This window comes from Natator depressus, chromosome 2 (genome assembly GCF_965152275.1).
Source record: "Natator depressus isolate rNatDep1 chromosome 2, rNatDep2.hap1, whole genome shotgun sequence".
NCBI lineage: Eukaryota > Metazoa > Chordata > Testudines > Cheloniidae > Natator > Natator depressus.
In genome coordinates, this window is record NC_134235.1 from 237,045,640 (window position 1) to 237,324,604 (window position 278,965).

The 278,965-nt window shown below is 42.3% G+C and overlaps 2 protein-coding genes and 1 long non-coding RNA gene across 4 annotated transcripts; all 3 read left to right on the plus strand.

Annotated features, from left to right (window-relative positions):
• The first annotated feature begins 774 nt into the window (after window positions 1-774).
• CCNY (cyclin Y) lies at window positions 775-220,664 on the plus strand. 2 transcript variants are annotated; one of them, XM_074946227.1, is made up of 11 exons: window positions 43,757-43,778; window positions 43,857-44,009; window positions 140,418-140,492; window positions 147,525-147,559; window positions 166,477-166,577; window positions 169,913-169,948; window positions 173,429-173,486; window positions 173,591-173,710; window positions 194,588-194,754; window positions 201,913-202,075; window positions 220,289-220,664. In XM_074946227.1, the coding sequence occupies exons 3-11, from the start codon at window positions 140,426-140,428 to the stop codon at window positions 220,403-220,405; spliced, it is 864 nt and encodes a 287-aa protein (XP_074802328.1). In that variant the 5' UTR covers window positions 43,757-43,778; window positions 43,857-44,009; window positions 140,418-140,425; the 3' UTR covers window positions 220,406-220,664. The 2 variants fall into 2 exon arrangements, with proteins under 2 accessions (XP_074802327.1, XP_074802328.1); XM_074946226.1 differs by lacking the exons at window positions 43,757-43,778; window positions 43,857-44,009 and adding an exon at window positions 775-1,288.
• On the plus strand, window positions 184,337-190,598 carry LOC141983266 (uncharacterized). The gene is made up of 3 exons (XR_012638331.1): window positions 184,337-184,542; window positions 185,012-185,169; window positions 190,217-190,598. It is a non-coding gene; the product is annotated as an uncharacterized LOC141983266 (long non-coding RNA).
• Window positions 220,665-262,170: 41,506 nt separating the features above from the next.
• Window positions 262,171-266,061, plus strand: GJD4 (gap junction protein delta 4). The gene is made up of 2 exons (XM_074943421.1): window positions 262,171-262,234; window positions 264,716-266,061. Exons 1-2 carry the CDS (start codon window positions 262,171-262,173, stop codon window positions 265,909-265,911), a joined length of 1,260 nt encoding a protein of 419 aa, XP_074799522.1. The 3' UTR covers window positions 265,912-266,061.
• The last annotated feature ends 12,904 nt before the right edge of the window (window positions 266,062-278,965 follow it).

The following is a 278,965-nucleotide window of genomic DNA, read 5'->3' on the forward strand; positions in this document are numbered from 1 at the left end:
CTCAGGGGTGGGGGCGCTGATTCTTGCTTTGCAGAGCAGAAGCAGCGGGCGCATGAGCTCTGTGCAGGGGCCATGAATGTGACGGCGGGAGGGAGAGGCAGAGAGGGGGTGAGTGTGACAGACAGGGCGGCCGGAGGAGTGAGAATGGAGGGAAGCGGGGGAGAGAGGGAAACGCGGCGGCGGGGGCGGGGGGATCACTCCCCCGCCCCCAAGCGCTGCCCCTGCCAGCCGCACCAGCGTGTAAGGCTGGGGCGGGTCCGAGTCTGCCCTCGCCGAAAGGCCCAGCCCCGCCAGACCGGACCTCGGTCGCAGTAAGAGCCGCCCGAGCAGCTGGGGGCCGCTGTGGGGAGCCCGGGGCTGCCTGGGGTGCTCTTCCCGCAACTTGGCGGGTCGGGGGCGGGGCCTGGGGGGAAGAGGCGGGGCGGGGCCAAGGGGCGGAGCCTCGAGCGAGGTTCGGCGCGGGTGCGCCGCGGCGCGACAGGAAGGCAGCAGCAGATTGGACAGGCGCGGTCCCCGCACGAGCTGCCTGCCCCCGGCCGCTCTGTTCCCTTCCAGGGCAGCCGCCGCCGCGGGAGGAGGGGCTACAGCCCTGCGCCTGGGGCTTCCCCTCTCTCGAGGCGCAGCAGCGCCCCAGCTGGGCGCACCCCGGGAGCGGGCGGCGCCGCTGCGCGCGCCCCGTGTCTCCCTTCCCAGCCCGGCGGGCAGGTGTTGCCGCCACCCGCTTGAACCGGAACCGTTTTTGCAAAGGCAGCCTGGGAGGCTGCGGTGCCGCCGCCGCCGCGTGCGCCGGGGGAGAGGATCCAGCGCGCTCCTGGGGAGGCGGAGGCGGAGCGCGGCCGCTCGGCCGCTGGCAGTGGGGCTGTGCATGCCCCAGGCTTAGCCGGCCGGTGCCCTGCCTGCCAGGGCAGGATGATTTAGCTGCTGCGCCCTCCGCTCGGCTGGGCGTGCTCGGGGCACGGCTTCTTGGATGAGCCGCCGCGGGGATCAGCCGGGGAGCGCGGCTGGAGGGAGCAGCCGCCACCGCCTCTTCCTCTGCTGCTGCTTGTTTTCTCCGCTGCTGCCCATGGCTTCTCGCCCCCGCCAGTGACGGGCTCCCCCTGCATCCTCCCGCGCCTGGCCCGGCGGCGAAGGAAGATGGGGAACACCACCTCCTGCTGCGTCTCCTCCAGCCCCAAGCTACGCAGGAATGCCCACTCCCGGCTGGAGTCCTACCGCCCGGAGCCCGAGCTGAGCCGCGAGGACACGGGCTGCAACCTGCAGCACATCAGCGACCGGGAGAACATAGACGGTAAGAGAGGTGTGGGGGCTGCTGGGCTGGGGAGCTCCCGGCAGGTAGGGCAGCCGGGGAAGTCCCCCCACAGCGCCGCTGGGCTGGGGAAATCCCCTCTATCTCCAGCCACAGGGGCAGCCCCCAGGGAAATGTATCTCCCACAAGCACAGGAATTGCCAAGTGGGGGACACTCTGCTGTCCTGCTCAAGGGGGGAAACATGGAAACCCCCAGCCCTCCCTCTCCCCCCCCCCCCCAAACACCTTGGGAGCTCCCATCGCCTCTTCCTTGCCTCTCAGTGTTTACTCACTTCTGTCCCACGAGGGAATCTCTTCTCTCCCCTCCTCTTCCAGTTTTTTTCCTGGGTCTTTTGGTGATTGCAGAATATATAGTGAGACAGAGGGTTTGTTTGGGCTTTATGCCTCCATCCACAACTTCGAGGTCTTTGGGTGCCCCATACTTGTATAGCACAATGCAGCATTATTGACCCCATACTAATATGTCATGATGTAACTCTATTTGTGTGGATTCCACCTGTGCAAGTATGTGGTACACAGTGTTAGGATCCTTGCGTGGATTCTTGCCATGTACATTGCTATGGCATTATTTATCTGCCCTTTCTTCTGATTTGAGGCCTTTATAGTTCTCCCACCTTAGCAGTGAATGAAAGCCTGGAGTGCTATTTACCCCAGACCATACTTTCAAGATCTTTGTATTTGCCCCCTCACCCAGCGTGGACTGATGTGACACTGTTTACACTGGTCCACAGCTTCCAGACCCAATCCATTCAACTGTTTGAATTTCACAAGTGAATTTTGGCCCACCCAAATTTCCTGAACAAAGATGGTCCGTGGACTCAACTGGTCATCTGTTGCTATGTGTATGCCAAAGCCAATCCTGGTTGGGGGATAAAACATAAAGGAAAAACCCAGATAGTTATGGAAGTGGGAGGAATTTATCTTGTAACAACCTTCAGTTCCAGTGACTTATTTCCTTCCATTATACTGATGATGAGGCATTGGTAAAATGGAGTGATGAGTATTCTCTTTCTACAGTAATATTGGAAAAACTTTATTCTCATTGACTTAATAATGACTAATATCTTTTTGTGTGCTCTGGTTAATTAGAACCTGGCCTATTCTTAGGTGTGATTTTAATGTTTAAGTATAAACTAGTTTCTGATTAGCTGAAATAGTTCTAAAACGTAAGTGGTAAAACATCAGCTTTCTCATAGTTAGACGTGAATTGCCTTTGGTAGAAAGCCAAAAAAAGTCACATTGGCATATGCTTAATTTTTTTCCAACATTTTTTCATAGATTGTGATCAATTGCAAACTTTGTTTTAAACCAGTTCTCACCATTGGCTAAAATTTAGCTCTTAATAATAATTTTACCTCATATTACGATTATTTCTTTTAATTAAGTTACATTCTGGAATTGTGACTTGTCTTTAAGACATTTTTGTTTCCACAATAGAAAAATTGGACTGTGTTTAAAAAAAAAAAAAAAAAAGCATAATAGTCAGGTTTGAGAAAATTGGGGAAGATTTCCGAGCCAGTTGTTGACCTGTGAATGACTGATTCTTGTAACACCAGTGTTGTCCAGGTTGGCAGTGAACACCATTTTGCATGATGGTATGGATAATATCTAGTCATGTTTCACATCAGTAGGAACAGGTCTTGCTCTATAGTTTTAAGTGAGAGGTTTGAGTTTTTTTGGGGGGGTGGGGAGTTGTTCTTTAATGTGGTGACACTACAGAAAATTCTAAATGTCTTTCTTTGTAAACTTACTTTTTGCCAAGAATTCTCTTCATGGTTTGGTAGACCAGCAGTGCTCAACCTTTCTAGACTACTGTACCCCTTTGAAGCGTCTGATTTGTCTTGTATACCACAAGTTTCACCTCACTTAAAATATGCTTTCTCACAAAATTAGACCTAAAAATACACGTGTCACAGCACACTATTAATGAAAAATTGCTCTTTTTAACTTTTACCATATAATTATAAAATAAATCAGTTGGTATATAGATATTGTACTTACATTTCAGTGAATAGTATATAGAGCAGTATAAACAAGTTGTATGAAATTTTAATTTGTACTGACTTTGCAAATGCTTTTTATGTAGCCTGTTGTAAAACTAGGCAAATAAATAGATGAGTTGATGTACCCCCTGAAAGACCTCTGCGTATCCCCAAGGGTACACATACCCCTGCTTGAGAACCAATGGGTTAGACCAATTTTCAGATCAGTAACAGTACTCCATGAATGGAAGCACTGATGGGACATGTGTGCATGTTGTCTCTGTCCTAATAAATTCTTGTCAGTTAAAGGACCCTGTGCTTTACCAGTGGAACATAGAAAATAAATACTATCTATCTCTGTTTCATCAGGCTCAGCACTGTGGCAAATGAAGTTAAGTTCTCAGGTGGGGGAGTTGCCTTCAACTCTAAGAGCATATAACAAATTTTGCGGTTTGTCTCCCTTGCCTTGCTGTTTGCTCAAATCTTGCTCCTCCCTATGATACTGATTAGGTATAGGGTCAGAGGCATCATTGAGGAGACTGATGAATAATGAGTGAGTGTTTCTTCGTTGAACACAATTGGGGATACTATGGATAAAACTAATTTGAAATACTTTTCCATATCTGTTGTGTTGCAGTCAGATCCACTGGAAGTCTTTGGTCAAAGACGATAGACTGATTACAAAATGTAATAAGACTTCTTTTTCTGGAATCTTATTTCCTGAGACTGGGTACATTTTTGTTTTCAGATTGCTTGAAACTATATGGCAAACAGATACCTGTGGTGACACAATGGAAAAAAACAACAAATAGTGCACTGTAATAATATTTCTACTGTTTTTCAATAACTTGAAAAAATTTACATGAAACAATGAAGGAACAGTACTGTGGTCAATTCTTTGTGTGTGTGTGTGAAGAGAGAATAGAAGGTCTTGATTCTTCAAGCATCCTACAAAATATCTAAAATCCGTGAAATATTCTTGAGAGCTATTTAGCTCTTCAAGAATTGGATATTTGAAAAAAAAAAAAAAAACAAAAAAAAACTGGTGGTACCACTGTAAATAAACAGTTTGGGTACTTTGCCACTTTGTTTTTTTAACCTGTGTTTCTTGCTACCTGTTACTGCAGCGAGAGCATCACTGTCGGATACAGTATGTTTGACAGTGACGTTCAAGTTCTGGAAATGCTAATTCACTAGCACTGTTTTTTTTTCTCTCACACAAGTACTAATTATGAATTGCCCTTTCAGGAATTACACATTGTGGTGAGTAGAATGAGTTGTTGTTGTTGTTGTTGTTGTCCTCTACCTTCAAGTCTGCCTTCAGTCCTCTTGTGTTAATCAGGATTTATAGAACTCTACCTTTTAGGGTTGGGCAAAGCAACTTTTGTAAAATAAAACTACCCTAAACCTTCTCCCATCCTTAAACCAATCTTAATCTGTTACTAAGGTTTGAAAAATGTAACATCTCACCTGTCTGTCCCCTGCATCATTGCATGCTTTGGTCCAGGGCAGGACCAAAATGGAAATGCTGAAATACAGTGAGAGAACTGATTATTGTGGCATTTCCAGGCTAAGTAGAAGCTATGGATATCTTGTGAAAGAGATTCTTCTCTTATAGTTGCCAGCCTAATTTTGTTGAAGAAACTGGTTCCAGTAAATGAGCTCTTGAGAGCCTGTGCAAACAGAACCTTTTGAGGTTTGCTAGTCGTTCTGTGCTTTGCACTGAAACCATTGCAAATGCTGTCATGAAGCGAGGTACTAGTGAATTGCAATTACAGGACCTGATCATGCAGCTCTTGCAGCGGAGGGGACTCGCATTGTCTTAAATGGAAGTTCTGCCTGAGTAAGGAATGTAGGATTGGGCCTACAGATATACCTGCCTGATGCCGTGTTGTCAAAAAGCATCATTTTTGTAAGATATCAGGAACTCTTCATGTCTGTAAGTGAAGGGAATTTTGGAAACGTTTGGGAACAAACTTCTTTCAGAGACTTGCAAGTGAGAAGGCTAAACTCCTTTTCTGAATGTTTTTTCTGGGTGGTGGCCATGTGGAAATGCTTCAAGAATCACCTTTTTGATTATCAGTCAACAACACATTTTTCTGAAGAGTTGAATCCATTGAGTTTCACTGTTAATTAGACCATTATCTTCAGGCATAGACAGAGGCAGTAAGGATAACTGGTTATCTGCTTTGCTGCTATATGCTTCCCAAAAGCAAAAGAGGAATTCTAACATAGAGCTCAGAGGATGCCCACTCTTTTTAGTGACTGATTGCTCATAGAAACTTTTAAAGTATATGAAATGGTTTAACCTTTAAAATCTTGCTTCAGGAAAGTTATGACAATAGGCTAAGGCAGTGGTTCCCAAACTTGTTCCACCGCTTGTGCAGGGAAAGCCCCTGGGGGGCCGGGCTGGTTTGTTTACTGCTGCGTCTTCAGGTTCTGCCGATCGCGGCTCCCACTGGCTGCGGTTTGCTGCTCTAGGCCAGTGGGGGCCGCAGGAAGTGGCGGCCAGTATGTCTCTCGGCCCGCGCTGCTTCCAGCAGCTCCCATTGGCCTGGAGCAGCGAACTGTGGTCACTGGAAGCCGCGATTGGCCGAACCTGCAGACGCGACAGGTAAACAAACCTGCCCGGCAGGGGCTTTCCCCGCACAAGCGGCAGAACAAGTGTGGGAACCACTGAGCTAAGGACTTCTTCATGAATTTGGATGACCCATTTTTAGATCTGTTGCTCATCAAGAGACTTATCTAGCAGTATCCTGGCTACAAATATAAGAGAGAACAGTAGATCACTTAATGTGTCAATCTGGTAAATTGCTGTTATTACTTAGATGACCTTTTTTTTTTTTTTTTTTAACCCAGTCTTTTGCTAGACACTGTCCACTTTAAAATTATTGTAGTATTTGGTTATTTGTCTGATTAAGACATGTGGGCTGGATCGTGTATTCCATTTGGACATGGGGGTTCTGGATTTGAAAATTGCACAATGGACTCTGTAAGGGGCTCAGGTGTTATGGTGCTGGTGCTAGGTGCTGTTATAAAAGCTAGCTCAATAAAGGAAATTTAGATTACAGATTAGCTGTGGTCTAGACTACATTTATACATGATGTCAGCGTGTCTGTTGTCACACAGTCAGATCCACTGTTGGCTTAACTAGTGAAAGAATTGAGAGACTGCTGATCTGAAAAAGGTGGCTCCCAGACTTGATTTTCCTGGGTGGCGCAGATTTTTCCCACAGTAGGTTCTTTGTTTATTGAGCTTTGGTGGACAGAGGATAACCTCAAAGGATATATGGTATGAGACCACTGTCATAACCTGAAACCGACTGAGCTCATTGAGCAGGGGCTAATCATAACTTGCTTTTGGTATGAAATACAGTTCTTATTGTAAGAAGTTACTCTGTTCCACCCCTCCTTCCCCCCTTGCAAAATCCTTCTAATGTTGCTGGGTCACATTTTTCATTGCCAATTGCAGATCAGATAACTGCACCCTGTGTGACTACATCCATAACAAACCTATTCAACACTTTTTGTGGTGGGTTAATTTTTCTGCAGCTGGTAGACAAACTCTTGAAAAACAATCCACCATGAAAGCAGTTTATTTGTGAAAATGGGTAGTAGCCATGTGAGAACATCTGAATTAAGATTACATAGTGTGCCTCAGGTGTGCTGGACTCTGAGAATCATGAAGTTTTATATGTTGCCAAGTACAAAACTCAAGTGTAGTACGGTTTTATAATCTGTCTGGTTTACTTAATGAAGATTTACTGAATGAGAATGGTCCTTTCGGAGTGAATGGTGGATTGTATCCTGCCCTCATTTTAATTTTTCCAATCTCACTGACCTCAACAGAATTGCACAGGTATAACTGATAGCAGAATTTGGCCTGAAATGTCTACAATTTTAACTGGTTCGTACTGGGATCTAGTGACAGTGTGGGGGTGGATTCCAAATCTATACATCGAAAAGCTGAAGTCTTAAGGCAGTGATACCCCCTTCTCTGTGAATGACTATTGTGTGATTTCGGTGTCTATATTTAGGATGTCTCACGTATAATTTTGTTCCATAGAACCAGTCAACACAAAGATATACATTCATTTGTATCCAGTTGAGTGCTGATAAAATATAACAATCTTCTGAACACCCAGGGCCACGTTTCATGAAGGAATAGACCCAGACCCACAAAAGCAATTTTGCCACGGTCTTAGTTTAGTTTGGAGTGTTTAGGTACTTGATCTTGCATACCACAGACTAAACTGTTTTTAAAAGTGTAATCTTGCTCACATTAGCACCTCCCCATCTCTCATAAAAATGGGCCATATGATTTTTAATTACTGTAAGTATGACTGATCTTTTGTTTTTACATCTCTTTTGAAAAAACAGTGTAGTTTAGTACCCCAAACTCTGTGCTGGAACACTGGTTCAGTACTGGCTCAGAGACAGCTTTGTCTTTTACTGACTTTCTAACAGTATACCTTGCAGCACCTGCTGTTCTTCTTGGAGGTCGTGCATCTAGGTATCGCTGATACCTTAGCCTTTAATAAAACTACTGTGTTTGCATTCGAGCTCCTACACTGAGCTTGGCTCCTATATTGCACTTTGCTACTAATGCCAGTGTTGATGCTTTCCTTGCTTTTTGTGTTGGTTTTTTTCCGCTCCCCCTCTCATCGCCTTTTTCCTTTCTGATCCCTCTTTGCCAAGTGACTACCAGCACCTTGTTCAAAGCCTGCCTAAAATCTCATTTCTCCTGTCATTTGCAGGAAGTGTGTTAATTCACACTGTGTAAAATACAGTGCAGACCCGTTTATGCACGGATGTCGGGAGTCAAGCCGTCACGACCGCGTGATAATGGACTGCGGGTTAAGAGGGCCATGCTGAAAAAATGTCTCGTCATTCAAGCGTTTTTGCTATTAGTGTATATTACTGGCAGTTTGGCTCTATTGAGGTGATTAAACCAGCAGTTTATACCAGTTTCGTGAGTGAAATAAGCTATACTGGAAAAAGCACACATTGTTGCCGCCTGATGGTGTGAAACTGTTGAGCCCGTCTTCCAGCTAGTGGAACCTTGGGAGCAAAAGAGCAAATCATTAGTAGACCCAAGTGTGACGGGTTGGATCACAGAAACCCCCTGGGAGCTGCCACCTGATGTGCCAAGACTATTTCTGCCCCTGCTTTCCCTGCCCTAGCAGCTTAGGACTTCAGTGCCCTCCCTGGTTTGAGCCAGACCCGCTAGCCTGCTGCAAACACAGACCCAGGTCTGAACCACGTCCCCTAACCGCTGTAGGCTTAACTGAAAGTAGCTTACAGAAGTATTTTTGTCCTTGACACTCAGCTGCCCAACTCCCAATGGGGTCCAAACCCTGAATAAGTCTGTTTTACCCTTTTATAAACTCATAAATCGTTCGCCCTCGATAACACTGATAGACAGGTGTGCACAGCTGTTTGCCCCCCCGCCCAAGTATTAATACATACTCTGGGTTAATTAATAAGTAAAAAGTGATTTTATTAAATACAGAAAGTAGGATTTAAGTGGTTCCAAGTAGTAACAGACAGAACAAAGTGAATTACCAAGCAAAATAAAACAAAACTCGCGAGTCTATGTCTAATAAAACTGAATACAGGCCAAACCTCACCAGTTCCAGTAAGCTTCCTCTTACAGACTAATCTCCTTCTTGTCCGGGTCCGGCAATCACTCACACCCCCTGTAGTTACTGTCCTTTGTTCTAGTTTCTTTCAGGTATCCTTGGGGGTGGAGAGGCTATCTCCTTAGCCAGTTGAAGACAAAATGGAGGTGTCTCCCACAGGCTTAAATAGACTTTCTCTTGTGGGTGGAGATGCTCTCCTATGCAAAGTCCAGCTCCAAGATGGAGTTCTGGAGTCACCTGGGCAAGTCACATGTCCATGCATGACTCTCAGTTTTTACAGGCAGAAGCTATTGCCCACATGGTACCTTGAATGTCTTCAGGAAGACTGATTCATAGATACTAAGGTCAGAAGGGACCATTATGATCATCTAGTCTGACCTCCTGCACAATGCAGGCCACAGAATCTCGCCCACCCACTCCTGCGAAAAACCTCACCTGTGTCTGAGCTATTGAAGTCCTCAAATCATGGTTTAAAGACTTCAAGGAGCAGAGAATCCTCCAGCAAGTGACCCATGCCCCATGCTGCAGAGGAAGGCGAAAAACCTCAAGGGCCTCTTCCAATCTGCCCTGGATGAAAATTCCTTCCCGACCCCAAATATGGTGATCAGCTAAACCCTGAGCATATGGGCAAGATTCACCAGCCAGATACTACAGAAAATTCTTTCCTGGGTAACTCAGATCCCATCCCATCACAGGCCATTCGGCCTATTTACCATGAATATTTAAAGATCAATTAATTACCAAAATCATGTTATCCCATCATACCATCTCCTCCATAAACTTATCGAGTCTAATCTTAAAGCTAGATAGGTCTTTTGCCCCCACTGCTTCCCTTGGAAGGCTATTCCAAAACTTCACTCCTCTGATGGTTAGAAACCATCTAATTTCAAGTCTAAATTTCCTGGTGGCCAGTTTATATCCATTTGTTCTTGTCTCCGCATTGGTTCTGAGCTTAAATAATTCCTCTCCCTCCCTGGTATTTATCCATCTGATATATTTATAGAGAGCAATCATATCTCCCCTCAACCTTCTTTTAGTTAGGCTAAACAAGCCAAGCTCCTTGAGTCTCCTTTCATAAGACAAGTTTTCCATTCCTCGGATCATCCTAGTAGCCCTTCTCTGTACCTGTTCCAGTTTGAATTCATCCTTCTTAAACATGGGAGACCAGAACTGCACACAGTATACCAGATGAGGGCTCACCAGTGCCTTGTCTAACGGTACTAAAACCTCCTTATCCCTACTGGAAATACCTCTCCTGATGCATCCAAAGACCACATTAGCTTTTTTCACGGCGATATCACATTGGCAGCTCATAGTCATCCTATGATCAACCAATACTCCAAGGTCCTTTTCCTCCTCTGTTACGTCTAATTAATGTGTCCCCAGCTTATAACTAAAATTCTTGTTGTTAATCCCTAAATGCATAACCTTACACTTCTCACAATTAAATTTCATCCTATTACTATTACTCCAGTTTACAAGGTCATCCAGATCTTCCTGTATGATATCCCGGTCCTTCTCTAAATTGGCAGTACCTCCCAGCTTTGTATCATCCGCAAACTTTATTAGCACACTCCCACTTTTTGTGCCGAGGTCAGCAATAAAAAGATTGGTCCCAAAACTGATCCTTGAGGAACTCCACTGATAACCTCCCTCCAGCCTGACAGTTCACCTTTCAGTAGGACCCGTTGTAGTCTTCCCTTTAACCAATTCCTTATCCACCTTTCAATGTTCATATTCATCCCCATTTTTTCCAATTTAACTAATAATTCCCCATGTGGCACGGTATCAAACGCCTTACTGAAACTGAGGTAAATTAGATCCACTCCGTTTCCTTTGTCTAAAAAATCTGTTACCTTCTCAAAGAAGGAGATCAGGTTAGTTTGGTACGATCTACCTTTTGTAAAACCTTGTTGTATTTTGTCCCATTTACCATTGACTTCAATGTCCTTAACTACTTTCTCCTTCAAAATTTTTTCCAAGACCTTGCATACTACAGATGTCAAACTAACAGGCCTGGAGTTACCTGGATCACTTTTTTCCCCTTTCTTAAAAATAGAAACTATGTTAGAAATTCTTGCTAATGGGATTGCAATTTCGGGTGCCAATTCCTTTAATATTCTTATGTGGATTGGAGCATTCCAAGATGCATTGTTCCTTAAAAAGAAAAGGAGTACTTGTGGCACCTTAGAGACTAACCAATTTATTTGAGCATAAGCTTTCGTGAGCTACAGCTCACTTCATCGGATGCATACTGTGAAAATACAGAAGATGTTTTTATATACACAGACCATGAAAAAATGGGTGTTAATCACTACAAAAGGTTTTCTCTCCCCCCACCCCACTCTCCGGCTGGTAATAGCTTATGTAAAGTGATCACACTCCTTCCAATGTGTATGATGATCAAGGTGGGCCATTTCCAGCACAAATCCAGGGTTTAACAAGAACGTCTGGGGGAGGGGGGGTGTTAGGAAAACAAGGGGAAATAGGTTACCTTGCATAATGACTTAGCCCCTCCCAGTCTCTATTCAAGCCTAAGTTAATTGTATCCAATTTGCAAATGAATTCCAATTCAGCAGTCTCTCGCTGGAGTCTGGATTTGAAGTTTTTCTGTTGTAATATCGCAACTTTCATGTCTGTAATCGCGTGACCAGAGAGATTGAAGTGTTCTCCGACTGGTTTATAATGTTATAATTCTTGACGTCTGATTTGTGTCCATTTATTCTTTCACGTAGAGACTGTCCAGTTTGACCAATGTACATGGCAGAGGGACATTGCTGGCACATGATGGCATATATCACATTGGTAGATGTGCAGGTGAACGAGCCTCTGATAGTGTGGGTGATGTGATTAGGCCCTGTGATAGTGTCCCCTGAATAGATGTGTGGGCACAGTTGGCAACGGGCTTTGTTGCAAGGATAGGTTCCTGGGTTAGTGGTTCTGTTGTGTGGTATGTGGTTGCTGGTGAGTATTCGCTTCAGGTTGTTCCTTAAGTGCTTCTTGATTGGGCACTTAACTTTGCAAATTCCTTTCTCTAGGAACTGACCAAATGCTCTACTAAGGTTATTTAGAAATCAAGCCAGTACACGGTCAATATTCATAACTTTGAATACAAAAATGATACATGCATACAAATAGGATTAATAGATTCAGTAGATCATAACCTTTACATAGATATGTTACAAGGCATACGTAGCATAGAACATATTCCAGTTATATATATTCATAAGCATATTTCCATAAAGCCTTATGGGGGGCACTGTCAGACCAAGTTTGCTTCCAGTGTGGTGCTTTCCATGGTGCATTAGTATTTCAGCAAGGTGATGTATTTGATACTGTTACCGCATTGTTCTTGCGTTCATGAAATCTTTTCACAGCCTTCTGATGGATATAGAAATGCATTATGAATTATTCCTGCTTCTCTCTATGTGAAGGGAAGAATTTATTACTTTCAGCTGTTGAGAAGCAGTTGTTCGTGTTTTGCAGATCTTGCATAGGAGAAGAAAAAAAATAAAAAATGGAGATGTGCTTGATCAGAGAACCCTAAATTTCCTTGCTTGCACTCTGTCTCTAGGGAGCGTGACAGAGACTGTAAAAGTGTGTGTGTGTGTTTTTGTGTGTGGCAAGTGGTGATTTTGTGTTGGGAAAGTATGGGTTGTGGGTTTTTGTTTCTCCATTTCTGCACAGTTTAATTGTTTGTAGGGAGTAGTGATGTTGTCCTCCTCTCTCCTTTCCCAACTCTGTTCTGTTTATTGAGAGGGAAGTAAGATAACAGTGGGATCCATGTCAGATGGATCAGTACTTTGACTTTCAGAGATATGATAAATTCTATATGGCTTTTTACTTGTTCTGTGGGGAAAACTTTCCTTGCTGCAGTTGAGACTGGTGACCGTAAAAATACAAAACCTTCCTCCTAAATGAACAAGTCAATATTTATTTCCTTTACTACGGAACAATTCAGGAGATAAAGAAAATTTCCTGCTTTACCTCTCTTTGCCTTCTGCACAAAAATGATTTTTCTAATGTTCCCTGATTTCGTTAAAAATAAAAATTAGACAACTGGTACCTCTAGGTCAGAGTTTCTCAAACGGGGGAGCAAGCTGCCCGGGGGGAACATGCAATATATTTTGGGGGCATATGAGAAGCTTTAGAGGGAAAAAAACAAACATAGCAATGAATAACTAGCAAAGCTGATTCCTCCTGGTCCTCATATGGTGCTGTGCATTTTGATGGATTTATGTTAAGTTTGCATAGCATTATACAAAATCGTTGCCTTCTGTACATTAATCTGTTTGCTGTGACACAGCTGAGATACTCTGTACCTCAAAGTAGTACACTGTACCCCCCATATTGATCACTGTCATATGATTATTATATGTTTTGTACAAAGTATGCCTTGTGAGGTATCATTTTAAAAGTCTTGATCTGTTGAATCTTAATATCCTGGTGAGGTTGTATGTACTATCAATGTATGTGAAGTTATAAATTTATTGCCATATGTGATACTGAAAGATGTTGTGAGGTTGGGAGACACCCGTAGCTGGCCTTTCAGTCGGGGCAAAGGAACAACTAGCCGTGGCCAGACAGGCATTGTGGCCCATCAAGAAGAATCCACTCTCCTCGAGATTTCTGAGAGAGGGGACATACGCAATGAGGGCTGCCTGACCCACGTCACAGCAAGGATCTTTCTAACTGCTGAAAGATAGTGTAAAAGAGGGACAGTGACATCATGACAGTGAATTTCAGCCTGTCTTCTTCCCCCATCTCAAAACCTAAAAGATTGTCTGGAAGACAAAGACTTTGAACTGGGGAGATTGGTCCCAGCCTCGGAAGGGAGTTCAGCCTGTGAATTGAGAACTGTGAGCTGTCTGTAATATTTTAGAGTGAGAGACTCTTTGATCTAAATCTTTCTGTAGAATTTAGACTGTGAGGTTTATCCTTATTTCTTATGTAACCAACTCCGATCTTTGTCTGCTAGTTATAATCACTTAAAATCTATCTTTCTGTAGTTAATAAATCGCTTTGTATTTTACCTAAAACAGTGTCTTTGGTTGAAATGCTTGGGGAAACTCATCTCAGATTACACAGGCTGGTGCATGTCCACTTTCCTTTGACAAAGTGGCAAACCAACTAATGAGTTTGCACTGTCCAAGGGAGTCTTGAGCAGCATAAGATGATATATTTTGGGGTTCAAGGCTGAGGGCTTGGGTGATGTGCTGGTGCCTCTCTGTATGATTCATGGGACTCAGGGAACATTCATGCAGTTTAGCTGGGTGTGGGGCTCCACATGTTCATGGCTGAATGATCGGAGCTCCTGGAGGAGTTTTGCTGCTTGTCACCGGCATAGCATTATGTGAGAGACAGCCCAGGCTGGAGAGTGAAGGGGTCACAGAGGTCCCACAGTTCTAGGTTATACCCTGGGGATCCTGTCACAGCAGTATGCACATTTGGTTGTAAACATAGACCACATTGATTTTGCTCTTGTTACAATGGATTCTTGGCTCTGTTTGAATCAGTGCCTTAGTGAGTTTCATGTTGATTATTTTTTAAAATCGATATATGGCCCTACCAAATTCACCATCCATTCTGATCAATTTTACGGCCAGAGGGTTTTAAATTGGTCAGTTTCCATCTGAAATTTCACCGTGTTGTAATGGGATCGGGGAAGGGTGTTTGCAAAGTTTGTTGTAGGAGGGTTTCAAGATGGCCACCCTCACTTGTGTGTTGCCTTCAGAGCTGGGCTTTGAAGGCAGCACCCTCCCAGGTTCCTGTAGTTAAGAGGAGGTTCCCAGAGGTAAAGGTGGGTAGGATCTCCCCCGTTCTGCTGGGAGCGCTCCAGCCATGGGCTTCTAGCTGCTAGTCCAGGGCAGGGACAGATTAAGGCAGGGACTCCTTGCCAATTTGGGGAGCCCCCCCAGGAAAAATGGGTGCCCCAGCCCCAGAAAAAGCCCCAGGGCAGAAGCCCCATCGGGTCACCCCGATCCCCAGCAGCAGCTGCAGGGGCTGAAGCCTCGAGCTTGCACTGCCCTGAGCCCTAGCTGTAGTGGCGGGGGGTGGACGCCCCAAGCCTGGGCTGCCTCGAGCCCCAGCTGGAGCAGTGAGATGGGGCGCAGAGGCCCTGAGCCCAGGCTGCCCCAGTTGGAGCAGTGGGGGGAGGCAGAAGCCCCTGGGGAGGAAGCCCTGGACTCAGCACCCGGAGCCACAGCAGGAGCCGCGGGAGGGAGGGAGGGGGAAACAGAAGCCTGGAGCCCAGCTCCTGGGCTGCTGCAGTGCACCCTAATTTCTGCACTGCCTTTGCAGGTGGTCTGATCTCCGCACCAAGAGCGACTGTGTAGGGGAAGGGCAACTCTCGTCCTTCCCCAGCGCAGCCGGACTAGCAGCTAGGAGCCCCCAGCTCCCAGCAGCAGGGGAGATCAGATTTCATGGGGGAGGGCTGATTTCATGGTCTATCACATTTTTCACAGCAGTGAAATTAGTAGGGCCCTAGGTATACGTACTTGTGTGGCTGTGGGTGGGGGCGTAAACTGCTATAGACATGAAGAGAGGCATGATCAAATAAATTTGAGAACCACTGCTCCAGGTATGTATGCAATGTTGTTGTAGCCATGTCGGTACCAGGATATTAGAGAGACTAGATGGGAGAGGTAATATCTTTTATTGGACCAACTTCTGTTGGTGAAAGATGAGCTTACACAGAGCTCTTCTTCACGTCTGGGACACGTACTCAGTTTCACAGCTAAATACATGATGGAACAGATTTAGTATCAGTAGTTCATAAGGTTATAGATAATCGTGAGACCTCTGGGGATGATGTTTTGTTTCTGCATCTGTGGACTGCCAAGATGTTTACCTCCTAGATGTCTGTAGCGATTTGAGCACCATAAATACCTGAGATACTACCTTGGGTTGGGAATAAGAAGTTTGCTTATAATATTGTGTTCTTCTGTTAACTTAGGAAACTGATCTCAAAGTATTCATGAAACTAGCTGATTAAAGGAGGATATAACTCCAGTATTTTACTGGGACAGTTGACTAGTAAAGAAGTCCTCCCTACTGAAAGCAAAGAGAGTGGTTCAATGGACAATACAAAACTTAGCTCAGTGGAATCAAGGACTATTGCTCAGGGGAACCCACAAACTTCATTGTAGGAAAAAAGACCGTAAGGGGTCTGTTTTGGATTAGTTGACTTGAGTATTGTGGTTGACCACTGTTCAGTTTTATTTTATTTGATCATTGTTCACTCAATGAAGTAAGGTGTTTCTGTGATTTGGGAAATTATGCAAATATACTTACTCACGTCTGACTAAGTGTGAACCGTATACTTTCCTGTGTAAAGAGAGCTTGTATCAAAATAATACATGTTTAGTTAGGAATCTTGACTGTTATTGAACAAGACGGCCAATGGTATATAGACAAAACATGTCCTAAGAGAGAGACATTTAGGTAGTCCTCCAGATTCTTTACAAACATTGAATTGAACCTCACAACAACTCTGTGAGGTAGAGAAGTACTTTGCAAAAAGAAGTTAAGTGATATGTCTGAGGCTATATAGGGAATTCAGTATATGAGTGGGATTGGAACTTGCACATTTTTGGCTCCCCGTTCTGTGCTCAGACCATTAGATCGTGCCTATCTTTGTAGATTGAGTAAGGTTTTCATTAAGCAATAAAACTATTTAACCATCATTTGGTTTGAGCAACTGTGGTACTGAGGCAACTCTGTCCCTTTAAAATGAAATACAGGTTAAAGAAGTCTCATAACCCAAAATCCACACACAATCCCAGAAACAATGGTTAGTATTACATAGATCAGCAGAAGCTTCTGTTCATAGACAGATGGTTAATCTTCGTTGAACTACACTCAGTGTATTGCAGTGTTAATTCTAAAGGCTTGGCTATACTGCACCCTAAATCGGTGCTGCTGCGATTGGTGCAGCAGTGTCGATTTAGGGGGTCTGGTTAAGATGCGATGAGCTCTTGTTGACTTCAGTACTCCACTTCCCCGATAGGCAGAAAATAAGTCAGCAGGAGAGCGTCTCCCGTCATCCTAGCATGGTGTAGACATTGCGTTAGGTCGATCTGAGCTATGTCCTTGAGAGGGGTGATTTTTTTTTTCCACACCCCTGAGGGACGTAACTTACTTTGACTTAAGCAGCAGTGTAGACCAGGCCTAAGGTAGACAAAGGTTGCCTTCAGTTTTCATTCTAATACATATTTATTCTCTTGGCAGACCTGGTAGCTTGGTTGCCCTAGTCAGTAAGGGTAGACATTATTATAAATTGGTCTTATCTTCCTTTATCTTCGCTGAAGTCTCACTGACACTAAATAGTATTACATAAAAGAGAGGACACTCCCTCAGTATATAGCTGTTAAATTTAACTGCATTTTAATTTTAGAGCATGTTTGTTTTTTCTTAAATACTGTTATTAGCATGATCAAAGAAACTAAATTGGGGACTAAGAGCAATTATTGCAAGACAAGATGCCTAATACGTAAGGTCACACACTGTTCAACTCTGTACATTGGGATTTGAAACCATTTTTTCACTTTACTAGGAAGAACAATATTTCATGATGCTAACACAGTTTCAGATACAGCTGTAGACAGACTGTAGCCTTCTACAATACCCAAACTCCGTGGGGTGAGTTCAGGATGCAGTAGTAGCCTTAAGTTGAAATTCCCTGGCATGCCTTTTTTTGTACACATTTTGAATTTTTTGGTGAATATTAAATCCATGTAGCAATTAACAATAAATAGGACAATTTTCTAGCATTTTATGCTAATATAGGCTGAAGAGAAATACTAAAACACTTTTCCAACTATACAGAAACTCAAACTGTGATGAGCTTTGAATTAATTAAAAATGTTCCTTGATACATGCTCTTACTTTGTACATTTTAAGGACCCAGTTCAGATATAATATGTTATGTCTATTTCAAGGTGATTTAGCAAAGTACTTGATGAGAATAGTTCATCTACACTAAAAAAAACAAAAAACAACCCCACAGCTGTGAGTCTTATAGCCCAGGTTAGCTGACTTTGGCTCCTGGGTCTTGTGCTACTGGGCTAAAAATAACAGTGTACACACTCCAGCCTGAGTGGGAACATGTATGCTGCTATGTTTAGCTCTGTAGCATGAGCCTGAGTTAGTTGACCTGGACTCTGAGACTTGCTGCTGTGTTTTTTGCAGTGTAGACATACCCCTGAGCACTCTTGAAAGTGTGGTTTCTTCTAGTGACTCATCCTCTTAGCTCTTTCCCTTTGGATTAAATGTATTGTTAAAAAATGCAAAATAGCTCTTTTAAAAAAAAAAAAAAAATTAAACTATTAAACCTCAACATTTTATTCAAGTGACTCTGGCAAGTGGCTTTAGGATTGTTTCAGCTTAAAACAAAACATCAACAAAAAAAAATCCAGTTTCACAGGTGAACAGTGGAGTTTTACCCTCACATGTGCACATACAACAGATCATATTTCTCAGCTCTCCTGATCTCTCTTCCATTGGGTTAGTTATCATTGGCACTCCCTTCTCTGTAGCTTTTTATCGTTAATATTCCAGCTTGAAAAAAATCCACCCAAACTATTATTTTTAGCAGTCTTGGGGTTGGTGGGAGAAGGGAGTAGAAAGTTGACTGTTTTAAGCTTTTAAGTCATACTGTCTGCAGTGGAAAGTCCTCTCTTCTTTCATGGTTGGCCTTTGGGATAATCCTTATAATGTCAAACATATTGCTTTAGCAAAATATATTTACCATCCTGATACCAGCCACAGAAAGAAGTAAAATATGCAATATATGTTGGTGTTGTAACCCTTTTTCGTTTTGTTTTGTTTTTTTGCTTGTGTGTGCGCGTGTGTGTGTGTGTGTGTGTGTGTAACATTTTCAAAGGGCTGGAGGTGAGAACAAAGGGATTTCAGTAATTTAGAAGCCCTTAGAGATCTGCGACACTACAAAACCAGTATGCAGTATGAGTTTTAACCAGTTGTTTTGTGTGAAATTTTACCTTTCGCGTGAACTGGTGGTTTTTTATTTCAATACTTCAAAGGTTTTTTCACTGCAGTCACTGTAGTTTTCCCTTTCTACCCCAAGTAGCTAGTCAAATTTCAGGGCCCTAGGGATGTTCCAGTTGGAAGTAGAAATTGATGGACTGTTATTTTCTTTAATGCAATCATGTTTATTTCAAGGAATGTACAAAGTCTTTCTCCGAGTGCAGGAAAAATCAGAAACCAAAGAAATAGTTTCTTAACTTAAAGCCCCAAGCCTCTTTAGCCAACAGACCCAAAAGTGTTCTCTCTATCCCAGGGTTACATAGTGCCCACAGGCTACTGCTGGACTTTCTTGCTTTTTGACTCTTTCTTTGTTCTTGTCTCTTCCCAGTTTCTGTGTGATCCCATGCCCACCCACCTGGGCACAATGCCCAGTGGAACCCCTTGCCCACAAGGTGTTAGTTTTTGGGCATATTCTGTTAGGCCTTGTTTTAGGTGTGGCCCTTTAAGTGTTTCTCTCATTTGTTTTAAGTGAAGGGTATATTCACATATCCTCTTGAACAAGGTTTTTAATTCAGCTCACAAAATGATTTCACCCAGCTCATAACAGTACAAATTTTGCACCCCATGAAATTGTCTGCTTGGCAAAATTGAATGTTTAATTTAAAGGGACACAGTCAGGTCCCATTTAGCTGGAGATTGATACTTTTTTTTTAAAGTAAGCTTTTAAGAAACTTAGCCAGATTATTCTTAATATTCTAGTTGACAGTTATTTCTAGAATAAATACTTGAATTGCAGTGTGCAGTCCAAACGTTAAGGCATTGAGGTAGGCCATGAGAACCTGAAAGTGAACTTGAGTGTGACTAATGTATTTTTTTTTTTTTGAGAGCCTGACCTGTTCCATTACTGAGAGAAGAAATAATTAATGCTTAAATAGTAGCACTACTCTTTCAACCTTCTCTTAGAATACAATGGTCCTTAACGCACGCAGGATGCTATAGAAGGGTGTTCTGTTTAATGTATCACTTCGAAAGATACTGTTTCTGTCAGTGCAGCACCTTTCTGTCTACTGTGCTGTAGGGTTAGCAGTATAATCTTGAGACCTGGTCTGGGATGTGAAATTGATCCCTAATTCTTGTATTATCAAAAGGTAAATAGGATTGTCTGTCTGATTAACCCCCTCTGTTCATGCCTTATTTTGTATATCTCTATCCTATTTCCTTTCTAAACTCATCCCAATCTTCTCTTTCTCTTTACAAGGACATCTTTCCAAGTCTCTCATTTTTTCTCATCACCCATCTCTGGATCATATCTATTTCTGCTATACCTTTTTTGAGATACGGTGAGCAGAGCTGAACATAGTAGTCTAGGTGAGAGTGTATTACTGATATATTTGATGGCATTGCAAATTTCAATATTGTTCTGTAGTCTTATGCATCCTAACATTGTTTATATTTTAACAGCTGCTGCTCATTCCTGGTTTCTATTGCTCTTGCAGGTTTTATTGCAGGGGCAATGGTATTGATCCTTATTTTCTCAAGTCTATACAACATCAGATCAAACAGCTGTGTCTACGGTGATAAAAATTCGTATTTTTGATCTTTGGTGCCTTCTGACATGAAATAGTATTTTGTATTTTGAGCATACACTTTCTCTAGTAACATATGCATGTGAGTAATCCGCTTCGTTGCTATGCTTTAAATGGAATTTAGTTGGTTTTTTCCCTTGCTTTAAGAAGTACTGAGCTGTGTAGGCTGCTTTCCTCTTGTTAAAAAAAAAATACCAGCAGATACAGTCCATTAGTAACAATGTTAAGACCTGCAGCTCATGGAACAAATGTCTCAATTTCTGTCACTGTCATTGGTGCTCTGCAAAACTTTAATACCTCCAGCTGTAAATCTTCTCTTGCTACATATTTTTGCATTTCTCTCTTAATGTAAATGAGAAATCTCATTTCCCTGTTGGGACCCCAAACCGATCCATTTGGCAGTTACATTGCAAAACAGGTTACATTGCTGAGATGGGGAAGTTTTTTCTTTTGTCCCCTTCATCCTCCTAAAGGGAGGTAACTTACGAGTGTGTTAAAATAAGATTGTTGTGGAAAGTTGCTGAAATTGTCTGTGCTGTTGCCTATGCCTACCTGTGGTTACAATGTTCTGTTGATCTCATCATCCCTACAAGCAACTTGTTCTGTGTAATCATACTGTGCTAATCAAACACTGGGGGGGAATATCGCATACTGAGTCAGCACACCAGCCAAACTTTGATAGTATAGTCATCTGTATAGCTTGGCCTGTCTTATTTACTTGACAAAAACTAGTAGCAGTGCCTAGACTGCAAGAATGTGTGCCAACCTTCTTGGTCCCGTGTCAGTTTTAGGAATGGGTTTTTAATCTTCCTTGCATCTTGGTGAAGAGGTCAGTGCAGGTACAGCAGGAATAATTTAAGATATTCAGTGTTTGCTAACTGCATTATCTCAGTAGGAAAATGGTGCCAGGAATTTGGCGTGCAAGTCCTCAAATCAGCAATACGCACAACCGTGTACTCAAGTCCATTCCATTATACAAAACACTTAAATGCATGCTTACGTCTGAAAGCACTTCAGCCTGTGCTTAACTCTCAGCAAAGAGTGGGACTTAAGCACATTCTGAAGTGCTTTGCTGAATCAGGGCATGCGTGGGGATAATGTTGGCTAAAACCATTGTGTACTCTACATGGAGTTCTGCAAGACGCTGAGCAGGTGAGCATGTGTAACATGAAAATCGTAAGTAGTCCGAATGACCTCATTCTGCTTTTTTAATTTAGTGTTCTGTTTCATTCAATGGTCTGGTTGCAAAATTCACATTTCCTAAACTTTGTTACTGTGTTATCTATAAGAGATTGCCAGCAAATACCACTGGTATTAAAATAGCACATGATAACATTTACTTTGATGGTATTGTCTACATTTGAGGTTGTTGCAATGAAGAATGGAAGCAAGGAGAAATCTAGTTAGATTGGTCTACAAACATAAATCAGAACCTTGGTTGGTTGGTTGGTTCTCCAGAAAGATCTGTACATCAACTTGAAAGAATACAGTCATAATGTTTGTGTGCTTATAGCTGAAATTGATAAAGATCCAGGCCCTGATTCAGAAAGGCATCTTGAGTTTCAGCATGTATTTTAAGTCCCATTGAATCTTTCCCTTCTTTGAGTGATTGCACGTGTCTATTCCCCTTCAGGTATGTGCACACCTAGTATGCTGTTGTCAGAGACTTTTTCCTCAGCAGTACTCGTCAGGCCAGGGCTTGTACCCTCTGCTGCCTCATGATGGTATAAAAGACAAAGCTGCCCGATTACCCCCTTAGTTCCTCCTTACTGCCCGTAACAATTGTTGGAGCATCTTGTTTTGCCTTTACAAGCTTTCCCAATTTGTCTGTTTTGTAGCAGTTGGTACTCATTTAGCTGTAGTTTTAGTGTTAGGTAGATTTTAGCATTAAGTTTTCCTTTTAGAGTGTTATGCACTTCAGTTCCTTTGGTGGGTTCTGGTACTGGAGCATGCCTCAGTCACAAGGCTTCAAGTCTGTCATTCCCGCAAAAGACGTTGCTGGTAAGTGACTCTCATTCCAGGTGCCTGAAGTGTCTTGGAGAGTCTCAAATTTGGGATAAGTGTCAAGTTAGTAGGGACTTCAAACCAAGGACCAAAGAGGCAGGGTTGCCAGACTTAAATTTCTACTGATGCAGGCAGTTCTGCACCCTCTCTGAGCCTTCCCACTCTGAATGGCTGCCAAATACATGTGGTTCAGTCAGGAGCATTACCCCGTGTTGGCTGACGCCGGGTGCCAGTCTGCTTCCCAGGCACTGAGGAAGAAACACTTCAAGTTGCTCTTGAAGGATTCAGCATTTAGGAGAGAGAACTCCATCTGTCTGCAAGCTTGCTGACCTTTGGTGCCAGGAGGCTGAGTGCACTTGAATTCAAGGCATGCCCCAAGGAAGTCATCCACTTGGGCAGATCTGTGGACTCTGGTGCTGGCACCGGCACCCGCACCGTTGAGACTGGCCCCTGAAGTAGCACTGTTTGAGCCCAATGGTGCCGTCTGTGGTGTCCCACCAGCAGGAGGCTATCTCAGTGCCATCAACTCTAGAATCTTATGCTGTGGCATGGGACTTATTGAGTCTGTTGGTAGCAGTTTCACCAGCAGTTCAGGAGTAGTCTTGCACGGAACTTCTGACTGTGGGTAAAGCATTGCCAACCGCTATGACCCAGCATATGGTACCATGGGCAACTCCGGATCTGAGTGCTTCATCATTCAGTGCTGTACGGAGGGAAGCTGGCAGTGATCTTTTTGATGCTGTCTTCTCCGGGCTATCAGCACTGATCACCAGCACCAAAAGGAACAGTCCCCCCAGGTCAGAACGAGCTGTTGGCTCGTGTCTTTCAGTTGCATCTCATCCCTCACCGTTCCCCTCCAAGGACTTACCACTACTGGTAACCTCTGTAGGGGCCCATCTTGTCAAGCCAGTAGAGATCCATGGCCTGGAAGGAATTGGGCACTAGGGCCTTAGCCCAGTGGCTGTTTTGGAATCCTTGGGATTTCCACCTGCCTCCAGGTTGTCTCTATGCCCTCCCAACTCTGCTTCTTTGAGCAGGTAGCAAGACCCACCCCACCAGGTAGAGTTGGAGGCCGGGCTCAGTATCGAATAGGAAGGTGTTACCGCTCAATTGCCAGAGGAGTCTCCACTGTGCAGATCTTGGCTTCATACTCTTCTTCACCTGACGAGGCAGTGGTGTCAGAAGGCTTTGTGTGATAACTATAAGGCCCATCAGAACCTTTCAAAGAGGGTGGCTTCTGCCTTGAATATCCAGGTGGAAGAGGTTTGTGAGTTGTCCCACAGATGTAGTGACATTTTGGCCACCGTAGGACCATCTCAACTGGCACTTCCGATTAATGAGGCTCTTCTGGAGCCCACCAAAGTACTGTGGCCGACTGTACCTTCCCTTCCACCCACATCACAGTGGGTTAAGTACAGGCATTATGTACCCTCCCCCAGTCTGGGCTCCAATAAATCATTTTCTGGAATATCTGTAATCCATAAAACAAAAAGTCCTGGCCATCAAGGTCTATCTAGCAGTTACCTTGGCTTTCTGTCCTCCTGTAGCCAATTGGTTCATTTTATCAGTCATTTATTGTGTGATGTTATGATTAACTGTCCTGTCATATATAATCATTGTATGCTAAACAGATTTAAATTGTAGGATTATAGAAGCTTTAGATTGGATTAGATATCTAAGTAAGTCGCGCTGAAACGCTGAGGTCTGTAAAATGTCCGCTTAGCCATACTAGGCCATAGGCTTAGGAAATACTTGACATAAGTGACCAAAGAATGACCCTATGCCACAAGATAATGGGAAAAGATGTGCCAGTGGGTGGTATTGTGAAAAACTCACTGCAAGATTAATTCTTGATTACAAGACACCTGGTAGTCTCATTTTTCTAACACTTGCCCAAGTTGCAGAGTGCACTATATGCATAATTGTTAATGAGAATAAAAGGAACTACAAATAACCTATGAAAAACGGGTACCCCAATAATCTTGGGGGACAAATAAGGAAATACAAATAAGGAAGAAGAGGATGGACACTTCATTCAAATGTGTAGAGTGTAGTGTAGTCAGAATTACAAGATAAAAGAGGGCTACCAGATTGGGTAAAACAAGTTCCCTGTGGGAAAACTCCAGCAGGAACCATCCCTCTACTGATGGTCAATTGGCAAGGCAGCCATCAGACTCTAAGAAGTTTAGGATGTGAGTATGATTATACTTGTGCATAGGTCTTTATAGGATTTCTATATGTGTGGGTAATCATAACTTTAATTGTAAATTTAATAAAACTTGTAAAACAGACTAGATGTTTTACTTGTGAATGTATGGGTAGTCACTATCCTTGGTCTTTATGTGTTCCTAGAGGCTCTAAATCTAAAGCAGGTAGCAGAGGTGACTTTCAGTCTGAGCTTGAAACTTTAGCCACTAGAGCCGAACCTGTGGTGGTGTAATACAACATTACTAAATTCACTCTAAATAAAATAAAAGGCTACACTCCGATTGATGATTGTTCTGTTTTTTCCAGTTCTATGTTGATCATGTTTTTGTAGTGTCTGGAACTGTTGTACCCACAGGTGGAGAATCCTGTTCCCCCATAGGATTTAAACTTGATGTCAAAACTAATGTGTCCTCCCTTTGAACCGCTAGCTATCTGTTCCTTGCTACATCTTTCAATGAAGTTAGCATTTTTGGTGGCAATCAGTTCAGCCAGGAGAGTGGGTTAACTTCATGCTCGAATGTCTGGACTTCCGTATATGGTTTTCAATGACAAGGTTTACCAGCGTCCCCATCCGAAGTTTCTTACAAAAGTTGTGTCTCGCTTCCAATTCAATCAGGCAGTATACTTGCCTTCTTTCTTCCTGAAGTTCATAAGGATGCGGACACAGTGCACACTTAGGATATCAGGAGAGCATTCTACTTGGACAGGACTAAGCTGTTTAGATCAGCCTCACAATTATTTGTGGCAGTTGCAGATAGGATGCAGGGACTCCCAATCTCTTCTCAAAGGATCTCATCTTGGATATCCTCCTGAATACACTTGGGCAACGTAGTTCCACCAAGTGGGGTAATGGCGTGTTCAACAAGGCAGTGGCCCTTCTAGCTTAAGTGCCTATCCTACATAGTTGTTAGGTGGCAACGTAGTTTTCAGAGCATACTTTTGCCTCACATTATGCCATCTTTCAGCAATCTAGAGATGATGCCAGATTTGCATTTGTGGGCCTCCAATTCTTATTCAGCTAGACTCCGATCCCACCTACGATCAAACTGATAGTGAGTGAAGTGGAATGGGCATGTAATCACGCGAAGAAGCAGAAATGGTTACTAACCTGTTGCTTAACTGTTTTTCTTAGTGATGTGTTGAATGTGTTTATTCCATGACCTACCCTGCTTCTCTTCTGTATCAGTGTCTGCTCAGTAAGAAGGAACTGAGGGAAGCTGGAGGTGGCTCTGCCTTTAATACCATCATGCAGCAGCACGGGGCGGCAGTGTTGATGTGCTGATGAACACTGCCGCCCTGATGGGTAGCTGATGGGTACTGCTGAGAGTGAAATCTCCGACTACCGTGCACCGGATATGAACACACATGAAGCGGCATGGACAAGTGCAACACCTCTCGAACATCAGCAGTTATGGAACAAGTTAGTTACAGTTTCTTAAGCTCTTGTTGGCCATGAAGTCTAAAAAACACTTGATGCCATGGTGTGGCCAGTACTGTTTCATCGAGTACATCCCCACTGGAACAGAAGACCTGTGGCATGACTGCAGCTGGCTCAGGTCAGCTGAGTCGTGCTTGCCAGGCTCAGGCTGTGGGGCTAACATTACTGTGCAGATGTTTGGGCTCTGCTGGGGCTGGGAAATTGACAAGAAAGCCTAGCTCCCCAGCTGGACTGCTGCCCAGGCTCCTTGCATGGAGTCTGGCTGCGCCGAGGCTCCCAGCTCCAAGCCAGGTTCCTCCCCCGGGCTCTTGGTTCACCACCGGTAGCACAGCAGCTAATTGGACTCTGGGTGTGGGTCTCCCCACTGGAGGCGGGAAGCCCTGGATGGCTTAACAGGGAGGCGAGAAGCCTGGGGGGAGCTGCGTGGAGTTGAGCCTTGGCTCTCAGCCCCCTACACTGCCCCTCTTCAGTAAGTGGAAGCGCTTCTAGTAAGGACACGCACCACCGACAGAAGGAGAGTAGTGTGGACACTTTCTAGGTTGACTTAAGGTTGTAGTGTAGATATAATGTCTGTGTTCAATATTTCCAGCTTCTTTGTTACTTTGGTTGAGAGGGTGCATTATTACCTTAATGTGCAGGGTGTTGACCCAGCAAACTATCAAGGGTTGGGAATTACCTGTGGATGAGTAGTATTATTTTATTTAGTGTTAGGATCCTGCTGTTGTCATACTTACCCCTTTAGCAGGGTGTGTCTATGTGTGTGTGATTTTCAGGCTTCGGTAATTTTTTTTTTTTTTTTTTTTTTTAAAAAAAAAGCTCAGGCAGCAGTAAAAGGAGAATTGCAAAATTACCTATTCTTTGCCTTTTAGGAAGATGGAAGATAAAGAAAAAGGCCAGGCAGCATTGAGAATGAAAGCTAAAGGAGATTCTCACATTAGCTTAATTGGCACATACTACATCTGGATCTTGGAAACAAGAATCAATTTCAAGTCAATATTTATTCTCCTTTGCCAGTCTCTAGCATGAAAATATATTTTTAAAGGGCGTCTTGATACTGAAAACTAACTTTAAAAATAATAATAGACCTTTGTTGTTCATAACTGTTGCTAAATGCATTGTGCATGATAGTAGCAATATTTGTGACAGAATCAAAAGCACTTTATTCTTCCAACTCTTGCACTGATGATACAATATAACTCCTGAATTCTTCTTAGTATATTTGTGAATCTTCTCATTCAAACAACACTGAAGGGAAATTAACAACTATTGTTAGGAAATGCCCTCCGAGGGGTGGTCTTTCCAAATTAGGTTTGAGGCTTGTTGGTGGGGAAACACAGGGGAAACACAGAGCAAACACATTGCTACTGCTCATGCTATCTCTGTTTTGTTGGAATTTCACCCTCCCTGGGTTCATTTGTTTAAGCACTTCTCACTAGCACTAATGCGCACTTAAAACTTGGCTTGTTTAGCCTTACCAAAAGAAGGCTGAGAGGAGATATGATTGCTCTCTATAAATATATCAGAGGGATAAATACCACAGAGGGAGAAGAATTATTTAAGCTCAGTACCAATGTAGACACAAGAACAAATGGATATAAACTGGCCATCAGGAAGTTTAGACGTGAAATTAGACAAAGGTTTCTAACCATCAGAGGAGTGAAGTTCTGGAATAGCCTTCCAAGGGAAGCAGTGGGGGCAAAAGACATATCTGGCTTCAAGACTAAGCTTGATAAGTTTATGGAGGGGATGATATGATGGGATAGATCTTCAACTATTAGCGGTAGATATGCCCAGTGGCCTGTGATGGGTTGTCAGATGGGGTGGGATCTGAGTTACTACAGAGAATTCTTTCCTGGTTGTCTGGCTGGTGAGTCTTGCCCACATGCTCAGGGTCTAGCTGATCGCCATATTTGGGGTTGAGAAGGAATTTTCCTCCAGGGCAGATTGGCAGAGGCCCTCGGGGTTTTTTGCCTTCCTCTGCAGCATGGGGCACATTGTTGGAGGATTCTCTGCACCTCAAAGTCTTTAAACTATGATTTGAGGACTTCAGTAGCTCAGACATAGGTTAGGGGTTTGTTACAGGGGTAGGTGGGTGAGATTCTGTGGCCTGCGTTGTGCAGGAGGTCAGGCTAGACGATCATAATGGTCCCTTCTGACCTTAATATCTATGATATTCAGCTGTTGTGAAGTAGGAGGTCACATGCCTCGTAGCTGCAGTAGGCTGAGCATACGGCACGCACCAGCAGCTCCTTGTATCCCTCTCTTCTACCCCATGAGATCCCTGTGTATCGCCCTCCCATGCCCCTCTATTTCAGGGATGACTCCCTGCAACTGCCTCCTATTCCCTCCCAGGGCTTCTGTGTGCTGCCCTTACCAGTGTTCCCCAGCGCTCGATGTACTCTCCATTCCCCCCCCGCCCCATGCTAGGAGCTCTGTGTGTTCTGGTCCCCCATTCTGTTCCCTCCCCCCGCACCCTGTGCCAGGAGCTGTGTGGGCACCCACATTGCCTCTTGTGTCCCCCCATTGTGATGTGTCTGGGAGAGAAGTCATTCAGGGTGTCAACATGTTAAGCTCTAGTGGGAGGATGAGCAGGGGTATTGGTATGCTGGAAGGTATTAATGGATGCAATCAACCTGTTGTTCTGTAGTTGATTGCAGAGGTGCTTGTAACTGTGGCTGTGCTAAACAGATGTCAGGGGCTCCATGTGTCTCTCACAGTATTGCCAACTTCCAGAGGGGAAAAATCATGAGTCGGACCCCTCAAAATGGTAAGAGTTTTTTTTTTAAAAAAAAGATTGGATTGTGTTTTTTAGGTCAGTCTCTTGATTTATTTATTTATTTATTTATTTATTTATTTTTTAACTCCCCCTGCCCATCCCCAGGGTGTGTGCATGTGACAGTGTTGCCCACTCTCCCACATGTGCTGGGTAAGGTGATTTTTGGCCCCAGCTGCCAGAGTTCTCCCCCCTTCACATTTACCTGTCTCCTGTCCAGCAATTAATTCTGTCCAGTGTCCCAGCCCCCATCGACCCCCACTGCCCTCAGTTCACCCTCTCATCACTCACCCCATCTGCTCAGAACCCACCATCAACACAGCCCTGCCTCACCCTTGTCACTTCAGCCCACCTGCAGCCACCAGGACATAGTTCAGCCCTCCCAGCCTCACCTCTGCTCCTTTCAGAGTACTTCACCCTCCCCAGGCCTGGGGGGCGAGGGGTGGGCTACAGTGGGGTCCTCTCTCCCACATCTCAGGCTGGAAGGGTAGTGGCCTACAGCAGGAGCCCTGAAGTGTGGGGCTGACAGTGGGACCCCCTCCTTGTGGGGCTGAAAAAAATTCCTGAGATTTGATAACTCTCTTGTGAGATCATGAGTAAAATGTAATTCTACTTAGGAATGGTGTCTCTCACAATAAATTCGTGAGAGTTGGTATGTCTGTCCTCATTTTCCCCTCTTTTGTTTTTCTGCTTCCCTATCTCCAAATCCACAGGGTTCTCTTCATTGGTGCCTTGAGCATTCCCTGAAATTCTGGAATTGATCAGATGTGGCATTCAAAAACTATTGTGTTACAGATAATCAGACAAAGGCAGAAATGACTTCAAGCTGGGAGTAGGGCTTTCGTAGACTAAATTGATTTATACCACCTGAGGATCTGTCTTGTTACTTCACCATTTCTATTAACAGTTTAAAATATGTCCCCTAATTAGCATGGAGTGCTTTGTGCGGAATAAACTCAGGTTACAACGAAAGAAATTTCTTCAATAGGTTGCTAAAGGAAATGTGGTGTTTTAAAACAATAGGCTAGCCAGACAATACACTTTCCAGCATGTTTTCTCAATTCCTTTTCCTTAAGTCATGACTTTCGCCTTTCATGTGCTTTTACTCTGAAAAGGCTTAGGGTTTGTCTACACTGGCACTTTGTCGGCAAAACTTTTGTCATTTGGGGTGTTAAAAAAACACCTCAGAACAACCAAAGTTTTACTGATGAAAAGCGCCGGTGTGAACAGCGCTTTGTCGGCAGGAGCGCTCTCCTGCCGACGAAGCTGCTGCTGCTGCTTGTGTGGGGTGGAAGTTTTTTGTCAGCGGGAGAGCTCTCTCCTGCCCACAAACAGCAGCTACACTGTGCGCCTTTTCGCAGCAGGGCTGTAGCAGCACAGCTGTGTAGTTAAAAGCCTCATAGTGTAGCCAGAGCCTTAGTTTGTTTTATAATTGAATATACTGCTGCTTTTCTCAGAGATCATACCCCAAGTTTTTTCCCCAGTGGGCAGGAAAATGCAGTGAAGTGCAAACATCATGTCAAAATAGGAAATTCCATAAATTTGTTTGTTTTCTAAGGTGCCACAAGTACTCCTGTTCTTTTTGCGGATACAGACTAACACGGCTGCTACTCTGAAACCTAGTTTCACTAGTTATCTAGGACTCTTAGTTGTTGACTTCACTTCAGAGAGCTAGAGATAAAGCCTAGAGTAAAATCCGTGTTTTATATGAAAAGAAGTGATCTCCGTGTTATGGACTAGAAGACATCACTATTTAGAAAGCACCACATCTTTATATACAGAACACTAGGAACTCTGGGATTTGATTGGTGACTGTCAGGGCATATGGATTCCTAATGTGAACTCATAAATTAAATAGAGCTGCAGCCACAGAGATTTATTTTTTTTTGTTGCTTTTCTCTCCCTGCCTCCACGAGCTGTGCAGTCCTGTCTTCCAGCTGCTCTGTAAAAAAGAGAAGACAAACAAGAATGGGATAAAGAAAAAGAGCCTCTCAGGAGTCAATGAGCAACATAACCACGTGTCCCACTGCTGCTGGGTCCTTAATCCATTGCGCATTTGGAAGCGGGGCACACTCACCAGTCTGGGCAGAACGTCATTTGGACATCTCATGAGCTCTCTGTCAAAGCGTGAAGGACGACAGGTAGAGAAACGCAAGTGGAACGTGAATGCAGAACCATAGGCTTTCTTAGGGTCGCTTGTAATGATAAACTCAAGCCCAGAGAAGATCTTCGCTCTTCAGAATGTGAATTTCATATTAAGTAGATTGAGCTTTCCTCTGTCGAGCCTACTGTAACTATATCTCATTACCACTTACAATGTCACTTAGTCACTTTCCTAATAAACTCAGGGTAGGGAAATTTTGGCTCTTTTTTTTTGTAGTTTTCCATAGGAACAAAATCATCCTTCAGAGTTCCAAGTTTTGTTTCTTTCCCTAGAAAGTATACCGAGAACACATCTCAAATCTGGATTTTCCACTGCATAGAGTACTCATGTTTTTGTATTAACATACTAATGAGATTGGACTTTGACTTCTAGAAAAAGCAAAACTCCTGTTTATCTTCTCCTATCAAGGAGGGGGAAAAAAACAATGGGTTTTTTTAATAAATGCTGGGAATGCTATATTAGGGAAGACCCTTACAGAAGTGAAGGGAAACAAAGCATTAAAATGTGGTTTCCTTTTGACACTGTAGCAAGAGTATGAATAAGAGAAAATGGGGAAACTTTGTGGTGGTAAATTTGTAAATAAACAAATGGTAATCAAATACAAAAGCACACAGGCATTAGCATTTGAATGGGAAGCTCTTGGAAAGGTACTGGGGATGGCTTTAACAACAACAAAATGTTGGGCAAGATGTATGCTGTGTTTTCTCACCAGTTACATACTTTTCTCCCCAGGTGTGCTGTTTCTATACAAAGTCTCTGTTAAATTCATGCCGCCATCAGTCAAGTAAAGATTCAACTTGGTAGTTCAGGAAAATCCAATGAATATTGGGGTGGGGAGAGGAATAGAAGAGGCAGCTCCTTTCCCTTTCCAGTGAACAGAAGTCCAGGGAAGGGCAGAATAGTAAACACACATCATAACAACAGGAGGTTACGGTATGGGAGGGAGGATGGGAAAACACACACAGATAATGCTCCCTTCCCTGCAGTCAAAGGGTCCTGGAGGAGGTAGGGAGCAAGGATTTCATGTTTATCAGGTTCTTGTTAGCTTGAAAATGATCCAGATGATGGAGGCCCCAAGTAGGCTCCAAGGATAGCACTCTGATAGGAACCACAGGGTTCTCATCCTTTCCAGCAGAGTGGTTGGAAGCAGTGGTGGTGGCTGGACTGGGCTGTTTACCAAGGTGTTGCCACTGGCCAAAGGAGTGGTTGGACTCTTCTTTAGATTTAGCCTCTGTTTCATAGGTGTGAATGCATTCCCTCCCTCCCCTTCTTAAATCCTAGTTTAGAAAAGGCCAGCATGACCAGATGTGGCTTCTGCCCCATCCCAGAGTTAACTAAAGATTTTCTGGGATTAGCACACTTCATTTAGGTTAATCTGGGGTGTTCTGGGTATTTCTTGTGCTTGGAGTTCCATGAGGACTTTCTTTTCTTTTGTGGTAACTGTCATCCTGAAAGAGACCCTCATTTCACCAGGAGAAACTAGCTGTGTAACAATTTGCTAAGAGTTCAAACATTCACTTATAATTAAAGTGGTTATGTAAAGTACTACATCAACCGCTTTGGAGACTGAACTTTGCTGTTCAGCCACAAAATGGGTGCAGCATAGGGAGGGTTTGTTGCTTGCTTTTCCGCAGACCATGTTAGTTTGCCCCAACCCTGACTTGAAAGGACCGTTTCTTGGGGTGATGTAGTTCAGCCTCCAGGAACATCCAGTCCTTAGCTTCTCTACTCAGACTGCCTACAGAGTGTGTGTCTATGTATGTTGTAGATACCTGCCCAGTAGGAACTGTCCTGAGAACACCAGTTGTTTCCCATGGAGTAGGCCATTGGGTAAATAGTGGAGGGGGATGAGGGATGTTTAAAAAGCACTTGTGTTAAAATGTTTAATTTTCTGTCTGACCTTGAGCTGAAGCCCCATCTTCTTCTAAGAAGAGATTTCCTTACCTCATGGCTGTCTGTGAAGGGAAAAATAGATGAATTCAGAGCACAAAACTTCCATTAACAATTTAATCTCTGCTGTGCTATTGTGGGTGTTGCAGAAGAGGGTCGATACACTGAGAAGAAAATCAGACAGGAAAGCATGTCAATAAAGAGCCAAGTGAAAAAGCCCTTTCCAGAGAGTAGATGGTCTTAACATATATTGGGGTAGCTGGATAAGTGGAAAGGCTTTTATGAATTAAAAAATGCTTTTTGTTGGAGGCTGTGGATAGAGTTCACCAGGAGGCACTGTAAGAATCTGACTATTGACCTCAAGTACAAGCTTTTATATTCTGTGCTACTTTACACAAGAAATAGGAGTGCTAAGCCCAAGGTCCTTGGGCAAATCCTGTTCTCTGGTTTACATTCTGCCTAATTTATATTTACCGTGTGTCTTCTTCTATTGGATTAACTTCTGTTGCTGAGAGAGACCAGCTTTGGGGCTTACACAGAGCTCTTCTTCAAGTCAGCATGCACAACAGCTACAGATGGCACTGGTAAAAACAATTCATTCTGCATATATGAATCCTAACATCTTTTTACATATCGTATTGGTACTGGGCAGACATGAGTGAGTATACTGTACTTTTTCTGTTCACTACCATTGGTTTTGGGGGGCTGGGGAACATAAGGAAAAATAGGGGGGCAGGGAAAAAAAGGGGTTGCAGTTGGAAGAGGAAGCATATCTGCCTTATGACAACTAAGTGCTGCTAACTAATCTCACACATTTCTGACCTTTCATAGTTGTGTGGCCACATAGAGATAAGAACGTACCGTAGCCCTCTAAATCTAGTTTCGTTTTATTTCAGTGGCATGAAAGCAAAACTGTGAGAATGAAAATAGTATTGTAACAGTTTGATTTATCTTGCAAATTGATACTAAGTTTTTAATTTAGGAATAAAGTCTTCCTTAATCAAAATAAAGGGTCTTAATATGTGTGTAACACATAAGAACTAATCTCAACTAATTTATTAACAGCACACTTAAAAATCCAGACTTATTGCAAATAGCTTTTGAATATATTCGCCAATTTTAACTGCTTCTCCGTCAAGCGTTTTCAGAAGGACACAATCAACCTAAAATCTAGTTAATTTCAAAAAGTGAAATAAAAGTCTTTTTAGGTACTGCACATGCCTCACCCACCTTGTGTTTCTAATATTCTGGGACCAACACAATGAATGCAGTGTTGTTGTAGCTAACTTATAAATGCAGTGTGTGTTAATTCTCCCTCACCTCTTCAAATACCTGAGTGGCATGGCCTTACCTCTGAGACTAGCAACATTACATTGTTCAGCTATTTGGGTAGGTGGCATTTTGATCATGAGTTTGTCCACTGGTTATTTGGGTCACATGGAGTTGAGAGTACTGTTTGCAGCTATCATAACCATTCAGTCTCTTAGTAGACAAGATTTTTGGAAGGAAGCTTAATTTCTGTTTTCTGGGCTCTTTTTGTCTGCTACAAATGTGATTTGTAGAGGATGAAAACTTGACTGCTGGATGTGCATGTGTGTGAACCAGTGAGAGAATGTAATGTGAGTGCGGACGGTTAAAAATTAGGGAAGTTAAATAATTTAGTGAAATTGGTCACTTAATGCATAAGCGTAGAATTTAGTTTAGCCTGCCAACTATCCCCCTCCAGCACCACTGCTATAGAGTATTAAACCGAAGAAAGAAGTAGCAGGTTGCTTGTGGGGTTTGAGAAACCTTCTGGTGCAAAGGGGATATTTATTATCCTACCAAAATAATTTAGTAAGCCAATATTGCTGGGATGAGAAACAGGAACTTGATCATTAATGCAATTTCCTTATGGGTATTGAAAGTATAAATAACTTGGCTGTTTCTCTGTGCCCTCTGAGGCAATAAAATGATCCAGAGGATTCAAATTTATAATTTCATTGCCTTCTCCACAGAATACGTTAGTTTTATAATGTTTTTATTAAATGTTACTCTCAGGCTAAGATATATATGTAGATTGGGTATTTTTAAGTGTTACAATGAAAGTCTTTCATATAAATTTATTTGCATTGATCAACAACATTATTAGGATAATTGTTTTTTCTTGTGACACACAATGGCTAGCCTTTTCAGCCCTTTGCTGGGTTCTGTAAAACACAGTCTGTTCTCAGCACTCTTTCAGCTGGATTCTAACTTTGGGATTGTTAGGAAATGAACAAACAAAGCTTAAGGATTAACACTTGTCTCTCTATGGGAGCACCAACCTCCTGTTAGGAGTGCTTGTGTGTGTTTTGTGAATCCGTATTTCTGCTTGTGTTGGAAAAGGCTAATCCCTGTTTAACCCAGACCCTTAAGAGATTATTTTCCTTTACTGGATTAATTATTTACAGACTTTTAAACACTTTAAATTCTGGCAAATCCTGAAGTCTGATGCTAATTCCAGATAAATTGATGATATGCACTCTTTTATGTGAACACCATAATCCCTTTTAAGGCAACCTGCTTTTTTAATCCACAGGTACCCATCACAGTGTCTCTCTACATTTGCTCTTAATGTGCAGAGAAGCTGATTCTAATAGATAAATGCACATATAATTAGAGCCATAGCAGAATGAAGCCTGATGACTTATTTTACTGTCTGCCGCAATATGTATGTGGTGGACAGAATTTCTAGTGGCACCTTAGAGACTAACAAATTTATTTGAGCATAAACTTTCGTGAGCTACAGCTCACTTCATGGAATGCATCCGATGAAGTGAGCTGTAGCTCATGAAAGCTTATGCTCAAAGAAATTTGTTAGTCTCTAAGGTGCCACTAGTACTCCTTTTCTTTTTGCGAATACAGACTAACACAGCTGCTACTCTGAAACCAGAATTTCTAGTGTAATCATTTTACTACTTTGCTTTCAAATGATGTGCCAGTATCTTAATTTCAGTGGAACTAATATTTAGAACTGTGATTTTAAACTGCACATAAGTAATGTCCTTGGTAAAGTTGTGATGTTAGGAAATTGCATATGAATGCTGCGCACTGGAAATGTCTGAAAGATTTCAAAGTGACGATTTGTAATACCTGTAAAGTAGCTAACCCATTTCTGCAGCAATGTTGCTCTTTTGCATAAAATTTGCAGTAAGCAGCTTCTTTTTCTTTTATAAATAGTGGGGGTGTGGGCACAGTGGGAGTATATATTCACATACTCATCCCCAGAGTCTCTGAGAGAGCAGAGAGAATGAACATGGAGATTGTTTTTCCAGCTCATAGTTGATGTGATAGGGAGAAGGCACTTGCTCTGCTTCTGTCTGTACTGTAACTGTACATTCTCTAGAGAATTTCAGTCTCGGGGACTGTCAAGCCACAGGGCTGGCCTGATAATCCTGTGGGACCTTCAGCAAAATGGAAGAAGTGATGTTTGCAACTTTGCAAAATAGTGGTGACACAGCAATCTATCTGATGTGATGCACATGGGCAAAAGGGGAGCAACCACACTGGATAGTCCCATCTCCGATATTGCCTTTTGTATTTTGCAGTCAGAGAATGCCCCATTACATAACCGTTGTCAGTCACTGTTTTACTGTAGCAGATTCAGTACTCCTTTTCATTCTCTTCCATTTGGGCATGCTGAGTTATTGCCTCATTTCTTTTGGAAACTAGTTGGGGATGGGCCCAGAACAGAGACACTATAGAAGACTTTTCACATGATGCTCTCTGCTGTCCTGCCATGACCTGAGGCACCCTTCCCTTCAGACTGAATGTGCTGTTTTTACATCATTCCCAGCCCGTTCTGGGACTGACTGGAAGCAAGAGACAAAGAGCAAGAATATGGTGTTGCTACCCCAGCCTTCTCTCTTAGTCTTGCCTTTTGCCTTTCTCCTACTGTTTTGCATTCTTCTGAAGGCGTTTAACTTTTTTTCCTAACTTACGTAAGGTGAGTTCTTTCTTTTTGACACATCTACTCCCTAAATGGCTTTTCTGGATTAAGAGTTTTTCTGTCTGTGATTGACCAGAAATGATGATGATGATGCTCTTGAGGGAATAGCTTTTCTGCTTTGGTCCAGAATGAGATGTCAGTCTGGGAGTGGGGTTGGACAAGCATTGATTTGGTGGTGTTGAAGTGATTTCTGTCTGAAACCTCCTTTAGTGTCTCCCATGGCTTAACCTTCATCAGAGAAGATTGAGATGTGCTCTGATGTTTACAAAAACAAACCCTAAAGTTGTTGCTCCATTCTGAAAGGTGAATGGAACCAATAAATGAGAGATGTTACCAGACAACCTGTATCCGAGTGGAGATGGACTCCTTCATGCAGCTGCACATTGTCAGGCGTAAGGTGAATATCTTAATTTATGACTGATAGGTGTATTCTCAGATGTCAGAGAGGAGTTCAAATGTCTGGCATGAGGGAAACAGTGGATTCCACCTGATGACAGTTTATAGGTTCTTGTGATAACCTGGTTATTGAAAAGTAAAGTAGCATTCTTCTTTTTTTCTCAAGCCATGTTTTTATTTTGGGGAGGCTTTAAGGAAACAAAAACAAAAGAACAAAACAAAAACCCTACTTGAGGATTCCAAAAAGCCAAAGTCTGGTACGTTGAATATCCTGTACCATACATGGCTTTCTCAAGGGCTTACTCACCTATGTTTGTGTTCTATGAGTTAGGGTTAAGGACTTCTGTTCAGAGCTAAACAACATTTACCCTCAGTCAGAACTTAAGGAAGAATCTGTTGCTTTTTAAAATTTTGTCAGATATGGAGCGATCTCCGTATGAATAATGTGTGAAGTTAGCATCTACTTCACATCAGAATTTGTTTAGTTCAGGGCAAGCCTGAGACACATGCAGAAGGGTGATCTAATTAATCTTTCAGTTTTGACAGCCATAAAGTTTTACACAGATTGGTTAATCATGGATACTTTATGGTGTATTGCAGCACTGAGGAAAAAACTCATTTGAGAACTGGTTAGTGAAAGGCAGTTTATGGCATAAATTGTATTCTAGTTTATTATTCAGGTCTGACATTGAGGGGCAATGTATGAACTACATAAAAATCCTGCCACTTCCAGGCTTGCATGTGCAGCATTGTAAGAAAACAGTTCATGTCATGATTTCTGACAAGGCAGGCATGTATATAGTCTTCGTGCGACTGTTTGTGAACCTGGGAAGTATTCATTTGAGAAACCCATGAGGAGGTTACAACAAAAGAGGAAGATTCTGATGGATTTTCCTCTTATAGAAAACAGTGGTTGTGCAGTGAAGTGGGGAGTGGTATAATGTTTCTTGATTTAATAAAGGAACCGTAGGAAGTTATTCCTACTGATCTGTTTCTATATTGGACTTGTCCAACAAGAGATTTCCATAGGAGGATTTGTTATATTCTGAGCTGATAGTGTGGATTAATGAGAACTATTGTGTATTGTCCCTTCTCACTACTTTGAGAACTAAATGTATTTGTCCTATACAAGGAGCTAATACTAATAACAGATTTTCACCCCTCTATTTAGTTTACTCATTGGGTTTGTAAAATTAATATTCAATATTAAAATTAATAATATCCACTAAACCCATTAGGTTTGTAATGTTTTGAGTATGTAACATTTTTGTCTTTCTAGCTGTCTATAAAGGCCTGACCAAGTCTGTTGGAGTCAGTGAAAAGACTTGCATTGACTTCAGTGAGCTTTGGATCAGGATCTGATGGTGAAACTTTTAGTTTGTGACTACAACTTACGAATTATTTCCCCTCTCCCCCTCATTGTTGTGTAGAGTCCTGTAGTTTTTACAAAACTGAGTTTAAGTAATTGGATTTGAGAAATCACTTAATGAGGGATGGTATATAATTCATTTTAAAAAGTTAATAAGGATCTGACTTCATTAAAAAGGAATACTTTAAAATTGGTATCTGTTCCCAAGAGGCCACTGGAATTACATGATGCAGCACATTTAAAACTCTGTCTCTTCTATCTTTGCTGCAAGAGGTGCTGGATTTATAGATGTCTGTGAATGTATGTATCTGCAAAAATATTTTGATCAATTTAACTTTGTGGGTGCGCAAAGAAATGATAATCCCTTTTTCCATCTCCTATATAAGACAGTAATTCTTTACTTATCAACTTCTTTCTAAGACGCTTTACTAAATACCTTCTCATCGTCTTGAGGGAGCATGTCCATGTTTTAACTTTTTTTGCTTTTATCTTCAATGTTGTATTTATGACAGGTTTAGTATTTTAATACCACAATTATAATGTTGTATATTTTAATTCTGTAGTCAGGCCTCTTTTGCTCTGAGCATTTAGGACTTGCCTGACTGATCAAGCATGCTTAAGATGACTCCTTAGTTTGAAACAAATTGCAGAAATTCCTTTATCTGTTAGGGATTGATTGAATGTTGATGAAAACCCTGAGGCCTTTTTCATATGCAAGTGTTTTCTCTTGTCCTAGGGTGGTATGGTGGAGGTCAGCGCTGGCCTGTATCATACACTTGGAAGACTGTAAATATAATGCCCTTTTAAATGGGAACATACAATGTAAACAGTAGGATGTTTGACAAAAGAAGCTGTTTTTTCTCAGAGATATTTAGAACTCTTCTGCTTCAGCATGTTTGTGGCCAATGTGTGACCTTTCTTGCCTGTAAACAGTCCACTCCTTCAGTGACAGGTTTCAGAGTAGCAGCTGGGTTAGTCTGTATTTGCAAAAAGAAAAGGAGTACTTGTGGCACCTTAGAGACTAACCAATTTATTTGAGCATAAGCTTTCGTGAGCTAGAGCTCACTTCATCAGATGCAACCGATGAAGTGAGCTGTAGCTCATGAAAGCTTATGCTCAAATAAATTGGTTAGTCTCTAAGGTGCCACAAGTACTCCTTTTCTTTTCACTCCTTCAGTGTTTGCTCTCCCTGTTGGCGTTTACTTTCTTCTCGGACTGGAATCAAGCCAGGGGGTGATTGGCTCTTTGGAAGTATTTTAGTTATAGTTTTTTTAAAAATTTGCCCTTCTCATTTATAGGAAATTCCAGCACTTACATGGTGGAGAAAGAGTGAGGGAAGTATAACATTTTTACTCTTCTCTCCCCCCCCCCCTTTTTTTTTTTTGCCTAAGAGGTTATGGGATTGAATTTCTGCTTTGCCGTTCTGCAGATGGAACCTTTCTCCTCTCCACCACCAACTTTTGCCTAGTTCTTTAGTAAGTTCAGTTTCACCAACAGAAGAAAAGTGCTTTTCTCTGTCTAATAAATTTTAGACTCTAAGGTGCCACAAGTACTCCTTTTCTTCAGGAGATAATGTTCTGCAGTGAGTGTAGGGAATCTGCGGGCAATTAGGCCACCCTAAACAGAGGTAGCAGGGATGAATGTGTGGGGTTGTGGGGAAGTTTGCTGTGTATGGGGAAGGAAAATCTAGAGAGGATGTTTGAATGACATTGAGCTGATGTAATGGCAGCTGGATGATGGCCAGCATTCCTAGACTTTGTTGTGGGAAAGCAAGTAGTAATGATATGACTGAAGGCACTAGTCACGGAGGCTGTATTGGGGGGAAAAGAGGGGGAAGGAGAAAGAGGATGTTGAAGGTTGGGAGAAGACTGCGTTGAAATATAAAGAAAGAACAAAGAGAAAAATGAGATGTTCTGCATTAACTCTTGCTTGTATTCTAGCTTCTCCTGAGTCCCCTTTGCTAATATTTGCAGGTGGTACATAATTCAGCGAGAGGGATACTCAGGATTCTTAAATATTACTTATGTCAGAAAGATCGTGTGGTCAGGATAATCCAAACCAGTAGGCCTGGGGCTAGAGATTTTAGTCTGCTATTCTGGAATGGCAGCTGTATGAACAGTACCAGCCAGAGGAGCAGGGTGGGTAACAGGAAGACCAGGGTGGGTGGCTATCTTGCCTCAATGACTTCGGCAACAACAGTAGCGCCAGCCAGTTTAGGCAGTGAGATGCTGCTGAATGTTAGGTACATCAGAGGAGCAGCATGTGGGGGGTGAATGAATAGGTGGTTTGGGGATAGGAAGACACCAGAGTTGTGTGTGTGGGTCATTGGGAGAAGGGGGGGAAGAGAGGAGGAAGAGGATTGTAGGTGCTCATCAAGGAGGGCAGTCTCTGAAGAGAGGGGTTAAACTTGGAAGGGGTTCTGCAACCCTTTGATCGTTTCTGAGCAATTCTACATTATGATTAAAGGTGAAGAATGGGAGGTAGTGCACAATTGAGGGCCAGAATAACACTGGGCTATTCTGGTCCTACTTGTGGTGGATATGGGTGCAGAGTGGGGCAGGGGGAGGGAAGATATGTCACTAAAGCACGCAACTTTTTGAACACTCTGCAAAATAATCCCGGGCTGGTTATAAATTCAGGCTCTGACGTGGCAAAAAACTTGCATAACTGAAATAAATTAAGTAGCTAAGGGGTTTGCCATATTTTGACCTACAATCTAGTTTAAACTATCTTGTTTTGTTTATTAATTAATTTAATTATTTGTGGAGAAAAGACTGACATTACTAAAGCTTTTGCTTGAAAGGCTTTCTATTATGTGTGCGCAGTCAGACCTTCTTGAAAGAAATTCATTAAGAATGTGTCTTTTAGGCTGTCAGATCTCCATTTACAAGGAGATGTTCAGAACTTGTAGAATAAATATTTTTAAAACATTCATGGTCTTAATTTGGGTGTTATAGATCTTAGGGGTGGGCAAACTTTTTGGCCTGAGGGCCACATCCGGGTATGGAAATTGTATGGTGGACCATGAATGCTCACGGAATTGGGGTTGGGGTTCAGGAGGGGGTGAGGGCTCTGGCTGGGGCTGTGGGCTCTGGGGTGAGGCCAGAAATGAGGAATTCAGGGTGTGGGAGAGCACTCCAGGCTGGGTGTGGGGGGTGGGTGAGGGCTCCGGCTGGGGGTGTAGGCTCTGGGGTGGGGCTGGGTATGAGGTGTTTGGGGTTGCAGGAGGGTGCTCTGGGCTGGGATCGAGGTGTTCGGAGGGCGGGAGGGAGGTCAGGGCTGGGGCATGGGGTTGGAGCCATGGGAGTAGCTCAGGGGTGTAGGCTCTGAGCAGCATTTACCTCAAGCAGCTCCCAGAAGCAGCGGCATGTCCCCCTCTGACTCGTGGTCAGAGGAGTGGCTAGGTGGCTCTGTGCGCTGCCCTGTCTGCAGGCATCACCCCTGCAGCTCCCATTGGCTGCAGTTCCTGGCCAATGGGAGCTGCGAGGGCGGTGCTTGGGGCAGGAGCCAGATGGGGGACATGCTGCTGCTTCTGGGATCCACGCGGAGCCGCTGCCTGTGCGCGCAGAGCAGCCCCCAACCCCGCTCCCCGGCTGGAGTGGGTCAAGCCCCAGACCCTGCTCTCAAGCAGGAGCTCGAGGGACAGATTAAATCGGCTGGCGGGCCAGATGTGGCCCATGGGCCATAGTTTGCCCACTTCTGATCTTGCTAGTTCTTGCATGTTGGAAGAAATAGAAATCAAAAAGTAAAGCAGGGAGCTTTGTTATCCATGTTTATTCCTCTTTTCTCTTTCTAGCTAGAGCTGGGAGATTGTCAGCCTTCCTTTGCCCTAGATGAGTTCTTTGCTTAGATTTTGGGTCCATCTGTTAGGGATAGCTGGCCTATGGTGATGGGGAAGAAGAGTTTTCAGGGAGGAGAATGAAGTGAAGAGGCAAGCTTCTACTTCAATTTGTGTGGCTTTCTCCCAGTTTCCTTAGACTCTTTTAGCATATATTCTAGTAGATCCAAAAGGACAAGTGTGCTCCATGTCAATCACCCATTATCAGTATCTCTTACTACTTTGTTGTCAGGGCCAAGGGTGCAAAAATATAGGCCATTCCCCCTTGCTAACGTCCCCAGTACAGTTTTGCTCAGACCATGGTGACACTTTCCCATCTCATCCATCAGGACAGACTGAGTGTCTTTCATCTTCCCTTTTACTCCTTGCTGTTTAATGTGAAATGTGTGGTAGACTTGACAGTTGCCTAATAGGTTACCCACATATTTAATCAAATGGCGGTGGGGGGGAAGAATTCTTCTTCACAATATGTTGCATTCATGGGTAAGGCATGTCAGCTCCCAACAACCAAGCACTTCATTCTTCAGAGCCAGGGACAAAACTGAAACCTGTTTCACTCTTGTCTGTTTAAATGAACTTCCCTTGCATAAATCTCGGTGAATGTGAGAGTCCCCTGCCCCCTCTTCCCTGCTCCATGGGTAAAATTAACAAAACTTGAACAATAAGATTTAAACATTTTATCTAAAATTGAATGAAAACTATTCAAAGATAGAAAAATCCTAATTAAGATAAACACTGAGAGGATGTCAGGTTAGTCTTTGTTGCATGTTTTTAAATTTTATTAGTTTTGTTGAAGTCTTAATTTTTTTAAGCCTAGGTTTTGTTATTTACTCTTCATTCCTGCTGGTTTACCAAATGCAGTTTAACTAAAGTGGCATTAATTATAAACCCAGCTAATTATAACCCAGAAGGCAATGAAATGATGACGGTTGTTTTAAGGAATTGAGACCAAATGAAGGCATGGTGTACTGTACAGAAACTAGCTTCACTGTGAGGTTTCCAACACTCTTTCCTACAGTATCCTTATACAGAGAAGCACAATATTATTCTTCCCATACTCTGTACCAGGAACTGCCCAGTGTTGCCAATTAAATAAATTGAATTTAGTGATGTTGGGTGATGTTTTCTAGGGACTTGAGCTGAAACTGCCACACTTACTTTATTTTAAACTTTGCAGTGAACTCTCAGAAGTGAACTATCTATCAACCCTCACAGCTCCCACCATATGGGTCAGTAACATTTAGCTTTTTGATTATTTGAGCCAAGCTAATCCAGAGAAGCTAGTTCCAATTATTTTTCTTTTTCAGATGGCTGACCACTGTGCTTCTGTACTCATGATTGCTAAATGAGTACTAACATGCTTTCTCAACACTTTGAAGTGTGAAGAAAAATCAGTGCTATTCTAACATTTACTTCTGTAAACTTAGAATTTTGGGTCAATGGCTCACAGCTACATAAAGGTAGGTGGGCAATTGATGCTCTTTGGTGACCACTTTTTTTTTTTTTAAAGTAGCAGTTATTATAGATGTTGAATGTTAAGTGTCCCTGTGCAGGGAAGGAGAAAAGAGACTGGTACTTTTTTGTGTCTAAAAATCTTTGATGTGCTGTGTCAAGGTTCCTTCCCCACTCTGAATGCTAGGGTACAGATGTGGGGACCTGCATGAAAACCTCCTAAGCTTACTTTTACCAGCTTAGGTTAAAACTTCCCCAAGGTACAAACTATTTACCCTTTGCCCTTGGACTTTCGCTGCCACCACCAAATGTCTAACACCAGTATTATTATTATTATTTATTATTTAATAGGAAAGAGTTGGTTTGGAAACTTCTTTTCCCCCCCAAAATCCTCCCAAATCTTACCCCTTTTTTCTGGGGAAGGTTTGATAAAAATCCTCACCAGTTTGCATAGGTGACCACAGACCCAAACCCTTGGATCTTAAGAACAATGAAAAGAGCATTCAGTTTCTTAAAAGAAGAATTTTAATAGAAGAAAAAGTAAAAAAGAATCACCTCTGTAAAATCAGGATGGTAAATACCTTACACGGTAATTAGATTCAAAACATAGAGAATCCCTCTAGGCAAAACCTTAAGTTACAAAAAGACACAAAAACAGGAATATCCATTCCGTTCAGCACAGCTTATTTTCTCAGTCATTTAAACAAACAGAATCTAATGGCTATCTAGCTAGATTACTTACTAAATTCTAAGACTCCATTCCTGTTCTGTCCCCGGCAATCACACAGCATCACACAGACAGACCCAGACCCTTTGTTTTTCCCCCCCTCCAACTTTGAAAGTATCTTGTCTTCTCATTGGTCACTGTGGTCAGGTGCCAGCGAGGTTATCCTAGCTTCTTAACCCTTTACAGGTGAAAGGGTTTTTCCTCTGGCCAGGAGGGATTTTAAAGGTGTTTACCCTTCCCTTTATATTTATGACATGCTGTTAGACTGTGACTTAGCTACTTGAGATTTTAATTCTGTTTTCTTTCTAAATTCATTTTTTTCCTCTCAACATCTTCAGGGGTGCACTGGTCACTTTATTATTTCAGCAGGAGTTGTAGACAGCCAGCAGACTTTGATTTAGGAACCTAACTTTCTGTTTCCAAGTTTGAAAATGTGGCTCTGAATGTTTCTGGTTTAATGAGGTTAAACTGAAAACATTAGGTATGGCTTAGGTTTAAATATTATAAAGGTTGTATTTTAAAATTTAATTTTTCTCTTTGGTAAGGCATATAACAGTTTTCCTATATTTTATCTGGACAGCCTGGAAAATGAATCTTATGGGTGGTTTTGTGACCAGACAGTTTACTGTGCTTAGATGTGTCTATATGGGAGGAGTTACGTATGCACAGTTCTCTTGATTCTGAGATGGAAAGCTATGTCAGAGACGCTTAGGACATTGTCCTGTTCCTATTGAATGGGAGCAGGATCTAGCTTTTGGCTATAATATTGTGTTTTGTGTGTTATCTGTCCAGTAATGTCTTCTATAAATGGTTTGCTTGACCAAATAGCTATATAGAATAAACGGAGTAGAAGTACAGTGTCTGATAACTGTACAAGATAACCAAGTTTTCTTGTTGCAGTCAATTTAGTAATATATGATTGGCTATAAAAGTCCCTTGATGCCCTCTCCAACCTGGGAATTTATCTCATGTCCACTTTATGTACTGATGGAGATTAATTTCCAAGAGGTATAAAACAAATATCAGGTGTGCAATGGAGAATAATGACAAATTGTGCCTTTTGTGCATAGCTTATCTTGCTGGACATAGGCATGCTGTCAAAGTGGGATGAAAGTTGTCCTAATCATGGCAATAAAATAATACCTCTGTTTGCCTTAGGTGATTATTATAAAAGTATCATCTTTGAAATATTTGTGGTATGCCCAGAAATAAGACAATATGTGCCGCAAAAAAAAAGCTTCAGATACAAGTCTACAGTGTGCTGAATGACCCCCTTTGTGTTGCAACCATGTACACAACTAAGTATTTAAGTAATCAAAATAGAACCTACATTTACTCTTCCAGCTTCCTGTATTCCTCCTCCCCACCAACAAAAAAAAAAAAAAAATGGCTGCTGTGATAACATTTTAAAAGAAAGATACCCTAATCAACCTTATAAAAAGCGGTCATGTTCAAAATGAGACTCCAAGCTCATTGTCTTGGAGAGTTTGAAATTTGGAAGACAGATATGGAAAGAGGAAGGGGAAAGAGTTACCTTGGATGATGCTTTCTTTTATCTTGTTAATCTGTTCTTTGTATTCTCCTTAAATTACTCTTTTAGGGACTTGGAAGTGGAAAATATATGGGATAGTACAAGAAGTATCAAATGAAAACAGTATTGAAAGGTATTCAGTTAAGCGTATTCCATTGTACATAACCTGAATTTGTGCAGATGTTCCGAATTCTAAGGATCTGTGCACATATTGTAGGTGTGGGCTAAATAAAGTTATATACGAGATCATTTAGATAAGGAGAGAGAGTGATTGTTTCAGGTTTACGTGTGTCCTGTTTTACTTATTATGGAATAAGGCTAAATATAAAATCTTTGTAAGTCTAAGTAGAATACATTTCTTTGTATTGTATTATTGGTATTTTATTCCTCATTAACATGGGAACATTCTAAATATATTCCTAACCATAATTCCATTCCCAACTGCAATCCTTGATTTTATATTCTTGTTCTCTGATGCAAGATTTTGAGCCTGTGCCTGCACTATTGAAGTTGTGTGGGAGTTATTCCATTTATCTCAGTTGGAGCAGGACTGGCCTCCACAGCATTATTCTGTTCTATAAAGGGAGGTGGATTGATGTTAATTTACCATGAAGAAGAAAATGCTGCAGAATTTACTACCCTCACAGCACTCGTCTTGTGCTGTTGCAGCCATGTGCCACTAATAGCTTCATGTTGATTTTGAGAGCTGCTCAGGTGTACTGTTGTGTGGTGGAACAAGTCGTAACATCTGTAATTTGGATCAAATGGTTTGTGGTCTTGTACTAGCACTGTGGGGAATGCCCTGTTTTTGCAATATGGCATTTTTCAGTTTGATCTTGTAATACACACAATGGTTCTAAACAATTATTCCAAAGCTTGATAGTTTAATCTTTTTGTAAATTGCTGTCTCAGGAAATAGCTTTGCCCTGTTTGGCATCCCAGAATACATGAATGACAACTACATAGAAAGAAATGTGCTGAAGACATTATGCAGTTTTTCTATCTTTGGTTCACCTTTTTTTGAAATTAAAGGCCTGGATAATTCCCTTCACTCTGTGCTCCCATCATAGACTTTACGGGAGCAGACCATCCCCAAGATAGGTAGTCTTTCAGACTACTGTTCTGCAGGGGGTTAGGCTGTCTTCACGGTGCTCTTTTGTCACACGTTCTGCACGCGTGGCAGCCTCTCAAGTTTGAAACCCTACCTCCCCAGTGAGATGAAGTATCGGGGGATCCTCTTGGAGTCTTGGAAATCCCCTTTCTCAGATCCCTCTCCTGTTATGTGAGGGGGCGCTGATCTGCGGTGAAGTACTTCAGTGTCCTCATTTGTTGGGTTCCATTATTTAGCTAGCAAGGACATGGCTTTAGAAGGGAATGACTAATGTTGTTTATAAATCCCCAGAATAAATAATCAGTACAAGGTGAACAGTTTTGGCATTTTATATTTGTAATATTTTAAGTGAGATTTTCACGCTTGTGAAAGGATTTGGTTTAACCACTCTGGAAGACAGTTAAACTATTAAAAGAACAGGTACAGCACAGTCATTGGCACTGCTAGCTTTCCTCATTGTCCTTGCAGTCCTAGATCTGGAGAGACCACCTGGGAAAGATAGTTGGGGTTCTGTTGTCCGTTTCGTGTTGTGGTTGGTGGTGGTTCTGCTATGAGCATTTGTCTACCATAAAATGACTGATGCAATGAACAGTGCTGACACCTCCAACTCATTTCACCTTCACTAGGCCAATTATCAGCCATTAGAGGCAAGCAACTCTTGAACATGACCAACATGGTTCAGGTGCAGATAAGGGACCTAGAGGCCAAAGGCTTTGTCTGTACCTGTGGATGTTGCCAGCTTCACTCCAGCAGAAGAGATAACATTGCTAACAGCCCAACTTATATGCTAGGGTGACTTGCCAAAAATGAAACCAGGATGCTTTGTAGGAGTGCATAAAGCCATCTCTCTGTCTTTCACGTCTGTTTCTTTTTTCTCATCAGATGGGGCTTTGAAACAGATAGGGATCCTGATAAGTGCACCTTACGTAGCTGACAGTATATTTCAATTCCCTGTCTGTTCTAAAGGGGTGAGCACACACACAGGGGATAGAGTACGTCATGCATGCGTGCAATTATGAAGAAATCCAGCTTTTCAGATGTTTCTTCGGCAGGTTGCCCAGCAGGGAAGTTGGTATTTTAGCAATGTTGCTACCTTGTTTTGGAGAGCTGATATATTTTTTAACATCCAGATGGTGAAAAGTAGAATATAATTCAATGCAGAAAGCTCTTAAAGCAACAGTATGGTTGCAGTAAGAGAGAAAAGTCAGGAAAGGCAAAAGTGAAGGCTCCTGCAACAGGGTTAATTTGGCCATGTTTGTGCAGCGGCATCATTTTGTATTCCTGTTTTTTCTTTTTAAATGTTTTTAGTTTTAAATGATATGTCCTTTTGTTTTTTAGAATAACCTTGTGCAGTATGAATAAGTTAAAGCCTCTGTGTGACCCTCTTGCTTATCCTGGTGTTATATTCTGCAACCTTAATGGAGTTTTTGGATGGAGATATAAGTATATAATTTATTTTTTTTAAAGGGGAAAGAAATAGACTGTACTTAATGATTCTAGCATTCAATTTTTTCACCTATGCTTTGGAGTTCATGTCAATAAGGTGACTGGGATGCAGGAGAGAAGTGCCTTCCACTTCTGTCACTGCTGTCATCTGGTTGTAAACACAGTTACTGCAAGGCTGGGTCGCAGATCAAGGCAGCAATGTGTGGGTTTACCCTGTGGTACATCGGCCCTGTCTTTCCAGTGGCAATAGAAATTTGTAGACATAAAATTTAAACAAAACTTAGAACTTTCCCCTCTTCAACACAGTCGCCCTCTCCTCTTCTCCCTTCCCTCTCCATTTAGTGAAGGCAAGGCAGGGTTTTATTTTTCTTTTGTAAAATTTTGCGGTGTACTTAATGATACATTTGCAATATCTCTAATACAGGGATGCCTAACCTGTGACCTAGGGGCCACTTGTGGCTAGTGACAGCAGCTGTTCTAAGGAGATGTGCATTTGATTACAAATGTAAAATGCATTCTCTGAACTGTGTTCTGTGATTTTTAAACAGAAGAATTTGAATCACCCCATTGCTACAGGGAAGAGGAAGAGATACTATCTATCACTGCTTCCCCTGCAGCCCTAGGAATAATTTTTGGCCTGAGCTGGGAGCGCTGAACTTCTCTGCTACAGCTGAGCAACTGCACTGCCATTGGCAACCTGCTGCATTGTGGAAGGAAGGGAGGAAGTGTGTTCTTCCAGGCTGTGAAAGGAAGCCCCAGGGAAACTGGCTCAGCTGGCTGTGCCTGAGCCTGGGGAAATAGTAAAAGTTTTGATTGTGGCCCCTTGAACTTCTTGAAATATGTTAGGCCCTAGACTGAAAAGTTTAGGCTCTAATGCTAATTGTCCCTGCAAAAGCCTGAAGGGCAGCTGCTGCTCATTTGGGGCTAAGGCAGAAAGATTGTGCTGTGATGTCTGAAAGGGGACAGGGCTTTATAATCTTCTGCTAAAATCGTAGCTCAGGCTTAGAAACAATCATAAAAATCATGTTTTAATGTGTGCTTAAACAAATTTATCCCAAACCTAGCAAAACTTAGTTTTTAACTTAAACAGGCTTTGGTATGGCTGTGTCTTTCTTTATATGTTAAGTGTGTATGTAATCTAAATTACACTCTTTATTGCAACCGTTGTTTGGAATTCTGTGTTGCAAATTTGGTTTTTTTTTTGGTTGGTATTAACTGTATTTTTTTCTGTCACTGCACAAACCCTTATTTCAGAGGCTTAGCTATATTAACAGGTGGCTGAGCTTTCTCTTAATCCTTTCTTTCAGATGAAATCTATCCAGATAAGTCAAAGTAACCTTTCTAAGAAATTAGAAGTGATTGCCAGGATAAAGAAAGGCAGTCTTAGGAGGTACAACAGAGTTGCAGTTGATAGGAAGAATTAGGCAGCCAACCAAAGCTACTTGAATTAATTCACAAATTATGCAATGAATACTTTGAAGTGGTTTGTTGAATTAAAAAAACCCCAGAACAACCCCTCCCCCGCAACCTTACACAATGTTAGGAATTGTCTTGAAGATTCTTTTGGGTAGTTAGGAAATTAACTTCTGTATATTACTACATAATTGTATATCTTTAATAGAAGGGGAATTACAATAGGAGATGATTTCAAAGACCTTGAACCTGCTCTCGCTATTAATGTGTTTTTGCTCTTACAATGATTCTTCCTGAGAAAAGCAAACAGAGATTTGTGTTTGTGTATTATATTTAATCTAACTTTCCCTTATTCCATATTCCCTTATTCCATAAATCAGTCCTCAATTCCATAACATACAAACACATGTCCTCACCAAAGCAGCATTACCATGAGAAACGCATTATATTCCTGATTCATTGTTTTTCTAGTAAACTGTGTAACCAGTTTGGATGTAATATGAGTTTTATGTTGCTTCTTTACTTGTTGGTGAGGGTGGTGAATCTGCCACCCTGACACATTCTCCTTCTCCATGAGCATTCCCATTTGTATTAATAAGACAGTTTGTTTAATGAGACTGTTTGTTTAGTGAGGTACTTCTGCCACTTCATTGTATTAAGAAGTTGGTCATAAGACATTTTCCCCTATATTTCTCTCCAATAACTCTCCTGTGGCTACACTGAATTTCCCCTTTATTATTATTGTCGCTTATTGATTTCTGGAATGCATTTTTCTCCCCTCAAACCATTACAGAATTAAAAGCTGCATACCTGTGAGGATCTCTTCATCAGTCACTATCGGAATGAGCCGTTGCTCAGGTGGAAGTTACCAGCCACTATAACAGCACCAGTACCACTATGCAATAGTTTAGGGATGCAGTTGAAGCCTGATTGAACTTTTAAAGATGCAGAATAAAATTACCTAGTTGGAATTTAACCAGAGCACTAGGCCAGATCTCCCTCTTGTGTTAATTTTTCAGTTGCAGTAGCCCTATCACATCCATCATTGACTACTGGGTGGGATGGGAAACAGAAGCTTCATTTTGAAGACTGTGTATCTGTCTGGGGCAAGTCCATTTAGTGCTGCTGTTGTGAAGAGATGGCTTTGTAAACAGCGTATTACTTCCTTACCTCCCATGTTACTTCTCTGACAAAGTCAGTTTCCATTAATCTCCTTTGTGCCACTTCAGGCCTGGGTCACTTAGGCCACTTACACAGTATTCGTGCACTAAACAGTATACTGCACTTACACAGTATTCGTGTGCCCACTTATGCACCTAATGTTTGCATACATCTTGAAAGGGATGTTGCACAAAAAGCCAGAACATAGATGAATTGCTTTGCCCTATCAGAGCTTCCACATAGAATGTCGTATATTTCCTGGACTTCCAGGAGCTAGCAGTGTTTATAGTCGGAGGGTAGGGAGGGGAGTAGAGACTGCAGCCAGACATATGCCTTTCTGTCAGACTGTGGGCTAATTGACACTACACTGGCTTGGCCAAAACAGCTATACTGTTATTGCTATATCAGCAGAGCCTCCTAGTGTAGTCAGTGTCCGCTGAGAGAAGAATTTTTTTCTCCCAGCATAGTAACACCACTTCCCTGAACGACACTAGCTGTGCCAACAGAAGCATTCTTCTGTCAGAATAGTTGCATCTACACAGGGAGTTTTGCTGGCATGGCAATGTCTGCTAAAGGGGTGTGTGTATTTTAAACGCCCCTGCCTCACATAGCTCTATTGGCAACACTTTGTAGTGTAGACCTGGCTTGAGTATTGCTGCTGTGCACTATTACATAGTTGTCATGTTTTAACTCGGAGGCAGCTACATTGCAGTGGTGGGCAAAATAATTTAATCTTCTCTATCAATATATATTTAAAATCAGTCCTCATGTGAGTGGGTGCAACTCCAGTGCAGTCCCTACTTCTATCTAGGGCTGAATGATTCCTGATTTGTACAGTCACTTAGCCACGTGGGATTCTTTGAGATGAGATGTGCTATAAAAATGTACAAGTCCGTCAACTTCATAAAAAGAGCATGCACTTTTGTGTGGGTTTAGTACTTCGCTGATTTGGTTTTCATGTTCTGCATGGTTGAGAATAAGATGCAGCTGAGAATGAAATCATATGAATTCTTGTATATATGACAAACAAACTGCAGCTCTACAGAATATACATTTCATTCATTTTCCTTTCTAAATAAGTATACAAAGCTTCATTGATATTCAAAACTGGATGCTGATGCCAGAGTGAGTTAACCTTTTAATGTGCAGCCACAGCGTTCTGGCACTGGGCTGAATCTGCTTTTCTCATTGGATAGTTTATTGGTTTAAACAACATAAGAGTCAAAGGATGGTGACTTGACATTTTCTTGTTCTGTTCTGGAATGCTTTGCTGCTTAATTTCTCAAGAAGAATGGTTGAAAAGACTGAGTCAAGATAAAATTGCACATAGAAAAAAATCTCGACCTACGTTAATAATGTGTATTTACATTATTAAAATTGAAGTGTTATAAAAATCTAACTCTTTCCCTCCATTCTCTTACTTTGGCATTTCATATGTTTTGGGCAAGGAAGTTATACAGGTTAGTTTCATTTCTTTTTGTGGTCTCCTTCTAGTTATTTTCATTATCTGGCTTTTGTACAACACCTTGCAAAATACACTTACCACTGAGTAAGTAATGATTTTATCTGATCCAAAACTAAATGTATATCTTTTTTTTTTTTTTTTTTTTTTTTTTTTTTTGCCATAACCATTATAGTGTAGGGTGGATGAGTAGGTTTGGTGCATGGGATAGCAATGCCATAGTGCTGTTTGTTTGGTTTCACAAGGCTACAAGTGAATAAATAAAAAACAAATTCTGGACCCAAATTGAATTGAAGGTATTTGTTTTTAATAAAACTTTTTGAAAGGGGAGGAAAATGTAGCACTGATCTGGACATCTAGTAAAAGCAGAAGTTGTCATGTGTCCCTCACTGCTGTTTTCTGTACCTAATGACCTATTCCAGTGGTTTTCAACTTTTTTTTCATTTGTGGCCTCCTAAACAATTTAGAATGAAGGTGCGGACCCCTTTGAAAATCTTAGATGTAGTGTGGGGACCCCCAGAGGTCTACAGATCACACATTGAAAATCATTGACCTAATCAAATGTATTTGTGGCTGGAGTCCTGTCAAGTAAAGAGATGCATACAAATAGACTGGAGAATCTGGGCTTCCTGATGGGATTCCAGAGTGTTTATCTCTTGCTTTTTCAGTGTTATCAGGAGGATTAGCTTTAGGAGACAGAAATGAGCTGTACAGTACATGTGTTGCGATATTTGTTGGAATATGCTGTATATTATGCATTGTATTTGAGTCAGTGTGTGCTGTCACACGTTTCTGTTGTTCTATTTGGCCTTGGCAGTAGAGGGGAAAGGGTGTGCTGCATTGTGGAGTAATGTTTTTCGGTCTCCAGCTTGTCTCCAGGGAGAGGCGTGCCTGTTGTGAGTTTCCTACAATTACTTCCTTTAAATAATTGTGAAGTGTTGTGGGCTGCTGAAAGCTGTTTATGCCCTTTTAGAGCTGCTCCTTCACAGTGACTAAACTCTGCAAATCTGATTTGTAACTTTTATTTTTTGTCTACATACATTGAGTTTTCTTCATAAATTAACAGTGGAGTTAATAAGATGCCATAAACGTGGCGGTTATTTGTAATGTGGGGTGGGGATGTCATGGCTTTGATTTATGCATCCTGAGTAGCACAGCTGCAGCTCTGCGGAGCAAGTCTGTTTCAATAGAGGCTATCAGACTCAGCAAGTACTAATGCTGGCAGAATAACGTTCAGTATCTCTTTACTTTCAATCTTTATTCAAACAAACACACATTCACACTATGCCAGTTGTTGAGACTTTCTTGAGGCTTGGTATGAAGTCATCTCAGCTTCCTTCAGCTAAATGTCTCCAGACAGACATGTACCTTAAGGGCAATATGAGCATCCTCGAACATAGCTCTGTCTTCTATGGCCTTTCCATACTTTCGACCTCCCAGTTGTCTCTGCTGATCTCCTCTCTCATACCTCTGATGGCAAATTTGACTGTCTCCTCTCTGACTTTGTCCATGTACGCCAGTGCCCCACTTCTCCAAGTGTGCCTGAACAAAAACTCACATAGAACACCATCTGGGCATTGCTGTCAGCCAGAGTCTCCAGGGATCTAGAGGCTGGTTCGTTTCCTCCTGTACTCCTCCATCCTGAACATTGTTAATGGGGAACACAATTCCTGGTCTGTGGCAGAATTCTTATGGTCTTTTGAGGAACAGGACAGAATTTTTCATGCCTGTGGGTAAACAACTAAGCCCTATTAGCCATTTGTAAAGCCTTCCTCCCGTAACACTTAGGGCTTGTTTTTACTGCTGCGCTAAATCGGCGCTGCTGAAATTGATGCAATTGACGTTTAGGTACGTCGATGGGAGATCCACCTCAACAAGAGACAGAAGCTATGTCTGCAGGAGAGCGTCTCTGACTGCCATAACGCACTGTACACACCGCGTTAAGTCAATGTAAATTACGTCGCTCAGGAGTATGGTTTTTTTACACCCCTAAGCAATGTAACTTACATCGACTTAAGTGGTAGTTTAGACAAGGCCTTAGAGACAGCTGACAGTGCTTCGTCTGTCTGCCAGGATGATTCCGTTGGTTCTAAAATCTTACAAGTGGTAAGGAAAGCCCCACCTCAGCTTGGTAGGTTATGCTATGTCCATCTGTCCCTGCATGTCGGAGATTTAGAATGGGAGAAACATAATCTATAATGAGGGAAAGTTACGGAAATTCCTTTATCCTCCCATTCCACATCCCGCCGCCTTCCCCTCTGAGGCAGCTATGCCACGATGAAAGAGAGAGTAAGGAGGATAAAATACAAAGAACCTTTTCTTTAGCGTTCTGGAAATCTCATTGAAGGGAAGCGGGGCAGACTGGTGCCTTCAATGTAGAGCTTGACTGACCTTTTGCCTATCTTTTGTACTTATATGGTCCCCAGCACTGGAGTAGTTGAATGCTTCACACTGTTTGTAATAAGAACAGGAGTACTTGTGGCACCTTTAGAGATGAACAAATTTATTAAAGCATAAGCTTTCGTGGGCTACAGCCCACTTCATCGGGTGCATAGAATGGAACATGTAGTAAGAAGATGTGTATACACGCACACACAGAAGGTGGAAGTTGCCATACAAACTGTAAGAGGCTAATTAATTAAGATGAGCTATTGTCAGCAGGAGAAAACAACTTTTGTAGTGATAATCAAGATGGCCCATTTAGACAGTTGACAAGAAGGTGTGAGGATACTTAACATAGGGAAATAGATTCAATATGTGTAATGACCCAGCCACTCCCAGTCTCTATTCAAACCCAAGTTAATGGTATCTAGTTTGCATATTAATTCAAGCTCAGCAGTTTCTCCTTGGAGTCTGTTTTTGAAGCATTTCTGTTGCAAAATTGCTACCCTTAAATCTTTTACTGAGTGGCCAGAGAGGTTGAAGTGTTCTCCTACCAGTTTTTGAATGTTATGATTCCTGATGTCAGATTTGTGTCCATTTATTCTTTTGCATAACGACTGTCTGGTTTGGCCAATGTACATGGCAGAGGGGCATTGCTGGCACATGATGGCACATATTACATTGGTAGATGTGCAGGTGAATGAGCTCCGGATGGCGTGGCTAATGTGATTAGGTCCTATGATGGTGCCACTTGAATAAATATGTAGACAGAGTTGGCATCGGGCTTTGTTGCAAGGATAGGTTCCTGGGTTAGTGTTTTTATTGTGTAGTGTGTGGTTGTTGGAGAGTGTTTGCTTCAGATTGGGGGGCAGTCTGTAAGCGAGGACTGCTCTGTCTCCCAAGATCTGTGAGAGTGAGGGGTCATTTTTCAGGATAGGTTGTAAATCTGGATGCGCTGGAGAGGTTTTAGCTGGGGGCTGAAGGTGACAGCTTGTGGCGTTCTGTTGTTTTCTTTGTTGGGCCTGTCCTGTAGTAGGTGACTTCTGGGTACTCTTCTGGCTCTGTCAGTCTTTGTTTTCACTTCAGCAGGTGGGTATTGTAGTTTTAAGAATGCTTGATAGAGATCTTGTAGGTGTTTGTGTCTGTCTGAGGGATTGGAGCAAATGCGGTTGTATCTTAGAGCTTGGCTGTAGACAATGGATTGTGTGGTGTGTCCTGGATGGAAGCTGGAGGCATGTAGGTAAGTATAGCGGTCAGTAGGTTTCTGGTATAGAGTGGCGTTTGTGTGACCATCACTTACCTGACATCACGAATCATAACATTCAAAGACCGGTAGGAGAACACTTCAACCTCTCTGGCCACTCAGTAAAAGATTTAAGGGTAGCAATTTTGCAACAGAAATGCTTCAAAAACAGACTCCAAGGAGAAACTGCTGAGCTTGAATTAATATGCAAATTAGATACCATTAACTTGGGTTTGAATAGAGACTGGGAGTGGCTGGGTCATTACACATATTGAATCTATTTCCTTAAGTTAAGTATCCTCACACCTTCTTGTCAACTGTCTAAATGGGCCATCTTGAGTATCACTACAAAAGTTGTTTTCTCCTGTTGATAATAGCTTATCTTAATTAATTAGCCTCTTACAGTTTGTATGGCAACTTCCATCTTCTTTGTGTGTGTGTGTATATATATATATATACACGAAAAATATACAAAAGCCCACGAAAGCTTATGCTCAAATAAATTTTAGTCTCTAAGGTGCCACAAGTATCATAGGTTGACTTATCTTTGTAGTGTAGATATAGTCTTAGTGACTTGCCCAGGGAAGTCTGTGTCTGAGCAGGGACTTGAACCTTGATCTCCAGTGCTAGACTAGTGCCTTAACCCCCTGGACTATCTTTTCTCTCTGCTGCTTGATTCCTGAAGCCATGTATATATTACACATGGGCCACAGTTCCTGTCTGAACGCAGTGGGAGCTACAGGTGCTCAGCGCCTCTAAAATCAGTCTGTATCCATCCTTCAGTGTGTCTGTTCATAGAATAGATAGAAAGGACTAGGACAACAGGAATTGCTGGTCTAATTGATCTTTCCTCTGCACTCTGCTCATTGGGATGGATGTGCCTTGTTAGCTATTTGCTCTTGCCAAATGAAGCTACTGATTACAAGTGTCCAGCTCATCAACTCCCCATCTATTTTCAAATCTCATCTGAAAGCATATCCATTATCTCAGTCTCTGTACCTCTTGATTTCACTCATTCTGCTATTTATTTTAACTTTCATTGTGGTGGTCAACTCTATAAAGCATTTTGGGATAAAAATAATTTTAATGGCAGGTGCTGTAAAGAATGAAGTTGTATTTTATTCTTTAGACATATTAGGCCTTATTCTGATTTTGCCTCGATGTTAACCCGTTAGTAGGGTTTCTATTTAGAATAAGGCCATGTCTATGCTACAGCCAGTATAGCCACACAGCTACAGTGCTGCATCTGTGTGCTGTATCACTGTAGTGTAGACAGTTCCTACATCGACGGAAAGGGTTATTCCGTCTGTGGTGTTGGATCCATCTCTGAGAGACGTGATACCTAGGTCGATGGAGGAATCCTTCCATGATCTAGCCGCATCTACCTACCATCGATCTAGCCGCTGATCTAACTATGGCACTCACGGTGCAGAATTTTTCATAGCCCCCCGAGCGACATAGCTAAGTTGACCCAAGTTTTAACTGTAGACTGGGTCTATATCTGAGAGGAAAATCATCCCCATTAAGTGAAGTTTTAATTTCATTTTCTCCCTTTTATATCCAGTCTGGAATGTGTTTGCTTTTTGCCTTTCTTTGCTGAAAAGCTTTTTAGGCCTAGTCTAACATCTGGAGACCATTCAGAGGATTAAATAAATTGTCTCCTAACTTCAGTGGTTCTCTTGGCCTTATCCTCTCTCGTTTTTCAATTTTGCTCTTGTGATCTGTTCCCTTTGGTTTCTTAGTCTGTCTTAAGCACTAGCAATAGAGAGAAATCTGCTTTTGGAATAACATTGGTTCTTATCTCTGCAGAGAAGCACGTTTTGCGCTTCAGTATTTAGTTAAAGGACGCCTAAAGAGCAGTGAATGAGACATTACTACTGTAAGTGTGCTTGACATAAAAAATCAGTTGAGAGAGACAGTTTGAGGAGATTGAATATTTGAATTTGTTTTAATAGTGTTAAGTGATTTAAAGAAGAAAAAAGTTTGAGAGGGCCTTCTGTGTTGTTGAATATATCTAAGGCAGGAGGCTTTTAAGATAGGATAGGACAGAGTTAGGGCTTCGCATGGGCTCTCAGTGTTCCTGACTATTTGATCAGGACTAAAAGCAGGAAGCTTGGCTTCTGTAGAAAATGCCTGGAGCAATGGATACATCTGTATGAAAAGCAGTAGTGAAGTGGAAGAATTGATTTGAATTAAATTACAGCAATACACAACATCAATATTTGAAATTATAGTGAGTTAAAATCCCCCAAACCCTAGTCCAGTGGTTCTCACAACAGATTGTTTGGTTGCCTCCGAGTGCGGCCACCGACTCTCACTGGTGGCCGCACTGATGCTTTTTCCTAAAATACTTAATTAAATTTAGGGGAAAAAATTAAATATGCAAAGATTCACATCCAAATCATTGTAATTTATGTTGGTAGGATTTTTTTTGGCAGATTCAATAACAAAAATAATGCTGCCTCCCCCTTCCCCCCTCCCCTCCGCCCTGGTCTTAATGGGTCCTGGGGCTTGCTGTGAAAAGTAATATTTGTGTATTTGTTAATATCACAGTCCGCTTTGTAGCTACCTGGGAGGCTATGAAAAGTGATAAGTGATATTAACAAACATACAAGTATCACTTTTCACAGATAGCTAGTAAGTCTGCTGTGAAAAGTGATATCTGCATGTTTGTTAATATTTTTCTCAGCAAGCCCCAGAACCCATTAACCCTTGGATGGGGGGAGGGGGAGGGAAGAAGGGGGTGGCAGCAGGCAGCGGCCAAAGGCAATGGCGGGGGATGGATGCAGGGCTGGGGGAGGCAGCGGGGGCCTGGGGCAAGGGGGGTGGGGCAGGGGCGATGGGTGATGAGCCCCACTGTTGCATGGCCAGAGCCAGAGCCTGGTGTCTGCTGCCATGTGGCCAGGGCCAGGACTCAGTGCCCATGGCCAGAACCCGGAGCCAGGAACAGGACCTGCATGGCTGGAGCCAGGGATCGGAGCCATGCAGCCGGAGCTGTGGGTCAGTGCCCAGGGCTAGTGCCTGCCACTGCAAAGCCAGAGCCTGGAGCTGGGTGCCGGAGCCCAGGAGTGCGTGGCTGGAGCTAGGAGCCAGCGCTAGCAGCTGTGTGGCCAGAGCCAGGGGTTGGCACACAGGGCCAGCTCCTGTCACTGTGTGGTTGGAGCCCAGGAACAGAACTGTGGGTCAGCACCTGCTGCCATGCAGCTGCGGCAGGGGATCAGCGCCAGGGCTCGGGCTGTGTGGCTGGAGCTCAGGGCCAGCACCCGCCACTGCACGGCCGGAACTGGGGGCGAGAGGCCTACTGAAGCTCTGTGGCCAGAGCCGGGGGTTAGTACCTGCTGCCCCATGGCCAGAGCCAGGGGTTGGCGGCCAGAGCCCTGCGGTTGGAGCCCGCTGCCTTGTGGCTGGGGCTGGGGGGGTGGTGCCTGTGGCCAGCGCCTGCCACTGCATGGCTGGAGCCCGGGATTGGAGCTGGGAGCCAGCACATGCTGCCACGCAGCTGGAACCAGGGGCCGGAGGCTGAAGCCCGGCAGCTGGAGGCCAGGGCAGCGTGGCCAGCGCCGGGGGTGTGTGTGTGTGTGTGTGTGTGGCAGTACCCGCTGCTTCATGGTCAGAGCCTGGGGCCGCATGGCCAGGTTAATCAAGTCCTGCCGCTGGAACATGCCGCCCAAACCCCTCCCCCCAACCTGGGTCAAAAACTCACCTTTCTCCTGCAGCGTTGTGCCCCACCTCTCTTCAGAGGCAGTGCAGGGCGGCGCATCAAGGAGCTACAAGGAGGGAGGAAAAGCAGCCGATGCTTTGCCATTCTCCCCTGCATCACCGCCCAGGAGACTGTCATGGCCGCACGAAAAGCCCCGGGTGGCCACATGCAGCCACGGTGGCCGCATTTGAGAAAGGGTTTGGGGGGGTTTAACTCACTAAACTTCCAATAATGCTGATGTTGTGTATTGCTGTAATTTAATTAAAATCAATTCTTCCTCTTCATTATTGCTTTTCATATAGACGTATCCATTGCTCCAGCCATTTTCTACAGAAGCCAAGCTTCCTGCTTTTAGTCCTGATCAAGTAGTCAGGAATACTGACAGCCCATGTGAAGCCCTAACTGTGTCATATCCTATCTTAAGAGCCTCCTGCCTTGGGTATATTGAAGGACACAGAAGGCATAGTCTAACGCCTTTCATTGCTTCTGTTCTCTAGTTAAGGATGCATCCGATGAAGTGAGCTGTAGCTCACGAAAGCTTATGCTCAAATAAATTGGTTAGTCTCTAAGGTGCCACTAGTACTCCTTTTCTTTTTGCCAATACAGACTAACACGGCTGTTATTCTGAAACCTGTAGTTAAGGACTATGTTTGCTGTAGCTTTGTTGTTGAAGTGCTGTGATGTGTTAGTATCTGTTACAAGTAGAGCTAAAACCTTGATCTATCACGTAGTTGTCACTAAAATGCTGTGCCTGCCTCCAGCATAGAGGGAATACAAATAGGAAAGACTATGTTATATTGTTTCTCTGAAGGCAAAAAGATCCATTGAAATTCCCTGAGTAGCGCATTATGACATTGCTAAATGGTTTTCTGTGTCAAGTAGAGAGATACTTACACAATGTTCAGAGGAATTAGGCAATCTTTTTAGTCCATTTATCAAAGCATTTGTATTGCACAATTCAAGTCCATTTCTGCAATAAGAAGTGTTGGCTTACAGCTTTTTTTAAATTAAGAAGCTACTAGGTAGGACAGACACTGCTGCAAGACAGAAGTTTGCAAAACCATTTTTTCTTCCCTCTGATAGGAAGGGATGTAGAGTCTTCCTCAGAACCCTCTATCTGTGATATTCAGAGTATATCTTAGGCCTGATCTAAACACACAGTTGCACCAGTGTAAATAAAGGCGTGATTTGAAACTGATTAGTTAAATCAGTGGAACTTTGTGAACAAATGTTCTTAAATTGTTTTTTAAACCTGGCTTATTTCAGTTTAGCCTGCACTCTGTAAATTTGCAGGGGCAAATTAAATTGGTAGAATTCTATGCACACAGTTAGATTTTATCAGTTTAACTACACCAGTTTATTAAACTAGTAAAAGATTGTGTGTGTTTGTAGATAAGTCTTTAGATAATGTCTATGATAGTATCCTTTGCTTTTGGAAGGATATTTGTGTTTTGGATGAAAATGGATATTTCACAGAAACACAAAAAAGAAAAAATGGTTTTTGCTCAATTTACAAAAGTCAGATCTGAATCTAGGTTTACAGCTCCTCAGTGTTTGGGAGTGGCTGAATCTGGGGCTCTAGGTCAGTTATTTTCTCTCCAGCAATGAAACTGTTAAAATGAGTTTAAGAATCCAAGAAAATCTCTTATCTATATTGTGTGTGGAACGAGAGTGCATTATTTTGCTGGTTTGGGAGGGCATCATCTGATATTGGTCATGTGTGCTGACAGCACTGAATCATCGTTTGTATGTCTGTAAAAGGGAATTATTATATAAAATCTCAAATGCTCTCAAATGAGTACTTATGCAGCTTTTGGTAAAGCAAAGGGAAGAAGGTATAGTAAAGATTGCGCTGGATTTGTGTAATTTTTTTTATTGAATTTATCACTTGCAAAAGATTCCAGCTGGACTGTGTGGATGTCGTCTTTCATCACCATATCAGGTTCAGCACAGGTAGCAGCAGTGGTAGCTTAACCTGCTGGCCCACAAATGGGTGACAACTCTCATCTACATGGGAATCATCTGTTCGGGGGAGAGGGAAATTCACTTTCAGAAGTTGACCGTTTTTCTGACCCGCTGACCAGGATGCCATTTATAATAGAAGTCCTGTGATATGGGTTATCTGCTAGGAAGTCATCTGAGAGAGGCTGTTTTCATGATTCCTTGGTGCCATTTCTGCAGAGGTACATTTATGCATTGTAATTTTTACTGCTGGTGCCTCTTCCTCTTGTCTGTTGAGTGTACAGACATCTTCTAAAAATTGTGGCCTAGCATTGATGCTGCTGGTACTAGTTTTGATTTCACCTTGGCTGCTAAGCAGCTATTGCAGGGTTACAGCTTCTGAGCACTAAGAACACAGGTTGAATTTGAGTAAGTGAACTGTTAATTTCTCCTCACAGATAAATGGGAAACACTAACATCTACTTATTCCAGATTTGCATTTAAAAGGGGGAAAATGAATTTTCAGAAAAAAAATAAAACGGGGCTAAACTTTAATTTTCTTGACATTTTTAAGGCATTGTGGTTGCTACATAAATATCAACTGCGTTTGTTTTTGTTTTGGTGCTATATATATGTTTTCTAAATTTATTATGTTGAAGCCAGGGCAGGTAGACTTTGCATGGCTTTCCTTTCTTTTCCCATTCCCTAATGCAAAACATTCTCCAGAGATTTATTGCGAAATATACAAATTTAACACAAATTCTTGGTTACCCAGTCTTGCACTTGCCTTTCTTAACACAGCATATTCTGATGTCTTGTCAGCTGCTCTGTTTACAAAGAACCATATCATACTGCCATGTGCCCCAAAACCACAACTCTCTCTTCAAACGAAGGTTTTGGAAAATGTCTTTGCAGCAGGCGGGTAGTATTTTGCCTGAAACATATGTCAGAAGGTGTTGATTCTACTGGGAAAAGGGTAAGTGGATTCAATTGACCCAGGCCTAGTCTACACTAAAAAGTTAAGTTGATCCAACTATGCTGCTCAGGGGTGAAATCTACATCCCTGAGCGACATAGTTAATACACGCTAACCCCCTGCGTAAGCAGTGCTTAATAAACGGAAGAATTCTTCTGTCAGCTTAGCTACCATCTCTCGGGGAGGGGATTACGTAGACCACTAGAAGAACCCTCGTGTTAGCGTAGGTAGTGTCTACACCAGAGGTCCCCAGTCTGTGGGGCACGCCCCCCTAGGGGGCGCTGAGGAACATTTGGGGGTGTGCGGTTGGGACCCGGGCCAACCCCCACTGGGCGGTGGGGAGGGAGTGTCACCCTGCTCGGCCCGACTGCTGGCCCTGTGCCCAGGCTCTTGGCTGTGGCCCGTGCCCAGGGCTCTCTGCTCCCAGCCCTGCACCTGGGACTCCGCATTCACCCTCAGCTGTGGCCCCGGCCTCGACCCCTTTACCCCTGACCGCATCCCCCATTCCGGGAGCCGCGGCCCCGCTACTAGCCCTGGGGGGTAAGGAGTGCACAGATGGGGTAAGGGAGGGGCATGAGGTAAAAAGTTTGGGGACCACTGGTATACACTGACGTGCGACAGTGGCACAGCTGAAGCCTGGCAGCTGTGCTGCTGTAGCGTTTCAAGTGTAGACAAGCCCTTTGCTTTAAGATGGCTTGTTACCCCCCTTGGGTATAAAGGAAGGTGGGAATGGTTCTCTAGAGAAAGGCCGCTGATGTAGATTATCAATTGTGGGGCTGTTTTTTCGTAACGTGGACACGTCTATTGGGAACTGGACTTATCAAATTCATTTCACATAGGTCATTGAAACGGCACCGGATAGTAACAACTTTTTGGTCACTGTTTACTGTTACAGTTTCAGGATAACTGCACCTGTATTGGAGTGACTATTGCTTAATAATCCTGCAGTATCTAAAAACATTGAGGTTAATTTAGTCTTGTAAAAGGTCACTTGAGAAACTATTACAGAAAAAGAAGCCTTATGGGAGCTGGACTGAAGGTAAGATTTGTGATTAACACATCCCTGTGTCAGAATCCTTTTTTGGAATTTAGTTCTTTACTTGAACAAGTTTTTTACTGACTTAGGGTTGTATGTAGTTTAGTATTTGTTTCCATTTAGCTTCTTTTTGCCTTCTTACCAGAATTCTGAGGATGGAATGTTCTTACTCTCCTCTGATCTGGCATGTATTCTTCCCTGTAAAGATCCCTCGTTAATAGGGCTGTCAATGAATCACAGTTAACTCAAGCGATTAACTCAAAAAAATTAATCATGATTTAAAAAAATTGCCTTTAATCACATTGTTAAACAATAAAATACCAATTGAAGTTTTATTAAATATTTGGCATGTTTTTCTATATTTTTCATATATATTGTATTGTGTTGTAATTGAAATTAAAGTGTGTATTTTTTATTACAAATATTTGCACTGTAAAAATGATAAAAGAAATAGTATTTTTCAATGCCCCTCATACAAGTACAGTAGTGCAATCTCTTTGTTGTGAAAGTGCAATTTACAAATGTAGATTTTTTTTTCTTATATAACTGCACTCAAAAACAAAACAATATAAAATTTTAGCGCTTACAAGTCCACTCAGTCCTACTTCTTGTTCAGCCAATCGCTCAGGCAAACAATTTTGTTTAGATTTGCAGGAGATAATACTGCCCTCTTATTTACAATGTCACCAGAAAGTGAGAACAGGAATTTGCATGTCACTTTTGTAGCTGGCATTGCAAGGTATTTATGTGCCAGATATGCTAAATATTTGTGTGCCCCTTCATGCTTCGGCCACCATTCCAGAGGACATGCTTCCATGCTGATGATGCTTGTTTTAAAAAAAAAAAAAAAAGAAAAAAAAAAAAGAAAAAAATGTTAATTAAATTTGTGACTGAACTCCTTGGGGGGAGAATTGTATGTCCCCTGCTCTGTTTTACCTGTATTCTCCCATATATTTCATGTTATAACCGTCTTGGATGATGACCCAGCACATGTCGTTCATTTTAAGAACACTTCCACTGCAGATTTCACAAAACGCAAAGAAGGTACCAATGTGAGATTTCTAAAGACAGCTATAGCACTCAACCCAAGGTTTAAGAATCTGAAGTGCCTTCCAAAATCTGAGAGGGACGAGGTGTGGAGTACGCATCAGAGTGTGGCTCTTTTAACACTTCTGAAAGCATAAACTACAGAACCCGAGCCACCAAAAAAGAAAAATCAACCTTTTGCTGGTGGTATGTGACTCAGATAATGATAATGAAAATGCGTCAGTCCTCACTGCTTTGGATTGTTATCGAGCAGAACCGATAATCGGCATGGACACGTCCTCTGGAATGGTGGTTGAAGCATGAGGGGACATATGAATCTTTAGCACATCTGGCACATAAATATCTTGCAACGCCAGCTACAATAGTGCCATGTGAACACCTGTTCTCACTTTCAGATGACGTAAAACAGAATCATAGAATCATAGAATATCAGGGTTGGAAGGGACCTCAGGAGGTCATCTAGTCCAACCCCCTGCTCAAAGCAGGACCAATCCCCAACTAAATCATCCCAGCCAGGGCTTTCTCAAGCCTGACCTTAAAAATATCCAAGGAAGGAGATTCCACCACCTCCCTAGGTAACACATTCCAGTGTTTCACCACCCTCCTAGTGAAAAAGTTTTTCGTAATATCTAACCTAAACCTCCCCCACTGCAACTTGAGACCATTACTCCTTGTTCTGTCATCAGCTACCACTGAGAACAGTCTAGATCCATCCTCTTTGGAACCCCCTTTCAGGTAGTTGAAAGCAGCTATCAAATCCCCCCTCATTCTTCTCTTCCACAGACTAAACAATCCCAGTTCCCTCGGCCTCTCCTCATAAGTCATGTGTTCTAGTCCCCTAATCATTTTTGTTGCTCTCCGCTGGACGTTTTCCAGTTTTTCCACATCCTTCTTGTAGTGTGGGGCCCAAAACTGGACACGGTACTCCAGATGAGGCCTCACCTATGTTGAATAGAGGGGAACAGTCACGTCCCTCGATCTGCTGGCAATGCCCCTACTGATATATCTCAAAATGCCATTGGCCTTCTTGGCAACAAGGGCACACTGCTGACTATATCCAGTTTCTCGTCCACTGTAGGACCCCCCTAGGTCCTTTTCTGCAGAACTGCTGCCGAGCCATTTGGTCCCTAGTCTGTAGCAGTGCATGGGGTTCTTCCATCTTAAGTGCAGGACTCTGCACTTATTGAACCTCATCAGATTTCTTTTTGCCCAATCCTCTAATTTGTCTAGGTCCCTCTCCATCCTATCCGTACCCTCCAGTTTATCTACCTCTCCTCCCAGTTTAGTGTCATCTGCAAACTTGCTGAGGGTGCAATCCACACCATCCTCCAGATCATTAATGAAGATATTGAACAAAACCGGCCCCAGGACCGACCCTTGGGGCACTCCACTTGATACCGGCTGCCAACTAGACATGGAGTCATTGATCACTACCCGTTGAGCCCGACAATCTAGCCAGCTTTCTATCCACCTTATAGTCCATTCATCCAGCCCATACTTCTTTAACTTTCTGGCAAGAATACTGTGGGAGACCGTGTCAAAAGCTTTGCTAAAGTCAAGGAACAACACGTCCACTGCTTTCCCCTCATCCACAGAGTCAGTTACCTCGTCATAGAAGGCAGTTAGATTAGTCAGGCATAACTTGCCCTTGGTGAATCCATGCTGACTGTTCCTGATCACTTTCCTCTCCTCTAAGTGCTTCAGAATTGATTCCTTGAGGACCTGCTCCATGATTTTTCCAGGGACTGAGGTGAGGCTGACTGGCCTGTAGTCAGCCTCACCTCAGTGAGATCCTCCTTTTTCCCTTTTTTAAAGATGGGCACTACATTAGCCTTTTTCCAGTCGTCCGGGGCTTCCCCGGATCGCCATGAGTTTTCAAAGATAATGGCCAATGGCTCTGCAATCACATCTGCCAACTCCTTTAGCACTCTCGGATGCAGCGCATCTGGCCCCATGGACTTGTGCTCGTCCAGCTTTTCTAAATAGTCCCGAACCACTTCTTTCTCCACAGAGGGCTGGTCGTCACCTCCCCATGCGGTGCTGCCCAGTGCACTAGTCTGGGAGCTGACCTTGTTCGTGAAGTGGGCAGTGTGATCTCCTGCAAATGTAAACAAACTTGTTTGTCTGAGCGATTGGCTGAACAAGAATTAGAACTGAGTGGACTTGTAGGCTCTAAAATTTTACATTTTTAAATTTTTGAATAAAGTTTTTTTGTACATAATTCAACATTTGTAAGTTCAACTTTCATGATAAAGTGATTTCACTACAATACTTATATTAGTGAATTGAAAAATACTATTTCTTTTTTTTTTTTTTACAGGGCAAATACTTGTAATCAAAAATAAATATAAAGTGAGCACTGTACACTTTGTATTCTGTGTTGTAATTGAAATAAATATATTTGAAAATGTAGAAATTGTCCAAAAATATTTAAATGGTATTCTATTGTTTAACAGGGCGATTAATTGCACAATTAATTTTTTTAATTTCGCGATTAATTGCTTGACAGCCCTACTTCTTACGAATTGGATTTTGGCTAGGAGGCCATACTCATTTCACCCTTTCCTTCCATAGGCCATTTTTAAAATGTTTTCCTACCCTTTTCCCTCCCTTTTGAAGCAGTTTCCAAGTCATTATAGCATTTGCATTTGTGTCTGTTTTGAAAGACACTGCCCAACTACATTGTCTTATATTAGTGAGCAAAGAGCAAATACATTATATCTACATGTCTCTTCTTCAGATGCCTTCCTAATGTACTGATCCATTTAAGTCTTCTGGCATAATAAGGTACTACTGAAAAGTTCTGTCCATATAAAATCTAATTCTGTGTATGCTTTAAGGTACTAAACAAGATAATGTTTCGTTATAAAGGCCTTGACGCTAAGACTGTTAGAGTTTAGGACTGAATGCTAGCTGCCCTACAGTTAGCTCTGAATTCTTCTAAGTACAATCCTGTGTACCTCCTTCTGAAAGCAATTGGTTGTTAAGTGAATTAATTTTAGATTGTGCTCCTGACAAAAGCACAGACTGAGCCTGCAGTCAGCATGTGGTTCTGTCTTGTTTGTACCAGCAATATGTGTGCAAAGCAGAGAAAAAAATCATTATTATAACATGGGACTTGTAGTTTTTTTCCCCAATGCCTGCATTTCTGCTGTAATTGAATTTTTCCCTTTCTGTTCAACTTACTTATGTGTTGAGAAAATATCTTTGTCAGAAAAAGATGCTACAGTAGTGAACTCATTAGAAATGTAGGTAGATATTTTTGTAAAACATAAGGCTAAAGAACTATTTGGCAATATTTATTCAACATTAACATGTTAAACACAAAAAACCCCCTAATTTAGTTCAATGGTTAGCTTTTCATTTTCAGTGCCGATTAGGAAGTACAAAAGTCTTTGTTTCCACATAAATGAGAGAAGATGGGGAGGGGGAGAGATTTAAAAATGGTTCTTCAGTCAGTGTTCAAAGTCCATCTTTATTATGGATTAGGATGGTGCCTCCATGGGAGTGCAGATTATACCACATCCACCTACTCAGAGGTTCTTACACAGTCTTCTGAAATGTCTAGTGCTGGCTGCTCTTGGAGACAGAATACTGGGCTAGATGGCCCATGTGTCTGAACCAGTATGGCAATTCCTATGTTCCTAACCACTGGCTCAGGTTGTCCGTGAAGAACACCGTTGCTAGAATATCTGCAGAGCATTCTCAGTGAGGGGGAATTCAGCTGTGGTGTATCTCTGGTTTGAAATAAGTCCAGGATTGTTAAATGCTGAAGGAATGCTGCAGAACAGTCATTTTGGGAGGATGGAGTAATGGCAGGGAAAATCTTGCCTCTGTGGGGTTATTTTTTGGGAGTGGGGTGGGGCTAGAGCTTTTGTGGTAGTTTGCTGCTGCCTTTGTTTGGGTTGTATTGTTAAGTAGTGTCTGAGTAGGAAATGGGCATTTTTATGTCATAAATCAAAAGAAATAATTATTCAGAGCTACTGCTGCCCAGAAGGCTCCAATGTACCTATTTATTGATGCTCCCATCACCTAGAAGGGCTAGGAAGCTCTTTTCAGTTACTTTTCCTCATAAGGACTTTGAAAACCATAAACTCATGTTACACAGGAGCCAATGAAAAGAGATTACTGGTGGTTGTGGTAGGAACTGAGTGGTGGAGTGGAACTGTGAGATTAGGATCAAGGAAACCCCTCTGAGAGAAAACATGTTGCTGTTAGAGCCAGTGAATAATTTTTTTTTTTCTGGTTTGGCTAGCACACTGAAAAACCAGGCAAATGATTTGGTTCAGTTCCAAAAATGGCTGTGGGAGACCCAGGTTTGAATCCCTACTCTGCAGCAGGGACTTGAACTCAGATCCTTCCCCCACAGGTGAGTGGTCCAACCATGAGGCTAGACTATTGGGTGTTCTGGGCTGAGTTGCTCTCAATCTCTCCTGTTGAAGCTATTCCACTTTGTATAAATACTTAAATATTTATTGGGCCAAGGAGAAAAAAAGACTGAGAGCGATTCTCTGTCCTGATGATGAAGGCACTCAGCTGGGAGGTGGTAGAAGTGGATTCATATCCCTCCTCTGAATCTTCCTCCACGTCCCCCAGCCGAAACTATTCAGGTCAAATTCACAAATAGTTCTGGGTCAGCGGAAACTGCTTTTTTGCTGAGTAAACTGTTTATCTGAAAAACTTGACCCAGATTTATCTGCCATGCTGTTCGAGGATCACAGGGGCAGGTTTTTGATACCTGTACTGATGTTGAATGGTACTTTGCTTCACAGATAGTCCCACTGACGTGAGTGAGGTGTTTCTCTGTGGATGGGTATCAGAATTGGGCACACACTGATAGTTTTATTAAGAGACTGGAGAAAGCCAAACAACTTGCTTTTAGAGCAAGAGCTTGAACTGTCTTGTGGTTGATTACACATGTTTTTGAGAGCAGGAAGTTCTGTGGCAATTGGAGCAGCTACAAATGGTCAGAGCAGCCCCAGACATTTTATTTTATTGCAGACAGGTGACAGAGGATGATAAACCTGTCAGCCAAGAACTCAAAGGATTGTTTTGACTCTCAGCACAAGGGTGGGGTAGGTATATCACATAGATGTGCATGTTACATAAAGTTGGTCTCTATTCTTGCTTTCTACTAGCTGTTGTGTAAGTAAAATATTCCTGTCTGCCCCTGTCTCTACTGCATGTTGCCCACAGGAGGTAGGTTTGGAGAGTTGTAGACAACTGGGCCCCTTTTGTTGCTGTTTCCTGGAGAGTAGGGAGAGCCCTGGCTGTATATGTGGGAGGGGTTAAAGGCTTCTGTTCTATAGTGTGTTCTCCATACCTGATGAAGTACCCTTAGTGAAAAGACCAGCCACTCTGGGAAGATCAGAGTCTAAGGAGGTAAGATCGGAGATCATAGGAGCTGCCTGGAGAGATGAGAAGCTGAGGAGGGGGGAAAGATCAGGCCTCAGCCAGGCCTGTTGGGAAAAAGATTGGAGACATGCAGTCTAGGCAGAATTTAGCATTAGGCAGGGCAGTGAGTGGAGACTGAGAAATGACAGGTTTCAGAGAAATGACAGGGGAGTAACGGAGGAGGAGAAGGACCTTGGAGTATTGGTTGATCATAGGATGACTATGAGCCGCCAATGTGATAAGGCCATGAAAAAACCTAATGCAGTTTTGGGATGCATCAGGCGGGGTATTTCCAGTAGAGATGAGGAGGTGTTAGTACCGTTATACGAGGCACTGGTGAGACCTCACCTGGAATACTGTGTGCAGTTCTGGTCTCCCATGTTTAAGAAGGATGAATTCAAACTGGAACAGGTATAGAGAAGGGCTACTAGGATGATCCGAGGAATGGAAAACCTGTCTTATGAAAGGTTTCAGAGTAGCAGCCGTGTTAGTCTGTATTCGCAAAAAGAAAAGGAGTACTTGTGGCACCTTAGAGACTAACCAATTATTTGAGCATAAGCTTTTGTGAGCTATAGCTCACTTCATCGGATGCATGAAGTGGAAAATGCAGTGAGAATGTTTTATACACACAGACCATGAAAAAATGGGTGTTTATCACTTCAAAAGGTGTTTTCTCTCCCCCCACCCCACTCTCCTGCTGGTAATAGCAATCTCTTATGAAAGGAGACTCAAGGAGCTTGGCTTGTTTAGCCTAACCAAAAGAAGGATGAGGGAGATATGATTGCTCTCTATAAATATATCAGAGGGATAAATACCGGAGAGGGAGAGGAATTATTTAAGCTCAGTACCAATGTGGACACAAGAACAAATGGATATAAACTGACCATCGGGAAGTTTAGACTTGAAATTAGACGAAGGTTTCTAACCATCAGAGGAGTGAAGTTATGGAATAGCCTTCCAAGGGAAGCAGTGGGGGCAAAAGACCTATCTGGCTTCAAGATTAAACTCGATAAGTTTATGGAGGAGATGGTATGATGGGATAACATGATTTTGGCAATTAATTGATCTTTAAATATTCATGGTAAATAAGCCTAATGGCCTGTGATGGGATGTTAGATGGGGAGGGATCTGAGTTACCCAGGAAAGAATTTTCTGTAGTATCTAGCTGGTGAGTCTTGCCCATATGCTCAGGATTCAGCTGATCACCATATTTGGGGTCGGGAAGGAATTTTCGTCCAGGGCAGATTGGAAGAGGCCCCGGAGGTTTTTCGCCTTCCCCTGTAGCATGGGGCACGGGTCACTTGCTGGAGGATTCTCTGCATCTTGAAGTCTTTAAACCATGATTTGAGGACTTCAGTAGCTCAGACATAGGTGAGAGGTTTATTGCAGGAGTCGGTGGGTGAGATTCTGTGGCCTGCACTGTGCAGGAGGTCAGACTAGATGATCATAATGGTCCCTTCTGACCTTAATAGCTATGAATCTATGAGATCAGTGAAGCTGGAGACAAAAATACAAGAGATGCGCAGCCATATTTGTTTGGGAAGGTGAGAGAAGGGGCTCCCACTCCCAACCCCTCATTCCCTCAGTGTCATGACTACCATAATTTTCCAAATTGTGTTAGCCATCCTTTTGTCTCTCTACAAAACCCTAAAAGTAATTTCACAAGTGCCAGTTTAAACACTACATTTGAATGGTAGCAGCAGTCTTTGGGCTTGTCTACACTGGCAAGTTTTGTTGCCAAAAACTGCCTTTTGGCGACAAAACAGCAAGAGCATACGCACTACAATGGGACTTGTGTCACGAAAAATGCCTAGTCTTAACAACAAAAAACTTCCACCCCATGAGAGACTTTTGTCTCTCTCCCCCCCCCCCCCCCGTTTATTGTCGATGAAGAGCCAGTGTAGAAACTACTGATGGTTTTGTCGACAGAACTGGCTTCTGCCAGTATCCCACAATGCCTGCTCTGATGGCTCTGCTCCCTGTTTTGATCTCTGCTGCCCCTCCCCTTTCAAAGCTCTGGGAAGTACCTGTGTGCCGCTCTGTTTGGGGAGCAAAGAAAGAGCAAATCATTGGAATGCTCCTGTCCTGCCCTGCACTGGGAACACAGCAGCGGGCAGACTGCTGCTGCAGGGGGAGAGGGGGACAGACTGCTGTGCTGCTTTGCCATGCCTCAGCACGGAGAGCGCTCAGAGCTGCTCATGATGCTGCCCTTGGTGGCTGAGGGGGCTGTGGGAGAACTTGGAGAGAATCCCAAGATGCGCAGCCATCAGCTCTTCCTTCCCACAAGACTGCACTGTGGGATACATACCCACGGTGCATTGCTCACCCTGTCGATGATGGTGTCCCCAATGTGGACATGATCTGTCGATGGAGGGAGCAAATGTGAACGCCCTTTGGCGATTTTTGTTTTGTTGACTTTTGGGTGTGGACATAAGTTTTGTCAACCAAACTTGGTCATGTAGACAAGCCCCTTTTTCCTCAACTAATCAATTTTTTTCTTTTTAATCTCCATGTTAGAATGTTATGCACAAGGTGGAAGCTAATAGCCTCTTTTACCAAAGGAACAGAGGTGAAGGTTGCTTTTAATTACTGTATAAAATATATTTTATACCATTTCTTTTGTTTTCTCCTTTTACTCTCAGCTTTGTTTCCGTTTTTCACTCTTGCCTTCCATACAGACCCCTGTTTCTGACCCCCCCCCCCCCCATTTGCCAATCAACCACCCTCTCCTTTGTATTTCTTTAACACACTCTCCATTCACGAGGCTATAAACTGCCATCTTCCACTTTTTGGTAACTGTCGTTTTTTAAAAATTAAAAAAAAACATAACGCAACCCTTACCAGCTAACACAGCCTCATGGTCTTACTGTTTATGACCCTTGTACTTCTTCCACCCAGCGGTTTTTACCATCTAAGTGAGCATGGCTCCCTGTAAAATAGAAATATTTTGTGTGTTTTCAGGACCATTTCTTACATTCTGATCAGTTCTACAAAAATCCATGTGGCGGTCCTGTTTTTGTAAACCCTTGAAGCCTCTAGCCATCAGAAGGCCTCCAGCCAGCTGAGCTGGTGATATTGACAGCAGGCTGGCCAAGCATATGTGTGTCTCAAGGAGCACCCTCACAATTCCTGTCACATGTTGCAACCCAACTCAGGCCTTCTCCCAGCACAAACCCTTGAGCCAGTGCTGTCCTTTATGTATGATCAGCCTAATGGCAGTCAATGTTGGGAGTAGTGAGGCGACAGGTAGCTCAGCTGCTCTGCTACAGAATGCAGACTCTCCTGTCAGCATAATAAAACCACCTCCACAAGTGGCAGACGCAGTGTTGGCGGGAGAAGCTCTCCTGCTGATATAGTGCTGTTCACACAAGTGCTTATGTGGGTGTGATTTATGTCACTTGGGAGGTGGTTTATTCACACCCCTGAGCGACATAAGTTACACCAACATAGCCTAAGGCCGTGTTTACACTACACAGTTATGTCTACAGAAGTCAGGTTTCATCGACGAAGCAATGGAGGCATACACACTACAATGTTCCTCCCGCCGATTTAACTCTCCTGCTACGCCGACAAAATAAAACCACCCTGACAAACAGCATAAAGTTTTTTGCGACCAAGTTAGTGACGTAGTGTCAACGTAGACACTGCACTTGCTTATGTCACCCTAAGTGGCTTCCAGTAGATGTCCCACAATGCCCATCATGACCTCTCTGGTTAGCAGTTTCTCCTCTGCTGCCCTTCACCCAGGTATACAGGCGTGCGCCCCTCCTCCTTTAATGATCCGGGAATTTTTGAAATTCCCCTTCCTTTTTGCTTGGCATGGAGAATTCTCATGGCATCTTCCTAGCTGACTGCAGTTGGGGAATCCCATTGCTGCAAAGCCATCTACTATTTCACTCACATGGCCCAGAGTCAGTCCTTCACAGCAGGAGGCGATTAATGACCCTGCACATGTGCTTCACTGCAGCCCCCACAGTGGACTTTCCAACTCCAAACTGATTCGTGAGTGACTGACCTGTTGCAGTCTGAAGTTGCCAGCTTCCACACAGCAGTCGCCGCTCGCTTTTCCACTGTTAGGGCAGCTCTCATTTTGGTGTCCTTGCACAGCAGGGCAGGGACGAGCTCCACACAAAGTTCCAGGAAGGTGGCTTTGCACATCTGAAAGTTTTGCAGTCCCTCATCAACCTATACCTGCATAACAATATGCTCCCACCACTCAGTGCTTTGTTTCCCAGCCCAATAGTGACGGTCCACTGTGTGCAGCTGCTCCGTGAATGCCAACATCAAGCTTGCATTTTCTTTCCATGGCACACAGCAGGGCAAGCACTATGGATTCCTGTTCAGATTTGCAGCTCATGAGATACTGCAGGATTAGCTGTGTTGTGTTCATCATGCTCATCACAAGACAGGAGAGCTGTGCAGGATCCATGCTTTCAGACAAAGATGGTGGACCCATAGTTTACATGGACAGTTGAAAAATGGTGTAAAACGTAGTTGGAAGCCCATGGAGTGATGGGACGGAAAAAAATGCATCATGAGATCATGGGGTGGTGAACCCTCTTCTCTCCCCCTCCATGATGGACTGCGATCCATTCCCAGAACTCCTAGTGCAGAGGTGGGCAAACTATGGCCCGCGTCCTGCCTGGCCCTTGAGCTCCCGGCCGGGGGGGCTAGCCCCTGGCCCCTCCCCTGCAGCCTCAGATCGCCATGCCGCCAGCGCTCTGGGTGGCGGGACTGTGTGGCGGCGGGGCTGGCTCCGGTGGGGCTGCCAGTCGTGGTGCTCTGAGCGGCATGGTAAGGGGATGGAGAATGGGGGCATTGGATAAGGGGCAGAGGGTCCTGGGGAACAGTCAGGGCACAGGGAGCAGGGGGCAGATGGTTAGGTGTGGGAGTTTTGTGGGGGCCTGTCGAGGCAGGGGTGTGGATAGGGGTCGGGGCAGTCAGGGGACAAGGAGCCGGGGGGTTGGATGGATCAGGGGTTCTGATGGGGGCAGTCAGGGGGCAGGAAGTGGAAGGGGGTGGATAGGGGGCAGGGGCCAGGCTGTTTGGGGAGGCACAGCCTTCCCTATCCAGCTCTCCATACAGTTTTGGAACCCTGATGTGGCCCTCAGGCCAAAAAGTTTGCCCACCCCTGTCCTAGTGGGAAAAGGTGGTGAGTTGCACAGTTGGATAGCTACCCACAGTGCACTGCTCTCTGGTGTGAGAGCACCAATTGTGGATGTGCTCCGCCGACACAAGGAACGTTGTGTGAACATGCACAAGCTATGTGATTACAGCTGTTTATGATCATCGACATAACTTAAGTTGACTTAATTGTAGTGTAGACTTGGCCTAAATCTGTGCTCTTCCACATCTCCCTAACTCCAGATGTGAGAATGCAAGTGTAGCGCAGAGAGAGAGAGAATGTGTGTCTGGGAGACTGAGGGTGAGATGGAGTACACTGAAGTGAGGAACAAGCAGAAGAGAGAGACCAAATAGGAAGAAAAAGCATAGAAAATATAAGAATAGAAACCAGTGGCAGAAATTGGATAGAGGCCAAAGGAGAAAAATCAAGAAGTAAAGTAGACTTTGAAGCAGGAATGAATTTAAAAACAAACAAAAAAACAAAACACCCCACAGTACACAAAAAACTGGACTTGCAGATACAGGACAGGAAATGCAGTAAAGGGGCAGAGACTGGAGAAGACAGTAGTGAGGCGGCAGAGATAAATGCTGCTTCTTTGACATTGCCTTTCCGGTAATCCCACCCCCCATGACTTTCTTCTCCTTCCAGCCCCACCCCCACTCTCTCTCCTTTCAGAATAGAGTGAGGTGTTGCTTGAATGAAGAAGTGAGGTTGAGTGGGCATGCTTTTTTTCTCCCCAAAGAGTAGCCAAATCTCTCTTCGCACTCTTTCCCTTTAACTTAAGGGCTCACATTCAGCCTCCACACGTACAGCTGGAGGTGAGCAAAACCACAAAAGGATGTGGTTCAGTGCAGGGAGGAGGAGAACTGGCTCTGTGGCCTGCTCTTGTCTCCTCACACCTCCAACTCTGTAGAAGTTCTTATGCGGGGATCCAAATTTCATGACTGGAGAGGGGTCAGGGCTGAAAAGTGAGGATGAACTCCAAGATTACCTCTCACCTATCCCATCTCCAGGCTATGGACCGCTCCCACTTGAGGAGAGTTTTGTGGGTGGCGCTTATTGAGGGACTACAGAGAGACTCTGTGGCCATATGGGAGCCTACTGCAATATTGCCAACCCCCAACATTAAAAAAATCATGAGATCAAAAACCCAAAACCTCTGATTTCTTTTAATTTGTCTTCTGTTTTTTGAGTCATTATGGTGCACTTGGAACATGTTTTTAAGGTGCCCATGGTCTTCCCCCCCCCCCCCCAATCTCCCTGTAACTGTGAGTAAGGCTATGACTTAGTCAGGGATATTTTTAGTAAAAGTCATGGACACGTCGCGGGCAATAAACAAAAATTCATGGCCGGTGATCTGACCATGACTTACACAACTGCTGTGGGAGAGCGCACGGGATCCGTGGCACCAGGTGCCGGGGCTGCAGACCGTGGCTGATGCAACCAGCCACACTGCTGCCCTGGGGCCAGTGGACTGTGGCTGCTCTGGCTGGTTGGCTGGAGACCGCTGTCCTGGGCTGCAGACTGCAGTGGCTCCGGCCATCCCAGGACCGCTGCCGGGGGCCTCCGGAGCAGCAGCTGGTGTGGCTGTCCCAGGGGCTACCTGAGCAGCTGGCCCTGGAGCCAGCCACACTGGCCCTGCAGAAGTCATGAAGGTTGCGGAAAGTCACAGAATTCGTGACTTCTGTGGCAGACATGGAGCCCTAACCATGAGGGCTAGAAACTTTTTTTTTTTTTAAATGAAAGAAAAGCTGATTTTTCTCTTATATTCACAGCTTCCAGGAACTGGGCTTGAAGTAAAGCACCAAATATCAAACAGATCTTGATAAAATGTTGAGAGTTAGCAACAAAGCATTGCCCCCTGCCCCCCACTCCTCCCACCCAAAGTGCTCAGGGTGAATCCTCGACATTACCATTTTTCTGACCTCCCCACCCTCCCTGAAAGAAACATTGGGAAAACTTATAATGAAATGCTGGCATCAGTGAAGTCAAGTGGGAGTTTTGTTGCTGCCTTCAGTGGGGCCAGGACTTCATCCATGGAGTTTCTCCTGTCATCTCTGCATAGGGGATTACTAGTCCCTTAGACAGTAAATTTTTTCTGGGCCAAGCGTGTTGTCTTTCACAAGCCTATAATGCACTTATGCACATTTATTGAGATTTATAAACAACAATAAAGAGCCTATTTTTTTTAACACCATGGCTGCTGTCAGCTGAATCTAAATAGTAATAATTTAAACAAATAATCAAATCCTTCCAACCTTTTCTTTAGGAATAATGTTCATATCTCCCAAAGTTTAAAAAAACATACATTTATATTATATTGATGTTAAACTTTCACAGAAGAAATCTGCAAAAATTATGACTGTTCATGAAACTTTCAAGGATCGAAGAACAGATGGATCACAAGTGAAAGTGAATAATGTGTTCTAAGCACAGTGTCCAAAAAGTTATCCCTTCCCCCCCCCCCCCCCCGCCTCAGAACTTAAAGGCTGCATTGTGGTTGGTTTTGTTTTGTTTTTTTGGTTTTTTAGATGTGTGCATTTTGCTTTTGTTACCAGGGAATTCCAGGTTTCATAGATTAACTGATGTGACTTGTCATTTGTTAATGTATAAGACATGTTATGCTGGTTACCAGCAATGATGATCAGTCATACAAAAGAAAACCAGCTGCTTCTAGTTAAATTTTGTTGATATAATTAAAAGTAAAGACCATTCACACGTTAAGACGAATGGGCCTTTATGTATTGGTTCCTGCTGAATATGAGAATGAATATGTAATTGCTGTTCAGAGTGAACATTTGGATTAAACAGCCTGATACAGTTTACCTCAATTCTTTAATTCAATTGGAACATAATTTTGCCTGCATCATAAAATTATTAGTGCTGAAGGACATGTTTTAGGATTGCAAAGGGGCACTTAAGCTAATTTGAATTAGAAATGGAAAAAACCGATTACATAATTGAGTCAGTTATTGGTGGATTTGAAAGTATAAACACAATTTTAGGAATCAGAAATGACGGGCTGTACTCCAACCTCCCAGGACATCTTCTGTTGTGCATATTCATTAACAGACAAATAGCTTCTTCAGGCCTTGGATTTTTAGACTAATAACAAGCCAGGGCAGACATGAGTTTTATCAGGAAACAAACTTTGAACAACCTTTGCTATCTTGGTTGGGGTAAAGACTTTGTTCTACTAAAAGTGATAGGTAGAGTAGATTAAAAGAACGTAAATAACTGTCTCCTAACATGAGGCATTCTTATCCTTTTACATACAAAGAGTTCATAGAAAACTTTAAAGAGCCTATTGATCTATTGCATGTCCGTAAACCTGATAACCTAATGGCTTTGGCTGTAGCAACTGTATGGTATCTCACTCTGGAAATACTGTCAACCATCTCTAGCTCTGTTGCTCCCATTGAAATTATTTATTAAGTGTATTATGCATGTTCTTAATTCACTGATGTGAGGTAGTTACCCAGGGATCAGAAACAAACCCAATGGATAATGTCTTGTTGTGCAATCTGGGACAACATTCTTTTGTCGCAGTCAGTTGGGAGGCAGAAACAGCTAATTGAGTCATCCTCACTAACCTAAACTGGCCAGGCGAGATTCTGCCCAAATTAATCATATTCGTGGGCAGGGCAAATATTCATAGGATTGTCTGTCATGACAAAATCATCAGGAGGCCGCAATTATTATAATCTGTGGATCCCACAATTCCAGAAATAAACGTAAGTCTCTGAATGCCCTACAAGCTAGCTTTGCAGGGTGCTAGATGGACTGCTTGACCATATTGCAAACTTCAGGATAGCTGATAGCAATAATTGCATTTTGCTCTGACCCTACCATTGTAGCTATTGCCCAGAAATACAAAGACGAATAAAGCTGCATCTCCCAGAAGCTTATGTAATCAATCAGTATATCCTGATTTTTGTCAGGGGGGCAGGCGGTATTTAATGGGAAATGTTGTTGTTTGCCATGAATTAATATCAGGGAACCTATAAAAATTAATTAGCCCCTGAAAGAAATGGTGGTTTACTTAGTGAAATATTGCAGAAGTTATTCTGGGGGTCATAGTACCATGTGATCTGTGAAAAGCCATCTTTCAAGCATTGGCAACATTTTTACTTCATTTTAAGCTGCTTCTTATAAATGTTTCAGTTTCTTCATGTGTACTTTAATATCAGACTTCTGACATTCTTCTGTGCATTCCCAGGAAAATTTTGTATTTAGCTTCTCTTGGTTAAAATTGCAACTGTTCTTTGAATTCTGTGCCACATGGGTTCCAACTGCAAGCGAGAGCTTTTGGGTGGCCTGCTGCACTCATCATCATTCCCAGTTACATCACAAACTTTATTTTACTCCTTAAGGACCTGCACTGAGGAATCCCATGGGAACATTGCCATTTATTTCAGTGGAGATAGGATCAGACCCTGAAAGTATTTAGGTAATAATGAATGCTCTTACCCAAAACTTGAGAGCGTGCAAAGGAGGGATTTTTTTCTACCAGGCCAGCTAACTTCTAAAGGCCCGATCTATACTTCTGTTAAGAGTGAAGGAAAAGACTCTCATTGTCGTCATTAAGAATTGGATTTGGCCCTAAAACGGACTGTTTTAATCCTGAGACTAGTAAATCTGACCTAAAAAATACCCAGACCTTGAAAAACTGCATTCCTATGTAAAAGAGACATCTCCAGATCATAAGTAAGAATTTCTTTCTGATATGAAATGATATGTTAAATGACCTCAGCCATTATTAAATGATCTATCTAGGGGTCTCATTCTATTAAGTTTTGGAATGACCCTGCCATTTAAATGGGAGATGGCATTAGGTTAAAAGATACACACAAACTGGTAAGAGTAAACAAATGCCTCCATTTTCCCATTAGAGAGGTACAGTAGTTTTTATCAGGATTGTGTAATTTACCACACCTTTTTCTTTAATGCTCAGACTGTGGGCTGCTTGGGATAAAGTCATAGTATTGGTATTTAGTATTGATATATTTTTTTTTAATAAAAGACTAAGATAAAGACTTGGAAGTAAAATAGCAAGAGACATTCAAACCATTCCACTCTTCCTATCACATCTACCTATATAATTGATTTCATTTTATTAATATGTCAAAAGACAAATAAGTTGTGGCAAGGAAACATTTCAACATCTAGATAGCTATGTCCATTGTTGTTGGGAATGATGTGTGAAGTTGCCGTAAAAAGGTTTAAATGAAAAAACAAAACAAATCCACAATATGCTGTGCTGGTTTGCATGAGGCCAGTTAGAGCATGTTGTAAAAGTGAATTAAAGTGCAAACACTCTCAGGACAACAGTTGCATTTACAGATTTAGGTGGTGACTGTAGTTATTGGCAAAAGAATATGTTTACCATGAATATCTCTGTTAGTAAATGTTTGGGTTTATAACTAATTTTAGTGGAAATATAAAAAATTGTCAGAAGCATTGGTAAGGTACACGTTTGAGTCTGATGTATAGACTGGAGTGATGCTGGTAGGAAGAAAATAGCAATCCAAGAACTTTTCCCATAGAACCCCAGTTACCTTCAGATAGTTCCGTCTGCAGCTGTGGAGGTCATCTTTGACTCCACTGTACTTAGATGCCCAGATTGCTTTGATAGCAAACAAAACCCACTTCCATCTGTTGCTGGTCAGAGGACTGCCTCTGATCCTATTGGATAGAGTGTAAGCTCGTCTACTGCAATTTCCTTTATCTAGGAATGAAGCCCAATGCCCCAAGGAAGTTCCATCTGGTTCAGAATGTGCTGGCTTGTCCACTTTCTTCATAGGGCAAAACAGATGGCCAATGGTATTTTTATGATTTACACACAAACTGCATTAAAAGAACAGTAGTCAGGTTGCAAAGTTAAGCCCTCCAAAGTTAAGAAGTGCCAGAAGTAAGGTTGCTTAGGCAGCCTTCATTAGGTCCCCGTTTGTATGCGCATTATGTTCGTTTTCAATTACGTGACCACCTACTATTTTTTCCCCCGATATCCCCTGCCTCATTTTCATGTAGTATTTTTTGTTTGTTTTTTGGGTTTTTGTTTTTGCATCTTCCTAGGTTTTTAAAGAACAAGCTGAAAAAACAAATTCCATCTTGTAAAATCATATTGACACTCACCTGCTTCACCAGCTGTTTTGGAATCTTTAGATCCACTGCACAGGCCTCTGCCACTTAAGCTAATGGAGTAAGTGACAGCAGTAGTAGGTTGTTATCCTGTATGTGGAACAGCACTCTGGAGGGGTATGAGACACTTTGGCGGTGGGTTTGACAGATGCTTGACAGCGGAGGAATGTTGACTTCAATTTCAGGCTCTAGGGGAGAGTATGGTTTACCAACTCTTCTGCCTATTTCTGCCAAATTTGACCCTTTTTCTCCTGCCTCCCTCCAGCCTTACCCTGACTCATTCTTGTCTCTCATTTCCCCACCCTGGCTCAGTCCCATTTTCCTTGCACAGCCAATCTAGTCTCCCTGTATTGTGTCCTGGCCTCCACACTTTCCCACATCCAGTCCCAGTCTCCATGCCCAGCCATTCCCATTTCTCCCTTCCCAGTCTGGCTTTCTCCTTTTGCACACTGACTCCCAGTCTCCTTCCTCTGACTCTTCTTCCAGTCTCAGTCTCTTCCCCTCCCTCCAGTAAATACAGTGGTATATAGTATTAAATGTAACATTATTAAGATTTTATAATCTGTCCAGCCTAGTATTCAGTTTTCACATGCAGTTGATGATATTGTCAAGCATCCAAAAACTGCTGCTGACACCTTGATTATCACAGCCCCATTTTAACATATTTTAGTTTTGAGAATCTTCCTTTTTTTTTTTTTTTTTTTTTTTTTTTGAATCAGTGGTTAGAGAAACTCTTAATCCAACAAATGAGCTGTGCTTGGAAAGATTTCTGCAAAATTTTAAAAGTACAAATTCACATGGTGCTCATGCTGTATGTTTCAACACAGTTGGTTATGATGTCATCAGTTGTATTACAATTGTTTCCAGAGGCTCCATTCAGGATTAGGGGACCTATTTAGACATGCTACAAATTCATTGGAAGAGAGAGTCCCTGTCATGAAGAGTTTACAAGGCAGTGCAACCAGCGGATATAACCAACAAAGAGAGACTGAGGGAAGGAGAACAAAGCTGACCAGTGACTGAAACGTGGTTAACTGATCTAATAATGACAGGTTTCAGAGTAGCAGCCGTGTTAGTCTGTATTCGCAAAAAGAAAAGTAGTACTTGTGGCACCTTAGAGACTAACCAATTTATTTGAGCATAAGCTTTCGTGAGCTACAGCTCACTTCATCGGATGCATTCAATGGAAAATACAGTGAGGAGATTTATATACACACAGAACATGAAAAAATGGGTGTTATCATACACACTGTAAGGAGAGTGATCACTTAAGATGAGCTATTACCAGCAGGAGAGCGGGGGGTGGGAGGGGGAAGAGGGGGGAGAGAACCTTTTGTAGTGATAAACAAGGTGGGCCATTTCCAGCAGTTAACAGGAACTTCCGAGGAGCAGTGTGGGGGGAAATAAACATGGGGAAATATGTTCCTGTTAACTGCTGGAAATGGCCCACCTTGATTATCACTACAAAAGGTTTTCTCCTGCCCGCCACCCCCCCCCCCCCCCCGCTCTCCTGCTGGTAATAGCTCATCTTAAGTGATCACTCTCCTTACAGTGTGTATGATAATACCCATTTTTTCATGTTCTGTGTGTATATAAATCTCCTCACTGTATTTTCCACTGAATGCATCCGATGAAGTGAGCTCACGAAAGCTTATGCTCAAATAAATTGGTTAGTCTCTAAGGTGCCACTAGTACTCCTTTTCTTTTTGAACTAATAATGTGCACATTTAGCTGGTTGAGTCAAAATTAAGATTATAAACAAACCAGAAATAACCATGATATGAGTGAATCCATGAACCCTACCAATCATATGTCCAGTGGGTGAAAAACACATTCTTTGCTACGGATGGGCCATCCTTATCTGAATTATTTTTGCTGTTAAACCCAGTTTAGTGGTGTTAATAGATCTGATGTTTTCTGATGTTGCAAGATGGCATTTTAATTTTCAGCGTGAAGGCTTTTCTTTTTTAATTTCAACATCTTTTAAGTTTTCTCCCTTGAGAAGTTGCTATTTCTTGAGAACATTTAAATCCAGTTTAACATGTCTGTGTTTGAATTCTGCTTTGTGGAAAGATGGCTGTACTTGTCAGCACCATGGCTGTTTTAATTAACTTGCCTTTGTTGCAGTCACTGTGGGACAGAGCCAGTATGTTGAATCGGAGATTTCAGTCCCAAGTGCTGGAGTGACTTTTTTTTAATGCAGATTTTTGGGTGTTTGTGTGTATAGTGATGTGTATATATAATGTCTGAAATATGTAATAATTTGCTGAGGTATAAAAGATTATCTGAATGAATTTGAGATGGCCTGGGGCGATGAAGCCAAGATTTAGTTATGCCGCTAATCCTAAACTATTTTTGATTTAAAAACCACACAAACATCGTCTTTTATGTCTTGTTACTGGAGAACTTTTTAGAAAAGTTGTAGAGAATTTTGAAAGCATTTTTTGGAACTATTTTATTTTTATCCACTCTCATGTAAAGCCACATGACTTAATTACCAGGAGCTTAGCTGTGGAGGGGTCAGACAAGAAAACTACAGAAAACAACCTGAAGTAACAGAATTATCAGTGATCTTCCAAGTGTGTATAAACTAATGTTAGGTTCCATGCTGATGATCTCCCCATCCCAATGCGATAAAGTTTCTGTTTCTAGCTTTACAGGTCAATGAGATAATGGATTTTAAACTGTAAGAATTTTATATCTAGAGAAGTTTGTGCTGGCCCAGGATGACTCTGAGTTGTCTTGGGCCTCAGGTCAGTATAGTTTAAGATTCCATGTTTGAGAGAGAGAGAAGAGAACATGTCTTTAGGAGGCTGATTATTTTAAAAGAAATGCTGCTGAGGAGTTTGGTGTTTTGGAAGAGGGAGATGGACTGTTAATGGGTAGAGGGCACATGAAGTGACCAGTGGTGTATAATAAGCATATTTATTACTTCCAAATTTGTTCATGCATGTGTGTGACACACCGTGTTTATTAATTTTGTCTTATGTCCGTTCCAACCCCATTGTTCTCAGCTGGATTTGGTCCAGAGCCTTCAGATAGAGATCCTTTTAAATATGATAATTTTTATAACTTCTTATTTCTCAGAGCTGGAGAAATCTGGGTACTTTCTTAGGCTTTTTCTTTTGCAACTTAATTTCTTTTTTCTGTTTAAAAAAATGAGTGCAGTAAAATGTCTGTTTCCCAGTGGTCCACTCATCTGTGTACTTCTGTAATTTAATTATTTAATGTTTGAAAAACAGTTGGAATATGTAAAGAAGTTTATAAGAGTTACATCTTTATTCTCCACTGTGTTTAGTTGATCTACTAGCTCTTTTTGTCTGGCTGGCTGATCTTCCTTTTGGTAGATCTTACTACTTTCTTGTAGTGACAAGCTTGTTGACCAACTAAATACAATGTAGGTCATCTGCTGTATAATGATATTCCAAACTACACTGTACTTTTGGTGTGCAGTTTATTTGTAGAGGAAGGTGTGATATGAAAAAAATAGGGGTTTTAAAATTGCATTTATGCACTAAATTCTGTAACTTAGACTGCAAAACTGTCCTGTAATTAATAGCATATATAGATGCTAAACTGGGTGATCAGACATCTCCCCTTCACTGAACAACAATGTTCAAAATTTCCCCCTTTTCTTAACATCTAATGCAAGGAAGATGCTTGAGTTAATATATGAATACAGTAGCAAAGATAATAAGTGAAGAAATAAACTGTAAAGGGGAAAAAAAGGCAAAGGTGCAAAAAGATGAGAATGTTTATAAATATTTGGGCCTTGCCTCTGGAGAAGGGAAAGTTTTCAGCAAATGTTACTTACTGCTATTACCTTCCCATTCATCGACTGTATGTCTCTATTCCATTTGATTGTGTCCCTGTCTTGGGGCAGAAAACCTTAACTGTGATGTTTTATGCTCAGAATGGTGACATTTTCAGCTCTTGTTAGCCTATCATTAACATGATGATTAGCACGTTGGAAAAAAGAATTATCTGTAACATATCAGACTCTTAGGCCATGTCTACACTAGCACTTATGTCGGCAAAACTTTGTTTTCACACCCCAGAGTGACAAAACATCCCGCTGAGTGACATAAGATTTGCCAGCATAAGCGCTTGTGTGCACAGCGCTATGTTGTTGGGAGATGCTCTCTCACCAACATAGCCACCGTCGCTCGTTGAGCTGGTTTTATGATGTCGACCTGAGAGCTCTCCCCCGTTGGCATAAAGCGACTACATGAATGATCTTACAGCGGCACAGCTTGTAAGTGTAGACATGGCCTTAGGTCGTCAAGTGGGATACTTTTTCTTCAGGCCAATCCTTGAGGGTTCAGAGCAAAGTGGAAAAGCCTTTCTTAATCTAGTTGCACGGTGCTGTACATGGCAAGTCAAGGGAACACCTTTCTGACTTAATTTGTAGCCTGAAGCAAGAGACTTATTTACTGTTTTTATTGCTTGCATAACAAATATTACACTTAAAATTATCCCTCCTGATAGCAGCTTTTATCCAGTGCGAATGGAAAATATGTACAACATTCTAACTGGCTTAATTGGTTATATCAGGTGTTACACTAAATTGTGTCTGAGGTTAGTTAGGACTTAAACCTTAAAGGTGGTTTTGGAATAATCCTAGTTGGCCTTATAAAATGATTGCCATTAAAATTTTTTCCAAATGCTTCTACAAATGGTTAGCATTAGTATAGTATTTACAGTATATACCTCCCAGAGGTATTCTCTGTACTAGATATGAGAAACATCACAAACACTGCTGTAACTGTAGCTATTTGCAAAGGCAAAATTGTCAAGGCTCTCATCTAATAGTTTCCTTTTTGATCGTTCTTTCCTGTTTTTTAACTTGGGGCCCCTTCCCAGTCACCAATTTGTTTTAGATGTTTTTTATTTTGGAAAAAGAGTTGTGATGTTTTTATCATTTTGTATTTTTATTCTCTTTTGCAGAATCTGTATGTTTTGGCTGTGCCAGGGATGCTTTATAAATAATGAAATAATAATTTTATTATTATTTAATAATAAATACTTTATTCAGTAGGAGATTAAACTTTTGGAAAAACCACAGGATCTCAGAATGAAAAATCATTCTCAGGGAGTTTTTTCAACAAATGTCATAATGCTTTAGAAATACTTTTTTTTTTGTTGTTGATGATAAAGATCAAAATAACACTACTTTCTGACACTCCAGAGAAAGTGTTTTTTATTAACAAGCCAAGCTGTTAAACTGCTTCTGTACCTTTCTGTTAATTGTGTTTTTTGTTCCTTCTCTCTCCCCCAAAATACAATGATACAATGTTTGGAGTATTATTCCACATAATATATCAAAGTATTTGTGTAAGCCACTCCATTATGTGCACAAAGTACAGTTGTGCCAAATGAACCTAAAGATCTCAGAGGATTTCAGTCCTAGGCCTGGTCTAAACTTAAAACTTCATTTGACGTAGCTATGTTGCTCAAGGGTTTGGACTTTTTACATGTTTGAGGCCTTGTCTATACTACGGGGGTAAGTCAACCTAAGTTATGCAACTCCAGCTATGTGAATAGTGTAGCTGGAGTGGATGTAGCTTAGGTAGACTTATTGCCATGTCTACACCACTCTGGATCGACGTGAGATGCTCTCCTGTCGACTTACCTTACGCTTCTCGTTCTGGTGGAATACCGGAGTCAACAGGAGAGCCATCTGTGGTCGATTTAGCGAGTCTTCGACCCCTGGTTCATCGATCGCCACGGTGTCGATCCCCAGTAAGTGTAGACTTGCCCCCGAGAGATGTAGTTAAGTTGACCTAAGCTGTGGTGTAAACATAGCTAAGTTGACAGAATAATTCTTCCATTGACCTAGCTACTGCCTCTTAAAGGCACAGATGGAAAAACTCCTTCCATGGCTGTAACGAGTGTCTGCACTATGTCGTCACAGCAGCGTAGCTGCAGAACATAACTGTGCTGCTGTAGTGTCTGTAGCGTAGACGAGCCCTTGTCTTTTTTCTTTGTAGCGGCTTTCTTTGCATTTCAGGCACTTAAGTCTCTGATCTATAAGGTGCAAGCTCTGATGTATGATTTGGTTTGTTTGGCTGAATTCCAAAATGTTCACCGTCAAAGGCATAGTTTGAAAGCCCATTAAGTCAATGCTGTGTTAGGCGAAAGCCCATAAACCCTATATGGCTGTAGAGTTATTGTGGGGAAGCCAATAATCTTAAATATGATATAGGATGAGGGAGAAGAGTATTAGTGTTTTGATGTTAGGCAAAGGCAGCTTTTCCCCTCTTTAAAGAGACTCGAGAGGCCTGTACACTGGCTCTTGAGTACCTTTTTTTCTTGGCTGTGCATGTGTCATGAATATAAAGGGAAGGGTAAACAAAAAATCCCTCCTGGCCAGAGGAAAAACCCTTTCACCTGTAAAGGGTTAAGAAGCTAGGATAACCTCGCTGGCACCTGACCAAAATGAACAATGTGGAGACAAGATACTTTCAAAAGCTGGAGGGGGGGAGAAAAAAGGCTCTCTCTGTGTGATGCTTTTGCCGGGAACAGAACAGGAATGGAGTCTTAGAACTTAGTAAGTAATCTAGCTAGATATGCGTTAGATTCTGTTGGTTTAAATGGCTGAGAAAATAAGCTTTGCTGAATGGAATGTATATTCCTGGTTTTGTGTCTTTTTGTAACTTAAGGTTTTGCCTAGAGTGATTCTGTTTTGAATCTGATTACCCTGTAAGGTATTTACCATCCTGATTTTACAGAGGTGATTCTTTTTACTTCTATTAAAATTCTTCTTTTAAGAACCTGATTGTTTTTTCATTGTTCTTAAGATCCAAGGGTTTGGGTCTGTGTTCACCTATGCAAATTGGTGAGGATTTTTATCAAGCCTTCCCCAGGAAAGGGGGTGTAGGGTTTGGGGAGGATTTGGGGGGAAAGACGTTTCAAGCAGGCTCTTTCCCGATTATATATTTGTTAGACGCTTGGTGGTGGCAGCAAAAAAGTCCAAGGGCAAAAGGTAAAATAGTTTGTACCTTGGGAAAGTTTTAATCTAAGCTGGTAAAAATAAACTTAGGGGGTTTTCATGCAGGTCCCCACATCTGTATCCTAGAGTTCAGAGTGGGGAAAGAACCTTGACAGCATGTTAGGCAGCATATTGATCTCTTTAGCACTCATTAATTCTCCACAAAGTGGCATTTTACAAAAACTGCCTTAAGCCTCCCCTAATTTGTTGCAAATCTCAAATTCTTCAGACATTAATTTTACTCCAGATGCTACCTGCCTTCTAGGAAAGGAAAAGATCCTGTTGTTGCCTTTCTCTCCTGTCTCCTGTTCAATATGTTGTCCCGTTTGGTGTCCAGTTTCTGAAGAAAGCTTTATGGGCATCAGGTCTTGTAGCAGCTAGGCTTAAAGGGCTTTCTGATGTTGTGGGGTTTATCCAGATGACCGCCCCCCCCCCCCCCCCCAAACAAACAAACAAAAAAAAAACAACCCACTGGCAATGAGATTCACCTTAGCCCAGGGGTGGGCAAACCTTTTGGCCCGAGGGCCACATCTGGGAATAGAAATTGTATGGTGGGCCATGAATGCTCACAAAATTGGGGTTGGGGTGAGGGCTCTGGTTGGGGGTGCAGGTTCCGGGATGGGGCCAGAAATGAGGAGTTTGCCCACCCCTGCCTTAGCTGCTTGCAGCATGGTGTAATGGAGTAAGGTTAATTGAAGCTTGCATTCTCCTGGTTTTGGAAACCAAGAAAATTAATGTAGCTATCTGCCTTATTGTTGCACCCGGAGTTACAGCAGCAAAGCAACCAAACGAACTGTGCACTTTCAAAGCAGCCAAACTGAGTTTTTCCTTGTGCTTTGTTAGGTTTTATGATAATGTATTCAAAATACCTAACTTTCTGTTAAGTTTACTCAAATTGTTCATGAAGAAATGATTCATGTGGAGCCCTCCAATACCCAAAGTGACAAGCATGTTCATTATTTGTGGCATTTCATGGTACAATAAGAGAAACCTCTCAGTTTAAATTTGCTATTTATAACCGTTCACACTCTAAAAAGGATGATTGTGGTAAATAAGATCTTGGACTTTTATGAGAACTTGTGAACTGAAATTTGGTTCATTGTTACTTGCCACATGTACTTTTAATCTTTTAATCTTTCTAAGATTAATATGCTATACCTGTATGAATCTGGAGTGACGACACGGAAGTTGTAATTTCAAGTCAAATTTGTCCGAAAGGGCAGAGCTTTTTGCATATGATTATCTGAGCTGTAATGGGGAAATAAAACATAGGCGCATATTACATTTTTTGCATTATTTCACGATGACTTTTGTTAGAGACCTTATTCCTTCACTCTCCCACTTCCCTGGTCCTTCTCGCATGAACAGAGAGCAACAATACCCAAAGTCCGAAGATGCAAACAATTCAATGTTCATTGGGATGAAGTTCCAGCAAGCTTAAATCCAAGTTCCTTTTTCCTTATTTTCAAATCCCAACTTACTTCCTGTTTGCCCCTAATTTATATAGTAATATTCTTAGCTATACCTTAACCAATCATTTTACTGAAATTTATCTAACCAGTCCTAACATATTGTAACATGATTAGCTAACCAATTATATCCCACCACCTTAATTAGTTTACACCCAGCAAAATTAATTATACAGCAGACAGAAACAATCACAGAACCAGACAGAGACCATGCAAATAAACAATAGCAAAGTGGGAACAATAATGACAAAACAATACAGAAATGAGGATTTCACAACTACATTTGTAAAGACATGAGGGTTTCCCAGCTGTGTCTATTGATAAGTGAGTTCTTACCAGACAGAAAACTACCAAACTAAATTTCCTTTTACATCTTCTAGGCTCTTCCCTTTCTCTGGAGGTGATAGGTCGGATCACCTTCATAACAGCCCCATATTGACTAGTTTGGAATGTGAGGATGTGACCATTCGCTTCCCAGCTTATGGCTGCTCCCACTGCTTAGCCAAAGGCATTGGCCTAAGAACAGGGCCTCAGACTGTCACAGTGAGAGAAGGCCCTTACACGGATTCTTTCTTGTATACCTCTATTACTAGCTAAGTGATAAGAATACACCTAAATTCTTAAAGTATAGGCCTTTACAGGCAGGCCTGAATATCTATATCCTAACAACTTTATTTATGAACCAAAATGAACAACTTTTGCAGGGTACCTGTGTATTTTACAGGCACTTGTTGCCCTATTTCTTGATGAAGGATGATTTAGTGAACATGAGGCTCCATTTTGGTAACAGGACTACAATCAGGACTTGCTGGCTTGGGACAACATAAAAATGTGACAGTCTATCTTTTTCTAGTTAGTTGGAGGTAGAGAGAGACTATTTTTCCCACTCATTTTCTTCCCACCTTATTTTTTTAACTGCAGAGTTTTAATATTTTTTAAAAAAATTCTTATCTGAAACCAATGTAATTATTGTTGCCTTTTGTATGTATTTTACCAGATCCTCAGGAGAAGTAAGGGATGGGGTCCAGGGCCTTGTGATCTTTAACATCAGGTCTTCCCCCCTCTGAATGCACACAAGGCCAATGTGTGGGCAACCCACTTGTTACAGTTCTAAATTGTTCCAGGAGGTGGACAACACTTTTTCACTTATCCTTTCAGTCACTGCAGCTTATTTCCAGATATCAGTACTGCTCTGTGAATCAGCTTCTACCACATACTCTATGCAATCACTTTCTGCTCCCCGCGACTTGTGTTGCTGCTCCTGTACACTTTTGCATAGTATAATCAATACTGAGGGCTGCACTTGCTTTTGTCCTGAGTTCGTCCTCACAAACTTAATGAAATTCCCTCCAAATTCCCTTTCCCAAACTCTTTAAAGTCAGTGCTATCTGTTGTACTATAGAGCTGAAATACAACAAAAATAAAAACATAAGAATGGCCATACTGGGTCAGTATCCTGTATCCTGTCTTCTGCCTGTGGCCAATGCCAGGTGCCCCAGAGGGAATGAACAGAACAGGTAATCATCAAGTGGTCTACCCCCATCATCCATTCCTAGCTTCTGGCAAACAGAGGCTAGAGACACCGTCCCTGCCCATCTGGCTAGCACCTATTGATGGACCTACCCTCCATTAATTTATCTAGTTCTTTTTTGAACCCTATTATAGTCTTGGCCTTCACAATGTCTTCGGGCAAGGAGTTTCACAGGTTGACTGTGCGTTGTATGAAGAAATACTTTCTTTTGTTTGTTTAAACTTCCTGCCAATTAATTTCATTGGTGGCCCCTAGTTTTTGCGTTATGAGAAGGAGTAAATAACACTTCCTTATTTACTTTCTCCATAGCAGTCATGATTTTATAGACCTCTATCATATCCCCCCTTAGTAGTCTCTTTTCCAAGCTGAAAAGTCCATCGTCTTAATCTCTCCTCATACGGAAGCCGTTCCATACCCCTAAAAAATTTTGTTGCACTTTTCTTAACCCTTTCCAAGTCAAACATCTTTTTTGAGATGGGGCGACTGCATATGCACGCAGTATTCAAGATGTGTGCATATCAGGGATTTATATAGAGGCAATATGATATTTTCTGTCTTATTATCTATCCCTTTCTTAATGATTCCCAACATTCTGTTGGTTTTTTTGACTGCTGCTGCACATTGAGTGGATATTTTCAGAGAACTATCCACAATGACTCGAAGATCTAGTTCTTGAGTGGTAACAGCTAATTTAGACCCCATCATTTTATATGTATAGTTGGGATTATGTTTTCCAATGTGCATTACTTTGCATTTATCAAAATTGAATTTCATCTGCCATTTTGTTGCCCAGTCATCCAGATTTGTGATATCCCTTTTTAGCTCTCCGCAGTTTGCCTGGGACTTAACTATATTGAGCATCATCTGCAAATTTTGCCACCTCACCGTTTACTCCTTTTTCCAGATCGTTTATGAATATTTTAAATAGGACTGGGTCCAGTACAGATCCTTGGGGGACACCGCTATTTACCTCTCTCTATTCTGAAAACTGACCATTTATTCCTACCTCTTGTTTCCTATCAGTTACCAATCCATGAGAGGACCTTCCCTCTTATCCCATGACTGCTTACTTTGCTTAAGAGCCTTTGGTGAGAAACCTTGTCAAAGGCTTTCTGAAAATCTAAGTACACTATATCCACTGGATCCCCCTGTCCACATGCTTGTTGACCCTCTCAGAGAATTCTAGTAGATTAGTGAGGCATGATTTTCCTTTACAAAAACCATATTGACACTTCCCCAACAAATTGCGTTCATCTGTGTATCTGACAATTTTGTTCTTTACTATAGTTTCAACCAGTTTGCCTGGTAGTGAAGTCAGGCTTACTGGCCCGTAATTGCCGGAATCACCTCTGGAGCCCTTTTTAAAAATTGGCATGACATTAGCTATTCCCCAAGTCTTTTGGTACAGAAGCTGATTTAGATGATAGGTTACAGACTACAGTTAGTAGTCCTGCAATTGCACATTTGAGTTCCTCAGAACTCTTGGGTGAATACCATCTGGTCATGGTGACTTATTACTGTTTAGTTTATCAATTTGTTCGAAAACCTCCTCTAATGACACCTCAATCTGGGACAGTTCCTCGGATTTGTCATGTGGCTCAGGTTTGGGAATCTTCCTCACATCCTCAACTGTGAAGACAGATGCAAAGAATTCATTTAGTTTCTCTGCAATGGCCTTATTGTCCTTGAGTGCTCCTTTAGCATCTTGATCATCCACTGGTTGTTTAGCAGGCTTCCTGCTTTTGATGTACTTAACATTTTTTTGCTATTACTTTTTGAGTCTTTGGCTAGCTGATCTTCAAATTCTTTTTTGGCCTTCCTAATTATATTTTTACATTTTATTTGGCAGTTTATGTGCCTTTCTGTTTTTAAGGATGTCTTTTTGCCTCTCACTGCTTCTTTTACTTTATTTAGCCATGGTCGCTCTTTTTTTGACTTTTTTTTTTTTTAATTTGGGGTATACACTTAAGTTGACTCTATTATGGTGTCTTTAAAAAGTTTCCATGCAGCTTGCAGGGATTTTACTTTTGGTACTGTACCATTTTAATTTCTGTTTAACTAATCTCATTTTTGTGTAGTTCCCCTTTCTGAAATTAAATGCTACAGTGTTGGGCCGCTGTGGTGTTTTCCCCGCCACAGGGATGTTAAATTTAATTATATTATGGTCACTGTTACCAAGCGGTCCAGCTCTTGGACCTGATCCTCTCTTCCACTTAGAACTAAATCAAGAATTGCCTCTCCTCTTGTGGGTTCCAGGACTAGCTGCTCCAGTAAGCAGTCATTTAAGGTGTCAAGCAACTTTGTTTCTGCATCCAATCCTGAGGTGATATGTACACAGCCAATATGGGGATAGTTGAAATCCCCCATTATTATTGAGTTTTTTATTTTAATAGCCTCTCTAATCTCTCTGAGCATTTCACAGTCAGTATCACCATCCTGGTCAGGTGGTCAGTAATATATCCCTACTGCTATATTCTTATTATCTGAGCATGGAATTACTGTCCATAGAGATTCTATGGTACAGTTTGGTTCATTTAAGATTTTTACTTCATTTGATTCTACACTTTCTTTCACTCCCCCACCAGCACAATCTGTTCTGTCCTTCAGATGTATTTTGTACCCTTCTATTACTGTGTCCTATTGATTATCCTCATTCTACCAAGTTTCTGTGATGCCTGTTATATCAATATCCTAATTTAATACAAGACATTCTAGATCCCCCATCTTATTATTTAGACTTCTAGCATTTTTATATAAGCACTTTATAAACTTGTCACTTTTTAGCTGTCTCCCTTTACATGATGAATGAGCCTTTTTTTCATTTGACTAAAAAAAACAACGGAGAGTCCGGTGGCACCTTTGAGGTGCCACCGGACTCCTTGTTGGTTTTGTGGATACAGACTAACACGGCTACGCCTCTGATACTTGGTTTTATTTGACTGTTTCTCATCAGATCCTACCTGTATTTTATCTTCCATACTCTCCTCCTTATTGGATATAGAGAATCTCCATTAGTAGATCCTCCCCTAAGGGAAGTGTTTTTCCGAACTACGTGCTACTCAGCACCTGTCTGCTTTCCCCCAGCCCATAGTTTACAAACTTCTCTTCGACCTTCTTAATTTTAAGTGCCAGCAATCTGGTTCCATTTTGGTTGAGGTGGAGCCCATTCTTCCTGTATAGACTCCCCGTTTCCCAAAAGTTTCCCCAGTTCCTAATAAATCTAAAAATGAAAGAGAGATGCTGTTAAACACAGGCATATATTTTTTCACCAAATATCTTCCTGAATTAACTCAGGCCCTAAAAATATAGCTCAGTAAAAGCAAACACATAAGAAACATCCTCATTAGACACCTGAACATATCAAACTTTGCTTTCTCACAGAAGATCCAGATGGAAACATCATAAGCAGGGAAGGATTTTTTTCCCCCTCACCAAAGAAAAGAGGAAAAATATCCAGATACTTTATTTTTAATTGTGCTTGCACTGACAATTGAAAAAGATCACTATAAACCCCCCCTCCCCAACCGTTAAATATCTTCCTGTATTTACAATAATTGTACCCTCAAGTTAATTTTAACAGGCCATTAGGATCTAACTAAGGAAAAACTCTAAGACTGTAATAAGAACAGGAGTACTTGTGGCACCTTAGACTAAGAAATTTATTTATAGAAAGGATACAGTGGGTAATTCTGTTCGTGGGCTTCTGGTAACAGGAATGAGGCAATGTAATCTTGCCAAGCACTAGCCCTGGGCCCCAAGAGCCAGTTTGACACCCAAACTGCCAAGCTTCCTGTCTCCAACCCAAGGAGGTGGTTTGTGCAGTTTTTCTGCTTTCATTGGGAGCTTTTCTGTCTATCCTTGTTCTGCTTTCCTTTCTCCTTCCTACCACCCCATTGGTCTGTGGAACCATGATGCTTCTCCGGACTCCACCTCAATCCACTGCACAGGGGTGAGGCTGTCACTGGTGGCTTGTTCCAGAGCCTCCTGCCTCTCAAGCTGCCAGCAGCAGTTTCAGGAGGTTTAAAGAAATCAGCAGTAGCAGCTAAGCACTTGTAAAGTGCCAGTTCACAGGAGAAGCTTGTGGTGAGTTGCCTGCAGTTAAGTCTTTACCTGTCATCTGTCCCCAGGCTGACCTGCCTGCTACCACCACCTTCTCCATCTAGCTTTTGGGCTGCCAGGGGCTCTCCAGAAGGATCCGTCCACAATCTCATTGTGGGGCATCACAGGCCTTGAACTTGAGCCCACAGGTCCTCAGGCAGTGCTCAGGCCATGAGTGCCACTCAGCAGCTCACCTGAATAACCAGGGAAGGGTCCAGTGAAGGGCAAGCGTGCAGAGGGCCCCACCCCCAAATATGGTTGCCAACCCTCCTCGTTTTGCCAGGAGTCTTCCGGAATCAGGCTCTGTCTCCTGGAGGCTACTGAAGCCAAACTGGGAGATTTTAGGCTGCTGAAAGTCTGGTGGCGCAGCAGGGCTAAGGCAGGCTCCCTGCTTGCCCTGGCTCCTTTCCACTCCTGTAGGCGGCTGACACGTCCCTGTGGCCCCTCGGGGGGAGGGGCCGGGCCGGGGACTCCACACGCTGCCCCCGCATGGAAGTCCGCAGCTCCCATTGCCAGGAGCTGTGGCCAATGGGAGCTGCAGGGGCAGTGCCTGCAGGAAGAGGTAGCGTGCAGAGCCCCCTGGCCTCTCCCAGGGGCCAAAGGGACGTGCCTGCCACTTCTGGGAGCAGTCCAGGGCCAGAGCAGGCAGGGCCAAGTCACGAAGAGGACACTGTTTCCTGGAGTAAGAGAGGGGCTACAGAGCAGAGAGAGCAAGAGAGAGCATGCAACCGTGGGAAGGGGCGCGTCGACCTTGCAAGCTAATCCTCAGAGTAGCCAAGAGGAGGCTAAACCTAGTGGTAAATGGAGCACCTGGTGACACTCAGCAACGCAAACATCTGCATGCATGTGAAAGATTCATGTTGTGTACTGCATAGCATGCCAGGCGAAGGGGGAAACACTATCACCATGGTGGAGGGGCGACGTATGCTGAATTTGAAAAGACCGGCACAAGGGCTATTAGAAGAACGAGCTATGGTCCTATTCAGCTGAGGGAAGCCTTAAAAAGATCATTTTAACAGTCACAATAGTGTTGTCATGCTTTTATAAAACTAGTTTGCCTTTGAGTGCACAGAGCCTAAACACAGGTGGGTTACAGATTTCTTCTATGAATTTTGTAATGAGGCTCTTATGCGTGGTGTGAACTACAATACTCTGAGTTTCCAAATATAGAACTTCATTGTGTTCAAAGACACAGGAAACAAAGTGAAAGTGCAAATACACAAGGCAACATTTTTTTTAGTAGTACTGTAAGATGGGTTTTTTAAGTATGAATTACCAAGTAAACAAAACATTAATGTTTATGTATTAAACATATTACAATGTTTCATTCATATTAGAACTCATGGAGTGCATCATGGCTGATCCTGTGGTTGGTGTAGATGTGGTCACGGTTCTCCTTGTTTTCCCCTGGCATGGAGTGGTAGGGTTAAGGGTTCTAGCCATGCTACCACCTGTTATGCTATGGGGGGCAGAGAGAGCATGGAGTTTTCCATGGATTGGAAAGGCTGCTGTGTCTGGAGTCTTTGGACATGCAGCTCAATAATGCTCTGCAACATCCACGTTTGTTGCTTGAGCAAACCTATAACATCCCAGTGCATTTCCCAATGCACCTTTTGGTCTCTTTGCCTTTCCTGCAGCAACTGCTCTTTCTATTTTCATTCCTTCTCCCTGGTGTTGAACATTTGGCCCACCAATCCCTGTGTTCACTGTCATCAACTGTAGAGCACTGGAGGATCTTGCAGAACATATTATCCCTGTTCTGCTTTTTTCTTTGGATCAGGGTCAGATGTTCAACAGGTGTAGAGGGGCACCTCTCAACACTAGAGGCTGCTGATTAAAACACACAGATGCAGCATTAGATTTACAGTCACAACGGAAAAGGGAAGTTAGTGCAAAACTCCCTTACATTATTCCCATAAATACCTTTAATAAGAAATTCTGATAGTCACTTTAGTGTCAGAGAACCTCTTTACAGCACCACTCTACATCTCAAGCCACAGTGAGCACAGCCCAGGGGAGGAAGGCGAAGAGAAGAAGGGATCAGGTTGCTCTGTTGCATGGAAGGTTTAGAGGCTAGGAGCCCATGGGTACGAGTACAGGGAAAGTGCAGTGAATATTGCCAATACTTTCATAGGAAGTGGTGATTTTGGCAGTTCTCTCCCTCCTGAGGATGACAGAGAACATAGCGGCTCCTGGCATCCGAAAGCCACCTTTTCCGTATGCTGCTAGCCTGTTTACTACAATGGTGCCAGTGTAATTTATCCCAGAGTGGTGTGGGAATGCCCCTTATCATGGGGGGAAGAAACAATGCTACCATCCCTAGAAATGTTTGGGAGAGGATATCAAAGGTTTCTCCATGAACGTTTAATCGAGATTGCTCAAGGGACATCCCTGTTCAGATATGCAAAGTAGCCCGCACAGGGAGAACTGCGGTCCACCCTGCTGAGGCCAACAATAATAAGACAAAGAATAAAAGTGAGGATGCCACCTCTACATTTCTGCTACCTGTATCCAAGCACAGGAGAATGTGGACTGTGTAATTCAGACTGCCATACTATTTTTTTAAATTTATTTTCTAACTTTTTTAAAGTAAAAGGAGCAATCAAAAGTCATTGCCTTTGTTCTCTAAATGCATGGACAGGATGGACACTGTTTTTAAATGGGGAAAAAGTTATGGGCAGGAGGTTTCAGGCAACTCAAAGGTAAAAAAACGCTTTAAGGAATAACGCAGGTATACACTTACCCAAGGTTCCTTCTGCTTCATCACTGGCCTCATCTGCACTCATTTGGAGGAACTAGCTTGACTCCAGTTTCAAACAGCTCCTGGCTCACTGCATGGTTTCTGTCTCTCTCCATTCACCCCATTCACTGTGCACAGCAGGGATCTCTGTGTCAAGCTCCTGCAAAGCATCCACAGTCACATGCAGGGTGCTGTAGGGGTCCACCCCAAGTATGGCACGCAGCTTGTTGTAGAAGTGGCAAGTCTGTGGAGCTGCTGCAGACTTGCTGCCTTCGTCACCTTCTGTTATGCCTTCTGAAGTTCCTTGCTTTAGGTGGTATTGCTGCTCATCTGTTGTGCCCCAGCTTCTGCATCCCCTGTGCAATCTTTATGTAGAGGTGTATATTTCTTTGGTGGTTCCTTAGCTGTGCTTCCACAGTCTCTTCACTCCACAGGCCAAGGAGATCCATGACTTTTTTCCTTTTGCAGGCATGGATGTACCTAGCAGCTCTGTGTGCACGTGGAGCCGGCATGCTCAGATGCTCACAAAGGTGGTTTATTTAGTAGGTGTGTTCACCACAGGGGGCAATCAGTAAAAGTTATTGCAAAAACATGCTCGTGAGTTTAACGTAGGGGGAGAGGAGGAGAATTCCAGTGTCTGTGACCCCTGAGGAGTAGAGTTCAAAATTGTGACCAGAGCAATCACTATCACAGGGACAGGGGCATTGTGGGACAGCTGTTGGAGGACTGTTAGGGCTGACACTGGTAATGCAGAGTCTGCACTGGCACTGCATCAACAGAAAATAGGTCAACTGTGACTGTGCGTCGTTCAAGGAGGTGGTGAATTGCATCAGTGTAACAGGATGCTTACGTCAGCAGGAGACAACTTTAGATCACAGATGTAGAACAAAACAAGTCAACTTTGGTTGACCTAACTTTGTAGTGTAGATCAGGTCTAAAACTGGAAAAACCTCAGGAAATATAACTAGAAAACGACACTGGGTTTACCTTGGGCAGCGGGGCTAAGGCAGGCTCCCTGCCTGATCTGGCCCCACTCTCAGAAGCGGCCGGCATGTCCCTGCAGCCCTGGGAGGGACCGGGGGCTCCGCATGCTACCCCTTCCTGCAGGCACCGCCCCTGCAGCTCCCATTGGCCGCAGTTCCTGGCAATGGGAGCTGCGGACTTGCTGCGGGGGCAGTGCATGGAACCTCCTGGCCTGCCTCCTCCCTCCAGGGGCCGCAGGGATGTGTCAGCTACCTACAGGAGCGGTAAGGAGTCAGGGCAAGCAGGGAGCCTGCCTTAGCCCTGCTGTGTTGCCAGACTTTTAGTGGCCTAAAATCTCCCAGTTTGGCTTCAGTAGCCTCTGGGATATGGATCCTGATTCCAGGAGATTCCTGGTGAAACCAGGAGGGTTGGACCAACCCTACCAGTGTATGGCTTCATGAGCCAAGCAAGCCAGGGGTTGGCTCGGTCCCCGAAAATCACTACTGATAGTTCAACATGGCCAGTGGCAATGGTCAAGGAAGATGGTCCCTGCTTGCAGCTTTTGGAGAAGTCCTGAATTCTTAAAATGTGACCATTGTGCACCTTGCCTGACCAGCCCACTGTAATATCAATGAAGCATCCCTGGTGATCCATCGGTGACTGCATAACCATGGAAAAATATCCCTTTCTGTTTATGTATTGACTGGTACTGTGCGATGGTGCCAGAATAGGCGTATGCATCCCATCTGTTGCCTCACAGCAGTTCAAAGATCATATTACTGTATTTCCGTCTACTATTTCCTACACATTGCCAAGAGTCACAGACCTCTGTAGCAGGAGACGCTTAATGGCCTTGAACACTTGGGCGATCATGGCCCCTGTCACCGTGCCTTTGTGGGTCACAACTGAAAATACCAAATTCAAGACAAACTGCTCAGAAATAGGGAAGACACACTTCAAAGCTGGTGGTTATTCTCGACTACCAACAGCAGTAAACTTCTCTTTCACCACACTGGCTAACGAAGTCAGAAAAGCAGTCTCTGTAGGTATTCCAGTCCTTGTATCATGACCAAAACCACCAGACTTAATGATGAGTGGTTATTTAAAACCAATTTTATCAACCAAAGGGTTCTTCTGCTCTCAAAAGACCAGCCACGTACCCAGGTCAATATATAACTCAGATCTTACCCAATAATCATGCTGTTGCCAATCCTTTAGTACCGAATATCTAAAGGTTTATTTATAAAAAGAAAGGTGAGAGTTAAAATTGGGTAAAGGAATCAAATACATACAATAATTGCAAAGTTCTTGGATCTGGCTTGGAGTAGTGATGGAATAAACTGCTAGCTTGGTTGCTTCCAAATCATTGGAAGGTCCTCAGTCCCTTGGTTAGAATGCTCCCATTAATACAAGTTCATAGTCCAGAGATCAGAGCAGGAAAGAGGCAAAATGGAGATGCTCTCAGGGCCTTTTTGCTATATCTATCAGCATCCACTCATCATCGAACATCTCTTTTTTCCTTGCGTGCCCGGTTGTAAGTATTAGTCATGGAAGTTCTACAGATGCAGGAGACGTGTGTCCTGTATTAGCCGTGGTCATGAGAGTTGTACTGGGCTGGGCAGGGTCCATGTTTCCATTAGGAAGATGGTGGAGACCAAAGAGTGGTGTGCTAGACTATGGGACTTTTAAAAATGATGCAAAAATTATGGGATAGAACAAGCATTCTGGGGTGGAGAAAGTGGTATCATGGGAATTTGATCCATGGTTCTCTGAAACCTGTGGGTGAATTGTTAGTATCCCACAAAACTGCAAAAATGTCCTACAAGGCATTACACTGGAGGACAGCATGGGGCACGCTGGGATACCTACCTCAGGTGCACCATGTTCTCCAGTGAAACTATTCGTGGTGATTACATGCAGTGCCAGTGCAAGCAGCCAAGCATGCATACATCTCAGGATGTACAAAAGTCTAATGGATGTTCACCACCGTTACTGATGTTGACCAAACTTTGTAGTGTACACATGGCCTTAGAAGCATTCTCTCAAGTTTCAGCATGAAACCAGTTAAGTGGTGGTTTCCTGGAGAGAGAAATTTGCATATTCCAGCCCCCTGAAGTAAATGAAGTTAGCCAGCAGTTCTCTCTGGATTGGCAGAGGGCCATTCCCTGAGATAATCCATTAATGGGTAAAACAAAATTGGTCTAATCTGAGGACATAGGAGTTTGGCTCTTAAAAACTAGAGGTATGTGTTTCAGGGTTTATCTTTTTAACACGAAACAGATTATGTGTAGACCACTACCAAAATATTTTGAAGAGTCCTTTTTCTTTGTCACCTGTTCATGAATTTTGGTACCATAATATTAATTATTTAAATAGTATCAGTGATGTTCACCGAGCTCAGAAGATGGAAGCAAAAAGTAAAGGTTCCTGTCTGACAGAGCTTATCAAGTTTGATCAAAGATAGAAAGAAATGACAGACATCGCAGGGTGTAGGTAGGACTGTGGAGGAGAAGAGGAGAGGGGTAACAGTCCTTGAAACTTGCTGGCAGTGAACAGGGGGATGAAGCTAGTATAAACTTGGAGGCGTTGAATTGGTAAGACTGATGGAAGAAGCGAGTGTTGACCTTGTTAGGATTGAGACTGAATTCAAAGTATAATTTACTCCTGGGGGAATTCTGCACCGAAAAATTGAAGTCTTTGCACAATATTTTAAAATTCTGCAAAGTTCTGCATACTTTATTTATCAAAATTACATAATGTAATCACCCCAGTTTCAATTATTTTGGTAATTTATTTCAAAATACCTGTCAGCAAGTATGTCTGTAACAATACAGACAACAAAAAAAGATTCAGGAAATGTTTTTTGACAAATAGATTACTAGGCATGTTAATACAGAACTTTGAGTAACAATTTATTTAAACTACAATACAGAAATGTATTTCACACACCCATCAGAAGCAATGTAAAGGCTCAGGGTAGTCAGGGGTAGTGGAGGAGCTGAGGAAGAGGGAGGTAATTGCTGGGAAGGAGCCTGAGGAGTGAACCTGAAGAATTGTTGGGTGTGGGTGGGAGAAGTATGAAACTTTTATTTTTTGTGGGGAGGGATTGTTAGGGAATTGGGGAGCCTCCACCATGCAGACCCTGGCTGAAACGTAGCCTCTCCCATTCAGTCAAGCATGTGTTTCTGTACCCCCATTCAGCGAGCCAGATGTGCACATATACCCATGTGGCCCTGCATCCCCACTCTCCATTCAGCCCCTGGTTCAATGTTGTCAGCCTACTAGCTCATGTGCCCCAACTCCAGTCTGTCCCCCCACTAGTCCTTCTGAACCCCAGTCTGTGACACACCCCAGCAGCTCCATGTGCCCCTCTCTGCCCATTCCCCGCATATCCCGTACCTTCTCGCCTGGCCCTGCGGGCAGCGTATTATGAGGAAGGCAGCCTCTGCCACCTGTCTCTCCTCAGCTGGCTGTTCCGGCCCATGAGCCCACTGCCCTCTTTTCTGGTGCCACATCATCTCCTGGTGGTGAAAGGTGTAGTTGCAGTGTGACCCTTCTCATAGCTGCGGGGGGAGAGGGGGAAGGGTGAAATCTTTGGGAGATATTAATTCTGTGTTTGATCAGTGGCACCGAATTCCCCCAGGAGCATATAACATACTTTGTTTTGACCTGTATGTGCAGAAGATAAGTCTAGGAATTTGTAGTGTTGGAATGAGAAAGTATGGGATAAGTGGGGAAAGAGAAATGCTTTGGCCGAGTTGAATCTCAGAGTGTCTCTTTGGAAAAACACAGCTCTGACTTAATACTAAGCAGCATTTTACATACATTCACAGCATTAGCTAAGCTATAATACACTGATCTGTGTTCTTGTTTATTTTATTTTAAAGATTTCTTTAGGGAGACTCGGGGCTGGTCTACAATACCACTTAAGTTGATGTAACTTACGTCACTCAGAAGTGTGAAAAAGACCCCCCCCCCGCCCCGAGTGACTCAAGTTACGTTGACTTAAGTGCTGTCCACACTGGCCTTATGTCGGCAGAACGTGCATTCCCACTGACATAGCTTCTGCCTCTCGCGGACGTAGTGTAATTTTGCTGATGGGAGAGCACTCTCCCATTGGCATAGCGTGTCTTTACCAGAGGTGCTAAAATGGCACAGCAGCACTGGTGCAGCTGTGCTGATGTAGCACTGTAGTGTAGACTTGCCTTCAGACAAGGATAGAAAAGGTTACATACTTTCTAAAAATCAAACTAATTATTTCTCTGGAGATGGTATAGTTTGAAAAGGTTTATGGAGTATTGCTAGTCATTAAGCAACTGCATTCAAATGTTTTTTTTTTGTATTCACTCCCGGAATTAAATTCTAGGGGTAGAATTCATCAACCTGCAATCAGCCTCTGAACCGCTAGACAGCTCTTGTAAAGAGTGGCTTCCAGTATTCAGTTTCACCAGTGCTGTGAATAATTAATGTGGGTATTAAAAATACACACTGATCACTTCCCCCCGTGAATCTACAACATCGTAGCCTGTTTGCAGACTTATGGAGATGTTGTCATAACCTCAGAATCTTGGCTTCCGTGTGGAATGAACATCTTGGGTTTGGGTTATCAGATTGCTAGGTGCTCAGATTCTGTGGGAAGGGGAGCCATACAAATACCTAGGTTAGTATTTTTAATAATGTATCAATCAGAATTTATTTTCCTAAGCCATTTTTGCCATTGTTACAGTAACGTTCAAATTGAATTGTTTCTTCAAAGTGAATAGGAAAAGCACGAAATAAAACGTGTCTGAAAACTATAAATAGGTATATGGGGAAAAGGATTGTCTTTATATTAGTAGAAAATTGCAGTGGCTAAAATGGATTTGTCTGGATAATTGGCAGATTAATTTCAATATAAAATTAATTTAAAGGAATGCTGTGAAGTTGTCACCATGAGGAGTCCAATGAGAACAGTCATTCTTGGCAGATGAAAGAAAGAGAAATGAAGAGATCTGAGGCCATGTATTAAATGCTTTTTTGAACTTTTGAAAATTTGCATAATGAATTTGCTTGCTTTCTCTATTGGCTGGATGGCAATGGTTTTCCACTCTCATTTGAAAATGTGTATTTCTGTCTATTTGCGTAGTGTGTCAGTTCGATGATGATATTTTCATGCTATCTCTTTATGTGGATTCTAGAGTGACTCTGAAGTCCTAAGCATGATGTGCATGCTTGGGCAGACAAAGCAATTGGTGAGCATCTTGGTAGCCATAGCAGTGGTATGACACTTTTCCCTTGTAGCTAACACTTGATTATTTCTGTCCTCTTCAAAGGCTTGGAAAGCTGAGTATTGTGTGTTGCCATGCTAATCTATTAGATGCAGCCTTCTCAAGATCATCGGTTTTATTGCACCAAAGTGTATGCTGTTCTTGATATTGTCCTTGTAGTGCTTTCCAGGGCGACCTTGATTCTGGTGTCTTTGTGCCAATTCTCCACAGAAAATTTTTCTGGGGAGTCGATGTTCAGGCATCCTAATGATGTGTCCAACCCAGCGTAGTTGGCCTTTTATCAGCATGGCCTTGATGCTTGTGGCATTTGACTTTTGGAGGACCTCCAGTTTGGTAATTTTGTCCAGTGGATCCCCATAATGGTGCGCAGAATCTACATGTGGAAGGCCTCTAGCTGTTTGATATGCCATTTGTATGGTGTTCAGGTCTCTAAGAAGTAGAGGAGAGATGTGAGCACAAAAGCATTGTAAATTTTTTTTATTGAGAGTCTTATGTTGTGGGATTTCAGGACTTTGATATGTAGCTTTCTTAGTGACCAGGAAGCTTCCTGTATCCTGTTTGTGATCACTTTGTTAAGAGATCCATCATGGGAGATGTTACTACCGAGAGAGGTAAACCTGCCAGCTTGCTTTTGTTGGGTTCCACTAATGGAGATGCTCGGGGGGGATATGGCCTGGAGCGGTGAAGATGACTGATGCGACACCACAGTTTTCTCCAGGCCGATTGTTAGGCCAAGCTATTTGGATGCTTAGCGAAATGATCTGCGATGCACTGGAGATCTCCCTCTGTGTGCGCTAGGAGGGCACAATCCTCCACGAAGAGTGCTTTTCTTAGTAGTAGTTCTGTTACTTTTATTTTGGCTTTAAGCCTTACGAGACTGAAGACTGAGCTGTCATGTCTGTATCTGATGTATATGCCTCTGTGGAGCCTATTTGTAGCATGGTTGAGAACTTGGGTGAAGAAGAGGTTGAACAGTGCAGGGGCAAGGACACAGCCTTGTTTGACTCCATTTGAAATGGGAAGGAGTCAGTGAGATGGTCATGAAAAAGTACCTGACCTTGCATTCCCTCATGGAATAAATGAATGATCTTTACCAGTTTTGCTAGGCAACCAAGTTTACTGAAGATCATCTATAGTCCTTCTCTATTGACTGTGTCAAATGCTGTTGTCAGATCAATGAAGACACTAAACAGATCCATGTTTTGTTCAATACATTTTTCTTGTATTTGCCTGACACTGAAAATCATGTCTATGATGTTACGACCAGTTCTGAATCCACACTGAGCCTCAGGTAGATTGGCTTCTGAGATGGATGAAATCCGTTGGTTCAGGAAGACACAAGCTAAGATGTTTTCCAGCGACAGATAGAGATATCCCACGGTAATTATCACAGACAGTTTTGCTGCCTTTATTTTTAAATAAAGGAATAATTATAGCATCTTTGAAGTCTTGTGGCATTTCTTCATTCTCCCAGATGTCAGTAAGGATCTTCTGGAATGTGTTTGCCACCTTTGGACCAGCAGATTTATATATTTCTGCTGGTATTCCATCTCTGCCTGAGGACTTTGCTGAGCTGCTCATACTGATTGCCTTTTCTGTTTATTCAAGTGAGGGTAGTGAGTCAAGGTGGTGCTCAATAGGCTTTTAAGGTATCTTGTTAATAACACTTGTTTCAATTGATGATGGTCTGTTAAGTAGCTGGCTGAAGTATTCAACCCATCTCTGTTCCATGCCATGTTTTTCTTTGACTGTCCTCCTATCAGCCATCATGAGTGAACCTGTGTCCACAAACCCAAAGGTGGGATAAGACCTATCTTTGATCTCAACAAATTTATCAGATATTTGAGATTCCATGTGGTCATCCTGGCAGCTATTCTCCCCCTGACTAGTTTGTTGCCCTGGATCTTTAGGATGCTTATTTTCATGTGACAATTGGTTTCTGAGGTTTGTCATTGTAGGTCAGCACTATCAATACATTGTGCTTTCTTTGGCTTGTCTTTGGCTCCCAGTATTTTTACCGAGTGCGTGACCATGGCAACAGCATACCTCAGTTGGAGGGGAATTCATGTCTAGCAACTGGTTAGTGAGGCAAATGCAGAGAAGTCCTTCTCTAATGTCCAGTTCACACTACATCTCTTTGTGTCTCTTCTGTGCCTCATCCTAAACAAGAGAAATTCAATATTGGTACCCACTCAAAGAATTGAGTTAATTGGCACTCTTCTAGATTCTATGAGTGCAAGAGCTTTTCTGCCAAATGAACAATTCTGAACAATTCGCTGCTTATGTCTGGCGTTGCAGTCTGAACCTTCAGCCATGGTCCACGTATGCCCCAGTTTGTTAGGCCATATGGCTGCATGCATGTACAAAGTCCAGCGTGCAAAACTGAGCCTTAATCACAAGCTGTAACTCGTTTGAAGATGGTTTGTTATCCCAGTTGTCATTCTTCGGAGAGGCTGGTCTGAGTGCCTCTGAGAATGCTAGACTCCTTACAGTGGTAGACGTTTAGTGCAGTGTGTGCCAGGGTGCTCCATTTCCCCCGTTCCCTACTAACCAGGACTACAGCCACCTATGCCTCCTTTACAGGCTGGGCAGTTCATCTAGAGACATTGACAATTAAGGGGCTATGGTCAGAACAGGAAACTTCCCTGCATATCAACATCCTTGATCTGCGAGCTATTTACAGTGCCTACCAAGCCTTTCAGAATCACAACAGGGACTTGGCGGTTTACATACTCACCGACAATACCGCCGCAATGTGCTGTGAAGGACCAGTGAGAAGATTGCTCTAGCCAGCTTTGTCAGGAGGCAACAAAACTTCGGCTGTTCTGCATCGAGGAGAGCATTATTCCAACTGCCTGTGTGGAATGGATGAAGGGTAAGGCAGTCTTTACACAAATGGTTTCCAGGTAAATAACGTGCTGTATTACAACCGGTTATGACATAGCTCAGACTGTGCCTCCGTGGAGATTGCAGGGCCCGTTTGACAAGAGCCCACGTGACGTTGATTAGCATTCCTCAGTGATGTTTCAATTTTGGACATTGTAGGACTGGCACTTGGTCCTCTTTACATGCTTTTGCCAAGCGCTGTGCTATCATGACTGCTTTGAGATCAGATGCAAATGTTGGGAAGTCAGTCCTACAGTCATTGTTTAAATAGATCCTGAGACCCACCTCCCACATGTACAGCTTGTAAGTCACTTAAGTGTAGTACACATCTGCAGCCACTCAAAGAAAATGGTTGCTTACCTGTTTGGTAACTGTTCTTTGCGATGTCGGTGCAGACGGGTATTCCACGACCCACCCTCCATCCTCTCTGCATTGGAGTCTCTCCTCTTGTTGTTCTGTGCAAAGAAACTGAGTGGGACCGGGGCACCACCAATCTTATAGAGCCAGGGAAGGGGGTTAGGGCCACAGTGCTAGAGCACTCCCTATACAAGTACTAGTAGGCAAGCTTCTCCAGTTTCGATGCACTGGGCATGCACATACCTACGTGGAATACATGTCTGCACCCATATCACGAAGAACAGCAGTAACAGAAAGGTAACTAACCTGTTTTTTATCCATTGGCGGTTGGATTGAGACCATTAAAATAACTTCACAGAGGGTTTGTCTATGCTACAATGTAAACTCATGGCTAATAGAACTTGAATTGGCAGCCCCTGGGTTTGTTAACCTAGGACTTGAGTGTCTCCACTCATTTGTAACCTTGGATTAGGAATTGTTGAACCCTTGGTCCCAACCTAGGGCTCCAGTGTCTACACTGCATGAGGGCCTGAGTCCAAACACCCACATATCAGACTTCCCAAAATGTGGCTACTCTAGCCCTTTGTTTGTGCTGCAGGGTGGGAAAACTTCACTGTCGGCCACTTGACTGTTCAGAGGACAAAGAAAGTTGTTTCATGTGATTGTGGAATACTTCTGGTGACTCCCAAAGCTGCATCTACACTGCAAAGCAGTAGGGCTTGAACCTGGGTCCCAGTTTGACTCAAGCTCAGATCCTCCACCCCTCTGGTTCTGGATCCCTGGGTTAGCGCAATTTGTGTATAGATGGAAGTGAGGTTAGGCTTGAGCCTAAGTTTGAACCCTGGGCTTACTTTTCAGAGTAGACCTACCCAGAAGGGGCCAGAATCTCAGCTAAATATAAATTAGTACAGATCCATTAACTTGAATGAAGCTGTGCTCATTTACACCAGATGAAGATCTGGTTCAGGATTTTTTTTTATTTAAATAATTTAAATCTCTCTTCTACCCTTTATCTGGTAGTCCATTTTGTAATATAGAACGTAAGGGCTCACTTGTAATCTCAGATACATTGATGTGCCTTTGAGATGTATGCAGCTGGGCTTTTGAATACATAAGCAGTAGGAGATTTTTCAGGCAAGACTGCAGTTCCCTCCCACATATCTGGAGATTACATAATCAGATCTTGTGCGTGTTTCATGCAACTGGAAAATAGGGACAAATTAGAAACAGCAAAGTGAAATTAACACTTCTAGTTATTTAAAGTAAAGCTGGGAGCTGCCAGAGGGTTGCAGTATTATTATCGGGGAGATAGTGAAGCTGAGGGATTCTTTTGGTGGAGAAGAGTGATTCCAGATTGGATTCAGACTATGAGCCAGGTGGATGAGGACAAAGGTGATTTTAAGTCCTTTGTTCTCCCACAGTCCTGTGGTAAACCAGAGTACAGTCTGGTCTCCAGCATAAATTAGAACAGTACTGTGTCCTCCTTGCCAAATGTGGTTAAAATGCTATTTATTTGCTTCCATGTGTTGAGAGAAGGATAATGCATCAGCTGGGGGGAAAGAGGAAATAGTTAACTATGTTTTTTGAACAGGAGGACCTCCTGAGCTTTTTCATTTTAAAAGGTGACTTATTACTAGGGAAGGTTGAATAGCTAAATAAAAAAAAAATGTCCTAGTATTATTCAAGTAATTTCATTAGAATTTGTCAAATATGTTCACCAAATAGAATCTCACTAGCTGTGGAGGTATCAGAGAGTACCAAAAAAGTGTTAATTGAATAAATTTGTCAAATATCAGTAAAAACTGTTGAATAGTCTGTTTACTTGAATATTATTTGATCAGCTTTACCTAGCTCATCTTTGTTTTTGCTATATCTTATTGCCTTCTCTGGCTTTGCTCTGCTTTTTTTTTTTTTTTTTTCTTTTTTTCTATGATAGATCATGCTGTATCTTTTCTTGAGTTGTCTTAAGTGTCTTTTTTTCTTCTCACTCACTTTCCCCCATCTTCTCTCACTCTCTCTTTCCCTATATTTTGTCCACTACTGCCTCTCCTGTATTTTGTCTTTTCATTCTTCTCCCTCCACAATCTGAGTTTTACATTTCTCTTCTCTAATTTACCCCATTAGTCTCTTCATCCCTTTCTTATGCTCATCCACATACTCAGAAACTGCAGGACACTACAAAAAATAGAGGCCCTGCTCTCCAGAAGCAATGCCCAGTCCAGCTTATGCTCCACCATAAAGTGAGATCATGAGATAGAAAATATTGCAAAAAATCATGGATGGTTTCCAAATCTGTGTATTATTTTTTTTTAAATCAAAATTTTCCATTGCTCTGACGCTTTTTACAAAACTTTTTTTCAAAATAGCAACATTTGTAGTCATCTTACAAAAGAGGCATGTATACTTTTAAACATAGTATTGGCTTGTGTCCAAATGTGTGTTAGTAGGTGGAAGAGTTCAATGTCTGACTTACCTACCCATCTTTAATCTCAGAGTGGACAGGAGAAATATGTGTTACTAAATGGAAAGTGAATGTTGTTCTGGCCAGAAAAATTGGAACACTTAAGGTGGCCTCACATTAAAGACGTTTGGCATTTAGTCATTGCCATCAATGGGCAAATGACTGGATTGTATATTTTGGTTTGGACTCTTTCTGTATCACCTCAGATCTAGCTGTGTTTTGGGTGCTGTGGTTGAAACACAAGATGTCAACAACCCTTTTCCCCCCTTCCTTCCCAGAATTGCCAATTGTCAGGTCAAATGCACGTCAAGTCAATGTTCTAAGGCTGAAAGTCTGTACAGTGCAATAAAACTGTTCTTGGAAAGTTGACACTTCTAGGCCTATGGAGGAGAGTGATTTAGTGTAAAACTACTTAGCCATGTCACCTCCCACTCCCTCAAGAAGGCCCCAGTAGTTCCTTCCAAAGGGGAGCAGTGGGGCCAAAAACTTAACTGGTTTCAAGATTGAGCTTTATAAGTTTATGCAGTGGATGGTATGATGGGACTGCCTATGGTGACATGTGGCCCATTGGCGACTGCCAGTAGCAAAAATCCCCAACGGCTGGAGACAGGACACTAGATGGGGAGGGCTCTGAGTTACTACAGAGAATTCTTTCCCAGTTATCTGTCTGGAGGGTCTTGTCCACATACTAAGGGTCTAACTGATTGCCATATTTGGGATTGGGAAGGAATTTCCCCCCAGATCAGATTGGCAGAGACCCTGGTGGTTTTTCACCTTCCTCTGCAGCCTGGGGCATGAATCACTTGCAGGTTTAAACTAATGTAAATGGTGAATTCTCTGTAACTTGAAGTCTTTAAACCATGATTTGAGGACTTCAGTAACTTAGCCAAAGGATAGGGTCTATTTCAGGAATGGGTGGGTGAGGTGCTGTGGCCTGCAATATGCAGTTCAGACTAGATGATCACAATGGTCCCTTCTGACCCCGTGAATAAACTAGTCCTCCTGCTTTGTGCTTGATTAGACCAGGTATTCCAGTGACCCTGGAAGGGAGTAGAGCTGTCAGTATCTAGGATTGTAATCATTGGCCCTCCTACTCTGCCTTCTGAGTGTTGGTTTTGGGATCAGAACTTACTGGGGTTTTGAGAAGTTGATTTGAAGTTCAGCTAACTACCTGGCACCCATTGTCGATAATGGGATACATGCTAGGAACGCCTGAATCCCCACTTCATGGAACAAAACTTACAAGTGTCTGTGCGTAAATGCATGAAGTTGCAATTACTCCACTTAAGAAGACTGAAAGCACCAATACATGTCCAGTAGTATGTACACTGGAACACTCCCGTGGACTTTCTTGTGCTAATTAACTGCCAGTCCTGATTTAAAGGAAAAAGTCTGAGAAGACCTAAAATGATAACGTTCTGTCTTGAATAAAAGTGTGTTACTGCATTTTATCTTTATGGGGCAATTTCTGTATTTAAAGGTGCTCAGACAGGAGAATTTCACATCCATTTAGTACCTGGTTAAACATCACTTGACCTCTTGATGCTGGCTAAATGCATCCCTATTAGGTGGAAGCACTGCTGTGACTCTGGCTGCTACTCACTGTCGCTAGAGTAAATTGGTTCTCTTGGAGGAGAGTGGATGAAGCAGCCATTCTGATTAAGTGGGTACTATATTATAAATTATCTTTTTCAGTGTCATTTCTGTAACTTTTATTGGACTCTCTCCTATGGGTAGAGCAATGGAAACATAACAAAATAAGAGAACACATCAACATCTATTGTCGATGAACCTCATATATTTTCTGTTAATAATTAGGCTGTTAGCATGTGAGTATTTCTGGTTTTGGTTAGCGATTTATATCTTTGATCTTGTCCAAACTTGCACTTTTTAGATACTTAATTTTCTACTGTCAGGGGCAGGCAGTTTTCCAGAAGCAGGTAATTTTAACCAGTGTGTTGTCTAACTACCATTTCTCTGTTGTTACTATCAACATTGGATCATTGCATCATTGGAGAAGTACAGGTCTGAATTTGCTTGCATAGATATATTCTTAGTGAATATTTTCTTTGTGATCATCTTTTTAAATAATATAAAAGCATTTAAGCATCGATATTGAAGGAAAAATAGCTGAAGGAAATTGAACTCTACATTGCGTGAAAAATATAGAGGTAACATAACCTCTCTTCTCCTACTCTGTTCCCCTGTTTATGCATCCGAGGATCACATTAACCCTTGTGGTCACAGTGTTGCACTGGGAGCTCAAAATTCAACTGATTATTCACCTCGACCCCCAAATCTTCTTCAGAGTCACTGCTTCCCAGGATAGATTTCCCAATTCTGGAAGGAGAGTGATCACTTTAGATAAGCTATTACCAGCAGGAGAGTGGGGAGGGGGGAGAGAGAGAACCTTTTGAAGTGATAAACACCCGTTTTTTCATGGTCTGTGTGTATAAACACATCCTCACTGCATTTTCCACTTTTATGCATCCGATGAAGTGAGCTGTAGCTCACGAAAGCTTATGCTCAAATAAATTGGTTAGTCTCTAAGGTGCCACAAGTACTCCTTTTCTTTTTGCGAATACAGACTAACATGGCTGTTACTCTGAAACCTGTCATTCTGGAAGTATGGCCTACATTCTTTGTTCCCAGATATGTACATTTACATTTAGCCATATCAAAATGAATAGTTTGCTTGTGCCCAGCTTATCAACTGATCCAGATTGCTCTGTATCAGTGACCCATCTTCCTTATTATTTACCACTCTCCCATTTTTTGTTATCTGCAAACTTTATCAGCGATTTGTTTTTTCCTAGCTCATTAATCAAAATGTTAGGTAGCACCAGGTCCACAGGGGGACCTCACCAGAAACATACCTGCTTGATGATGATTCCCTATTTATAATTACATTTTGAGACCTTTCTGTTAGCCATCTTTTAATCCATTAATGTGTGCCATATTAATTTTCTATCTTTATAGTTTTTAATCAAAATGTTATGCAGTACTGAGTCAAAGTATATTATATCAATACTTTTACCTTTATCAACCAAACTAGTAATCTCATTACAAAAACATACCAAGTTAATTTGACAGGATTTATTTTCCATAAACCCATATAGATTGGCATTATTTATATCACTCTTCTCTCATTCTTAATTAAACAAGCCCTGAATCAGCTGCTCCATTATCTTGCCAGGAATTGATTTCAGACTGATATGCCTATAATTCCTTGTTCATCCTGTTTACACTTTTAAAATATTGGTACAACCTTAGCTTTCCTCCAATCTTTTGGAACTTCTCCAGTGTTCTGAACATATTAAAAATCAGCAATAATGGTCTAGTGTGCTTCTCCGCCGGCTCTTTTAAAACTCTTGGATGCAAGATCTGGTTTAAAAATGTCTAACATTAGTAGTTGCTGTTTACTCCTCCTGAGATACTTGTGAAGTAGAAAGTGTGTTATATGATTCTCTCATTTTCCCCCAAAATACACAATAGAAATATATATTGAACACTTCTGCCTTTTCTGTATTATTTAAAATTCTACCATTTCCATACAGTAATGCGTCAAAACCATTAAGATTCTTTTACTTCCTAATACACTTCTTCTTGTCCTGCTGGCCATAGATTTCTCCTCATATTACTTTGCTTCCTTTATCAGTTTTCTGCAATTCCTAACTTCTGATTTATATTCATTACTAACAACTTCCCCTTTCTTCAGTTTGTTATATATTATTTTTTTATAGCTGCTTTCACTTCCCTTCTAAACCAGGTCATTTTTTAACCTGTATGTTTTCTTCCTTGATTATGGCTGTCTGGGTATCTAGTAAAGTGGTGTTAAACAATTCCCAAATATTCACAAATTTCTGATTAAATTGGTCCTCCCAGCTAGTTTGGCTCAATTGTTTTCAACATTGCAAAATTGGCCCTTTAAAACACCAAGTATATATATATCACTGCTCTGGACTTTATTCTGCTTACACATTATAAATGTGATGAAGTCATAATCACTTGTAACTAAGTTACTATTAATTTTCAGTTTTCTGATCAGTTCCTCTTTATCTGTCAAGACAAGGTTTAATGTAGAATTTTCCCATGTTGGATGCAACATTTTTTGAGTTTGGAAACTGTCATAGAATCATAGAATATCAGGGTTGGAAGGGACCTCAGGAGGTCATCTAGTCCAACCCCCTGCTCAAAGCAGGACCAATCCCCAATTAAATCATCCCAGCCAGGGCTTTGTCAAGCCTGACCTTAAAAACTTCTAAGGAAGGAGATTCTACCACCTCCCTAGGTAACGCATTCCAGTGTTTCACCACCCTCCTAGTGAAAAAGTTTTTCCTACTATCCAACCTAAACCTCCCCCACTGCAACTTGAGACCATTACTCCTTGTCCTGTCGTCATCTACCACTGAGAATAGTCTAGAACCATCCTCTTTGGAACCACCTCTCAGGTAGTTGAAAGCAGCTATCAAATCCCCCCTCATTCTTCTCTTCTGCAGACTAAACAATCCCAGTTCCCTCAGTCATCTGTAATATTTAGAAATTCCAGGTACTGGCAGCATGAGACCTTCAGCATATGTCACCCACATTGACGTCCCCACTGATCACACTGCTTTTTTCCCCTACACATTAAAGATAGGTGCGTAAAGAAGTGGTCAGTCCTGTTCCTTAGTGATTTGGTGATCTGTAGCAGACACCAACTAATACCTCATCTTGTGCTTTTTATCTAGTAAGACACTGATCCATAAGCATTCAAGATATTTTTCTTCTAAGTTATAAGTGACTCAGAAATAGGTAATGCCAATTTTGACAGAGTGCAACTTCCTCTGTCCTTTTGCTCACTCGATCCTTCCTAAATAGATTAGGACCATTGATTTTTAACAATCTAATCGTGGGAATCATTCCACCTGGTTTCACTAATACCAACTAGATCAAATTTATGCTAAAAAATAAGCATAAGGGTCATTGGTGATGATTGTTAAAATGTTTGTCTAAAAATATTATAGTACAAGATGGTTTGTCACTAATCTTGCCTACAACCAATTTGCAATATACACCGGCATAGTCTCTAAATATGCTCTCTGGTTCAGCAGCCCATGGTGTGGATGTGAGAACATGTAGCTACCCATAATAATTTATGAATACTGTATTTTGACTGTTGGTGTGGTGGTTATTGTATGCCTATTAATTCACTAGCAGGTTTTTCAGGAAATGCACCCAAGAAAGGGTAGATGAATCGTGATATTCCCCTCTCTGCAAACACTTGAGGAACAATGCAAAGCAATTCACTTTGACGCCTTTACTCAGTCCCCAGCTGGGCCTGGAGACAAGCTTTACCCAAAAGTGACTCAGTCCCTGTGAGAGCTGGGAGAATCAAAAGCTTCAGGAGGGCTTAATTAGACACATGCCTGTGAGGAAGGACACAGCTGGATAAAGTGGAGAAAATGACCTTTAGATGTTAGGGGGTTTTGAGGAAACTTATTGTGCATAGATCGCTAATGTTTTGGGATGGTCATACTTCAGGTTAGATAGAGGTGTGTAGGCTCTGTTTAAAAAACAACTCCTCTTTTTTCTTTTCTGCTTTGCTATTCTTACTGTTAAGATTAAACAATACTTGTTTTAAGAAGGCTGTTTTGGGTCACTGTATTCACCACTGGTCATGTGCTCCGAAAGGAAGTAACTGCAGGTACCCAAACCCAGTGGACCTGTTGGGAGTAATCCTGGGCAATTCACAGGGTACTGTGCCAGGAACCAGGTCTAGGAGTGGGAGAATTGTGGGACTGCACTCTGGGAGAGATGCAGGCATGGGGTCTAACATGTGATGGGGAGGCCAGAGAGGTGTTAGAGGTACAGCTCACCCTGATCTGTGACAGTGAAATATGCCATGTATTACTGTGAAGAACTTTATCTGTAATCCTTTTCAAAGAAAAGACCTTCTTTTGTCAGTTTCTAAACCTTCTTCCATTGAAGTAAGGAGCAAAACTTTTACAGTTGACTTCAGTGGGAGTAAGGTCAGGCCCACAGAGAGGTGCACATACTGTTCATATGCACAGCACCATTTGTCAGACTTCCTAATACAAAATCTAAAGGAAGTACGTTTTTTTTTTTTAGGACTGTCAAGTGATTAAAAAAAGTAATCGCGATTAATCATGCTGTTAAACAATAATAGAATACTATTTATACAAATATTTTTGGATGTTCTCCACATTTTCAAATATATTGATTTCAGTTACAATACAGAATACAAAGTGTACAGTTCTCCCTTTATATTTATTTTTTATTATAAATATTTGCATGGTAAAAATAAAAAGTATTTTTCAGTTCACCTCATACAAGTACTGTAGTGCAATCTCTTTATCACGAAAGTTGAACTTACAAATGTAGAATTATGTACAAAAAAACCTGCATTCAAAAATAAAACAATGTAAAACTTTTTAGAGCCCGCTCAGTCCTACTTCTTGTTCAGCCAAACAAGTTTGTTTACATTTGCAGGAGATAATGCTGCGTGCTTCTTCTTTATAATGTACCTGAAAGTGAGAACAGGTGTTCGCATGGCACTGTTGTAACCGGCATTGCAAGATATTTAAGTGCTAGATGTGCTCAAATAAATTTGTTAATCTCTAAGGTGCCACAAGTACTCCTTTTCTTTTTGCGGATACAGACTAACACGGCTGCAACTCTGAAACCTAAAGATTCATATGTTCCTTCATCTTCAACTGCCATTCCAGAGGACGTGTGTCCATACTGATGATGGGTACTGCTGGATAACAATCTAAAGCAGTGCAGACCAATGCATGTTTATTTTCATCATCTGAGTCAGACGCCATGAGCAGAAGGTTGATTTTCTTTTTTGGTAATTTGGGTTCTGTAGCTTTCGCATCGGACTGTTGCTCTTTTAAGACTTCTGAAAGCATGCTCCGCATCCTGTCCCGATCAGATTTTGGAAGGCACTTCAGATTCTTAAATCTTGGGTCGAGTGCTGTAACTATCTTTAGAAATCTCACATTGGTACGTTCTTTGCGTTTTGTTAAATCTTCAGTTAAAGTGTTCTTAAAACGAACAACAAGCTGGGTCATCATCCGAGACTGCTATAATGTGGAAATATATGGCAGAATGCGGGTAAAACAGAGAGCAGGAGATATACAATTCTCCCCCAAGGAGTTCAGTCACAAATTTAATTAACGCATTATTTTTTTTAACAAGCGTCATCAGCATGGAAGCATGTACTCTGGAATGGTGGCCAAAGGATGAAGGGGCATGCGAATGTTTAGCATCTCTGGCGTGTAAATACCTTGCAATGCTGACTACAAAAGTGCCATGTGAACGTCTGTTCTCATTGTCAGGTGGCATTATAAATAAAAAGCAGGCAGCATTATCTTCTGTAAATGTAAACAAACTTGTTTCTCTTAGCAATTGTCTGAACAAGAAGTAGGACTGAGTGGACTTGCAGGCTCTAAAGTTTTAAATTGTTTTGGTTTTGAGTGCAGTTATGTAAGAAAAAAATCTACATTTGTAAATTGCGCTTTCACAATAGATTAAACTACTTTATTTGTATGAGGTGAATTGAAAAGTACTATTTCTTTTGTTTTTACAGTGCAAATATTTGTAATAAAAATAAAATAAAGTGCGTACGGTACACTTTGTATTTGTGTTGTAATTGAAATCAATATATTTGAAAATGTAGAAAAGCATCCAAAATATTTAATAAATTTCAATTGGTATTCTATTGTTTAACAGTGCGATTAAATCTACGAGTAAATGCGATAAATTTTTTTGAGTTAATCGCGTGAGTTCATTGTGATTAATCGACAGCTCTAGGTTTTTTGGCATTTCCAGTCATTGCACGTTGGAGCACTCTCACTGCCAAATTTGAGCTGTTATAAACAAGAAAAAATTATAAAAAATCCTTTCCACAAAATATCGATTTGTTTTTTTACCTCAATTAAATTCTGGATCATTTTCATTTGACTTAAATATTAATTGTATTATAAAAGCAAAGACTATTCGGTATCTATACTACATGAAATAGTATGGACAGGATCAGAAGAACAGTGCCATATCTGTTCTCTGGATTTGATTTTCCAGATCTCTGGGTCAGGAGCATAATCTTTAATGAAAACCTCTGTATTACAGGTTTCAGAGTAGCAGCCGTGTTAGTCTGTATCCGCAAAAAGAAAAGGAGTACTTGTGGCACCTTAGAGACTTAGATGCATCCGATGAAGTGAGCTGTAGCTCACGAAAGCTTATGCTCAAATAAATTTGTTAGTCTCTAAGGTGCCACAAGTACTCCTTTTCTTTCTGTGTTACAGGCCGCTCTTTAATTTCAAGGCTTTAAGGCCGTTGCCTCCATATTCTCACAGTTGTCTGAAAATATTAAATCACTAATTAATATTGCCTAGTTTATTGCTCTCAGCTAAATGAGAACATTTTCTCACTATATAGCAGACCACACTACCCTGCATGGACTAGTTAATCCATCCGAAGCGTGTTTGCTAGTTTCTTTCCGATTTCAAGGCACACTTATATCTTGATCAAGTGCTGAGTGGACCCAGCAGACAGAAATTTTGTAAGGAATTCTAGGCCTGAATCGACACTTAGTCTGATGTAAACCAGGAATAATGCTACTAAATGAGATTACACCTTTGAAAAATTCATGGGAGTGGATCTTAATATTTAAACTACAGTTCCTCAAAAACCAGTTCGTTTTGAAATGTAGGTCACAGTGCATGTAAAGCCCTTCAGACTGTTGTAAGTGGCATGTTCGTTTAGTAATAAATGATAAATAGGACATGAGAAGTTTACAAATATTTTGAACCTTTATAATATTTATATCAGAGCAGCATGTAGAATACTGGATTGTACAGATACTATTTGGGGAGATAAAGAATCAATGCGCAAGAAAACCACTGACAGCTGTCAGTTTTTTTTTTTTTAAGTTTTGAACAGAACGTCTGCAACATTAATTCAGCCCTCTTGTGCATATGCATTATGATAGTCTTTAATTACATGGTGTCACTCTGATTTTTTTCCCCGTGACAGGACCCCTGTCTCATTCCGTGCAGAGAGTGGACCTGCACTGGGCATGAATTGTAGCAAAGGAGGACCCCGTCTCAATCACTGCAGAAGTTAGAAGGTGTGTAGCAAATGAGGCAGTGAATTGCAGAAAGAGAAAAGATAGTCTCACGCTTAAGGCCGTGGCATGCTGCCGTGGATAATTGGATTCTATCGCTGCCTCTGCCACAGAGTTCCTGTGTGATGCTAATCAAGTCACTTAATCCAAACTCATGTCACTAATTGTGTGTTTTCCATTTTCTGGGTTCCTGACTTTCTGGGTGCCTAGGGTCTGTTTTTTCAGAAGAGCTGATTTCTTGTCGTTGCAATTGAAGCCAATGGGCTCTGTGCTTTGAACATATAAAGTGCTGTATAATGCTTAGTACTCTGAAAAATCAGGTCCTCAGTATTACCCAGAATTAATGGATACTTTTTGTCCCTAATCTCTGTACCTCAGTCCACACACCTCACAGGGGAGTTAAGAAAGTAAATTTAATGTTTGTGAAACACTCAGATACTATCGTGATGAGTGCCATATAAAAGATCCTGAGGAAATTAATAATTCTATCTTCAGAGCAGGGTCTGAACAGTGTGCAATAAGTAAAGCATGGAGGTCAGACACTGAACAGTAAAGAGAACTCAAAATACTGAATAGCTGCTCATTAAGTGAGCATCATCCAAACTGTGCACTGAATGAGGTACGGGTACTGTGCAAAAAAGAAATTTTTGGTCATATAATTAAAGATTGTATCATAAGTCTTATATATTAATAATGTATACACTTGGACTGAGGTTGAGATGGAAATAGGAGACAGACTTGTTGAAAGTCTCTGGGTAAGGATAAGGGGGTAAAAAACAAGGATGATGTCATGGTGGGGGGTCTACTACAGACCACCTAACCAGGAAGAAGAGGTGGATGAGGCTTTTTTTAAACAACTAACAAAATCATCCAAAGCACAGGACTTGGTGGTGATGTGGGACTTCAACTACCCAGACATCTGTTGGGAAAATAACACAGCAGGGCACAGATTATCCAACAAGTTCTTGGAATGTATTGGAGACCATTTTTTATTTCAGAAGGTGGAGACAGCTACTAGGGATAGGCTGTTCTAGATTTGATTTTGACAAATAAGGAGGAACTGGTTGAGAATTTGAAAGTGGAAGGCAACTTGAGTGAAAGTGATCTTGAAATGTTCATGATTCTAAGGAATGGTAGGAGGGAGAACAGCACGATAAAGACAATGGATTTCAAGAAGGCAGACTTTAGCAAACTCAGGGAGCTAGTAGGTAAAATCCCATGGGAAGCAAGTCTAAGGGGAAAAACAGTTGAAGACAGTTGGCAGTTTTTCAGAGAGACATTATTAAGGGCACAAAAGGAAATTATCCCACTGCGTAGGAAAGATAGGAAGTATGGCAAGAGACCACCCTGGCTTAACCAGGAGATCTTCAATGATTTAAAACTAAAAAAAAAAAAAAAAAGTCCTACAAAAAGTGGAAACTTGATCAAATTACAAAGGATGAATATAAACAACACAAGTATGTAGGGACAAAATTAAAAAGGCCAAGGCACAAAACAAGATCAAACTGGGTAAGGACATAAAGGTTAACAAGAAAACATTCTACAAATACATTAGAAGCAAGAGGAAGACCAAGGACAGAGTAGGCCCATTACTCAATGAGGGGGGAAAGACAATAACAGAAAATGTGGAAATGGCAGAGGTGCTTACATGACTTCTGTTTCGGTTTTCACCGAGAAGGTTGGTGGCTATTGGACATTTAACATAGTGAATGCCAGTGAAAATGAGGTAGGATCAGAGCCTAAAATAGGAAAAGAACAAGTCAAAAATTACTTAGACAAGTTAGATAACTTCAAATCACCAGGGCCTGATGAAATGCATCCTAGAATACTCAAGGAGCTGACTGAGGAGATATCTGCACTATTAGCAATTATCTTTGAAAAGTCATGGAAGACGGGAGACATTCCTGAAGACTGGAAAAGGGCAAATATAGTGCCCATCTATAAAAACGGAAATAAGGACAACCCGGGGAATTACAGACAAGTTAGCTTAACTTCTGTACCCGGAAAGATAATGGAGCAAATAATTAAGAAATCAGTTTGCAGACACCTAGAAGATAATGAGGTGAGGAAATAAGTCAGCATGGATTTGTCAAGAACAAATTGTGTCAGACCAACCTGATAGCTTTCTTTGACAGAGTAACAAGCCTTGTGGATAGGGGGGAAGCGGTAGATATGGTATATCTTGACTGTAGTAAGGCTTTTGATACTGTCTTACATGACTTTCTCATAAACAAACTTGGGAAATGCAACCTAGATGGAACTACTATAAGGTGGGTGCATAACTAGTTGGAAAACCATTCCCAGAGAGTAGTTATCAGTGGTTCACAGTCAGGCTGGAAGGGCATAATGAGTGGGTTCCTGCAGGGATTGGTTCTGGATCTGGTTCTGTTCAATATCTTCATCAATGATTTAGATAATGGCATAGAGAGTACACTTATAAAGTTTGTGGACGATACCAAGCTGGGAGGGATTGCAAGTGCTTTGGAGGATAGGATTAAAATTCAAAATAATCTGGACAAACTGGAGAAATAGTCTGAAGTAAATAGGATGAAATTCAAGAAGGACAAATACAAAGTACTCCACTTAGGAAGGAACAATCAGTTGAACACATACAAAATGGGAAATGACTGCCTAGGAAGGAGTACTGCGGAAAGGGATCTGGGGGTAATAATGGATCACAAGCTAAATATGAGTCAACAGTGTAACACTGTTGGAAAAAAAGCAAACATCATTCTGGGATGTATTAGCAGGAGTATTGTAAGCAAGACACGAGAAGTAATTCTTCTTCTCTACTCTGCGCTGATTAGGCCTCAACTGGAGTATTATGACCCGTTCTGGGCATCACATTTCAGGAAAGATTTGGAGAAAGTCCAGAGAAGAGCAACAAAAATGATGAAAGGTCTAGAAAACATAACCTATGAGGGAAGATTGAAAAAATTGGGTTTGTTTAGTCTGGAGAAGAGAAGACTGAGAATACATAAAAGGTCGTTACAAGGAGGAGGGAGAAAAATTGTTGTTCTTAACCTCTGAGGATAGGACAAGAAGCCATGGGCTTAAATTGCGGCAAGGATGGTTTAGGTTGGACATTAGGAAAAACTTCCTAACTGTCAGAGTGGTTAAGCACTGGAATAAATTGCCTAGGGAGGTTGTGGAATCTCCCTCATTGGGGACTTTTAAGAGCAGGTTGGACAAACACCTGTCAGGGATGATCTAGATCAGGGGTGGGCAAACTTTTTCGGCCGAGGGTCACATCTGGGTGGGGAAATTGTATGCAGGGCCGGGGCAGGGGGTTGGGGTGCAGGAGCGGGTGCAGTGTGCAGGAACGGGCTCAGGGCAAGGGATTGGGGCAGAGGAGGGGTGCGGGGTGTATGAGGGGGCTTGGGGAAGGGGGTTGGGGTGCAGGAGGGGTGCAGAGTGCAGGAGGGGGCTCAGGGCAGGGGTGCAGGAGGGGTACAGACTGCGGGAGGGAGCTCAGGGCAGAGGGTTGGGGTGCAGAAGGGGTGCCTGCCTGCCCTGGCCCCATGGTGTGCCGCGCCGCTCCACTCCAGGAAGCGGCCAGCACCACATTCCTTCACGGCCCCTGGGGCAGGGGTGGGCCACAGGGCTCCGCATGCTGCCCTTGCCACGTCTCCAGGTACTTCCCCCGAAGCTGCCATTGGCCGTGGTTCCCCGTTCCCGGCCAGTGGCGGGGGGGGGGCGGGGGGGGGCGATGCCTGGAGGCAAGGGCAAAGCATGGAGCCCTCTGTGGTGCCCCCCACCCCCCCCAGGCCCCAGCTGGTTCTGAGAGTGGTGCGGGGCCTGCGGCACCAACGGGGGGCAATCCTGCGGGCTGGACCCAAAGCCCTGAGGGGCCAGATCTGGCCCACAGGCCGTAGTTTGCCCACCCCTGGTCTAGATAATATCCTGCCTTGAGTGCAGGGGACTGGACTAGATGACCTCTCGAGGTCCCTTCCTGTTCTGATTCTATGATTCTAAGATTGCACAGGCAACCGTAATTATGGCATTTCTTAAATTCTGAGTGCTTGACTTTGCAACCTTAAGAATGTTCTTTTAATATAATTTGTGTGTAATATATAAAAATGTTGAAACTTTTAAGTCTGTTATCACATGGCCCTGCAGAGCAAGTACCATTGGAAAGGGGAGATTCTCAGATCCCAGCAGGACTGATTGCTTTCACTTAACCCTGGGCTATCTGAAGACAGACTACATTTCTACATGTTTATGGATTGAAAACAATTTTCATTTGCTTATAGAGACACATTTGGGCTCAGCATAACAAAGTCACATGGCTTTAAAGGCATTTTTTGTTTTCAAAATTAGTACCAAGAGCATTTCTTAAAAAAACAAAAACAAAAAAACCCCACCCTCAATTATATCTACAATAGTTTTTTCTGTAAATTACATGTCGGATACAGAATACATAATGGCTTGGTGTATAGATATTTTATCAGTAGGAGTTTAGAATGGTCCCATTACTCATGAGTGGCTCGGTCAATGTCAAGATTTTGAGTGCTAGAGGAAAGAGGTGAGTGTGAGAGAGTAAAAGGAGAAGAGGGACATGGATGGATGAGTGAATGAATAGGAAACTGAAAATCTCCCCATACCATTGCTATAAAGCTCCTATTTAGATCTGCAGAGTTGCAAGATATCTGCCTAGAAATAATTACTGATCCAGGACTGAACATTACTTTTGCTGGGCATTGGGCCAATGTAATTTTGGGAAGAATTCCATGTTTGGGGGAAGAAGAAAACATTTCTGTAGGAGTTGAATTTAAAAATAACTGTATAAAACTTTGTGCTTGTTGAAGCCGCTCCCAGGTTTGGAGTGCCAGAATAAGTCCTCAGTGGAAATTGATGAGTGGGTAGAGTGTTAGTGATGCAGTCAGAAATTCACAATAACTAAAATTTTCACATGGCTCTGCATTTGAGCATATTGAAATCACTACCTTCTATATGGGGTGCATGCACAAGATATGTAGTCGCCACAAAGTGGGATCTCCCCAGTCCATACTTGCTACTTCCAAGAACAAAAAGTATGAACAGAGATTTTGATCCCTTAGTCAGCACAGCCTCTTCCCCACTCTTGCTCCCCCTTTTTTGGCTGGTATAGAAAGCGTGTGGATCTGATTGAGCAGCCTGGACCTCCCAGGTCCCTTTGAACAAGCCTAAAAGAGTGAGGTGTTGGGGAATCCCAAATTTCATGGGGGTGCTGGGATGTGACACCCTCAGTGTCCTTAGTCCTAGTAAGATCCAGAGGGGTATTAAATCCCCTCACAGTTGGATGTGCTTGCACTATGTATCTGAACTAGAAATGTGCTGAGGCAGTCTGACATCCCTCTTGTTGTAAGAGGCTTATGGACATAACTGAAATTCAGTGATAAAAAGGGAGCAGTACCTCTGACTGGCTAATATATATAATAAAATTCATTTAGTTTTGATTGGTAAGAGAGTTTTTTTTCTTTGAGTAGTGTCCCTGTGGGTGCTCCACTTTAGGTGCACATATGCCCCTGTATCTGTTTGGTGGCAGTGCCTGCTTTGGCCTGTGCATCTGCCGTACACATCTTCGGGCCCTGTACCAAGGCAGTATGGGACTGTGTGGGTGAACTGCCCTTGGTTCCTTCTCAGCCACTCCAGAGATGGAGTTTAGCATGTGCTTGTTCCCTCTTTGATAAGTATTTTAGTTTTGATAGTTAGCTCTTAGTAGAGATAGGTTTAGTATCTTATGGTTGTTGGAATGTTTGTTCCCCTTTTTTTCCCTGTTGAGGGTCTTGAACAAGTTTTCTTCTGTCAGGGATGTTGGGCTCTGCAGGCTTTAAAAGGCTCCTCTCTTGTAAAGAAGCAATCCCCATTAGTGACAGGCACTGCAAGTGCATTCTTTTTCTGGGGGACTCACATATTCCCAGAAAGTGCAAGATCTGCACTTCTTTTAAGGGAAGATCCTGGAAGAACAGAGAAATAAGCTGTGTGCTTTTAATGATGGAGCAAGCCTTAAGACCAGCTTCTGACCTGGGTGCAGGAACCCCACCCCGCCCCACACACACACACAGGGACCTGTCACCTCTGTCAGTGCCCTGTCATCATCAAGAGTATGGTCACCGAGAGCTTCAAAGCTTTCACTGAAACCCTGGTCTCCAACACTCTCCATGAATGAGTTACCGATAACTGCGCCAACTGAGAGCTTCCCATTCAGAGTCTAAGGAGGGGGATAAGAGGAGCACAATTGAGAGTTGCTCATCAACGATCTGGTCACTGGAGACTTCCTGCCCTGAGAGGATTGCTGGTGAGGCTCTGAGCACTTAGGGTACTGTGAAGCTTGCTAAGACTTAAACTACCTCAGTGGTAGAGGGCTTAGTTCCGAAGAGTACGATAGCCAAGAGAACGACTTCAATGGAATCCTCGACCCCTTTGGTACTGATGTCAGCACCTCACAGAACGGCTTCTGCAACATCATCAATGCCTGTACAAAATTCTGTTGGTACAGTTCAGCTCAGTCCCACAGGGAACACCTTGTTCACCAGTACCATCCATCCCTTCTCTGCACTCTGAGCCCAAGGAGACCTTTGAAGAGCAAGAGGCAAGGGTGGACAAGGAGGTTACCCTCCCTTACAAACATCTTTTTTTTGCCACTTGATGAGACCGTAATGCCGCCACTGTCATCGTTAGGTCATGCCTTTAGGCAATTCCAGGACCTGTTGAAGTGGCTCAATGACACCATGCAAATTACCCTGAAAGAAGTCCCGGATTCCCATCACAAGCACCTGGACGTATTGCACACCTTTATCTCAGCATGGGTATCACTGCCAATTAATGAAACCCTCCATGAGCCAGTCAGAACCATCTGGCAAACTCCAGCAACACTCCCTCCCACATGCAAGCAGACTGATAATAAATACTATGTCCAGGCCAGGGATTCTGAGTTTTTATTCTCACCCAGCACCAAAATCTCTGATTGTGGACACAGTCAATGAAACTGCAGGCAACATACCCAAAAAGCCACACCCTGTAATAAGAACAGAAAGGTCTGGATCTTTTTGGTCGAAAGAGTTACTAGTCAGCAACATTACTGTTCAGGATAACTAATCTCCAGGCTTTACTGTCAGAATATGACTACCTGACCTATCAGAAGTTTAATGTTTTTATTGACCATTTGCTACAAGAACATTAACAGGTTGTGGCAAAATTTCACTGCAAGCTTCACTCAGCGTGAATATGCTGAGAAGAGTTGAGGAGTAGGTGGAGCTATATCATGCCAACCTCTTGTGTGCTGGTCTGCAGAGCACAGTGCATCCCTGGAAGCATTGCGTTCCCCATTGCTGCAAAACCAGGGAGCTCTGAGGTGCCTCCTTACAATCACCATAGTCTGGTGGAGCTGGGAACTGCCCACAATGCGGAGCTGGGGTTAATGCTACCATCTAGCACTGAAGTGTTTAAATGTCAGGTAGATGACTTCATGATGAATCTGATGATTTTCTTGTATGGATTTAAGCCTTTCAGACAAACTTGGATCTCCTTATCTCCAGGTTAACCCAAAATTTCTGTTCACGAGTAAATATGTGGAACTTTGGCTTGGATAATTTCTGTTGTGTATTTTGTCCAATTACAAGACACAAAACAATAGCCTGCCAGCTGCTGCCTTTTGTGGGTTAAATGTGTAGCATTGTTGGATAGGATTACAGCCACCATTATTCGTGGAGTCTGTAGTTTAAAACCTCTTTTGGTATCTGGCATTTAAGGTATTAAAACATTGACATGGCAGGTGAAATAATTTGGTGTAGCAACAACTGATCGTTTAAGTCTGTCAGGATATGATTGTAACTGCAAGTTTATTTTGTGTCTTTAGATTATTATTTTAAATGAGAGGGCACTGTACTTCATGTAATTCACATCTCTCCTTAAAATACACCTCTTCATAAAATCACACGTTCTTTCTGTCCTTCCTTCTCATCACTTCCAGTCCCTCCCTCTTCTGAGCTATTTTCTGTTGTTGCCTTTAAATTATAAACTCTTCAGGTTAGGAAACCTGTTCTGTAAAGACCCTTGTAAATGCAGTGACATACAAATGCTTTATAAAGTATATACACAACTGATGCAATCCTATTAAAAGAAAAAGAGTTTAAGGGGTGGATAGACCATTAAATTCCTATCCTGAATCTGCCTCCATGCAGTTCACCCATCCAAATTCAGTTGCAAGATTCGTAGATTACAAGGCCCGTAGGAGTCACTGGGATCATCTAGTCTGGGCTGTTGCGTGACACAGGCTGTGGACTTCCTTGAATTAATTCCTATTTGAACTCAAGCATATCTTTTAGAAAAACTTGCAATCTTGATTTTAAAATTGCCACACATGGAGACTCCACCACAATCTTTGATAAGTTCCAATGATTAATTACCCTCACCATTTAACTATTTTCTTCTTATTTCTAGTCTGAATCTGTCTTGTTTCAACTTCAAGCCACTGGATCTTGCCCTTAGCCCTGCAGCTGCATTGAAGGGGGGATCTCACAGGATAATAAGAAAGTGGGGAGGAATGATGGAGTTAGAATACAGCTTTCAAATGGATCGACTTTTTCAAACTTGTGTTCATGATATTTAAGATGTAATTTGTTCCAACTGGCAGGCCTACAGCTCAGATCATTAGGGGCTATATGAAATAATTATCATTTCAGGCTGACTTAAAATACAGTGTTAATTACATTTTCAAACAAGAAATACTCCCCCACTCCCCGTTTTGGGATTTTGTTGTAAGTACAAGTTTTACAATTTTTAGCAAAACCTTAGTAATTCACCTTTGAACACCTCTACTGGGGATTTAGCTTTCTGTAGCAAATGCGGAACAGATAGCTCAAGACTCTTGTTCTTCACTAGTTGACATTTTTCCTTAATTATTGTACATTAAATAGGGTTAAAGACTTAAAAACAAACTGACATCTATATTTTTATTCAGGAGTATGATGGGTAGTACATAGTAGGCAGGACATTGAGTCAAGACAGAATATATTACACTGGTATCATGAAAGTATATGTTGTGACTCATTCAATTACATTAGTATTCATCCTTCCGGTATTTTATTTTCTCGAGGTTACAGATTTCATTATTTTTGAGTTCCTTTAGTGGAAGCAACATTTTTCTTCTTACACTCACAAGCCTTGAAAACAATATTTTTCCTGTATACTGGTGTGTATATCCATGTATTATATATAAGGCTACGATTATGTTACAGAGGTCACGGAATCCGTGACTTCCAGCAACCTCCGTGACATTGGGGGCCCCCAGCTGACTAGCCCTGTAGTGTGAAAAACTGCTGACCGCATGTGCTAGTAACAGTAACATCTGCTGAAGCCAGCAGCGGGGGACCCCTGCAGCAGCCCAGCCTCTGCGGGCTGCGGGGGAACCCCGCAACTGACCCGTGCCGGTGCGGACCCCTAAGATCCCCAGCTGCCACAGCTGGCAGCCGGCCCCCCCCACCGTGCAGCTGCTCAGCTACTGCAAGCAGCCAATCCCTCACCCCACCACAGGCAGAGGGATCCTGGAGCTGCTCAGTGCCTTTGGAAGGGGGACCCCCACAGCGTCCCAGCTGGCGGTGGTGTGGGGACACAGGAGCTACTCAGTGGCCACGAGCAGCCACCCCCACCCCCGCAGCTCCCAGCGTCCGGCCACAGCAGAGGGACCCCGGAGCTGCTCAGTGGCATCTGGAAGGTCCCCCTACTGCTCCCCAGCCGGTGGTGGTCAGGAACCCTTCCCCGCTCCATCTCTGCGGGGGCAGTGGGGACCCTTCAGGTCCCTGCTGCTGCAGTCGGGGGAGGGGCAGGGTGCTGGACCCTCTTCCCTCCCCATTTTAGTAAACGATTTTACAAAACCTTTTGTAGTGGTAAACACCCATTTTTTCATGGTTTGTGTGTATAAAAACATCTTCTGTACTTTCCACAGTATGCATCTGATGAAGTGAGCTGTAGCTCACGAAAGCTTATGCTCAAATAAATTGGTTAGTCTCTAAGGTGCCACAAGTACTCCTTTTCTTTTTGCGAATACAGACTAACATGGCTGTTACTCTGAAACCAGCCTTAATTATGTATTAGGCACTGTTTAGCATTTTTACACAAGCATTTTCTCTGTCATGTGGGAGTTTGAGAAAGAGAGGTGCTCTTGAATCAATGGAAAGCTGCCAGAGGAGTCTTCTGTTCCCATAGCACAGAATGGTTGGCCTCTAGGATCATGCTGATTTTTCACTTAATATGGAGAAATCACTTATTTCCTTCTATTTTCCCAGAGAGAAGAATTAAATTACTCTTTTCTGATGGTATCATTTATGTAGATGCAACTATAAACTTTATCATCATTTACAATTAAAAGTGACAGGTTTCAGAGTAGCAGCCGTGTTAGTCTGCATCCGCAAAAAGAAAAGGAGGACTTGTGGCACCCTTTTCTTTTTAATTAAAAGTGAAAAGCTTTTGAGTTCAGTACTGGGATATTCCAATGAGAATTCATCATAGAATCAGAGAAATTAGATGGAAAAAGACCTACTATTTATTTCCATGTCCACAGGTGCCACCCCCGCAGCTCCCATTGGACGTGGTTCATGGCCTGTGGGAGCTGCGGAGCCAGTGCTTGGGGTGAGGCAGAGGCAGCGCACAGCCACCTGCTGCCCCTCCACCTAGGAGCAGCAGGGGCAGGTTGCCAATTGAGGGGAGCCACCGGAAGTGAGTGCCCCCCCAGATCCGGCACCCTGAAACACCACCTGCTCCCCAACCTCCTGCTCTGAGCCCCCTTCTGCACCCAAACTCCCTCCCAGAGCCCGTACCGCCTCCTGTGCCCCAACCCCGCACCCCCTCCCGCACTCAAACTCTCCCTCCCTCTTAAGTGGAATTTCCCTCCCCCCCTTCCCCCAACATGTCGGATAAAAAAGCTTTTACTGTAGTTTCCACCATCACCAAGGTGCCCCAGTGTGTGGAACAGAGCAGTAAATAGATATGGGCAGTTTTCTCAAGCTTAAACCTAGAAAAGGCAGAATGAAAGTCGAAGGAGGGGAAAACCTTAACCTCAACTACGATCAGTGGTATTGGACTACAGATTGCCACAGTGGCTTGAAACCTTGTGGTCAAACTGGACTCATTACTGCTCCTGGACGTGCCATTGTCATAGTGACCAGGAATTTTTCCTCCTCTCTCACTAACAAACTTGCATCATTCTCCCTCAGATGAGAACCTAGCCATGGTGATCCATGCTTTTGCCTCCTTCAATTTAGGTGACTGCACCTCACTTAACATGGACTAAACACAGCTTCCACAAGAAAGCAGAAGACTTACAACCTGCTTTATATTCCACAAAGATCAATTCTGCTGGCTGTCGATTCACTCTAGAAGGGAATTCCTGCACCTGATTCCAATCTGCAGTCCCCTTGAATGACTGCAGCCTGGCTCCCTCAGAGCTCACCTTACCTTCTGCAACCCTCCAAGACATCTATGCTCCATGGGGACAATGCTGCTGCAGAGACCTCGGTTTAGACCCTCAAGTGCGGGAGCCAGAGTCTTCTCAATAGCAGCACCCTAGCTCTCGTGTAGGAAGAGCCATACTAAGCCCAAGCCTGGCGAGGTCTGAAATGAAGTTTAAGATGCACCTTTTCCATTTTCTTTTTTCTCCGGGAATCATTCCTACTTAATTTTAAAAATAAAGTTGAACATACATATTTGTACTCTCCTGTCGCGTGGAGGAATGTAGAGGGAAAACACCAGTTGCACTAGTTTCTTTGGCTACTTCCTTGCTTTGTTCAGCACTAAGACCCTGATCTAGCAAATCACTTAAATATGTACTGAACTTTAAGCATGTGAATAGTCCCATTGGCTCCAAAGGCAGTATTCCTCATTTGCTTGAGTGTTTTGCTGGATTGTGGCCTTAAATGCCTAGGTAATCGGTTCCGTATACATGCAATGTTGGCTGAAACTTGTTTTTTTTGAATTGCCATCCTTTATATTGTAATTTAGGAAATGGCTGTACCTATAAACTGCTGCAATTACATGTTCTAGACCCTGGCATATGATTTGACCTGATTATTTGGGCTTTTGAAAGTTGGGGAAACTTCTGAACAGATTGGGTTAATTCCCAGAGCTTGATATGCTATTGCATAATTTTAGAAATCAACTCCAAAAATGGTATTTTGAAAGATTCCAGTTAGAAATGCTGCACAGTAGAGTGAGTCATTCAGTTTTTCAATAGGCAGATTGTATCTCTGCACTGACTTCTTTGCATAAATTATAGAGATTTTATAACCCAATACAAGAAGGAGATCTACAAGAACTAGGAGTGTTTTTTTGTTTTTTCCCTATGATATTTCATTTTTAAAAAATCTTTGGGTTTCTGTTTCTTTTGATGGCAGGAGACTGATTAGGGAGATCATCATCCCTTGGTGTACCCATTTAACACTCTTTGACCTTAAGTTTCTGCTGTCATGAGAATATTCCCTTAAATGGCTAACCAGTATTAAACTAACATAAGCAGCCCACCAGAGTGAAGAAGGCAAGATAGAAAAACAACAGACATATCTCAGGCATTAAGGACCAAGTTGAGATTATGTCTAGATCAATATAAGGAGACTCTCAATTCCTACTTGATTTCCCCCTTGATCCAGGGGACAAGCAATCTGTGGCTCTTCACCAGTAGCAGATTACTTCCACCTCCAGTCTGCAGCTTTGCCTGTATCAACTCACTTGCACTGGCTGGCATGTTGGGAAGTGGAACCAAGAATCCAGCCACTACTTACTCCTCTCTGCTCACCATCATGTAGGAGAAATAGTACCGCTTCTGAGCCAGCTTCACACATGCACCCAGAGAAGCAAGCAGGTTGACTGCACAGAGTAGAGGGGGTGTGGGGTAGGGGATAGAGGAAGGTCTTATGCCTCCTTATACCCTTGTGTGGCAGCATAAGAGGAAGGTACTATCAATGCTCATTGAAGTCAGTGGGAGTCTTTCTGCTGACTTCAGTGTGCACTGAATTCATGCCTAGGTTTGCACGAGGTATGTAGTTTGGGCATTCCTGCTGTTGTGTGCTCAGCACTGAATTTCTGTGTGAATATTAATTGATGTACATTTTTGTCTTCCATTTTGACATACTTCAGTGAAAACTAACAATAATACATAGCACTTATGCAATACTTTTTATCTTCTAAGTACTATGCCTCATCACCCCTGGGAGGTGGGTGTACAAGTAATATCAGATTACAGATGTGGAAATTGAGGCAGAGAGGTTAACAGAGTTGCCTAAGGTGTCAGAGACAATCTGTAGCAGATCTGGGATTAGAACTTGTGTTTTTTGGCTTTCCACCCTGCTTAGACCTCTCGGTCAGACCTTTCTCTAACCCAAAGGTTCTCAAACTGGGGGTTGGGGTCCCTCAGGGGGTCGAGAGGTTATTACATGGGGGGTCGTGAGCTGTCAGCCTCCACCCCAAACTCTGCTTTGCCTCCAGCATTTATAATGGTGTTAAATATATAAACAAGTGTTCTTAATTTATAAGGGGGGTTGCACTCAAAGGCTTACTATGTGAAAGGGGTCACCGGTATAAAAGTTTGAGAACCACTGCTCTAACCCTAGTACATAAATAACTGTGAAAATTCATTAAAAAAAAACAAACACTAATTGACTGAGGCTATATCTACACGGTGAGCTAGGAAGGTGATTCCCCTGCTCGTGTCCTCACACTTATGCTGGCTTGAGGAGTGCTAGCACAAGTCTGAATAGCAATGTAGCCATGGCGGCATGGGCACCAGCAGCAGCCTTGGAGGCATGGCTGAGGTGTGCCGGGTACAGACGTGTGCTGGGTACTTGGCACTGCTCAGCTGTTCTGCCGTTGCCTGTGCTACCATGGCTGCACTACTGTTGATAATCGTGCTAGCTCTCATTGAGCTACTGCGACTCTGTGGGTAATCACACCCAACTCGTGGTGTAGCTTTACCCTGAGTGTGTGACCTTTCCAGTTCCGAGCCTCAGTTGTTCGGTTTGTAAAATGAGATCTATGGATACGATACAAGTGATAACTATTATCCTTCACCAACTTACGATTCAACATGAAATAATGGGCAGAACATTGCATCAAGAGGGAGGTAAGTAATTTCATTGTGTTTTATAGCTGTTCAAATATAAAACATGTGTTTCTATAGGTCATGTTCAGTAACGTTATTTTTTTATTGTCACAGCATTGTTAAGGGAGTGGGAACATAGTGAATTTTATTTGCTGAAGAATAAGAAACAAGGTCTTATTTTTCTAAAATTAAATACGATGTTAACACTGCTGTCTATTCTGAGAGCCATATATAGAGTTTTTAAAACCAGGTAACAAAGTGTTGGTTTTCCTATTGCAACACAGTGAAAGCTCTGTGTTCCTCAGAAGAAGCTAGTTGCTAGGATACTTGTCCTTCATCCTCTTGTGGGGCCAGTGTTCTATCTGTCTATGCTAATGAGTTTAAGGAATTGTGATATGTCTTTAAAATTGTGCCAAAAAACCCACCTCCCCTTTTTTCTTGTTTTATTTTGCCCAATGCTTTCTGACCATGAGTTTTAAAACTTAGATCTTTAGAACTTAGGTCTTTCTGAAGTAAAGAAAGATGCAAGTATAGAAAGTTTACTAATGTGTCATAAGCTTTTTGGGTTTGCTGAGATTGTTTTCTACTTCGAACTAAACCTGTTTCTTTATGTTGCTATACTTGAGAGGAGATGATGTTTTGATCATCATGTCTTGGATTTAAACTCCCAGTCCAGGCTTTAAATGGCCTGAAATGGAATTGTTTCACAAACTACTCCTCTGTGATCAGAAAAGACCTTAACAGCTATAATCCTTACGGTATGTTTACACTGCACCTGGGAGCGTGCTTCCCAGCCCAGGTAGACAGACATGCACTCAAGCTGGCGTGCTAAGAACAGCAGCGTGGGTGTTGTGGCACAGGTTGTGGTGTGGGCTAGCTACACGAGTTCACACCCAGGCTATTGGGCAGCTTTATGCTCGTGCCACTGCCCATGCTGCAGTGTCCACTCTGCTATTTTTAGCAGGTTAGCTCTAGCAGAGCTAGCCCACGTCGGTCTACCTCTGTGGTTCTCAAACTTTTGTACCAGTGACCCCTTTCACATAAGTGCGACTCCTCCCCTTATAAATTAAAAACACTTTTTAATATATTTAACACCATTATAAATGCTGGAGGCAAAGCGGGATTCCGGGTGGAGGCTGACAGCTCGAGGCAAAGCGGGATTCCGGGTGGAGGCTGACAGCTTGCGACCCCACCATGTAATAACCTCGCAACCTCCTGAGGGGTCCCGACTCCCAGTATGAGAAGCCCTGGTCTACCTGAACTGAGAAGCATGCAGCCAGCTGCAGTGTAGACATACCCTTAGGGACTTCGGTTCTGACCATTCTAGGGGCCAAACATATATGACCTTCCTGTAGTCACCTTTCAGATTTTGGAATGGCTCTGTATGTTCCAACTTCCCTCAGAGAGCTCAGCTAAGACTTGCCTCTCCTTTTCTCAGTATCATTCCCACAAAAAACTCCTTTTTAAGACAGTAAATCAGTCAAGAAATATGTCATGTTTTCTTGGCACAATGCTATGCCAGGGAAGAATACAGTCTTTGGTCTGATTGCATATTTTTGTAATTGTGGTGGTGTTCAGATACCACAGTGGGAGGTGGATTATTGACCGTTGTGGGATCTCATGTTGTGGAGGTGCTTGAGGAAGAAATTGTTTGGCGTAAAAAAGACTTTGGGCCCAAATCCTGCAAACATGTAGGCACACGTGTAGTTTACTTATGAGACGAGTCTGTGACCATTCTCAGGCTATGCAGAGCTGTGAGTCATCTTGTTACTGCCTGCCTCCAGCGTGAGGGAGTCTTGCTTGTGGTAACTGGGTCAGTTCCCTAATGCCAGCCAGTCAGGCACTCTCCTCCGGGCTATGCCAGCCCTGTCTTTGTCTTGCAGGTTAACAAGATTTGTGCCTCAGTCCCCAACTCCCTTGAAGCGTTCCCCGATTCAGAAATCCCTGATCCTTTGCCCCCAATGGAGCACTGTACCTCCCATTACCAGTTTCACCTTAAACCCCATGCTCCTGTATAACATACCACACTTGTGAGTACTTATAATAAAACAAAAGGTTTATTTAAGAAAGAATAGAGATTCAACTAGAAACTAGAGAATGTGATGAAAACAAATGGTTATAATACAAAACAAAATAACAAAACTTAAACTAGGGTCTACACTTACTAAGAGTTGCCTTTCTTAACTGATAAAGTATTTTTTTCCTCCCAGAGTTCAGTCTCTTGCAGAGTTGGCTGGCTTTACAGGAACTTTACAGGAGCTTTCATGAAAAGAGCCCTGCTCCGAGATGTTTTCTCAGTGAATGGATTCAGAGTGCCTCTCCCCGCTCGGTGTTATACTGAAACAGTCTTTTGTCTCTATTAATAGACAGAGCGATTCCCTGTCTGATGTAATATTCAATGTTTTTCAACTTCCAAGTGGTTTTGATTGTTTGCAGTTGTCCATTGGTTTTGGAATGGAGCAAGGCTTGACAGTTATGCTTTGCACAACATTATCGGCTAACTAGGGAGGTGTGACAGTTCCTTTCTGCTTGAATGGGCCATCCCTGAGACATATTATCCACTAACTTTTACTGCAAGGTCATAAAGCATATTTTCAGAATAGTTACATTGTTCTTTCAGTATTACCTATTATAGCCCCTAGGGCTAGCTTGCCTTTATTAAAATATGCCTTTATTATACTCCGCAGTAATGCAAGGAACCTTCAGGCTTATGTCTTGTAAGACATTGGCTTCAGCAGTTAGCATAAGGCTTGAGACCTATGGACTTTGACACAGATAAACAGCCCAGTGGTAACCCCTAAGTTTTGAGGAACTGGCAATAGAGTGTAAGGGGGAATTTTGTCCATAATGACATCAGCCAACCACAGAAACATGAGCTAACACCAGATTTTGGAAACTTTTGAAAAGAACATCCAACCACAAGACTGCCATGGCAACGAATTGACATATATGATAAGAAGTTGAGATAATTAATAAACTCAACAGAAGAGAAGGCCACCTCAACATTAGTAAATTGGGGAAATACAAATAAGGAAGAGAGGGAATACCCTTACTGAATATGCATTAAGCGTAGTGGTGTCAGCATAAGATATGAAAGAAGTTATATTCCAGCCCAGGGGCAGTAGGAGAGAGGGATGTAGTCCTTGGGATGTGCCACATGATGGCCACTGGTGATGAGGGGGAAGGTGACGGTGATGAAGAAGATGATAGCTAACTTTTCAGGTTGTTCTGCAAGGGGATGTGTGAGTATATGGCTGTGCAGATGTACATTCTTTAGTATCTCTGTCTGTCTTACTGAGTTTGAGTGCTTGTGACTGAGCTAAATGTATTAATAAACTATTAATAAATAGAGAGGAGTTCCTATAGTGTGAGTGTTGCAACTGTGCAGATGGGGGTTCCCGACTATGTAATAATTTGAATAATACTGGGCCTGATCTTGGGACAGGAACCTGGAAACCCTCAAAGTGATAACTGGGAATTCTTAAGCAATCAATATAATTATTATGTAATCTGTAGATCAGGCTACACCATACATACATCTCGCAATGACTGAGTCCTGATTAAGTCACAAGCTGTCTGTAGATACCTTACATGTCATTCCTTATTGATACATATCCTGTAAGATGTGTTATGTGTAATGAGTTTGTCGGGCCTGACATGAGAGTTGATTGCAGCCGGGGTAGGGGGTGGGGCTTCTGTGTCATGGAGTCCCAGTAAGCTCACTAGAATTTGTGCATGTGAGTAAAGTTATGCTTGCGTTGGCAGAATCAGACCCTTAGTTTATGTAGCTATATAGACCTGATAACCCTCTGAAATGATACCAAAATGTTGTCTTCTGTAATGGAATAAAAATGCATGGGAAACTAAAGAGGTGAAAAAAGCAACATTTAAATTGTAGTAAGAGGCCAAAAAATATTGGAAAGCTAGGGAAACGTCTCAGTGTGCAGCATGAGTCAAAACGCTCAGACTTGATCCCAATTAAATTAATGGCAAAACTGCTGCTGTCCTCAGTGGGGAAGAATCAGTCCCAAAGTTTGCACAGAAGACATCACCAGAACCATAAAATTTAGGAACCTTAATTGTCTACATCTGACATACACGTTTATGTTCCACTAAAATGCTCTATTCTGGGAGCAGAGGGAATCTCAGCTGGTCGGGCTGAGATGCTGCCCAGTTTCATTCCTGTCTAAAGTACAACACAACACGTGTCCAAAGGTACTGGCCACTGTCAGAGAAGTGGTACTGGACTAGATAAACTTTGGGTCTGATCCAGCAGGTCAATTAATTTGTTCTTGTATTCCTAAGAATGCTCACTATTCCAACCATGGCACTGGTGAAAAATCATTTTTTTTCTTATCACTGCTGCAGAGTGAATTATCTTTTCTCAGTCCAAGTTATGGACTTGCAGTAATGTGTGTTAAATTACCATAGGCACAGTCTTTGGAAAGCTCCAGCACTTGAATATCTAGTATCTAAACCATTTAATTACCTTTCATAATAAATTTTAAAACAGTGTTGCCTTATAAATTGCAGCAGTCTAAAAACACAGTTTACCTCGCCATGTCCTGTCATTTTAAAAAGAAATGAAAGATTGCACAGGGAGTTTGAAATGCAAGCTTGAAAGGAGAAGGAAGAACTATCGGACTTTAGACCAGTGTTTCTATTGGGTGGGGCGAGGAGGAGAGAATCTCATAATAAAGGTGTTGAGACTGATCTTTTAACTTTCAGCCTCTTCAAGTTTTTATAGTGACATTTTTTACAGCATTTTTTGTAATACAATGAATTGATTACAATTAGAGCCTCTTAGGTTTTTTTTCCTTTATAAAATACGCTATGGTACAGAGCAGAACATTGTAAGCAAAGATATCATGTTAGTACAGATTTTTGTAATTGACTTCCTTGCTTGCTCTCACTTTTCTCCTTCCCACCAATTACTGAAGATTGTTCAGGTCACTTAAAATTTCTCTGTACCTCAGTTTATCCTATTGGGAAATGGGTAATGTAGCTTCACCTGTATTTTCCCCTTTGTGGTACATTCCAGGGGCTTCCTCAGGTTTCTATCCATTTATCCTGTCTCTAGATAGGGACTATTCTCTCACTCCTCCTGACTGGGCTGCACAGCCTCCTGCCTTACACTGTGATTTCCCCACAATCCAATTTGCCTAAAAGCCAGTGCCAGTGTTTCCCCCCGCCCTCTCAGTGTGTGTGGGTTATGAACAGTGTATTGCCAGCAGTTACAAGTCACCACACAGCTCTTTCTCAGCAAAATACATTTATGCTTAAGATTAAAAAAAAAAAGATGAAGAAAAAAAAAACCCAGAGCCTGAAAACTTCTTCACAAGATGTAAATCTTCATCCAACAGTGATGCTCCAATAGTATGTAAACAATTTACAGTCTAAAGCAGTGATCGGCTTGGAGATGTGGTCATCGGTTTTTCTTTCTTATATTTCCTGAAAACAGTATCTGAACCTGTGACAAAATATCCATATTTGCTGAAAAGACAAGGCGCTGATCTTATGGCCTTAGACTTGAATAAAAGGAAACACCTGGCTGCTGAAGTGCTATGTTTAAATGTTAGAGTTCAGCTACGTGTTAAGGAGATTGCTTTGACTGATTTTACATTGCTGTGATGTAAACAGAAGTTACATGGAAACCTCTACAATAGGATAAAACCATATTGGGTTTTATTTATGACTGTACAGAAAATGACATATTACACAATTTTAAAGTATTGATTACAAAATGAAATGCATCTTGGGTTCAGGTTAGTAGGTAATTATCTTAGCAGCAGCAGCACCACCCATCTCATTGCGGGTCATCTGATGGTTTGTTTTTTTTACTTCTCCAGTGCTGTTTCTAAGTAAGGTATGGAAAGCCACATGAAAAATGTTATTTGTAATCATGCACTATTGTTCAGAGTTTCTCAGAGAAATAAGATGGCCATCTCAGACTCTTTTGGGAGGGCGTTAATCTTGCCAAGGAAAATAATACTTTCTGGAAGTTCACATATGTTGTGAAAGGAGGAAGTAGGCTGGTACTGACTTAATTTGTAACCTGGTACCACAGGGCATCCTTATGATTATCTTGGTGCATTCTTTTTAGAAATGAAGTTGCCACAGCAGGAAATGTGCCATTCTGTGATGCTTCCTGTGGACCTCCGGGAAAAGTTCATTTTCCGAAAATGTAGCCTTTTTAAATTCTCTGTTCTAATTGTTTAAATTAAACAGCAATTGTTGCTTATTGTAATCACATGTAACAGTGGAAAGCCATCTACTATCTGCATGGTTCTACATAATTGTTTTACAGTACCTAATTCTCCTATATTACATGCAAAAGGCTCTATTCCTGCACTTGGTGAAGTCTTGGGAGTGTGGAAGGGAAATGAAAGAAAAATGTACAACTCTCGACTTTGTATTACAAATGTCTAAAAGCTGCTTGTCTTACTTCAGTCCAGGAGAAACCATTGCACCCAAGGCCAAATCCTACAATTCTTTCTGATGCAAGTAGTCCTCACTCCAGTGGGGCCCATTTGTGCAAATAAGGGCTAAAGTCTGCTTGTTGCATTGGGCGATTACAAACCTTTTAACATATTGTAATTTTGTTTCTCCCTTTCAAGATTTGAACATGGAGTTCAACCCATCAGATCACCCACGGGCCAGCACAATATTCCTCAGTAAATCTCAAACAGATGGTAGGTTACTGGATTTACTACAGTTTTCTCTTTTCAGATTATTTCTAAACTTTGCATGCAGTAACTTATATTAAGTGGGGGGTTTTGGTTTTGTTTGGATTTTTGCCCACCTTCAGGAGAACAAGACACAACAATGGCAGATTGGTTTGGCTAAATGTAATTGGCCAGATCCTTAGCTGGTGTTTAACTGGAGCTGTGCTGATATACACACACTGAGGATCTGGCCCAGTGGCTTATTGTTAGTAATTAATACACAGTAAGATATGATCCTGTTTCTTTTATGCAAAACAATAAAATCTAAGTTGACTTCAAAGTGATCCTTACCTGTGAAAGGACTACAGGATCAGGCCCATAGTTATCGCTATGCTCTCTAATTTATTTGAATCCTAACCTATTGAATTAATTTAAGTGTCAGAAGGTTGTTAAAAGGTGTGGGCCCATCCTGCAAACACCTGTGCACATACAGAAGTTGACACCTGTGAATAATCTTGTTGAGTAGACCCCACTGGACTACTCACATGCATCAAGTCGTGCACATGAGTGGGTTCATGATTGGGGTCTGTTGGACCAGTCCCACACATTAATTCATACGAGTCACTGTGTTGAAATCGTTTGGACCCATGGATATGCAAAGAGACTCACATAGGGCCTGAGGCAAAGCCTGCTGAAGTCAATGACAGTCTCTCCATTGACTTCAGGTAGCTTTAGGTCAGACCCATGAATAAATGGTTACAGAATTGGGCCCTGTAGCATGTTGACTATTACAAGTTCAAAACATACAGTGGAGCTACAAATACTAATAAAGTGTAAAAGAATTCGCTTCTTTAAGTGTAAACCTTTCAGTACAGTTGCCTTTCAGAACTAAACAGAAGGAGCCAGGTTCCCAGCTAATGTACATCCACGTAGCTTAGTTGGAACAATGGCAGTTTAGACCAGCTGAGGATGTAGTCTGATGTCTCCCCCAGACAGGTTGAAAACTGGAAATCCCAGTTCACGTGAGCTCTTCAATGGGTTTTAAAAACAAATAAAAAATATCCCTTTATTTTTATTGATCAGCATGGTTTGACAGTATCTTTTATTTATCTGGAATTTATTTTATTTATTTTTTTACTTAGAGACAAAAATAACCTGATAGAAATTAAGCCTGTGTTTTTAGAGAGCCTCTTGATGTAATTAGTGGAATGGAAGCCACTTACTTTTGGCTAATTGAATCTACAGTGTCTAGCTTGAGTGATGTTAGTGTTTTGCCAGAAGTAGACGTGAGTAATGAATACAAAGCACGTCATTTTCTACCCAAACTTTCCAAGCAACTTTTCTGTTATTGTTGTGCATTCTTTGTGCTCCTTGTTCGGGGCATATGAACTCTGTTTTAGACTTACTGAGTAAATGATACTTTACTGAGGTTTTTATTCAGCTAAGTGCACATTTGTATTTCAGAAATTCTAGTGACCTCGTTTTTTAGTTGTTGTTTGTTTTCTGGTAGTTTTTGAAAATGTTGTCTACAGAGACGATGCATTTTAGGCCCTGATTCTGCAGTGGGTTATGTATGGGTACTCTTCTGCCCTTGGAGGCCTAGTGACTGCATCTGCAAGATTGGAGCCTTAATTAAAAGGCAGCGTGGTATAATGGGGAGAGGGCAAGAGCCAGGAACTTGTTGCTCTGCCGTTGATTTGCTGTGAGGTTTGGGTATATCATTTAACCACACACACCACCCCTCATCCTTCCCTGGGCTTGGCAGTCTGTAAATTGGGTATGGTGACACTTCCTTACATCACAATGGTATCATGAGGATTAATTAGTTAGTGTCTGTACAGCATTTTGAAAGTGCAAAGTAATATTTGAATGCTAAATATTGTTCTTAGAGCTGGCTGAAATGGTGAAAATTTTTCACACAGTTATATCTGAAAACATTTGATCAGCTCTAATTATTATAATTCTTTTATTAGTGACTGATTTTTTGTAATTGTAGGTTATGAGAAACTTTAAAAAATGACAATTAATTTACAAAATCTGATTGCTTTCAGCCCAGTTAGTTGTTGAGTTATGCAGCTTCTTCCAGTTTAGAGAAAAGGAAGGAATTTATTATTCTCACAAAACAATATGTCAACCTTGCTGAACTGCCTCAGAAATTTACCAGCTGAGGTATAAAACCTGCTCGTCAACCTTTTGAGTTGATGATAATGAAAAAACAAATGACACCTTACTCGCCTGCCATATGAAACGCTGTCCTGAAAATACTACTGGGTATAGTGCCCAGAACAATCACATTTCAGTGGGCTAAAGAACACCAGTAAGCACTACGCCTGGTTGTATTTCAGGCCCATTTAAAAAATGTATCCGCTCTGTAAGGATAGGAGAAAATATTCAGCAATGTTTCATGATGCCAAACTACAATATCATGGTTTATGTAGGGGGTAAGCAGAGTTAGCATAAGATTTGTCAGATTGCTTAGGACCCTGTACAAATGTTCAAGTCATGGTAGTGTACACTGCATCTAAGAACTGAGGCCATTTGAGGCCCAATAAATGTTAATCAAGGTGCCAGATGGTAGGCTCAGAGAACTGCTTATGCAAAATGTCTTTCATTTTTTATCCCTCCTCTTCACAGGGACTGTTCAAGGTGCTAAGCCTGGTGACAATCCCCCTAGCATGTTAGGAGTACTACCTTTGATATCTTTAACTTAATTTAGAACTCATTAAAAACAAAAAAAAGCTTAATAGAATCATAGAAGTTTAGGGTTGGAAGAGACCTCAGGAAGTCTAGTCCAACCCCCTGCTCAAAGCAGGACCAACCCCAACTAAACCATCCCAGCCAGGGCTTTGTCAAGCCAGGCCTTAAAAACCTCTAAGGATGGAGATTCCACCGCCTCCCTAAATGTAACCCATTCCAGTACTTCACCACCCTCCTAGTGAAATAATGTTTCCTAATATCCAACCTAGACCTCTCCCACTGCAACTTGAGACCTTTGCTCCTTGTTCTGTCATCTGCCACCAATGAGAACAGCCATGCTCTATCCTCTTTTGAACCCCCCTTCAGGTAGTTGAAGGCTGCTATCAAATCCCCCCTCATTCTTCTCTTCTACAGACTAAACAAGCCAAGTTCCCTCAGCCTCTTCTCGTAAGTCATGTGCCACAGCCCCCTGATCATTTTTGTTGCCCTCCACTGGGCTCTCTTCTTTCTGTAGTGTGGGGCCCAAAACAGCACGCAATACTCCAGATGTGGCCTCACCAGTGCCGAATAGAGGGGAATAATCACTTCCCTCGATCTGCTGGCAGTGCTCCTACTAATGCAGCCCAATATGCCGTTAGCCTTCTTGGCAACAAGGGCACACTGCTGACTCATATCCAGCTTCTCATCCACTGTAATCCCCAAGTCCTTTTCTGCAGAACTGCTGCTTAGCCAGTCGGTCCCTATCCTGTAGTGGTGCATGGAATTCTTCTGTCCTAAGTGCAGGACTCTGCACTTGTCCTTGTTGAACGTCATCAGATTTCTTTTGGCCCAATCCTCCAATTTGTCTAGGTCACTCTGGACCCTTTCCCTACTCTCCATCATATCTACTTCTCCTCACAGTTTAGTGTCATCCGTGAATTTGCCCAGGGTGTAATCTATCCCATCATCCAGATCGTTAATAAAGATGTTGAACAAAACTGGCCCCAGGACCAACCCCTGGGGCATTCTGCTTGATACCGGCTACCAGCTAGATATCAAGCTGTTGATCACTACCTGTTGAGCCCAATGATCTAGCCAGCTTCTATCCACCTTATAATCCATTCATCCAGTCCATACTTGCTGGCAAGAATACTGTGGGAGACCATATCAAAAGCTTTGCTAAAGTCAAGATATATCACATCCACTGCTTTCCCCATATCCACAGAGCCAGTTATCTCATCATAGAAGTCAATCAGCTTGGTCAGGCATGCTTGTCTTTGATTAATCCATTCAGTAAGGGTCCCACACTTTCCCTGACCTTTTTCTTGTTGCTAACATACCTGTAGAAACCCTTCTCCTTACCCTTCACATCCCTTGCTAGCTGCAACTCCAGTTGTGTTTTGGCCGTCCTGATTACACCCCTGCATGCTTGAGCAATATTTTTATTCTCCTCCCTAGTCATCTGTCCAAGTTTCCACTTCTTGTAAGCTTCCTGGATGGGATGTGTGTTGGACTGGAAACAAAGGGTCTGTGCATGCTGCACACACTGAGTTGAAAGTGGAGGCTGTGGTTAATTCAGGGTTTTTAAAGTCAGCCTCTGCAATAGTGATTTCCCCACCTGTATTAGTTAGGGGAAACTTGATTGATTGCTACTTCATTGTGTTGGAAATCTCCCTTTTCATTAGTTAGATAGAGCTTCCTCCTTCCTTCACTTCCATTAGGTCCGTCCTTACTGTACCAGCATTGCTGACTTTAGCAAGTAATTGGCTTCAAAGGAAACCCTAGTTTATGGGATGAGCAGGAATGAAACAGACTGTGCTCTGTTTTTGTGTAGACCAGCCCTTAGATCAGGACCCGTGAATTCCCTTGTTCCTCTAAGAAGAGGAATCGTAGCTTTATTCCTGTTCTAAATTATTTAGGAACTCTGAAAACATGAGAGGCTTTGATTGATGTGTAATTATTAACCCAGGGATATTGCCTTTCATCCTTTTGAGGTCTACCATTAACACTGCTTATGCACATTGCACAAAGGAATACTAAGAGAGCACAATAACAAAAACATTTTTTCTCCCCCATTTTAATCCTGCATAATTTATTCATCCTACTGTAGTAAAAATGCAGTTTTAACAATTTGAGTGAGCTTGCAAAAATGAGAACAGGTTATTTTGCCTTGACATTTAAAGAAAATTAAGAAATTTTGGCAGCTCTCCCATCTGTTAGTATGCCTGACGAAATCTACCCAGGATGCAAGTTTTGTAAAAAGCAAAAAAAATGTAATAGAAAAATAAATAGGGACTTAAAGTCTGAACTTCGAAACTGTGATTTTAAGTCTGTTCAGCTTCATTTCATCTTAAACCACCGTTCTTGAAGCCAGATACTACAACTGTAGCTGTCTGCGGTACCACATGCTAGTTAATTAGAATGGGGTCAAGTTCTGTGGTTTGCACAGGAGCACTTTGCACTGCTTACACCACACAAAGTGCCCTTGGGCAGCCGGTGAAGAATTCCCTCTGCACAAGGACTCTGTTGGTGAAAAGCTGGCAGAAGTGGCTTTGCCATCTCCTGTACCAGATGTCCTTATTCCTAATGTGAAGGGGGTTTGTGGTGGGTAGAATAGGAAGGAAGTGTGACTGAGTGGAGTTCTGCTGTGCCTGATGCTCCCGGCATAGGTTTCTTGAGGGATCATACGCCTTGCGTCAGTGCTGGGCAGCGCAGAATTAGAGAGTCCTGCCTGACTCTCTGTGGTCCCCCACTGGAGAATGAAGTTCAACGAAGTTTACTTTCCTTTGGGAAAAGATGAGGAAAAAGATCAATTTGGGTCTCACAAGGAGAGAGAATCTGCAGAGTGAGGGGTGTGTCTGTGTCCGTCTGTCCAGCATTGGAAGTGGGTAAATGGCATGGGTGAATGAGCAGTAAGTGCAATACTTTAGCAACTAGAGAATCATACAGCGGTGAGGGCACCAAATGATGAACAGGGAAAGAAGAGTGGGGGAGCAGGAAAAGCCGATAAACTGATATATTGACACGGGGCTCAGAGGCATTTTGTCACTAATTTTGTTGCATGCCACAACATGCAGTAGGAACGCAGTGGACGAAGTTATGCTACTAGATATTTAATCGTGTGCAAATAAAGTTTTGATAAAGTACAAAATAAATGTTGCCATTATGAAATTACATCTGTGCTTGGTAAAGTGTCTGCCTGCAGCTTGTGAAAATTATTTACATCACTTACATTGTATTACACAATAGAGAAATACTTTGGCCTGGTGTTAAGTAACTAAATGATGGTAGATATTTTCTTAGATTTATTATTTACTTAACTGATGGAATAACACCCTGACTGGAGCTTCAGAATAGAAAGAACAGCATTTCAGCAGAAGGACGAGCAAGCTGCTTAACTGCTTACTAGCCAATCAGAATCCCCCCGCTGTGTTTTGAAAACTGCACAATCAAATACACTTCACAAAATAAGTGTTCTTTAACAGTGACCCATTAACAAGGTTGCACATATGAATACACTGAAATTGTGTGTGTGAATACGTGCAGACATAGAATCAAAATTTGTAAAAAGTCTTCTAAAAAAACCCCTACATAGTATTCCTCCCAGGGAGAGGAAGTGAGAAAAAGAGACTCTCACATGACTGATGCTAGTTGTGTCTCTTACGGTGCTTCTGGAAGATGCTCAGATACCACGGTGGTGGGCGTAGTGTAAGAGAGAAAATAGAGAACAGGACCAAGCACACCAAAGTGCCTTTAATCACCTATGGCATTAAACCATTTTTAGTTTAATTCCACAGTTTGGTTGATATGTTACTGGTATGGTACATGCAGCATTATCACAGTTGTTGAACAGTGCTCCACAGGCTGGCTAAGGGATGAGTTAATAGGAAAAATATTCACAAAAATTAAACCAGTATATAAAATCAGTTGTAACATTAAAGTTTATTTTAGCTTGCTCCTTTGCTTGTAAGCATTTTGTCTGATAACAGTGGGCCTGATCATGCAGCGGTTACTCATGTTGAGTAGGAGTTACTCATTGAGTAGTCCCATTGACTTCAGAACAACTACTCAGGATGAGTAATGGCTGCAGAGTTGCACCAAGTGATTTTAGGAGGCAGAGTTCAATGCATGCAGTCGTAGTGAAATATCCAAACAGATGAGAATTTTAATCATCCAGCACAATGCAGAATTTAAATGCCTTTAAGTGTCCAGGTATATGAGATGTTCCTTCTGTGCTCAAATAATGAGTGAACTTGGTTAGTGCAATAATGATGTTACACATAGATACCTTCCTACTTTTGATCGTAAAAATGGTGTAACAGAAGCTTAACTGAGACAAAATACAGTCATATAATATTTCTATTACATTTTATGTTTTTGCAGTGAGAGAAAAACGCAAGAGTCTCTATATAAACCACGTAAGTGAAAATGTCTCCCTGTGCGGCTTCATACACATTGTTGTCTATATTATGCAGAACTAAGAGTCTTTGTAAGTAAATCCCTTGTGTGTGAGAGAGTATAATGTTGCCTCTGGGGACTGAACCATGGACCTCAGTATGTAAAAGCATGGGTCTTCACTATTTGAGCTAACGGGCCAGTTCCATTAGCTTGGAATTAGTAGCATTCACACAACCCTGTATATGTGGCATGGCCGCTAGAAGGGACAGAGAGCCACACTGTGTTAGCGTGGGTTACAATATTATTTCAGATTAATATTTTTTTGAAAAACTCAGAACTTAAAAATGTGCTTGCAGTGTGTAAATTTATATTATGTGGAGAGTCTGTAGAGTATCACTATTATTTTTGAAAAGGGCTATTAAGGTCCAAACTGATGGGATGCATTGCAGAACATATATGTAATATATGGTAAATGTTGGAGTAGTTAGATGTCTTAATATTTATCCTCTACCTTTTTCTTTCTTCTATTCTTTTCAAATGAATACATTGTGGGGCTGCTGCTGGTGACATCAAGAGCAAAACTCCAGTTGACTATGTTAGGGACAGGATCAGGACCTTTATTATCATTCTTTTTATTACCTTAGCACCTTAGGAGCTTTATAGATCAAGGATTATCCCCAGTGTAACCAGCAATATTGCCAACCCCAAATATTCAAAAATCATGAGTCATGTCACAATAAATCATAAGATGTGTCAATAACATAAAACTGGGAGATTCTTTTTATATGCCTTCTGGTTTCTGAGCCATTAATGTGCACTTGGGTCACGTTTTCAAGGTTTTCTCTACCACTATGAGGTCTAAACATTTAATTTAAAATAAATAAATAAAATAAAAAGCTGAGTTGCTTATGTAATCTCAAGAGCTGAGGCTTTAAGAAAAACAGAGAATATGGAAGGCTTCAAAATTGCGAGATTTGGCAACACTGGACCAACAAATATTTTTCTCCTGAAATACTAGTTTTTATTGTTTACCTGCATATGAGAATAGTTTGCACTGAAACTACCTTTGAAAGTCATATTATAACAATGCACAGTATCGGAGTCCTGTAAATTTACTGATATGTGCTGAATAACTGCCAGTGAGCACATTAACACAAAACTTATTTTTTCTTCTTCTAAGTCCTCATTGTCCAGACAGGTAACACAGCTAACTGTCTCCTGACTTGCTTTGCCACTGCATCACTCACAATGGGTGGGATTCTCATCCCTACCCTGGCCCGTTTACAATCTGTAAAAGGGCTAAAGTAGAATAAAGAGGCTCTAAAAGCCTATCCCAGCTGGAGGGAGAATTCCTCTGGTAAAAATGAAGACAGGCTCCGACTTTACATACTTGCTACTCTTGCTGCGGCTTCACTGCTGTTGTTAGTCAAGCAAGCTTTGGTCTAGCTAGATCTTGGATATGTCTAAATATGCTGCAACCACTCCTCCCAATTGCAGTGAAGACCTACGCTTAGGAGAGCAGCACAGAATTTCACCCCACATTTTGACTTTACAGTTACTGCAGAACCTTGCCAAAGCCTTGAGAGAGATCCTCTTTCTCCCCCACTCATCCAAAGTGTGTGTATATAAAAAAAGTGTGCGTGTGTATTTTTCTGTTTTTTTAAGTTTTCCTATTTTATATTCCAAAGAAGAAGAATAAAGAAACTTTGAAAAATGTGTGGTATTCATTTTTAAAAGGACTGAAAACTGATCCTTTTAAGGCTGACAACATGCTCCCAGGGGGGTTTTATGATAGGTGTAAGAGTATAGTGCATGACAAACCATCAACTGTATGTGGGACTAAGGAGCTGCAGCAGGACAGGATGATGTAGAGCCTGAAAGATGGAATATTTTGTTATGGTAATTTGCATGTCCTTATTTCCCTTCTTACTGATGGCATTCAAAATGTTAAATAATTCCTACAACTTGATCTTTTTTCAGGCTTGGTTAAATGAAATTAATTTACAAACTCCAGGTGTATGGAAATTAAAGATTTCAGATAACCTCTGGATACCAGTCAGGTGATTTTCCTGTGTAAAATATCATTTCTGGCTAGAGAAGCAGCTGCTTGACACTACAGTGTTGACAAGTCAGTAGTACTGTGTGTGTGCAGTATGCATGTACAGAAATTGCTTCCTGCTAGACTTGTTCAGCACCCAGGCAAATAAATAAAGAGGAGGAAAGAGTAACAGGGCCCAGTTATCCTTGTGCTTGAGCCCTTCTTATCTTGAGTGCAACAGTGACTTTCAATGAGAGATGGCTAAATAATTAGTATCAGATCTGCTGAAGGGGACGGAGAGGGGAAACCTCGAAGTGGTCTTAGCAGCTGGTTCGTTATTGACAGCAGTTCTGGAAAATGCTGTGCTGGAGACTTGCTAACTCAGGATTCCTAGGCAGAGCCACGACTATCCAGGATTGTTCTACTAAGACATGTGCCAGCATATTTACCCATGTGATAAATTCTAAAGTGTGCTCAGCACGAATGTTTTAAATGGTTGAAAAATAATCACAGTAGAACTAATGTGAGTGTTTCAAAAAAACTGCCATCCCCTTTACTAAACTGGATTTTACTTTGTTTTATCCTCCTCTTATAGTTTTAGTAAGTTAAACGGTGTTAGATGGGCTACTTGCCAGACTTCACTTTGACCAAAAGGTAAAGCAGAAGACAGAAATGGTGGCATGAAAAGGCTACACACAGGGTTAAAACTGCTACTTTTATGTAGGGGAGGAAAAAGTGTTTACTAGGATTCCATTAGTGCTTAAGGTAATCCTTCATAACATAATTGAATATCAGTGTTCTACCTTAATGTATTTTTACCAAATCCCTATCGTAAATTGGAAAACTAAACAATTTTCTTGACAGCTGTTCCTTTCTTGCCAAAAAATTCCCCTAACTATGAGTTTTGTTCTTACAGATGAGTAACCACTCCATAGGAGTTAGCTATGCTTCATATGCTTAAGAACATAAGGGCCAGGTGGCCTAAATGTTCAGAAGTGGCCCCTGTTTTGGACATTCCTCAGTTGTGGAGTGCTGCTGAACTTCAGAAACTTAAGGCTTGATTTTCATGGGTACTGAATAACCATAACTCAAACTGATGTCAGGAGTAGCTGAGGCTGATCAGCACCTCCTAAATAATCAGGCTTCAGATTTCTAAAGTTGGGCACCCAAAATTGGAGATCACACTTGCAAATGTTGCTTGGGTACTTCTAAACATAGTAAACTAAGGTGGCTCCTAGATTTTTAAGGCCAGAAGGAACTATGATTTTTAAGGCCAGAAGGAACTGATCTCCTTATTTGAAGTGAATGGGAGTAAATAGCTTAAGATGCTGCAATTTGCCAACAGCTTAATGTGGCAAATTATAGACAATGTTTAAGGGTAAAGCAAGTATTGTTAGTGTACTCTATCGATTACTTAGTCTCTCTGGCACCAGGCTCATCTTTCTATGCTTATTAATGCATGTTTGTAAGAGGAGTTGGCTTTGTTTGGCACCATAATAAGTAATTGGTTTCCTGACTGACTTGCCCACATGCGCTGCAGGGAACAGGCAAGAGGACATAAACTCTGTGTGGTTGTTTTGCTTCCCTTGTACAAAAGCTGCTTGTCACAATACAGAGGAAAACACTCCTTTCTTGCAAGTTATTTCTCTCCAAGATCATTGTTAGGTTTTAAAATTTCTACCTGTACTTATTCTCCTTCTGTGACCTGTAACCAGGAAGATTGGCACCTAGAATATTGTTATTTTCTGTACAGCATTTTAATAGTTTGAGCTAGTATAGTGGCTCTCTACCTTTCCAGACTACTGTACCTGTTTCAGGAGTCTGATTTGTCTCACTTAAAAATTACTTGCTTACAAAATCAGACATAAAAATACAAAAGTGTCACAGCACACTACTACTGAAAAATTGCTTACTTTCTCATTTTTACCATACAATTGTAAATAAATGAATTGGAATATAAATATTTTGCTTACATTTCAGTGTTTAGTATATAGAGCAGTATAAATAAGCATGAAATTTTAGTTTGTACTGACTTCACTGGTGCTTTTTATGCAGCCTGTTGTAAAAGAAGGCAACTATCTAGATGAGTTCATATACGCCCTGGAACACCTCTGAGTACCCCCCCAAGGTACATGTACCCCTGGTTGAGAACCACTGATTAGTGTTTAAACCTCTCCTGTGAGTTCAGGTATGCCAAGTAAGCTGCAATCAGAAAGAGAAATCTTGGGAAACGCAATTTTTCTGTACAATTTTAGGTTTTTATAATAAAACATGTCGGTTTTTACACAAAATGTGATTGTAATTCAGGAGCTTTGTAGTTATGGCTCCTTTTTGTTGTCATATTTAGCAAACTTGTCACAGTTTCCTGAAGTAGTTTTCTGGCAGTTTAGTTGCAAGGTTATCAAATGGCCAATTATGCTTCTTTTGATCTGGTTTCCTGTTGTCTCTTCATTTCAAATGTACCTTTTCAGCATAGTCACTAGCATGCTCTCTTTTATAAAGTACTTCTGCTGGGTGAATCATTTCCGTTTACCCAAACACAAACAGTGGGATCTAGAATTACTGTGATTTACTGAACTTTGTCTGGTGTAGGTAGCTGCCGAGTTTTTATTGTACCTTGTCATTAAGTGGGCTTGAACGATCCAGCAACTGTTAATGTTTTTTTTTTGTTTGTTTGTTTTTTAAACCAATTAAAATAGAGGGATGATTTCTCTGGTGTAGCAGTCTGTCTTACACCCTTCCCCAAAAAGACACTGAGATGACTTGATTTAGGATTGTGCTGAATCCCACATACCACTCCAATGCTCACCTAAGTGGGAATTTTCAGAATAAGCTGCTAACAAGGGAGGTAAGTCACCTTGTATCAGCTGTTCATGTTTTCCTCCAGCCAATTTTTATCTCAAGCATTTGCAGCAGATTCTGTTTTCCTTTTGGACTGAATTGATGATCAAGATTTTTGTTACATCTTTAATGCTTCCCCATTGTTCACTTGTCTTTTAATCTATCTGTCTCAATTTACTAAGTTTGGGACTTAGGTCTGGTCTACACTACAGACCTATATCAGTGTAACTACGTTGCTCAGGAGTGTGAAAAATCCACATCCCTGAGCAATGTAGTTATACCCACCTAACCCCCACTGTAGACAGCACTATGGCGGCAGGAGAGCTTCTCCCCCTCAAATAGCTTCTGCTTTTCAGGGAGGTGAGTTAAGTATGCCGACAGGAGAGACCTCTCCCATCAGTATAGAGCATCTTCATTAAAGCACTGCAGTGGCGTAGCTGCATCATTGCAGCTGCGCTGATGCATCATTTTAATGTAGACTTGCCCTTTGTCAAACTACTTGAGGGGAGAAAAAGATGCTTGCATTTCCTCTTTGCTGAGGGAGAGATGACTTCAGTATCTCTGCCTTCAGAAGGAAGGCTTATTTTATTTTTTGCAGTACCTGACTTGGGAGGAAGGGGATTTTTGTTTTCTCTGTCAAGTTGGATGTGTAGGATTTTTCCCCTCTGGAGGTCATGAAAATGCTCCTCTTTACAAAGATCTTTCTCTCTTCTACTTTGGCAATACACATTCTAATCTTAGTAGTTTTAGGAGCAGTAGCATCCTAAAAATAAACCTTTTTTCCATAAGGGAAATATTTCTAAAGGAGGAATTATCCTCAGTGGAAGAAAATACAACATTTCTCTTAAGCATCTTTTGGATTCTAAAGTTTGGATCACCGTTATGCTTTGTAAGAACAAGATGATGCTGGAGGGGATTGCTTGATGGTCTTAACATTGACTTCTACCACCTAGACTCTCTGGAACTACAGGTTCAAATCCCAGCGGGCTTTTCTCACCTCTTTATCCTTCCAAGGTGGATGGACTATGTTCCACATGCAATTATGCTGCGAGTGTGTTGTCCTGAACAAAATTTCATCTCTTTGCTATTTTGTACTTGCTGCCACTGTCCATTCCAGAAATGGATGTTTTCCAGTGCCCTGATCCTTTAATCTGATCCACACAGGTAGACTCTTGCACCCATGTGAAGCCCCACTAACTTCATTGGGATTCTGTGTGATTGCAAGGGTCCTGTCTGGATCACATTGCAGGATCCACTTCACCGGGGTACCTGTGCTTAAAGTTAGGCATGTGCTGAACTGGGGCCATAGTTTGTAAAGCAGTTTGATTCTTTGGGATGAAAAGCAGGATTTAACTGAAATATTACTGTTGATTTATTATCTGGAATGCCCAAGGCCAACGATGACTGTGGAGGTTTATAATGCCAGTTCAAATGTTGTGTGTCTGTCTCCTTAAGATTTTTTTTTTAGTATTACTTACTGGAAGATGAATTAGAGACTACTGAGAGGCTACTGCACTTTCTTCTGTATAGATTGGCTAATCTGCTCTTTGCTCCTTTCCTGTGCAAGAGGCAGATCTTCTCCTCATCCACTTGCCCTACCAACCGGGAGACTGAGTGTCATTTTGATGTGAAATGAAAAAACTTTGTAAAGGGTGAGATATTAGAATGTAGCCGTCAGTTGTGTTTGACTCACCATTTTTAAAAGGGGAAGAGTAGCACACGTAGTAGTTCCTAAAGAAGTTACTGAGTGTTAATTGCTGTACTGGAAGTATAGCAAAGGCCTTCTTCTGCTGTTGCACGACATAACCACTTACATGCTACGTAAACTTGGGTCTCTGACATGCAGTTAGTTCTCAAGGAGATCCTGAGTCTCTAAAACTCATTGCTAGAATTGCATGTGTGTCATCAGTGGTTAAGGAAGGCCCTGTGTATGCTACAGAAACAAAATTTATGAACTGTTAATAAACTCATTTGGAGCTCAACTATGCTCTAATGTGGATTGCATAGTCTGTGTGTCTGAGGCCAAACTATACTACAGTTGGGTTCAAAAACTGTGCTTACACCCCAGTAGAGACCTAGGCTAGGGCACTGTTTTTGAACCAGGTTAAAATGTGGGTCAGCCTAATAAGCCACGGATGGCGCCAGACCATGTAATAAGATGGTTATGTGCAATGGAGTTTAATAACTGGTTAAACTGGATTGTGTTTTGTAGTGAAGACGCCACCATATCAAGGTACAACTTAGGGCTTAACTACAGTTACAGCAGTGCAGCATCAAAGAAACTACCTACACCAGTGGGAGAGAGTCGCCCATTGGGATAGGTACTCCGCCTCCCCGAGAGGCAGTAGCTATGTCGACGGGAGAAGCTCTCCCATCAACATAGTGCTGTCTACACTGGGGTTAGGTCAGTATAACTATGTCACCCCCACACCCCGGGCAACGTAGTTATACCGACATAAATTCATAGTGTAGACTAAGCTTCGGTACAAAGAGAGTCTCTCCTGCTGCTTCTGTTCGTTGAGACAACTATAAGCATCTAGCCATTCATTGAAGGGTTCGGTCATATTATGCAGCATGCTACAAGGCACGGTATTGTGTAGTTTGACTAATTTTGGCAAGTTTCTCTCACTGACGCATAAAACCATGTTGCTTCAGTGAAGAAACCAGGTATCAGAACAGAGGCCATGTTTACATTACCTCTTATGCTGACAAAACTTATGTCACTCTGGGGTATGAAAAAAACACACCCCGAAGTGACATAAGTTTTGCCGGCATACGTGGCAGTGTACACAGCAGAATGGCTGCGGGAGAGCCTCCCAGCCGACATGGCTGCCACCAGTCGTTGAGGTGGTTTTATTATGTCAGTGGGAGTGCTCTCTGCCATCAGCATAGAATAGCTACACAAGTGATCTTACAGTGGGACAGCTGCATCGGTACAGCTGAGCCACTGTAACTCACTAGTGTAGGCATGGCCTAAATCATAGCCTGACGCAATGGAGATTCCTCAGAATAGGCTTTGTCCTGTCCTGTTTGAGTCAGAAACAGTCCCAATCTTAACCTCTTGCTGTAAGTTGGCTCCTGACATACCTTTACACGCCAGTTTTGCCTACTTGTTTTTGGATGTCACCAGCCTCTACTTTCCTGGAACTGATGGCAGATAAATAATTTGCAGTGCCTGTTGGTTTAAAAACACCAACAAAAAACAAAATCCTGCAAATCCTGTTTTAACTTTTTCAGTCATTTTTAAATCAGGTCCCAGAGAGATTTATCCTTTTGCACAGGCTGAACATGAAGCAGTTTACATTTTGTCTTGTCTTCTCACAACAACAACAACAACAACAACAACTGTGATACAATCTGCAAAGCTTGTGATTTTTGTCTTTTTTCAGTGAGTATTGGTCTTACAGCTGTTCTGGTTTGGGTAAGACACCTTGTGTTTAAGTTTTGAACAGTTCATACAGAGAACTGTAAAAAATAAAAAACATAAAAAACACAGAGAGAGAGAGAGAGAGAAGACAAGGTAGGTGAGGTAATATCTTTTATTGGATTGGAAGTTATGAAAGTAACAAGGTGGAATATGGTGCCGAATAGAGCAGCAGTGTTCCCTTAGAGTTACGGACGTCCTGTGGCAAAACAGTTGATTTTAACAGCTCGAAAAGCTCCTGGCTGAAATGAAAGTACTTGTTACAGCACCTGCATATTTTATAGGAACATTATAAAATATTCAGGTGCTGTAACAAGTCTAACACATTTCTCCACTTTGTATGCCTCTTCCTTACAACTCTCATTAAATACACACTGTTTTATATGCCGGCTCTGTCCTCTAACTAAATTTGGTAAAATGTTGATGACCCTGACCTTTCATGGAGGAAAGAGCTAAAATCCTCGCCAGCCAAAGAAATCTGCATGGACGCTTCAGAAGCACATCTTTTTGACCTGTGAAAATAGGACTCCAAAGCAATTCTTTACCCGTTCCTTCAACCCCCATTTGCTGGTTGTGGCTTGGGCCATGTCTACACTATGAAAGTACTCCGATTTTGCAGAAGTCGATTTTTGGGAACAGATTGTATAAAGTCGAGTGCATGCGTCCACACTAAGCACATTAATTCGGTGGTGTGCGTCCACACTACCATGGCAAGTGTTGACATTCCGAGCGGTGCACTGTGGGTAGCTATCCCGCAGTCCCCGCTGCCCCTTGGAATTCTGGGCTGAGCTCCCAATGCCTGATGGGGCCAAAAATTTGTCGCGAGTGGTTATGAGTAAATGTCGTCACTCAACCCTCCCTCCCTCTGTGAAAGCAACAGCAGACAATCATTTCGCGCCCTTTTCCCTGGATTGCCTGAGCAGACGCCATAGCACGGCAAGCATGGAGCCCATTCAGCTCACCGCAGCAGTTATGACCATTGTAAACACCTCGCGTATTATCGTGCAGTTTATGCAGAACCAGCACCTGAAAAACCAGGCGAGGAGGTGACCGCAGCGCGGTGATGAGGACCGTGGTCCCCAGCAATTTGGAGATCATGGTGTTACTGGGGCAGGCTCATGCCATGGAACGCCGATTCTGGGCACAGGAAACAAGCATAGTGTTGCAGGTCTGGGATGATTCATAGTGGCTCCGAAACTTTCGCATACATAAGGGCACTTTCATGGAACTTTGTGACTTGCTTTCCCCTGCCCTGAAGCGCAAGAATACCAAGATGAGAGCAACCCCCACAGTTCACAAGCGAGTGTCAATAGCCCTGTGGAAGCTTGCAATGCCAGACAGCTACCGGTCAGTCGGTAATCAGTTTGGAGTGGGCAAATCTACTGTGGGAGTTGCTGTGATGCAAGTAGCCAATGCAATCACTGGGCTGCTGCTATCAAAGGTAGCGACTCTGGGAAATGTGCAGGTCATACCAGTTGGCTTTGCTGCAAGGGGATTCCCTAACTGTGGTGGGACTATGGACGGAACTCATATCCCTATCTTGGGACCGGACCACCAGGGCAGCCAGTACATAAACCACAAGTGGTACTTTTCAATGGTGCTGCAAGCACTGGTGGATCACAAGGGACGTTTCACCAACATCAACGTGGGATGGCCGGGAAAGGTTCATGATGCTCGTGTCTTCAGGAACTCTGGTCTTTTTAAACGGCTGCAGGAAGGGACTTACTTCCCAGACCAGAAAATAACTGTTGTGGATGTTGAAATGCCTATAGTTATCGTTGGGGACGCAGCCTACCCTTAATGCCCCGGCTCATGAAGCTGTACACAGGCAGCCTGGACAGTAGTCAGGAGCTGTTCAACTATAGGCTGAGCAAGTGCAGAATGGTGGTAGAGTGTGCATTTGGACGTTTAAAGGGTCGCTGGCACAGTTTACTGACTCGCTCAGACCTCAGCGAAACCAATATTCCCATTGTTATTGCTGCTTGCTGTGTGCTCCACAATCTCTGTGAGAGTAAGGGGGAGACGTTTATGGCGGGGTGGGAGGTTGAGGCAAATCGCCTGGCCGCTGAATACGCGCAGCCAGACCCCAGGGCGGTTAGAAGAGCACAGCAGGAAGTGCTGCACATCAGAGAAGCTTTGAAAACCAGTTTCATGCCTGCTTGCAAAGGAAATAAAGTCACTATCATTTAAAAAACATGTATTCTTTATTAATTGATTATAAAAATAGGGAGATAACTCACAAGGTAGCCCAGGTGGGGTGGGGGAGGAGGGTAGGAGAGTAGGAAAAGGCTACTTTAAAACTTGTTGAATGCCAGCCTTCTGTTGCTTGGACTGTCCACTAAGGTGGAGTGGTTGGGTGCCCGGAGCCGCCTCCTCCCCCCTGCGTTCTTGGGCGTCTGGGTGAGGAGGCGATGGAACTTGGGGAGGAGGGAGGGCGGTTCAACAGGGGCTGCAGCAGCAGTCTGTGATCCTGCTGCCATTCATGAACCTCCACCAGACGCCAGAGCATGTCCGTTTGATCCCGCAGTAGCCCCAGCATTGCATCATGCTTCCTCTCCCTCACGTTCGTCGGCCACTGTCCTGTACTCTGCTGTTGTGTCCCTCCACACATTCTGCTGAGCTCTGCCAGTGCTGGACGACTGCATGAGCTCAGAGAACGTCATCACACGTGTTTTTTTTTTTTTTTGCCGCCTTATCTGAGATAGCCTTTGGGACAGAGGAGGGAGGCTTGAAACGTTTGCAGCTGCTGGGGGAAAAAAGGGAGTGAAGTATTTAAAAAGATACGTTTACAGAGCAATGGCTATACTCTTTCACGGTGAATAACACTATTCAAATTACATAGCACATATGATTTTGGTACAAGGTCGTATTTTGCATCTTATACTGGCCACGAATGCATCCCAAGTTCTCAGGGCTACTTAATGATTAAAAAATGCTTGCTTTTATAACATGTATTATATTTAAAAAGGTACCCTCCCCAGAGTTCCCTTCTCCAGCTTCGTTGGCTTGGGAGGGTATTTCAGTTAGGGTGATAAAAGATCCTGGCTGTCGGGGAGAACGGTGTGCTGTGTGCTCTCCTCAAGCTCGTCCTCCTCCTCCTCATCATCTTCCGCATCCGCAAAATCCTCAGGCCTGGCGGAGAGTACCCCATCATCGGAGTCCACGGACAGGGGAGGGGTAGTGGTGGCGGCCCCCCCTAGAACTGCATGCAGCTCAGCGTAGAAGCGGCATGTCTGGGGCTCTGTCCTGGAGCGTCCGTTTGATTCTTTGGTTTTCTGATATGTTTGTCTGAGCTCCTTAAGTTTCACGCGGCACTGTGTTGCATCCCTGCTGTAGCCTCTGTCCCTCATGGCCTCGGAGATTTTTTGAAATGTTTGGGCATTTCGTCTTTTGGAACATAGTTCTGATAGCATGAATTCCTCTCCCCATACAGCGATCAGATCCAGTACCTCCCGTTTGGTCCATGCTGGAGCTCTTTTTCAATTCTGGGACTGCATGGTCACCTGTGCTGATGAGCTCGCCTGGTCAAACAGGAAATGAGATTCAAAGGTTCCTGGGGCTTTTCCTGTACACTTGGCCAGTGCATCAGAGTTCAGAATGCTGTCCAGAGTGGTCGCAATGGTGCACTGGGGGATAGCTCCCAGAGGCCAATACCTTCTAATTGCATCCACACTAACCCTAATTCGAAACAGCGATGTCGATTTCAGCACTAATCCCCTCGTTGGGGAGGAGTACAGAAATCAGTTTTAAGAGCCCTTTATGTCGAAAAAAATGGCTTCTTTGTGTGGACGGGTGCAGGGTTAATTCGATTTAACGCTGCTAAATCCGACATAAACTCGTAGTGTAGAGCAGGCCTTAGAAAACAACCTAATGCTATTTGAGGTCTTCCTTTAGCTGTAGGGCCTAGGTTTCAGTCTCTGGAGATCTGTGGTATTTTATTAAAGAGAGGGAGGGGCTAGCCTCCCCACAATTGAGATAGCAACTACTATCCCATTAACGTGCTGATTTCAGTCCAGTTTTACCCCTTGCTCTCCCCTTTCTGCAAGTTACACTATCACGATTTAAATGTTTAGGAATCTGGTTCATCTTCGACCTAAAGCAGATGTATTTCTTAGTAATCTACTGCGCAGAGCTTCACAGTGCTCCAGACAAGCATCACCGGTAGTGCTACTGGTCCCCTCCTAACATCCTGTACATCAGTAAGTAAAAAATTGTAGTACCACATCTAGAACTGTTCCCTAACAGGACTCAGAGCTCCCTCTTTCTTCATCCCTTTGATCCTGGCATTTTCTTAAAGATGGGTTGGGACACTGCTTCATTTTACATACCTTATGGTGAGCTGTCATACACTTCTGGATGGTTAAAAGATAGAAATCAAGCTTCAGCAATCAATTGCTGCCTGGAATATGAACCTTGTTCTTCATTATCTTTGTCTTCACTGCTTTGTCTGTAGGTCAGTCTTCCTGTTTTGTCTTTAAATACTAGAAGCTGTTACTTTAGCACCTAGTGCTGGAGCTCACTGCTCAGTTTAGGCTATTTTTCTTTCCTGATACTTCTCAATGTTTTCTTTTAAGACTGTACCCAAAATTAACTCTGTGTTATACATGGTCATATTTTCCACCTGTCTACCCTCCTGCCTTCCCTAAAGAGTGGCTTTGACAAACCCTAGATGTGGTTAGGGCTTCGTAGTTCCACCTCCACGTAACACTAGAATTCAGGGTTACTAAGTCCCTCTTTGTGGGTCTTTCAAGGCCACAAGAAGGGACAAAGTGCCTACTATAGATCTGTTAATCTAGGCAAATACTGTGCTCCTCTCCGTGGATCTGAGCCCTTGACTAAATGGATCTGACTATGCACTGAATTGTGTTTATATAGCCAAAGGGCATCCATGTCCTCTGCATGAGACAACTTGTTCCTCTGGCAGGCTGAAGTACTCCTGCTGAGAGACCGTCTTGTTTTAGGAAGCCACCTGACGATCTGCTGGCACATTTATCATTTATGATATGAGGGTGAGTGCCTTCTCACAGATTCATTGGGACTGTAGCAGTTCGATGTTACTTTTAATTGAAACGCTTTTGGCACCTCTTTGGTAAAACCCATGTTTTCCATGGGTGTTTAATTTCACCATGAAATGAGTTATGTGCTGAAATAGCAGAGAGAGTCTCAGCTCAGGAACGAATTGTTATCAAGGCAAGTTACAGGTTCTTCCACTATGTGTAAGTGTGAATCCCACTGTGAGTAAGCTTTCATCTTGTGTACAAAATCAGAATTTTTTGAATAGCAGCATCCTTCAGGGTCATGCCTGCACCCCTGTGCTCCTGTACGAAAGGAAAGAGGGCTGGGGTGGTCACGATCTCCCTTATCACCTGTGGCAGCAAGATGGAACCCTGTGAGTGTCTGACCTGCTAGGTCTTTTTGCCTTTGGCTAAATTTCTTCACACTCTTCATAAAGCCTTCAGAACTCTTCTGATTCTTTGGCGCACAGCCTCCATGAGTGATATTGACCTATCTGGATGGAATATTTACAGGACAAACTTCCCCACACAGGGCTTTTCAACATGGCAGATTAGAAACCTGCAGGCTTCAAGCTCACCCATCCTGTGATGGGCTAATTACATTGAAAGATGGACAAAGCAGATGCCTCTTCAGCTTAGGGAGATTCCTGCATACCAAGACGTTGCTCATTGTGCCTTTCGTTCTCCATAATGATGCATAAGTCATGAGACACTCAGTTGAAGCCTCACCTCCTTGGAGCAATCTATGAAGGTCTCTTTGGATCCAAAGGAGACGAGCTCCAGTGTCCAGGCAGCAGACAAGCCAGCTTCATCCAGTGCCCGGTCTAGTAGGCAGGTGACTGTAAAAAGAAGATGAGGAGAGATCTGGCATTAGTGCCACTACCAAAGTTGGCACCATAAACACCATTGGAACTGAAGCTGATGCCAGCACTGAACTCCAGCTCTGAGAGGCACACAAAGCTCTGTTTGTCATCAGCTTATATGTCTCATAAAGACAGGCCACCTAAGGTCTCAGGGGAAAAGCCACCAAGCCCCTCATGGTGTCAGGGGCTGGTGATAAGCAGCAGCCTGTGACACAGAGGGAGTCTTCTCCAGCACTGATCTGAGCTCTGGCATTGCAGCCTGTACTACTGGGGAAACCAGGGCCACCATCAGTACCAAGATACCTGCTGATACTGATGCAAACCCTTGTACTGAGAGTGCTGTATACCTTGGCACCACCCACAGAGGTGGTTTGTGCCTCTTCTCAGTCACCAGGACATAAGTTCTTGCCATCTTCAAGCAAAGGACACTCTCTGGAACCTGTGGTCAGTATCACTGATGTCTGCCAGCTCTTCCTCTGGGCTCAGTCACCTGTGCAGCAGGAATGGCATTGGACTGGCTGATACCGAACAACCCAGCCATACTGCTACAGCATGTGCCATGGCTCTGTTGGACCTACTGGGGTCTTGCCTCATAGGCCTCTAGGAGCTGCTCTCCAGCAGATTTGAGGAAGAGGTCACTCCTATCTGCTTTTCTGGCCAGATCACCAGGAAGACCCAGACCCTGGGACAGAGCAACATCAGCATCCTGTTTCACTATCAAAGGAGCTGTTATCTTTGTCACCCAGTGAGGCAGTGCCTTTGGCACCGATTACTCCATGTCATTTCAAGAGCTCCTTATAAGAATCCTGAGACTCTAGAGTTGGAGACTTTAGTCTTGGAAAAATCTCAAAGGTTTTTGACATTTGACAATCCCTAGCTCGACCAGATACATCCTTCCTATAAATGAGGGGCTGCTCAGCCCAGCCAAGGCCTTGTGGCAGACACAATACCAACTGTAAAACAGGTAGAGAAATGGTGCTAGGTCCCTCAATCTGCATTTGAATATGTTTCTGCCCCCACCCCAACCCGGGTTGTCTTGGCAAAACACAAACATTTTAAATCAAACAAAAGTACTTCTAAGGCTAAGGACCCATAGGGGCTTGAGCTGTCTGGGAGAAAATCTTACTGCTCTACCTCTTTACAACTCTGAGTGGGAAATTCCAAAGCCTTAGTGGCCAAATACAACTTTTTTGACTTGGGACAGAGTGAAAACCATTTCTCTCAACTCCTGCATGACAGGAAGGAGGAACTCTGGGATATAATCAAGAAGGGCCAATTGGTGGCCAAGATGGCTTTACAGGCAGCACTAGGAAACCTTTGACACTGCAGTCAGATTTATGGCCACAGTGGTGACTGTTCAGAGCATCATGGCTCCAAGCATCAGGCATCCCTAGGGTTGTATAGGCCACAATCAAGGACCGGCCCTTTGAGAGCATGGAATTATTCAGCAAGCGCACTGACAGTCCTCTTCACTCTCTAAAAGATTCAAAGGCCTCTATGCCCTCCCTGGGGATTTACTCTCTGGCCCCCATGCCACAAGGCATACGTCCTCAACCCCAGTGCCATCCTATGACTTCTGGCAAGCTGAGGACCATACCACGAAGAAGTTGAGCTACAATAGGGGTTGCCAGTCTTCCTTCTCTTCTGCAGTGCATCCTGTCTCTCTGGCATGTCAACAAATTTGATAGGACTGTTTGGAGCCACAACAGATCCACTTCCGAGGGCACCACTTTCGGAAGCGCACTTCCCCATTCCACGGGATGTAGTCTGCCACAACATTGGATGAATAGGTGTTAGGGATCATGGCCTACTGCCTGGGCTGTTGTCCTTCGCTCAAGTTGTAGAGAACTCCCTTGCCTCTGCAGTTGTTAAGGCTTGTCTACACATGGGTTATTCAGGAATAGGTATTCCCCTTTCAGTTCACACCCTATCTTGTTCCTGGATAACTTTCATGTGTAGCCAAGTAGAGCTGGCCAACAAACTGTTCTCCTGTCTTATGAAAACTCTTGAGATTTTGAAAAATTTCCTGATCTGCATCAGGTCAGAACTGAGACCTTTTGATGTTTTTCACAAAAAGAGGGAGAGCAAGACTCACCCTGGAACAGTCAATAGCCTAGTAGTTAGGGCGCTCACATGGGGTGTGTGAGACCCAGGTTCAGGTCCCAGCTCTGCCTGAGTCAGACACTGATTTAAATGTGAATCTCTCACATCCCAGGTGAGTGCCCTAACCAATAGGCTATTGGCTATTCTGGGGCAAAGCTCTCTTTCTCTCTCTCTCCCCCCCTTTGGTTTTTCCAAAAATTGCAAACCTTTCCTGACAAAAATTTAGTAGAAACTGTTACATTCTCACTTAAAGTTGTGCTTTCAATAAATCACCATTTTCCAACAAAAAAGTTTAATCCAAAAATTCCAAACCAGCTCTGTAGACAAGCCCTTAGCTTATTGGCGAGGCTCTGTGCCTTCCAATGACCTCTTGCATAGATCAGGATGACAAAATGTGGAACCAAATGTGTCTTTCCAAAGAGGGAGTTGGGAAAGACAGGGAATCCATTCTTTGGCATAGCAGTGGGGTCAGATGGCACTGCAGACTTGGAATTGGAAATGTTGCTCTCTCTTATGGGTCCGATGTTCATATGTGCAGAATAATGGGTTCCTATATGGTACTTTCAGAAATGTTGTGCTTACCAGCGCCATGCTAGGGCTTTGGTTTAGTACTTACTCAGATTAAATGTAAATACTGTTTACTTGTGTAAGCGTAAAGTGGTGGTGGTGTTATGACATTGCTTTTCGTTGTTACTTATTACAGTAGAAAAGTCTAATGATTATATTCAGTTATTCCAATCCTATTTATCTTAAATTTTATAACAAAAATGTTCTTTGACATTTTAAAAAGTATAATTGGATTTTTCAAAGCCTTTTGTTTTGGGGGTGGGGTTATGATACTATTCTGTCTGTACATGTTCATTTTGTTCAGATACCAAATAAGAGCCACTGCGAATAAATCTGATTTGCTCTGGTTTTAACTCCTGTCAGAAGTGAACATCATGGTTGTGAAATGCACTGAAGAACCTAATATAGAACTATGAAATAGCAGATGATGGGACAGAAGTTGTAAATCACGTGAAGCTTAGTCATTTCTTCCACACCCTGCAGTACTAGATAGTAGCAGTATATTTTACCATGTTATCACACTGAGTGCTTTCACTTTTTTTACTTCATGTATTACGTATGTTAATAGCTTGGGTATAGATGGATTAAAAGTTCTCAAATTAATGCCAAGTGTATTTCTGAACTCCCAGGTGATAACCTTTCCATAGTTAAGGTTGCAGGTAATTTTCTGCTGTATACCAGATTTTACACCCTTTCCAAGAAAACGTAAAGCAACCTGAAAATTTATAGGTGAAGTCAGGGGCCTGGATAGAGTTGTGGGGAAGCTGCGAAATCATTTGAACAAAGACGTCCCAAGATGTGCATTATAAAAACCTGATCTGATCAAAGTTGCAAAAGTCTTCTAATGCTTTTGCCCAGACATAGGGAAAAACCAGGAACAGAAATGCATACGATTTTTATCACTGGAGTCGAGTTAGTGCATGTTACCAAAGAAGGTCCAGAACTTAAATGGGAAAAGTTACTAGACCTTCATTTTAGAACTAGAGTGAGATAAGAGTGCTGGTGATGCATTTATAGATCGCAGGCACATTGCATAGTCTAGATCTGGAAAGGAGCACTGAGATGGGAGTCAGGATACCATGGGCCAGATCCTCAGCTGCTACAAATCGGCATAGCTCCATTGATTCAGTTGTGTGTCTGATATTGCTGACCTCCAAATCTCTTCCGGTGCCAGGGAAAACCAGTGGAAAGTCATAAACTGAGGGCTGATAATGGAGATGGTTAAAATTTTTCTTTAGGGAGGCAAAGTGTAAGCTACTTTTTACCAGCTAATGGAAAGGCCGTTGGTGAAGGCCTTTCTTGAGCTTGGCATTCTTGCTAGCTATCACTCAGTTTCAGACTGGCTCCCTGTGGCCACTGCTCTCCACCAAGTCCGAGTGCTGCTCAGATAGTGGTGAATCAGGGCTGAAGTTTTATAGAAAGCAAATTTTCTAATTAAAGAAAAATTCATTTTTGTTTTCATATGTTTTATCTAGTGTTCCTCAGACTGACTAACTTATGTTTTCTCATACTTTTAAAATGTTTTGTGGGGGCTTTTTTGCTCTAAGCCTTCTGTTCGCCAAAATATTTTCCCCTTGATTTTCCCTTTCTCCCCCATTGTATAATCTTCAGTGCTTTATTCTTCTTTCCTCTCTCAAACTCTCCCCATTACCTGTTTCATGTCCATTTCTAAATCCCCTTTTGACCTCTCCTTTCCATTGATGCACGCTCTCCTGTTCCTTTTGGAATGAGGACATGAGTGCAGAACTTGCTCATGTTTGCTTTCTAAATGTGGACGCTGAAAGTGTTTGGGAAGGCAGGTGGGGTGACACAGAATGAATTCTCAGGTAGGTATTTAAATCACTTGTGGCTTTTTGTGCTTTTAAGAAAGAACCATTGGGTGGGGAAGGGATCATTTTGATTTTTATAGAGGATTGTTTTTGACATTTCTAAATTTCTTCAAGACATGGTCAACTTTGAGAGAGTGATTTCTCTCTCTCTCTCTCTCTCTCTCTCTCTCTCAGCTACTTCTTAATTGTGATGTCTCCTTGGAAAAAGATTTTTGTATTACATAATTGCTATTATTCTTTTGCATGTTATTTCCTAGCATCCTCCTGGGCAACTGAGAAGGAAATACAGTTCCTGCTCCACTATTTTCCTGGATGACAGCACAGTCAGTCAACCAAACCTCAAGTATACAATTAAATGGTGGGTGGTGTTAAATTCTTTGACTTAAACATATATTTCATTATTTCTGAACAACTGCTAAGCAGGCACTGCAGAGACCAAGCTACAAAATAGTGGGTTTTTTGTGTGTGTGCAGCCATATATGGATGTACTGCAGAGGTAATGGCTGGGATTTTCTAAAGGGTTTTTTTTGTAATAAAGATTTTTGATGCTCAGCTCCTTCTAGGGTCATGCCATAACGATCCACACTGCACATGTTCTCACAAGAATGGAGTGATCAGGGATTTCAGTTGTACTCGTGATGAGTGAACCAGCCTCAGATTGGTTGGTTTGCTTTGGATGAGCACCCGAAAGTTAAGATACCTATTTGCTTATCCAGTACTTGTGAAATCCGGTGAGATTTCCAGAACTTCCTGCTTCTTTTGGGATTGAAAATACAGTACTTCCAGATTTGGCTTCCACATTCAATGCAGGCAAGTGCTGCGCAGCAATGAACTGACAATGGGCAGCCTTGTGTAGGGAGTGCGCGTCTGGCTCGTCTTCACGTGGATTCTCAGCACAGCTAGGTTAGTTGCCGTCTTCGCTAGAAAACTTTTCCGTTTAGATCATGTGGAAATGCAGCTGGTGTTTGGAGCATTGTTCTTTCCTCTACGCTCTGTACAGTGGAGGGAAAATGGGAGACTAGATGGCCAAGCACCTTACGTTCTTTAAAAATCTAAAAAGAAAAGAAAAAGTTGCTATTTGAATCCTGCTCAGATTCCAATCCTCTGTAGTATCTCTATCGTTGGGTACACCCATTTAATGTAAAGTGTGTTAAATCATGATCCATGCTGCAAAGGTATTTACATAACAGACCAGACATTCAGACGAGTATATAGCATTGGTAGTCACTAACGCGTTTTCCATGTCTGTAAAAAGGCAGTTGCCTTATGCTGCCCTCATGTTTTTTTTAAATTTTTTTATTAAAACTATCATTAGAAGAACCAGAGGACAAAAGGGCAGCATATAGGCCACTTCCTGTTCCTAAATGTCGCTGAGCTAGGTCCCAGCCCTTCCTCAGTTTTCGGGCCACTCTAGTAGTGCCAAGGGGTTTAAAGCAGCCTCCTAGATAAACTTGAGGATACCCCTAGTTTAGAGGTATCCCCAGATGGCATAGGACTGGCTCCCCAGTGTAGGGAAAGGAGTGTGTCAGGGACAGGAGAGCGCAGGGCCAGAGCAATGTGCAGTTTGGTAGTTCGGGTGGGAGGAGTGACTCCTTTAGAGCCATTATCCACCAGTGTAAATAAAAGTAGCCCTTATGCTGCTTTAACTTTTATAAAGGGACTGGATTGGCAAACTCCAGGATTGGATGGGTGGAAAGTTGATGGAAAGCTACTTAAGTTCACAAGCTCCTCCTATCCCAAATGCACTGACGGCTGATCTGATCCAAGAGATTATTTAAAAACACACCAACATCCTAAATTAAAATATTGAGGGATCTGACCAAAGTTAGGAAATGCAGACTCAGCCCTCACTCTACTTCATAGGTTTCCAAACGGTGGGTGTTTCTCCAGTCGGTGGGGTGATGTTTTGTTACGATGCCACCTTTTAAGGGCAGCAGGTAGGGCTGTGCTTTCAGGTGTCCACATGCCACTCGACTGAAGTCAAATGGAGTTACGTATATGTTCCTGAGGGCAGAATTTGGGCTGCCTTTTTTGTCTTAACTCACAGCTTCCTGAATTTTTTTCAATCACATCAAATTATTAATTATCTTTCTTTTTTTTTTTTCCCTCCTGTGGGTGGACATGTGTTCAGTAAGCAAGGTGCACTGTCCAGGGAATATTTAGTACTTTTTAATATCTCCTTTTTTAAAAAAAGTTGCAATTTTAGATATGATCAAGCCATTTAAATCTAGGAACTTCTAATGCATCTGTCACCAATAGCTAAATTCTATATTGCCAAAGCAAAATACAGTTTGCAATATATGACATTTACCTTCATCCGAGCAAAAAAAATTGTATTTTCTACCATATTCCTATTTTTCAGCTGCTTGCCACCTAGAATCATTTGAAATTCCACTAAGAGAAACATACATGCAACCTGGTGTTTTCTCAACATGTGGGACGTCTGATGCATCACAATTGTCTTACAGAAGTTCGGAGGGGAAATTGTGAAACAACCAATTAACTTTTTTAAATGGAGCCTTTTATGTCAGACTGATTAAAAGAAAATACTAGACTAGCATTTAACAATGAATCATTGACAGAACAAATTGGCAATAAATGGGAACAATAAAATCCCTCCTCCCTCTTTATTCCCATGTTAGTTCCAGTGGCTCCTCAGGATGTCAGAACAAGTAGTTAGGTTGGTGGTTCTGCTTTGTCTTATGGTGTTTACCTCTGGCACCTGTGGGATTGTTCAGAGCCAGGAGCTGAAAACGGACAAATAATCTGAGGAAGCCATATTTTTCTTGTTCTCGGGTGTGAATTAGATCAGTTTGTCATATTTGCACACAACTAAAATTTGAACTGCCTGTGAAGACTTTCACATTTAATTTCTGAGTTTGACTTTCAAGTAAAGAGAAAACATAAATGCTTGACTGAGAGCAAGAAAAATGCATAATATAATATGTTAAAATAAAATAAGTAACTTATAAATTGATGCAAAGTGAAAAAAAATTGGAGCTTGGTATTTCAGTAGCTAAATGGGGAGACAGCCAAAACGTAATGGATTTAAAAGTAAAAATCACACAAGCCACTACAGGAGAAGTAATTCACATAACTTAGCAGCATTAGCAAAACCACTGATCTACAAATGCAGTAGATAATAGGCTGAAGGTCCATGGAGGAGTTCAGGCAGGGGTCTTACAAAAACTCTTTTATTAATGACCAACCTCTGTTTTACGTACCAGAGAATATCCAATCCTTCTAAGGCCTTATCTTGCATCTTTCAAGTCATTGAGAGTTTTGTCATTGACTTAAATTCTAGTAGGCCTTTAAATAGAAGGTACATTATGGAGTACATGAGATGAGGGGTGAGAAGGAAGACAAAATTTTATGGAAATGTGAGTAACTTGATATATGGAGAATAAATTTCCATTTTATCCACAATTTATCCACAGTGAAAAGTGGACACTGTCTGCTGAGCAAAATACTCCTAAATCAGTTTCTGCAGTGTTTTTTACTACCATTGAATCCTGGACAGCAAAATATGTTAATGATCATACTGGTTATCTGGGCTTTGTGCTGTTTTAAATTTATATAGCTGTGTGTGTGTGTGTGTGTGTGTGTGTGTGTGTGTGTGTGTGTGTGTAAAAAAATATATTTTTAATCCTAAATCCGATTCCAAGGCCATTAACTCTATATTTTGCTTTACAGTGTAGCTCTTGCAATATATTACCACATCAAAAACAGGTATGTAAATAATGAGTTTCATATTTTAAAAAATGTTCAGTGTTTCTTTTTAATTTTTTTCCATAGCCTGTAGCTTCCCCTACCCCTGGAATAAAGAGATTTCTCTATAGATTATACTGCTTTTCTGGGAATAAATTGAGAGTTTTAAAAAATAATATAATGATGACTAAGTGTGGTTCAAATTCATTGTAGTTTTAGAAAACTTGGACTTCTGTTTAACAATTTTAGTTACACACAGACAATGGTCACTTACTAATAAAAAATGTGAGTACAAATTACGACACACACATCTAAACTGTGTCCTGCTGTGGCTTCCGTTTTGCCCTTTTGTGAAGGTTGCTGTAGGAACCATTGGGTCAGTGAGTAGTTATGAATTATCAATAGTGATGTGGCATGAAATAAAAACTCATATATTGTGCAATGGGAGTGGCATTATAAATAAATTAGTAGCCTCAGGAACAAAATTATTCACCAGAGTAGGTGTGCCAATACCAGGTAATGTTTGTTTGGTTTTAGCTTGGGTGTGGTGATTAAAAGGTGACGATTAGGAAGAGGATGAGAGAGAGATCTAGAAATTAACTATTCACTTCATACTGTTAAAGAGTTTAATTTTGTAAGTTGACTTTTTTTTTTTTTAACAATTCTGTTTTCTGAGAGCACCCTTTAAATAATCTTTCCTGAAATTGTCAGAAGGAGTTTTCACTTCCCTATTGATGATTGTTTTTAAACAGGTCTTTTCATTAGCGGAGGAAATGACTTAGGCTCCAGTCCAGCAAAACACTTAAACATGTGCTTACATTCAACAATGTGAATAATCTTGTTGACTTCAATGAGCCTACTCACCTGCTTAATGATAAGGATGTACCTAAGTGCCTGGGTGGGTCAGGGCCTCACTTAGTGTGGCCCAATTTTGCATTGAAGCCAGACTCTGTTTGCACAGGTGTGAGGGTCTGCACTAGCAGGTACTTGTGCAGCCTCTACAGGGAAACGCTTAAACTAACTTTTTATAAAAGTGCTGTAAAGGCCTGATCCAAAACCCATCAAAAGTCCATCAAAGGACTCCACAGATTGCAGTGGGCTTTGGATTGGGACCTAGAACTGCAAAGTAAACAAACTGGAAAAAATAGATGGAGAGTGGAAATTTTAGCTAACTTCTTTCAGTTTATAGTAATTTGAACCTATTCAGAGTCCCACAGTCTTCAATGAGATTGTAGTTTTTAACTATAGTAGGTAACAAGATAAGCATGGGTAAAAGTGTTTACAGGATTGGGGCCTGAGGATCATGTCATGAATGTGATACTTGTAACATTCACCCTTCTTGGTGAGGGTTAGGTGAGGAAATGGAGATGGTTGCCTAGGATCACTTTTTTTAAAGTGACACAACCAAACTAAAATATTTTCTGCTCTTGTTTTGATTTTGTACCTAAAGGGTGTCAGTGTCAATAATCTGAGATCTATGTGCACTGAATGTTTTCCTGTTGGGAAGCTTGATTGCTTCTTTCACTCTTCTAACTGAGAGGTGAATTTATCAAGAAAGAACTGCACTGTCTTCTGTAGCTGTGCATTGATACACAACATGTTGTAAATGCGCCCTCTGCTGTACTCTTCAGAAACCGTTCTAGAAGTGAAGCTCTTGAAATCTCTATTACATTTTCTTAAAGAATAGACATGAAGTGACTGACTGTGACTCAAGATTAAAGGGACAATTTGAGGACAGCACTCTGTTGTTCGTGGTACTGCAACAGTAATAATTTTTTAAAAGTTCAGTTTCCCAGCTACACAACCAAAAGTGAAGCATCAGTGTATATCGGATTTATCAATACTTGCCATGGTTGTTGGGGTTTTACAAGCACAGTCCTGCTCCCATAGAAGTCAATACGAGTCTGACTGTAATGGGAATTGAATCCAGACCCCTGCTTTGCAACTGGATAACCTCCGTGAATTTAAGTCCATCAATGGCTATTAGCCAGGATGGGTAAGGAATGGTGTCCCTAGCCTCTGTTTGTCAGAGGGTGGAGATGGATGGTGGGAGAGAGATCACTTGATCATTACCTGTTAGGTTCACTCCCTCTGGGGCACCTGGCATTGGCCACTGTCGGTAGACAGGATACTGGGCTGGATGGACCTTTGGTCTGACCCAGTATGGCCATTCGTATGTTCTTAAGAAACTATTTAAGAAATATTTCATTCATTCTTTTTCTGTCCAGCACACCAGATTTACTCAAAACTAGATTACTTTCTAACTTCCCAAACTCTAATCAGGTGTTACAATCACATTTTCAAGAGAAACTATTGATAGATCAGACCAATCCTCGCTACGTTTTCCCATAGTTAACCCAACTCTCTGACTGTATTATTGTAATTGTCATCCCGTCTTCCCCCAATTCCTTTTCTTCATTGTTTGTTGTTCTCTGTTGCATCTTTCATTCTGTTTAGATTTTTAGCTCTATCAAGCAGGGACCATGTCTGTCTTGTTTGTGAAATGCCTAACATGCTTTTGGGTGCTCAGAAAGCAAAACAATAACAAAACACTTCAGATTACATAGAAAATACTTCACTCCCAAGAGACAAAAATTCCAAATGTTATAAATGCTTATCATATCTCATTCTTCTGTTTAACAAAGTATTGACGGCCAAGCAAATGCTTTCTTGGTGGGCTGCAGCTAAAGCACGGAGGAAGGAGAAAGAGAGAATCCTTTTCTCTTTCCTTTGTAAAGCGCCAGAATTGTAATACCCTTCCTCACCACTGATTCTAGTGGACTACATGTAAGGTGATATCCTTACTCTCACACAGTATAAGAATGTGGCCCAAAGTATATATCTTCTTAGCTGATGAGGAACTTTTTGCTGCATGCTAACTTCAGTTACAGTAGGCTGAGATGTTCATCCCATTTTAAGAAAATGTTTATTTCGTGCATTAGAAGGTTGCAAAGCAGAAACCCTTAATTTTCAGGTGCTGGGGCTTAAACCTATGTTGGGCACCAGTTAAATATATTTTGTGATCCCAGATCCCCATGGAACATCCAAGCTGTAACTTCCCTGAATGCACACAGTTCAGTAAAGATAGAAAGTACATTCAGCAGTCTCTGTTCAGGAGAAGCCCGTGACCAGAATAACAAAGATGCATCTAATAAAGATTAAACTGTAATTAGAAATCCACATGGAGCAAAGTCCTGAGTTTTGACCGCTGCTGTTGGTACAACCTTTTTTCTGATTGTTAATATTTATTCCAAAATTACACAAACAAAGTTCTTAACTTAAATAAACCAAATATTGTTATTAATGTCTGTGGAGTTGCATCTAGTGTCTTGCTGTTCTTCAGTAGATGGGATTTGGTTGTAATACCAAAGTTTAACAGTCTTACAACCAAGATGGTCAGCACAAATAGTGCTACAATTAATGATGACTTGTTTTAGTTTGTGAAAGGCATGCACAGTCTTATGCTGGCAGTGAAATTACAGAGTTTCTCTCTCTTTTCAGGGACACAGACGGAAGGATGCTCTTAGATATTTTTGATGAAAACCTTCACCCCCTTTCGGTAAACTCATCTACCTCTTCTTGTCTTTCATGAGACAGTCTGCTGCCTTTCCCTGTGCCTATGTGTTTGACTCAGTCACCTGTTTGAAAATATTTCTTCCCCAGAAATCCGAAGTGCCACCAGACTATGACAAACACGACCCAGAGCAGAAACAGATTTACCGCTTTGTTCGGACGTTATTCAGTGCTGCTCAACTGACTGCTGAATGTGCCATTGTCACCCTGGTAAGTGTCTGTGAAATTACATCAATCATTAACAGATCCACCCTTGTTCCTTGAGCTTGTTTCTGTGCAGCTGTACAGAGCTGGACGTTGTTAGGGAGTTTGTTCTCATCACACTTTTTGTAGAGATGAAGGAAGTTATTTGAGTTATTTTCTTGGAGAATACATTACTGAAGTTTTACAGTCGTCTATATAGCATGTGTCACGGTCAGGTTTACATCTTGCTCCCACAGCGTGATAACATTACTGGCCACCAGGCAATATAATACTCAGGTGGGGTAAGTGTCTTGGCCATGTGGGAATTTTAGATACTGAAACCATTCCACTTTGGTCAGGTTTACTGTGTATCATTATAGCTTCCAGCAAAGACTCTTTGACAACTGTCAGTAGCTTAATGGCATTAGTAAGAGTTATGGATGCACAAGGGCTGCATGAGTGACTGGAGCATGTTGGTGGCTGCTGTTTTTACTTGTCGTGTACATGTCTTTGAGGGGCATGTCGGATCAGTGAACAATTGAATAGCTAAGGATGAAGTTTATCTACCTAAAAATAGAGTGCTAAAGATGAAGGGCCAGATCCGCAGCTGGTTTAAATAGGCATAACTCCATTGATTTCATGGGCTAATGGAGGTAGTCCGATTTCCGCCAGCTGAGAATCTGGCCTGAAATTTCTATCCTACTGACCCTGGTGAGTCTCTTCAGGTTTCAGGCACAGTTTTTGCTACGTTCTTGGTGTAGGGTTTAAAAAACCAAACATGCTGGTTATTTTCACCTCTTCAGAGTGAGTTTGTAGGACAGTTTTTACCAGGTTTATTTTTGGGGGATAGGAGGTGAAATTGGAGAGGCAGAGCCTTGACATTTGACCTCATTCTTCCTCTTTGACAGTCCCTGAAGCATTGTATCTCTTCAAGCCCTCCCTCTCTCTGATAGAGAATAGCCAGTGGGTCTGGCTCCCTTCAGCGTCTGTCAGTACCACTCGTGCTGGTCAGTAGGAGACATGAATATGGGAAGAGTCGTGCAAGGTTCGCCCCCTACAGCACTTGCTGTTCTGGGATGGGTATTGGAGTGTGCTCCTAGTCAATTGCTTGGCCCAGCCACTATCCATAGTTTTATACAATGAGATTATTGCTCTGTCTCATGCAGAAATAGCACTTAATTTAAAGAGCTTACTATCAAATATAGTGGAACACTCTTACAGGAACTCCTGTTATCCAAATTTACATTCTGTGAGCCGTTGTGAAAGAGATCCCTCGTTCTAGTTGAAAAGACAGGCTTTTATTATGCATAGCAATAATGTAGCAACTGTCACACCACTGCTCTGTGTTTCCATAGGAATCTTGTTAATGTGGTCACCTTTGAGGAGAAAGAACAGTCCTCCATTCCTGTTGTAGAGAAATCGTTAAAAATAAAACCCCACAGCTAACTGATTGGATTTTCATCAGCAGTTAAACATGCCATTTGAATTAATTGACTATTCTTTTATCTTACTTAACGAGCATCCCTCGTGATTGGAACCTGAGACCTGAACTCAAGTGACTTGGGTTCTCTTCCTGGCTGTGCCACTCACGAGTTGTAGGAGCTTCGGCAAGACATTCGTGGCCTGATGTTCTGAGGTGCAGAGCACCTGCAGCTTCCAGTGACCTCAATGGGAGCCGCACATGCTCGGCACTTTTCCAGATCAGGCCATTAATCTGCCGGAGCTCCCGTACCACTGTCTGCAAATACCCACCTCTGTAACGTGCTTCCAAACCTTCTTTTAGAAGTATGACACAGTAGTATTTTTAATACCACGTTATTCATTAGCTACATATTCTCCCTTCATCTCTGATTTCCATTTCCTCATATGTCACCATTGCCATCAGTGGGGACCTAGAAATGGATCTCTCTGACTGCATGGAAAGTAATCTGCTTTTCTTTTCTTTTTTAAACCCTCCTAAGTTGGCTTTGCTGACACATTACGAACTTTAGCCAAAATCTGCCAAGTGCTTTGAGTTTCGAGAAGTTGACTATGGGTAGAAACCAGCCTCCCCTGCACAAGCCTGTGTTTCATTGCAGTCCGATGTGGGAACAGACTACAATCTGATCTGCCATCTGCCACTCATTCCTTCTCGGGGGCCTGCCCACACTCAGGCATGCAGCATGTCTCTGGGAAAGCAGATCACAATGCCTCTTAAGTAAGAGACTTGAATTATTGGTTTTTTTCCAGTCCCTCTTTAATATATCAATATATTATTAAAACATTAACAAAGATCAAAGTATGTTGGGTGTCTTGAGGTGAATGCACTGCTTCCCCCTTGGCATGCAGGCATACCCTGGCGATGCTGCCTGAGAAGCATGCACAGCAGCAATGGTGGGTTAGATTGTAGTCTGTACACCTGATGAAAGAACTGAGTGAAATGAACCCCCACCCTGTCGTAAAAGCTGCTTTCCAGAAAAAAAAACCCACAAAATGAAACTCCATTGTAATGTTCCAGGTCAGAGGTGGGCAAACTTTTTGGCCCGAGAGCCACATCTGGGTATGGAAACTTTATGGCAGGCCATGAATGCTCATGAAATTGGGGATTGGGGTGCGGGAGGGAGTGAGGGCTCCGGCTGCAGGTGCAAGCTCTTTGGTGGGTCCAGAATTGAGGAGTTCAGTTTGCAGGAAGGGGCTCCAGGCTGGGGCACGGGGGGTTAAGGGGAGTGAGGGCTCTGGCTGGGGGTGTGGGCTCTGGGGATCAGGGTTTGGGGTGCAGGAGGGTGCTCCTGGCTGGGACCAAGGGGTTTGGAGGGCAAGAGGGGGATCAGGGCTGGGGCAAGGGGTTGGGGCATGGGAAGGAATCAGAGGTGCAGGCTCAAGTAGCTCCCACAAGCCGCGGCATGTCCCCCTGCTCCGGCTCCTATGCGGAGGCGCGGCCAGGCAGCAATGCATGCTGCCCTGTCTGCAGGTGCCGCCCCTACAGCTCCCACTGACTGTGCTTCCTGGCCAAGGGGAGCTGTGGGGGCAGCACTTGGGGCGGGGACAGCACGCAGAGCCTCTTGGCTGCCCCTATGTGTAGGAGCCGGAGGGGGGACATGCTGCTGCTGCTGCTTCCAGGAGCCGCACGGAGCTGGGCAAACCCACGACCCCGCTCCCCAACTGGAGCGCCGGAGTGGAGCAGGCCCTCGACCCTGCTCCCTGGCAGGTTCTCAAGGGCCGGATTAAAATGTCTGAAGGGCCGCATGCAGCCCCTGGACCGTAGCTTGCCCACCCCTGCTCCAAGTGCTTAATTAAAACATTTCAGTTAAAGCCTTTAATATTACAGCAAAACAATTTATAATTAAACAAAAAGATTTAATTTCCACAAAGCCCTCCAAAGCTGCGAAGAGATTTCTTGTACTGATAGGTGAGGAAATTAATATCTGAGGTTGAGACAATTAAAATACTAATTTGCATTATTTATTTTCAGAATAACACCACACAAACAACAATAATCGAAAGAATGAATTTTATTGCTGATTAAAACTCATTTAAATAACATTTTCTGTCTTGGTGAATAGCTGGCTTGTGCTCAAGCTGTGACCTGGCTTTATGGAAGGAATACTGGGTAAATGTTCTCTTCCTTCTCTACGAGGTACTTCCATCCTTGCTGAAACTGAGAGATTGTCATCATTTTCCACCAAGCATATCTGCAACACTGTTCTCAAGGTTCTGTGTTGCTGGTTGGGTGGTAGTGGCACGATCTAGTAAGGTCACTGTTTAATTGGCTAGCTCAATATAAGTGCTCAGTATTAATATTATCCATAACTCAAGGAAAAGGTGTCTTCACTAGTTATTTGTTGTCACTTTGTCCTACAAACACATAAGCAGTCTGATCACTAGAATTGGGGAGGAAGGATGGTCTATGGAACATCAGTCTGTGCTCTGCCACAGACTTCCTGTGTCACCTTGGGCAAATCACTTAGTCTCTCTGTGCCTCAGTTCCCTATCTGTTAAATGGTGGTGATAGCACTTCCCTGCCTTTCAGGGCTGTAGTGAGGATAAATACATAAGTGATTGTGAGATGCTCAGATAATATGGTAATAGGGGCCAGATGAGTACCTAAAAGAGCCTAAATAATTTTTTTAAATTTAGATGAATATAGATACAAGAAGATATTTGTTGGTGCCTGGATCACATTCAGCATTTGTACCACGTTCATCTCCACAGTATGCCACAGCGATGAGAGTATTGTAATTACATAAGAGAGTCTACGTTTGCCATATGAATTTAACTAATCCAACCAAATGTTCCCAAGTTCTCCTTATCCTGGAAACAGTCAGGTTTCCAACAGTAGAATAAAGAGAGCACTGCAGAACTGTAAAGAGAAAGTTCATCCCACCTACAGTATTTCCTCAGAGGGGAGTCTAATGCTTAGGGATTTACTTTGTCTCTCTATCAGGTATAACTCCAGGACAGTTTCATTATAATTATAGGATCTCACGTGTGTGTGTACACACACATGTGTAGAGCAAAAAAACTTGCCCTCCCTTTACAGGTATTGGCTGCATTTACATCGCGTATTCTGACTTTTAACTGCTAGTGAAAATTTGTTTAATCTAAAAATATTTGTTTGACTTGCTAAATTGATGTATGGAGGAGAAAGCTGTTTTTCTTTCTGTTTATTGATTTTGCTGGGTGTCTGCAAACCATTTTCACCAGATAGGAGAGGATTTTCTTGAGAATAGAAAGGTGTCCTTTATGGAATGGAAAGCCACATTGTCCATAGCGTGACAGCTCATTGTGAATCACGAAGGAGATAGCAGAGCTAAGAGGAAGGGGAGGAATGGGCACTAAGTTAGTGAAATATGTCCCTCCACCATATTCCTTAATCTGTCCTAGTGACATGAATTCTGCAGCTGTCACAGCCCTATTGAATATCTGACAACTCAAGATATGAAAACCCTTCCACGTGCTGGCCACCATTCCTCTTGCTAGTGACAATCTTATAAAAGCTATCCTGAATGCTTATTTAATAAAATCTTGTCATTTAAAAAAAGTAAATTGCCACAATGCTATTCTTTATCTTTTGTTTAAGTTTGATACCCTATTGTGTCCAAAGATTCATGTGGCAGCATTAGGTTATTATCTGACATAAAATCTGCTCCATATTATATATCAATACTAAATTCACTGTCTAGGAAATTTAAAATCACTACCTCCCATTTCTTTTTTGGGCAGTGAGACAAAGCCAAAAAATTCCTGTTAGGCTCAGTTCTCTATTTTCCATACAATGTCACATACCTGGTGGTGATTTAAGAAAAAAACAAAACAAAACCCAAAACCTGCTGATCTGCAGTAATGACTACAAATGCTTTTCTTTGGAGCTGTGCACTTTCCTAACTAGTAGCATCTGTGACCATGCATAATTACCCAAGAAAACAAAATGGAACTGTGTTGACTTCTGCTTCAGTAGAAATATTGCAAAGAAGCAAAATTTAAGAGAATGGGGGGAATCTGTTTTGGGGGTTTTTTTCCAAAGGAAAAAGGACAAATTCACTCAGGGAATGTGGTTTTATTTTTAGACTTCTGAGTTAATGATCTTGATCTTCCATTCCTTGTGAACCCAGAACTTCCACTTAAGTCAGGGGGAATCCTGGCTGTGTTAGGAAGGAACAGTGAGGCCAAGTGTACAAGAAGAGTGGAAAATAGATATCCTATAATAGTCTGAGTGTCTTTTAGCTACATCTTTTTTTCCAAGAGAAACTGGATGAAATTTTGAGGCAGAATCAGAGGTTATGGACACTGGAGTTTCTCCTGATTCACCTAAGGTTTGATGTTAAATATCTGGTGTTTGTTGTTGTTGTTAATAATAATAGTTTTTATTTTTGGCCACCTTTTTCAGAGATTTTTGGAGCTAACTACTTCACTACTTTTCACATTTGGTCTCTTTTCAAAGTTGGACAAGCAGAAGCAGTATCATGCCAGGATATCCTCTTCTACAAAATGGATGGCACCAGGTCTGTCTGGAACATGTTAGGTGCCCAGCTGAGCAAGTGCAAAGCATGAAGTTGTTTTTGGAGAGAGTCAGCAGGGAGCTGGCTAATCTCTTAGAACAGAAGCTTGTGGCAGTTCGGTGGCTGCATTCGAGCCAATAAGCATCTTTCAGTGCCTAGCAAAAGTTACCTTAGTGCCAGTACATACAATAATCTTTCCATGCAAATCCCTTTTCAGTTTCAGACATTGGGATGCACCAAGCTTTTGTACTTGTGAAGAAACAGACGTATTTATTCCTTTTTACTTTGTTGATGTATGTTGGAATGGAAACTGTGCCTTCATGTGTTATGTGGGGGATGATACCATTTAGGCCCCAGTCTCACAACTGACAGTGTGTGGGCAGATTACCGTGCTCACAGGGACCACCACTGGAGCAGATTGGGGTCCATAGAGGCACAACTGCATGCTACCAGCTGCAGGATTGGAACCTTAAACAGCATAGGCTGGACTCTCTTTACCAGTGTAAATTCAGTGATTCCTTTGAAATCAATGAAGTTTTGCTAGTAAAATTCAGATCAGAATCTGACCCACAGTACTGAAAAAACGTCATGAGAAAAGGCTCTGTTTCTACCTTTATGATGCTAAGTCCTTCATTTTTCCTTCTCTGCTCAGGTTGATGGCTGATGAGAAATGAAGTTTGTTTGGCGGAGGTCTTGCTCCTACTGCTGGTATTTTGTCTGAGAATTTTATAACATTCTGATAATGCCAGGTGATTTCCATCAGCTCAGTCAGCCATAGGTTGGCTGCCCACTTGCTCCTTTGTGCTTTCTCTCTCTCTCTCCAGAAACATTCAAGAATGGCTTTTGTATTAGAAATATGTAATTATTAATTCTGCAAATCTGCTACTCTGTTATCTTTTTAAGGTGAGATAGTTAATCAGGGATTTCGTTTTCCCAGTGGTAGTCACTGTGGTATAAATTTTTAACTAGCCATTTTGACTGGACAGTAAATTTTAAGCAAAGTAAGTACATTTCCCCCCCATCTCCAACCCTTTCTGAGCAGTTTACATGGACTGGGTTGGATGATGTAATGGGCATTCTGAATCTACCCTTTAATTGACCCCACATCTCTTTCAGAAAAGATATCATCTAGTCTAAAAGAGTACCTCTGCTACAGTTTTAACAATACCTAGTTTTCACTGTACCCAAATCTGCAGTAAATTTGGTTTTGACATAATTAATCTCTGCCGTTACCACTTCATTGCTCCACTGGGCTCTTAAGTGTTTTGAGATTTCTAAAGTTCTTAGATGAACATTTTTTAATTTGGGCACGTAGATGCATATTTAGGCATCTGAGTAAAAGTGGCTTGACTTCTTTTTTTTTTTTTTCCTTTCCCCAGAGGGACTAAAGCAGGTAGTGCTCAGCACCGCTGGAAATTGGCCACTGAATCATTTAGGTGCCTAAATTTTAGGCACCCAGTATTGAAGGATTTTCAATGGCCTGAGCCCTCAAGTTCCTTCAGTTCTTGTTGACTTCAGAAGGCGGTCAGCACCTCACAGGTTTGGGCCTTGTGTGAAGCTTGTTGCAAAATTAAATGCTTTCAGTGCAGAACTATGTAGGTCAACAGAGTTCTTGCATTTTGCAGAACAGGAAAGGAGTACCAAATTACTCCTGTTTTCTTACAGCTGCTCTGTCACTGAAACATCTGATCTGCCACACAAACAACTTGTCTGAATCTTGCCAGTGTTGCAATAGAGATGGCAATTTCAAGTTATTTCTTTTCAGTGCTCCCTACGTAGCCTCCATTTTGTCCGATGATAAAAACAGCTATTAAGAGTAGAGCTGGTTGGGAATTTTCCATTGGAATAAATTTTTTCAACAGAAAATACAGTTTCTTCAATATCAACGTTTCCTTTAGGAACATTTTTCAATTTTTCAAAAAAAAATAATGTGGTTTTCCATTGGGAAAAATCAAAACGAAATACTTCATTTTGGGTTAGTTCAACCTGAATTGGAACATTTTGGTTTGTTGAAATTACCTAAAAAGGTTTTATTTTGAGTCAGTTTAACATTAAGCTGCATTTTCCCACTGTGGTGCATTGCTGATAGGACTTGCAGTGCAGACCCTTTTCTCTCCTATGGGCTGGCTTCTACTGGGGACTACGTCTCCCTTAATACAACATGGTCTCTCCTCTGGCAATCTGTGTGGTGTATCATGGAAGGCACGGGAGTACAGATGCATCATAGGACATGTTGTCTGGCCAGGAAGCCTGGCCTGTAAATGGGAATTGAATATCTGGATCTCGAACCGTAACTCCTATGAGGCAGTTGCTCATACTGGGGGAAGAGCAGTTAAATGCTGAACTGACTAAAAACAGTGTTTGGGGTCAGTTCAATAAGCCAAAAATATACATTTTGATTTGGGAATATGTAAATATTTTGTTTGGACCAGAAAACATTGAGATGAAATGCTTTGATATTCCCGAATAGAAATTTTTTTTTCAATATGTCTTTGCACAAAAATTTTGGTATTCAATATTTTGTCCCAATTTGGGAGGAAAACAAAATTTGAAATATTGGAATTTCCCATGGGATGGCAATCCTGAATTTTTCCTAGTTCTCATTCAAAGCAAAGAAATCAATACCATCTCGGTTCCAGTCTTCTCCAGTCTTGAAGTATGTAATAAATATTATTCAACTATTAGTGTGTCATCAGAAAGGTATTCGCAGCTAGGAAAAATCACCTAAGCAGTTTAATGTATGGCTAAAATATTAGACTGCTAATGTCCTGAGTGTAACCTCCAATCCGATATTTGGTGTAAATTCTGTGAAATGGCCAAGAAAAAGCCAGAATTATTACTATTCTGACTGAGATTTTAGCTTTAATTCTGTTATTTTATGTTTGTATTATTAAAAATGCCCAAAGGTTGCTTACACGATACACCCACGAATTTCATTTGTGGTTACAGTGAAATACAAAGATGCCAAGTTTTCTACAGGAAAATCTGTTGTATGTAGCTGGGGCTTGACATTTTCAATGAACAAATGTAATAGAGACATGCAGATAAGGCCAGCTTAGGTGGCAAATATATCAAGGAAGTTTTTGTTTTTGTTTTTGTTTTAATATAAGGACCAGTGCTTCTGGAGTTTGGGGGCACAGCATATTTCAAAGTAAAAAAAATTTTAAATGAGCATTACTTAAGATTTTCTACAGCAGAGCAGAGCATTCAAGTAACCAAAATATGTAAACAAAGGTTTTTTTAAAGATTGAAGTGCAGTTAGTGTTTAAAGAAAAAAAAGTAAGTGTGTGTGTGTGTGTGGCAGGGGTCCGACCTGTTTTGCAGCCTCAGATAATAAAAGCAAAGTCGTATCTTATTTGGCCAAGGGCCACCCAACATTTTCTATCCTGTGGTGTTTGTTTAAATAAGAACTGAGCTCACTATATGGCAGTCTTGTTGCCAATCAACCTGAGAGCCCAACTGTAGACTCCATAATCATGCTTGTTGGAGTCTTGTGGCCACACTAGTTGTGATTATAATTGGGTAAAGATGGGTTTTGGAGGCTCTGGAAATACTGAGAGGAATGGGAAAGTGAACTGGGGTAGGCAAGTGCTTTTAGTTTTTAGAATCCAGCTCCGTGAATGTTTAGCTAGGGAAGCATTGTGGACTTCCATCTGCATAAACCTAGTGTCAGAAAGACAAGTCCCTAGGGATCAATTACATGGAAATAAAGTGCTATTCCAGAAAGTCTGCAATCTGTTAAGGCAGTAGTACTATTTCTAAAGATGGATCAAACTCTCTTAAGTGGGTGAAAGTAATTCATGACATTTAACTCCTGGCTTCTGAACACCATACATGGTAATTATATTGTATTACTTATGGTTCTGTAACAGAAAAATCTACTGAGATAGTCACGTGGAGATGAGTCTTCAGTAAAGATGACAGATTGCTTCTCCTGATTCTTTCAGGTACAGATTTATTTCCTCCAGTGTTCAGATTATTACATTTTATAACATACTTCCCTAAGATGAACTTTTTAACTTCAGATTATTAGTCCCCTTTATAGCAATTGATCCTAAAGACCGGAAAATCCAGAGGGTCTATTACTTTTGTAAGTTAAGGAAGAAAGAGAATTAGAACATAATGAGCTTAGCAAAGACATTAGAAAAGCACAATAAATCTTAGGTCTATTTGATACAAAAATTGGATTGAAATTAGTGAGCAGATCTGCGTTTACCCGAGTGCTAAATGTGCAGAGACGTAGTTGCACAAATGATGTGAATACCGGTGGGAGTTGCACAAGTAAATACCCAGCATTTGTTTTTCTTGACCCTAGAGCCATTTCTTGGCTTGTGCCAGCAGAAGCCAAGTTTTGGTCCCACGCTGCCAGTGAATCTGCTTAAAATTAGGGCTACAATGGTGATAATCACCCAAAAGCCTTGTTCTGTAAATGGGCCCAGAGCCAGCTGGAATAGCTCCAAAAGTTGGTGCTGATTTAGCATCTCTCACCAGGAGCTTCCACTAGTCAGAACATTGCATTGTGTCTCCTCAGCAACACAGGCTACCAAGAGAACAGCAGACCCATTCTCTAATTTCTACACTGGCTTCCTGTACAATATTGAGTCAAGTTCAAAGTCTTGATCCTTATTTTCAAGGCGCTTCATGGTCTGGGTCCAGCATACCTAAGAGATGGCCTGAAGCACTGGGATGAAGACGGTAGCCAACAGCTCCGTTCCTCTGGCACAATTTAACTCTCTATCGTAAGGGTAAAGCTCATCTGTGCAGGAGACAGAGATTTCTTGGGAACTGGTCTGAGTCTGTGGAAGGAACTCCCGCAGAAGCGAAGGACCATTACAGACCTTCCAAGTGCCAGACACACTTCTCAGATCTGCCTTCTCTAACGTAAGTGCATAATAGCTTGTACATTGAAAAAAACCAAAACCCCACCGAAACAGAGCACTCTCCCCTTAGAGAGAGGATAAAAGAGAAAACCAGCCAAACAGGACAGATTGCTTAATGGGCTACTAGATGGTGCTTAAATACTATGGAGATGAGGGTAGTATAAGAATAAAATAGTGTTCTCTGGAGTCCTAAGTTGATTCTAAAGCTGCAGGCCCCCGGAAAGGATGCTGGCCATGCTTCCTTCCCCAAGGAGAATTATCCCTCCAACCTAAATGTGCTCTTATTTATATTAGCTTGTTATTTCTAGTCTATATTCCCTGTATCCTAAATAATTCTTCTTTCTTCTTGGTATTTACACTCTTCAAATATCTGTATCTCATGTCCTTAATCTTCTCTGAGCCAAGCTATACATATTTAGCTCTTTGAATATTTCCTAATATTTTCTCCCCTCTCTCTGATCATTTTCCAGCCCTCCCCCCGCTTCTGGCAGGTTCGCGGGCCCAGTGACCCCGGCGGGAGCAGGATTTCCAGGACTAGGACCCTGTCAGAGCAGCAGGTGGTCAGGATGTTGAGTGCTGCTTGGCTCCTACTTAGCTGAAGCTGCTGCCCTTGCTAAGGATTGAAAAGGTTAAAGGGGGCAAATTGAGGGGGGATGGGCAGGGTCTGAGCAGGGGGTGGAAACTGACTGCAGGCCAGGGATCAAACAGCTGGAGGCAGAGGCAGGAGGGAGGCTGATGAGCAAAATTGGGGAAGGGAGGTAAGAGCCAGTGTTCAGGCCAGGGCTGAGGTGCTGCCAGATGGTGGCAGAGGGCAAAGCCCTGATACAGGGAGGGGCAGAGGAGGTAACAATTACTGTGATGGGATGATCCACCTGCCCTGTTTGCAAAAATAGGGTGTGGGCAGAGGGGCTTCCATGCTTAGGAGGAAGTGTTCAGACAAGAAAAATGAAGATGTCCTGGGCTGCTTATGATATACAGGTTTCAGAGTAACAGCCGTGTTAGTCTGTATTCGTAAAAAGAAAAAAGAAAAGGAGTACTTGTGGCACCTTAGAGACTAACCAGTTTATTTGAGCATGAGCTTTCGTGAGCTACAGCTCACTTCATCGGATGCATAGCATATCGTGGAAACTGCAGAAGACATTATATACACACAGAGACCATGAAACAAAACTTCCTCCCACCCCACTCTCCTGCTGGTAACAGCTTATCTAAAGTGATCATCAAGGAGGGCCATTTCCAGCACAAATCCAGGTTTTCTCACCCTCCCCCCCCCCCCCCCACAGACACACATACAAACTCACTCTCCTGCTGGTAATAGCCCATCCCTCTTTGAAACCTCTCTTTATAATGCGCATGATAATCAAGGTGGGTCATTTCCAGCACTAATCCAGGTTTTCTCACCCCCCCCACACACACCCCCCTCCAAAAACCACACACACAAACTCACTCTCCTGCTGGCAATAGCTCATCTTACAATGTGCACAGCAATAATCCAAGTTTAACCAGACCGTCTTGGGAGGGGTTTGTAGGAAAAAAACAAGGGGAGATAGGCTACCTTGCATAATGACTTAGCCACTCCCAGTCTCTATTCAAGCCCAAATTAATAGTATCCAATTTGCAAATGAATTCCAATTCAGCAGTTTCTCGCTGGAGTCTGGATTTGAAGTTTTTTTGCTTTAAGATAGCGACCCTCATGTCTGTGATTGCGTGACCAGAGAGATTGAAGTGTTCTCCGACTGGTTTATGAATGTTATAATTCTTAACATCTGATTTGTGTCCATTTATTCTTTTACGTAGAGACTGTCCAGTTTGACCAATGTACATGGCAGAGGGGCATTGCTGGCACATGATGGCATATATCACATTGGTGGATGTGCAGGTGAACGAGCCTCTGATAGTGTGGCTGATGTTGTTAGGCCCTGTGATGGTGTCCCCTGAATAGATATGTGGGCACAGTTGGCAACGGGCTTTGTTGCAAGGATAGGTTCCTGGGTTAGTGGTTCTGTTGTGTGGTATGTGGTTGTTGGTGAGTATTCGCTTCAGGCTGGGGGGCTGTCTGTAGGCAAGGACTGGCCTTTCTCCCAAGATTTGTGAGAGTGTTGGGTCATCCTTCAGGATAGGTTGTAGATCCTTAATAATGCGTTGGAGGGGTTTTAGTTGGGGGCTGAAGGTGACGGCTAGTGGCGTTCTGTTATTTTCTTTGTTAGGCCTGTCCTGTAGTAGGTGACTTCTGGGAACTCTTCTGGCTCTATCAATCTGTTTCTTCACTTCCGCAGGTGGGTATTGTAGTTGTAAGAATGCTTGATAGAGATCTTGTAGGTGTTTGTCTCTGTCTGAGGGGTTGGAGCAAATGCGGTTGTATCGCAGAGCTTGGCTGTAGACGATGGATCGTGTGGTGTGGTCAGGGTGAAAGCTGGAGGTATGTAGGTAGGAATAGCGGTCAGTAGGTTTCCGGTATAGGGTGGTGTTGATGTGACCATCGTTTATTAGCACTGTAGTGTCCAGGAAGTGGATCTCTTGTGTGGACTGGACCAGGCTGAGGTTGATGGTGGGGTGGAAATTGTTGAAATCATGGTGGAATTCCTCAAGGGCTTCTTTTCCGTGGGTCCAGATGATGAAGATGTCATCAATATAGCGCAAGTAAAGTAGGGGCGTTAGGGGACGAGAGCTGAGGAAGCGTTGTTCTAAATCAGCCATAAAAATGTTGGCATACTGTGGGGCCATGCGGGTACCCACAGCAGTGCCGCTGATCTGAAGGTATACATTGTCCCCAAATGTAAAATAGTTATGGGTAAGGACAAAGTCACAAAGTTCAGCCACCAGGTTAGCCGTGACATTATCGGGGATAGTGTTCTTGATGGCTTGTAGTCCATCTTTGTGTGGAATGTTGGTGTAGAGGGCTTCTACATCCATAGTGGCCAGGATGGTGTTATCAGGAAGATCACCAATGGATTGTAGTTTCCTCAGGAAGTCAGTGGTGTCTCGAAGGTAGCTACTCCCAGCTACCTTCGAGACACCACTGACTTCCTGAGGAAACTACAATCCATTGGTGATCTTCCTGATAACACCATCCTGGCCACTATGGATGTAGAAGCCCTCTACACCAACATTCCACACAAAGATGGACTACAAGCCATCAAGAACACTATCCCCGATAATGTCACGGCTAACCTGGTGGCTGAACTTTGTGACTTTGTCCTTACCCATAACTATTTTACATTTGGGGACAATGTATACCTTCAGATCAGCGGCACTGCTATGGGTACCCGCATGGCCCCACAGTATGCCAACATTTTTATGGCTGATTTAGAACAACGCTTCCTCAGCTCTCGTCCCCTAACGCCCCTACTTTACTTGCGCTATATTGATGACATCTTCATCATCTGGACCCACGGAAAAGAGGCCCTTGAGGAATTCCACCATGATTTCAACAATTTCCACCCCACCATCAACCTCAGCCTGGTCCAGTCCACACAAGAGATCCACTTCCTGGACACTACAGTGCTAATAAACGATGGTCACATCAACACCACCCTATACCGGAAACCTACTGACCGCTATTCCTACCTACATGCCTCCAGCTTTCACCCTGACCACACCACACGATCCATCGTCTACAGCCAAGCTCTGCGATACAACCGCATTTGCTCCAACCCCTCAGACAGAGACAAACACCTACAAGATCTCTATCAAGCATTCTTACAACTACAATACCCACCTGCGGAAGTGAAGAAACAGATTGATAGAGCCAGAAGAGTTCCCAGAAGTCACCTACTACAGGACAGGCCTAACAAAGAAAATAACAGAACGCCACTAGCCGTCACCTTCAGCCCCCAACTAAAACCCCTCCAACGCATTATTAAGGATCTACAACCTATCCTGAAGGATGACCCAACACTCTCACAAATCTTGGGAGAAAGGCCAGTCCTTGCCTACAGACAGCCCCCCAGCCTGAAGCGAATACTCACCAACAACCACATACCACACAACAGAACCACTAACCCAGGAACCTATCCTTGCAACAAAGCCCGTTGCCAACTGTGCCCACATATCTATTCAGGGGACACCATCACAGGGCCTAACAACATCAGCCACACTATCAGAGGCTCGTTCACCTGCACATCCACCAATGTGATATATGCCATCATGTGCCAGCAATGCCCCTCTGCCATGTACATTGGTCAAACTGGACAGTCTCTACGTAAAAGAATAAATGGACACAAATCAGATGTTAAGAATTATAACATTCATAAACCAGTCGGAGAACACTTCAATCTCTCTGGTCACGCAATCACAGACATGAGGGTCGCTATCTTAAAGCAAAAAAACTTCAAATCCAGACTCCAGCGAGAAACTGCTGAATTGGAATTCATTTGCAAATTGGATACTATTAATTTGGGCTTGAATAGAGACTGGGAGTGGCTAAGTCATTATGCAAGGTAGCCTATCTCCCCTTGTTTTTTTCCTACAAACCCCTCCCAAGACGGTCTGGTTAAACTTGGATTATTGCTGTGCACATTGTAAGATGAGCTATTGCCAGCAGGAGAGTGAGTTTGTGTGTGTGGTTTTTGGAGGGGGGTGTGTGTGGGGGGGGTGAGAAAACCTGGATTAGTGCTGGAAATGACCCACCTTGATTATCATGCGCATTATAAAGAGAGGTTTCAAAGAGGGATGGGCTATTACCAGCAGGAGAGTGAGTTTGTATGTGTGTCTGTGGGGGGGGGGGGGGGAGGGTGAGAAAACCTGGATTTGTGCTGGAAATGGCCCTCCTTGATGATCACTTTAGATAAGCTGTTACCAGCAGGAGAGTGGGGTGGGAGGAAGTTTTGTTTCATGGTCTCTGTGTGTATATAATGTCTTCTGCAGTTTCCACGATATGCTATGCATCCGATGAAGTGAGCTGTAGCTCACGAAAGCTCATGCTCAAATAAACTGGTTAGTCTCTAAGGTGCCACAAGTACTCCTTTTCTTTTTTCTTTTTTAGGGGAAGCAACAATAGAAACAAAGAAAGTAAACACTGCACAGGTAAAACATGCCTTAAGTTTTTAGTGAACACTCAGAGCAGATAAAACACCCTGCTCTGTCCTTTAGCTGTGTTTTCCTATTACTGCGACCTATCCTTACTTGTTGCGGCCCCAGCTTGATTCAATGGTTATTACAGAGAACAAAATAAGGAGCCTCCGTCTGATCCATTGTAATAATGCTCCATTCGCTGGCCAGCAAGGTGCGCTCACACATCAGGGAACTGACACCTTTAGGGCAGACTGGCCCAGGATGCTGAATACCACTTGGCTTTTCTTTTAAAATGCCTCTAATTCTGGGCAAGAGACAATTTCCAGTTGTGCCCCAACAGATAAAAAATACAGGACATTTACAGTACAGGTGAAGTGTCCAGTAGGGAAATCCACATTAAGCACAGATCTGGATTGGGGCTGCCGGTGAGATATGCACCGGCGAAGAAGCATGTCCACTGTATCCTGTACTTTTAGCATTCTAAGCTGTGACACAGCCCGTCTGTTCCTGACACGCGTCTCTACGACACCGGGGCCATCACCTGGGTAGTATGTCCATCTAGCCACTATAACCCTGGCACTGGCATTTCTCTAACTGAAGCACAGCATAATCTGATTTCACAATCACCACAGCCATATACTTTCTTCTGTCTCCACATTTAGGTGAGAGGCGCCTCGCCTGGCCAGAAGTCAAATGTCATAAAACCATAGGGTTAGAAGGGACTGCAAAGGTCATCTAGTCTAACTCCCTGTCAAGATGCAGGATGCGTCATGCCTCTGATCAGCTGTCACAACATAGCTTCCCCAACTGAATGATACTTCGCAACTGGCCTTCTATAAACAAGCCATGCTGTATAGTCCTTCACCTTTAAAGGGGCATAATCACAATTTGCTTGGCAGGTTTTTAGGAGGAGAAATGATCAAGTATAAGCCAACCATAAATATTGTACTAAGAAGCAAACGATAAGCAAACAATCAGTTATAAGCCAACCATAAATATTGTACCAAGAGCAAACTCTTCTTAGAAAAATAAAATCACAATGCAAAAGGTAAAAAACAGAAATATTACAATGTTCCCACCCCTTCTATAAAGGCCAGAGAAAGGGTGGCCTCTGCTTACAGAGAGTCAGATGCTTTGTTGGTAATTCAGCTGCTAGATAATCCACCTCTGAGGTAAATTCGTTCTTTGTTTACTCTTGAGTCCCTTTTATTCTCCTACGTGTCATCGAGAGAGGTGGCTGTTTATTCTAGCCAGAATCTCACTGTGAGGTGGTGGAAAACAACCAGTATCACCTTTTTATAAACAGAAATACAATTGTGTGTCTTTCTGAATATGTTTCATGCCATTAAGTCATTGCAGTATCCATATTTGTTACAATTATTTTCAGTCCGTGTTTTTTTTCAGTACCTATCAATGAGTTTATTTAAAGGTTATGTAGGAGGATACTAAAGGAATGTTAAAGGATTGTGTGACAATTAATGTGGCACCTAAAAGAATTGTACAGTAGCTTTTATTGTCTATGTACTGTACCAATATGCAAAAATAAATGTCGTCAGATGTCCCAAGTGTGGTGCTCTGCTCTGTCCAATATTGATAACGGTCGGCTGCTTGCGTGTGTTCCCTCTGTGTGCTGCCCCGGCTCTGCACAGATCGCTACACAGCAGACCCCGAGAGAACCCCCAATGACCACAGACTCCGATAAGGTATGAAGGCACCCTGCCAGGTTTATTGTCAAACGAAGCACAGTAATAGTTTCCCGTAGACTCTACAGGACATACTACGAATATGTGCCCCCTTGACAATGGACCCAGCTCAGTCAGTGGCAGGACTCTCCACTGCTCCCTAGGCCGGACAAAGACATCCACTCAGGGATGCATTCTTATACACAGGTACAAACAAGTTACACATCACTTCTGACGCATCGAGGTACAACCCCTCTGCCTGTTGGGGTGCTGCCTCTCTCCTGGTACATGTTGGTTCGAACCAACAAGTCTATCCATCATATTATCCTTTAAACCCTGTCTTTTAGGATGGGTCAGCCTGTTCCTCATTATCTCTGTGGAATGTATTCATGCCGGAATGTTCTGGTGCCATCCTGGCACAGGTTTATCCTATTAGTACTTGATACCCTTTAGGTATGTGTATATGTCCAATTAGCAGCCGCCTTCTTGCCACCTTTTGTGAGCAGGGCCTGCCTCTGGCTCATAGCTTAACTTTGCTTTGTTAGCGAAGTCTTGACCATTACTTTAGTTCAGGCCTCAGACCGGGCCTCTGATACCAAGGGTTTATGTTTCAGGGTCTCATCTTACTACAAAATGCATTATCATTACTCTGTAATATCCTAACTCAGATCATCTAAAAAGTAATGGTAGGGGACTAAAATATGCTTGCTTGCCCAGGGCGCTAAAATGCCTACTTACAGCTCTGTCATTTTCCTTGCTCTTCTCTCAACTCCCTCCAGTTTATCAATACTTTTCTGCTTCTGCCCAGAACTGAATACAATATTGTGGTTGTGATTAAACTAGAACTGTATAGTCAGGGACTGTTACCTCCCTGTTAGATGTGATACAATATGACTCTCTATAGGAAGCTCAAAATGGTATTAGTTGAATTTCCTGCTATCTCTTTGCCAGTTCAAATCTAATATGTTGTTCACCATCACAGTGGGGATCAAATTCAGTGCTGACTTAGAGCAAGTGTAACTCCAGTGACTTCAGTGGAGTTGCCCCATTTTACAACACAGCTGAGTTTGGCTCTAGGTCCCTTTGGCATTACAGTTTCCGTAAGTTTCTCCCTCCCACTGAATATCTGTCCGTGTTTTTGGATTATTTTTCTCCTAATGAATTACTTTGCATTTTCCTGAAATTCAGTCTCCTGTTTAACCCAGCTCACAAAAGGACATTCCTGTTGGTTGTGGCTTGTTCGAACCAGTAAGCAGATTCACAGTCTGCATTATGAACAACTGTAATTGTGTAATGCTCTTTACGCTGGCAGTTCACTAAGTGGCAGATTGAGTTTAAATTGGCACTATTGAGTAGTTTGGGCTCTGGCTACATGTGAAACATTTTTCACCACCTTCTTTTCAGAGATCCCATCACTGGAGGTTGCTTTTAGCAGGTTGATAGTCATATTGGTGGGCCCTGGAGTGTTGAAATGATTCCTCTTCAACATCCAGATCAGTCCTCTTTCTTCACTTTTACCTTTCTGGCCACATCTCTTCCCTAGTGTTGGATTTGCCACCTTTTTTGTATAATTTTCAGTGGGTGTTTGTTGTTCTCTTAAAATGTGATTTAATTATAGTATTTATTTTTATATAGCACTGGGAGTGCTTACATGAGCAGAGCTCCAAAAACAAATTTTTATTTATAATTGTGTTGTTTTTAAAAGATTCAGTAAAGACATACAAATTCATGAATTAGTCAGGTCTGAGATCACAGGACCTCATGTTATGCTGAAATGTAGTTGCTTCTTTCTGTCTTTGTAAACAGCAACAAACTATTGAATTTTGATGATTGTTATTTCTTTTATGTCAAATTGTAAATACAGTAATCTGAGATGATTAAAAGTTTCACCACAGTAAGGGTCAGGTGCTCTCCCTATTTCATGTCTGTGCAGTTACAGGAGTAATACCAGTCTTCGTGCTTATTTGGAAACAACGATATTTCCATGAATTCCCGTTTCCTTGCAATTGGGTGTTAGCAGGCAGTTAGAAAACCAGTCGTGTCTGTGAGCTAGGTGTTCAATCTTTTCAAAATGAATCCCTAGCCAAAAAGTCAATGAGCGAAGTGGAAAAGTCAAAATTCTCTGGCTTCACTGTATTAGCTTTATGTGCAGTCTGAAGTAATGTCCATTGGCCAAACCTTTAGTGTGACCTGAAGGGAAATAATACTACCCAGACACACAGGATGCATGGTAGTCAGTCCCCAAATGGTAGGGTAATATTTAGTGAGTTAATGTGGCGTGAAGTATTATAATAAACAAATATCGTGTCTTCCATTTAAACCTAAACTTGTACTCATGCACTTAGGAATTAGATGTGCACAAAACTTACACACAACGGAGTAGGTTTCAAACTCAGCAAATTATAGCTAAAGATTAAATAGCCCAACCAGCTCCTTCACCACATGCTGATTTAAGGATCTTGTGAGGTCTAGCTTCGCTTTTCTAGGTCCTTGCTGTTCTTGGTATCACTTAAATCTCTAGAGTTTCTTATTTTCTGAAGACGTTAACATTACCCGTGATGCCCTACAAATCCTTATTGTTTTGTGTAGCATGTTTATTGCTTTTCATTTTTTGTGTTTAAGGATATAATGTAAAAAAAATAACCAAAGTCTTTATTAGAATGTTTGGAAATAATCTCTGATCAACGGAAGAAATGTATGAAATCCTTTCACTGAGACTGTATCTGATGTTTCTCCTTGGTGACAGTGGCATAGTTATAATGTGTGGGACACTGTAGGCATATATAGATTCATAGTCCATTTAAAACAGTATGATATAAGTAGGACAATTAGGATCCCACCATTCTCAAGGTGCAAATAAGCTTCTTAAGTGCAGACCAATGTAACAGAGGTGTTCTGTGTAATTTTCATCACATGTAACTGTTTTTATAAGTGTATATTGCTTGATGATTGATTCTCCAGGATTACACCCATGGTTTAAGTTGTTCTATAATTGTGCACAGCATTGTTAGCCTGCCCTTGTTTTTTTCACTGTTATGTCAAGACATTCAAATGCTGATTAATATGAGTGGATTCATTAAAGACAATTGCAAACTCTGCTTGTTTTCTTATGTTAAGATTAAGATCAGAAAGGAAAGAAGTCATAACCAAAACATAGATTGACCAGATCCAACCTTTAATTTGGTTTTGTATGAATGGATTAAATCCTTCTTTCCTTTCCAAAACAGACTTGATGGGATCAGATCATTGAGTTAAAATAGGTGGAACGGATTGTTTAGAATACATTTTTTCCCTAATATTTCTATTAAGTAGAAGAATATACTAAGTTTTGGTTATAACATGTCTTCCCAGGTATATCTTGAAAGACTGTTAACTTACGCAGAGATAGATATTTGTCCAGCAAACTGGAAGCGAATTGTACTGGGTGCAATTCTACTGGCATCCAAAGTTTGGGACGACCAGGCAGTGTGGAATGTGGATTACTGCCAGATCCTGAAAGATATCACAGTTGAGGACATGTGAGTTCCATATGTTTTATCTCAGTCTATGGATGCCGAGAATTTTGTGTGTATGTGTTTGGTGTTTCTTATACTTCCTAACAGACTTTATTATGTAAAGTTAGTGCACTCCAGACTATATCTAGAGACATGGAATGTTAATAGATTCTGATGAATTTATTGGGACTGTAAATACAACTATGCCTGTTGCTGATTGCTCTGTGGGATTGTAGCATTTTTGAAATGTTGTCTACTGCAATTTTTTTGCCATTTATTGTTCTAGTAAAACAGAATTGTTACAGCACTGTTTTTAAAATATACATTACTATTGGGATGTGTGTTGGTGCAAGAGTGGCAAATAATGGGCCCCCTGGATGCTTAAAAATTGTTGAATAAAAAGAGGAATAATAAGCCTGCAGTTCTTTACCTGTGTCTTTTTAAATAATATTCACTGCCACTATTGATTCTGCTTGTGGACAGTGGTCCACAATTTTTGGATTTGTTATACAGGATGATGTTTTCTGCATTATATCAAAGTCCATTAGTTGCCTCTGGCCCACAACCGATACAGCCGTTGCTGTTCAGAAATACTGGCTTTAGTGGGTTTGTTCCTTGTCTTCCCAAGTTAGCTTGCAGGCTGTTAAAAATCACAAACACAATTTGGAATGGGAAATTTTCCCACTTCCCCCCAACCTCTTTCTGCATCATACTGTGATGCTATAGTTTTTTGTCTAGGAGGATAAATACCGGTTAAAGATAACACTAAATCTTTTTAAAAGGTATAGTCCAGCAGTAAGAGAGGGGCCAGCCAAGAAAGCAGAATTGTAAGCTCTATATTTCCCAGTAGATTGTTGGGGGTGAAATTTTGGCAGGTTAGGTATTCTAGACACTTTTTTGTAGACCTTTGTGGAACGTGTAAATATATTATGCTTTCCAGCATCCCTACATGACATGCACCATGTTCAACCAGAGGTGCACTGGGGTATATGTGAGAATAGCACTGTAGCAGTAGAGGCTGGAGTCATTATGCCAGCATAGTGCTAATCAGGTAGAATGCCTCCAAGAGGCCAATGCACTCAGAAAACAACAGTTCTTTAAAAGCGCAGTGTGTATTCCCCCAGTATTGGTCTTCAGGCACTAGCAGGTTTGTGTGAGAACCAGGCCACGTGTTCTGTACCACAGGCAATACTAACCAATTCTCTGGTATTTAGAGCAACTGCTTCAGCATGGCTGCTGCATCCTACGCAGGTATGCTAGAGGAGGTAATGTGCTCTCTGCACCATCCCCAATGCTCACCAGTGCACCTGCACAGGGCAAACTACAGTTTGCTCCTGTACATGAAACTATCTGTGTGGGTATTTGTGTAAAATGGTTTTCCATTAGGGAATGGATGTAAAAGCTGTGGGCGCTGTTTGTATCATATATTTTTCCCTGAGGGGCCGGGTTGTAGAGGATTAGCTTCTTTAGAGAAAGAGGGGGGGTGTTTACTGAGATTGTTTAAATAGGATTGAGACCTTTAGCTGATGTTGTGTTGGTTTAATTGTTTATATCCTATGAATTAATACATGCTCAGAGTAACATAATGAGAGTTTTATAAATCTAAAATCAGTAAATTAAATGTGTTGCTTGGTTGTCAGCAGAAGTTGAACCCAGGGCCTCCAGGCACTTTTGAAAATCCCACTGGGCACCTATCTTCATCTTTAGGCACCTACACCGTTAGCAGTCTGGCCCTAATCCATTAACTGTAGGCAGCAGCAAGAGGCTATCTGCTGGGAATCAGACACATTCATGTACGCTTATTTGTGTGCCCTCTCTACAGCCAGGGACGGGGAGAGCTCTATTCAGTGCTTTCAGCTGCCTTTCCTCAGGACATGCTGATGTAGATTGCTTCTGTTTTTAAATAATTTTCAGTTTGAATATGTTTTTTTAAGAAGTTTTTGATCCCTAGCTATTAAATAATTAAAGAGAGAGAGAGAGAGAGAGAGAAGGAAAAACTGATTTATGATGACTGTCGAGGCAAAAAGCTAATACCTGAATTTTGCTTCCTTACATGTTCTTGATAATTATATAACTCATAAACTATGGCTATTTTTACTGTAATGTTTTGTGGTAATTGTGCTTTTCTGGAATAATATTAATATGATTAATATTCTCCAAAAAGCACAAAAAAGAACACTTTAGAAAGAAGACGTTTAAAAAAATATAATTTTTTCTTCCATTGATCATTTTGGTGCAGCATTCATAATCTTACCAAAAATGTAAAACCCAATGGGAATTTTTCTAATTAACTGTTGGTAAACCAAGCAAAATCCCAATTAGATATACTGTTTGACATTTTTATAGTAGCTTTTATACATTTGAATGTTAACTCCTGTTTGAGAATTATTGTAACATGAGTGTCTGGTCTATGCTCTAAATCATGTTGACACATAACCATTAAAGAGACTTTGTATAGTTGGCGTGTCTAAGCTTTTTATTGGGGGCTGGGGGCTAGAGAATGGGAAAGGAGAACAAATGTTTATACAGACAGCATATTTTTTTAAATCTCAGATTACAGCCTCAAAGCAGTGAAGGTCCAAGATGATGGCTCAAGCAGCCCCAGTTTAGTTTCCAATTAGTTCTGACGGCTTGTCAGGCTTATGGCTGGTCTCAAAATTATCTATAAATGAAAGGATAAATGCTAGGATTCAGCTGAGTGCTTTATATTAAGCATGTTGGGGTCCCTCTGGCTGGGAAGAGGTTTATAAAATGTGACCTATCATTGCTGGAATATTAAGAAAGTTTAGTCTAAATCAGTATTAACTGGCCATTTCTAATGAGGGCTTACTGTCGTGGGCCAAAAATAAATAAATAAAACCTGATTGTTCTGGTAAATCATATGCACATCCAGGAGGCATGGGGAAAACACATACCCACATGGCACTGACGTGGGAAATATGGCAGATGCCGCTTTGGGTATTTTTTTTTTAATTCAACTTTTACTATTAAAAATAATCAGTAAAAGACTGATGCCACTTTTAGTCCAACAAAATCAGACACGATAAGATTTGAGAATACAAAGTATAGATGGGAAAGACCTACCAGTGCTAGGTCACCTGATCCACCCCGCCTCTGTGGAATTGTTCCATGTTGTATATTTTTGCAGTGCTTTCTTGGCTATTTTGAGTTTTTTCATGATGGATTTTGCGAAGCTACTCTTTCTCTGCATGGCCTTGTTCCCGTGCTCCTGACATTTGGGTTCTGAGAATTGCAGTAAAGACCTCTTTTCACTCCTTCTGCAACTTAGCCTCTGATGAGCATATCTCACTTTTAAAAAAATGGTTTTGAAGTTGCTGTGTTTTTCCTGCATAGATTGGAAAGGCTAAGAGTTAAGTGATCATCTTAAGTGATCACTCTCCTTAGTGTGTATGACAACACCCATTTTTTCATGTTCTGTGTGTATATAAATCTCCTCACTGTATTTTCCACTGAATGCATCAGATGAAGTGAGCTGTAGCTCACGAAAGCTTATGCTCAAATAAATTGGTTAGTCTCTAAGGTGCCACAAGTACTCCTTTTCTTTTTGCGAATACAGACTAACACAGCTGCTACTCTGAAACCTAAGAGTTTTGAGTGGCTGTAATGAAGGCTGACCGTGTTCCATGATATTTCGAACCATTTACCTGAGACTGGTCATACATAAGGTGATGGAGATTGTCTGTCAGTTTTAGCATCACTTTGAGTTTGTCAAAGATGCATTTGAAGAGGAAGAATTTGAAGCTGCACTGGAAAGGACACAATGCTCTGGTGTCAAGAGAAAGAAAAGGTGGATGGAATGCATGATGGTGCTATTAAAGTCAAACTTCACCGATCTAAAAACGTTACCAACCTTCTTGATTATCCTTAAATCCTATCTGTCTTCTGAGGACTAGCCAAAGCTCTGCTCCTGCAGAGCTTATTGGCTGGGCAGGACTGAGCTCCCCAGGGGACTTTGTCCTTAGGCCCTGGAACTCCTGTATAACTCAGTACTGCAGAGCATCTTCGGTCTGTTCTTGCAAACTACTTGTAGTCTTCATGAATGGAGCTCCAAAGCCAGCAGTCTCAGGGAAGCCTGCTGGCTCCCTGTTCGATGATCCTGGGTGAGCTGGCTCTGCAGGCTTTGAGCTCTTAGTTCAGGGGAATACCAAATACCTAAGCACAGAATTCAAAGCTTGCTAAACCAGCTTCCATGATTATGTATATAGCTAATTCATCCAAAGGCTTTTCAAGTAATTGGGATTGTATTATGAATTTCTACGGTGCCTAATGCTGGGCAGCCAAGGGCTTTAAATATTGAAATTAACACACACAAACACAACACAGCTGTTAGTCGAAACATTAACAATTGTGATAGGGTATAGGGTGAAAGTGTCTTTCAGACAACCAGTGGTTTTCAAACTCTAGACCAGTGGTTTTCAAACTTTTTTTTTTTTCTGGCAATTCAGTTGAAGAAAATTGTTGATGCCCGTGACCCAACAGAGCTGGGGATGAGGGGTTTGGGGGGTGGGAGGGGCTCAGGGCTAGGGCAGAGGGTTGGGGTGCAGGGGTGAGGGCTGCGAGGTGGGGCTGGGAATGAGGGGTTCAGGGTGTTGGAGGGGGCTCTGGGCTGGGGCGGGGGGTTGGGGTGCAGGAGGGGAGCATGGTTCTGGGCTGGGGGTGCAGGCTCTGGGGTGGGACTGGGGATAAGGGGTTTAGGGGGACTCAGGGTTGGGGCAGGGGGTTGGGCTGTGGGAGGGGGTCAGGGCTCTGGGGTGGGGCTGGGTATAAGGGGTTTGGGGTACAGGAGGGGGCTCTGGATTTGGGGGGGCTCAGGGCTAGGGCAGGTGGTTGGTGTGCGGGAGGGGTCAGGGCTCTGGGGTGCAGGAAGGGCCTCTGGGTTTGGGGGGGCTCAGGGCTGGGGCAAGGGATAGGGGCTTGGGTTGTGACATGGGCTTACCTCAGGTGGCTCCTGGTCAGCGGTGTAGCGGGGGTGCTAAGGCAGGCTTCCTGCCTGTCCTGACACCACAGACCATACTGCGCCGCAGAAGCGGCCAGCAGCAGGTCCAGCTCCTAGATGCGCAAGCAGCTCCACGTGGCTCTCGCCCACAGGCACCGCCAAACTAGCCAATGGGAGTGCAGAGCCCAGTGGCCCCCCCGCCTAGGTGCCAGACCTGCTGCTGGCCACTTCCGGGGCACAGTACGGTGTCGGAACAGGAGGGACTAGCCTGCCTTAGCCAGGCAGCTCGGCCGATGGGACTTTTAACGGCCCAGTCGGCAGTGCTGACCAGAGCCGCCGTGACCCAGTGCCTTACATTCCGTGACCCACAGTTTGAAGACCACTGATCTAGACCATTTGGGGCTCTATAGATCAATACCAACACTTTGAATTGCAGCTAGAAGCAAACAGGGAGCTGATGTAGAGAATTGAATTGTAGGTATATAAATGCACTGGCTCACACCACTCAGAAATATAGCTGTGTTCTGAGCTAGTCTGAGCTTCCGGGTGAACTTGATGGGTAGCCATAAGTACAGCACTACCAACTCTCCATAATAGATTACTGTAAATTAAATTACATTAGCTCAAATGAGGAATGTGTGTATGTTTTGATAGGTGTCTGTAGTTTTGCTAGTCAGTTGTCAGTGATCTACTGATGTTACCTGGAAATCTGGGAGCCAAGATGTAGTCAAAAGAAGTCTGAGGATGTGTGCTGTTTCGTCAAAGTTGGGTATATTCCTCAGTAGATGGACAAACTCTCTCTCTCTCCCTCAACAAGCTTCATGTTCTATGTTATTCCTCCAGGCTTAGCTTGGAGAAAGTCAAATCTTGTATTTTGCTGCTAAACTCTTCAAATGTTAAATTTTATGCCAGTGTAGATTTTCTGTAAAACTTGTACTACTTTGATGCTACTAGAGAGCTATTAGAGCACTGTCAGAAAGTTAGGCCCCCATTAAGTTTTTAAATGTGAATATTGATATGTATCAATGTTTAAAAGCTGAATGTGGGAATTTAATAGAAAGTGGAGCTATATTGTGGAAGCAAGGTGACAGCCTCTGTATTAAGTGAGAGGAGAGAAATAGTTAGTTGTCATTCAGTGCTGCTGTACGTGACATTTTCCTCTCTCGGCCTCAACTATTTCCCTTCATCACCTGCTGCCCACTTTATATCACGCTGATCCTGTGCAATCAACATGTAGCCTAAATGTATCACAGCAGTAAACACACAGGTGCAGATTTTAATTCTGCAGTTTCCATATAAAATGTAATACTTGCTTTAGAGTAATCATGTACAACATTGATCCCTCATTCATTTTTCTTAAACATTCCAAAACGTATTTTGTAGTGGCCGTTTTCAATATGACAACCTACCTTGTTTACTTTGCATGCCTGCATCTCAAACAATATGGAGAACTGTGCAATATCATTTATGAAAATCATCAATCCTTTAACATCAGTGGTTTACTGCAGTGGTTTTCAACTTTTTTTTTTTTTTCATTTGTGGAACCCTAAACATTTTTGAATGAAGGTGTGGACCCCTTTGGAAATCTTAGGCGAAATCTGCAAACCCCCAGGGGTCCACAGACCCCATGTTGTACACCACTGCTCTGTGGTAACAAGAATCTTACATGGACCCCTTAGACATGGTCCGCAGACCACAGGTTGAAAACCACTGATTTACTGGCTTATTTCCATTCGTTTTTGGTGTGTGATAGGCAGTCAGACAACCTTAACTCAGACTTTACAAAGTATTTTGTGTGGGAATATCAATAATAGTCTCTATTACTAACAGTTATGTTGGTAAACAAAGCTGTCTTGTTTTATTGTTGCCCAGTATGAATTTTGCTTACATGTATGGGGGAAAGTAACCTCATTTAGTCTGATTGGAAGCATACATAAAAAAGACGGGGAATTATGGGGAACTGATTTTTTCCTGATTAATTTAAAAATGACAGTGGAAGCTGAAACGAGTAAATACTTTTTCAGAAAAACTATGGTTTAGAGGATGTACCAGCACTTGGGAGAGAGATCTGTGACAAACTGAAACTAGTTTTATTCTCTCTTGGGAGTAAGAAGTATACTTGGGTCAATCTGTTGTAGTTTGATGTAAAGTATATTCAGATGGTGGCAGGAGGTTATACACACAGTCTCTAAAATATATTTTCACTTTTATTTTCTCGTTAACAGGAATGAGCTGGAGCGCCAGTTTCTTGAGTTGTTGCAGTTCAACATTAATGTTCCCTCCAGTGTTTATGCCAAGTATTATTTTGATTTGCGTTCCCTGGCAGAAGCAAATAACCTGAGCTTTCCTTTGGAGCCCCTCAGCAGGGAAAGGGCATATAAACTTGAGGTAAGATGGTTTCCCTTCATGTTATTGCAGAGTTGAGAGCTGATGAGACATCTAGGAGTGTTTTTTGTTCAACTATCATTGGTGAAAAATCAGAATCTCGTGAACCCAAAGTTGTATTACTGCCCTTAGCTGGTCTGCAAGTGCTCTCATTTTTTGTGGCTCTGTGGCAGGTTTTTGGGCTGAATGTGCTTCCTCTTGGCTTGTTTTGTAATGTTTTTTCAACTCTTGTAGACTGGTTTCAGAGCAGTGAAATGTTAGTGGTTATGTTTACTGACCATCAGAAAGTACCTTCAGGTTTTACAGTATATTTTACATTGACCTTTGGTCAAAGATCAGCTGTTAGACAACCAGTTTTTACTGATACTTTTGGTTGCATAAGACCTGTTTCATTCTTCATATTTGTAATGATCTGGATACTGACAAGTACTTACGGAAATTCCCATTCCATGTACATCTGCCTCATTCTCCTTACTCTTACACCAGTGTTACTCCATTGATTTCAGTTGGGTTGCTCCTTAATCTCATTAGTGCGAGAGGAGAATCAAGCTCATTTTGCCATTAAACTGTCAGACCTCACGATATGTTCTTACAGGATCTGATTTATAAGAATACTTGAATGTGTCATGGGGCCTGATCCTGTGAAGTGTGGCGCATCCTAAATTCTCATTGATGTGCATGGTGTTTAGGGACATCAGACCAGCTGAGTATTTTGCAGAAGTATCTCTTGACCCTTTGATTTTAAGGTTTTAAAATGTCATTAACATCATTACATGAAAATTTACACATGTTACTGCTAATTTGAAATCTGCCATTGATTGATGACTAGTCTTAATTTCCCTTCCCCTTAAGAATACTACTGCTTTGCACCGGAAGCTTTTTATCTGAGGATCTCAAAGCTTTCCTTGCATTCAGACTCTCCATGCTCCTGAGAAATATTCAGGCATTACTGTCCCTATTTTCAGAAGGGAAAACTGAGCCACAAAAGGTTAATTGATTTATCTATGACACACAAGAAATTAATAGATGGACTGGGAATTGGAGTGGTTGCAAATTGGTGGGGAGAGAATTCATGAATATTTTAGCAAAATTTCATTTCCATTTCCACTGAAAAATTTGTCAAAATGTCCGAACCAGCTCGAGCTGACAATATAACTGTTCCCTAGATAACAGGCCACACTAATGTGTACAAAGTTATTTACGCTAGTGATTCAAAAGTATGAAAATACTGTCAAGATACTAATCGTATGTGTAAAAAGATAGCTTTGTTAAATGTTTAGGTATCTGTTTCTGATAATGAGCTCTATAATGTATTGAACTAATGTAAATTAGTTTTGCATAGAAAAATGTAGGTGAGAATTTAGTGGAACAGGTTGCCCATGTCTGTATCACACACAAGGTAAAACGTCTGGATAAAGCCTTTTTAATTTTGATTATAAGCTCGTGACTGTTCTCTCAGACTCCAGAAAAGAAAATACTTAATAAACTCTATAAAAGAGAGGGAGTTGAAGCACTATAAATAAATCCGCATAACAGAGGCAGCTCATACAGTCTCTTAGCATTTATGGATGATCTTTTATTCCCTCTTTATCTAAAAGCAGATCAAGAATTAATTTGTACCTATTGAGGAAAATAAATATTTAAAAGATAAATAGAATAAGATCAAAAAGATAGCAATCTTAATAATACATGTATTTGGGCTGATTTGTAGTGCAGGTGCACAGCAGCTCTAAGGCAGTATAGCTGGTCATAAGAAGAACAACCCAGAGGAGGGGGGTCCCACAGTGATGTAGACCTGGTGTAATGGCTCTTGGACTATGCGCACATCCTGTGACTGGGAAAAGGGGGACCTGACTGAGGCCTCCCTGCTGTTTGACAGTCCCTGGCTGCCATAATGGACCCTTAGAGACATTGGTAAACAATGTAATTTACATCAGCCTTTATTCTGCTCTAACTTATTCACAGGGACGAGCCCAACATATAGCCAGCCAAGAATCAGTAAAGGTGTCTTAAAGTCATTGTTGCACCACTGACCTAAATGTGGTGTTTGCTTCTCAGCCATGGCCAAGATTCTGAGCATTGTGTTAAATCAGTGAGCTGATCTGCGGGTTGGGTAACCTGAAATCAATGGAGCCACACCAGCTAAGGAGCTTGCCTAATATGTTTTGAGAGAAGGAATAAAGTCTGTGATTATAGACAGCAAGTTAATAGTTAACGTGTACCCCCCTGATAGAATGATTGACCATGAAAATAGAAACATACTCATTCAATTCTAAGATTTAAATAAAGCAACTTCTTCCTTAGTGACAGATTTAGTTTTTCTCTATCTTTTAAAGAAAAGTGGTATTGCCAATATCAGTCACTATAATACAATGCAAAGGTAGGCAGCACCAGAGTAACTTATACTCTAATAAATTTGTTAGGTGCCACAAGTACTCCTTTATACTACAATAGTGTCTAGTGTGTGTTTGTGAAGCAAGAATATCAGGTCTGGCAGGGCAAAACCTATGCTCTCCTTTCAAATACTTCATGCGCCTGACATGAAAACAAAACAGAAAAAGGAATTTGTAAAGTGAAATCCTTCATCAAATGCAAAGGCTGGACAGGATCCATCAGCAGTAACCTGTCTTTGAGAAGATCCATGAGGTTAAAAACTTGTCTGAATCATTAATACTTGATAGACTTTCTGGAGTAAAATATCTCAACATATTTTATATATCCACAACTTGACACTGAGTAGAGAGGCTTTGTCTTTCAGTGATTAAATTCAAACAGATTTTTCTTGCCAAGGTACAGGATATTAGTAGGCCACAGTCAGATTGAAGGTAACAGTCAAACCAATCTATCCAGTGCTCTTCTGGCCGAGAATCTATACTTTTTCCTATTGTATGCATTCATAGGAGGTAGAAGTGGGACCTTTAACCTTAGGTTAAATCATCCAGACAGTCTATCTGCCAATGCAGGATTGTTCCTTACAGCGTATCTTCTAGTATGTTTTGCAGTCTAATTTTAACTGTGCCAAATGTTGAGGCTTTTACCACTTCTCTTGAGAGATTCTTTCACAACTTAATTGATTTTAGTTCCAGGAAGCTTTTCGAGATACCCAGCCTAAATCTTCTGTTTCTTAATTTCCTCCTGTTACCCACCTAGTTATACTCTTACGCAGCAACCTAAAAAAATCTTCTTCATCATAATTGTTTACACCAGTCAAATAGTTGTGGATTTTTGTTGCCTCACATTCAGTCAGGCTTTGTAATTTTGGATGAGTCTGCAAAGCACTTTACCTAATTCTAGTCCATGATCACAGCACTAAAGGATTTTGGAAAAACTGAGCGAGAGAAGTCTTTGGAACGCATTCGCAACTTAACTGATGCATTTCATATAAATGTTTGATTACCTGTATTACTGAACTGCCTAGGAACCAGCCAAAACCAGGGCCATGTTGTGCTAGGCATTTTACATAGAGAAGTACACTGACTGCCTGGAAGAGCTTACAGTCTAGATATACCTGACAGAGAAAGGGTAGGAGAAAGGGATATAACCTACGAACAGAGTAATGACAGGTTTCAGAGTAGCAGCCGTGTTAGTCTGTATTCGCAAAAAGAAAAGGAATACTTGTGGCACCTTAGAGACCTAACAAAGTCTCTTAGCTCACGAAAGCTTATGCTCAAATAAACAGAGTAATGTCTTTTACATTCCCTCCACCAGCTTCCTGTTGCAGAAGTGGAGGTTGGCTACTAGCTGCTGGCTACAAAGTTTTCTTGACCAGGAAGATGCGTAGAAACGGACTTTTTTTAATAGGCAGAGATTCTTCTTTTCACTTCTAGCTCTCACCAAATTAAGGAGGGCCCCTCTGTCACTAGCTTCTTCATGCCCAAAGTGTTTACTGGCTGCTTTTTAGCTCAGAAAAGGTGACTAACAAATATATTTAATTTTTTTTATTTTTTTTTAATTTCCTCAAATGTCAGTCCTTCCAGACCACTGTTCTTTGATTTTGTTTGGAGGGGTTTTTGTTTGTTTGTTTTTATTGTTTGCTTTTTTGTGTGTGTTATATATGAACTCCCTCTAGTTTGTCAAAATATTTCTGGTAATGAGGTGACCAAATCTGTATGCATTCATTTCCAAGTGGATGGCAGCGGAGCCTTAGAGAATGGGAAGTATTTCCTCCCTGCACTGCAAGTGATTTGCAGCCCAAATTCGCACTGGCAGCTTTGGGGTTTGTTTGTTTTCTTGCCAATGACAACATCTTGTCCAGAATCATAAACCTTGATGAAGTGTGTACATTTATAACACTGGAGAGAATGTTCCTGGCTCATCACATGCATTACAACCATGCCCAATAAAAGACCATCTATTATCTTAATTGTTGGAGGAGAAGGTATTTATATTTGGTTTTGTATTTGTATTATTTGTATGTGTAGAGGCTTGTAGGGGCTTTGTGCTGGGAGAGAAGCTGAGCCCTGATTGGGGGCGGGGCTTCTCTGACTAGGGGTCCTATAAAGGCAGCCAGCCAGTCAGGCAACGGCACAGACAGCTGTAGCGGCACAGGAGCCAGCAAACAGAGCTGTAAATAGGGGAGTTTCAGGGGGAGTTATTTTGTCTTGTGGTGCTTGTTTGGGGTTTGTTTTTGCTGTGGGTGGTGGTGTTTTGGGTGTGGTTTGTGTTTCCCAGATGAACAGGATTTAGGTGGGAAGGCTATGACAGATACAGAGGCAGCAGTGGGAGTGACCCATGTCGTGGAAGACAGTGAAGATGACTGGATGTGGAAGCTGCGGTATGTACGTGATCCTGGAGGGGGCACCTGGTAAGAGTTTTGTCTGTATGAAGTGCCGTCTGATAGAGCTGATGGAGGAAAAGATCCGAGGTTTGGAGATGCTGGGGGAAAGTCTGGTTGAGTTTAGGAAGGGGTTTGAGCAGATTATGGAGCAAAGACATGAGGTATCTGAAGGGAAAAGCTCAGACTTGCAGATGGAAGCAGGACTGAGGAATTCTGAGGGGAGACTGGGTGAGGAAAGTGGTCAGTGGAAGCATGTGACTAAAAGAACCAGGCAGAGGAAAAGATGGGCTAGTGAGGGAGAAATAGAGCTCAAGAACAGGTTTGCAGAGTTGGAAAATGAAGAAGGGGCTCAGCAGGTAGTCACTGAAGGTGGAAGGGCAAGGAAGAAGAGAAGAGCAGCTAGTCCTATAGGAAAAGGGGAAGAGTTAATGGACACTACACCAAATATGAGCCCCAGGAGGATACAGGATGGGTTGAAGAGGATTACAAGGGAGAATAGGAATGGAAAGAACTTGCAGCCAGAGAGAACAGGGGATAGACTGGAGAATAGCGCTGTCACCAGGAAAAGGCAAGTCTATGTGATCGGGGACTCTTTACTGAGAAGAATAGATAGGTCTGTAACCAGAGCTGATCCAGAGAATAGAAGCGTGTGCTGCCTTCCAGGTGCTAAGATACGGGATGTAGATCTGAGGTTGAAAAGGATCCTAAAGGGAGCGGGAAAGAATCCCCTAATTATCCTTCACGTGGGAACAAATGATACAGATAGATTCTCACTGGAAAGTATGAAAGGAAACTATGCTAGGCTGGGGAAGATGCTTAAGGAAATTGAGGCTCAGGTGTTTCTTAGTGGGATTCTGTCTGTTCCTAGATAAGGGCAACAAAGGTGTGACAAGATTATGACTATCAACAGATGGCTTAGGCAGTGGCGCTATAAGGAGGGCTTTGCGATATATGGCCACTGGGAGGCATTCAAGGACAGAGGACAGTTCTCTCTGGATGGACTTCATCTGAGTAGGGAAGGAAATAGACTTCTAGGATGGAGGCTGGCACAACCGATTAAGAGAGCTTTAAACTAGGAATTTGGGGGAGATGGTTGCGAGATGTCCAGGTAATCTCCACGCCAGATTTTAGCATTGAGAGGGAAGAAAACGAAGTAAGAAAGGATACAGCCGTGGGTAGGAGAATGGATATAAGGAGGAAGGGCAGTGTGGATACCAGTCTAATAGGTAATACTGGCTGTAGAATGACCGTGCCTAATAGGGTACAGAATGTGAGCGAGGCCAAACAGCAAAAATTAAGATGTTTGTACACCAATGCAAGGAGCCTAGGTAACAAAATGGAGGAACCAGAGCTACTGGTGCAGGAAGTGAAACCAGATATTCAAGGGATAACAGAAACATGGTGGAATAGTAGTCATGACTGGACTACAGGTATTGAAGGGTATGTGCTGTTTAGGAAAGACAGAAATAAAGGTAAAGGTGGTAGAGTAGCATTGTATATCAATGATGAGGTAGAAAGTAAAGAAATAAGAAGCGATGGAATGGATAAAACAGAGTCCATCTGGGCAAAAATTACATTGGGGAAGAAAACTATAAGAGCCTCCCCTGGGATAGTGCTTGTGGTGTGCTATAGACCACCGGGATCTAATTTGGATATGGATATAGCCCTCTTTAATGTTTTTAATGGAAACTGCGTGATCATGGGAGACTTTAACTTCCCAGATATAGACTGGAGGACGAGTGCTAGTAATAATAATAGGGCTCAGATTTTCCTAGATGTGATAGCTGATGGATTCCTTCATCAAGTAGTTGCTGAACCAACTAGAGGGGTTGCCTTTTTAGATTTGCTTTTGGTGAGTAGTGAGGACCTCATAGAAGAAATGACTGTAGGGGACAATGTTGGTTCAAGTGATCATGAGCTTATTCAATTCAAACTGAATGGAAGGATTAACAAAAATAAATCTGCAACTAGGGTTTTTGATTTCAAAAGGGCTGACTTTCAAAAATTAAGGAAATTAGTTAGGGAAGTGGATTGGACTGAATAATTTATGGATCTAAAGGCAGAGGAGGCCTAGGATTACTTTAAATCAAAGTAAGCAATTGGAAGCCTGCATCCCAAGAAAGGGGAAAAAATTCATAGGCAGGAGTTGTAGACGAAGCTGGATGAGTAAGCATCTCAGAGAGGTGATTAAGAAAAAGCAGAAAGCATACAGGGAGTGGAAGATGGGAGGGATCAGCAAGGAAAGCTACCTTATTGAGGTCAGAACATGTAGGGATAAAGTGAGACAGGCTAAAAGTCAAGTAGAGTTGGACCTTGCAAAGGGAATTAAAGCCAATAGTAAAAGGTTCTATAGCCATATAAATAAGAAGAAAACAAAGAAAGAAGAAGTGGGACCGCTAAACACTGAGGATGGAGAGGAGGTCAAGGATAATCTAGGCATGGCCCAATATCTAAACAAATACTTTGCCTTAGTCTTAATGAGGATAAAGAGGATCTTAGGGATAATGGTAGCATGACAAATGGGAATGAGAATATGGAGGTAGATATTACCATATCTGAGATAGAAGCGAAACTCGAACCATTTAATGGGACTAAATCGGGGGGCCCAGATAATCTTCATCCAAGAATATTAAAGGAATTGGCACATGAAATTGCAAGCCCATTAGCAAGAATTTTTAATGAATCTGTAAACTCAGGGGTTGTACCGTATGATCAGAGAATTGCTAACATAGTTCCTATTTTTAAGAAAGGGAAAAAATGTGATCCGGGGAACTACAGGCCTGTTAGTTTGACATCTGTAGTATGCAAGGTCTTGGAAAAAATTTTGAAGGAGAAAGTAGTTAAGGACATTGAGATCAATGGTAAATGGGACAAAATACAACATGGTTTTACAAAAGGTAGAACGTACCAAACTAACCTGATCTCCTTCTTTGAGAACGTAACAGATTTTTTAGACAAAGGAAACGCAGTGGATCTAATTTACCTAGATTTCAGTAAGGCATTCGATACCATGCCACATGGAAAATTATTAGTTAAATTGGAAAAGATGGGGATCAATATGAAAATTGAAAGGTGGATAAGGAATTGGTTAACGGGGAGACTACAGCGGGTCCTACTGAAAGGTGAACTATCATGCTGGAGGGAGGTTACCAGTGGAGTTCCTCAGAGATCAGTTTTGGGGCCAATCTTATTTAATCTTTTTATTACTGACCTCGGCACAAAAAGTGGGAGTGTGCTAATAAAGTTTGCGGATGATACAAAGCTGGGAGGTATTGCCAGTTTAGAGAGAGACCGGGATATCTTACAGGAAGATTTGGATGACCTTGTAAACTGGAGTAATAGTAACAGGATGAAATTTAATAGTGAGAAGTGTAAGGTTATGCATTTAGGGATTAATAACAAGCATTTTAGTTATAAGCTGGGGACGCATCAATTAGAAGTAACAGAGGAGGAGAAGGACCTTGGAGTATTGGTTGATCATAGGATCACTATGAGCTGCCAATGTGATATGGCTGTGAAAAAAGCTAATGTGGTCTTGGGATGTATCAGGCGAGGTATTTCCAGTAGAGATAAGGAGGCTTTATTTGTTATACAAGGCACTGGTGAGCCCTCACCTGGAATACTGTGTGCAGTTCTGGTCTCCCATGTTTAAGAAGGATGAATTCAAACTGGAACAGGTACAGAGAAGGGCTACTAGGATGATCCAAGAAATGGAAAACCTGTCTTATGAAAGGAGACTCAAGGAGCTTGGCTTGTTTACCCTAACTAAAAAAAGGTTGAGGGGAGATATGATTGCTCTCTATAAATATATCAGAGGGATAAATACCAGGGAGAGAGAGGAATTCTTTAAGCTCAGTACCAGTGTGGACACAAGAACAAATGGATATAAGTTGGCCATCGGGAAGTTTAGACTTGAAATTAGACGAAGGTTTCTAACCATCAGAGGAGTGAAGTTTTGGAATAGCCTTCCAAGGGAAGCAGTGGGGGCAAAAGACCTATCTAGCTTTAAGATTAGACTCGATGTTTATGGAGGAGATGGTATGATGGGATAACATGGTTTTGGCAATTAATTGATCTTTAAATATTCATGGTAAATAGGCCCAATGGCCTGTGATGGGATGTGAGATGGGGTGGGATCTGAGTTACTACAGAAAATTCTTTCCTGGGTATCTGGCTGGTGAATCTTGCCCACATGCTCAGGGTTTAGCTGATCACCATATTTGGGGTCGGGAAAGAATTTTCCTCCAGGGCAGATTGGAAGAGGCCCTGGAGGTTTTTCGCCTTCCTCTGTAGCATGGGTCATGGGTCACTTGCTAGAGGATTCTCTGTTCCTTGAAGTCTTTAAATCACGGTTTGAGGTCTTCAATAGCTCAGACATAGGTGAGAGGTTTTTCGCAGGAGTGGGTGAGTGAGATTCTGTGGCCTGCGTTGTGCAGGAGGTTGGACTACATGATCAGAATGGTCCCTTCTGACCTTAATATCTATGAATCTTGTAAATCATGTGTTACAGAGCTCTTTTTACAGAAGCTGTCTATTTGAATACATAATCCTATTACAAAAACCTGACATTAAAAGTTAATAGAAAATGAAGATTTTGTAGAAGAGGGTTGATTTTCTTAGCTCAACAGAAATATAACTCATAGTTCTAGGGTGTTATGTAATTAAAATATAAATTTAAACCCTAACTTTCCAATCTCTTAATCTTTATTAGAATCTTTATTCTTCTCATCCCATTTCTGAAATTTATTTCCAAAGTGAATTTAAATTTTACAAAACATAAATTATGAAGGTTTGTATGTCCTGTGAGACCCTCATAAAATCAGAGTTAATTTTGCTAGTGGATATAACAGATTAAATATTAAATGCCTTGTCTGCAGAAAATTGTTGCCTTCCTGAATACAAGTTACTTTGGAGTTAATGTAAGGACAATGCTTTTCTTTTGTGTATATCGTATTTAAGAATGGCCATACTGGGTCAGATCAGTGGTCCATCTAGCCCAGTATCCTCTCACAGAATATCAGGGTTGGAAGGGACCTCAGGAGGTCTAGTCCAACCCCCTGCTCAAAGCAGGACCAATCCCCAATTTTTACCCCAGATCCCTAAATGGCCCCCTCAAGGATTGAATTCACAACCTTGGGTTTAGCAGGCCAATGCTCAAACAACTGAGCTATCCCTCCCCCCCAACAGTGGCCAATGCCAGATTCTTCAGAGGGAATGAACAGAATAGGGCAATATTGAGTGATCCTTCTCCTGTCCTCCAGTCCCAGCATCTGGCATTCAGAGACTTAGGAACACCCAGAGCATGGGGTTGAGTCCCTGACCATCTTGGCTAATGGCCACTGATGGACTTATGCTCCGTGAACTTACCTTATTCTTTTTTAACCCAGTTATGCTTTTGGCCTTCACAACAACCCATGGTAACGAGTTCCACAGGTTGACTGTGCATTGTGTGAAGAAGTACGTCCTTTTGTTAGTTTGAACCTACTGCCTGTTAATTTCATTGGGTGACCCCTGGTTCTTGTGTTATGTGATGAGGTAAATAACACTTCCTTATTCACTTTCTCCACACCAGTCATGATTTAATACACCTCCGTCATATCCCTCCTTAGCTGTCTCTTTTCCAAGCTCAGCTGTCTCAATCTTTTTCATCTCTTCTCATATGGAAGCTGTTCCATACCCCTGATCATTTTTGTTGCCCTTATTTGTACCTTTTCCTATTAGGAATACTTGGCATTGTTTTCCAGTGTGCATTACTTTGCATTTATCAACATTGAATTTCATCTGCCATTCTGTTGCCCAGTCACCCAGTTTTGTGAGATAGTTTTGTAACTCTTCGCAGTGTGCTTTGGACTTAACTATTTTGAACAATTTTGTATTGTTTGCAAATGTTACCAGGTCACTGTTTACCCCTATTTCCAGATCATTTATAAATATATTGAACAGCACTGCTCCCAGTACAGATTCCTTGGAGAACCCTGCTATTTACCTCTCTCCATTCTGAAAATTGACCATTTATTCCTACCCTGAGTAGAAATGCTTGATTTATTCCTAACCCGAGTAGGTTTATAAGCCAAAATCGACTTTGCTTCAGCGGCAGCTTGAGAAAGTGGCTTCCAATGTTGATTTTGTAACCCCTCCCAAATATGGAAAAGCTGCATTTAAATACAGGATTGTTAAAATCCTAATCGTGTTGCACATCAGTGAGAATTCCCATGTGAGAGCAAGGATGCAAAATATTAGCAGGATCTATTCCAACCCAGTTTTCATCTTATCTGACAGAAAGCTAGGACAGAAATATTCCTGTCAAACGGACAATATTGAAGTAATTAATTCCTCTAGCTAAATGATGGGTTGCTAAGGATTATGGACTGATTTGGCAAGCAAATGGCTGAGCGCTCCATCTCAGGTCCACTTACTTTCCAAGCCAGTCTTTTGCCATGGTTAAATTATTTCCTCTATTTGGTTTTGAAACAGTGCTGTAAATATTTTGAGTCCGTTTGGTTTCTATTTGATATAAAATGCGGAAAGGTCTCATAACCCGAATCTCATTCTTACTAAGGACCTATAAGTGACTTGGGTTATAAAGTGTTGTTTTATATAAATGTTCTGTTCAGGTGCACTAGGAGAGAGAATAACCTCATTTGCTGCGATCATGTCTGCATATATCTACAGAGCCAGTTATATAAGGGGCAAAAGCTCCTGAAGTGTAGAAAACAGAACATTTAAAAATAGTTTCAAACTGATGGGGAAGGGAAGACAAGTACTTGCGTGTCTTTTTTTTAGAATGGCAAGTGTCTTGGCGAGCAACAAATAAGAGTATTATGGCAAAAATAATACCTTTCAGAAACGTCATGTGGGCAGAGATTTTACACATGCATCTTGTTTCCAGCAGACCCCAATTTGTATGTCACGATTTTATTTTTATCAGTAGGGATAACTTATGATGCACTGCAGACAACAGGAAGGTGACTTTCTCTACTGTCTTGAGATAATTTTGTTGAAAACTACTTATAGTTTTGGTGTATAGAGGCAAGATAATTAAGCCACTGATTTGGGACCCCATTAATAATGAATTAAAGGAGGGTAATATAATTAATGTCAGTCAACATGGTGTGAAGGTATAAGGGATACCACTGAACTGAGGTCAGAGGCCAGCAGCTGACTGACTGGCTGGCTGATTAGCCTCACTCAATGCACCTGGGAAAAAGACCTGCAGTTTAGTTGGCTGATCCTCATAAAACGAAGAGCAGGAAATTGAGAGGGAGACCTGCAATACCTGCCAGAGGCTGGAGCTACTGTCCCCAGAAACAAAACAGACAGCAGACTGTGCAAAGTCCTATTATCAGAAAGGCTCTGAGGTAAGAGCCATGAACTTATCGGTTGATGAATTTACAGGGGGTGAAGGACAGACTTAGGGAAGTTTTGATCTTGTTTTGTTGAGACTTGAAATAAAATAAAAAGGAAACACGACTGACCCTACTGGAAACTGCCTTCCCTGGACTCAGTGAGAATGTTCCAGGCAGAATTCCCCTGGGGAGGGTGCTGGCTCGGTAAGAGCAAGCTGGGGTCCAGCCGGAAGAGGGAACTATAAGACGGGCCCCAAACTCGTACATGTGGGTTAATGGAAAATAGATCCTGTCAAACTGTCATTACGTTATTTTTTTTAATGAGATTACAAATTTGATTGGGAACGGTACTAGTGTTGATGTAATAGACTTAGACATCTGTAGAGCTTGTACCTCAGACCATTTTGGTTAAACAAAATTTATGTGGCACACATTAAATTGATTAAAAACTGGCTAGATGACAGGTCTCAAAATATAATTGTAAATGGGGAATCATCACAGAGTGGGAGTATATCTAGTGGGGTTCCACTGGGATTGGTTCTTGACCCTACCCTATTTTATATTTTTATCAATGACTTGTCAGAGACCATAAAATCACCACTGACAAAGTTCGCAGATGCCACAAAGATTGGGGGAGTGGCAAATAATGAAGACGACCGGTTACTGATACAAAACAATCTGGATTGCTCTTAAACTGGGTGCAAGCAAACAATATGAGTTTTAATATTGGCTAAATGTATACATCTGGGAAAAAAGAGTGTAGGCCATACTTATAAGATGGAGAACTCTATCCTGGAAGACAATGAAAAAGATTTGGGGCCATGGTGGATAATCAGCTGAACATGAGTTCCCATTGCGATTCTGTAGTGAAAAGGGCTAATCAGCCCTCGGTTGCATAAACAGGGGGATATCAAGTAGGAGCAGAGAAGTTATTTTACCTCTGTATTTGGCACTGGGCTGAACCACTGTGTCCAGTTGTAGTGCCCACAAGTCAAGAAGACTTAACAAGAAGTTGATAAATGGGAGAGGGTTCAGAGAAGGGCCATGAGAATGATTAAAGGATTAGTAAACATGTTTTATAATGACAGGCTGAAAGAAATCAATCTATTTAGCTTAAGAAAGAGAAGGTTAAGGGGTGACTTGATCACAGTTATAAGTACCTACATGGGAAACAAATACTTGATAATGGGCTCTTCAATCTAGCAGACAGAGGTATAACACAATCCAAAGGCGAGCATTTGAAGCTAGACAAATTCAAACTGGAAATAAGGTGTACATTTTTAACAGTGAGGGTAATTTAACCATTGGAACAATTTACCAAGGGTTGTGGTGGATTCTCCATCACTAGCAATTATTAAATCTAGATTGGATTTTTTTTTCCAAAAAGATCTGTTCTAGGAATTGTTTTGGAGAAGTTCCATGGCCTGTATTATACAGCAGGTCAGACTAGGTGGTCACAATGGTCCCTCCCTTCTGGCCTGGGAATTTGACTCTGACATCCTCTCCCTGGTGGCCCATTTCTCATTTAATTATTTCAAGTATTTGCTTTGCAGCGATTTTTCATCCAGAGAGATGGGGAGTGTATTACTCAAAGGATGGATGCATCCTTGGATCATGAGACTTTGAGGAAAGAAATTTTTCAGGCTCATTCTCAGGCATTTCAGAGGGGGAGAAGTCTCACCACATTCTTCCAACAACTTAATTTTGCCAAGCAAAACAAAACAGGAGACAGAGCTCATGTACAATGTCCTTCTGCCTTGGCATTACCTGAGACCTCCCCCTCTCTTTTCTTTTGCTCCTTAGTCATTTCCCTACCCTTTTTCTCCAGTCTCCTCATTCTCCCTCTTGACTACCTATCTTTGGCTCCCTTCTTTAGGTACCTGCCCCCTACAACTTTAACGGAAGAGATAAAGAAGCCTTTATGTGTTCTCCACTACTGTCTCTGGCCCTGATCCAGAAAAACATCAACATTTTGGACAGCTCTTAACGCTTAAGAGTGTTCCTGAATCAGGGCCTCTCCATGTAAACCTGGTGCTTGGCATCAGAATGATGAACCTTAGCTCTGCATGGCTTCCCCAACATGTATCATGTATTTGCAGAGTATGGAGGACTGGGTGCAGATTATTGTGCACCCTACTCATCAGCTACAATCCTGACCCTGAATGTAGAAAAAGAGTGTTGTTAACCAGTTCTGGAGTTACAGTTTTTAAAGTCTGTATGATCTTATAGTACCTCCACAGGCATACTCTGCTGTGTGTCACATGCGTTCATTCTCAAGTTGGCTAAGGACAAAGTGAATGAAACCGTCTGCCTCCAGAGCTGCTCTAATGAGTCTCAAGGAATTTTGTGTCTCTTTTGAGGCTAGAATAATCTTTGGACTTCTTTTTAAAGGATGTTAAATTTTCTTGTGTATACAAGGTCTCTTCTGGATTAAATTATTCTTTAACATCATCTGTATTTTCTTCCACTGATTATATAAATTACCTAGCTAACAGGGCCCTATGTCTCCTGAAATGAAGGAATGATGCATTATCATTGTGTTTCATAAAAAGATCCCATGGTTCTTCAGATAGGCTGATAAATTTTGGCTCTCAGAGCAGTCCCTCCAACAGAGCATTTGTCATGCAGAAAACGTCTTTCTTGTAATAGTAAATTATCTAAAATAAGAAAAAACTGTTTCCTATGCTCCAAAATAAGGTTAGCATTTATTTAATAAGTGTGTCTAAGGCTTCTTCTATACTTTTTCACCGAATAAAATATTGTGCATTATTAAAGAATTAGATTGAGACCAAAAGTGTAGGCATGTTCCACAGGCTGGGAAAAGGCCATTGTCTGAACCCAAACACATCTTATTCCTTGATAAAATGATCAGGAAGACCAAACCTAACTAAAAGCAGTGATGGCCTCAGGAAGATGGATGTTGTATCAAGTCAAGGGCCCTAAATCTTCCCCCACAAATTTTCACTGATGTTACTTCATTGAAGTCAATAGAGTTTATACCCTGTAAAACCAGTGTAGGTTGGAGGAGAATTAGGCCCAAGATGTTTGGAGAAAGACAGATTTTAAGACTCATTTTTTTCCTCTTCATTATGTGCAATTCATAACAACAAAACTTCAGTTTTAATCACCACTCTCTTTGGTAGTATTAAGATTATTTTTGGTATAAATATTACTTTTCAGTAAATCTCACTGAAAATCCAGTAAAAATTTCATAGACATTTCAGTTTTTGTAGATTTTTTTTTAAAAAAAAAAAACTTTGGTTTTTCAATAATCAAAATCTTCAGTCATAAAAAAACCCTGAATTTTTTCCATTTAATTTTATGTCAAAAAGTTTGGTTTTTTAATCAAGCTCAAAATTCAGGAATTGTTGACCACTTTTGCTTTTGAATGACTTAAAAACTCACATACAAGCATTCCAAACTGAAGATAGTAGTATATATCAGGGTGGGAAGGGACCTCAGGAGGTGATCTAGTCCAACCCCCTGCTCAGAGCAGGACCAATCCCCAATTTTTGCCCCAGATCCCTAAATGGCCCCCTCAAGGATTGAACTCACAATGCTGGGTTTAGCAGGCCAATGCTCAAACCACTGAGCAATCCCTCCCCCCATAAATGGTTTGAATACTGTAAAAAAAAAAAAAAAGGGAAACATTTCTCTCTAGGGGCCCAGCTCCACTCTGAAATTGTACCGTGATTTATTCTAGATTTTTCTTTAAAAAAAAAAAAAAAAAAAAGTCCAGGGACATGATGATGACCAGGACTGACTGGTCAGTGTAGACAAGGAGAAGGAGGGTCAGCATCATGATAGCTAGTCACAGGGTAATTCCTCGTGCCAGTAGTGTTTACCCATGACTAGCTGACGTGATGCTAAGCACAATTTAGCTTAGTCTGCAGTGAGCATTTTGTCAACCCATTCAACTAGATTTTTAATAGTATAACTAGGATTCGGGCTGGATTAACTTTTTGTGGGCCCGGCGCCAAATATATTTGTGGGGCTCCCTGGGGAATGATTGTAAAAGGGGCTGGGGGCAGAAGCACAGCTGGGCAGGAGCTAGGGTTGGTCCCTGGAGCAAGGGAGGGGCCAGTGGTAAACTGCTAGCGCAGCAGGATTGGGGAGGAGGTAAACAGGATCCCCCCCACCTGTCCCTGCCCACGTAGAGCGGGTACCTAGCTAGGTCTAGCTCATTCTCTTCGTCTCTCTCTGCACTGAGCTGCCCCTCCTCCCGCACCAGCAGGACAGTCCTCTTCCAGCCCTCTGGGGTGGGTGTTGGGAGTGGGAGGAGCAGAAGCTAATGTGGTTGGTCCTATAACCAGACTTTTAGTTTCCAGTCAGCACTGCTAACCGGACACTCAGGTCCTGTTTTCTACTGGAGTTTCCAGTCTAAAACTGGATAGCTGGCAACAGGGCTGCCAGAAAAGCCTGAGGTCGGGGAGCGACAAGCAATCATTTTTAAAAGTGAGAGGGCTAAGCCTGAAGCGGTGGAGGGGGGGAGTGGAGAGTTGCTAGTGGGCAGGGCCATGTCTGCTGTACTGCCCAGGTAGGTTGGAGACTGTGGGGATCAGCTGACACAGTATCCCCAGCCCAGGTGATGTGACAGCCAGGGGTGGATTTAGAGTGAGTGGGGGCCCCCTGGCCCTGTGCTCAGCTTCATTTTTGGGGCCCCTCCTTGGGACCCAGCCAAGAAAAAGAACGTTCTCTCATCTCCCCCGCCCCCATTTTTCATTCTTTTTTTTCTTCATCCTCCTCCTATAAGTAATAGCAAGTAAATGGAAATAAAGTGAGGTACCTTGATTGTTCTTGTAGTCTGACTTATTTTTCCACAGACCATCTGAAAATCGCAGAGAGTCTCGACGGACCACTTAATGATCTTTCCAAATATTGTAAAAAAAACAAAAACATTGGGGTGTGAGGTCTGGCCAGGAGCTAGGGTGAGGGAGGGGGCTCAGGGTTGGGGCAGGAGGTTCGGTATGGAGCGCTTACTTGGGGCAGCTCCTGTTTGGTGCGAGGGGTGCAGGTGGGAATGTGGGGGTGTGTGCAGGAGCTTCCGTTTGGTGCTCAAGATAGGAGTGGGGATGTGGCAGGCTGCAGGAGTCAGGGCAGGGGGCTGGGGGGCATGAGGAGGGTGCGGGATTCAGGGCAGGGGAGGTGTTTGGGGGGAAAGGGGTAAGGGCAGGGGGCTGGGGAGGTGTGTGGGAGTGCAGGATTCAGGGCAGGGGAGGTGTTTGGGGGGAAAGGGGTAAGGGCAGGGGGCTGGGGAGGTGTGTGGGGGTGCAGGATTCAGGGCAGGGGAGGTGTTTGGGGGGAAGGGGTAAGGGCAGGGGGCTGGGGGAGTGTAAGGGGGGTGCAGGGGTCAGGGCTGGGGAGGTGTGGGGGGTGCGGGAGTCAGGGCAGGGGGCTGGGGATGTGTAAGGGAGGGTGCAGGGGTCAGGGTGGGCAGAGGGCTGGAGGTGTGGGCTGAGGTTGTGGGGGTGCTCACAGCAGGGGGCTGGAGGGGGTATGCCCCGCTCCCTCCCTCAAGGCTCCTCCCTCTCCCCCTGCCCAGAGTGGTGAGCGTGATGAGGCTCTGCTTTTCCTTCTGCCTCCTGCTGGCAAACAGCTGATCAGCAGCAGGAGGGTGGGGCGGGAAGGTAGCATTCTGGGGGAAGAGGCTTCCCTGCTGCAGCAGGAGCCCCAGCGCCGGCAGCACCAATCTTCTGCCCCCCCAGGAGAGAGCGGTGGGCGGAGAAGGCAGAGCCGGGGCCCCTTTGGAGCGTGGGCCCGGCGGTGCCATGGTAAATCCGGTACTGACTAGGATTACACTTCCTAGTGAAGAAAAAGCTTGTGTGGGTCTCTGTTAACCTTCAAAAGTTAACACTGTAGACAGTGGAACTTCCCACCGTGTTTATCCTTTTCCAGAGGAATGGACTGTGTCAAAAGATTATTTTTTTAAAAGTCTTATCTGCATTTCTTCATAAAGTGACACATGGTAATCCTGCCACATGGTAAACCTGCCTATATATAAAAAATAGAAGTATGCGGTTCTGTTATTTGTGCAGTGGTGACCTCTTTGACCTTCCCATAGGGCCTGACCTTTCTTCCCCTTTTCATCCTCAGGCTATCTCTCGCTTGTGTGAAGATAAGTATAAAGACTTCAGGAAATCTACAAAGAAACGGTCAGTTAGTGCTGACAATCTGACTGTGGTTAGATGGTCCCCTGCCATCATCTCCTAACAATGGAGTCTGGGATATTTCGACAGAAGGACTGTTTCATCCATCCAAATTTTTTGGAGTGTAATGGGGGAAAGACAAGACTTTGGGGTTTTTACTTTTAGATCCGTCAAGCTGCCTTTACAGTGCCTCCCCCTTGTGTAGCACATAAGAATAAAAAATTGAGAGGAAGGAGAAATCAGTACAGTATACAGGAGAGGAGATTGGAAGCAACTTTTTTTTTTTTTTTGGTCACTATTCCTCACAGCTTTTTCTGAGGAAACAGCTAGTCAAATGCTTGGAAGAGGAAACAAACAAACAAAAAAAATGGAGTAGAGGCAGAAAGAGATTAGGGGACTGTGCCATTTTTTTAATATTCTGTACTCTTCAGCAGAAATGACGGCATGAAACCAAACCACGTGATAAGTATGGCTGTGCACTATAGGAATGGAGTTGAATTATTTCATCTTAAATTATTCTCCATAGTATCTTCTTTTTTTTTTTTTTTTTTTTCCTGCTTCTCTGGGTTATTTTTCCAGCTCTTCTGCACAGCAGCAAATACAAAGTCTGTATCTACAGTAGCACAAACCTCTGAAAAAATAGTATTGGTGGGTTTTTTCATTGCACTTTTCTCCGTGAGCTGACTTATTTGCATTATTCTTCATAATCGTTATGCATATGTTATGTTTTATATTCCTTTTATTGTACTTAAAAATATAACTTGACCATAGTGCTGAACCAAAAGTTTATACTAAGATCAGATGACCATTCGTAATTTCATTATGTAGTTTATTTATAGTATATGTAGGTGTGTGTGCCTTCCTGGAATCATTTATATTTCCTTAATATAAAGACAGGATTGTGGAAGGATTCAGTGATGATGAGACTTGGGCCAAATTGTTGAAATTTCCATCAGATCTTGTAGTCTTTTTGCAAATTTTCATAGCATTAGAAGTTTAGAAGAATTCATTATTATAAAAGAGAGAGTTTTTTGTAGGGCCCAGCTAGTTCATTCCTTCACCTCCAGATCCATTGTTGCAAGCAATAGTCTCGATTTTTATATGTTTACTTTAAATCAAAGTTTGTTTGTTTGTATAAAATAAAAAACTTAAAAAAAAAAAATTGTTCCAGTGAAAAGGTTCATAGAAGATCAGAATGTTAATCATTACGAAGGTATTGTCACAGGTAGATTGAATTGGGGAAAAAAAAAAACACCTTTCATTTTTCAGTGTAGGTGCTTTCAGAAATTTAAACAAAATTCAAACTGTGAAGACCATTTTCTGCTATGTTGATTATTGTACTCTTCTGTTGTTATTGGTTTTCTTCTCCTCTTGTGCCTATTCCCTCATGAGAGAGACAAGAACCTTTTATATCAAATAATGTATCTATGTAAAAACATTTGTTTGCTCTATAATGCTCGTGGGTGTCTGATTTTATGAAGATTTTTTGCACATTTTAGAAAGATACAGTTGAAAAATCTGGGTTCCCTGAATTTTTTTCCCCAAGTTTCCTTGAAGTGAATGGCAGCAGACTTCCTGTATTTGACTTGCTTTATGCACTACTCCAGTAAATGATAGTCCATATTAGTTTTATTAAGCCCCTTAGGGCTTATAGCAGACATACGGGCTCATGGATACATGTTCCACTCCCAGTGCAGTGCTGATCAGATGCCTTTGAAAGTGGAGAGGCACTGAAAGGATTGCAGTACTAATACCAGAGTTTTCTATTAATATTCTAAAGTGATATGTATAGTATGAAACATTAAAGTCTTGCCCATAAATTCTCTTAGTGTCTTTCAGGGCATTAAAAGTAATCTAATTCTCATCCTTTATCATTGTGCCAATACATCAGAACTGTGAGTACCCAGGTCCATTTCTTTTCCTTGAACATTGAATGTAAAGACCACTCTTGAAAATAGAAAAAATGTAGAGCATTTGAAACTCAATTAAAAATATAGCTAAGGGGGCATTTTCCTAGCATTTGGACTTTGAGATCCCTGCCAGGCATAAATTTAGGTTTTACCGATCTGTAAAATGATTTGTTTTATCAAAACTTTGCAAAACAATTTTCTGTTAACTTTATAGCAGGAATATTAGTTTTATCCATATTTTTTCAGTGATAGAGATATGAACTCTGAACTATGTAAAGATCTCCGTGCATCTACTATAATTTTTGTGGAGTTTATTAAACTACTTTAAAGATTGTATAGTCTATTTATTGTATGTATGTACATACAGTCTGATTTAAAAAAAAAAAGTGGATTCCGTAAAACCCGGCTCAGTCACGTTTAGACTATTGAATATTGTTTTAGCCTTGTGCACTGGACTCTACCTCTGTATAGGAGAATTTTCCATATCCTTAATTAGTACTGATTCTGTGATTAACTTGGTTGTTTCTTGCACTAAGAATTAAAAAAAAATAAAAATCTGCTCTGTGTATTTTTTTTCTTTAGTTTCAGTTTTGCAGTCGGAATCACTTACACTTAGGTGGGCTTTTCTTTCCCACATGGTTATGGAATGCTTTGCTTTCTGTTTTGGTTTGTTCTAAGTCTGCTACAGACACACACAACAATGATACAATACTTATCGATAAATTTAAGCGAGTATCATTTGTTTGCAAGGTATTCAATTCCATGTAATTAAAAATTGAATTATTATTTAGGATTACACTGTGTATTAGTGTAGTTTTTGAAATATCATTGGATTGCAAATATCATCATGAGAGGGGGAAGTGTTCTTTCAGAGAACAAACCAAAAAGGCCAAACTGTGTTTTATCAATGCAAATGGGTTGCGGATTTGTTTTCAACACCTACAATATCAATTTATCATTTAAAAATTTTGCTGGGGTGTTTCTGGATTTATTATTTAGCTATTGTCTTAGTCAGAAACAGAATGGAGTTGGAGACTTCATGTAAGACCTTCTCAACTATCACTGTCTTAATGAATTGTATACTGTTTGGGGCCCAAGGGCCCTTGTGTTATAGCCTAAATAGTGGGAATTGGGAAAATGTTTGTTTGTAGAAGACATCTTGTATTGGTTTTTCTGTGCACCCTTTTACAGCCAGAGACTGCATTGAGAACAGCCATCCCCATTCCTCCCCTCTCTAAACAGCAGTTGGTGTTGCAATTGATGAATAACTTCAGCCATTGTATTTGTCCTTTTGTAACCATTCTTCCTTGAGGCTTTATTTTATCAAGTTTTTAAGTGTTGGAATCAATGTATAAATAGATTTATATGGAAAAGAACTGTTTAGCAGCAAAAAGACCTACAGATTTTTCAGATATATATATATATATATATATATATATATACACACACACACACCCATCCCTTCTGTTAATAAAAATATGAAAATTCTTGGACGACTTTTCACTGGTTGGTATTTTCTGCCTCTTTCGGAGGCTGCATGTCCTGGATATAGTACAGTCAAATCATGTTTCAAGGACCAGTGACTTGAATAACCACATGTATGTTGTTAGTGCAGCCATTCTCCTTTTTTAACACTTCTTTCTTTATCCTCTGCTTTGTTTACTAATGCCAGATAAACCTTGGATGTGGCATACAGTCTAAAAGTTGCAAAATCCTCATCAGAAGTTGGCGAGCTTCCTAGTGTAGTTTTTTGTGTATGGAGGCAGATGACAAAGTGATATCTGGCCATCTTGGTTATCTACAGAAAATAGCATTATGTGGGAGGGGGTACAGAAATACAAAAGTGGAGAGCTTGAGAAAACAAAGCCATAACAGATGAAGCAACAGAAATTCTTTGCAGTCACACATTGCTCACAGATGTTACATTTTCTAATGATACATCTAAACTGCAGGTGGAAATGCCTGTTCGGAACTAAATTGATCTCTGTTTGTGTTCTGTCATGGAGAATTTAGCAACAGCTCTTACCTTAACAACCATTTAGTAGTGCCTGGCTAGTGTATAGAATTCGATACACACCATCCCTGTAATATAAATAGTTAAATACATTTTTCCTCCAAGTGTTTATGGTTGTTACGACGCATGCCAGCATTTCCCCGTTGTGAGCTGATCCCACATGGTGTCATGAGTATATTTTTGAGCAAAGAACTGGTGTTTGTATATGAAAAGCCAAAAGTGTTCATACAGAAACTAAGCATAATTATTTCAAGTGTTCAGAGCCATAAAAGGCAACGGGTGTCTTTCTCTTGAGGAAACAGCTTCCCTCCCCTCCAGCGTCCCTCCTGCTGACTTAGGGATATCACCAACTACATTATTTGCCTATCCCTGAGAGACCACAGAAGAGGAGGTGGGAGCTGGCATAGAGCTGAGGTGCTGACATAAGATGTGCCTTGTCCATTGTCAGGGGCAATAAGTTTCACTGGAGATGAAAAGATCAAGAAGAGAAGCAGTTGATCATAAATAAACAAGAGAAGACATTGTAGCAGAGATGGGTAAGGCCAGAAATTACCAGTCTAATCATCTAGGCTGACCTGCCTAACAGCAAGCCTAGAATTTTACCCAATAATTCCTTTAGCAAGACCATATTTTCTGGTTAAGCTAGAGCTTATCTTTTAAAAGGCTTCAAGCTCTTGAACTAGTGTCCCCCCTCCCCCCCCCTTTGTGTATGGCACAGATCTATGGTACGACTTCAAGGGGGAAAAAAAAAGGCTGATGAAATTCTGATATCAGAAGAGCAGCTGCTCTTCTGCATTTTGTTTTGCCTCAAGTGTGCAAACTCATGTATAGCACTTCTATTTACTTTTGTAACATTACTAGATCCTTAGGCAAGCTGAAAGCAGCCCCAAGAGAGCAAGCAACAGCAGGAGACAAATTCAAGCTAAGTACTTGACAGAGCAGTATGAATAAATTATGTTTCTTGCAATGATGAATCTACCTAACATAGTAGTTCATAATAACCACCTGTAATTATTTGACTCTTCTTTTTAAGTGCATTTCCTCATGTACATTCTCCCTTAGCAATATCTCTGGTATTGTAGCGCATACAAAAATATGAATATTAAAAACTAAAATCCTTTCTAATGTTTCAGTGTGGAGCTGAGCAAAGCTGCTTTACTACAGAACAGATTCTAACTTTTTAATGACCATAAGCCTATAAATTCACTACTTTTTTTTTCTGTCGGCATAATTATTTCCCTGTAGGAGTAAGCCAACTGGCTGTATCAGTCATCCTGTTAGTGCTGTGTCAAAATGTACATGTCTGTTTGTTTGTTTTTTTTTCTCTGAATACAACAGCTGGGTCATTGTCACATTACAACGGGATCTCTTTACAAATAAAAGCAAGCAGAAGAACCATTTCTTGAGGCCTTATGCGGGTCAAGGATAAGCCCAGAATTTGAGTTTCACCATTATAGGGGAACTTTCGAACATATACTGTGAATAAGGATTAGCTGCAGCTGGGAATAAATGGAGCAGATTTCATGCCCTGTGTGATAAGTTTGCGTGTTGATAGCTATAGCCTGGTTTGCCATGTCAGCTGGAAAACTGGGAAGCTGAGTGCAGCTGGGAAGACAGCCCCCTAAAAGCATTAAACATTTTCTCCAGTCACTAAGTTGGAAAGGAAACGGCGATGGCTCACTTCCGTTAATAACAAAGTCTAAATCTACCAGCAGAGTGACAAAGGGTGGGTGGGAGGAGGGAGAGAGAGAATTTTCAGCCAAATGAGCAGCTTAACCAAAGCATAGGATCAGTTTAGACTCCTTGGGTTTTTTTCCTCACTCCTGTATCTGGCACCTAGGCTAGATACCATGATAATGGCACATTAAAAATGTCTGGAGTGAGAGAGTCTTTGGCAGGAGCACTCACTGACCATCCCGTGGCATGTCTGATCTGAGGCCTGAGTGGGTGCACAGGGCACAGTCATCTGCATATTGAAGTTCAATGACTGATTTAGAGATAGCGTTTGTCTTGGATTGGAGGTGAATGAGGTTGAAGAGCTTGCTGCAATTCTGTATTTTAGTAGCTTGTCAGTGATGAGGATGACAGCAAAGAAGATGGAGAAAAGGGTTGGACTGCTGACATCCTTGCTTAACTCTGGTCTTAACTAGGAAGGGGTCCATTCCAGATCCGTTGCTGTTGACCATCACAGACTTGTCATGGAGGAGTCAGAGGATGGCGGCAAATTTTGGCAGACGTCCAAATTTAAGGAGAACTTTCCACAGAGCCTCACTATTGATGGAGTCGAATGCTTTCGTGAGATAGATGAAGGCCATGTACAGAGGTCGATGTTGCTTGTGGCACTTTTCATGAAGTTAGTGGGCAGCGAAGATGTCAGTGGTACTTTGAGAGAGTCTGAATCTGCATTGCGATTCTGGACGGATTTCCTCAGACAAGGGGAGCAGTGAGTTGAGGAGATTTGTGGCAAGAATCTTTTGAGAGATGGACAACAGGGCAATTCCTCAATAGCTTCCACAATCCGATTTGTCTTCTTCCTTGAAGATGTTCATGATTGTGGAATCCTTAAAATAAACTGGGATTTCTTCTGAATTCCATATCTTGAGGATTAAGATGTGAAGCTGGTGAGCCAGTTCTGTTTCTTCTTTGAAGATTTCAGTGGGGATTCGATCAAGTCCAGATGCCTTACTATTCGTCATTTGTTTGATGACCTTCTTTACCTCGATGCATGTTGGTGGGGTTCTGAGGTCATCCTTCATAGAATGTTGAGGGATTAAGTCAAAAATGCTTTTGTCAGTGTTGAGTCACGATTCAGGATATCTTTGAAGTATTCCATCAATTGGGCATTGATCGATTCATTGTCCCTGAGGAGGCTAGCTCCATGCCTGGAGCTGAGAGGGGCTAGTTCTTGGGTGCTAGGACCATAAAGGGCTTTGGTAGCATTGAAGAATCCGTGCTTGTCATGGGTGTTGGCGAATTGTTGGATCTCCTTCGCTTTCTTTTCCCACCACTTGTTCTTCATTTTGCAGGTTTTCCTTTGAACTTCTGCTTTGAGTTGATGGTGGACGAACTGCTTCTGTTTGGAGTTGATGTCATTCTGCCAAGCACAGAAGGCCTTGTGTTTATGATCAGTCAGGTCTTGGATTTCCTGATCATTCTCATCAAACCAGTCTTCATGCTTCCTGGTTGAGAAGCCCAGTGTTCGCTCTAACACAGCCTGGATGGCTGATTTGAGTGCTTTCTAGTGATCTTCAGGGCTCTCCATTTTAGGTTTTGATATTCATCCGTTTCTGGGTGACGCACTGCTGGAAAAGGTCACAGTTAGTTGGGTCTGTAAAAATTTCAATGTTGATCTTCCATCCAGTCTTTCTTCCACATTTGTCGTTTTGGTGCGAGTTTGATGGAAGTGATGAGTGGATAAGGCAATGGTCTGTCCAACAATCATTGGCACCAGTCATTGTTTTGGTGATGTGAACGTCTTCATAGTTGATCAGATGCCATAGTTGATCAGATGCCAATGCTTAGAGACTGGGTGTTCCCACAATGTCTTGTATTTATTCTTTTGGAGAAACATGGTGTATGTGATAATTAGGTCGTGTTCCATGCATTGGTCAGGAGAAGAATTTCATTGGGATTGGTTTTGCTTGTTCCTTCCTTTTCGATCATGCCTTTCTACAGCTCCGAGTCATATCCAACTCTTACATTAAAATCGCAAAGGAGTATGAGCTTGTCCTCTTCGGGCATGGTGGAGATACTTTGGTCAAGGTTAGCATAAAATCCTTCTTCAGTTTCATCATCAGTGTCAAGCATATGCATGTTGCGTGCAGATTCTTGGCAAGTTTAAAGTGGAGGGTCATGAGTCGTTCATTGATGCTGGCTGGTAATTCTGAGAGTTGGTTGATAGCTAAACCAATGCTGTAGATCCATCGTTATTTTTCCCCTTCCCCTTCCCAGAAAAAAAGTGTAACCACCACTGTTCCTTGAGCTGTCCTTCTGCACATCGGGTCTCACTCAGTGCAGCAGTGTCGATGTCATGTCTCCTGAGTTCTCTGGCCATGATCGCTATTCTTCACTCTGGCCAGTTACTTTTCAGGTTGTCCAGCAAGGTTTGAATGTTCCAGGTTCCAAATTTCATTGTTCGGTTTTGATCGCAGTAAGGTGATCCCTTTGGACACAGTTATCCATTTAGGGGAAGGCGAGGCAGAATATGTTTAAGGCACCTTTTCTAGCCCTCTCCCCATGCAGGATGAGCAGAGTGGATCCTAAAAAGGGCTGTTCAGTCATGGTTGTAGCTGCCAAGTTCCACTCCTGCCTGTCTGAATACAAAAACGACCATCTAACTGCCAGTCCGTCGTTAGGAGCCTCCAGTCATCACTGTCCTGCTCCGATTGCCACTTACCAATTGCCACAGGACTTGATGTGAATATGGAAGACACCCGTGCATGAATTCCTTTAATGTAGGGAAACTGTTGCCCATGGTGCTTGACAGGCTGAGGATCCTACTCCAATGGCAAGGAAACAAAGACAAGCTTTCATCCACCTTCATAGTCATTGAGAGAAATTGTCTCTTCAACCACCTGCTCTGCCGTTGAGGACTTGGGGGTGGGGATTGGATTGCTATTCATCTGGAACTGCACCTTCAACCTTGCTGCCTTCAGGGACCCTGCCAGGAGTGCGAGACTCCTGACAGCATTGCTCACAGGACCATGGGAACACTCAAGCCGCTCCACCACATCAAGGTCACGATCCAGGGGGGTGGTGCTCATCTATAGAAAAGAGAGGAGATTTATGACAAAATGACAACTTTCTGGAGATCCCCTGACCTGCTTATTTAATTCGCCAGGAAAGGAACTGTATTTTAAACAGAATGACAAATTTGCTTTTATTGATACCAGCTGGACGCTGTATTGCATCATACTGGAAATGTGTGGCCCCCCTCACCTGCTCAGAATTGTGGTATAGTAAAATATGGACTGTCTTTTTAATGAAAAAGCTTTCACACCACCACATACATAAGAGAAGCACCAAAAAGAGGGGTAAGTGTTTAGAAATTTGGTCAGTCTTTCTAACACACTCAGGGGAGGAGGGCTCTCCAGCTAGCAAGCCAGAATTGTTAGCCAAGTTCTTCAGATATTAACGTGATCCCAAATAAGCACTGTACAGTGAAGTATGTTAATGTTTTATTTTAACTTTGCCTTAATAAAAAGTATCCAAAGGGTAGCAGTGTTAGTCTGGATCTGTAAAAGCGGCAAAGTCCTGTGGCACCTTATAGACTAACAGACGTATTGGAGCATAAGCTTTCGTGGGTGAATACCCACTTCGTCGGATGCAACCACGAAAGCTTATGCTCCAATACGTCTGTTAGTCTATACGGTGTCACAGGACTCTTTGCCCCTTAATAAAAAGTTTCAAAGAAAGCAGCAAAATGATCTTTGGAAAAAATGAAAGAGGTTGCCCAGGGGAAAGACAGAAGCGAAGCTGGTAATTGGCATGGGCAGAAAGATGAGTGGCTGAATTGTATAGGGAGGAGGAGGAATTTAGAGTGTAGATTTAAAAAAAAAAACTAACAAGGTGTGTTTCTCATCAACCTTATTACTTGTATTTTCTTTGTCTTTTCAGACTGTAAAAAGCTTCAGGGCAGGAACCAAATATTCCTGTTGTGTTTGGAAAGCACTGATATTGCATTGGTATCTGAAATGTGATCACCACCACCAAGGCCCAGATTTTTATAATTAAGGCCAGCACCCACAAATGGGACTGGGTTTTCTAAAAAGTGGAGCTATTTAGGCACCTAAATGTAGCCAGATTTTCAGAAGTGCTCCCCAGTCTTTGTTCTGAGTAGGAGCTGTTAGGTGCAGAGTACTTAGACAATCTGGCAACTTCTTTGAGATGCCTAAATAGCTCAGCTCTTACGTTCATAGTCACTAAGCATAAAGAAACATGTGCAGACGGTATCTGTGCTGGCAGCATCATTGTATGTTTGAAGACATAGATTTGGCTGCTTGGGCAGCACACAAGTTGATTTAGTCTAACGTGCTACTTGTGCTAATGGCCAATACCTGAAGCTTCTGGGGTAGATGGGTGCCAGGGGGGAAATCCAATAATGAAGCTATATTCATGCCTTTAATCCAATAACGCTCATTCTGGAATGCTACTCACATGGGTGTGAGCAGTGGTAGAAGATTCTGTCCTCTGCATGGGATCATTTTGAACCCTCAAGCATGAAATTTAATTAGACCGATCACTCTGTGTTCATAACTTTAAATGTTGTTAGTAATTAAATTATTCATTACTTTAATAACTTCTACCACCATATTTTTAATTTTTTTTCCCTGAAGGAATGAATTCCACAGGTTGACTATGCTGTAAAAGGGAGTATTAATGAATGGAGTCTAAATATGCTGTCTTCTAATGAAGCTAGAGAGTGATTCTAACTTCCAGACAATAAGACTAAAATAAAATTTTTCACTATGCCCTGCGTATTTGTGAGTTAGAGGCCCTACAAATCTTAACTTCAGTGGGTTTTAAGAATATACAAGTGGCTAAGTGCTTTGCTCAATCAGGGCCTAACTAAGGATAAATATGATAAAACAGTAATATTGCTTTCATTCTGGTCACATCCCCCTGAAGCTAAAACAAAAGTTTTAAAAGCAACAAAAATGGTAAGACATGCTAATGATGATGGCTGATCATGAAGAAAGAAGAGTTAAGAAAATTCCGGGAGCTAGACGCTAAACAGGTCACAGCCTGGTGCATTAGAAAAGAGAAACTATCTGAAAAATTCAACACAGAAAATTAACACAGAAACATCTCAAATCTGATTAATCAGAGAAAGATGTTTGGAACAATTTAAGAACCAAAAAGGCTTGTGCATGCTACAATTTGTAATCTTATCTATTAACCCAGGCTAGAACCCCATTACAAATTGTAGTGTACACACGCCCCAGGTGGGTTGTGGAACTCATTTGTCTGCATAGGGAAAGACTGGCCTAGTCTCACTGTTCATGGAGGCCTTCCTGCTTACATTGTTTAAAAGTGAAGAGCTGTCCTCAAGTGCATTGAAAAATACTGCGGTATTCTGAAGAGGAACATATAGTAATTGCGATGCTGTCCAGCTTGCAAGATGAGGCATGAATCTTTAAGGAATCCAGGACTTTCTGAGGGTGGAAAGTGTTTAGTTATCCTTGACCAGATCCCCAGGTCTGCAGGTAAGAATTAAAAGCACTCAGTTAATATCAAAGAAAATTCCAAGCTGCCCTTTTGTTATTCCCAGCTGAACTGCTTGTGCAATACGGAGTAATGTTTTCTGGGATGACAAATTAGCACTTTGTTTTCTTAACAAAATTCAGGTGGAAATAAATGTTTAGCATGAACACTAATGACGTGTATGCCTCCTAAATGTGAATGAATTTAAGCAAACAGAGGTATTTACCTTTAGATCAGGGATGGGTAAACTTTTTGGCCTGAGGGCCACATCAGGGAAAGAAATTGTACAGCAGGCCATGAATGTTCACAAAATTGGGGTTTGGGTGCAGGCTCTGGGGTGGGGTTGGGGATGAGGAGTTTGGGGTGTAGGAGGGTGCTCTGGGCTGGGACCAAGGGGTTCGGAGGGCAGGAGGGGGATCAGGGCTGGGGCAGAGGTGCGGGAAGGGGTGCAGGTTCCAGCTGGGGGTGCAGGCGGGGATGGGGATGAGAGGTTTGTGGTGCAGGAGGGTGCTCTGGGTTTGGATCAAGGGGTTTGGTGGGTGGGTGGGGGATCAGAGCAGGGGCAGGGGGTGCAGACTCCGAGCAGCACTTAATTCAACCGACTCCCGGAAGCAGTGGCATGTCCCTTCTCCGGCTCCTACGCGGAGACGTGGACAGGCAGCTCTGCACGCTGCCCCATCTGCAGGCAGTGCCCCTATAGCTCCCATTGGAGTGCATAGGAGCCGAAGCGGGGCCATGCCGCAATTCCAGGAGCTGCGTGGTGTGGCCCCCGACCCAGTGCCCCAGCCGGAGTGCCAGAGTGGGGCCATGCCGCGTGATGCGGCCCCAACCTAGCACCCCAACCAGAGCAGGGATTAGCCAAATGGTGCGGTGCCTGAGCTGAGCCATGAGGTGCAGCCCCGACCCAGCAACCTGGCTGGAGCAAGGATGAGTCACCTCGTGCAAGCCCTGACCCTGCACCCCAGCTAGAGCGGGGATGAGTCGCTTGGTGTAGCCCCCGACCCCGCATTCCGGCCAGAGCAGGGCCGAGCCATGTGCTGCGGCTTGCGGGCCGGCTTAAAATGGCTCGTGGGCTGGATCCGGCCTGCCGGCCATAGTTTGCCCACCCCTGCTTTAGATAATCTTGATGTAATTCATTGCAAAATCAGTCATTTTGTTCACACTCTTATACCAGGCCTTTTGCAGCCCCTCGTGTGGGGCTGTTGCATCCTTTTGCCCTGCTGATCCCTGGGTGCTGGAATGGGGCCAAGGGGCTCTAGGCTGAGTGCAGTTTGGAACCAGGCTGGCACAAACCCAGCACTTTGTCACACACACATACCCCCTCATTCCCAGCTGTGCCCAGTGCTCCTGGAGCACAGCTGAGAATCTGGGCCTCCATTTGTAAGTGTTACATTTTTGCATAGTGATTCGAGTTCCTGGCTTTGTCTAACTTGTATGTGACACGTAATTCCAGCTCTCAATGGCCCCAGCAAAGTAATAGTCTTGTAAGAATAAAAGTTGCTGGAAATGTTTTCCTGTAGTATCCGAGAGGAACATGGATATCCTCGTGCAGCTCCCAGCCTGACACCTCCTTTCAAAAAAAATTGTCAAGGAATTTTTTGATCAGTGCCATTACAATTAGTCTGTAGTTTTATTTCCTGCTCCAGCCCTTCTTAAATCAAGCTGCAGCCAATGCTGGATTCAAATTTAACTCTGAGGGGATGGGGTATAAAAGGAAAGAAAGGCTATTGGAGGAGTGGGAGAGGAAAGAGGATCTAGTGATTAGGACCCTACCCTACAACTCAGGAGAGCCTGTGCACGGGGCTGTGCACTGCTCTGCTCCACCAGGGTGAGGGGAGGAATTTTCTCCTCCCACGCTTCTGAGATGTAATAGCCTCTGTGAAATGGGTAGTGGAAGGAAGATCTTAGCATCAGCAAACACTCTCAACTCCTCCTTCCCCATTTTTCCCATTGCCTTCCCCAGCTCGAATTACTCCTGTAGGCTGGCACACAAAGTCCCACATGGAAGTGAATTCCATGCTACACAGGAGTGTACATCCCCAGCATACTCCAGAGAAGCTCCCTACCCTAATGTAGTGTAGCTGCACTGTCCCCAGCCTAGCGGAGCCTCTGAGGAGGCTTGGGTAGGACAATGTGCATCTACAGACTTAACTGACAAACCTCCTGCACATACAATTTGCAAATGCTCCTAACTTTGTCAAAGCAGAACCCAGTATAGAACCAAGTGCTAGTCCTCACTGAGGACTATGTTGGTGCTATGCTTGAGACTTCAGTCTCTGATTGTGCCATGTGTGACATATGCTTAAGTATTTTTACGGAGAGAAGCATTCTTCCTAGTCTCCCATAATTCAAAAACGACAGAAGGGGTTTACCTCAGACTTTATACACACACACAGTTCATCTTTCTCTACCCTGAGACCCAGCTTAAGAAAACTTCAGCCCGACAGATTTTTTTTTTCTATGAAGTGTAAGTTTGTGTGTGTGGTTAGAATGGCAAGTATTTTGCGGCATTAACAGTTGTGATGTCCTTGTGATTATACTACCTTGTGAGGAATTAATACAAAATAACATTGCACCAGAAGATAGAAGAACTGGACTATAGCTCTTTATCACATCGTACCACTATGCAAGTTCACAGTGCTGCATTTTTAAGGGCAACAGTGGATCACAAAGTTGTTGCATAAGATATTTTGTGAGTTAGGATTGGCTGACTGAAAGGAAGTCCATGTAGAATTTTTTCCATTCCCTTCATTGGTCACATGAGTAGTGATGACCCAATGCTGAATCCTAATTAAAATATTTTCCAGTACATTTGCCCCATAAGAAATCCCAGATCATTAATTCACAGCACTCCCTTCTGCCATCCTCTCATTACAATACACTAGCCTTTGAAAAGGTTTGTTGTTAGCTGGTAGCTGAACCAAAATATTTTGCACATTAAACTGTAAATATAATTAGAACTTCTGTGTTTGCTTCAGAACTTTGGGTCCAGCTGTGACATTTTCCTTTTAACTTTGCTAGCTCTCTTTTCCTAGTGCTCTCTAAATAAGGACCTAAAATGTATTTTAAATGAAGCATGACACACGTTCTGCTACCAGACCAGTATCTGATTCCCTTCCCTCCCCCATTGCAATGGGACTTTTTTTGTGTTTGAACTAGATCTGAAACTCCCTTAGCTTGAGCCTTTTGAGTACTACTAGCATTTAGATAAGGAATTCTAATTGCAATTGCTGCTAATGTATTATTTAATATCCTTTGAATCTGTTATTTGCACTCCCTGGGAATACACTAGTCTGATACTTACCTGTTCCTAATAGGAAATGAGACCACTCCTCCCCCAGATATACCATCCAGCTTGTAACATGAACACATCTGGATAAATTACACTCCTGGAAAAAATCTGAAAACTGGAGCATCACAATTTCTTTAACAACTTCCGTCGAATCGTGGAAGTCAACAAATGGCTACGCATGTGGTATCGTAGAGAAGGCTTTGGATTCTTTGGTCATGGGATGGTGTTCCAAGAAGGAGGAGTGCTAGGCAGAGACGGGCTCCACCTAACGAAGAGAGGGAAGAGCATCTTCGCAAGCAGGCTGGCTAATCTAGTGAGGAGGGCTTTAAACTAGGTTCACTGGGGGAAGGAGACCAAAGCTCTGAGGTAAGTGGAGAAGTGGGATACCAGGAGGAAGCACGAGCAGGAGAGCGCAAGAGGGGATGACTCCTGCCTCATACCAAGAAAGCGGGGTGATCAGCGAGTTATCTTAAGTGCCTATACACAAATGCAAGAAGCCTGGGAAACAAGCAGGGAGAACTGGAAGTCCTGCACAGTCAAGGAATTTTGATGTGATTGGAATAACAGAGACTTGGTGGGATAACTCACATGACTGGAGTACTGTCATGGATGGATATAAGCTGTTCAGGAAGGACAGGCAGGGCAGAAAAGGTGGGGGAGTTGCATTGTATGTAAGAAAGCAGTATGACTGCTCAGAGCTCCGGTATGAAACTGCAGAAAAATCTGAGTCTCTGGATTTAAGTTTAGAAGTGTGAGCAACAAGGGTGATGTCATGGTGGGAGTCTGCTATAGACCACCGGACCAGGATGATGAGGTGGACGAGGCTTTCTTCCGGCAACTAACAGAAGTTACTAGATCACAGGCCCTGGTTCTCATGGGAGACCTGATATCTGCTGGGAGAGCAATACAGCGGTGCACAGTGTCACGGAGTGTGGGGGAGTCTGGGCCCTGCACCCCTCTTCCTGGGATTCACTGTGACTCTCAGCCAGCCAGTAAAACAGAAGGTTTATTGGACAATAGGAACATAGTCTAAAACAGAGCTTGTGGGTACATCCAGGACCCCTCAGTCAAGTCCTTCTGGGGGGCAGGGAGCTTAGACCCCAGCCTTGGGGTTCCCTGCGTTCCACCATGCAACACAAAACTGAAAACAAAACTCCTCCAGCAGGCTCTCTCCTGCAGCCTTTTTCCAGTTTCCCTAGGCAGAGGTGTTACGTTCCCCCCACCCCTTCCTGGCTCAGGTTACAGGCTCTCAGGTATCCCATCTCCAGTGAAACTTCCCTGCCACATTCCCAGGTCAACACTCCCCGCTCCCTGCTGGGACACAGACAATCCAAGAAGTGTTTGGAAAGTGTAGGGGACAATTTCCTGGTGCAAGTGCTGGAGGAACCAACTAGGGGAAGAGCTCTTCTTGATCTGCTGCTCATAAACCAGGAAGAATTAGTAGGGGAACCTAAAGTGGATGGGAAGCTGGGAGGCAGTGACCATGAGATGGTCGAGTTCAGGATCCTGACACAAGGAAGAAAGGAGAGCAGCAGAATACGGACCCTAGACTTCAGAAAAGCAGATTTTGACTTAAAAAGAGAAGGAGGAGGATCCAGGGAACTACAGTCCAGTCAGCCTCACCTCAATTCCTGGAAAAATCATGGAGCAGATCCTCAAGGAATCAATTTTGAAGCACTTTGAGGAGAGGAAAGTGATCAGGAACAGTCAACATGGATTCACCAAGGGCAAGTCATGCCTGACTAATCTAATTGCCTTCTATGACGAGATAGCTGGCTCTGTGGATGAGGGGAAAGCAGTGGACATGTTATTCCTTGATTTTAGCAAAGCTTTTGACACGGTCTCCCATAGTATTCTTGCCAGCAAGTTAAAGTAGTATGGGCTGGATTAATGGACTATAAGATGGATAGAAAGTTGGCTAGATCATCGGGCTCAATGGATAGTGATCAATGGCTCCATGTCTAGTTGGCAGCTGGTACCAAGCGGAGTGCCCCAAGGGTCAGTCCTGGGGACGGATTTGTTCAATATCTTCATTAATGATCTGGAGGATGGCGTGGACTGCACCTTCAGCAAGTTTACGGATGACACTAAACTGGGAGGAGTGGTAGATAAACTGGAGGGTAGGGATAGGATACAGAGGGACCTAGACAAATAAGAGGATTGGGCCAAAAGAAATCTGATGAGGTTCAACAAAGACAAGTGCAGAGTCCTGCACTTAAGATGGAAGAAGGCCAATGGCATTTTGGGATGTATAAGTAGGGGCATAGCGAGCAGATCGAGGGATGTGATCGTTCCCCTCTATTCGACACTGGTGAGGCCTCATCTGGAGTACTGTGTCCAGTTTTGGGCCCCACACTACAAGAAGGATGTGGATAAATTGGAGAGAGTCCAGCGAAGGGCAACAAAAATGATTAGGGGTCTAGAGCACATGACTTATGATGAGAGGCTGAGGGAGCTGGGATTGTTTAGTCTGCAGAAGAGAAGAATGAGGGGGGATTTGATAGCTGCTTTCAACTACCTGAAAGGGGGTTCCAAAGAGGATGGCTCTAGACTGTTCTCAATGGTAGCAGATGACAGAACGAGGAGTAATGGTCTCAAGTTGCAATGGGGGAGGTTTAGATTGGATATTAGGAAAAACTTTTTCACTAAGAGGGTGGTGAAACACTGGAATGCGTTACCTAGGGAGGTGGTAGAATCTCCTTCCTTAGAGGTTTTTAAGGTCAGGCTTGACAAAGCCCTGGCTGGGATGATTTAACTGGGAATTGGTCCTGCTTCGAGCAGGGGGTTGGACTAGATGACCTTCTGGGGTCCCTTCCAACCCTGATATTCTATGATTCTATGAATCCCATGCACTGCTACAGACTAGGGACCGAATGGCTAGGCAGCAGTTCTGCAGAAAAGGACCTGGGGTTACAGTGAACAAGAAGCTAGATATGAATCAACAGTGTGCCCTTGTTGCCAAGAAGGCTAACGACATTTTGGGCTGTATAAGTAGGGGCATTGCCAGCAGATCAAGGCATGTGATCGTTCCCCTCTATTCGACATTGGTGAGGCCTCATCTGGAGTACTGTGTCCAGTTTTGGGCCCCACACTACAAGAAGGATGTGGAAAAATTGGAAAGCATCCAACAGAGGGCAACAAAAATTATTAGGGGCCTGGAACATATGACTAATGAGGAGAGGCTGAGGGAACTGGGATTGTTTAGTCTGTAGAAGAGAAGAATGAGGGGGGTTTGATAGCTGCTTTCAACTACCTAAAAGGGGTTCCAAAGAGGATGGATCTAAACTGTTCTCAGTGGTGGCAGATGACAGAACGAGGAGTAATGGTCTCAAGTTGCAGTGGGGGAGGTTTTGGTTAGATATTAGGAAAACCTTTTTCACTAGGAGGGTGGTGAAGCACTGGAATGCGTTACCTAGGGAGGTAGTGGAATCTCCTTCCTTTGAGGTTTTTAAGGTCAGGCTTGACAAAGCCCTGGCTAGGGTGATTTAGTTGGGGATTGGTCCTGCTTTGAGCAGGGGGTTGGACTAGATGATCTCCTGAGGTCCCTTCCAGCCCTGATATTCTATGATTCTATTGTACATCAATATCCTTTCACCACAGCCCTTCTATTATATAACCTGCACTGAAATAAAAACCTCTGTCCTCATTATGACTTCTTCTGAATCTAGGAAGATTATAAAAATCTTCAAATTATTATACCCTAAGGACTTGAGACAGGGCCCTCCACCATAAAGTAAATCAAACTAGGGAGTGACAGGAAAGACAGCTTGTTCAGACCAGTTGAAAGCTTACACAGAGTTTTAGCACCTTGTTCTATGAAGTAGTGGTGAGGAATTTGTAGCCTCACACAGCTCCCAGCTCATAAATGCCTTACCCTTAACTATGCAGGCTTGAAACCCCTATAGTAGTCTTACTGGAAACAAGTTACCCTCCTGCTCCCCCTTGTGGAGAATTATGACACTATTATGGAAATGAATACTGCTCTGAATGGTTAGGTTATATACTCAATATATACGCATACAGTCTCAAAGGCATGATTATATAACACCAGTATCAGAACCTGGCAAGGACGTGTTGGGAGAATGAAGCTATTTATCTTTCCATGTTTTCATAGCTGACTTTACACTTGGATGAGTTGGTTGTATACATAGGTGCCAGCTCCAGGGCTGGGGCCTGGGGTGGAGGGGGGGGGGAGTTGAGTACCCCCCTGGGCCTGGAGGAAGCCGATGCCTATGGTTCTGTACATTACAGTGAGATCCTTGAGTCTCCCAATAATTGCTAGGTGTATGTCTGAGTTTCAATGTCACAAATGTTTCTTTAAAAAGCAAGCAAATCACACCAATATTCTGATACTTGTAGGTATAACCGTGGCTTTCGGGGGGATGCATCAGCAAAAGATAAGGTCTGGGGTTTTTTAAGTTCTGGCTCAAAGCAGACCAATTACCCAGATGAATAGTATTAGTGTCATGTCTTCTGCTTTAAGTTTCAGTGGAACCCCTTGGAAGGTGAACATTTTGCCAGCAGAATTGCCTAGCAACCACCATTCTGAAGAACACAAACACTTGTGAGAGCACTACAGGTAATGTTAGTGTGCTATGGGAATGTCACTTGTGTTACAGGAGCTGGACACTACAAATCTGGGGGGATGATTCACAGGGCTGGAATGTTAAAACCACTGAATACATTCCATTTAGGAACAATGGAATAGGCAGAAGAGGCATGACGGACGCTACACAAGAGATACCATTAGAGTTACTGACAATTTAGAGGGCCAGGACATGGAATGCTTATGGCTCAATGTTCTAACTGATAAATCACAATGTGGGGTATTGGTGGGAGGCTGCTATTGACCACCAAATTTAATGAAGGAACAGGATGAGCAGCTTGTTAAACATCCATCTTCAATGTGTAGAAAGAAAAATTGCATTATCAGGGGGATTTCAGTCTGGGGGACATATGCTGGAGGTCGTGATGCCAATGGTTTCTAAAAAATAAAGAAAACTTTCTAACAGAGTATTCTAACTGACTCGGGATAATTCTATATTAGACCTTGCCTAGGTGTGAGTGATCACAAACTATTTTCATTTGCTATATGCAAAAAGAATATAGTCCCATCCAGTAATATATATTTGGCACTTTTAAACACCAGTTTCTCAAAGCTGAAAACAATCCTGAGCCAGATAGAGTGGGAGGAAATGTTTAAACATAAAAATGTGAATAATGGGAAATTGTTTAAAAATAATTTATTTGTTGCTCAGTTCTCCTCAAGCCCCTCCACACGCACAATTTCACAATCACAAAAGAAGACTTCTTGGGTTAAAAAAAAATCCTTGTTCAGAGGGAAGAGTTAAAGGGGCAGCAATAAAAACAATAAAATACATAAATGGAAAAATGGGGAAACTGATAGCAATGAGTACAAATCAGCAGTTAGAAAATGCAGACAGATGAAAAAGGAGGCTAAAGAGATCTATGAAAAATCTACGGCCAAATAGGGTTAAGAACAATAAGAAATTATTTAAATATACCAGGAACAATCTAAATCCTAGCAATTTTATGGATCCGATATTACACAAGAATGGTAAAATTATCAATTACGATGCAGACAAGAAGTATTCAATAAATTTGGAAAGGAGCAGGATGATTATTAACGTAATAATGGAATCTTTTCTGTTCTATCAGTAGTTAGGGAGGATGTTAAACAGCAACTAAACAATTTTAAATCTGCAGGGCCAGGTAACTTGCACCCAAGAGTATTAAAATAATTGACTCGGGAGTTCTGAGGCATTAATTCTTTTTTTTTTTTTAAACAAATCTTGGAACATGGGGAGAGTTTCACAGGACTAGAAAAATGCTTATGTACCAATATTTGAAAAGGGTATATGGTATAACCTGGGAAACTATAGGCAGGTTCGTCTGACATTGATCCTGGGCAAAATCAATGAAAAGGCTAATATGAGATACATAAACAATTAGAAGATGGTACCATAGTTTTATGGAAAATAGGTTCTGGGGTTATCTTTTGATATCTCAAGTTTGGCTGATAGAAGTAACTTGTTCATGTAACTGACTTATGTAAGTCATTGGACTTGAGGCTTGTGTACAAGATGCTGGTAAACCCCACTAGAGGGGTGTGATTTGTAAAGCTCTCTAACATATTGTGCTCTACCAGCTCTGTGTAGCCCCGCTGGTGCACTCTAAAAGGTACCTAGTTTGTGTTAATGCATAGCATTAATGCACTTTACAGATCATACTCCTCTGGCATGCTTTGTTGTGCCAGGTATACAAGCTGTTGGTCCCACATGACATTCTGATTAAAAATAAAAACAATGTAGTATTATCGATCTTAAAAACTAATTGTAAATGGGGAAGCATCATCCAATGGGCTGTTTCTATTGGGATACTTCAGGGATCTGGTTTCATCCTAATGCTATTCATTATCTGCATCAATGATCTGAAAGCAAATATGAAATCATTGCTGGTAAAATGTGCAGATGACACACAAATTGGTGGAATGGGGCAGGTCAGTTACACCAGGATAGTCTGGTAAGGTGGGCTCCTTTGCACAGCATTTATATACAACCAAATCTAACATCATACATCTAGGAAGAAAGAATATAGGTCACACTTACAAGATGAGACAGTATCCTAGAATGCAGTGACTCTAGCTCATGGTAGATAATCAGCAGAACATGATCTGCCAGTGGGATGCTGTAGCTGAGAAGGCAAACATTATCTTTGAATGTTTTATCAGGAAACATCAAGTGGAAGTAGGGAGGTGGTATTTCCTCTGTATATGGCATTACTGAGACCATTCCCAAATCCTGTGTCCAGTTCTTTGGCCACAATTCAAAAATGATTTTTAAAAATTGGAAAGGGTTCAGACTAGGGCTGTTAAGTGATTAAAAAAATTAATCGCATTGTTAAACAATAATTGAATACTATTTATTTAGATTTTTTGGATGTTTTCCACATTTTAAAATACCGGTATATTGATTTCAATTACAACACAAAATACAAAGTGTACAGTGCTCATTTTATATTTATTTTTGATTACATGTATTTGCACTGTAAATAACAAAAGAAATTGTATTTTTCAATTAACCTAATACAAGTACTGTAGTGCAATCTTTATCATGAAAGTTGAACTTACAAATGTAGAATTATGTACCCAAAAAACTGCATTCAAATATAAAAGAATGTAAAATTTTAGAGCCTGCAAGTCCACTCAGTCCTACTTCTTGTTCAGCCAATTGGTCAGACAAACAAGTTTGTTTACATTTGCAGAAGATACTGCTGCCAGCTTCTTATTTATAATGTCACCTGAAAGTGAGAACAGGCGTTTGCATGGCACTGTTGTAGCCAGCGTCGCAAGATATTTACATGCTAGATACACTAAAGATTCATATGTCCCTTCATGCTTCAACCACCATTCCAAGGGACATGTATCCATGCCGATGACGGGTTCTGCTCAATACCCATCCAACGCATTGCGGACCGACACATTTTCATTATCTGAGTCAGATGCCACTAGCAGAAGGTTGATTTTCTTTTTTGGTGGTTTGGGTTCTGTAGTTTCTGCATCAGAGTGTTGCTCTTTTAACATTTCTGAAAACATGTTCCACACCTTGTCCCTCTCAGATTTTGGATGGCACTTCAGATTCTTAAACCTTGGGTCGAGTGCTGTAGCTATCTTTAGAAATATCACATTTGTATCTACTTTGTGTTTTGTGAAATCTGAATTGAAAGTATTCTTAAAATGAACATGTGCTGGGTCATCATCCAAGACTGCTATAACATGAAATATATGGCAGATTGTGGGTAAAACAGAGCAGGGGACATACAATTCTCCCCCAAGGAGTTCAGTCACAAATTTTATTAAGGCATTTTTTTAACGAGTGTCATCAGCATGGAAGCATGTCCTCTGGAATCGTGGCTGAAGCATGAAGGGGCATACAAATATTTAGCATATCTGGCACGTAATTACCTTGCAGTGCCAGCTACAAATGCCTTTCTCACTTTCTAGTGACGACGTAAACAAGAAGAGGGCAGCATTATCTCCTGTAAATGTAAACAAAGTTGTTTCTTTGTGATTGACTGAACAAGAAGTAGGACTGAGTGGACTTGTAGGCTCTGAAGTTTTACATTGTTTTGTATTTGAGTGCAGTTATGTAACAAATAATTCTACATTTGTAAGTTGCACTTTCACGACAAAGATTGCACTACAGTACTTGCATGAGGTGAATTGAAAAATACTGTTTCTTATGCTGATAATTTTTACAGTGCAAATATTTGTAATAAAAATATACACTTTGATTTCAATTACAACACAACACAATATATACGAAACTGTAGAAAAACATCTAAAATATTTAATAAATTTCAATTGGTATTCCATTGTTTAACAGTCCAATTAAAACTGCAATTTTTTTTTAATGGCAATTAATTTTTTTGAGTTAATCATGTGAGTTAACTGTGATTATTCGACAGTCCTAGTTCAGACAAGAGGTACAGGAACGATCTGAGGTCTGGAAAACATAGCAAGAGAAGGAAAAAGCTCAATCTATTTAGATTGTCCCAGAGAAGGTTAAGAGGAGATTTGATCACAGTCCACACGTCCCTGCAGATTTGTGTTAGTACAGAGGTTCCCAGATTGTGGTCTGTGTATCTCTGATAGCATGTGAGCGTGTTGGAAGTGGTATGCTGTAAGAGGGTAGCCTGCCACCTTAAGGGGCCCAAAGCTCGCCAACCCTTGTTCCATTTAATCAACTCAGGAGCAAGACTCCCTGGCATGGGAACCAGAATGGAGACTGGTGGGCTGGGGAAGCCTTCCTGAATCACAGCCCAGCCAGCACAAAGGAAGAGAGCTGTGGGGCCCCAAAATCAAAGGGATGAAGAGTGTGCGTTTAAGGACCAAAAAGGAGCTATGTGGAACAAGGCTAGAACCCAGAGAGTGGTGGGCTGGGGGAACTTGCTCGAATTGTGGTACAGCCCTATGGAGGTGGGCTGTGGAATCCCTTAACCAAGAGGAAGGAGTTGTGAAACCAGGGCAGGAGGACACCTGTGGGAAAGACTCTCCAGAGAGACCAGGGGCTGCAGTGTGACTGGCAGAGCTCCCTGGCTCAGGGGGAACTGGGAACCTGAAGCCTTGGAACATGGGTGAATTGGAGCTACATCTGCTCAGTGCCCAGGTAAAGACTCCCCCCACATCTCTACCCAACCCCTATGAGACCTCCCTGCCCATTTTCCCCACATATTGCCATAGGTGCCAACTTCTGCTGGTGCCAGTGAGTGTTCGACCCCCCCACCCCGACTCCAGCCCTGCTCCCTCCTGCTCCGCCCCCTCCCTGCCCCTATTCCAACCCCTTCCCCAAATTGCTGCCCGGCCCCACCTCTTCCCTGCGCCTCCCCACATCCATCCCTCCCTCTCAGAGCTTGTTATGCCGCAAAATAGCTGTTTTGCGGTGACAAGTGCTGGGAGGAGAAGCAGGGACGTGGCGCACTCAGCAGAGGAGGGGAAGGCGGAAGTGAGGTGAGCTGGGGTGCGGGAGCTTGGCTGCCCCATGGGTGCTCTGCAGCACCCACGGAGTCGGTGCCTATGCATATCGCCACCACCAGAGCCCTCCCTGCATGTCCGTCCGTCCGTCCTTTCTTTCTTTCTTTCTTTCTTTCTCTCTCTCACACACACACACCCACCCCTTGGAGCCCTCCCTGAACTCCAACCAGAATCCCAATTCTCACCATAACCTCAGAGCTTGGCAGGGAACTGTTTTCCCATTTTGTGATTTCAAAATTTTCCCATTGCGCATGAGGATAAAATTGAGACAAACGGAGAGAGAGACGCACCCTCACCCTGAATAGCCAATAGCCTGGTGATCAGGTTACTCACTTGACTCAGGCAGATCAGGGCCTTGAACCAGCATCTCCCAGCTGCATGTCCTGAACACCAGGCTGTTCTGGGGTGGGTCTCTTTCGCTGTCTGGTTTTGACTAGAAATTCTATCCTGGACCTGAGAAATCTTTTCCCTATGAAAGTTTTGTCAAAACTGGACGGTTCCTGCAAAATTTTGGTTTCAACACACTGGCATTGTCCAACAAAAAATGTTTCAGAGTAGCAGCCATGTTAGTCTGTATTCGCAAAAAGAAAAGGAGTACTTGTGGCACCTTAGAGACTAACATTTGTTTGAGCATAAGCTTTCGTGAGCTACAGCTCACTTCATCGGAAATTCCTGACCGGCTCTAAACCTCATACCCTCCCACCCAGACATCTTCAGCCAAATGCCCCTCACCTCTAATTTCTGCCAGGCATGTCTTCCCCAGCCAAATTAAAAACTTATTTCACCCTGAATCTGTAAATATTCAAGTCTGTTAAGGCTTAAAATAAATGTGCACAAAAAGGAAAAATTTGCACGTGGTACTTCAATTCAAACATGATTTTTTTGAAGCTCGTGGTAGTGAAGCAGTAAAGTTTGGGAACGCTGATCTGCTAGAAAAAAGCATAATGAGTTCCACTGGTGGGAAGCTGAATCCAGACAAATTCAGACTAGAAATAAGGCAGAAATTTTTAACAGCGAGAGTAATTAACCATTGGAACAACTTTCCGAGGGATGGGGTGGATACTTCATGACTGGAAGTCTTTAAATCAAGACTGGATATTTCTGTAAAATACATGCTCTAGCTCAAACAGATGTTATGGGCTTGATGCAGAAATTACTGGGAGAGCTTCTATGGCCTGTTTTCTGCTGGAGGTCAGACAAAATAATCATAATGGCATCTTCTGGCATTACATCTATTCAAGAGAAGACCAGGCCCCCTCTTAAAGGCACTTTTGGGATGATTGAGTTATTAAACTAGTAACATCCACAGGAATACATTAAAGAGTCATCTGTTTTCCTCAATCATAATCTATCTTTTCAGGAGACTTTCTAAGATTTTTAAGGCTTAGAGTCAGCCTCCCATGGTGCGGGTTCCCAGGCCTGGCCCAGCAGTAGGAGCCAGGGGGGTCTTAGCATTCCCTTACCATTTCATTCTACTTCTCTAGAAGTTAGCTAGCAGGAGGTGCCTAGAGAGTTAAGCCCTTTCCACTGACCTACAGGTAAAGTCACCTGTTTCACAACATTCTTTAGGTCTACAAGCTCAAGGCCAAATTGTACTAACTGTGCTGACACACCCATGGGATGAAACACTGTGGGGCTCAGCCCAAAGGGAGGGGATTGAAAGCAGGATATATATGGCCTCCTAACCATGGGGATTCATTCTGGGGCTCACTGTGATAGGGAATCCCTGTCCTGAGGAGAGTTGGACTCTCTGGGCTCCTTGTCTACTATCCTGTCCACCCCAAGCCAGAATCATAGCTTTTGCAGGCATCATATGGTCATTAGTCAGGTGCTCTATTGTCAGACACATAGAAGAATATAAATTGTTACACAAAAGTCAACATGGTTTGTGTAAAGGGAAATCATGTTTTACTAATCTATTCAAGTTCTTTGAAGGGGTCAACAAACATGTGGACAAGGGGGATCCAGTGAACATAGTGTACTTAGATTTCCAGAAAGCCTTTGACAAGGTCCCTCACCAAAGGCTCTTACGTAAATTAAGTTGTCATGGAATAAGAGGGAAGATCCTTTCATGGATTGAGAACTGGTTAAAAAACAGGGAACAAAGGGAAGGAATAAATGGTAAATTTTCAGAATGGAGAGGGGTAACTAGTGGTGTTCCCCAAGGGTCAGTCCTAGGACCAATCCTATTCAACTTATTCTTAAATGAGCTGGAGAACGGGGGAAACAGTGAGGTGTCAAAGTTTGCAGACGATACTAAACTGCTCAAGATAGTTAAGACCAAAGCAGACCGTGAAGAACTTCAAAAAGATCTCACAAAACTAAATGATTGGGCAATAAAATGGCAAATGAAATTTAATGTGGATAAATGTAAAGTAATGCACCTTGGAAAAAATAACCCCAACTATACATACAATATGATGGGGGCTAATTTAGCTACAACTAATCAGGAGAAAGATCTTGGAGTCATCGTGGATAGTCTCTGAAGATGTCCACACAGTGTGCAGCGGCAGTGTAAAAAAAAAAAAACAAAACAAACGGGATGTTAGGAATCATTAAAAAAGGGATAGAGAATAAGATGGAGAATATCTTATTGCCCTTATATAAATCCATGGTATGCCCACATCTTGAATACTGCGTACAGATGTGGTCTCCTCATCTCAAAAAAGATATACTGGCATTAGAAAAGGTTCAGAAAAGGGCAACTAAAATGATTAGGGGTTTGGAATGGGTCCCATATGAGGAGAGATTAAAGAGGCTAGGACTTTTCATCTTGGAAAAGATGAGACTAAGGGGGGATATGATAGAGGTATATAAAATCATGAGTGGTGTGGAGAAAGTGAATAAGGAAAAGTTATTTACTTGTTCCCATAATATAAGAAGTAGGGGCTACCTAATGAAATTAATGGGCAGCAGGTTTAAAACAAATAAAAGGAAGTTCTTCTTCACGCCGTGCACAGTCAACCTGTGGAACTCCTTGCCTGAGGAGGTTGTGAAGGCTAGGACTATAACAGGGTTTAAAAGAGAACTGGATAAATTCATGGAGGTTAAGTCCATGAATGGCTATTAGCCAGGATAGGTAAGGAATGGTGTCCCTAGCCTCTGTTTGTCAGAGGGTGGAGATGGATGGCAGGAGAGAGATCACTTGATTTCCTCTTAGGTTCACTCCCTCTGGGGCACCTGGCATTGGCCACTGTTGGTAGACAGGATACTGGGCTGGATGGATCATTGGTCTGACCCAGTATGGCCATTCTTATGTTCTTATTTAGGTTGCAAAATCAATCACTGGAAATGCCAGAATTGTGGTTGTTTCTGTAACCACAATTCAGCATATATGTTATGAAAGTTTAATTTCATGAATGTGTACAATATTTTCCACAGGATCTGCCCGTTGTTGATTAGTCTCTTGAGATAACCCCAATTAACTGTGAGTGCTCTGGGCAGGGTTATGAAGAATTCTACCCTTGAGTGGCAGTGCTCATCCCAGCTGATAGGCATGTCTAAGGTAATACTTTTTGAAACTATATTAATATAAACTCCCTGGAGGAGATGTGCGCTGCTAGTAGAAACTAAAATCCTAGACAGAATATATATTCTTAAGAAGTTACCATAGGGATAATTACTCCAGCCAGGATAGGCTAGGCATTTTAGAACTCACAACTCAAAGAATTAAATTTAAGCATAAGAGAGAAATAAACATTATGAAATGCGTAGACCTGTCAAAAAAATAAAGTAGCTTGCTGAAAGAATAAAATTAGAGAGAATATATGTGCATTGCAGGAAGTATCAAGAAGTAACAACAACAATAATACAAGTATGTGTTGGGAGGTGAGTGTGAAAGACTGAGTGTGTGTGTGAGAGAGAGGGAGAGACACGCATCTCCCATCCCAGCCAGAGCTGGGGCCAAGGGAGAGGCACATCTCTCCTCCCACACCAGCCCTACATGCCTCAAGCTCCCCCAACCCCACATCACCTCACCCTACTGCCCCCACCCTCCGCATTCTCCCCACTCACCTGTGTGCATGGCTGCTGCGCAACCCTTGATGGCCTTGTGTGCAGGCATGCACCTTAGAGGGAACACAGGTGAGGAGCCCAATTCCCATTGAAAGTCAATGGGAGTTAGGTGCCTGACTGTTCTTTTTTGTGCCGTTGAAAATCTCCACTATATGTTTAACCCCCTCAGAGGGGAACTTTGAGACAATATAGAGCACCTTCAAAGAACTCAAATAGATTAGTAAAACATGATTTCCCTTTACACAAACCATGTTGACTTTTGTGCAACAATTTATATTCTTCTATGTGTCTGACAATTTTATTCTTTACTATTGTTTCAACTAATGTGCCTGGTACTGACGTTAGACTTAGCAGTCTGTAATTGCCAGGATCACCTCCAGAGCCCTTTTTAACTATTGGCATTACATTAGCTATCTTCCAGTCATCGGGTACAGAAGCTGATTTAAAGGACAAGTTACAAACCGTAGTTAATCGTTCCGCAATTTCACATTTGAGTTCTTTCAGAACTCTTGGGTGAATGCCATCTGGTCTTGGTGACCTGTTACTGTTAAGTTTATCCATTAATTCCAAAACCTCCTCTAGTGACACTTCAATCTGTGACAATTCCTCAGATTTGTTACCTACAAAGAACGGCTCAGGTTTGGGAATCTCGCTAACATCCTCAGCTGTGAAGACTGAAGCAAAGAATTCATTTAGTTTCTCCACAATGGCTTACAGATGATAAAGTGTTCCTTTTGTATCTCGATCGTCCCCACTGGTTGTTTAGCAGGCTTCCTGCTTCTGATGTACTTAAACATTTTATTACCTTTTGAGTTTTTGGCTAGCTGTTCAAACTCCTTTTTGGCTTTTTTTATTACATTTTTACATTTAATTTGGTGGTGTTTATGCTCCTTTCTATTACCTCACTAGGATTTGACTTCCACTTTTTAAAAGATGCCTTTTTATCTCTCCCTGATTCTTTTACATGGTTGTTAAGCCACAGTGGCTCTTTTTTAGTTCTTTTACTGTGTTTTTTCATTTGGGGTATACATTTAAGTTGAGCCTCTATTATGGTGTCTTTGAAAAGCGTCCATGCAGCTTGAAGGGATTTCACTGTAGTCACTGTACCTTTTACTTTGTTTAACTAACCTCCTCATTTTTGCATAGCTCCCCTTTCTGAAATTAAATGCCACAGTGTTGGGCTGTTGAGGTGTTCTTCCCACCACAGGAATGTTAAATGTTGTTATATTCTGGTCACTATTTCAAAGCGGTCCTGTTATAGTTACCTCTTGGACCAGATCCTGCACTCCACTTCTTTAATATACATATATACAACACACTATTTCTTTAACATATATTTTTTGTATGGTTTATGTGACGCTGGCAGACCAGGTACCAGCTCATGCCAAGGCCCCTAGGCTCCAACTGAACACTGAAGAATGCATAGTTGGAAACCAGTCTGGCTCACCTATGTGTTAGTATTATATTAAATAGGTATTAGATTTATAAAAATGTGTTTAGACTTTATGAAATGCTTGTGGGATGCTGCATGTATTAATCTCACTTAATATCTGTACCCCATGTTATAAGTGTTTGAATTTGTAAACCTCTGTAACTGTAACTCACCAATCAGGAAAGAAGCCTTCATTAATGTAAAGGCTGGCTTCCTACAGCATGTGTTAGGTCCTGCACACAAGAAGGCCCACTGAAACCAAATGAGCCACTGTGAAACATCAAAGGGCAAAGACTTTGTTGATTGCTCCGTCCACTCCCAGGAAGAGCAGCCTTGCATGAAGACTTGTCCTATCACCTTGAACTCTGCAGGAAGGAAGTAAAAATCCCTGACAAGAAGAAACTGGGTCTCTATGCTGCTTGGATTTTGGGAGAGCAAGATTTCTAAGCGTGAGCAAGGGAGCCCAGCTGCTTAGCCTGGATTAGCCCGAGAGAACTTATAGAGTTTAAGACTGTAACTCATTGTGTGTGTTAACTTGTTTTAAAGTTGTAAATAACATTTCTTTTTCATAGTTAATAAATCTTAAGTTAATTTATTATAGGACTGGCTACAAGCATTGTCTTTGTGTAGGATCAATTGACCTGGGGTAAGTGACTGGTCCTTTTGGACTAGGAGTAACCTGAACTTTGGTGTAAGGGACCATCTATCACAAAGACAAGCTCTATCAGAGTGCCAAGGGGGACTGTGACTCCATGGCTAGGCTGTTATAGTGCCTGAGGAGTTCATACTGGATACTTGGTTGGTGAAGTTTAAGTATAGAACTCACAACCAATTTGGGATTTGTGTACCCTGCTTCGCCGCAGTGTGCGCTGAGATTGGTATCTGAGCCACTCCGGACAATTGACAGTTTTATATAAGGTTTGTGTGTATTTTTTACTTTATTAAAACAGTATATTAACATTGTTCAAGATTTCAAGTTCAAAAGTAAAAAAGTATAATCAAGGTCAGGCTAAAGAAATCTCATCGTTATGCTCATCCTGCTAATGATCTCCAGTGTGGCCAGTGGACGTATATGATGAGATAGCTCAAAGAAAACAAGTATTAAATCACAGAATCATAAAAATGTGTAGGGCTGGAAGAGACCTCAAGAGGTCATCTAGTCCTCCTCTGGTGCTGAGGTGGAATCAGGTATACTCCTAGACTATCCCTGACAGATGTTTGTACAACCTGTTCTTAAAAACCTCCAGGAATGGGAATTCCACAGCCTGCCTTGGTAACCTATTCTAGTGCCTAACTATTTTTAATGTCAGAATTTTTTCCAAATTTCTAACCTAAATCTCCCTTGCTGCAGATTAAGATTATTACTTGTTTTCCTACCTCTTGTGGGCATAGAGAACAATCTGTCACCATCCTCTTTATGACTAGAACGTTTTCAACGAAGGATCTGAATGAAAATTAAGAAGAATATTAAAGTGTTCCTAAAACAAAAATAATTAAAAAACAGTGGAGAACAATCCAAACAAATGATCTCTCATTGTGAGGCAATGTGATAAATGAATAGACTGGGCTTGTTGTGTATAGGAGGAAATGCTGCTTTTAGGAAAATTTTCATTTTGTGCAGCACAAGGTCTATTCAGCATTTAAAGTTTTATTTTGTGGGCTTATGTGAGACTTATGTGAGGCATAGGTTTTATGCTGGCCTTTTGCACAGGGATGAACTTAATTGGTTGTGAAGAAATTTCTTTGCATCCAAGAAGAAATCGACACCCAGTAGTATTCCTCTACATTCTGAATTTTACATTCTAAATAAAATAAGGAAAGAAACCTGCTACCATATTTCTTATTTCTTCAGTGTTTTTTAATCTACACATTTGCCATTTCTCTGTAGAGCCTGGTTTTCTTTGCTTGACTTGAATGACCATCTCACTACAAATCATCTGTCTCTAATGTAAGAAAAAGCTGTCTCAGTCCTCAATAACTGAGACAACAGTATGGGTTTTGTTTCTTAAAATGGTTAGCCATGAAATACAAGAAGGTGTAAAGAACTCTATTTTAATTCTAAAACGGCTGCTTGTGTGTTAAACCTGATATGACAGATTTATTTACCGATGTCCAGAACCAACACAATAACCTCTCTTGTTGTGAATGCTGAAAACAGTAATCTATTTGCTCTCCACAAACCTGGCTATGTTTAAGGAGTTCTGTTTCATGGTATATAGCCAAAATATACAACACTGAGTGGTAAATTTAGTTAAAGTGAGATATTCCACATACTAATATACCCTCTATTCAATATTATAACCTGTTTGATTATTTTTAGTATTTAAGATCTTTATATCTTATTTTAACTGTTTCCATGGTATTGATACCTCACACGTATAAGTACCAAGGTTCCCTTATAGTGTGAAAAATCCTTCCAGAAACAATGCCAATAGAGCCAACTAAAATTAAGTAGACTAAAGGAATCTCTTAAATCGTATTATGGTGCTTGCTTAGTTTCCTGATGCTCAGATATGGTCTATTGTTGTGAGATACGAGCATACCTCCCAGTCATGCCAATGGGATTGGTGTGTACAGAAGGAATAACAGATCTGAGAATCAGTAAATTAAGCAAGCCACACTACTATGACTTGGTGAAGATTTGCAAAGCCACAAATGGGAACTGTGTCCAACTAGCATTGACTTTTAATGAGCTGGGTGCTTACTTCTTCTTTGTGGCTTTTGAAAATCTGTCCCTCAGGTGTTTTGTTATCCTAGTTCTGTTTAATTACTTGGAGGTTGTATTTGGTTGGCCTCTGGCTGGTTACAGAGGGACTTGACAACTGTGAAAAGTGCTGTATAAGGAGCTGATCCTGAACTCCCTACTCAGGCAAAAATCAAAAAAGCTCAAGAGCAAGGCTACTCCCCTCTCTGAATTCAAACCCCCTTCTGCTGTGGCACTAGCAGGAAGCCAGCCGATTGCACTGACATATTTGGGGAGTAACTGGCAATACCTGTAAAAGGATAAACTGGAGCCATTCACTTTCTTACCAGGCCAAGGCCAAAGACCACTTTGCCCCCTCTACCAACTTTTTGCACTCTTTCCCTTGCCTTTTGTCTATATTTAGATTCTGAGCTCCCTGGGTCAAGGACTGGGCCCCCTATTGTGTTTGGAAAGGGCCTAGCACATAGTGGGCACTAATAGAAACAAATAAGAGTCCAGGATCAAGCCAGTGGTATAGTGGTAAAAAAATAAGTGGGTAAACTAAACAAACTTAAACAAGAGTCCATATTACTCAAATGAGAAGTGGGTAAACACTATTCACCCACATTTACCCTCACCTACAGTACTGAACCAAGCCCAGAATGTGTTCAGCATTTTGAGCCTCAAATGCTTGTTTACTATGTACAAAACATAATCACAAAGCTGAGTGTCACGTAAACAGCAGTCACAAAATAGCCTAGTCCCTGTCTGTACCAGAGATTTTTGAACTGATGTAGATACACTGGTGCAAACCCTCAGTAGGTGTCCTGCTATGCATTTCAATGGGAGTTTGGTGCCCAACCTGGTTAGGTGCTTTTGAAAATGCTGCTAGGGGCCTACCTGCATCTTTAGGCATTTAAATACTTTTGAGAAAACTGGCCCCAAGATCCTGATTCAGCAAAGCACATGCTCAAGTTCCATTGAAGTCAAACTTAACAGTGTTTAAAGTTAAGCACATGCCAAAGTGCTTTGCTGAATAGAGATGGGTTTATGTTCTTAATTTCTTTGCTGAATCAGTGTCTAAAAGAACTGCTTCTTGGATGGGGTATTATCTTAGAACACAAGCTTCATAAAGAAAGATGACCTTTCCAAACAGTTACTGAGAAGGCAATTTGCCTTGAGGCAAAATAGGAATCAGAATAGATCAAACCCCAGTGGGCATATAGCTAAAACAGTCTTGGTTTTAGATTTACTAAATACAAGAAGAGGAAAAAAAACAAAGTACAGCACACTGTATGTACCTTGTGTGCCAGATAGGTTTCTTAATGTAAGCAGTGTCAGGATGAGCTCCACCCTGACATCTGGTGGTGAGGTGTGGCAAGTTGTGGAAAAAAAAAAACTTCAGGGGCTGATCTCATTTGCATAGGCACACCCACGCCGCCTAGACTGAGGCCATAGCTGCCCAAATGGTCACTTCGGCTGCTGTGGGATCCCCAGTGTCTCTGTTATTGGGGCAGGAAGAATAAATTGTTATTACCCTGATTATGGGAACTGTGCTTGGAACTGTACTTGACCTTTTGCTATGATGGAGGGACTCACCATCAACTAAGTAGCACTCGCTAGGCAAGGGTCATGGGTTCCAAAACTGTGTGAATTGAGAGAGACTTGAGACAGGTATTAGTACCTGGTGGTGTGGGCCCCTTTGTGAGGGCCTGAAGCACCAATTGCACCTCTGTCTCTCTCCACTGTGGAATGTCAGAGCTAATTTTGGGTCTATTAAGAGTCTTGCTACAGGTACTATGCTGCATTCACTTTGGCCTTAAGGTGCACCAGCACTAAGGCCCCCACTACTATGAGCTGAAATCACTGAGCACTGTGTCAAGTAGTGGGGAGCCGGAAGATCTAGAGTGCAGCGGTGTGTTTGTGAGACGGCGAGCTGAGCAGAACTGTTCGTGAGACGGCGAGCTGTGCGGAGTGGAGCTGGTCGTGGTGGAGCGGAGCCGTCTGTGAGACAGCAGTGTGTTCGTGAGACGGCGAGCTGAGCAGAGCTGTTTGTGAGACGGCGAGCGGTGCAGAGCAGAGCCGGTCGTGGTGGAGCAGAGCAGAGCCCTGTGGGGCAGTCAGCTTCAGGACACGTAAGGTGCCCCTTTTCCCCACACACAGGCACATTTTAGCCAGACTGGGGAGTAACACTATGCAGATGAACTTTTGAACTCTTGGGCTGGACTTTTTGGACTTCGGGTGATTTGTGGATTGCTGGACTCAAGAGACGTTTGGGTGCTGGGACTCAAGAACCCGAGGGAAAGGGGCATGCCCCAATTTGCTTGGGGTGGTTTTTTTTGCTCATGGGTTGTGTTATGAATCCTGTTGGTGGTGTTTCCCCAACATAATGCCACATTGTTTCTCTCTGTTATTAAAAGGCTTTTTGCTACACTCAGACTATGTGCTTGCGAGAGGGGAAGTATTGCCTCTTGGAGGTGCCCAGCGGGGGTGGTATATATTTGTCCCAGGTCACTGGGTGGGGGCTCGAGCCGGTTTGCATTGTGTTATTGGAATGGATCCCCTAGATATTGAACCCGGCCCTTGTTGCTGCCAACTCTGATGGGCAGAAGGGTTACATTAATAATTAAGGATGGGTGAACTAGTTTGGGTCAAGGATCAAGCCCAACCACTGCCCAGACTTGAACTGTTAATTCACACATGCATTTCCCCCATAGCTTTCTGGGAGCAGAAGGGTCAGTGGCTGCACCAGATAGCTCCCTGAAAGTAGTTGATGCAGAAGTGGCTAACTGGCCCTTTCTGAAGACCCAGTTAAGGATTAAAGCTCCAGGAGATATTGGACTGGAGGTGATGACAAGAGGGGAAGGTGACTTCCCAGCAGACATACCTCCTTGTGGCATGAGTAAGGTTTCCTAAGTTGTTTAGGCAAAGAGCTTGAGTAGAGTAAAGAATCAGAGGGGTAGTCGTATTAGTCTGTATCCACAAAAACAACGAGTCTGGTGGCACCTTAAAGACTAACACAGATTTATTTGGGCATAAGCTTTCGTGGGTAAAAAAACATGGGCATGCATCTGAAGAAGTGGGGTTTTTACCCACGAAAGCTTATGCCCAAATAAATCTGTTAGTCTTTAAGGTGCCACCAGACTCCTCGTTGTTTTAGTAGAATAAAGATGATAATATAATCCAAACCCTTCATCAAGTAGTTTTTAAACTGTAGTGAGAAACTTAGGCCTCTCCAGAATAGCACCAATACCTACGTAGTACATGAGTTGCCTCGCTTCTGCTCCCAAGTTGTATTTTTCTTGCTGCTTCTGCTGCTATTGTAGCAGTGCCAGTCATGGTCTGGGTGGTTTTTGCAGTAATATCTGCGTGGACGATGAAGACCTAAGGGAAGGTTTATAGAGGCACAAAGGGCAGTTAGGTGCCCAATTCCTGCTGAAAGTCAATGGGATTTGGCTGTCTAACTCCTATTTGTGCCTTTGAAAAATCTCCCTCTAGGTTTTTATGTTATCTTAGCTCCTTTTAGGCAGATGCAGTGAGACCATTACACTGTTGGACTAAGAATGTGTGTGTGTGTGTGTGTGTACACACATCACATGCACTTTTGTTGCCAAGTTGTTGTGTTGGCTAGGTAGAAGCTTTTCTTAATTTAGGTTAGGTTTTCTGTTAACCAGTCAGTGCTCTGTATTGCTTCTTAGCGTTTGGTTAAATAGCTTTGCTTCTTCCCACTTACAAAATTATAGTTCTGATTAAATTTACGTTCCTTTAAAAAATTAATCTTCCTAATCTTAATTAGCTTCATTTTCAATGCTTCCGTTTATTTTTGTTGATGAGAATATTTTTGTTCATGAACTTAAAGACCATTCTCTTAAGAGCTCGGTTATGTTTACTGAAAGATTGGCTAGTAGTTGGTCTGTTAGTATGCATAAAAACCAATATCTTAAATAAAGGGGTTATTTTCTTGTAAAGACACATGACTGTGCATTTGCTCTTAAAAATATATATTTCTGTTAAGGAAACTAGATTCCAAGGTCAGATCCTCAGGCACATTAGGAAAGCGTAGTATGGCTACTTTGGCACACTACCCTAAAGCCCTTTTAACTGGTCACAGAAAGATCACCCCAGTGTCATGAGATCCTCTATATAGTACAGAATTGCCTTAGCAGCTCCCACTTCACCCTTTTCCCCTGCAATTGCTGCTGGGTGCATTGCAGGGGAACAGAGAGCATGGCTGGGACATCAGTGATCCTAGCTGCCATAATGGCCATATCTGAGGCAGATTACAGCAGCCTTCTGACTGCCGACCAATCCCCAGTCATTAATTAGAGCATAGAGTTGCCTCAGGATAGGAAAGCCCAGAAGGCTTAAAAGGTAACTATGCATCTCCCCTTCCTAAACATACAACCAATTGCTTAACTACATTTTTGATTCAAGATTGAAATTGTTCAAGAGACCAAATAACCAAGTGTCGTCAATTCTATTAGTCAAAGACATAGCAGTGTAATACAGAAAGGAAAGAATTAATTCTTTGCCAATCCAATCTGGAGTGCAGAGTCTCGCAACATTCAATATTGCTCTGGACATATATATTCAAAATTAGTGTGTAATATACACACACACACACGGTTGTTTACAAGTTAGAGAACATTCTATACAGCACCCAAAACTTAACTCACCAATCAGCATTTTGTCTTTGTTTTTCTGTAGCAACTTGCGCCTTTCTTCTCTTTGTTTTAGATACCACCTTCCAGGCACCAATAGGCTGTGAAAGAACTCTCTACCTGTACCAGGACATAGTAATAACGCATCTGACAGGTTTTGTATTTGCCTATGCCAGTGGTTCTCAACTCTGGTCCACCGCTTGTTCAGGGAAAGCCCCGGGCGCGCCAGGACAGTTTGTTTACCTGCTGCGTCCGCAGGTTCGGCCAATCGTGGTTCCCACTGGCCGCGGTTCGCCGCTCCCGGCCAATGGGGGCTGCAGGAAGGGCGGCCAGCACAACCCTCAGCCCGCGCCGCTTCCTGCATCCCCCCATTGGCCTGGAGCCACGATCGGCCGAACCTGCGGATGCGGCAGGTAAACAAACCGGCCCGGCGCGCCAGGGCTTTTCCTGAACAAGTGGTGGACCAGAGTTGAGAACCACTGTCCTATGCTAAGAGCTGAATTCAGCTCTGCAAAGTGTTTTGGGATATGTACACCTCAGTGTGAACAGAACAGGAGTAATCCGCATTTGAGGGGAAAGCATCACACAAGTCAATTAGCAAAACTACCCAACATTCAGATGCCATATGAAGTACACAGTATGAATCCCATACATGTGTAATACATGTTAATGTGGTGTGTACTACACTAGTTAAGCCTGAGCTGCACTGAGTCCTCCTCACCCAGAGCCTAAGCACAGTCTTTACATTACATTATACATTCTGCCACATTAATTAACCTTTAGCAGAGAACGTGACATGGGTCCGCACAGGTAGGTCTGTATGCAACCATGGATTATTGTTTTCACCACTTCTGACAAATGTTGTCCATTATTAAATATGATCCTGATATGTGCACAGCTGTTTGCTCTCTCAGTAGGATACTCACAGGAGTGGCGTCACTCGTGTAAGTGTTTGCCGCTTCAAGCCCTGAATTTGTTGTAAGTGGTTTTAAACTCAGACAGCAGTTGTGGATTTGAAAATAGATTTATTGCACCTTCTTGTATTTCATTGCTGACCCCTTCAAGTGAGGGCTGTGCTGTGGCTCTTTAAGGAACTGCAAGGGAAAAGAGATGAAACGACTGCAGGATATTAAAGTGATGTTTCACCTGTAGTCACCTCTTTTTTAAAAAATACATAGATTGTTCACGTGGGCTTGGATCACAGACTTCAGCACTCAGCTTTGCCAAAATTCGGGGATGATCAGATATGGGATTTTGGTATAATCCAATCTCTAAATTATTTCGCTTCGGTATCTATTGACAAACAGGATCCTAGGGAAGAGTGCAAGGTGAATAGTAAACATGAGGGATCATACATCTGGAAAAGACAACTTCAGCTGTGTGGAAAAATTATCACTGCTTCACATATTTCATGAATTAAGGGAAAACAAACTGTTTCTGACTCCAGTTATTTGGAAGACAAAAATATACATTTTGAAAATGAACAATAGTGAAGAATCAGCTGATATTTTACATAATTCCATAGGCAACATAGAAATACCACATGGCACTGAGTTTTACATTTATGGTTAAGTGTTTTACTGAGGTACCTCCCAGCTACAGCTGAGATCAAAGCCCTAGTATGCTAGGCATTGTACGAAAACATAGTCAAAGGGCAGGTTTACACTATGGGGCTAAATTGACCTACGTTACACAACTTCAGCTACATGAGTAACGTAGCTGGAGACGACGGACCTTAGGTACACTTATTGCGGTGTTTACACTACAGCGGGTTGACAGGAGAAACTCTCCTGTTGCCTTACCTTATGGTTCTCAGTCCGGTGGAGTACCGGAGTGTGATTGGCAGTTGATTTAGAGGGTCTTCACTAGACCCGCTAAATTGACCCCTGGTGGATCGATCACTGTAGTGTCAATCCATGGTAAGTAGAGACAAGCCCAAAGACAGCCCCTGCCTCAAAGAGCTTAGTAACTTGCCTAAAGTCACACAGCATAGTAGTGATAGAGCAGATTAGAACACAGGTCTCCTAACTGTGCCCTATCCCCTCTTCACTAGGGCAGAGATTACAACACAGTTCATAAGCCTACAGGATAATGATTTATTTTTAAAAAGAAAAATACACCTACCCATCTCAGCACATTTCCCTGTCATGGAGCCATTGTGCCCAGATTTTCTTATTTGCCACAGTCAAGATGGTGGCATATAGGGTTTTAAGCAACAAATATGCTTATTCTTCACATACTGTTATAGTCTATCATATTAAAAGCGGCTAAGGACATTTTAACTTGTGATTATTTGACATGATGAACAATTTATGACCTACTGTGTCAATGCAGCTGCTGTGCATTAGTATCCTGTCAGCATCTTAACATTCCTGATTCTATTTTTGATAAAGGAAGTTTCACACGAGTAGCTACTTTTCCAAAATTAATATGGTTATTTGCACTCTCTCCCACTCCTAACTCTCCCCCTCCCCTGAAGACCACAAAAACGCAACCTCAAGCACCATAAAAACAGTACAGTACAGTACTAAAGAGCTCCCTTTGGTTGGAAAAAGTGTATTACAAGAGTACTAAAAACTTAATACATATATTTATCACTTCAGATTAAAACCTTTGACTAAGGTAAATCCCCATCATCATTTTATTTTTTTTTGAAGTTCCACCACTGTACACTGGTTTTTATGTTTCCCTTAGGCAGACTAACACAAATGATTCTCTTGCTGTCCTGTCTGAGGCCTTGAGCATTCCTGATTAGGTCTCATTGAATTCAGAGAGCCCCTAGAGAAAATTTTTTTTGGTATTGTTACATATTGCGGGAATATAGGGTGGGGAGAATGGGAAATTATCCCATTACCAATGGACCAGGGTCCACATCCCATTGACCCAGTCATGCTACAACTTGCACTGACACTCTTCAGTTGACAGTTTCAGTAAATAGGTGGTCTTGAAAGGATTAGATTTTTTTTTTTAAATTGATAAATGTCACTTTTACTATACTCTCACAAACCAATGAAAAATATTTCCATAGCTAATAACTGATATTTACAGAGAGGCAAAATAAGAAAATGCTGCTTGAGAACTTTAGAGTCTGGTTTAAGGAAATTTACTTTGTATATTTTGACGTATTGACAATTTATGTTTTTAATGGTTATAAAGCTTTAACTTGTTGAATCTCCGTGTCTACTGTTACTAAATAATTGTCTGATCTCCCACATTGTCTGAGCCCCCCATAATATCCCACACCTGTGACATTTTAAATTTATAAAAATCAAGTGTTAGATTAAAAGTAATCGTCAAAGTTATATTAAAAAAATCTAATTCCTCCAAACCTACAAATAGTTCAGTCCTGATGTCCAGGCAAACCTTGGCCTATTCCACTCCCTTAGCAGTGAGGGTCTCCAGGTAGAAATACATTTGCAGGGTTGCACTGACAAGCTCACACTTTTGCCTGTTCTATGGCTCAATAGAGGCTTTCAGGCCTGTCAAACCACCACTTTTCTCCAGCACTAAATAGATTCATACACACGCTACTTTAATCTCCCTCCCCCTCCCCGCCCCCAGTAATTTAAGGCCCAGATGTGAATTACCCTTGCAACCACAGCACACATTGTGGGTTACAGATGGGATGGAGGGGAAGGGAAAAGCAGATTCTGGGGTGAGGAGTGGAAGAAGCCTTGGCTCTGTAACAGTCGTAGATTATTTTCTCTCTGGAGCTAGGGGTGACTCAGGCTACGTCTACACTTCTGACAGTGTCTAGTACATACACTGCATATACATCTAGCATAGGTATAAAGAACAGTGTAGATGGTAAGGCACTGCTCTGGATGCAGAAACTCCAGAACCTTCGAGTATATACCTGACAGGGCTCTCTGTCTACCCCAACAGGGCCTCCCATGTCTACACTGCTGTTTTTTGAAGTGTAATATCTCACTGCCTCCTGACTGTTGGAGCCTTTCTTGGCTGCCCCTCTGCTCCTGGATCCTTTCATTGCTGTGTGTAGCTACACACCACAATGTGGAAAAGCCTGCTTTTCACTGCAGTGTGTAGCTACATATAGTCTACATGCCATGGCAAGGCCTTAGAGTCATCATTCCCTCCTGGTTTGCTATGCCCATCACTCAGAACAGATTGTGTAAGTACAGTTTAGCCTTAACACGCTACATGCTATGGCTTACTTCTTAAATAGTAAATGTCACAAATATCTGCTTAGATTACCAATTAAGGCAAATTTCTACTAGGCTCTTCCCAGTGATGACTACAATGCAAAACAGTTCAGACAGGAAGAACTCATCCAAATGAAAATGACTTTAAAAGAAGATTTTTATTTTCCAAGATGCTATTAAAGATTTCATCATTTTCATCCTCCATATCCCTGCAGGATAGAGATTGCTCTCCTCTCAGACTGAAGGCAAGTTGTGGAATTTTTGGTGCAACTGTGATTGACAAGACCATGATGTCCTCTCAGAGAGGGTGTGTTTTATTAATAAAATTACTTTGGGGAAATTGCAATGGGATAGCTTCCTAGTAAAGAGTTGCTAAACTGAAAATGCCTTCCGAAGACAGGGATGTTGGTCCCTTCGTATCCCCTTTCCTTGTATTTTTCATCTGTATTCCCCTTGGGGAAACAGAGAGGCTTCTATTATTTCCTGTACTGGTGTCTGATTTTTGCCACTGAAATATCCCAGCAATGCCAGGAGGCTGGAATGCCCTGGGAGGGTAAGAATAGCCCACAATGGTTGAGATTACTCCTGTTGCCTTTTGTCTACTTGCAGTTGTCAGGACAGGGGGACCACAGAGGTAAGTGCAGCAAATAGATCTGTGAAGCTAGAACTTTTGTGAAATCAACTGTATTTCCTAGGGAGGGTTTGTTCCCAATTTGCAAAAGTCAACAGGCCTGTTTAGCTCTTTCATAAAAATAATTCTTCATCAGTAATGTTGTTAATGATTGAGTATTTTCCCCGCAAATATTTATTTTCTTTCTTCTCTGTCTAGGTCTAATTTGCTTTGAAAATGCCAGAATCCTCCTTAAGCTTTCAGAAGCTGAAAGTGTAGTGAACTAGTTCAAAGATGGAGCGCTGGGACTCACTGGGGTTTTTGATTATCACTCTCAACTACAATGTTACGATTGTAGGTAAGTATCTGTAAAAGGTCTGCTCTTTCTTTTAGAGTTTCATCCCCCCCAAATCATCCAGGTTTCTTCCCTGTTCATCAGCTTTCATTTCCAGCTATCAGTCTGACCACTTCCACGGCCCCCTCCCAAAAGAGAGTTACCTGTTTTGCTATGGGATATAAGAGCTGTTGATGATTGATTTTTTTTTTTAATAGAAAATATTCATAGCAGATGAAGTAGGAATCTAAATGTTAGAAATGAATAAGGGGGGTGGAGGGGAGCTTTCAAATCTGGCTATTCTTACCCACCAAGTTTCCTCCCAGCTGTATTGAGAGCTGTAATGAAACACTCAAAGCTCAAGGCAGATGTAAAAAGTACATTTTTCCATTATATGACATAGCCTGCTTTAACAGTGAAGTAAAAAACATTTTTCAATAAACTATTTGGTGATTAAGCAATCTTGTTTTTCATAGTTGGGTTTTAAAAGTTTACAGCATTCAAGTGCATATTAAAAATGCCCTTTAATTTTCTCAGACAATGACCTCAGTCTTGTCTTTTTTTTTTTTTTTTTTTTAAATAAGATTCCATCACTGATTCACTTTGTAATTTTGAGCAAATGACTTAGGGCCAGATCCAAAGACTACTGAAGACAACTGACTTTAGCCTTTGCAGCTCAGTCCTGTAAATATTTATTACAGGGCATTGCTCACTGCAGCAAGTAATCCCAGTAACTGTCAGTGAAATGGCTTGCTGAGTAACTGTCTGCAGAACTGAGCCCTTAGGGAAAGTGATGCACAGAGTTATCTGTTAAAAGCTTGTCCCTCTCACCAAGATGGTCCAATAAGAGTTATTACCTCACACACCTTGTCTCTATAGTACTAACCTAACAGGGATCAAGTGATTTTTAAGCGGAACTCTCTCATGTGTACATTCTAATTAAAAACTGATGCCCTAACACATCCCAGGGTGTTGAGAGGCTTAATTCATAAATGGTTTTGAAACATGGAGATCCTTGCATAAAAAGTGTAATAAAAGTACAGAGTATTATTTGTTAAGGGCTACTTTTGATTTCATATAGTAGCCATTTTTCTCCACCAGAATAGCCAACTGAAAACACCAAGAATGCCATCAGAAATAGTTTGTGGTTAGGAAATATATTGTTTAGTTGGTTGTGGGAGGGTTTCAGTATGATCACCTATTCTGCAGTCTCACGGAGTTATCAAGTTGTTTATATATTCTTGCCCAGTTTCACCATTTCTGAGAGCTGTGTTATTGTTATTGTCTCTCTTGCTGGCCACAAGAGAGGTATGTAGCTCATCTCAAATGCATGCCAATAAATATTAACACCCCAATGTTTTACAAACATTTAAATGTTTAAGATTCACACAAATGTTATAAAAAAGTGCTTAGTTTTTTGGCAAGTAGGAGAGGCGATTGTCTAAGACTGTAAGTATGCATACACCATACACTAAAAGCAAAATCCTTATAATTTTTCTGTAAAAAGAGTTATTTTTAAAAATACCTACAGGGGCTATTTTACCAACTCTCTGCCTGTAAAACCACGTGTGTTTATACCAGAGAGAACCACTCAGTACTTTAGATTTCTAGGGCTCTGCACAACCATTAATTCGGTCCCACTCCTGCTTCTACTCTTGTCAAAGGTTTTTACTATTGCATTTATCTGGAAGCAGAATTGAATCCTTAACCTTTATCCTGTGTTAATGTAGATAAGTATATATTAATCACTCAACCCCCCTTATTGTTTTGCTTTAAGTAGTGAAACCGAGGCAGAGAGATTATTAAATTAAATGACATTCCAAAGATCATAGGTAGTCAGTGGCAGAGCCAGGACTGAAACTCAGGATGTCCTGGCTTCAAACTCTACCTGCATATATTGAACAGTATAGTGGTAGTACTGAGTTTCAGTAACCACTCCAGTAAATGTTTCGAGTCCTAATTTTTTGGTTTTCTTTTTTTTCCCCTTTGCAAAATATCCAGTATTGTGGTTGAATTTTTCTGTTGTTAGTGTTTGTCCAAAGATTTTATATATCAGTAAAAACTCCTAAGATATAACATGCAAGCTTTTTTCAGTCTAACTGCCCTTTTTTTCAAACCAACCGAGCTCCACAGCCCTGGAGAAGGTTTTTTTTAAATTATTATTTAATTAATTCTTTATAGACCAATGTCTGTGTACACATTACTTTGCAAAGATCTAACAAAACAAGATCCGGTCCTGAGAAGCATAGAGTCTGATGGAAAAAATTAAATAAATGAGAGGTAGTCAGAACAATTAATGCTTGATCGTGCCCCAATATTACTAAGGGTTTAATGGAGTAAGGACTGTAGAATTAAGGACCTGATCCAAAGCCCACTGAAGTAAATGGAAAGATTCCAATTGATTTTTGTTCATAAATAATGTAATCCAGCGTGAACAATATGAGCCTCTTGTTAGATTTCATTTTTTGTGCTGTGAGTCTATCAACATTTCTTCTTCCTCTCTAGGAAAGATCTGGCTAACATTAGTAATCTTGCTGAGAATGGTGGTGATAGTGTTAGCGGGATACCCCCTCTACCAAGATGAACAAGAACGGTTCATCTGCAATACCTTACAACCAGGATGCTCTAATGTGTGCTATGACATTTTCTCTCCTGTCTCTCACTTTCGATTCTGGCTCATTCAGACAGTGTCTATTCTGCTACCTTATGCTGTATTCAGCATCTATGTTCTGCACAAAGTAGCCATCCATGTTGTGACAGCACATTGTCTGCCATATAGATATGAAGGAATGAAGGCCTTAGCTGGCCATTCAGCTTTGAAGGAACCCTGCAAAAACATTGCAGTCACTAGACCATCCTGCAAGGCAGATCTTCTGAATATCCCTGATTTTTCTTGGGCATACACTGTTCACCTTTCTCTAAGAACACTGGCAGAGGCTAGCTTTGGAGCTGGACAGTATTATCTCTTCGGATTTTTTGTTCCTAAACGCTTTTCCTGTTACCAGTCTCCTTGTACCAGCACGGTCGATTGCTACATCTCCAGGCCTACTGAAAAATCGATCATGATGATTTTCATTTGGGGGGTGAGTGGCCTCTCTTTTCTGCTTAGCCTTGTTGATCTAGCCTTTGCCATCCAAAGAATGGCAGTAAGAAATGGACAAAATAAACCGATGGAAGGTCTCCATGCAGAGGATGAGCACAGTTCAGTTCTGCCTCCAGCTGACAAGCAGGAGGATTCTCCACCACCTCCAGAGGACAGAGGCCATCAACATCTAGTGACACACAGTCATACTAGTGAAGTGTCTTGCTCACTTCATTCTGAAGATGAAGAAGAACTTCAGGAGGAAGAGAAGATCATCTCCCAGCAAACTGCCATCTCTAACCTCAACAGTAACAGCAATAAGCCCTGTCTAGCAGACAGCCTTGCTGCTAATCAAGGCAGTAATGAAGTGCCCCTGTGTATAAGTGACCAGCAGCATATCCCATACAAGCAGCTGAGACATGGGCAACAGCAAACCTTCACCAAAGAGGCTTCCCTAACTTTGAGACCCCAAGTCAAGTCCCATCTTGGGGTTTACTCTTCTGGAAGTCAGAGCAAGCTTTTAGGGTGTTACTCTTCAGCTGAGCTAAAAACTTCTATTGGGCAATCAAGTTGTAGCAGTGCTGGCTACTTGGGATCAAAAAAATCGGAATGGGTGTAAAGAGCCGTGACATTGCATTTACTTCTCCTGGAATGACACACATTTCACACCATCTAGTTTGACATGGAAACCTCAGTGTCGGTTAAATTCCATTTTTGTGCCTGTGAAAATATAATTTTACAAAACATCCCCCTGGCGGAATGAAGAACAGGAAGCAGAACTTGCTGTGACTTTGACAGGATTGTATGGAAATCCTTGATAACACCGTGTGGCAGATTTCATTAAGATGGTAACTTTTGCTGTTTGGAATGTTTGATATTGAATATTAGGGATCTTTCTAACCACCACCACAGATTTATGCTGATGTGGCTTCTAACAGTCTTTTCAGATATATATTCATTTCGTTATTGTTGTAGTCAAGCATAATATTTTTCTTTATATTAGTTGAGCTTGTTTAGCTTTTCATGTGTGACAGTGATGTGTTTTATCGTTTCCTGGAGAGGAACCACATTAATTATTAAACTGATCATAGATAGAAAAGCATTAAATATTTAGTTCTCTAGTCCGTGAAGTCTTTTTAATGGGATCTGTGTTGATTATGCTGTAATATCACAAAATATTAGGACAAAGAAACCTTTTGTAAGTCATTGTATTTTATCAGCTGTGAGAAAGAATGCAGGGAACAAACATGGATTGAATGTATCTTGTATGTCTCTCAAACTGATACATGGACAGACAGGTGGATAAATAATGCAGACGCTGTGGCAGAACTCTGGAGCTTGTTTATTTGTCTTTTATACCTATCTATTTTTAAATGACTAGAGTCTCCAGTATAAATCAGAAAGAGCCTGATTGTGTCTGAAAGGGATAATAAAGTTAATAGTCCTTTTCCTCCTCCTGCTCAGTGGTTTGTACTTACTAAACTTTGACCTACACTAATAATGCTATCCCTTAATTGCAGGTCAGGCTGCTGCCTGGTTTTTAGCCTCCTGCAAATCCCCATAGTGTGAGGCCAATTCTATAAACATACAGCTGATGTGGAGAGCACTGGAACTTTCAGAGTGTGTGTGTAACGTGAATATAAATTTCTGAAAACCGCCAATACCCTCTTAGGAAGATCTGCCTGACTCAAGTTTACTTCTGATGCAGTTGTGTTAAAACACTGCAATGGTTATAGAGTAACAGCCGTGTTAGTCTGTATTTGCAAAAAGAAAAGGAGTACTTGTGGCACCTTAGAGACTAACCAATTTATTTGAGCATAAGCTTTCGTGAACTATGGCTCACTTCGTCGGATGCAATGGTTATAGCTGCTCAGCACTGGAGTACACCAAACCTCTAAGGTACCTGTAGTGTGCCAGGTGTACTGCAGCTGAGAGGCAAGCCGTGAAGGTGCTTCAGCAGCTACACCTTGTAGGTGCTAGTCCTAGCTCCTCTGCACTGGCTCCCTGTCCAGTTGCTGCTGCTCCCCCATTAGTCCCAATCCTACGGTCATGTCTGGCTGTGACGTTCCATGTGCAGCTCTGTATACGGTTCCTGGGGGTTTCTCTCTGCATTCAGCTTCTCTGAAGCTCCTGGCTCATCATGCCATTGATGCTTCCCAGCAGTGCCCACTCACTTCCTGGTTAGAATTCTTCCTCCTACCTGGCCAGGGATGTGCAGTTGCAAGGGGGTGATTGGATTGTAGTCCCCTGCTTAGCAGTGTAAATGGGGTCTGAATGAATTCTCTTCTGACACCTAGTTTGGGAGGGGGAGAGACTTCAGGAGCAAACTGTATTTACATGAACACACCTACTCTGCATAGGTATCTAGCCAGAGGTGAAAGTAAGCCAGTATGCCCCAGTATGGCATACCGGCAAGAGCGGGTGCACCGTACTGGGGCAGCCCGGCTTCCCCAGGGAGCAATTTAAAGGGCCTGGGGCTCCCAGCAGTGGCTGGAGCCCCAGGCCCTTTAAATTGCCTCCAGAGCCCCGCTGCTGGAGCCCTGGGGTAGCGGCTGTGAGGCTCCGGTGGCTATTTAAATGGCCTGGGGCTCCCCTGCTTCTACCGCCCCAGCCCTTTAAATAGCCGCTGGAGCCCTGCTGCTGCTACTCCAGGGCTCTGGAGGCTATTTAAAGGACCGGGCGGTAGAAGTAGGGGAGCCGCAGGCCCTTTAAATAGCCCCCAGAGCCCTGGGGTAGCGGGGGCTCAAGGGGCTATTTAAAGGGCTGGGGCTCCAGCTGCCTCTGCCACCCCAGTCCTTTAAATAGCCGCTGGAGCCCCGCCACTTCCCCAGGGCTCCGGCAGCTAATTAAAGGACCAGGGTAGTACAAGCAGGGGAGCCCCGGGCTGCTGCTGCTACCCTGGTGGGGGAGTGTGGGAGGCAGAGGTGAAGGGGGGGCACTTACCTTATAGGGTGGGGTGGGGCTGGCTCTGACCCCCTCAGCCCTGCCGCTTCTGGGGGCCAGAGCTGACCCCAGCGTACCGGTCAATCGCTCGACTTACTTTCACCCCCATATCTAGCAGACAGGAGCTGTGTAGCTCCAAGTGATCAGCTTTGACTGGTGTTAGGTTAGAAATCACATTAGTACTGAATGTAGAGGTAGTGAAAGGTTATCAATGTTGTTACCTTCATTGTATGACTAAAGGGGAGCAGAACCGTGCTGAGCTTGTCCTGATTGAGGGGTCTCCCTCAGCTGAAAGGAACTCACTAAGCCAGGGGCTTGAATGTCATCCCCCCCATGAAAGTAAGAGGGGTGTGGACTCTTCCTAAGGGTCCCCGGGTTGGTTTACCCTGTTCAAAAATAGAGCTAAATAGGTTTCATTAGGAGCTTTTTTTTTATTTCAAGTACTTAATGAGAGCTGAAATCACTTGTGGTGGGGCAGTGTTTCTGCTCAGCCTGCTGAGAGCTAAAAATCACTAAGAGACTGATCTACAGAAGTCACAGCAGAGAGGCAGGTGGCAGCAGAAGGTAAGTGATGGGCCGCTGGCGAAAGTGGCAAGCGGACGGCTGGCTGGTGGGGCAGCCAGGAACCATGGTGGCCAGCTAAAGCAAGTGCTCAGATGGTGAAGCAAGCAAGGTGCCTTCTTCCCCAGGTGGGAGATGAACTCACACAGATGCACCTCTGAACCCTGGGTCCTCACTGACTAAGGACAACCACTGTGAGTGGTGTCCTGTGAGGGAGTGGGGAGGAGGGAGTGCAGTAAAGGAACTTTTGGTTGTAGAACTCAGGAACATGAGGCAGAAGGCTCTGACCCACCCACTCTGGGGTGGGTGTCCTCCTCACAGTTTTATGTTTATGAATCCTGCTTGCGGCATTTTCCCTAACTAATGTCAGGTGACTTCCCTCCTTTCATTAAAAGTTTCTTTGCTACACTCAGACGCTGTGCTTGAGAGTGGGGAAATACAGGGGTAGCAGGTTTGAGTAATTTGTGGTGGTGCCCAGAAGGGATCCAAGTCCCACCACCCCCCACCGACGGCTCTGGGAGGGAGTTTGGGTGTGGGGTCCAGGGTCGGGCTCTGGGAGGGAGCTGGGGTGCAGGATCTGGGCTGGGGAAGGCAGTTGGGGTGTGGGAGACGGGCTCTGGGAGGGAGTTTGGGTGTGGGGTCTGGGCTGGGGTGGGAGTGCAGGAGAGGACAAGAGGTGCCGTGCTTACCTTTGGTGGCTCCCAGAAGCGACCCGCACCTCCCCCTGGCAGCAGCTCCTAGATGGGGGCCCGGAGGGGTCTCCACGCAGCACTGCTCACAGGCACTGCCCCCACAGCTCCCATTGGCCACAGCTCAGGGTGAGGGCAGTGCACTGAGACATGGCCCCCCCAGGGGCCACAGGGATATGCCGGCTGCTTCTGGAAGCGGAGCAGGTGGGCAGGAAGCCGCCTTAGCCCCATTGCGCTGCCAGTGGCGGGGGCCCTGGGCCCTTTTAAATTGCCTGGGTGTGGCAGGTGGGAGCTCCAGGGGAGGCGCACAGGGGCAGCAGGTGGGGCTGGGGATGAGACCTGGATCCGAACTTTGGTGGAGCTGGGCCCCTGTGCTTTCATATTGGTGGAGCACGGGCACCATGGGCCCATACATCTTGCTGTCCCTGGGGAAGTACTGCCTCTCAGAGGCACCTGGGATGGTGTGTAATTTTCCCAGATTGCTGGGTGGAGGTTCGAGCTGATTTTGTGCTGTTTGGTTAAAAAGGAACCCCTAGATATTGAACCTGGCCCTGGTAGCTGCTGGCTCCCCCTGGCAGAATGATGAACCTGCTGTAACCTAAATCATTTTAAAAACAGTTTCAGTGAACAGGGTGGAAATGTGGAAAGGTCATAAATTGTTCATTAAAAACTCCAAGCCCATCGATGATTTTAGGTGTTTATACTACTCACAGCCGCAGTCATGTAAATGGATGGCTGGAAGTTCATTAGACGTGGTGATTGAGGGGGTACAAATTATGACAGAAGCAAGAGACAGCAACGTAAAGCAATTTGAAAGGAGAAACAAAAGTATTCAACTATATTAGGGAGAGGAAGGGAACAGAATATCTTCTATTGAGTTTTAGGATCCCTGACTATTACGGTCAGGTACTGAGAGAGTCCAAGTCCACTGAGTCTAGAGAGGGTAGAAATGTTGCTGTCTGGAGGTCAGATAATTACCTTCTGACAGAAAATTAAACTAGACCCTGCTGTGACAAATATTGTAGGAACTTAGTTTAGAACGAGAACAGTGAAATAGCTAGATCTACTGCTACTCTTGCCTTTGTGACTTATTTCAGTGTCCCCCTTTATGTTGGAAAGAACCTACCACTGACCAAACGCTAAGCTTTCTGACTCTCCTTCAAATCCCTTCTTAACCATGCTCCTTTAGTAAAGAAGGGATTTGAAGGAGAGTCAGAAAAAGATGGCTCCAAAACTTTTTAAAGATGGCGCCAAAACTAGAATACAAGATATGGTCCTCAAGCTTTGGGGAAGTTTGGATTTTGCACTTAGACAATGCAAGAGATCCAGATCACAAAGGAATTACCTCACCAGCAACAAGTTGATATTGTAGTATTACTTCATGGTGTAGAATAGTAGCTGCGTTTGTTGCTCATCGGTCGGTCCCAGATGCTATAGAATATGGGAAGCTTAGTGCTGACTGAAGATTGTATGGTGACAAATAGATTTATTTTTTCCCTCAAGAAGCTCGATATCTCCCCTTTTATCCTAACGTTGGCTGAAGCATGTCTGATTACCTTCCCACCCCAATCTAATAGAAAATTGCTACCCTCTATTCTTTTATGATTGATCATAGGCTGGTGAATGTGTAATCACCCATAGTAGCAGTTGTCCTCTATGCTCTCCAGCTTCAGAGCAGAAAGTTATTAAAATTTGAGTTAACAGATGTGTAGAGTTCCTTAATGTTACATAGCAAACTATTAAAATTGTCTCCCTGTGTGTGATTATTGCAATGATTATCTGATCAGAGAAAGGGGATATTAAATTATACATTTATAGGTGAGAGGTTTTTCGCAGGAGTGGTGGGTGAAATTCTGTGGCCTGCGTTGTGCAGGAGGTCAGACTAGATGATCATAACGGTCCCTTCTGACCTAAATATCTATGAATCTATTAAAATTTTTATCAATAGATTAGTTATTTGGTCCATATGTTGTTTTAGGATAATTTAACCATGAAAGAAAATTTAACTATAAATTATATAGTGTATAATTTAACCATCAAAATATAGTGTATAAAATAAAAATAAAAACGGGAGGGGAATTATGGGAGGCTACCTCCTGCTAAGCAATAAAGAAGTAGTTTTACAATGTAATCTCATGTTTAATTGAATTGCTAACAATGTTCTGAAGCAACTGTTCCAAATCATAACAAACTCTTCTTGACCTACAAATAGTGAATTAGTACAGACACTAATTTCATTGAATCACCCACATTGCCCTACTGTATAGTCTTGTCATTGTAATATTGTCCTTCCTCGTCACTTCTCCGCTTTTTGTCCAAGATCCTCACTGATTGAGGAATGTTTAGGTTCCCCTCCCCGCCCCTTGACCCAAATCAAAACTCAAACTTATTCCCAAGGAAATCCTTCTACCGAGAGGGTATATATAGCTGCCTAATTAGAAGTGCATAGATATTTGGATAACCACCTTCACAAAATATTATGACTAACAATCAGTCACACTGTTACATGTAAAAATACTTTAAGCCAAAGAGGTTCTCAATCAAGCGACTGCTTTTCCTTTGTTTGCCAAACAACAGAATAAAATAAATAATAATAATTAAATTTAAAAAAGATACTAAAGGCTCTGTATTACCAACAGCACGCAGTAAGGATTTCCCCACAGACACTGAAGTCCACTGGTAAATTACTCCTGAAAAACTCCACAGATAAAAAAAACCTGCATCAGGAGCTTCATTTTTTCTCCTCTTTGCTGCTCTCCACACCTTGAGAATATCAGGGGACAGCAGACAAGTTTCCTGTAGCTCAGGGATGGAGACCTTAACCCAGCTATCAGAGCCACACTAGGAAGCTCTCACTACTGAAAACCTGGCCTCAAATCAAGATGGTGGTGAATGTCACTGCCTCCTGACCCCCCCCCCCCCCCGCCACTTCCTACATGCTCAGGAAGGGAATGTATAACTGGAAGGGGGAGTGGACTTATCCCCACATCTGGCTTTCCCATTGTATTCTTCAGTCCTCGAGATTCTAAGCACATCAGGCAAGAGACTGTTTATTTTCTGTCTTGTACAGTGCTGAACTTTCATTGGTATTAAAATAATAATAGTGGAGAAAGGCAGGAGGGTCTGACCAAGCAAAAGGAGCTTCTGCAGTGGCTCCTATTACTGTCTTCCCCAACCCAGCACTGAAGGTGGTAATACTCCTCCTCTTTACAGAGCACTGTAAGCTGAAGCAGGAAGTAAACACTGCCAGACTCATTCAAGAGGATGTTCTAGGGAGTAGCCTTCCTGCCCCTGCAATTTTAGACACCGCTTCTCCTCACCTCTGCCAACGTCAGCATAGCACTGTTTCTGAGGCCTCTGACAGACTATTCCCTTACTGGCTCCAGTATCCTCCTCCCATCTTAATGCTCTATACCTGCCCCATCCTACACTTCATCTGTAGTCAACTGAAATCCCTACGGACAGAGAGGGAAAGCCAGGTGGACAATGCTGTATTGTGGAATGAATCCAGAGCTTTTCTGGCCAAAGCATTTTGCTGCAACACAAAGGTGGACACTCCATACTTTAGCTTACCAGCCAAGATCCTAGAGTTTGACCCCATGTTAGTTACCTGTTTCAGTAAGTCTGACGGGACTATGAGGGACCCTTACAAAGGTCTTGCATCCTAAATATTATGACTGACCCTCAAAATGAATATGAAGTTCCAAAGATAACCTGGAAATAGGGAGAGATCTTGGCTCCCCCAGATATGATCTTCCTAATAGTCAAGAAAAGACTGTCACAGATTGGTGGTCAACCTGGTGTTCTTGAACAAGTGGGGGAGTATTCTACCACTTCAAGATGGACAGAATCCATATCTTCAAATGTTCGGTGACCACAGAGATAAGGGCCATATAAATATTTAGATAGAGAAACCCTCCTTCCAAGCAACTGAACAAATTCCTTACAACTGGAAACCATATTTCATGATGCCTGGTCAATAATATTGGCTCAGGTTTCATTAAGAGGGACAAAAGCAATAATCACCTTCCTCTTATTTGGTTAGTTCCTCTGCCTTTGATGCTTCTCCAATATTTTGAATCTAGTAGGAGCCTTGTTCAGATTTAGGAGTTTACATCTGATTCCCTACCAGCACAATGTTCTGATCAGAAGTCAAGAAGAGAACAGTGTACAAGAAGACATCTAAGGAGTAACTTTCCTCCTACAACATGTGGGATTCTTGAAAGACTATGGCCAAATTCTTTCTGGAACCAACACATAGGATAGAGTTCCTATTTACAATAGCATACACTTCAGCTCAATTAAGTCTCCCTCAATGGCCTTTGGGAAATTAGGATGGCACTCACTGGGAGACCTACTTCCCTTAGGTTGCTTGGAAAATCCCAGGCTGAGGTCCTAGATATTGTATTTATGCAAAATTTGACTTTCCAGAGCTGAAGCAATAGACTTTTCCATAATACAGAATTATGTGTGTGAAATATTTCCATTAGAGAGAGGCCACTCCCAGAAAGTTTGGTTATAATGCTTTTCTCCAGAGGTCCCCCTGCTCAGAATTCTCTGCTTCATGTTGATCTCCAGCTAGTGCACATAATGAAAGTAGTGAGCGTACGCAGCTCCTCCCAAACCAGGTTTCTCTCTTTCATGAGTATTTGACAGGTTCATGTTAATACTTTATTTAAGCCTATTTGCTGCTCTCTAGAGGAACTGAAGGAGCCTGCAATGTTTAAAAAGATATTTTATATACTTTGTGAGTTTTACAGATAAGCCTTTTATGGTCTAAGTATGTAAAAATGTTATGCAGCTACTTCTGTAGTTTTTACTAGAGTTCAAAACTAGGGCATTACATTGATGGACTATGACACTTGCAATGGTGAAAGGTGTAAGGTACTCAGCTGGCAGCTCACTTGCCTTTGGGGTTGCATGTTCCTGTAGGGAAGAACAACTAATGTAATATTCTTCCTTCCCCCCCCCCCCAGCACTTAATTCTGAGATATTCAAGTAAGATATCCCAATTCTCTACTTTGTGATAACATAGGTCTGAAATAATAGTTACATATTTCTTTAGTAAACTATTTTTTCCAAGCAGAATTGAAGTTTAGGTGCAAAAATATGATAAAACTATGACCTTCTTTGCTATTTAAATAGAGTGAAATTCACCCCTCACAGAGGGCCAGCACAAATCCTGTGCACCACTCAAGCATTCAAGGGGGGACTTAGATGTGCACAGACTTTGTACTGGCCCTCTGCACCCACGTGAATTTCATTCATGGTGAGCAAAATGTCTCAGGTGATGCCCACTTAGCTGGTGAAAGGGTGTAACTCTGGAACCAGGAGATTCTGAAACTGTTGGAGTTCAGCAGTTTGGATAAAGAGAAAATGGAAGAGGAAGAAAGTGTAGCTCCAGCAGCAGGGAGAGAGAGATGGGAAGCAGGGAAAAATATGGGGAAAAACTGTCCGGGAAGTGAGGAAAGGAAAGAGATGGAACACAGGAGGCCAAGAGAATGAGAGAAATTGGCAGGAAATAGGACAAGTATTGAAGTCAGTTGGAGAAGGTGAAGGACCTCGTGGTTATCACTCCTCTGAGCACTGAGTAGGGAGCAAGCTGCCTGAGCTTGTCTATCTAAATATAGGAATATGTTAGTCTCCAATAAATAAATTCTTCTCCTCACAGCTCTGATCCGGAGCATTACTTTTCTCATGTGCATAGTTCCACTGTCTACAAGTCACTTATATACTTAAGTGTTTGTAGGGCCGGGGGCTTAAGAAGTGGTTACTTCTGGAGAAGACTTTCTCCCATGACCTTCAGCCCACAGGGGAGTTATACTGGCAAGTAGAAATCCTTTAATTACCACTATCCATGCAAGTGGTATAGGACAAAGTGTGTCAGGTTTACAGTGTAATTATGAGAAATGTTTCCTATGGCCCTGATATAGGCAGATGCTTAAGCATTTTGCTAAGTCCCACTGAAGTCTAAGATGATAATGGCATAAAGAATAAACGTATAATGTTTGCAGACGATACCAATCTGGGAGGGATTACAAGTGATTTGGAGGACAGGATTAGAATTCAAAATGATCTTGACAAACTGGAGAAATGGTCTGAAATAAACAGAATGAAATCCAATAAGGACAAATGCAAAGTACTACCCTTAGAGAGGAATAATCAATTGTTCAAATACAAAATGGGAAATGACTGCTTCAGAAAGAATACTGTAGAAAGGGATTGGGGGGGGGGGTATAGTGGATCAAACTAAATATGAATCAATGTAATATGGTTGCAAAAAACTAAACAAACCCAGCTAAAACAAAAAGAACATCATTCTGGAATGTAGCAGGAGTGTTGTAAACAAGATGTAAAAAGTAATTCTTCCACTCTACTCGTCACTGATAAGGCCTCAACTGGAGTATTGTCTTCAGTTCTGGGCACCACACTTTGGGGAAGATATGCACAGCCCAGAGAAGAGCAACAAAAGCGATTAAAGGTCTAGAAAATGTGACCTTTGAGGAAATATTGAAAAAGTAGGGTTTCATCTGGACAAGAGAAGACAGAGGGGACATAACAGTTTTCAAATACATAAAAAGTTGTTACAAAGAGGAGGGTGATAAATTGTTCTCATTTAACCACTGGAGGACAGGACAAGAAGTAAAGGGCTTAAATTACAGTTAGGGAAATTTAGGTTAGATGTTAGGAAAAACTTCCTGTCAGGGTAGTTAAGCACTGGAACAAAATTACCTAGGGAGGTTGTGGAATCTCTGTCATTGTCTAACCTGTTCTTAAAAACCTCCAAGCACCTGTCAGGAATGGGCTACATAATACTTAGTCCTGCCGGTGCAGTGGACTGGACTAGATTATCTGTTGAGGTCCCTGCCAGTCCTACATTTCTATGATTGTACATGCAGGCTTTGATGAATTGGATCATAAATCTGCAACTGGTAGTCTTGCAGTTAGGCAAAAAGAGGATGAAGTTCACTCTTTGGGCCAGCTGAGGGCACTCCTAGCTGCTCATTAACACGCAGCAGTAAGACAAAAGCCAGAGCCTATGTTCCTGCCATTCACATATACACACACCACAGGCCAAAGGAAACTTGTTCTGGACACTGATTTTCATCAGACACTAGTTTATTTGTAAGGATTTTTCATTTGAGAGTTGTTCATAAGGATTTACCAGCTGTTTGGGGAAAGGAAGAATCAGTTGCTCTGCCAATCAGTTTTTATTTCAGATTAACATTACTCAGGCAGTGCACCTTAATGTGAGCCTGATTAAATAAACATATTAATGATAACCAGTCACTGGAGAGCCTCAACACACTTTGAATTTGGACTATTTAGGCTAAAGTTTCCAGCCTCTCTCATTTCTTCTTTTCCCCTTTGTTCTGTACTACCTTGTGAACCTATTTTCCTCCTTCCTCTCTCATGCCTGAACCCAGAGAAACACATTCAATATTCTGTTTTGTGTCTCTTTTAATTACTCTCTTCAAATCACTCCAGATCTCGGAATGAATTATGTATGCATCTCTGACCTATGCCCCGAAGGTTGTAAAATTTAAAGATAGCAGTTTGATTGCTAGCAGAGGCTGTCCGATCCACTGGTAGACTTGGTGTCATAGCTGAGAAAGTGTGGATGCATTTAGGGCTACTGAAGGCAGAAGATCTAAAATCAAGTGTAAGGAAAAGATGACCACTTAAAGCACAGGACACAGAGTCAGGAAACATGGGTCCTATTCCTAGACCTGCAACAATGTCAATGTAGGGTAATCTCTTCCCTGTGTTTGCTTCCCATGGGGACTTTTGTGAGAATTAATTCATTAGTGCATGTAAAGTGTTTCGAGACCATAGATTAAAGTCCTTGAGCAGTGGTTCCCAAACTTGTTCCACCGCTTGTGTGGGGAAAGCCCTTGGGGGGCCGGGCTGGTTTCTTTACCTGCCGCGTCCACAGGTTCGGCTGATCGCGGCTCCCAGGGGCTGCGGTTCGCCGCTTCAGGCCAATGGGAGCTGCTGGAAGCGGTGCAGGCAGAGGTCCCTCGGCCAAACCTGTGGACGCGGCAGGTAAACAAACCAGCCCGGCCCCCCAGGGCCTTTCCCTGTGCAAGTGGTAGAACAAGTTTGGGAACCACTGTCCTATAGGAATGAAGATATTATTATCCCAGCCTTCAGACAATTCAGTGTTGGATCTGAGATAGTAAGTAGTCTCTAAGGCAGTTTGTCAAGCCTAAATCACATTAAATATAACTCCACATTTTAAATACCAGACACTATGATAGTGTGAGAAATGTCTATGATGCACTGCACGGTTCCTGCTTCAAGGCAACTGCACTCAGCTATATGAGTTCAATACACTACAGTGATAGGCACTCTCATAAAACCCTAGATAGACAGAGCTGTCTGGTAATTTAAACATATTGAAAATGGACCCATCTTGTAAGAATTGTCCTCTATCCTCCTCCCACTATGCTCAGGAGGAATCTGTTTCCTTAGCAAATAACCTCTACTATGAGCCTGGACTTTCTCCTCCTGGCCTGAAGCAGCCTTCACTCCACAGCGTTTTGGCTTTCCTTGAGGTCCTACATCTCTGACTTTTTATTTACTCCACATTGGGCAGAGCATACACCAGTCTTTAGGCTCCTTGTACTGCATTTGTTAATTTATCAGAAAGACCCTAGCAGAGGCATTCCTATCAGCTCTTGCATTTTATGTACTGTTTGGGAAGAAAAATATCGCAGGCTTGAGATACACATCCTGTTTCTGTTCTGGAGCTTTTACAAATTAAATTGACAGACTGTGCATGAGCCTCAGAAGGGGGCAGTGGTAGCCTGACCCCACCGAAATCAATAGGAGTTTTGGTACAGCCTTCACTGAGGCCTGGATTACCACCTTTAGAATCCTGCTCTAACTCAGACACGGACATTCCCTCTGAGCTTCGGCACTTGACTTTGCCCTTCAGCGCTAAGTTCCCTTCCCCATGTAAAGATGAACACAGTATTGCTTACCTCTCTCCATAGGGTGTTGGTAAAGTTTGTCAAGCACATTCAAAGAACTCTGGAGTTAGAAAGTACCAGGATATTTTGCTTTCTAAAGTATTACACAGGAGGATTCCACAACAGACACACACACTCTATCCTCAACACCTCTTTTCAAGCATCTCTGGCTTTTGTTGTGACTATTTAAATAAGGGCGTGGTGGAGGGGGGGTGGTTATGGCATGGGCCAAGGTAAGTTTCCCAGAATGCCTGGCTCTTAAACCCTCATACTTTTTCAATATAGTTATACAGAAAACCCTCCTGCTGACCCAAATTCCAGTCTCACTAACTCATTATAATCATCTGTGGCAGCTGTTGGCACTGTTCATGTCAGGGAAAACTTCAAGCAGGGGCCAGAAGACTAACATATAGCTCCAAGGGAACCAACCCTATGGTGAGTTGTTATTCATTAGCATGCTCTAGTACACCTGTGAAGTTCTGCCTCCTTAAAAAGCTACAGCACT

Bases quoted from the DNA above. Each gene is read 5' to 3' on its own strand.
- CCNY (XM_074946226.1), top strand. From the start codon at position 1,135: ATGGGGAACACCACCTCCTGCTGCGTCTCCTCCAGCCCCAAGCTACGC. The intron at 147,560-166,476 runs GTAAGTGAAAAT...GTTATTTCCTAG, and splicing joins AGAGTCTCTATATAAACCAC to CATCCTCCTGGGCAACTGAG. The intron at 169,949-173,428 runs GTATGTAAATAA...CTCTCTTTTCAG, and splicing joins TATTACCACATCAAAAACAG to GGACACAGACGGAAGGATGC.
- GJD4 (XM_074943421.1), top strand. From the start codon at position 262,171: ATGGAGCGCTGGGACTCACTGGGGTTTTTGATTATCACTCTCAACTAC. The intron at 262,235-264,715 runs GTAAGTATCTGT...CTTCCTCTCTAG, and splicing joins CTACAATGTTACGATTGTAG to GAAAGATCTGGCTAACATTA.